This window comes from Musca autumnalis, unplaced genomic scaffold, assembly GCF_047663935.1.
Source record: "Musca autumnalis isolate F117 unplaced genomic scaffold, ASM4766393v1 scaffold_5, whole genome shotgun sequence".
Lineage (NCBI taxonomy): Eukaryota > Metazoa > Arthropoda > Insecta > Diptera > Muscidae > Musca > Musca autumnalis.
In genome coordinates, this window is record NW_027412088.1 from 33013354 (window position 1) to 33301711 (window position 288358).

At 34.6% G+C, this 288358-nt stretch overlaps 13 protein-coding genes and 1 non-coding gene across 17 annotated transcripts in view; 7 read left to right on the plus strand and 7 right to left on the minus strand.

The window, feature by feature from the left end:
• Positions 1 to 16221: 16221 nt before the first annotated feature.
• Positions 16222 to 29411, plus strand: GstE12 (Glutathione S transferase E12). Its single transcript, XM_073955496.1, has 3 exons — positions 16222 to 16350; positions 28509 to 28611; positions 28675 to 29411. The coding sequence occupies exons 2-3, from the start codon at positions 28517 to 28519 to the stop codon at positions 29249 to 29251; spliced, it is 672 nt and encodes a 223-aa protein (XP_073811597.1). The 5' UTR covers positions 16222 to 16350; positions 28509 to 28516; the 3' UTR covers positions 29252 to 29411.
• Positions 29412 to 35448: 6037 nt separating this feature from the next.
• Positions 35449 to 35520, minus strand: TRNAT-UGU (transfer RNA threonine (anticodon UGU)). Its single transcript has one exon. It is a non-coding gene; the product is annotated as a tRNA-Thr (tRNA).
• A 7165-nt stretch (positions 35521 to 42685) lies between these two features.
• Positions 42686 to 44963, plus strand: LOC141386608 (protein saal1). Its single transcript, XM_073955495.1, has 3 exons — positions 42686 to 42921; positions 43486 to 44382; positions 44457 to 44963. The coding sequence occupies exons 1-3, from the start codon at positions 42757 to 42759 to the stop codon at positions 44799 to 44801; spliced, it is 1407 nt and encodes a 468-aa protein (XP_073811596.1). The 5' UTR covers positions 42686 to 42756; the 3' UTR covers positions 44802 to 44963.
• Positions 44964 to 48799: 3836 nt separating this feature from the next.
• Positions 48800 to 50462, minus strand: LOC141386610 (protein FAM185A). The gene is made up of 3 exons (XM_073955497.1): positions 49720 to 50462; positions 49382 to 49568; positions 48800 to 49315 (listed from the first exon to the last, which is right to left on the minus strand). The coding sequence occupies exons 1-3, from the start codon at positions 50293 to 50295 to the stop codon at positions 48924 to 48926; spliced, it is 1155 nt and encodes a 384-aa protein (XP_073811598.1). The 5' UTR covers positions 50296 to 50462; the 3' UTR covers positions 48800 to 48923.
• Positions 50463 to 58397: 7935 nt separating this feature from the next.
• spt4 (Transcription elongation factor subunit spt4) lies at positions 58398 to 63765 on the plus strand. The gene is made up of 4 exons (XM_073989731.1): positions 58398 to 58556; positions 58633 to 58795; positions 58948 to 59097; positions 63532 to 63765. The coding sequence occupies exons 1-3, from the start codon at positions 58488 to 58490 to the stop codon at positions 59064 to 59066; spliced, it is 351 nt and encodes a 116-aa protein (XP_073845832.1). The 5' UTR covers positions 58398 to 58487; the 3' UTR covers positions 59067 to 59097; positions 63532 to 63765.
• Mvk (Mevalonate kinase) lies at positions 63626 to 64996 on the minus strand. Its single transcript, XM_073989730.1, has one exon. It carries the CDS (start codon positions 64994 to 64996, stop codon positions 63818 to 63820), a length of 1179 nt encoding a protein of 392 aa, XP_073845831.1. The 3' UTR covers positions 63626 to 63817.
• On the minus strand, positions 63626 to 65874 carry LOC141405432 (bolA-like protein 2). Its single transcript, XM_073989732.1, has one exon. It carries the CDS (start codon positions 65872 to 65874, stop codon positions 65608 to 65610), a length of 267 nt encoding a protein of 88 aa, XP_073845833.1. The 3' UTR covers positions 63626 to 65607.
• Positions 65875 to 69952: 4078 nt separating this feature from the next.
• On the plus strand, positions 69953 to 132964 carry Lac (septate junction protein lachesin). Its single transcript, XM_073955498.1, has 5 exons — positions 69953 to 70137; positions 70199 to 70320; positions 89220 to 89311; positions 89376 to 91078; positions 131280 to 132964. The coding sequence occupies exons 4-5, from the start codon at positions 90523 to 90525 to the stop codon at positions 131819 to 131821; spliced, it is 1098 nt and encodes a 365-aa protein (XP_073811599.1). The 5' UTR covers positions 69953 to 70137; positions 70199 to 70320; positions 89220 to 89311; positions 89376 to 90522; the 3' UTR covers positions 131822 to 132964.
• Positions 73775 to 75923, minus strand: LOC141404804 (ceramide-1-phosphate transfer protein). Its single transcript, XM_073988524.1, has 3 exons — positions 75630 to 75923; positions 75316 to 75530; positions 73775 to 74338 (listed from the first exon to the last, which is right to left on the minus strand). The coding sequence occupies exons 1-3, from the start codon at positions 75746 to 75748 to the stop codon at positions 74043 to 74045; spliced, it is 630 nt and encodes a 209-aa protein (XP_073844625.1). The 5' UTR covers positions 75749 to 75923; the 3' UTR covers positions 73775 to 74042.
• Positions 132965 to 140944: 7980 nt separating the features above from the next.
• On the minus strand, positions 140945 to 145473 carry dgt5 (dim gamma-tubulin 5). The gene is made up of 8 exons (XM_073988074.1): positions 145241 to 145473; positions 144799 to 144931; positions 144581 to 144725; positions 144271 to 144519; positions 143540 to 144057; positions 141850 to 142328; positions 141571 to 141758; positions 140945 to 141496 (listed from the first exon to the last, which is right to left on the minus strand). The coding sequence occupies exons 1-8, from the start codon at positions 145333 to 145335 to the stop codon at positions 141237 to 141239; spliced, it is 2067 nt and encodes a 688-aa protein (XP_073844175.1). The 5' UTR covers positions 145336 to 145473; the 3' UTR covers positions 140945 to 141236.
• A 6829-nt stretch (positions 145474 to 152302) lies between these two features.
• Positions 152303 to 156679, plus strand: l(2)dtl (WD40 domain-containing protein denticleless). The gene is made up of 3 exons (XM_073990774.1): positions 152303 to 152543; positions 152895 to 153538; positions 153724 to 156679. Exons 1-3 carry the CDS (start codon positions 152501 to 152503, stop codon positions 155608 to 155610), a joined length of 2574 nt encoding a protein of 857 aa, XP_073846875.1. The 5' UTR covers positions 152303 to 152500; the 3' UTR covers positions 155611 to 156679.
• Positions 156680 to 163101: 6422 nt separating this feature from the next.
• Alg3 (Alg3, alpha-1,3- mannosyltransferase) lies at positions 163102 to 169937 on the minus strand. The gene is made up of 2 exons (XM_073957193.1): positions 169455 to 169937; positions 163102 to 164570 (listed from the first exon to the last, which is right to left on the minus strand). The coding sequence occupies exons 1-2, from the start codon at positions 169732 to 169734 to the stop codon at positions 163201 to 163203; spliced, it is 1650 nt and encodes a 549-aa protein (XP_073813294.1). The 5' UTR covers positions 169735 to 169937; the 3' UTR covers positions 163102 to 163200.
• Positions 166342 to 168283, plus strand: LOC141387459 (protein tumorous imaginal discs, mitochondrial). Of its 2 annotated transcripts, none has more exons than XM_073957194.1 (2): positions 166342 to 167815; positions 167876 to 168283. In XM_073957194.1, exons 1-2 carry the CDS (start codon positions 166455 to 166457, stop codon positions 168030 to 168032), a joined length of 1518 nt encoding a protein of 505 aa, XP_073813295.1. In that variant the 5' UTR covers positions 166342 to 166454; the 3' UTR covers positions 168033 to 168283. The 2 variants fall into 2 exon arrangements, with proteins under 2 accessions (XP_073813295.1, XP_073813296.1); XM_073957195.1 differs by having other exon boundaries at positions 166348 to 167820.
• Positions 169938 to 188280: 18343 nt separating the features above from the next.
• The window catches only part of Sesn (Sestrin), a 177846-nt gene continuing 77768 nt past the window's right edge, over positions 188281 to 288358 (plus strand). The window contains exons 1-4 of one of the 3 annotated variants that reach the window (XM_073957441.1): positions 188281 to 188603; positions 189091 to 189260; positions 207695 to 207797; positions 238287 to 239607. In XM_073957441.1, coding sequence (XP_073813542.1) covers positions 239557 to 239607 — 51 coding nt within the window. In that variant the 5' untranslated portion in view covers positions 188281 to 188603; positions 189091 to 189260; positions 207695 to 207797; positions 238287 to 239556. Of the gene's footprint in view, positions 188604 to 189090; positions 189261 to 207694; positions 207798 to 224570; positions 225328 to 238286; positions 239608 to 288358 lie in introns of those variants that run through there. The other 2 variants (XM_073957443.1, XM_073957440.1) reach the window with 2 other exon arrangements.

Sequence of the window (288358 nt, forward strand, 5' to 3'; positions counted from 1 at the left end):
TTCAGAAAGGGTCTATAGAAGCACCCCTTTTTCAGAAAGTGTCTATAGAAGCAACCCTTCTTTCAGAAAGGGTCTATAGAAGGACCCCCCTTTCAGAAAGAGTCTCTAGAAGGACCCCTTGTTTTAGAAAGGGGCTACAGAAGGACCCTTTGTTTTCGAAAGGGGCTACAGAAGGACCCCTTCTTTCAGAAAAGGTCTATAGAAACACCCTTTCTTTCAGAAAGAGTCTATAGAAGGACCCCTTCTTTCAGAAAGGGTCTATAGAAGGACCCCTTCTTTCAGAAAGGGTCTCTAGAAGGACCCCTTCTTTCAGAAAGGGTCTATAGAAGGACCCCTTCTTTCAGAAAGGGTCTATAGAAGGACCCCTTCTTTCAGAAAGGGTCTATAGAAGGACCCCTTCTTTCAGAAAGGGTCTATAGAAGGACCCCTTCTTTCAGAAAGGGTCTATAGAAGGACCCCTTCTTTCAGAAAGGGTCTATAGAAGGACCCCTTCTTTCAGAAAGGGTCTATAGAAGGACCCCTTCTTTCAGAGAGGGTCTCTAGAAGGACCCCTTCTTTCAGAAAGGGTCTATAGAAGGACCCCTTCTTTCAGAAAGGGTCTATAGAAGGACCCATTCTTTCAGAAAGGGTCTGTAGAAGGACCCATTCTTTCAGAAAGGGTCTATAGAAGGACCCCTTGTTTCAGAAAGGCTCTATAGAAGAACCCATTCTATCAGAAAGGGTCTATTGAAGGACCCCTTCCTTCAGAAAGGGTCTATAGAAGGACCCCTTCTTTCAGAAAGGGTCTATAGAAGGACCCCTTCTTTCAGAAAGGGTCTATAGAAGGACCCCTTCTTTCAGAAAGGGTCTATAGAAGGACCCCTTCTTTCAGAAAAGGTCTATAGAAGAACCCCTTCTTTCAGAAAGGGTCTATAGAAGGACCCCTTCTTTCAGAAAGGGTGTATAGAAGGACCCCTTCTTTCATAAAGGGTCTATAGAAGGGTCCCTTCTTTCAGAGAGGGTCTATAGAAAACAACCCTTCTTTCAGAAAGGGTCTTAAGAAGGACCCCTTCTTTCAGAAAGGGTCTATAGAAGGACCCCTTCTTTCATAAAGGGTCTATAGAAGGGACCCTTCTTTCAGAGAGGGTCTATAGAAGCAACCCTTCTTTCAGAAAGGGTCTAAAGAAGGACCCCTTCTTTCAGAAAGGGTCTATAGAAGCACCCCTTCTTTCAGAAAGGGTCCATAGAAGGACCCTTCTTTCAGAAAGGGTCTATAGAAGGACCCTTCTTTCAGAAAGGGTCTATAGAAGGGTCCCTTCTTTCAGAGAGGGTCTATAGAAGGGTCCCTTCTTTCAGAGAGGGTCTATAGAAGGACCCCTTCTTTCAGAAAGGGTCTATAGAAGGACCCCTTCTTTCAGAAAGGGTTTATAGAAGGACCCCTTCCTTCAGAAAGAGTCTATAGAAGGACCCCTTCTTTCAGAAAGGGTCTATAGAAGGGTCCCTTCTTTCAGAAAGGGTCTATAGAAGGACACCTTCTTTCAGAAAGGGTCTATAGAAGGACCCCTTCTTTCGGAAAGGGTCTATAGAAGGACCCCTTCTTTCAGAAAGGGTCTATAGAAGTACCCCTTCCTTCAGAAAGGGTCTATAGAAGCACCCCTTCTTCCAGAAAGGGTCTATAGAAGCACCCTTTCTTCCAAAAGGTGTCTATAGAAGCACCCTTTCTTCCAAAAGGTGTCTATAGATGCGCCCTTTCTTCCAGAATGGGTCTATAGAAGAATCTTTTAAAAAAGGTCTATAGAAGCATCTTTTCATTCAGAAAGGGTCTATGGAAGCACACTTTCTTCAAGAAAGGGTCTATATAAGCACCTTTTCATTCAGAAATGGTCAATAGAAGCACCCTTTCTTCTAGGAAGGGTTTATGTAAGCACCTTTTTTCTTCCAAAAAGGTCTGTAGAAGCACGCCTTCTTCCATAAAAGGTCTATAGAAGCACTCCTTCTTCCAGAAAGGGTCTATAGAAGCACCCCTTCTTCCAGAAAGGATCTATAGAAGCCCATTTCTTCCAAAAAGGGTCTATAGGAGCACGCTTTCTTCCAGAAAGGGTCTATAGAAGCACCCTTACTTCATGAAAGGGTCTATAGAAGCACCCTTACTTCAAGAAAGGGTCTATAGAAGCACCCTTACTTCAAGAAAGGGCCAATAGGAGCACCTTTTCTTCCAGAAAGGGACTATAGAAGCACCATTTCTTTCAGAAAGGGACTATAGAAGCACCCTTTCTTCCAGAAAGCGCCTATAGAAACATCCTTGCTTCCAGAAAGGGACTATAGAAGCACCCTTTCTTTCAGAAAGGGACTATAGAAGCTCCCTTTCTTTTAGAATAGGTCCAAGTCTTCTTATAGAAGACCACAAGGTCTTCTTCTTATAGAGGACCACATGGTCTTCTTCTTAAAGAAGACCACATGGTCTTCTTCTTATAGAAGACCACAAGTTATTCTTCTTTTGGAAGACCAAGAGGCCTTCTTCTTACAGAAGATAAAAAGTCTTCTTCTTATAGAAAACCACAAGGTCTTCTTATGGAAGACAACAAGTACTTCTTCTTATAGAAGATCACAAGGTCTTCTTAGAGAAGACCACCAGTTCTTCTTACAGAAGGCAACAATGTGGTATTTTATAAGAAAAAGACCTTTTGGTCTATGGCCTCAAGGTATTTTTCTTACAAAAGACCACAAGGTTCTTTTTATAGAAGACCAACAGGTCTTCTTCTCATTGAAGACCACAAGGTCTTCTTTTTATATATGACAACAAAGTCCATTTTCCTATAGAAGGCAAGGTCTTCTTTTAGAACACCAGCAGGTTTTCCTATAGAAGACCAAATTGTGGCCTTCTTTTTTATAGATAGTTGCATGTGTAACCACAATCCTTTATATTTTAAATTGCATTTTCCAACTTTGATGTTTGACATCCATCCGTGTTGTGGACGCATTGAAAAGCATCCGACATAAATTTGAATATTACACCAAGCAAAGAATTGATGTGACGCCTGCCACTTGGCCACGAGCCATAAGTCTGGTGGCCAGTGGCCGCTAAATAATTCGGTATGACTCAACTGCATTAAATTTCTTGCCATAACCCCCACGGGATACGTCATCATCACTGCATCTGCAACATTAAATGTTAAACATTCCTCTATACAAATTGGTGTAATGTTTTCAATTAATTAAATTTTTTTTTTTCATCAAACTTTTCAATGAATAAATATAAATATTCAGATACATTCACATGTCCGTTTATTAATGGTTGGTAAGGATGTAAATGTTCGTGAATGCATTTGCTCACTCAGAGAATGAGGTAATAAACGTCATAAATCATAACAGAATCTGTTCTGTTATATTCATGAAACCATAGACTAATGAACATAGACTAATGAAGGTGTAGACGAAGAATTGTTCTCAGCATGTTACTTAGTATACTCTGTAATAGTTAGATGGCGTTAGTGGTAATTTTTTTTAACATTGAGCTACTACACGACATATTTGAGTGAAAACCACAGCATATCGAGAGCATATTGAGTGGAAGGGCAACATCTATAAAAACAGCACACATTAAGACTTCTCTGTCTATAAGAGTATTTAGTAGAGTTGGGCAATCTCGTTCAATTGAACGATCCGGATCACTGTCCTCGTTCAAAGACGACTGAGTAACATCATAAAAACCAACGTGTGAAATTAAGTATACGCAGTTTTGTCAAAGAAATTACCGGTGTCCATTGAACGAGATAGTGATCCGGATCGTTCAAATGAACGAGATTGCCCAACTCTAGTATTTAGTCTATGAACAACATCAAATGTTATGTGATAACAGTGAGTGTAAGAGAAAGATTTTTACTCTCAGCAAGGAGGAAATGAGTTCAATATCTTTGGGAACAATTGTACTTTGATAAAATTTCGAAAATTACAAGATTGAAATTGCAAAATTTTAAATTGTTTTAAAAGCATCTGTATACCAATCGCTATTAAAGGTAATGTAATTGGCAATATGTGAATTACTTGAACACATGTTTCAGTTTTACTTTTTCTTTGCCTCTTCTTTTTTGTTTGGCGCCAAGCCAACAAATTCCCTGACACAAAAAAGTTCCTTAGTAAAAATAAACAATTAAACAAAATACACTTCCGCCCAATTTAAAATATCAACGATGAGTGGTGGTAGCGGTTTCCAATCAATTGTGTGGTGGACAATGGAACATATGATTAATAAGTGCATGGTTGTTGATTATACGACCTTAGAACTTTTAAAGGAGATTAAACTTGAAAAAAATTGCTATTAAAGCATATTTACATAGAGCTTTTTGCAGGGATAGCCTCCCTTACGGAGGATTTATCTGACGTATATAGAAATGACATTTCAGTACAATGTAAATGTGGTATTAGTCGGAGTAGAAGGAGACCTCATAAAAATATAAAAATAGAAATTTTTCCTTTAGATTTCGGATAGTATTGGGGAAAGTTTATGATTTTGGAAAGTATTTAATTTTGCAGTTTCAAAATTTAACATATTTTATTCGGTTATTATTACTTAAATTGATCATTAAAAAAGAACCAGTCGCCTTTGTCGACAGCTAAATAACCTCAGCCTAAGAATGTACAAAATAAAACAATAACATGAGTGCTGACCCTAAATCCACTATGGGCCATTATTACATGTGTTCTTTTACTATCTGATGGATTTGAAAATGCCAAAATAAACTAATTTGGAGGCATTAAAAAGATAATTTTTACATTGAAAGTTAATGCCAAGAAGCTCCTATATGAATTTCAATCATCAGTTTTTACTTTAAGTTCACCGGAGAGCTATAAATCTGTTCGGTAAATCCAAAATATAACAAAAGAAGACTTGTAATAATGGGGGTATGAATCGTAGTTGGAAGAAGTAAAAAAGTATCAGTCGGCTTTGTCGACAGATATGTACCCTCAGCCTATGTGAATTTAAACTTTCATCTACGGACATATCAAATGTATTCAGGGTCCTTTCAGAATTTTGTAGCCCTTTTTGGACATTAAAGTTCGAAAGTGTTGCGGAGGAGGTACTTAAAAGAATGAACCGTCTTCATCCTAGTCATTTCAGTGGGTCATCGTATAACTTTTCGATCAGTATGCCAGGAAGCATGAACTTGTCCACGGAAAATATTACATCGCTTTAAACAAGACCACAACGAACAGCATCGGTATATGTATATTAGGGATATAACTTTTTGCACTTTTTTGCAAATATCAAAAATACCACCACATAGCCGTGTAGAGCATGAAAAACTATTATGAAATACGGTGTCAATTTTTCTCTACCGCGAAAAAAGTTTCCGCACCAAATGCATTGAAGTTCTGTAATGCATTTTTTAATTTTATCTGTCATAACAACATATTTGTTTTTCATTAAATTTTTTATTTTTTTGTAATCTAATTTAAAATCATTATCAAAGCGTTCTGGACCAATTTGTTCTCAAATCGCGCCATTTCGGACCATATTAGGATTTTTTGACACTATTGCAATTTTTGGTTTTTCTTTATAAACTCGTGAGTTTTATGTTTATATTTTTTTAGCCTATCGGACAAGAGAATATGGGGTCATTTGCAACGAATTCGCGAAAGTTACTGACAGTTTTTAATGACTTTGCCTGTGAAAATTGTATTTCTTTCTATGAATATTTATTCAAACAAAGCAAATTTAAAATTGTAAGTAGAAAAAATATCAAAAGGGTTTTAGAAATTACAGTCGGCGCGGAAACTTTTTTTACCGAATCGAACTTAGAAACGCGTTTTCATTATTAGGACAAAATTCCCCGCGTGGTACTGGTGTTGTATTTTTGTAAAAAACATATACGATTCTCACAGGCAAAGTCAACAAAAACAGCCTGTAACTTTCGCGACTTCGTTGCAAATGACCCCAGATTCTTTTGTCCGGTAGGTACAAAAAATATAAACATAAAATTCACGAGTTTATAAAGAAAAAGCAAAAATTGCAATAGTGTCAAAAGTTCCTAATATGCTCCGAAATGGCGCGATTTGAGAACAAATTGGTCCAGAACGCTTTGATAATGATTTTAAATTAGATTAAAAAAAATAAAAATTTTAATTAAAAGCAAATATGTTGTTATAACAGATAAAATTAAAAAATGCATTTCTGAACTTCCATGCATTTGGTGCGGAAACTTTTTTCGCGGTAGAGAAAAATTGACACCGTATTTCATAATAGTTTTTCATGCTCTACACGGCTATGTGGTGGTATTTTTTTGGTTATAGCCCTACTGTACATTCCCAAAGGATATTCGAACTGACCCTAAACTGCACTTAGACACAAATGTTGAACTTTTGAGGGGGAGGTACCTTAAGGAGAGGACCGATATGGGCCATTTTAGTAGGTTAACTAAATTTGGACAAAATATTAGGAGATCCCAAATTAAGACCAAATTGGTTGCCCGTTCAAGAGATATCGTGCACACCATTTAGTGACATTTTTTTTAAATATTGGGGGAAAGTACCGGAAATTATGGACCGGTATTGTCCATCTTCGAACTTTTGGACCAAATCGGTTGATCGGTTCGAGAGTTGTCGATCTCTCCAGCCACTATATATGGTGCCATAGGCGTTTTTTACACCTTTCGGGTTGTTTTCTCAAGAAGTATGGACTTGCCCCTGAAAAAACAAAAACATTTACCTCGTAATCTAAGTGATTCGATAGCAGGCCTTAAGGTGAACCTATTCGAAATTTTGTGTGGGAGGTACCCGAAGGAGTGGACAAATATAGCCCATATTCGAATCTACACCTATTTCAGATGTAATTCGAATTATTTAATTGTAATTCGAGAATTTTATTTGTAATTCGTAACAAATCATTTGTAATTCGAATTATTCCATTTGTAATTCGAATTATTCTATTTGTAATTCGTATTATTCCATTTGTAGTTCGAATTATTCCATTTGAAATTCGAATTAATCCATTTGTAATTCGAATTATTCCATTTGTAATACGAATTATTTTATTTTAATTTCGAATTATTCTATTTGTAATTCGAATCATTTTATTTGCAATTCGAAAGAATTCGAATTACAAATGGAATAATTCGAATTACAAATGGAATATTTCGAATTACAAATGGAATAATTCGACTTACAACTGAAATGTAACGAATTACAAATAGAATTCTCGAATTACAAATGAAATGTTACGAATTACAACTAAAATGTTTCGAATTATATCTGAAAAAGGTGTATTTGTAATTCGAATCATTTTATTTGCAATTACAAATGGAATAATTCGAATTACAAATGGAATAATTCAAATTACAAATGGAATAATTCGAACTACAAATAAAATAATTCGAACTCCAAATGGAATAATTCGAATTACAAATAAAATAATTCGAATTGCAAATAGAATAATTCGAATTACAATTAGAATAATTCGAATTACAAATAGGATTTTCGAATTAGAAATGAAATGTCACGAATTACAAGTAAAATGTTTCGAACTACATCTGAAAAGGTGTATATCTGGTAGATATATTAGGATCTGTAAAGTATGGACTAAATCGGTCATTCCCTTTAAAAGTTATCGTACGCAAAATTTTTTGGAACATTTTTGAACATTTCAGAACCCAGCAAAATTTGAAGGAAGGGGTTCCATGCGATGACGTGATTTCATGGCATCTTTTGCATTGGTTCAAACGAAGTCGTGAAAGATCCGATCTTTTCATCAGCATTTGAACCCATGCAAAGGAAGTCGTGAAAGATCCGATCTTTTCATATACTAAGTTTGGACAAAATATTACGAAGGCCAAATTTTGAACCGAGTCTGTAGATCCGTTCAAGAGTTATCTTGCGCTCCAAACACTAAACACGGCGTCATACGGGTTTTTTAGGCTATTTGCTTAGGATGTATGGACTTGCCCCAGATGAAACTTGTACCGTCGTATTGGGGACGGTGAATACAAGTTGTTGCAACAAAAGTCAAAGCGATTCGAGAGCTGGTTCTAAACTAAACTTTTCCGAACTTTTGTGATACCCAATGGAGTGAACCGATTGAGCCCATATTGGAACCTCATCTAAGTCTGGTAGAAATTTCGTGATGTCCAAAGTATGGAATAAATCGCTTACTCAAGAGTAATTGTACGCACAAATTTTCCGAACATTTTCGAACTTTTGTGGGAGAGATACCGGTAGGAGTGGACCAATATAACCCATATTCCAACATAAACTAAGTTTGGACAATATATTACGAAAGTCAAATTCGGTTGATCCGTTCGAGAGTTATCGTGCTCTCCAGCCAGTCAGATGGCTAAATTAACTCCAAATTGTCTGAAACGGATTTCGTCCAAACATACTTGGGGTCCAAAACCATTATTTCGATGAGGCATATTTTGTTCGTATGAAAGTGTATACACCCTCCTTAACATAATTGCAGAGGGTACAATAAATATTGGAAGTAATGTTTGTATGCTCATTTTCCTGCTTAATCCGGCTCTGGGTCTATCTCCCGTTCTATGAATGTGGCTGTTTCGAGGGTATGTAACCACAGATCCACTGGAGTTAGTTGTGTGTTTTGCGAGTCTGTGCCGCATGCTGGGAAAATGTGTTGCACGGTGTCATTGATCCTTACCCATCTCGGGCGTAGTTGAGCTAAAACTACTCTTGTTTGTCGTGGCAGCTGACGCTCCTCACTTGCGATAGATGGAAGATGTTCCCGAGGACCGCACTCACACGACACTTGTTTATGGCATCTGCGACTGAATCCGTGTGAATGCTTTTTAAATGTGCTTTATAGGCTTGTTGATCTAGAGGTTGTCTCATGTAGCGTTGGACCTCTCTTTCTATAGCATCACCATAGGATGGCCATCACGGTAAAGCCGAGCAAGTACGGCAATGAAAGCATGCCATTATGTTGCTGTACTGAAAGAATCTTTGTCTCCTTATATCGATGGTCCAATTATAGATAGGTTGAATTATTTTTTCCATCGCGTACCATACTAGCGCCGCATAGTTTACCACAGACCGACATATTGCATTATATGTGGTTAACAAGATTTCTTTATCTCCACCCCAAGTTCTGCCGGCTATGAACTTGACGATCTTGTTCATACATTTCAGCTTACCGCAAATAGCAATGGCATGCGCGGACTATATGAACATGCTGTCAAATGTGACCCCTAGAATTTTGGGGTAGTTTGTGGTCGGAATTCTACTACCCTTGACCATGACGTTCAACTCTGTTCCCACCTCTTCAGTTCCTGTGTTGAACAAAGTGGCCGTAGATTTAGTGGCATATTCCTCGCATGGAATAATGTGTTACCATCAGTCAAATAGGAATTCAGCCTTTCACAACTGACATCAGGGAAGGTACCTGACGACAAGTTCGTACAATCATCCTTATACGTTACGATCTTAATGCCGTTTGGAGGGCCACAGATATAATTGGTTATCCAACGTTTAAAACTTGTCCTTGTCTTCTCGATATCCTCAAACAAAGTGGAGTGCTTGACTGTATCAAAGCCTTTTGATAAGTCAAGCCACACAATAACTATTCTATCACACGGCTTGCTCTGGTTGAATCCTCGACTTATATGTGTGGAGATGTCGTGCAGCGGTGTTGCCGTGCTGTGGTGCTTACGGACCATTGTTGATTATCGGTAACTGGATACCTATTTCTGAGGCTGGGGATGACTGAAGCCACAAGGGTATTTTCTACGGGCAAAAAAAAAAGCGAAATCAGTCTCTATGATTGTCCTTTGGGACCACTCTACCCATTTTCCAGACTTCGAGGACTATGTGACAACTTGGGTGAGATACAACTCCCGTTTCATCCAGCTGTTTCAGCTTTACCCTGGAGATTCCATTAGGGCCCAACGCTTTGGATGATTTAACGTTCCTGATGACATTCGCAACGTCATCCATTGTAAATTGTGAAGGTTCATCCTCGACAGGTAGAAATCTAATGCAACTTAGTACTGTTCTCTTCGCCCTCTTACTCCTAGGGTGCTCGACAAACTGTCGATTAAAATAACTTGTGCACCTCTTTGGATCAGTCAGCATAACTTCGCCATAAATGACTGAGGTCCTATCATCCTTACTTCCAGGGTTCGAGAGCGAATTAACCGTTGCCCACAATTCACTTATTCCGGCCCCAAAAAGGCAATAAATCAGATGATTTAACCACTTGTTCCGTTTATGTTCACCGATCAACCTTTTAACTTCCAGTGTCAGCTCACTGACTCTGGGGTCACTGGGTGTGGCACGACGTAACTCGTCACGCTCATTTGCTAATCCCGCCGCCTCTGCTGGGAAATTTGGTCTAACTTTGAGTATTCGACTAGCTGATGTCTCGGAAGGTCCTTTTTGCAGAGTCTACTGTGGAGTAGATGGCACACAGAGTCTTCCACTGTACAGTAGATGGGTCGACTACTGTAGAGTAAATGGGTCGCAGGGTCGGCTATTGTAGGGTATATGATCCATAGTGTCGTCTACTGTAGAATATATGGCCCTTTGGATGGTCTGGTGTACAGGTGATGTTCATTAGCTAAGGCTATTGTAGAATAGATGGATCTTGGGGTTGGGAACCTAGGAAGAAATGACACTAGAGTCAGCTACTGCAACATGGGTGACCTTTAGGGATGGTAAATTGTAGAGTCGATAGTATTTTCTTGGCTACTTTAAAATATATGGTTTTTAGGGTCAGTTATTGTTGCGTAGATGGCATTTAGGAACTTCAGCCAGTCCATAAATAGCGTTGTAATAGTGGCTGCTGCAAAAAATCAAAACGATCCGAGACATTCCTTCAAAAGGCACTTTTACGAACAATGTTGAAATGTTGTAAAGGAGTTATCCGAAGGAGTTTACCAATACTATTTGAAACAAATCTATGTATGGAGTTTAAACCAAATCGTAAGGACAATTTTAACGTAAAAATTTTGAACTTTTGTGGGGATTATACCCGAAGAAATAAGTCGATATGATGGGTCATATCGATCCATTCCTTCGGATATTCGTTCTAAGTTTAGACAAAGTATTTCGAGGTGCAATGTTTGGACCAAAATTAGTTGATTCTTCGAGAGCACACCAGCCAACCACAATTTCTTCAATGAGACACATTTTGGTTAAAATGTTATTAACATGCCTTGCAAATCTGCAACTAACTTAGCCTAGGCACCCACCAACCAAACAGAGTTAAAGATGTTCGCATTATAACAACAACAGATGGCGTGGGTGTATACATTTTTCATTGTTTTCAGCGTTACCATTCGGTTTACTTTCGACCAATGACCCAATCAATTGTTCGAAGCTGACATAAGGGTATGTAGAATAGACCGTAGGGGTCATCTACAGAATTGAAAAACATCTACTTTATAGAAGACGACGAAGGTAGATATATTCTATAGAATAAATGACCACCGCAGATGTCTTCTATAGAATAGAAGACCTCCGTAGCAGACTTCTATAGAATAGAAGACCTCCGTAGCAGCCTTCTATAGAAGACCTCCGTAGGAGCCATCTATAGAATAGAAGACCTCCGTAGGAGGCTTCTATAGAATAGAAGACCTCCGTAGGAGGCTTCTATAGAATAGAAGACCTCCATAGGAGGCTTCTATAGAATAGATGACCTCCGTAGGAGGCTTCTATAGAGTAGAAGACCTCCGTAGCAGGCTTCTATAGAATAGAAGACCTCCGTAGGAGCCTTCTATAGAATAGAAGACCTCCGTGGTAAACTTCCATAGAATAGAAGACCTCCGTGGGAGGCTTCTATAGAATAGAAGACCTCCGTGGGAGGCTTCTATAGAATAGAAGACCTCCGTAGGAGGCTTCTATAGAATAGAAGACCTCCGTAGGAGGCTTCTATAGAATAGAAGACCTCCGTTGGAAGCTTCTATAGAATAGTAGACCTCCGTAGGAGGCTTCTATAGAATAAAATACCTCCGTAGGAGGCTTCTATAGAATAGAAGACCTCCATAGGAAGCTTCCATAGAATAGAAGACCTCCATAGGAGGCTTCCATAGAATAGAAGACCTCCATAGGAGGTTTCTATAGAATAGAAGACCTCCATAGGAGGTTTCTATAGAATAGAAGACCTCCGTAGGAGGTTTCTATAGAAGAGAAGACCTCCGTAGGAGGTTTCTATAGAAGAGAAGACCTCCATAGGAGGTTTCTATAGAATAGAAGACCTCCGTAGGAGGTTTCTATAGAATAGAAGACCTCCGTAGGAGGTTTCTATAGAATAGAAGACCTCCGTAGGAGGTTTCTATAGAATAGAAGACCTCCGTAGGAGGTTTCTATAGAATAGAAGACCTCCGTAGGAGGTTTCTATAGAATAGAAGACCTCCGTAGGAGGTTTCTATAGAATAGAAGACCTCCGTAGGAGGTTTCTATAGAATGGAAGACCTCCGTAGGAGGCTTCTATAGAATGAAAGACCTCCGTAGGAGGCTTCTATAGAATGGAAGACCTCCGTAGGAGGCTTCTATAGAATAGAAGACCCCCGTAGGAGGCTTCTATAGAATAGAAGACCTCCGTAGGAGGCTTCTATAGAATAGAAGACCTCCGTAGGACGCTTCTATAGAATAGAAGACCCCCGTAGGAGGCTTCTATAGAATAGAAGACCTCCGTAGGAGGCTTCTATAGAATAGAAGACCTCCGTAGGAGGCTTCTATAGAATAGAAGACCTCCGTAGGAGGCTACTATAGTATAGAAGACCTCCGTAGGAGGCTTCTATAGTATAGAAGACCTCCGCAGGAGGCTTCTATAGTATAGAAGACCTCCATCGGAGGCTTCTATAGAATGGAAGACCTTGGTAGGAGGCTCCTATAGAATAGAAGACCCCCGTAGGAGGCTTCTATAGCATAGAAGACCTCCGTAGGAGGCTTCTATAGAATAGAAGACCTCCGTAGTTGGCTTTTATAGAATAGAAGACCTCCGTAGGTGGCTTCTATAGAATAGAAGACCTCCGTATAGATTAGAAGGCCTCCGTAGGAGGCTTCTATAGAATGGAAGACCTCCGTAGGAGGCTTCTATAGTATGGAAGACCTCCGTAGGAGGCTTCTATAGAATAGAAGACCTCCGTATGAGGCTTCTATAGAATAGAAGACCTCCGTAGGAGGCTCCTATAGAATAGAAGACCTCCGTAGGAGGCTCCTATAGAATAGAAGACCTCCGTAGGAGGCTCCTATAGAATAGAAGACCTCCGTAGGAGGCTTCTATAGAATAGAAGACCTCCGTAGGTGGCTTCTATAGAATAGAAGACCTCCGTAGGTGGCTTCTATAGAATAGAAGACCTCCGTAATAGGCTTCTATAGAATAGAAGACCTCCATAGGAGGCTTCTATAGAATAGAAAACCTCCGTAGGAGGCTTCTATAGAATAGAAGACCTCCGTAGTTGGCTTTTATAGAATAGAAGACCTCCGTAGGTGGCTTCTATAGAATAGAAGACCTCCGTATAGATTAGAAGGCCTCCGTAGGAAGCTTCTATAGAATAGAAGTTCTCCGTAGGAGGCTTATATAGAATAGAAGTTCTCCGTAGGAGGCTTCTATAGAATAGAAGACCTCCATAAGAGGCTTCTATACAATAGAAGACCTCCATAGGAGGCTTCTATAGAATAGAAGACCTCCGTCGTAGGAGGCTTCTATAGAATAGAAGACCTCCGTAGGAGGTTTCTATAGAATAGAAGACCTCCGTAGGAGGTTTCTATAGAATAGAAGACCTCCGTAGGAGGTTTCTATAGAATAGAAGACCTCCGTAGGAGGTTTCTATAGAATAGAAGACCTCCGTAGGAGGTTTCTATAGAATAGAAGACCTCCGTAGGAGGTTTCTATAGAATAGAAGACCTCCGTAGGAGGTTTCTATAGAATAGAAGACCTCCGTAGGAGGTTTCTATAGAATAGAAGACCTCCGTAGGAGGTTTCTATAGAATAGAAGACCTCCGTAGGAGGTTTCTATAAAATAGAAGACCTCCGTAGGAGGTTTCTATAGAATAGAAGACCTCCGTAGGAGGTTTCTATAGAATAGAAGACCTCCGTAGGAGGTTTCTATAGAATAGAAGACCTCCGTAGGAGGTTTCTATAGAATAGAAGACCTCCGTAGGAGGTTTCTATAGAATAGAAGACCTCCGTAGGAGGTTTCTATAGAATAGAAGACCTCCGTAGGAGGTTTCTATAGAATAGAAGACCTCCGTAGGAGGTTTCTATAGAATAGAAGACCTCCGTAGGAGGTTTCTATAGAATAGAAGACCTCCGTAGGAGGTTTCTATAGAATAGAAGACCTCCGTAGGAGGTTTCTATAGAATAGAAGACCTCCGTAGGAGGTTTCTATAGAATAGAATACCTCCGTAGGAGGTTTCTATAGAATAGAAGACCTCCGTATGAGGTTTCTATAGAATAAAAGACCTTCGTAGGAGGTTTCTATAGAATAGAAGACCACCATAGGAGGCTTCTATAGAATAGAAGACCACCATAGGAGGCTTCTATAGAATAGAAGACCTCCGTAGGAAGTTTCTATAGAATAGAAGACCTTAGAAGGCTTCTATAGAATAGAAGACATCCGTAGGAAGCATCTATAGAATAGAAGACCTCCATAAGAGGCTTCTATACAATAGAAGACCTCCATAGGAGGCTTCTATAGAATAGAAGACCTCCGTCGTAGGAGGCTTCTATAGAATAGAAGACCTCCGTAGGAGGCTTCCAAGAATTAGATTCACTTACAAAATGGACTATGTTGCCAAGGGAGGCTTCTATAGAATAGAAGACCTCCATAAGAGGCTTCTATAAAATAGAAGACCTCCGTAGGAGGCTTCTATAGAATAGAAGACCTCCGCAGGAAGCTTCTATAGAATAGAAGACCTCCAAAGGAGGTTTCTATAGAATAGAAGACCTCCGCAGGAAGCTTCTATAGAGTAGAAGACCTCCAAAGGAGGCTTCTATAGAATAGAAGACCTCCGCAGGAAGCTTCTATAGAATAGAAGACCTCCAAAGGAGGCTTCTATAGAATAGAAGACCTCCGTCGTAGGAGGCTTCTATAGAATAGAAGACCTCCGTCGTAGGAGGCTTCTATAGAATAGAAGACCTCCGTCGTAGGAGGCTTCTATAGAATAGAAGACCTCCGTCGTAGGAGGCTTCTATAGAATAGAAGACCTCCGTCGTAGGAGGCTTCTATAGAATAGAAGACCTCCGTCGTAGGAGGCTTCTATAGAATAGAAGACCTCCGTCGTAGGAGGCTTCTATAGAATAGAAGACCTCCGTCGTAGGAGGCTTCTATAGAATAGAAGACCTCCGTCGTAGGAGGCTTCTATAGAATAGAAGACCTCCGTCGTAGGAGGCTTCTATAGAATAGAAGACCTCCGTCGTAGGAGGCTTCTATAGAATAGAAGACCTCCGTCGTAGGAGGCTTCTATAGAATAGAAGACCTCCTTCGTAGGAGGCTTCTATAGAATAGAAGACCTCCGTCGTAGGAGGCTTCTATAGAATAGAAGACCTCCGTCGTAGGAGGCTTCTATAGAATAGAAGACCTCCGTCGTAGGAGGCTTCTATAGAATAGAAGACCTCCGTCGTAGGAGGCTTCTATAGAATAGAAGACCTCCGTCGTAGGAGGCTTCTATAGAATAGAAGACCTCCGTCGTAGGAGGCTTCTATAGAATAGAAGACCTCCGTCGTAGGAGGCTTCTATAGAATAGAAGACCACCGTAGGAGGCTTCTATATAGAATAGAAGACCTCCGTAGGAGGCTTCTATATAGAATAGAAGACCTCCGTAGGAGGCTTCTATATAGAATAGAAGACCTCCGTAGGAGGCCTCTATGGAATAGAAGACATCCGTAGGAGGCTTCTATAGAATAGAAGACCTCCGTAGGAGAATAGAAGGGCTGCGTAGGAGGCTTCTATAGAATAAATGACCATCGTAGGTGTCTTCTATAGAATAGAAAACCATTGTAGGGGTCTTCTATAGAATAGAAGACCTACGTAGGAGGCTTCTATAGAATACAAGAGGGAAGCCAATACATCCTAAGATATGGGCTTGATGCACAACTCTCACCTATCTAACAAACGCATTAAAAATGTACTTTGGAGACTTCGGCAATTGTTTTTTTTTATTATTCTCAACTTTGTCCTTACCAAGTAACGACCTATTTTCTTTTTTCTATATTAGATAATGTGGCAACTTCGAACACATTGTGCTCATTTATCACCGTGGTCATGGTGCTCTGTTGTTATAGTTGAAAAAATCAGTTCTCAAACGAAGCTCGTAACGGCAGGTCTTGGTTACGCGGAAATCTACAAAATCCGGTTAATTGATCGTATTCGAAAACGAGAAAGCAACTTAAAAAAAACTAAAACAAAAACAAGTGCAAATGTAAGTAAAAAAAAAAACAAAATTTAATTCGATAATAGAAGCAGAACACAGATCTGCTGCGGATAGACAGACATACAAACAGAAACACACAGAACGTAATAATGCCATAATGCCGAACATTTGTTGTGTGCAAATTCTACACATCCGCGATAAAAGTAAGAAAATAATGAATAAATAATAACCCTCTTTCGATTTTTTTGCGCCAAGTGGGGAGGCAGCAAGTGTAAACAATAACAAAATGTGCAAAGAAAAACAACTACAACAAAAACAAATATTTAAACGAAGTAATGACAATAAATAATAAAATAAAAACACAACAAAATTGCATAGTGAATGGGACGGACTTTGAGGAGAACTTTTCTGTTTGAAAACTTTATTTGTATCTGCTTATTTGATTTTGAGTTCTTTATTATCGCAATATACACTTAGGACTTATGCGACAATGTTGTTTTTGCAAATTCAAATTTTTAACCGGTTATAATAAATTATTATATGTATATACATAAATATGTATATAAGAGTGTGTATAAAAGTTCAATTTGTCGAATTAAAAAACAACAATGCGAATGTTTCGTGACTATTTCAAACAAACCAGATACCTAATTTGTTTTGTTTTCTTTTTTGGATTTTGTAATATTCGTTTTGTAGATGTCATAATTGTTGAAATTAGATCATTTGTCTTAATTAAATCACAAAGACTTGAGATATAACGACGTTTGTCTCTGAAAATATAGGAGGTACATATTTCATGTGAAGTGTGGAAAAAAAGAAAATATTTTAAAATGCAATTATTAACCAAATCTTAATATTTCAAGATTAGCTCAACTGTCTGATAACTAAGTTTTGATTCAATCATTTCAAAATTTGGTGGAAGAAGTTAAGTTTAAGGCCTGATCGCGTATACTTTCCGAGATATGGACCTTTAATGTTCCGTGATTTAATTTATTTGTTTATTACTTTTTTGTTTTGAAAGCCAACCGAGGCAATATTGATCTACTTTTAAAGCTTGTGAAGTTTAGATTCAAAAAGTTATAAGTTTTAGTGGGTGGCCGCCCTTTGGCTGGAATTTCGAGATTTTCACCTAAGGACAGAGTTCAACACCGACAACGCGAAAAAAAATTTAATTAAAAACTAAGTTTTTGTGGGTAGGTTATTACGCAACTTTGAAGGTCCATATCTCGGGAAGTATCGACTTCCGCAACACAAAATATACATCGTTTTAATTAGGGCCTCGAGCGCTATCGAAGGTAGATATATCAAGAAGATCCGCGATCAGGCCTTGAACATGACTTAGCTATATGGTATTTAAGATGAACTTAACCTGTGTACCACCCCATAACTTGGATGCACTCCACAAGTTGTTATACCCTCAGCCTTTAGGCTAACAAGGGTATGTATACTATATTACGATCAAAAATGTGCCTCATCGAAAAGATGGTTTTGGACCCCAGACAATTTGGAGTCGATTTAAGCCCGATCGTCCTTCTGCCTGTATGGCTGGCTGGTGTGCCCCAGAACTCTCTAACATTACGGGTATATAGGGTAGATTATAGATTGCGCAGCTGCCGTTGATTGTTGACAGCCACTTCACTCGGAGGCCAGTGGTACATGGTGCTTGCCCTGAAATAAGATTGAAAGGGGGTAGTAGGGGAAAGGAGAAGAGAAAGACAGGGAATAGGTAGAAGGAGAGTATGTATATATAAACAAGTAAGAACGACGCTAAGTTCGGTCTGGCCCAACTTTTTATACACTCCACCACCACAGTATTCACCGTAATACTTCACCGAATCTTAGATAACGTTCGTAGATGGTGCTTATCGGTTCACTCCTTTCGGTAAATCCCCCACAAAAGTTCAAATATATTCGGTAAAATGGTACGCACGATATCTTGAACATATCAACCGATATGTTTCAAACTTTGGATCTCGTAATATTTTGTACCCCTCAGAAAAGTTAAATTTTTACCGAATCTACACATTGCGGTCATACAAAAAAAAAAAAACATTGTTCCACAACATCCCATACGGGACAAGGGAGACTTCTCTCATATCATATTTAAGCTCAATGATATGGGACCTACTGTTTATCGCCGAGTCCGAACGGCGTGTCCTAAGACACCACTTGTAGAGAAGTTTTTCAAGGCTGAAATACTCAGGAAATGTCGCCAACATTACTGAGGGGTATTTTGCCACCGTTGAAAAATGTTTGGTGTTGCCTGGCCGGGGAATCGAACCACCGACCTTCTGCGTGCAAGGCGGGCGTGCATACCATTGCACCACGGTGGCACCCAATAAACGCGGTCATACAATAAACGATAATTTACACATTGTGGTCCTATTTACATATAATATTGATAGGTTTAAGTTAATTTAGTTTAATTTCCGTTAAATTTTATTTTTAACGTAAAGTTTTATTACGCAGTTACTTTATTTAAGCAACAACAACTACCATGTAGAATTCTCTTCATCATGCTTTTGTTTTGTCATAATCATGTAATTATCGTTTATTGTATGTTCCTTTACTTTTGAAAATGGTAAAACCTACAAAAGTAGCAAAAGTTGTAAACTGCTCCCATATGAATTGTATGGTGTCTGAAGTAAAGGAACGCTTTTCGAGTAAAAAGTTGTAAAACTTGAAGATTCTTGCACGTAAAGGAACAGAGCTTTAGTTTGCTACTTCTTGTATTTGTTTGTTGTTGTAATTACGTCATTAGTGTGATTGTCCACTTGTATTGATCTTCGCCCATGTATGTGCGTATGGTTGTTCGCTTAGAGCGAATGTGCGTCTGTGTGTTCGTTGCACAGATTCGAGGTGTTGCCAGATGTGTTCTAGATGATTCTTGAACGAGGGGATTTTGAGGTAAATACAGGTGGAATCAGCAACGGCGAGTTAGTTGTGTTTTAAGCGTTGAACTGAACAGATCGGTTAAAGAATAGCTGCGTGCTAACTACAGACAAGCTGTGTGCTCAGTAATTAAAGTCGGTTCCGAATAAGTGTAATAAAGTAAATAAAGCATTGTAGAAACGTAATCTGAAACGAACCCTGTTTTATTTGGTATCGTACTGGGGAATAAAATCGTACTGGGGAATAAAACAACGTCTACACGGAGATTAGTTAAATCTAATTCCGTAACAATATACATATAGTTTTTCGTTAGCAAAGCCATGCTTCCTGACATAATGATTCTAAAGCTCTAGATTATACGGTGACCAAATTAAATGACGAATACCTCACCTCCTCCGCAAAATTGTTTTGTTTTATTTAATTCATATTTTTGTCGGCAAATTCAAATGTCCAAAAAGGGACACAAAATTCTGAAAAACCCCAAAATACATAATTTTTGGGGAAAAGGATTTTGGTTGTGTATCCGGAATTCGATCTTTCCCTAGAGGAAACTTTCAATTCATCTCTGTCGGAAAAGTCGTCAAATACTTTTTTCTTGTTTTCAATTCCCTTATTCCGTTTGGTTAAAATTAAGTTTAAGTTTATTTTTTATTGAGATTTTTAAAAAAACAAGGTATTTGAAACGTTATAAATAAAGGTGGTACTTAAAACTAGAATGTATTATTTTAATGACTGGTATAAATATAACCCATGTTATTAAAATCAGCAGTTAAACAATCATTATATATGTTTACAATAAAAGAGAAAACGCTTGCTCCCGGCGTTAGCAGAACAAGGAGAGTTCTTCCCCAAAAATTTGACTTAAAAACTATGACTTACAAAATAATCCTTAAATATAAGAGAATACAAATAGTGTATTAACATAAAACTAGCTATTAAACCCTATGGGTGCCTGCTAATGCCTTTAAATAAAAATTTGGTAAGCCAGAGGGTGAATTTGCTTCCAAATCCGCCTCAGTAAGTCCAATAGGTGAAATATAGTACGTGTTAGACCAATTGAAAGCTGTTTGATTAGCCAAGATATCTGCGATGAGCGGGTTTGGTGAAAGCGATAGACGGGAAATAAAAGTTGCTATCTTATTCATTGCATACATAGGAAGGGGAACAACATTTGCTTTTCCATAGATAAAGCAATTGCTGTATCGTCTATTAAGTGAGTGGAAATTTCGGTTTACACACATACTTAACATTTTTCTTTCAAAGATGGAAAATTCATTCATAACCGTTTGGGATATACCGAACCAAATTGAAAACGCATATAATAAAATTGGACGAATACTGACTTTATATATCAAAAGCTTTGTTTCTACCGGGAGAAACTTATTATTAAACAAAGAAGTGAAGGCTGCTTTCACTCCATTGGCTCTCTTGAGAACAAGTCAGCATGCACATTAAATTTGATTAATTTAGAAAAATTTACACCCAGATACTTAAAATTGTTGTCGAAAGGAATTTCTTGGCCATTAGGACACAATTTTAAATTTTTACTTTGGGCCACAGCATAGTATTTACATTTACCCGATGCATTTCTTAAGCACATTGCTTGACATTTTGAAACATTAATTTTTATTCCCCAATCAGACAAAAACGTGCAAACCCCAGCAAGGTACTGGGAAACAGCTAATAAAGCATTATCAGGAGATTCTGCATGGGTGTACAACAACGCATCATCTGCATACAAAATCCCCTGACAATCCTGGAAACGATGCGGAAAATCGGTCATATATATGTTGTAAAAATGCGGTGCTAAAATTGAGCCTTGAGGAACACCGCAATTCACTTCGGCGAAACTAGACTCTGATCCATCAAGGCAAACAAAAAATTTCCTATTATTAAAAAAACTTTCACAAAGCTTTATCATGTGAGGATTGAATCCGATGTTAATCATTTTGTGAAGGATACCTTTGTGATTAGCTTTGTCGAAAGCTTTTTCTACATCTAGTGCCACCGCTACAGTACACTTTTGATCCTTCAGGCTACACAAAACATCATCCTGAAATTTAAGAAGTGCATGCTCCGTGGAATGGCCTGGTTTAAAACCGAATTGTTGATGTGGTATGTACCCCGGAGATACCCCAATGTCTATTTTAGATCTAATTACCTTCTCGAATAGCTTCCCTAGATATGACAATATGGAAATTGGACGCAAATTATTTACATTCGACTCATTTGCCTTTTTGGGAATTGGAATAATTTTGGCAACCTTCCAATTATTGCGGAAGTATCCATTATTTAGGCAGTTATAGAAAATTATAACCAAGAACTGTATTGCTTTCATTGGAAGCTTCATAATTAGACGGTTAGATATATTATCAGGACTGTTCACGTAGTAAACAGACATAGTTTATAATAAAGATAGTGAATGTCTTGGTGATGGTTGCGTGTGTAGATTAAAGAGATCATGTTGTTAAATAGGGTTCTACTTTCAATACAGTCCACTTGAAAAGGGTAAACAAATGGTAAGCAGACCGCCTTATCGTAGGAGGTCGATAGAATAAAATAAAAATAGATAGTTTTCCATTGCTACATGTTGTATGTTTGTCTTAGATTACGGCGAGCAATCTAAGTTGCAGGTTGATAAGCATGTGCGGCATGCCTGCTTGCCACATGGGGTGTGTGTTATGAACTCTCTATAAGATTGTATGGCAGATGCGTTCGTGCACATATGTGCACTCTTTCTCTTTTCTACACACTAGTTTAAGTAAGAATATTTTTACGTTTAATAAATCAGTGCATGTTTAGCATTCAAAAAGAAGTGTTTTCTTTCCACGGTACTAGATCCTTATTTACAAGGACCAAATGATTTCTTACTATTTAGTGTTTTCACCAACTAAACAATGTCGTTTGAAGAAGTAAATTCCGATAAATTATTTTTATTCAAAGCTGTGTTCTCCATATTAAACAAAGTTATAGATTCCGGTACACCTCCAACAACCGACTGTATAGATGATACTACTTCGGAAATTGTTCGGAGGGAAGAAGAGCCATTATAGATGTTAACAATATGTTCTTTCAATACTTCTAGTTGCTCAGTTCTATTGCTAATTACTGACCCATTGACAGACAATACTTTACAAATCGAAGCTCTTGTCCTGGACGAATATTCTGCATTCTATTATTAAATTGTTGAGCTTGCTCCATTGCAACCCGTTCCTTAATTAAAGTCTTAAGCACCTTAATTTGCTTTGATAAAAGAGCATACTCAGGTCTTGATCTGTCAGAATTTGCTCTATATAAACGTTTGAGTACTTTTTGATATCCGTATTTAATTCTAAATAGAATCTTAACGTCATCGGATAAAGTGTACTTCCTATTTGAAGGCTCACGTTTTTCAGAGTGAACACTAGAAATAAAATTTACTGAAGCCGTAAATTCGTCTACATAGTAGTCAATTTCAGTATTGGTCAGATTACAGGAATCTAGAGGGTAAGAATTTTGAAGGTCGTAACTGATATCGTTCCCGCAGTTATTCCAATTCGTATTTTCAAACGATATAAATGAGCTCTGCCTATTCAAAATCATATTAAAATTGGGATTATAGACTGACAACTTAATGGGAAAGTGATCCGAAAAAGAGGATAGACTCGAAACTTGATAATTAGGTGGAGAATGGTCTGACATGTTGCATGATACAAGAAAATGATCAAGAAAAGATGAACCATTTGCGTATGAAGGGAATGTGTTGGAGATGCGAGTAAACGACAGCGAATTTATTTGTAACTAATTGTAAAGATTTGTCCCGTTTGAGTTACTGGAAACATCCCCCCATGTTGAATGCTTAGAGTTTAAATCTCCACCGATGAAAGAACCATCGAAGTTTATAGAAAACTGTTAAATTTTTTCTAGACTAGAACACAGGTTTTGAGTGTTGAAGTTACATGGAATGTAGATTGAGCCAAATAGGAATTTCTTAACCAAGCCATCCAACAAAACGTTAATTTGAACGAAAACATTTAGAAACTCTATTTTGTTTTTCAAAATAGTCAGGCTTACTCCCATAGTCCTTGTTTTAATATTTTATTAAAACAACATTAATTTTTTAGTGGGAAAAAAATTGGCGATGTTTACCAAGGGGCAAGGCAGGGAATACTATAGTTTCTCACTCTGATCGAGAATTTCTTTGGCACTACCTAAACTCTAGCAACTTCACTTGCAAACAAAACCAAATCTTTCGCACTGCTATGCTCTTTCTTTGCGCACGTATCTATTTGAGCTAGCAATTGACACTTGGGTATAAAAAGTTTCTTGTTGAAAAACAAGAAACAAAGGAACTGATGAAGATCTGTGGCGAGATCTGAAACTATAGTATTCCCTGCCTTACCCCTTGGTAAGCATCGCCAATTTTTTCCCACTAATAAATTAAAGTTGTTTTAATAAAATATTAAAACAAGGACTATGGGATTAAGCCTGACTATTTTGAAAAACAAAATAGAAGTCGTCATCCCAAACAAAAAAAAACCCAACTCTCCTCCATTTAGAAACTCTACTCCTGCAGTGTTCAATTTCGTAAAATTATATGACGATTTTAATATAATTGCCACACCAAGTTCGCTATCATCACATACAAGGGAATAATTTTGAAATGACACTCTCTGACCGGTTTTTTTTGTCTGGTTTCTTGAATAAAAGCGATATCAATATTACCAAAGTTAATTGTATTTAAAAGATCAATACGTCGACTAATATCAACTAATGATCTTACATTAAAAGTGTGGTTAAAATTGTAAAATAATAATAAAAATGGGGTTATTCTGAACGAAAATTCCCCGTGAGTTTTTTAACTTAAGGCGGAAAAGACAAAATTCACGGGGAATAATTTAAGTAAATAAGTGCGGTACGTTCGGTAGCTCGTCGGTCTGGGAAAATTATTTAGAATTCTCCAATTACCTGCCCATTCTCAGAACGAAGTTCTGCTTCTCGATTATATTCAGCATTCATCCCAGTTTCATACAGGGAGAAGGTAAACATACTAAAAGGGATGGATCTGTTAATGAAGACAAGTGAGTTTTATATGATCGAAAGGCGGTGTGTCAAGACATAAACTAAATGATTTCATTTCTAACCGATAGCACCGCGTTGAAGCAAATACAAATGGAAATTCTCAATAGCACTAAAAAATTCACTGACTTTTTTTGGATTTTCTTTTGTTTGCACTTTATGGCAGCTATTAAACAAAAACCAAAACACAAGTAAATTTTCCTATCACAATAACCGTATTGTTGTTGCCGACCAATTTGTATGGAATAACAAAACAAAGGCAATTACTGCAAACAAAAAAATAATTATTTCCCTAATGTAGAAAGTGATAAGAAATCACTGCTAATGCAATTATTTTTTTGTGTGCAGGTGCTATATATTGATGAAATCATTTCAAATGAATAAATAATCTCAACAAAGGTCCATATTATGTAAAAAAATAATCACAGGGTTTAATTTTAAAGGCTTTGACAGCTTTTTTATGAATTTCATGTGAATTAGGTTCACTTGAAATTCGACATGGAGAGATGATAACATAAGTTGAAACAAATTAAAATATTATCCCTTGTTAGATGATATTAGATAGGAATAAAGGTCCTACGATCCTTATGTATGATTAAAAATGTATTAAAAATAACGAAAGTCTGCAAAATATAAATATAACGTTAAATATTCATTTCATGTCACATTTAAATGTTAAAATTGCCTTACCTTATCAAAATAAATAAAACCCGTTTCAATATCGCATACACATGTTGATAAGTACTTCAAAGTTATCAGTGGGTAATAGGGTGAAGTGCTACAATAGAGATAAAAAATAAAATAACAAATTATTAACATTTATAAGAAATAAAGAAATATAATAGTTTAGGTTAGGTTCCGGTCCATTGTGATCATCCAGTAGAAAAAAGCTGCAAGAAAAGAGGAGATGGAAAAGAGCGGATTGGGGGAAGAAATAAAAAGAGGAAGTTGTTAGAAAAGTAAAGAACGAATAAATTACAAGAAAGTTTAAGAGGGGAGGAATAGTTTTAGAGGAGGAAAAAAGATTTATTTTTTAATGGTAGGCAGAATAGTTGAATTCATTTACGCGTTCAGGTTGCGCTGTCCTAGCCACTTCAGATTTTTGATGATGTTGTAGATCACAGCAGGTTCCACAGTTGAGTAGAAAGTTAGACACGATGGAAAGTGAACACCTACTAACCTATGCCGTCCACGAGCCAAGGCTGGACAATGACACAGGATGTGCTCGATCGTCTCTAACTCCTCCTCATCCTCACAGAGTCTGCAGTAGTCAGTAACATCCTCAACAAATTTGATGGTATGTGCCCTGATATAGCAGTGCCCAGTAATGACTCCCGTCGTTACTCTAACTTCAGCTTTACTCAGGTTCAACAGAGAGTTCGTTCTTTTGACTGACAGAGACGGCCATATGGATCTTGCCACAATGCACCTAGGTTCATTATGCCACAATTCACTGGCTCTTTCGTCAGAGAACGTTTCAATTTTTTGAAAGAAATGACAAATGGGTGGTTTGATAGAGTCAGCGATAGCTAGATCTGTAGACTGCGATCCTTGTCTAGCTAATTCGTCTGCTCTTTCATTACCCAAATATTCGCGGTGTCCTGGTACCCAGCATAGCCGGAAGCCGTTAGTTAGCGTTTCCAAGGCTGATCTACACTTAAGGATGACATCGGATTCGATGTTGCAGGATTTAATGGCTTTAAGATCCGCTTGACTATCCACAAATATAGTCACCGGTTCAAAGATTTCTGCATCCAAACTTTTTATCAATTCCGCTGCCTTCCAAATCGCGAAGATTTCAGCCTGGAAAACACTACAGTTGCTGTCTAGCCTGAAGGTGTATCCAAGAGATAGCCTTTCACAGTAGACGCCAGCCCCAGTACCTTCCTCCATCTTGGAACCGTCTGTATAAAAAGCCAGACAGTCCAGAGGGAGGTTACTGTGGTTCCAGTCGTCTCTACTAGGTATAGGTCAAATCTCAGGACTGGTGATATATAGTCGCTCAGTTTTCCGCGTTGGTTCACATTTATGCCTGATTCGTTCAGGATACATCCATGCCCATAGGTACAACCGCGCCAGTGATCCTGTTCATGCAGCCGTAGGGCACTGCGAGTTGCCTGACACTTAATGCTGAGACTCAGTGGTTTTAAGTTTAGCATTGCGTTCAGAGCATCCTGTGGTGTGCTCCTGGTGGCTCCAGTTATGAGAATCGAGGCAGCTCTTTGTACCTTGTCAAGCCTACCGGATGTCGATTTTTGGCGCAGTGAGTGCCACCAAACAAGAGAACCATAGGATAAGATGGGTCTAACCACGGTATTATACAACCAGTGTATAATCGATGGGTTTAGACCCCAACTTCTTCCAAGAGAATTCTTACATGAATAAAGCGCAATCAATCCTCTCTCCGCCCTTTCCTCAGCGTTCCTGTTCCATCGCAATTGACAGTCCAGGATTGTGCCAAGGTACTTTGCCTCGGGCGAGAGCTGAAGCTGCACTCCATCCAGTGTTGGTGGTACAAAAAAGCTTCCGCTTTCTCGCGAACATTACCAGTTCTGTCTTGGTTGGGTTTACTCCAAGGCCATTGGCCTTACCCAGCGCGACAGCGTCGATAATGCTCCTTGCATAAGCTCCGAATGGTTGACGGAAACTTACCGGAAATCAGTTGTACAACGTCGTCCGCATAGGCAACAACTTTTATACCTTGATTGTCCAGATCAGTCAAAATATTGTTTATAACAAGTAGCCACAGTAACGGTGAGAGCACCCCTCCTTGGGGGGTGCCTCTAGTTAATGTTTTCCTAATTTTTGTCTCCCCAATGCTGGAGTTTATAATTCTGCTTTCTAGCATATTATTTATCCAGCAAGTTAGAGGTTCATGTGTGTTAACTTCCTTAAGTGAGAGTTTTATGGACTCAAGTTCTACGTTGTTAAAAGCTCCTTCTATGTCTTGAAAGGCAGCCAAGGTAAAGTTTGAGTTTTCCATATTCCTCTCCACCAACCACCTCATGCAAGGCAGACTCCACAGATTTGCCTTTAATATAGGCGTGTTGTGAGTTGCTTATAGAGGCGGTGTCTACATGGCTCCTTATCTCCAGATCGATCAGCCTTTCGAGAGTCTTAAGGAGAAAGGATGATAAACTGATGGGTCTGTAGTCCTTTGGTGCAGAGTGACTAGGTTTTCCCGCTTTGGGAATGTAAGTAACTTTTACCTCTCTCTCCACAGACCCGGTACATATGAGAGAGTCAAACACGCCCTATAGATCTCCTCCAGGATTTGATATAAGCGTGGCGATGCAAATTGAAGCATCGCCGGCGTTATACCATCCGGTCCAGGTGACTTATATGGCTTGAAAGTGTTGACAGCCCATTTAATTTTATTTCTGTTAACCACCTTATCAATGAGATCTTGAATTACAGCCTGGGAAGTGGGTCTCTGCCAAGAGGTTAAGAGTCTCGGTAGCAGAGTCTGTCCACGCACCATCTTGCTTCTTGATACTTTCGATGGATTTAGGGTCCTTGGAAAGTAACCTTTGAAACCTAGCTGCATCGTTGACTCCTTCTACTGACTCACAGAAATTAACCCAAGATTTTTTTCTTAGCTCGCTTGATCTCACTCTTGTATTTATTGAAACTCACCTTGTAGGAGTCCCAATCAATGTCGAGTTTAGTCTCATGCGCCCTGTTATACAATCGCCTGGTGGTTTTTCTAAGCTCGCCATGTTCCTTGTTCCACCACACAGGTTGAGATTTCTTCCCAGGATAGGTTAGTGGACAGGATTCCTTATGGCAACGGAGAAGAACGTCTGTAAGATTTTTTACGGTCCCATTAAGATCCGCAACTGTTTCTACATTAGTATTAAGAGCCAGTTGAGAACTCGTTAGTTCCAGGTACTTATCCCAGTTTGTTCTTCGCGGGTTCCTATAAGGAATATAATAAAATACCTGAGGAACCTTCCAAGTGATCAGGGAACTTTCACATAAAAAGTGCAGTCTTCTTACGGTACTAATATATTTGTCATGTCATAATTGCTTGACTGCTTCTTCTGCCAAAAGTATTTGAGATATAAATCACTAACAGATTCCAAGAACCCAACAGGAGCTAGGTAGCCGATTTCCTATTGTATATGATTGTTATAAAACAAAATCGTTTATTAATATTCTCAATTGATTTAGATTGAAATTAACCATACACTTTCAGTTTTATTTATTATATTTAATCAAATTCAAAACACACACATTCCTCATTCTCATTTCAGCAAACGAAATGGCAAAACCCATTCTGTATATGGCCACATTGAGCCCACCCTCAAGAGCTGTTATGTTAACCGCCAAGGCAATTGGTTTGGAATTGGAATACAAGTAAATATCTTCATTATTTTCCATTACTTTTCGCACATTAACCAATCCCTCTTTTCTTTACAGACCCATAAATTTACTAAAAGGTGAACACTTGACCCCAGAATTTGTGAAAATGAATCCCCAACACACTATACCCACCTTGGTAGATGGCGAGGCCATTATCTATGATTCACATGCCATATGTGCCTATTTAGTGGAGAAGTATGGCAAAGATGATAAGCTATATCCCAAAGATCTACTAAAGCGTGCCCAAGTTGATGCCCGCCTCCACTTCGATTCGGGTCATTTATTCGCCCGTCTCCGCTTCCTCTATGAACCAATTTTGTATTATGGCTCCACTGATTGCTCAATCGATAAAATCGCTTATATACAAAAATGTTGGGAAATTATGGAAGGTTTCCTGAAAGACCATCCATATGTTTGTGGTGATGAGTTAACGATTGCTGATTTTTGTTGTGTCGCCACCATAACATCCGTGAATGATGTGGCACCCATTGATGAATTTAAATTCCCCAAATTTTTGGCTTGGCTAAAACGTATGGCTGAGTTACCCTACTACAAGGATACAAATGAAGAAGGTGCCGAGGAATTGAAGAAAATTTTCAAAGAGAAATTGGCCGAAAATCGTGGATCTAAATAAGAGTACAATTTACACAACATTTACACAAAATGTTATTATTAACAATACACACACATGCACAGATATACACAGACGTAACGTACATATGCCTTATTAAAATGTAATTCTAAATTTTTAATTGTTTAATTAAAATAAATAAAAACAAGTAAAAAAGTTTTAAGTTCGACCTGGCAGAACTTTGTATACCCTCCACCATGTCATATGCAAAGTCAAAATGGAATAATTCCGAAAGAAAGGGTGCTTCCAAAGACCCTTTATTTCAGAAAGGGTGCTTCCAAAGACCCTTTATTTCAGAAAGGGTGCTTCTATAGATCCTTTATTTCAGAAAAGGCTGCTTCTATAGACCCTATAACTCAGAAAGGGTGCTTCTATAGACCCTATAACTCAGAAAGGGAGCTTCTATAGACCCTATAACTCAGAAAGGGAGCTTCTATAGACCCTATAACTCAGAAAGGGAGCTTCTATAGACACTTTATTTCAGAAAGGCCCTTCATTTCAGAAAGGGTGCTTCTATAGAACCTTTATTTCAGAAAGGGTGCTTCTATAGAACCTTTATTTCAGAAAGGGTGCTTCTATACAACCTTTATTTCAGAAAGGGTGCTTCTATACAACCTTTATTTCAGAAAGGGTGCTTCTATACAACCTTTATTTCAGAAAGGGTGCTTCTATACAACCTTTATTTCAGAAAGGGTGCTTCTATACAACCTCTATTTCAGAAAGGGTGCTTCTATACAACCTTTATTTCAGAAAGGGTGCTTCTATACAACCTCTATTTCAGAAAGGGTGCTTCTATACAACCTTTATTTCAGAAAGGGTGCTTCTATACAACCTCTATTTCAGAAAGGGTGCATCCAAAGACCCTTTATTTTCGAAAGGGTGCTTCTATAGACCCTTTATTTCAGAAAGGGTGCTTCTATAGACTTTTTATTTCAGAAAGGGTGCTTCTATAGACCCTTTATTTCAGAAAGGGTGCTTCTATAGACCCTTTATTTCAGAAAGGGTGCTTCTATAGACCCTTTATTTCAGAAAGGGTGCTTCTATAGACCCTTTATTTCAGAAAGGGTGCTTCTATAGACCCTTTATTTCAGAAAGGGTGCTTCTATAGACCCTTTATTTCAGAAAGGGTGCTTTTATAGACCCTTTATTTCAGAAAGGGTGCTTTTATAGACCCTTTATTTCAGAAAGGGTGCTTCTATAGACCCTTTTTTCAGAAAGGGTGCTTATATAGACCCTTTATTTCAGAAAGGGTGCTTCTATAGACCCTTTATTTCAGAAAGGGTGCTTCTATAGACCCTTTATTTCAGAAAGGGTGTTTCTATAGACCCTTTATTTCAGAAAGGGTGTTTCTATAGACCCTTTATTTCAGAAAGGGTGTTTCTATAGACCCTTTATTTCAGAAAGGGTGTTTCTATAGACCCTTTATTTCAGAAAGGGTGTTTCTATAGACCCTTTATTTCAGAAAGGGTGCTTCTATAGACCCTTTATTTCAGAATGGGTGCTTCTATAGACCCTTTATTTCAGAAAGACCTTTTATTTCAGAAAGGGTGCTTCTATAGACCCTTTATTTCAGAAAGGGTGCTTCTATAGACCCTTTATTTTAGAAAGGGTGATTCAATATACCCTTTATTTCAGAATGGGTGCTTCCATAGACCCTTTACTTCAGAAAGGGTGCTTCAATATACCCTTTATTTCAGAAAGGGTGCTTCTATAGACCCTTTACTTCAGAAAGGGTGCTTCTATAGACCCTTTATTTCAGAAAGGGTGCTTCTATAGACCCTTTATTTCAGAAAGGGTGCTTCTATAGACCCTTTATTTCAGAAAGGGTGCTTCCGTAGTCACTTTATTTCAGAAATGGTGCTTCTGTAGACCCTTTATTTTAGAAAGGGTGCTTCCAAAGACCCTTTATTTCAGAAAGGGTGCTTCTATAGACCCTTTGTTTCATAAAGGGTGCTTCTATAGACCCTTAATTTTAAAAAGGGTGCTTCCGTATTCACTTTATTTCAGAAAGGGTACTTCCCAAGACCCTTTATTTCAGAAAGGGTACTTCCAAAGACCCTTTATTTCAGAAAGGGTACTTCCAAAGACCCTTTATTTCAGAAAGGGTGCTTCTATAGACCCTTTATTTCAGAAAGGATGCTTCTATAGACCCCTTATTACAGAAAGGTTGCTTCTATAGACCCTTTATTTCAGAAAGGGTGCTTCTATAGACCCTTTATTTCAGAAAGGATGCTTCTATAGACCCCTTATTTCAGAAAAGGTGCTTCTATAGACCCTTTATTTCAGAAAGGGTGCTTCTATAGACCCTTTATTTCAGAAAGGGTGCTTCTATAGACCCTTGCATTCAGAAAGGGTGCTTCTATAGACCCTTGCATTCAGAAAGGGTGCTTCTATAGACCCTTTATTTCGGAAAGGGTGCTTCTATAGACCCTTTATTTCAGAAAGGATGCTTCTATAGACCCCTTATTTCAGAAAGGATGCTTCTATAGACCCTTTATTTCAGAAAGGGTGCTTCTATAGAACCTTTATTTCAGAAAGGGTGCTTCTATAGACCCTTTATTTCAGAAAGTGTGCTTCTATAGACCCTTTATTTCAGAAAGGGTGCTTCCAACGACCCTTTATTTCAAAAAGAGTACTTCTATAGACCCCTTATTTCAGAAAGAATTCTTCTATAGACCCCTTATTTCAGAAAGGATGCTTCTATAGACCCCTTATTTCAGAAAGGATGCTTCTATAGACCCTTTATTTCAGAAAGGGTGCTTCTATAGACCCTTTATTTCAGAAAGGGTGCTTCTATAGACCCTTTATTTCAGAAAGGGTGCTTCTATAGACCCTTTATTTCAGAAAGGGTGCTTCTATAGACCCTTTATTTCAGAAAGGGTGCTTCTATAGACCCTTTATTTCAGAAAGGGTGCTTCTATAGACCCTTTATTTCAGAAAGGGTGCTTCTATAGACCCTTTATTTCAGAAAGGGTGCTTCTATAGACCCTTTATTTCAGAAAGGGTGCTTCTATAGACCCTTTATTTCAGAAAGGGTGCTTCTATAGACCCTTTATTTCAGAAAGGGTGCTTCTATAGACCCTTTATTTCAGAAAGGGTGCTTCTATAGACCCTTTATTTCAGAAAGGGTGCTTCTATAGACCCTTTATTTCAGAAAGGGTGCTTCTATAGACGCTTTATTTCAGAAAGGGTGCTTCTATAGACCCTTTATTTCAGAAAGGGTGCTTCTATAGACCCTTTATTTCAGAAAGGGTGCTTCTATAGACCCTTTATTTCAGAAAGGGTGCTTCTATAGACCCTTTATTTCAGAAAGGGTGCTTCTATAGACCCTTTATTTCAGAAAGGGTGCTTCTATAGACCCTTTATTTCAGAAAGGGTGCTTCTATAGACCCTTTATTTCAGAAAGGGTGCTTCTATAGACCCTTTATTTCAGAAAGGGTGCTTCTATAGACCCTTTATTTCAGAAAGGGTGCTTCTATAGACCCTTTATTTCAGAAAGGGTGCTTCTATAGACCCTTTATTTCAGAAAGGGTGCTTCTATAGACCCTTTATTTCAGAAAGGGTGCTTCTATAGACCCTTTATTTCAGAAAGGGTGCTTCTATAGACCCTTTATTTCAGAAAGGGTGCTTCTATAGACCCTTTATTTCAGAAAGGGTGCTTCTATAGACCCTTTATTTCAGAAAGGGTGCTTCTATAGACCCTTTATTTCAGAAAGGGTGCTTCTATAGACCCTTTATTTCAGAAAGGGTGCTTCTATAGACCCTTTATTTCAGAAAGGGTGCTTCTATAGACCCTTTATTTCAGAAAGGGTGCTTCTATAGACCCTTTATTTCAGAAAGGGTGCTTCTATAGACCCTTTATTTCAGAAAGGGTGCTTCTATAGACCCTTTATTTCAGAAAGGGTGCTTCTATAGACCCTTTATTTCAGAAAGGGTGCTTCTATAGACCCTTTATTTCAGAAAGGGTGCTTCTATAGACCCTTTATTTCAGAAAGGGTGCTTCTATAGACCCTTTATTTCAGAAAGGGTGCTTCTATAGACCCTTTATTTCAGAAAGGGTGCTTCTATAGACCCTTTATTTCAGAAAGGGTGCTTCTATAGACCCTTTATTTCAGAAAGGGTGCTTCTATAGACCCTTTATTTCAGAAAGGGTGCTTCTATAGACCCTTTATTTCAGAAAGGGTGCTTCTATAGACCCTTTATTTCAGAAAGGGTGCTTCTATAGACCCTTTATTTCAGAAAGGGTGCTTCTATAGACCCTTTATTTCAGAAAGGGTGCTTCTATAGACCCTTTATTTCAGAAAGGGTGCTTCTATAGACCCTTTATTTCAGAAAGGGTGCTTCTATAGACCCTTTATTTCAGAAAGGGTGCTTCTATAGACCCTTTATTTCAGAAAGGGTGCTTCTATAGACCCTTTATTTCAGAAAGGGTGCTTCTATAGACCCTTTATTTCAGAAAGGGTGCTTCTATAGACGCTTTATTTCAGAAAGGGTGCTTCTATAGACCCTTTATTTCAGAAAGGGTGCTTCTATAGACCCTTTATTTCAGAAAGGGTGCTTCTATAGACCCTTTATTTCAGAAAGGGTGCTTCTATAGACCCTTTATTTCAGAAAGGGTGCTTCTATAGACCCTTTATTTCAGAAAGGGTGCTTCTATAGACCCTTTATTTCAGAAAGGGTGCTTCTATAGACCCTTTATTTCAGAAAGGGTGCTTCTATAGACCCTTTATTTCAGAAAGGGTGCTTCTATAGACCCTTTATTTCAGAAAGGGTGCTTCTATAGACCCTTTATTTCAGAAAGGGTGCTTCTATAGACCCTTTATTTCAGAAAGGGTGCTTCTATAGACCCTTTACTTACTATTTATTTATTTATTTATTTAAAGCATTGTGGCGTTTTTTTTATTGGGATAGCGTTTGCAATTTTGTTTTTTCAAAATAGTCTGGCTTAATCCCATTGTTGTTGTTTATTATTTTAAAACAACTATTTTATTAGTGGAAAAGATTTGGCATTGTTCGCCAAGGGGTAAGGCAGGGAATACTATAGTTTCGATCTACGCCACTGGATCTCATCAGTTCCCTTGTTTCTTGTTTGTGGATATTCTCCACCGAAGTTATTTTTCAATAACTTCTTCAACAAGAAACTTTTTATACCCAAACATCAAACAAGGGAACTGATGAGATCCAGTGGCGTGGATCGAAACTATAGTATATAGTATAAGCCAGACTATTTTGAAAAAACAAACTTGCAAACGCTATCCCAATAAAAAAAAAAAAAAAACGCCACAATGCTTCAAATTGAAGACACTGGCACGACGTGTGTTGTTTTTGCTGTAAAGCAGACCAACCAAATTTTGGTGTGTGCATTCGTCAAAATTCGACGACACATACAAGTGGAAGAGGTTTGAATTGTTTTCGCAGACACTTTCGTCGGAGTTGTATGAGGTTGCCAAGGAAAAACTTCTCATTGAACTTTTTTCTTTGCTTACCTCTATACTTCGAGCTGACGATTGATGTTTGGGTATAAAAAGTTTCTTGTTGAAGAAGTTATTGAAAAATAACTTCGGTGGAGAATATCCACAAACAAGAAACAAGGGAACTGATGAGATCCAGTGGCGTAGATCGAAACTATAGTATTCCCTGCCTTACCCCTTGGCGAACAATGCCAAATCTTTTCCACTAATAAAATAGTTGTTTTAAAATATTAAAACAACAACAATGGGATTAAGCCAGACTATTTTGAAAAAACAAAATGTATTTATTTATTTATTTATTTATTTATTTATTTATTTATTTATTTATTTATTTATTTATTGATTTATTTATTTAATTTAACCATTACCAAAAATGTGAAAATCGGGTCAGGGGACACGGGTTAATGTTAACCGATCACCATGAATTTTTGTAGGATTCGTTTTTAGCCACAACAATGAGCTGGTAAAGTTTTTTCATCGATTGGACCATAATAACGGAACGTAGAAAATTTACTTTGGCCCCATACAAATTTCTATGGAAACAAAGATCGCTCCGGGGGTACGGGTTAACGTTACCCGATTGCCATAAAAATTCATATATAAGGTTCTTGGATCAAATGGGAAACATTTGGGGGGTAGGCGCTTAAAAAAAACAACAAAATTGACATTTTTTGAGCCTCCCTAATGTATATATAAAACAAAAATTTCGTATTGTAAGTTGGTTTAGAATGCCTCCTGTGAGGATTGAACTCACGACCCCTGGTTTACAAGACCAGTGCTCTGCCACTGAGCTAAAGAGGCTGGTGTTGTGCGCGCCTCTAACATTGTGTACGAAACTAAGCTTCCGCATGCGAACAGCTGTTAGTCATAACGAACTGTTCGAATTTACCCTTATCTTGGAAAGATGTACATACATATGTATGTATGTATATACATACATATACATACATGTTTCCAACATAAGGGTAAATTCGAATAGTTCATTATGACTAACAGCTGTTCACATGCCGAAGCTTAGTTTCGTACACAATGTTAGAAGCGCGTATGCATGTTAAACAAAAGTATTATAAAAAGCACTGCCAATGTTATTTTGTGGGATGGTAATTGCAAATGCCTGTCAGAGAACTGTTTTTAAAATAACGGCCATTTTCAACATTTATAATGTAACGTTTTTACTAAAAATAGTTCGACAATATAAGGGTCCTATAAGCGCCTGTTCTTTCATGTATTATTTATTTCCTATTAATTTTCTCGTTTAGAGTTAAGCTTGATGATCGAACATTTTTTGAAAAGCCAAGGACTCGAACCCACACAGTCACCAAATTACGTGACCTGGACCCTATTCCACGAAACAACTTATCAACTTTTCATTTTGCACTTATCAATATTTTTGACAATGCTCAAAGTTAAGTGTTCCACAGAACCATTATTTTTGATAAGTGATAAGTTGCTAATTTTAAAATGAGTTTGCTTACTTTTCAAAAAATTGTAGCTCTTTTTTTGATATCTGTTCCACAAACGTTATTTCTGCTAAGTGAAAAGTTGTAACGGCAAAGCATATTTTTTTAAGATTTTGCAAAAAAATTTGCTCTTTCGTTCACAGAAAACTCTGCATTTTGATTTTGCAGATAAAATTTTGATAAGTTTGCCTTAAATTTGCGAGGTAAACGTTCTCTTTGCCAATGTACATTGTTAAAGCGAGATTTTGTTCGGAAATAGTGAAAACTCGGTTATGACAAGAAATTGTAAAGATTTTTCCGAACTTCTACCCTCTGAATCAACCATCCTACTTCGAACTCTCACTATACGAAATACCACCCTACGAAAAACCCCATTCGGAACTTCCACCCTGCGAACAACCTCACAAATCGATATTTCTCGATTTTACATTTAGACTAAACTCTATTTGAGAGACTACTTTTATTTATTACTATACCCTCCACCATAATATGGAGGTATATTAGGTTTGTCATTTCATTTGTAACTCATTGAAATAATCATTTGCGACCCTATAAATTATATACACATATTTTTGATCAGCGTAAAATTCTAAGTTGATTTAACCACATCCGTCTGTCAGTCTGTTGTAATCACGCTATCTTCCGAACGAGTTGAGATAGGGGGATGATTTCAGCTATTTTAAGATTTTTAGCTACATTTTCAGAACGAATTAATTACGATATGCTTCCAAAACTTACCGACATAGGCCCATCTTTTATTATAGCCCCCATATACCGCCCAATTTCAGCTACTTTGGGGTTATTAGCTACATTTCCAGGACGAATTATGTATAATTCAGTCAATCACCAAGAAACGTCTCCACAAAAAATTGTGGATATAGGTCTACGTTTTTTTATAGCCCCCCATATAGCAGTACCATCCGATTTAAGCTATTATAAGGTTTTAGATATATTTCTAGAACGAATTAGTTATTATTTGGCAAGTAACTTCTCCACTTTGTGGAGAAAGAAAACTAATTACTCTATGCCGAACATAACGCTTTTTACTTGTTTTATTTCGCTTAATTTTATTGTATTTTATTTTATTTGTATTTCCCTTTATTTTATTTTAGATTATTTTATTTCACTTAATTTTATTTTGTTTTATTTTACTTTATTTTATTTATTTTGTAACTTTATTTTATTTCAATTTACTTTACTTTATTTCACGTAATTTTATTTTATTTCACTTCATTTATATTGTTTTATTTTTATGTATTTTTTATTTTATTTCATTTTATTTTATTTCATTTTATTTTATTTTACTTCATTTGATTTATTTTGATCTTATTTTAATTGATTTCATTTAATTATTATTTAATCTTTATTAAAATTATTTTATTTTATTTTTATTTCATATTAATTTATTTTGTTTTATTTCATTTTATTTTATTTCAGTTTAATTTAATTTATTTAATTTATTTAATTTTATTTACTTTTAATAATATCACTTTCTTTTCATTTTTTGCTCGCCTCACTTTACATGTCTTATTTATAATATAATGCAAAGATGATTAAACGTTCTGTGGAACAAATAGCATTCACACTTTGCAAGAGAACTGAGAGACTTACCAATATGGCGGAAACATTTAGCAAGAGAGCTCAACAACTGTGCTAAAAGAACAGTGATAGACGAATTTGCTAAGTGCAAGGGAAATTGAAAAGTAACTTTGTGGAACAAAACAAGTTATCACTTTTCAAAATAACTACTTTTTGATAAGTGCAAAATGAAAAGCGATAAGTTGTTTCGAGGAATAGGGCCCTGGTTTCGCTATTAGTTGAGTAGCTCTTCAGAGGTATCGACTGTGGGATGGCTTCTCTGTCCTAGAACTTTTGGTTTTCCAAATGCAAATATGTTTTTATACATTAACCGATATTTGGTTTGAAATGTATTTCTTCATGACAAACGCTTTTTTTTTGCGCTGCAGTTATGAGTTTTGGCTTTGAACGCTAACACATTTGCATTTGAAAAACCAAAAGTTCTAGGACAGAGAAGCCTTCCCACAGTCGATACGTCTGAAGAGCTATTCAACTAATAGCGAAACCAGGTCACGTAATTTGGTGACTGTGTGGGTTCGAGTCCTTGGCTTTCCTTTTTCACTTGCAAAAAATTTTCGATCATCAAGCTTGACTCTAAACGAGAAAATTAATGAAAAATCATTAAAAATGATCTTCGCCTTTACAAGCAAAATTTCAAAAATTATTGATTTCCTTTTTTAAGCTATGTAGTCTTTAGATAAAGTGTATGAAGGAGTGGTTTTTTAATATAGGGACAGTTTGGCGCCCATAGCTCAAGAAGTATAGGCTTCCCCAGCAAAATAAAAACGTTGTAGTCTTAAAACTTCAATAATATCCGAGAAGTGACCTAAACTAATGTGCAAAAGTGTTGAAGGTATGGATGTACCTGAAGGAAAGGACCAGCTTAGCCCATCTGGACATTTCAGTATATTTTCAGTTTTTTTTTTCTTTGGATTAACTGTTTCAGAGATTTGGCGCCTTGAAAAAGTCGAATTATGTGGGCTAAATTATATTGAAATCTGTTCAGATTTGGATATAGCTCCTATATATATATATATACATATATTAGGCATATTTGAGGTATTTGATGCACGAAACACACTATATTTGTCCGATTTCAATGAAATTTGGTATCTGTGACGGTGGTTAGTCTAGAAATAACTGTGCCACCAAATCATATCGAAATCTGTTCATATTTGGTTATAGCTCTCACATATATTTTCGACCGATTTGAGGTATTTCATGCATGAAACACGCTATATATGTATGTCCAATTTTGATGAAATTTGGACTATGTAACGGAATTTGGTCTATAAACAAATGTGAAAAATTATATCGAAATCTGTTCTGATTTGGATTTAGCTCCCATATATATTTTACATATTCACAGTGGTGTAGGGTATTATATAGTCGGTCCCGCCCGACATTGATCCTTTCCTTACTGTTTTTTTTTTTTTTACTAACTGTTTCAGATATTTCGCGCCTTGAGAAAGTCGAATTCTGTAAAGAAATACTCATAACTTCCTTAATAGTGATCCAATTCTATTTTTTTGTATGTTTTGTTATTTTATCATCTATTTTATAAAAATAGATATTTAATATTTAAAATCAATTTTTAACAATGATTGTATTCTTCGATTTCCTTGAAATGTTTTTCTATTCAATTACGATCAATTACGAATGAATACTATTTTTTGTTAATTTTTTAAAATTTGTCAATACAATTGCTAAACCATATTTTTAAAATTGGAAAATGAAGAAGTTCTTTAAATGTGTAAGAAAAATGCCTAAATAAAAAAACAAAGCAAATGTTAAAAATTTTAATTTTGTATTCTTTGGTATATATCGTCACCAAACATGCCCGAAGACGTAGCCGACATGAAAATCAAAGTTCTTTTTTGATGGAAACTGATACATAAAGCTATTGCAAAATGTATACATGCTATTGCAAAATTTCAAGCTTCTACGTTTAAAAACTAGGATCCTTTTCAAGAAATCCCATTTCGGAAAATGTTCCAACATTACATACATACATACATATTTTGTTGTTATAAGCTATCCGAAAATTAAGCTTTTGTACGGTTTTGGTTTCATTACCTACTCCCATTCCTTCACAATTTATAATACTCAAAATATTCGCCCTCATAAGTTTTACATAAATTCCTTAAAAAAGTTTTCATTTTATAAGGTTTTTGGGTACTGACTTCGAGTGTTACCTTGCGGCCTAGACATTTTAATTGGTGACAGTAAGATTTTGGTAGCTTTAGAGTAAATATATCAGGAAGTTTGGGTTTGCCTCCATTGTAATAACAGCCTCGAAAACTACCCGTCTTAAAAAATTTCAAAACGATCAGAGAACTGGTCCTCAACTTGACAAATATAGTCCATATTCGTACCTTATCTTCGTATCGAAGAAATATTATAATGTGCATTGTTTTCGCCAAAAATTTTAAACTTTTGTGGTGGAGTTACCCGAAGGAGTAAACCGATATGATCCATTTTCCAACTCGATCTAAGTTTGAACTGACTGAATTGACTCCACATTATCTGAATCCATTAATCTTAACATTTGTGTGTTCTAAAACCGTTATTTCCCTGAGACATTTCATCGTATCCAAGGTTCATTTAGTAATTGCGTATTAAAGAGTATCCCTCCTTTTAGCCTAAAGACTGGACAGGGGATTTAAAACTTTTTCCTATGGACAGGAGTTAATTTCAGGCACAGGAACTAAATATTTTTTAAAGTGTAAATTTTTCACTAAGTAGTCGGCCTTTAACAAAGAAATTTTCGCGACTTCAGAGGCCCAAATCTCGGGAAGTATGGGCTTTCGCAACAAATGTTATATACATATGTATATATTTGTGATCAGGGTGAGATCTGCCTGTGAAAAAATGTCATGCTGATCCGAGCTTAGGAGGTAAACTCGTCTTATGCCGAAATTCAATATTGGATTACTTACCATCTTTCTAGTTATTTTCACAGAAAATCCGGCAGGTAATTGTTTTCAAGTCCTCCGCGTATGACAATTTTGTACAAAGCTACATATAAAGCTATGAGCAAGGCAAGGCAAATGAATTGGACCGGAAATCCATAGGCTTTAAAATAATTACCTATAAATAAAAACATAATTGTAATCTAAAAACTAATTAGAATCAACAAAGTGTGCATACCTTTTAACAAATTTTTGTGAGTCCAAGAAGCCGAAAGGAACAAGGCACGGAAAGTTAAAGTTAAACTCCCGACATTTTGCATTTTCTGATATTTCTTGACGTATGCATACGCCGCGTATTTTCTGCACAAATAACCCATTGAGGGGGATTCGAATAAATTCACACATTTATTAACAAAACCACGAAATCAGAAACGACACCAAAAAATCAAACCGTTTTTTTAAACAGGCATCAAGTCCTATTGCAACTGGTACGAAATTGTTGATAAACTCTTTAACATTGACGTAAAAATGTCATTTGATGTTGTTGCATTTGTCCCGCTCCACACTAGACCGATTTCATTGAAAAAATTTCATGAAATTAGGTGTTGTTAAATCCATGGTATAAGTAAAGAGGTAGATTTAAATGAAAAAATCTATAGAACCCTTGTTTTTCTTGAATTCCTAAAACTTCAAAATAAATGCAACAAGTGGGTTTTTTTACAATGCATTTTTTGAGCATTTTATAAAAAACGCGAAAAATGAATGAAGAGTTAAGTTTTCTCCACATAATCGAGTTGTGAATATGATAAACTGATTGTTTCAATGCAAATCTTACCAATTTCTTCCATACAAATGGTCTAAAAACAATTTTAAAAATCATTGAATTCGATTGTTTTTAAAATTGTTTGGCATATTATTCAAACACCACACACACATACAAAGTTTGTTTATATTGTTTTGAAGTTTTAGGCATACTCGAATGAAAAAATTTAAATTGACATAAAGCTTTGGCTAACCTTTCTTATTAAACCATGGTTAAATCGAATTCCCCACTACAACAATTTTTGGTCAGTTCCTTTACTTTTAAAAATGGTAACAGTGGCAAAAAATGGTAAAAGTGGTAAACTGCTGTCATATAATGGCCTGTTCCCGTACTTTATAAAGTGGTAAAAGTCGTAAAAGTTGTAAAAGTCGTAAACGATTTTCATATAAATTTTGTGTACGGGAACGCAAAATGCGTAAAAGTGGTAAAAATTTTAAAAACTTTTTAGTTCTGGAACAGAGCTTAAATTGTATGCTTTTTAAAGTAAAGGAACGCTTTGCAGGTTAAAAATGGTAAGAAATGGTAACCTCAGGCATGTAAAGGAACAGAGCATTTATGATTTTACCATAGACTAATGAAGGTGTAGACGAAGAATTGTTCTCAGCATGTTACTTAGTATGCTCTGTAATAGTTAGATGGCGTTAGTGGTAATTTTTTTAACATTGAGCTACTACACGACATATTTGAGTGAAAACCACAGCATATCGAGAGCATATTGAGTGGAAGGGCAACATCTATAAAAAATAAACACATTAAAATTCTCTATCTATAGATTATTTTGTCTATGGGGCTACTACACGACATATTTGAGTGACAACTTCAGGATATCGAGAGCATATTTAATGGAAGGGCGCCATCTACAACAAACAAGCACACTACAACTTTCTCTGTCTATACGATTCATTAGTCTATGATTTTACTCTACCATGCAGGTCGATCTAGAGACGCATAATTTCATGCAATTTTGTTCAATGAAATCACTCTAGTGTGGACCGCGACATACAAAAGTAATTTTATGAAATTGCTGTAGTGTGGAACGCGATTTAAGAGTGCCTAATTTCATGAAATTATTTCGTACTTTTTCCATGTAAACATGGCTAACCTTTATTTAAGTTGATAGTATAAACGAGCCTTAAGCTTCCAATTCAAACAGCTGGTTTTTTACTGTACAGTATATATGTTTACTTTTTGGTACAGTACAAAATAAAAAACAGCGTCTGTATACAAAAACAAAACACAAAAAACTTGGAATAACAGCTTGAAGATGTCTTCGCCGCAGACAAACGAGAAAAAGGAAGAAAAATCGAATGATTCCAGAACTAAAATTGAAGAGAATGACAAAAACACCTCTAACTCTGAGGGTGCATCATGCAATCCAACTCTACCAGATGCAGCAGATGTTGAAGATCCAGATATAAAGCTTTTAAAGGTATGGTGGAGACAATAGTAATGGGGCAAGTTGAGTTGAAGCATTTAGCTCGGATAAAATTATAATTTTTCCTATATAGCCGCCCTTCGGCGGGGATTTAAGACTTTCTCCTATGGACAGGAGCCAATCTAGGGAACGGGAACAATATTTTCTTTTAATTTAATTTTTTTGGAGGCCTATATCTCGGGAAGTATACATACACTTCAACAAAATAAACATCACTATTTGTGGTATTTTTTTAATAATTTTCTGCGGTGGTTTGCCCAAATTTTAGACTAGGGCCTTTGTGGAACTTTGGAGGCCCATATCTTGGGAAGTATACATTTCCGCAACAAAAGCAATACATGGTTGGAATCGGGATAAAAAGCACTATCTATGGTAATATTTTCAAAATTTTCTGCGTTGGGTCGGTAAAGGAAAGGAGTTCCTAAATGTTATACATATTTGTGATCAGGGTAACGAGACCTACCTGTGGAAAAAATTTGGTCCCGATCCGAGCTTAATGCTTCAACTCATCTTAAGCCGTAATTTGAAGAAATATTAAAAAAAATCCCACTTCCCTAGGGCGATGCTATTGGTGATACCCTTTATAGTGAACGTTTTGTTCTCAACACCTTGCTAAAGTTGGCGGAAGTAAAGAAGGATCTTCAAAGCGAAGAGGAAGTAGAACGTGATCTTTGCTCACTTTGGGATATGACAATTGAAAAGGATGTAGTTTTGTTTCTTTTGGAACAAGATGTTTTGGAAATATTCGCAGGAATAATAAGGGCAACCGAAGATAAACGTCTCTCGGAAATTCTGGTTGGAATATTGGCTAATATGTGTAATGTCTACGAGGCCAGACAACAGCTGGAACAACAAGAAGAAACAGTACAGATACTATTGGATTTAAGCTCCTGCTTAGATTCGCTTACATTGGAACAATTAATGCGCTTGTTTTCTGTGGTATTTGTTAAAATGGAAGAGACAAGTGTTGGCAAATGGTATAATTACCTCCTTAAGTCGGATCAGTTTGTAAAAAATATTGCATTTATATTGGCAAGTGCCGCCAATAATACATTGGTTTTGCAAACAATGGAAACGCTGAATGCAGTCTTGGCTAAATTTGCTGTAATGGAAACGAATGCGGATGTGAAAGTGCCTACTTTTGAAAAAGTTTTCGTGGATACCACCCTAGTTGGAGCAACCATTGAAGGTTTACAGTCTTTGCACAAAGACATCAAAAGTAATTTGGATAATTATGATACCATAGCGGAAAGTGTCATCAAGGGTAATCAAACATTTTGTAATATACACAGTATTCTGAGTCAATATGGAGAAATAAGCAAAGAATCATATGCACCTTTCAATGAAGAGATGTTGTCGTGTATCAAAGAGATTCTAAAGACTGTCGACGATGAACCAAATGCATGGCATCTATATGAGCCAATTGTAATGGATAGCTTAAACGATATATTAAGGGTGAGTATTTTGAAATCACACATTTTGTGATTAGGAATCATTAAGAATAATTTATGTTACATCTTCTTCCTTAGGTACTCAGTAATCCATTCGATTTGGAAATTGCACAAAAACTTTTAAAATTACATTATAAAGTATCAATATGTATGGAGGAACGCCTGAAAAAATCAAACAAAACAAATGATTTTGAAGAATCTACAGATGATGAAAATGATGTAGACTTTGAATTGCTGTTAAGTACTATTTTAAGTATCATTTTATTTATTATACTCAAGACTGACGATCAGACATTGGAACAGTGTTTTACTGTATGCCCACGAAAGTATGCTATAAAACTTTTGGACACATTTACACAGCCGATTGAAAATGATGCATTGAAATCGTGCTATTCCAAATTAAAAGATCTTCTTAAAGTTTGAATTACATACGAAGAGTGCCATAATCTTTTAGTAAGTAGATTTATAAAACCGGATAATTAAAAAAAAAAATATTTTATATTATTTTGTAGTCAAAATTTAAAGACAATTTTAAAATGGGTGATCGCAAATTAGTAAAATAAAACAAATTTTTGGACAATCAAATATGCTGTTACTCCTTATCATATATAAAATATATTACAAAAGCACCCTTTCTGAAACGCACCCTTTTTTCAGAAAGGGTCTACAAACGCACCTTTCTTTCAAAAAGGGTCTATGGAAGCACCCTTTCTTTCAAAAAGGGTCTATAGAAGCACCACCCTTTCTTTCAAAAAGGGTCTATAGAAGCACCACCCTTTCTTTCAAAAAGGGTCTATAGAAGCACCACCCTTTCTTTCAAAAAGGGTCTATAGAAGCACCCTTTCTTTCAAAAAGGGTCTACAGAAGCACCCTTTCTTTCAAAAAGGGTCTACAGAAGCACCCTTTCTTTCAAAAAGGGTCTATAGAAGCACCCTTTCTTTCAAAAAGGGTCTACAGAAACACCCTTTCTCTCAAAAAGGGTGTATAGAAGCACCCTTTCTTTTAAAAAGGGTCTATAGAAGCTCCCTTTCTTTCAAAAAGGATCTATAGAAGCACCCTTTCTTTCAAAAAGGGTCTACAGAAGCACCCTTTCTTTCAAAAAGGGTCTATAGAAGCACCCATTCTTTCAAAAAGGGTCTATAGAAGCACCCATTCTTTCAAAAAGGGTCAATAGAAGCACCTTTTCTTTCAAAAAGGGTCTATAGAAGCACCCTTTCTTTCAAAAAGGGTCTATAGAAGCAACCTTTCTTTCAAAAAGGGTCTATAGAAGCACCCTTTCTTTCAAAAAGGGTCTATAGAAGCACCCTTTCTTTCAAAAAGGGTCTAAAGAAGCACCCTTTCTTTCAGAAAGGGTCTATAGAAGCACCCTTTCTTTCAAAAAGGGTCTATAGAAGCACCCTTTCTTTAAAAAAGGGTCTATAGAAGCACCCATTCTTTAAAAAAGGGTCTATAGAAGCACCCTTTCTTTAAAAAAGGGTCTATATAAGCACCCTTTCTTTAAAAAAGGGTCTATAGAAGCACCCTTTCTTTCAAAAAGGGTCTATAGAAGCACCCTTTCTTTCAAAAAGGGTCTATAGAAGCACCCTTTCTTTCAAAAAGGGTCTATAGAAGCACCCTTTCTTTCAAAAAGGGTCTATAGAAGCACCCTTTCTTTCAAAAAGGGTCTATAGAAGCACCCTTTCTTTCAAAAAGGGTCTATAGAAGCACCCTTTCTTTCAAAAAGGGTCTATAGAAGCACCCTTTCTTTCAAAAAGGGTCTATAGAAGCACCCTTTCTTTCAAAAAGGGTCTATAGAAGCACCCATTCTTTCAAAAAGGGTCTATAGAAGCACCCATTCTTTCAAAAAGGGTCTATAGAAGCACCCTTTCTTTCAAAAAGGGTCTATAGAAGCACCCTTTCTTTCAAAAAGGGTCTATAGAAGCACCCTTTCTTTCAAAAAGGGTCTATAGAAGCACCCTTTCTTTCAAAAAGGGTCTATAGAAGCACCCTTTCTTTCAAAAAGGGTCTATAGAAGCACCCTTTCTTTCAAAAAGGGTCTATAGAAGCACCCTTTCTTTCAAAAAGGGTCTATAGAAGCACCCTTTCTTTCAAAAAGGGTCTTTAGAAGCACCCTTTCTTTCAAAAAGGGTCTATAGAAGCACCCTTTCTTTCAAAAAGGGTCTATAGAAGCACCCTTTCTTTCAAAAAGGGTCTATAGAAGCACCCTTTCTTTCAAAAAGGGTCTATAGAAGCACCCTTTCTTTCAAAAAGGGTCTATAGAAGCACCCTTTCTTTCAAAAAGGGTCTATAGAAGCACCCTTTCTTTCAAAAAGGGTCTATAGAAGCACCCTTTCTTTCAAAAAGGGTATATAGAAGCACCCTTTCTTTCAAAAAGGGTCTATAGAAGCACCCTTTCTTTCAAAAAGGGTCTATAGAAGCACCCTTTCTTTCAAAAAGGGTCTATAGAAGCACCCTTTCTTTCAAAAAGGGTCTATAGAAGCACCCTTTCTTTCAAAAAGGGTCTATAGAAGCACCCTTTCTTTCAAAAAGGGTCTATAGAAGCACCCTTTCTTTCAAAAAGGGTCTATAGAAGCAACCTTTCTTTCAAAAAGGGTCTATAGAAGCACCCTTTCTTTCAAAAAGGGTCTATAGAAGCACCCTTTCTTTCAAAAAGGGTCTATAGAAGCACCCTTTCTTTCAAAAAGGGTCTATAGAAGCACCCTTTCTTTCAAAAAGGGTCTATAGAAGCACCCTTTCTTTCAAAAAGTGTCTATAGAAGCACCCTTTCTTTCAAAAAGGGTCTATAGAAGCACCCTTTCTTTCAAAAAGGGTCTATAGAAGCACCCTTTCTTTCAAAAAGGGTCTATAGAAGCACCCTTTCTTTCAAAAAGGGAGCTATAGAAGCACCCTTTCTTTCAAAAAGGGTCTATAGAAGCACCCTTTCTTTCAAAAAGGGTCTATAGAAGCACCCTTTCTTTCAAAAAGGGTCTATAGAAGCACCCTTTCTTTCAAAAAGGGTCTATAGAAGCACCCTTTCTTTCAAAAAGGGTATATAGAAGCACCCTTTCTTTCAAAAAGGGTCTATAGAAGGACCCTTTCTTTCAAAAAGGGTCTATAGAAGCACCCTTTCTTTCAAAAAGGGTCTATAGAAGCACCCTTTCTTTCAAAAAGGGTCTATAGAAGCACCCTTTCTTTCAAAAAGGGTCTATAGAAGCACCCTTTCTTTCAAAAAGGGTCTATAGAAGCACCCTTTCTTTCAAAAAGGGTCTATAGAAGCACCCTTTCTTTCAAAAAGGGTCTATAGAAGCACCCTTTCCTTCAAAAAGGGTCTATAGAAGCACCCTTTCTTTCAAAAAGGGTCTATAGAAGCACCCTTTCTTTCAAAAAGGGTCTATAGAAGCACCCTTTCTTTCAAAAAGGGTCTATAGAAGCACCCTTTCTTTCAAAAAGGGTCTATAGAAGCACCCTTTCTTTCAAAAAGGGTCTATAGAAGCACCCTTTCTTTCAAAAAGGGTCTATAGAAGCACCCTTTCTTTCAAAAAGGGTCTATAGAAGCACCCTTTCTTGAAGTTGAAGTTGAAGTTTATTGAGACTTGTATAACAATTAAAGAATTCGAAACGTTACAATGAAGAACTTAAAACTATTACGTATTATTTTAATAACAATAAATGGTTATCAACTCGTGTTTTTCACATAAAATGTATACGAAAGTATGTATGTATGTGTTAGGTTAAAGAAGACACGCTTGCTCCCGGCGTTAACATATCATGGAGAGTTATTCTCCAAAAAATTTTATCTTAAAAACTAAAACTTACAAACTAAAACTTATATCTACATAAAAAAAATTAAAAATTAGCCCCTGTGTGTGCCCGCCAGGGTCTATAGAAGCACCCTTTCTTTCAAAAAGGGTCTATAGAAGCACCCTTTCTTTCAAAAAGGGTCTATACAAACGCAATTTCTTTCAAAAAGGGTCTATACAAACGCAATTTCTTTCAAAAAGGGTCTATACCACCCTTTCTTTCAGAATGGGTCTATAGAAGCACCCTTTCTTTCAAAAAGGGTCTATAGAAGCACCCTTTCTTTCAAAAAGGGTCTATAGAAGCACCCTTTCTTTCAAAAAGTGTCTATAGAAGCACCCTTTCTTTCAAAAAGGGTCTATAGAAGCACCCTTTCTTTCAAAAAGGGTCTATAGAAGCACCCCTTCTTTCAAAAAGGGTCTATAGAAGCACCCTTTCTTTCAAAAAGGGTCTATAGAAGCACCCTTTCTTTCAAGAAGGATCTATAGAAGCACCGTTTCTTTAAGAAAAGGTCTATAGAAGCACCCTTTCTTTAAAAAAGGGTTATACAAACACCCTTTCTTTCAGAATGGGTCTACAGAAGCACCCCTTCTTTACAATGACTGTAAATCTGCGAAGTATTGTGTTTAGTAACGCCGTTGTACTTTACAATTGCGAAACTGCATGTTTCAAAAGGTCAAAAATACACGACCCTTTATTTAAAAAATAAATATTATATTCAACATTTTTACATTAAAATCATTTTAAAAAGGCCTCCCTTTAACATTTTTACAGTGCGTCATTGTTGTTGTTGTTCTTTCGATTTTGTTCCATTTTCAAACGTAACATATCCGACCATGATGATTTACCCAAAGTCAAGGAATTTTTTACATCGATTTGTAATTTACATGGCAGTTCCTTATCCATGGGCCATTTAAAGCTTTTCTTCTGTTCCGCCAAACCACCACTCAAATGCTGTAGCGAAGGATCAAGTGTGATGTCTTCATCTTTGGTATGTAAATTTGCTACTATTGTTGTATTCTTTTCAATTTCATCGGAAATATTTATTACAAGTGATTTCGCCAGTTGCGATTTAATACGACTTTCACCATGTAATTCGGATAATTGTAATTCCATTGAATTACCATTAAAATTTACATTTATGTTGCCATGGACGCCAGCTGAAAGAGTGGAGTTTTTTTAAAGGATTATTTCAAATTTGGGATTTGATATTCCACATTACTTACTCATTTTCAATTTACCCTCAGGATCTCGTACATTAACTTGACTAGTTTTGTGGATATTATTTAAGTCCAATTCGCCTGAATTTGTTTCAAATACTGATGATTCTACATAACAACAATTTGTCGTTATGTTACCATTATCGGTTTTACAAAGGATTTCATCACCTTGAAGTTTGTCGAGGATTATGCTCTACATGTTTTTGTCAAAAAAAAAAAAAAAAGAAAGCAGTGATATTTTATAATATTTGCATAAAAAAATAAAATTTTAAACTGTATCCAAGATCACAATCTTGAATGCTAACTCAAGCATCTAAGTTTACATATTATTTGTATCAACTTACACCTCTATTGTTCGCCACAAGTTTTGTCCTCTTGCCCAGAAGGAGGCCACGACTACAAATGTTTCCGTCGACACTTTCAACATGTATATCTTCGGCCTTTACATCGGAGACGCTAATATAATTTTCTGCTTTCAGTTTAAGAAAATCACCGAATATTTTCGAAATATTAGCACCACTGTTGGATGTTGCTTCCAAACTAGCCTTTACGGGCACCTCAAATTCACAATGAAAATCACCTGTGTTTTCCTTTAATTTCTTTACAATGACCTCCACAGAACTTTCATCATCGCTAACCACAATCTCCATGGAGGCTGGACAGTTTTTAGCAGGACCACCATGTAACTGAGCAATAAAAACATCCCCACTTGGATATTCGTGTACATCTGCTGAACGGACTTTTATAAAAATATCCGAAATTATTTTGACATTACATGTCGGGCTAAGATATCGCAAAGTTTCCTGATGAACATACTTCATCGCAGACTTTTTGGCGGTTTTCGTCGGTGGACGCGCATAAAATCGTACAGAGAAGAAGGTCCGTTGTAGAACTGGCGCCAAGGGACGCAATGTAAACATAATTTGTATATAATTAATACAAATCTTGTATGCAAAGGAACTAATTAAGTAATTAGCCAAGTTATATGTATCGGAATTTGTGAATTTGTGCCTATTATAGAATAAAAACAAAGCGAACTAGGTCAATGTTTACATTTTAGTATAGGGTACACAAGGCACGACTCAATGGCACAATTTAACGATGCGGGCAAACTTTGAAAGTTTCAATTTAGAGAAATTTTGTTGTATATTTGGGAGGGGGTGGATATGAAGGAGAACATGCATGTATTGCACCCATAGTGGAATAAGAAGGTGTTACATCAAATCATACCAAATGTCAATTTGGTCACATTACTGTGAATTGCTTATTTACATGTTGTATGTGATTTTATGCACAATAATAAAATGATAATGATTTCTGCCATACAATTTTGGCCTAGTAGAAATTAGCAGCAAGCATGATCATGATAGCTTTGTTCCTTTACCTGCCTGAGGTTACCATTTCTTACCATTTTTAAACTGCAAAGCGTTCCTTTACTTTAACAAGCATGCAATTTATATGAGACCATTTCACCACTTTTACCATTTTTTGCCACTGTTACCATTTTTTAAAGTAAAGGAACAGACCAGATATGATTGGTGATACGTTGATTTTGACATTTATGCTGGAGTTTTTGCAATTTCCGTCATTTTTCCGTTCCCGGAATTTTTAATACATTTTTGACAATTAGCTCATTTTTTCTAACATTACCATTAACAAAGTACGGGAACACAATGAAAAATAGCATTTAAGAAAAGTAATTTAATATTTTATTCACATTGTTTACAAATTTTGATACTAAAATTTTTTGTTGCAGCAATTGACCATCTACCTTGTTTATCGTGATACGTGAAAAGTGTTGCAACTTTTGGTACTTTTTTAGGCAAACACAGGGTTGTATATCATGTGTACTGTGATTTCGATGTTGATTTCGCTGAAATCACGAAATGAGATGATTTCATTTTTGTATGGGAAATCATGATAAATTTTGCATGATTCCGCGCGAAATCACGAAACGCCTTCGAAAACACGAAACGATGCCGAATGTAAACCAGACATTAGCTAGGCTCCAGAATATTCTTGTTGGTAAAGTGTTCCAAAAATAGCAAAAGTTCTTCCCAAACTTATGACAGTGAAAAAATGTCATTCACTTATTTTCTACTTGACAAGTTTGGCTAATCTGACATCGTGATTGCTGGCATCCGATTTGCAGATAAATGTCAGCAGAATTTTTACAAAAATTGTAATTTTTACATTCCCGTACTTTTGGAACAAATTTAAATTAATATCAATATTTGATAAATCGTCCATTCGTAGGTTTTGCTAAAAAAAAATCAACAATTTTATTTTGCCACGCAAATACACATTTTTTGTCCTTGTTTTCAATTTTAAGATATAGTGTTACAGCAGAAGTTTTTTGTTGGAACAATTCAGCGATACATCTACCTTTATGATTGCATAATGTCAAAAACTGTACAAAATGTCAATGCTTTTGACAGATTAGGCCATAAAAAGAAAAAAAATTGTAATCAGCTGTTAGCTGTGGCCTACCTTTACTTTATTCTACCATGGTCATACATGTGAAAAAGCATATGGTGTGATATAGCCATAAAGGCCTGGGTACATAAGCTACTTCGCCTGGTTGCCTTGCTTTCCAGCTTCATTTCCGACATAATAAAAATAAAAGAATAAAGCAGGCCGAGCAAATTTCGAACTAGGTTGCCCTTTTCTTTTTTATTCTTTTATCAGAAGTAAGCATGGTAAGCATGGTAGAACAAATACAAGGTAAAGTTAATACTACAACAAATACAACTCGAACAACAACCACAAAGGAATTTGTTTTTGTTTGTAAACCTTAGTGTCAATGTAAATGCAAACAAAACAAGGAAATGTCTATAAATTATTGGAATTTAAAAAACTAATATTTTTTCACATTTGATTGAATATTTTGGAAAACATGAATGAAAACTCGTTAGATTTTCAATTTGAATGTTTCCATATCATTCCACTAAATGCATAATTTCTCGCAGAAAGTAGAATACTTGCAAAAATGTTTCGGGTCGCTGGTAATTCATTGAAAAAAGAGAAGATGTTTCAATCATTTGCTTTTGAAAACAAAAAAGCACATGTTTATTAGGGCTTTATTCTTTTCAAGTTTAACAAAATACCACACATATTAACAAATATTGTACCGCCTCTATAAGCGATGTTTTAGTGTGCGGCATGTCGTTCGGACCTGGAGGAGGTTACATGTCAATGATATGAAACCGTCTTTATGGGAAATAGTTTTTTTTCTGATGAATAAATTTGTTCTTCAAAAATATATATCCCCAATATACATCGAACATAGAAATAAATACATAAAATGTCGAATGGAATTTGACACTAACACTACAACCCAGTTCAGTCAGCTGGGTATTGCTGCTACCTTTTCTTGTTCTATCATGCATGGTAAGCAGGCCTTAAGTCTATAAACTTAACCCAAAAATATCCAAATGTATTGATCTGTTCCAGAACCTGCAAGAAACTACTATTTTTTACTACGACAACGTTTATCCCTTTATGTTATCGGGAAAAATAGCAAAAATTAGAAGATTCTTGCAGTTCTGGAGCAAAATATATGTTTATAAGGATTTATTTTGATGCAAACGCAATGGAATTGACATTTGAAACCCAGTGGGGTTTTTAAACCCGGTTATATGTACATTTAACAGGTTTTATAAAACATGCGCATATAAGTTGACAGTTCCATTCAATATCTCTCAAATAAATAACTTTCTTTTTCAAATCCTGATTTCATGTGCAAGTGTAAATTATGTTATTCCCAGTAAACACTAGAGTAAATGCGGCTGAATAAAGCTGGAAACACATACAACGTTTGGGTAAAGTTTTGTGTCGTTTTGGCCGTTTTTACACTGTTGGGCATGATGCCGAAAAATTCAAATTCATTTGAAATATATGCCGACAAACAGATAAACGCTGGACTTTGGTATCGTCGTCGCCCTGTTGTTGTTCTTTTTTTCTCGACGCCCAACGCAAAACTTTAATCAAACGTTATATCTTGGTCTGTTCCTTTACTTTAAAAAATGGTAACAGTGGCAAAAAATGGTAAAAGTGGTGAACTGGTCTCATATAAATGGTGTGTTTGTTAAAGTAATGTTTGGTTTACATTCGTCGTCTTTTCGTGATTTCGAAGGCGTTTCGTGATTTCGCGCGGAATCAAGCAAAAATTTTCATGATTTTGCATACAAAAATGAAATCATCTCATTTCGTGATTTCAGCGAAATCAACATCGAAATCGCAGTACACATGATATACAACCCTGTTATTGCCTGAAAAAGTACCAAAAGTTGCAACACTTTTCACGTATCACAATAAACAAGGTAGATGGTCAATTGATGCAACAAAAAATTTTAGTATCAAAATTTGTAAACAATGTGAAAAAAATATTAAATTACTTTGTCACAATGCTATTTTCAGTGTGTTATTGTACTTTTTTTAATGGTAATGTTAGAAAAAAGAGCGAATTTGTCAAAAATTGATTCTTAAAAAATAATGGAACGAAGAAATTATGGAAATTGCAAAAACTGCAGCAAATCAACGTATCAGCTATCGTATTTAGATGATAATGAACATGTTGCTAGTTTCTACTATGCCAAAATTGTACGGCAAAAAACAGGAGAATAGGGTGTTATTCAGCGCTGTTTTTGTTTAAAGAGGAGTGCAAGTCTTGCTAAACTTCGGAGTACGGGAACGCATTTTTAGCACTAAACGGGAAAACTGCTGCAAGTTCTGAACACAACTTTTATCTATCAAAATTTATTATTATTATGTCTCAACGATAAAATCATTTTTTATTTTTTCATTTGTTATTACTATACACAATTAATACGATATATAGATAATTTTCGAAATAAAGTTGTAAAGTTCTATATTGTCGTATATTTTTGATGACTAATTCAATTTACAACAACTTGTTTTGAAAATTCATGTTCGATCAGCTGCGCATATGCATCTACCTTGATCATTGTGATATGTTTGAAATCAACAAAAAAATAAGTGTAAACACCGGGATGTATTTCAGGATTTCGTGAAATCCAGTGGATTTTAGAGCGCAAGTGTAAACTTGGCATAAAGGAACGCTTTGCAGGTTAAAAATGGTAAGAAATGGTAACCTCAGGCAGGTAAAGGAACAGAGCTTCTGTTTTCAGCTTAAGACCAAAACTTAAAACTCGACGCCTGACGTGTGCGTACAAAAATACAAAAACAAAATACATGTATTTGTTTTTGTTTTCAATTTGAAATACATGTATTTTGTTTTTGTATTTTTGAAAACAAAAAAGCACATGTTTATTAGGGCTTTATTCTTTTCAAGTTTAACAAAATACCACACATATTAACAAATATTGTACCGCCTCTATAAGCGATGTTTTAGTGTGCGGCATGTCGTTCGGACCTGGAGGAGGTTACATGTCAATGATATGAAACCGTCTTTATGGGAAATAGTTTTTTTTCTGATGAATAAATTTGTTCTTCAAAAATATATATCCCCAATATACATCGAACATAGAAATAAATACATAAAATGTCGAATGGAATTTGACACTAACACTACAACCCAGTTCAGTCAGCTGGGTATTGCTGCTACCTTTTCTTGTTCTATCATGCATGGTAAGCAGGCCTTAAGTCTATAAACTTAACCCAAAAATATCCAAATGTATTGATCTGTTCCAGAACCTGCAAGAAACTACTATTTTTTACTACGACAACGTTTATCCCTTTATGTTATCGGGAAAAATAGCAAAAATTAGAAGATTCTTGCAGTTCTGGAGCAAAATATATGTTTATAAGGATTTATTTTGATGCAAACGCAATGGAATTGACATTTGAAACCCAGTGGGGTTTTTAAACCCGGTTATATGTACATTTAACAGGTTTTATAAAACATGCGCATATAAGTTGACAGTTCCATTCAATATCTCTCAAATAAATAACTTTCTTTTTCAAATCCTGATTTCATGTGCAAGTGTAAATTATGTTATTCCCAGTAAACACTAGAGTAAATGCGGCTGAATAAAGCTGGAAACACATACAACGTTTGGGTAAAGTTTTGTGTCGTTTTGGCCGTTTTTACACTGTTGGGCATGATGCCGAAAAATTCAAATTCATTTGAAATATATGCCGACAAACAGATAAACGCTGGACTTTGGTATCGTCGTCGCCCTGTTGTTGTTCTTTTTTTCTCGACGCCCAACGCAAAACTTTAATCAAACGTTATATCTTGGTCTGTTCCTTTACTTTAAAAAATGGTAACAGTGGCAAAAAATGGTAAAAGTGGTGAACTGGTCTCATATAAATGGTGTGTTTGTTAAAGTAATGTTTGGTTTACATTCGTCGTCTTTTCGTGATTTCGAAGGCGTTTCGTGATTTCGCGCGGAATCAAGCAAAAATTTTCATGATTTTGCATACAAAAATGAAATCATCTCATTTCGTGATTTCAGCGAAATCAACATCGAAATCGCAGTACACATGATATACAACCCTGTTATTGCCTGAAAAAGTACCAAAAGTTGCAACACTTTTCACGTATCACAATAAACAAGGTAGATGGTCAATTGATGCAACAAAAAATTTTAGTATCAAAATTTGTAAACAATGTGAAAAAAATATTAAATTACTTTGTCACAATGCTATTTTCAGTGTGTTATTGTACTTTTTTTAATGGTAATGTTAGAAAAAAGAGCGAATTTGTCAAAAATTGATTCTTAAAAAATAATGGAACGAAGAAATTATGGAAATTGCAAAAACTGCAGCAAATCAACGTATCAGCTATCGTATTTAGATGATAATGAACATGTTGCTAGTTTCTACTATGCCAAAATTGTACGGCAAAAAACAGGAGAATAGGGTGTTATTCAGCGCTGTTTTTGTTTAAAGAGGAGTGCAAGTCTTGCTAAACTTCGGAGTACGGGAACGCATTTTTAGCACTAAACGGGAAAACTGCTGCAAGTTCTGAACACAACTTTTATCTATCAAAATTTATTATTATTATGTCTCAACGATAAAATCATTTTTTATTTTTTCATTTGTTATTACTATACACAATTAATACGATATATAGATAATTTTCGAAATAAAGTTGTAAAGTTCTATATTGTCGTATATTTTTGATGACTAATTCAATTTACAACAACTTGTTTTGAAAATTCATGTTCGATCAGCTGCGCATATGCATCTACCTTGATCATTGTGATATGTTTGAAATCAACAAAAAAATAAGTGTAAACACCGGGATGTATTTCAGGATTTCGTGAAATCCAGTGGATTTTAGAGCGCAAGTGTAAACTTGGCATAAAGGAACGCTTTGCAGGTTAAAAATGGTAAGAAATGGTAACCTCAGGCAGGTAAAGGAACAGAGCTTCTGTTTTCAGCTTAAGACCAAAACTTAAAACTCGACGCCTGACGTGTGCGTACAAAAATACAAAAACAAAATACATGTATTTGTTTTTGTTTTCAATTTGAAATACATGTATTTTGTTTTTGTATTTTTGAAAACAAAAAAGCACATGTTTATTAGGGCTTTATTCTTTTCAAGTTTAACAAAATACCACACATATTAACAAATATTGTACCGCCTCTATAAGCGATGTTTTAGTGTGCGGCATGTCGTTCGGACCTGGAGGAGGTTACATGTCAATGATATGAAACCGTCTTTATGGGAAATAGTTTTTTTTCTGATGAATAAATTTGTTCTTCAAAAATATATATCCCCAATATACATCGAACATAGAAATAAATACATAAAATGTCGAATGGAATTTGACACTAACACTACAACCCAGTTCAGTCAGCTGGGTATTGCTGCTACCTTTTCTTGTTCTATCATGCATGGTAAGCAGGCCTTAAGTCTATAAACTTAACCCAAAAATATCCAAATGTATTGATCTGTTCCAGAACCTGCAAGAAACTACTATTTTTTACTACGACAACGTTTATCCCTTTATGTTATCGGGAAAAATAGCAAAAATTAGAAGATTCTTGCAGTTCTGGAGCAAAATATATGTTTATAAGGATTTATTTTGATGCAAACGCAATGGAATTGACATTTGAAACCCAGTGGGGTTTTTAAACCCGGTTATATGTACATTTAACAGGTTTTATAAAACATGCGCATATAAGTTGACAGTTCCATTCAATATCTCTCAAATAAATAACTTTCTTTTTCAAATCCTGATTTCATGTGCAAGTGTAAATTATGTTATTCCCAGTAAACACTAGAGTAAATGCGGCTGAATAAAGCTGGAAACACATACAACGTTTGGGTAAAGTTTTGTGTCGTTTTGGCCGTTTTTACACTGTTGGGCATGATGCCGAAAAATTCAAATTCATTTGAAATATATGCCGACAAACAGATAAACGCTGGACTTTGGTATCGTCGTCGCCCTGTTGTTGTTCTTTTTTTCTCGACGCCCAACGCAAAACTTTAATCAAACGTTATATCTTGGTCTGTTCCTTTACTTTAAAAAATGGTAACAGTGGCAAAAAATGGTAAAAGTGGTGAACTGGTCTCATATAAATGGTTGGTCTGTTCCTTTACTTTTGAAAGTGGTAAAACCGGCAAAAGTAGTAAAAGTTGAAAACTGCTCCCATATGAATTGTATTGTGTCTGAAGTAAAGGAACGCTTTTCTTGTAAAAAGTTGTAAAACTTGAAGATTCTTGAACGTAAAGGAACAGGGCTGGTGTGTTTGTTAAAGTAAAGGAACGCTTTGCAGGTTAAAAATGGTAAGAAATGGTAACCTCAGGCAGGTAAAGGAACAGAGCTTCTGTTTTCAGCTTAAGACCAAAACTTAAAACTCGACGCCTGACGTGTGCGTACAAAAATACAAAAACAAAATACATGTATTTGTTTTTGTTTTCAATTTGAAATACATGTATTTTGTTTTTGTATTTTTGTACGCACACGTCAGGCGTCGAGTTTTAAGTTTTGGTCTAAACGTCGACATTGTGTGTGAAAAATTAACGCCGGTCGTATGTGTAATAACGCAGTCACGTCATCAAATTCACAAACTTTGATCTCTGTTTTTTGGCATTTGTTTACTGTTATTCTTTCTCGACAATTCGCTGCGTGTTTTTTGTCAGAAAAAATCATTTAACAATTAAATAATACAAAAAATGTCTTTCGATACAATTCCTAAAGATTTGCGTGGTTTACGTGCATGCTTGGTGTGCTCACTGATTAAGGTAAATGCATTTGTATATTATCGTTATAGTCATAGCCATGAGAATGCAAACTGACCCAAATGTCATACTTTTTCAGACTTTTGACCAATTCGAATATGATGGATGCGACAATTGTGACGAGTTTTTGCGCATGAAAAACAACAAGGACAATGTCTATGACCACACCAGCAACAATTTTGATGGCCTTATTGCATTAATGAGTCCAGAAGATTCTTGGGTTGCCAAATGGCAGAGAATAGGTGAGTAAAGGGAAGACTGACTTACATATGTTCCAATACAGTAATGTCAATATGTAGCCTCTAAACTAGACGCGTTCCACTAACTACCATGCTCTTTAGTGGATGAACTGAAATAATATTTTTCTTTTTTTTTTATTATTACATTATTCTAGGACGTTTCACTAGAGGAATATATGCCATATCTGTGTCGGGTACTTTACCACAAACAACTTTAAGAGAAATGAAAAGCCGTGGCATTCCATACAGACCCAGAGATACTAGTCAACGTTAAAAATATGTATGAAAACTGTAATAGCATTCACGTAAGTATCCATCTAAATAATCTATAGTATTTACTAACAAAAAAGCTCCATCTGGCTTTGTAGTTTATAACTGTCTTAATTGAACTCACTAAAGTCCTTTTGCCGACGATGTTGCATAGTATTCAATGGTTGTTCTGGAAAAAGCAATGCGGCAATTATTTTCGCCATAAATGTCAAAAACGACAGAACGTGGTCACCTGACACCCCGACATTAGGGGGATATAATGACTAGATTTTTCCAAACTGGCCAACTGGCTTTAGTTAGGGCAGAATATTTTCATTCCAAGTCCCCTGATCATCATAGAACATGGATTGGTTCATTCTTAGAACAAGAATAGGCTCATTCAACAGGTTGCTACCATTGTGGAACTAGAATCGAATAGGTTATTGTTGTTTCGTTGATTGATATACATAGCGATTATGAATCTTCACGTAGGGAGCTACTCACAAGTGAGTTGCAGTTCACTTTCACCTGCTCGAGCTATTATGATTGAGCAGGGAGGAGCACAAAAAGTGAACAAGGGTTGACAAGTCGGAAAATGGAAAATAATGGCGCGACTTGTGAACCCTTGAAATAATAATTTGTGTTGCCATACCGTCATTTTTTGCACAAATAACTTTGAGATTAATTAATTCTTATTTTTTGTATAAAAAATAAATAAATTTTCAAATTAATAAACATTTCTAGCAAGAAAAATGTCAGTTATTAACAATCCACTGTAAAAGAACATGGATATTGGTAAAAGAAAATACAACATTAAAACAACATGGTAACATCTGTAACAGCTGTTCTTTTGTTTTGGCAGATATGTGAAAATTGTTTATTTACACTAAAGAATTCGTGAAATTTATTGGAAAATCGTAAAAAAGTGAACAAATGTCGTTTAAAAACGTCATTAAATGGCTACAATAAGTAAATGTTTAATGTTGCATTTTGGGTGATAACAGAAATGGCAACAGTGGAAGTTGTGTTTAGCACCATCTCCCATTCTTTCCAAGACTGCGACCCCAAAAGATCCAAATCGTGTACATTACTCTCTCTAGGAATAACAATTGCAGACATGGGTTTCTCCTGATTGGGTCCTTGTATAGTTGTGAGCTCAACTATACTTGGGATATTGCAGTCGTCTAAATTCTTAGGCAAATATTGATAGCACCATGCACAGCACTCTGCGTCTTTTAATGGTGCGATGCCAAACCTAGTCATATAACTTCAGTGGATAGTTACATGCCATTCTTGGAACTGAAGGTAGACCCAATTTTGTACCAAATTCTGAAAGAATTCAGAGATTCAGACCGAATTCGTAAAGAACTCTGAAAAAATGTTAGCGGTCAATGTCCTAAGCTTTAAAAAACAAGAACATTCGTTTTATGCAACTATAAACATTATGGTAGAAATTTATAATAATGATATTTTTTTCTTTTTATAAGAATAAAAACAAAAACGCCCATTTGTTTTTAAATTTTTAAGTTGACCTCAAGCCAAATTAAAACCAAAGAAAATAGCGTCCAAAGGTCAACAATAACTTCACAACATAAAAAATCTCTTATTATTTTTGGTTACTTTCAACCTAAAATACAATTAATTATCATTACAGATACAAAATATTCGTATTTTTTAAAATAAATGTTCACACTTAAATTTTTTTGTTCAACTCACTTTGATTTCGGTAGTGAGAAATTTCAGCAGAAATTTGCCTCTTTTTCTCACTTTTTTTACATTTGTAATAGCTAATTTTTTCACGAACGTGAGTTTTGCTCACCCTCTTGTTGTTTATAATAAGGGAACAGTGAGAACATAACATCACTCACGGCGATATGATGTTTATAATAGGGGAGGAGGCGAGAAAGAGAAAACTCACGGTGAGAGGCCGTTCATAATTGGGCTGATAATTTACATCTGATTCAAAATCCAAGTCTAGAAGTTTGGCTGCTTCAACAAGATAGAATCTCTCGTTTGGCATCGTCACGCTGACCGATCCAAATAGCTGTGCATGTTATTTCTACTAAAAACTTTTCAAGCACCCCGACAGTGACAGGGCGAAGATAACTTCGTTGCATTAATGTTTCAATTACCATTAGGAACTGTAAATAATCTGCCGGGCGTAATTTCCATGGTAATGCTAAAAAACCTGTATGTAGCAGGAGTCGAGTATCTCACGAAAGTTATCAACCTGTCGATAGTCATCGCGTCGCAAGGCAAGGATTCCAACATATTTTTACCCGAAGAAAATACCTTTAAAGCTTTAATCTATGTCAGTGTCCGAAACTACTAACTGATCATGGTGACGGATTTCGTAGGCGGCATAGTGAAACAATAACAAGACTACAAACAATAAGTAAAGTTGAGGACTTAAAAGGAATAGGCCGTGCCAAATAAATTTCTTGGGTGCTCGACCTATCAAAAGCCTTTCGTCAACGTCACCCGGTTTAATGACATTAAGAAAACAACCTTCCGAACGACAATCAATTACGTTTGAACACCATTCGTACATGGAATTAATGAACAAGTTGTCGAAGCCCCGTATAGTGAAAAGGGGACTTCCCTAAGTAGGGTTGATATCTCCGCAACTTTTAGGGGTCGATTATGGATAACAACTCAACTGTAATTGCGTTGCCTGAAGAGAAAATCATGCAATTAAAATGATTAAAGAGACGGAAATTTTTGTCAAATTCAATCAATATGAGCGTCTTGAACCTTCAGCTATTATTTTTATTGTGAAAATTATAAATTTTAATGCGGAAATAGAAAATGTTATTACTAATGGGCCGATTCCGTACAGCGAGGCGAGTCATGTCGCGTCGTCTATCGTCTCTGTGACAAAATTTAAAAAATGCACTACGTACAGCGATAGAAAATAATCCTCGATAACAAGTTATTTTTATTTATTTATTTTTTTATTTTATTTTTATTCGTTAGTAAAAATGAACGGCGACACCTAATTTGTTGTCGCCCGAAAATGAACATTACGGCGACAAAATTTGACGGCGTCAGGCGAATATTGCCGTACGGAATCTAAAAATTGCATTTGGCAACGCGACACGACTCGCCTCGCTGTACGGAATCGGCCCATCAATTTGCTGTGGCCAACGCAACTGGAGTTGGTTGCTATACATAATCGACACCTTAATCTCACCTTTCCTGTATTCCTCCACCCCTTTATGTACAGCATAGAGTTCGCTACGTGTGCCGATGATTGTACGATCTTGGCGTTGACAACATTTGTGAAAGGTTAAACGCCAACATAGCTAACTTAGTGCCCTTTTTCATAAAAATATCCACCGGTAAATCTACTGTTACACGGTGCGCCACTAAAACTTAAAAGGGATATTCTGAACGTTAATTCCCCGTGAGTTTTCTCTCCTTTAGGTTTGAAACGGCGGTAGGACGAAAGTCACGTGGGATTTTAAACCAGAATAATACATGTTTTAGGGGCCCTGTTTCCGACCACCAACTATCTCAAGATACTGGGTTTAAAATTTGATTAAATGTTATCTATTCCCGAAGGAGTGCCATGCATGACCCGTTCCGATTCAAAGCCCCATGCCGATATCAATTGTTGATTTTCTTCCTCCTTATAGTTTGTCAGATCAAAATGTTGGGCATAAACAAGAATAGCAGAGGCCAAGGCTACTCCATATGAGGCTGAACTACCCAAACCAGGGGCCCTGTTTCCGACCACCAACTATCTCAAGATATTGGGTTTAAAATTTGATAAAATCTTTAAAATGTTCTCACAGGCCACAGCTAATTGCGATAAGATCAGAAGTAAGGACAAGGTCTTCAAGTCGCTGAACGGCAACCAGTTGCTTGCTGACAAAAAGAAACCCTTTTCACTTCTTATAAAGCAGTGGGCGGTATGAGGTCCGCTATGCAGTCTGGTATGCCAATGTTAGCACTAAGAATTAGAAAATAATCAAAAATTCTTGCTAGAATGGCGACCTGAGGACTGCATGTGATTTGGATCGACACAATACGCTGATTCTAGTTATTTTTCCAGCAAAACCCATTCAACAACAGGTGTCCTTTATGGACATAAGAGGTCGGGTTGCACAATTTTTGAAATGTGGACACAGAGGACGTAGAACCGATAACTGAAATACAGGAACAGATACATATATTTAATTTTCCACAACAATGTCGCATAATTATTCCGCCATCTGAAGTTTTGTTTTTTACATCTGCTGGTATTGAATGTGTATTGGGGGCCAACATTCCCAAATGTAAATATTGGAATAAAATAGCATCATATTATTAAGAGTACGGCCTGTTACTGAAAATTTAAAAATACCACATATTAACCCAATACTAAAAGAGTGTGAGCCACATAAAGACACTCACATCGATCAATGGAGGTTCATGTGATTAAATCTTTTAAATATCGTGAGCTCTGATGCAAATATGACAATCTTTAATTTCTTTTTATTTTTCAGGAGAAAGCCGCCAATTTTCCTCCCCCTGGATTTACTGACAATGGAATCAACATCGATTTCTTGACATCTAAATTGGAGGAAAACACTTTATGGGTATATAATCTATTAAAAAAGGAATACTTTATTATAATTTTATAACATGCAAAATAGCGAAAAAAGTTACAAAATGTAATAAAAAAATAATATACAAACACATTAAGTACATTTAAAATACATATACAAATAATTTATTAATTGATTCTTTCAACACATGCTGTTGCTGCTTCTGGTAGTTTATCCCCTTGGATTACAATGGTTCCATAAGCAAACCTTCACCTCCTGCGGTGGTGGCATGTACACCAAAACCAGCACCCTCCAATTCTTCTTTCAATTTCCAGTAAACTTCATTGCTGGCATAATTTTCAGGCAACAAAACTATGGCATAACCACCAGCCCCAGCTCCGGTTATTTTACTAAAGAAACCCCGTTTGAAAGCAATGGAGAAAATTTGTTCTAATTTGGGATGTGTTACACCAATAGCTTTCAGGAGATCATTGTTGATTTGGAAGAGATGCTCAAGTTTTTCGAATTTTTCACTATCATCTTGGCATGTTCCGAAGTTTTCATATATTGGTATGGCCGTGTTGACCAAGGCTTCACAGGCATTCCAAATGGCATTGATCACTTCGGGGAATGTTTCTCCCAGATGTCTGACTTTTGCCACAATGTCCGCAGTGGCTCTCTTTACTTTGCTGTCCACCAAAAGTATGTGAAGTGGACGTAATATTTTAACTGTCTGAAATCCTTGTCCTTTGACAAAACGTAACATGCCACCATAAGTGCAGACAGTATTATCTATTCCCGAAGGGGTGCCATGCATGACCCGTTCCGATTCAAAGCCCCATGCAGATATCAATTGTTGATTTTCTTCCTCCTTATAGTTTGTCAGATCAAAATGTTGGGCATAAACAAGAAAAGCAGAGGCCAAGGCGACACCATATGAGGCTGAACTACCCAAACCAGCTCCTATATTCAACTCAGTGTCAATGGTAATAGTAAATGGCTGCTGTAGTTCCAAATCCTTAACGGGTGATGACAGTATGGCTCCAGCCAACAGATAATAAATTGAAATAAAGGCCTTTTGTGTTTGTTGCTTTTTTGGTGAACCCAAATCCACAACATCATCTTGTTGTTTGGCCAATTCCAAACGGACTTCCTCCAACAACTGGACTGCATTTTCCAGTTTACACTCGGGGAACTTGGTGCGACAATGTTTCAAAAAGTTATTAAACTTTCCAATATCAATTTCAAAAGTTGTATTTAATGCCTCCAGTTTGAATGAGATTTTGTTATCTTCCGCTGCATTTTCGAACTTGAGAGTAGTTCCCACACCCACTACTGCAGCCAAAGCTGGTTTGTGATAGACGACTGCATGCTCACCATGCAAAATGATCTTGCCAGGTGATTTGACTTGGAAATTCAACATTATATAATTTGAAAACAACACAAAGCAATGAACTCGATGACTTCAACGGTACTGAGAGGTTGATGATTTCAAGATTCCCCTAAAAATGGGACGAAAAGTACAATTTTCAAATAACTAGACAATTGTATATCTGGCAAATTGATCTCTTCTAACAATACTAAACAATGAATGGCTTCTGTGCTTGCTTTTTGTGTATGTAAATTGTTTCAAATGTTACAACACTCCCAATCTCAGTTTAAAACTGACAAAGTTTATGCTCGGCTCTTCTTTGAATGTTCCAAAAACACTTTCACTTCTTGTTCGCCTGCCTGCTTGCCTCGTCTCACACAATGAACGAAACCAATGAACTACACAAAAGTTTTGCTTGTTACGGATGCAGTCTCGTTTCTTTATTTCACTTTATTTTTTTTTATATATTTTTCTTACTTTTAACAAACTGTTCGTTACGTCGATTCATAAACAACTGGTTGGTTCAGCTCCGCAGCCAGCCAAACAACATCGACATAATCTTTACTCTTCCTCACAACACAATCGTTTTTTAAACCGCAAATGTTGGCTATTCTCTCGTCCGTACTCTCTGCAAGCTAACCCAACCAACAACCACAAACCTTTTATTGTTTCTCTTGCTGCACTTTCTCCCACTCTTCTGGTGTATACGATTTTTGAGAAAAGGCATGGATTTCTTTCAGTTCTTCTGCCAGTACGTTATTAACCATTCGATGTTTCTGCAGCATTTTTAAGCCTTTGAATTTTTCCGAAACAATAACAACGCTAAATTTTCCACCACATCCATCAGATTCATCAACCGCGTGAACATATTTGGCCTCCAATTCTTTGGCAAGCTTTTCTTCTAAATATTTTGCTGTATATTTACTCATATTTGGAGATGTATGTTTGTTTACATAAATTATGCGGCTCTTTTTCTAGAATGTTACAAAACAACAAATTAAAAAGAGTTTTATTATACTTGTTGTTGACAAAACTATGCAAAAAATAAAATACCTGTTTTCACACCGGTTTATAGTACAAAGGCACGAGTACTTTTGTTGACGGCGGCAGCGGTCTCAATGGACAGCGAATGATAATGATCTCTTTGCTTTTTTATGACATATTCGTCGGCTAGGAAGTTTATAATTGGTCTGTTCCTTTACTTTTAAAAATAGTAAAAGTGGTAAACTGCTACGTCGAAGGTCACACTAGAGTGGTTTCATTGAAACTTTTAGGTATTTATAGATCGAGTTCCACACTACAGCAAATTTATGATATCACTCTACTGTGAAACTCGACCTAGGAACCCTTGTTTTCATGAAATTGTTTCAATGAAACGCTCTAGTGTGACCTTCGAATACCATATAAATTGTATGCTATTAAGAGTAAGGGAACACTTTACAGGTTAGAAATGGTAAAGGAACAGAGCAAATACGATTTTGTCAGGCTAAAGCCAGATGTAAATGCGGATTTAGGTTAAAAATTAATATGCGTCATTTAAAATTTCAATTCCATAGAATATTTGTCAGACAGTCCCGGTCCACACTATAGGGATTTCATTGTAACAAATTAAAAAAAAAATATGCGTTTCTAGATCGGGTTCCATAGTACAGTAAAATTATGAAATTGCTGTAGTGAGGAATTCGATCTAAGAGCCCCTAATTTAATACAATTTTTTATTGTGGAATGGGACATAGATGACGTTTTTCTCTCATATGATTGGTTTACATTAACGAAATCCACTCGATTTCAACTGTCAATTCCTTTGCGTATACGTCAAATGAAAACAAGTTTGAAATCCATTGGATATCGTTTGACGTTTATGCAATGGAATTGACAGTTGAAATCGAGTGACTGGCATCTTATATCATTTTATACCCCGTTTATATATAACCGGATTAAACAAACCGACTGGGTTTTAAATATCAATTCCATTGCTTATATTTCAAACAAATCCTCATAAGGAAGGTTAACCCTGCAAAAAGCTCTAATATAAACAGCATATTAGGCCATGCTTATATTATAGCCTTTTACAGGGTTAACCTTCTTAATGAGGATTTGTTTGACGTATACGCAAAGTATTTGACATTTGAAACCCAGTGGGTTTGTTAAATCTGGTTATATATAAACGTAATAGGCTGTTTACATATAACCGGGTTAACCCAGTGGGTCTGGGTTTCAAATGTAATTTCCATTGTGTATACTTCAAATAAATCCTCATAAAGAAAGTTAACCCTGCAAAAAACTATAATCTAAACGCCGTATAATATTAGACTAGTCTAAAAAGCTAGGATTTGAAAGTTGGATTTAGAAATCGAGTCGATTTGAAATGACTAGTATAAATGGGCGTTTATACGTTTATATATAACCGGATTTGACAAAACCATTGGGTTTCAAATGTCAATTCCTTTGCGTATACGACAAATAAATGCTCATAAGGAAGGTCAACCCGGCAAAAAGCTCTAACTAGGCGTTTACACACAGACAGAATTGGCAAGAAAGACAATAGCAAAAGCTGTGTTCCAGAACTAAAAAGTTTTTACAATTTTTACGACTTTTACACATTTTACTCGAAAAAGCGTTCCCGTACACAAAAAAGTTGTAAAATGTTCATTTCTCTTTAAACAAAAATGGCGCTGAATGACGCTCTCTTTAAAAACTTTTTACACGACAAATTTGGGCGAGTAAAAAAATAGTAACATGGTTGCCTTCGTCTGATTGGCTGATACGCCGACTTTGACATTTGTTCCAGTTTTTTTTGACGTATTTTCCATTTTTCCGTTCCCGAACTATTTCAGAAAACTTGTGTGTAAGAACAAATTTTTTGCAGTTCTCTCTTTTACGAGTTTTACCATTAAAAAGTACGGGAACGAAGCTAAAGTTAAAACAATTTTTCAATAATACATTCATACTTTTCTCTACACATATTTAAAAATTTATGAATGTATTTGTGAAAAATTTTTGTATTTTTGCTATTGTCTTGCCAATACTGGCATTTGTAACGCGAACGCCGTTTAAGTCAAGTTAAATTCAATAAAACCTATTCTACATTTAACATGTTTTATAAGACTTGCATCATTTAAGTTTTCGATTTCATAAAACATCTGTCAAATAAATAACTTAAACTCCCAAAACACCTGTTTTAAGTGAATGTATAAAATGTATACACACTAGAGCGACTTCAATAAAATAATTTCATACAGTAATTTCATAAAATTAATATAGTATGGGATCGATCCAGGAAAGCCTAATTTTATGAAACTATTGCTCTGTTCCTTTACGTACCTGAGGTTACCATTTCTTACCATTTTTAACCTGTAAAGTGTTCCCTTACTTTTAATAGCATACAATTCATATGATAGCAGTTTACCACTTTTACCATTTTCTGCCACTGTTACCATTTTTAAAAGTAAAGGAACATACCATAGCTCTGTTCCAGAACTAAAAAGTTTTTATAATTTTTACCACTTTTACACAATTTGCGTTCCCGTACACAAAATTTATATGGAAATCGTTAACAACTTTTACGACTTTTGTACAACTTTTACGACATTTACCACTTTATAAAGTACGGGAACAGGCCACATATTTCATAGTGTGGACCGGGACTAGTATAATTAGATCTATTTATCAGGTCACGTAAGTCCTTGGTCAGACTAGATGGTTTCATTGAAACAATTTCATGAAATCCAGGGTTCCTAAGTCGATGTCCAAACTAGAATAAAATCATGAAGTTGCTGTAGTGGGGAACTCGATTTGAGAATCCCTAAAAGTTTCAATGAAACCAATCTAGTGTGACCTTCGACTAAGTAGCACAACAACTCTATTTTGGCAGAAAATTCTTCAATATGTCTAAATGTTTGTTTACATTTTCATACAAATGATTCACAATAACAAAAAAAATGCAGATTGAAACCAATCATCTGGTAGTTTTAGAGTAAAATCATAAAATTGTTGTCGATCTAAGAATGACTAGTTTCATTAAATTTTTTTATGAAATTCACTCCAGAGTGTGTACGTAGTACCGATCAATACTAGAAAAATAATTTAATGAAATTAGTCGTTCTTAGATCGAGTTCCATATTAAGTTATTTGTATAAATTTGCTGTTGTAGGGAACTCGATCTAAGAACGACTAATTTCATGAAATTATTTCATTGAAATCACTCTAGTGTGGAACGGGACTTATATGTATGTAAAAGATTCGTTGAAAATAATTTAAGGCCATCACTTCTCCGAAAGTCTCCCTGTCCACACTAGTGTCATTTATAGAAAAAAAATCATGAAATGAGGGTTTGAAGATCGAGTTACCAACTACAGCAATTTCATGATATTACTCTACTATGGAACTCCATCTAGGGACGCATATACTATGTTTACATTTACGAAATCCACTCGATTTCATCTGTCAATTCCTTTGTGTATACGTCAAATAAAAACTCATATGAAATCGATTGGATTTCATTTGATGTTTGAGCAATGGAATTGACAGTTGAAATCGAGTGGATTTCGTAAGTCCAGGTCCACACTAGCGTGAATTTCATGAAATTAGGCGTTCTTAAATCGAATTCCCCACTAAAGCAATTTTATGATTTTATTCTACTATGGAAGTCGATCTAGAGACGCATAATTTCATGCAAATTTTTTAATGAAATCACTCTAGTGTGGACCGGGATTAAATGTAAACATAGTAATATGGCCTGTTCCCGTACTTTATAAAGTGGTAAAAGTCGTAAAAGTTGTAAAGGTCGTAAACGATTTTCATATAAATTTTGTGTACGGGAACGCAAAATGTGTAAAAATGGTAAAAATTGTAAAAACTTTTTAGTTCTGGAACAGTGCTATAATGTCATGAATTATTTTTAATGAAATTGCTTTAGTGTGAACCGGGACAAATTAAACAACAACTTGTTGCAGTATGTGAACCCTGCTTTTTTTGAAAGACAAACACAACCGTTGCAAATGAAGCGAGCAAGATCAATCACAATTTGTCAACACCTCTTGCTATAATAACAAAAGTAAACTAAAAATTTATTGTACATTGATAGACTTAAGTGAAATTTCTTTGTCAATAAGGCTTTTTGAAAGTACAAACAAGTGCATTCCGCCGTAATTTTAAGAACAAAATGCAATGCTTGCCTTGCACAGTATGTTGTAAGTTTGGATATCCCCTCAATGCAGTATTTGGCTTATTTTAATGGACTTATCTTACAAGGTGGTGCATTACCATAATCTCCCAGAATGCACTGGAAAATCGTAATGGAAATTGTTTCTTGTTTTATTCCTGCGAAACTATAGACGTGTTGCAATTAAAAAAATTGGATCACGTATCTGTGGGTAAGTTTTTTCAGTTCTTATTCTGCCTAAAGTAATAAATTGTATAGCGCACCTATTGATCAGGCTAGGTTATAATAAATGGTCAAAACGCTAGTAGAAAAACTTAGAAATGTGTCGATTTTAGACAAACTTTGGATCGCGTAGACGGCGCGTACCACAGAGGAAAAAATCTTAAGTCCCGTATAAGAAAATGGAGCCAGTTGAATGTAGTGGCTGGATTTGAAACTTTTTCCACAAAAAGTTTTCAAAAATTAAGTTTTTGTCGAAAATAGCCGGCCTTCGGCCGGGATTTAAGACTTTCTCCTATGGACAGATGCTAAACAGGGCTAACGCGATCATAATTTTGTCAACATTATTTTTTTTTGTCAAAAATCATATGTTTTTTCGGAACTTTCGAAGCCTATATCTCGGGAAATACGGAATTCCCATGCATGATATACATATTGGCGTAATCAGCATTCCAAGACCTACCTGTGGACAAAATTTCAAAACTTTCTGAGTCCAGCCACTACATTCATCTTATGCCAAGAAAATTTTACCACGATACACTTATGAAGTGTATAATCCCAGCAAAATTTATTTGAAGTTGTTCCTTGTGAAGTAGTGATTGAATAGCTTTTTTTGAAGCAGTCCACGCAGAGTCATGAAAAATGCTGTCCGTTCTTCACATTTTGACAATGTCCGATTTGAATCCATTTCATAAAATTTTCACATTTTAGAAATTTCAAAATTTTGCAAAAAAAAAATTTAAAAAGACAAAGAACATAATTTGTTTCTTGTTAATTCTAATAACAGCAATGTGTTTGCATCCATAAAAAGTGATTTGCATACAAAAAATAATAAAAGTGATTTCGAACTGCATCTTTGTTTGTAGCCAAAGAAGTAGTTGAATCATATGTTGTTGTGATTTATTCACTACAAAGAAGTAATGCAAAATGTGTGCTTAAGAAGTAAATTAGACAGTATCCTCACTGCACCATGCCCTTGTAAAAATCATGACTTCTTTCACGTAAAAAGATGTAGTCCGAAGTCACTTGCACTCATGATTTAACTACTTCTTTGGCTACAAACATTTTGCTGGGATATGATACCCATATCAAAAAGGGTGCTTCTTTAGACACTTTCTAAAAGAAAGAGGGCCTCTATAGACCCTTTATGAAAGAAAGGGAGCCTCTATAGACCATTTCTGTAAGAAAGAATGCTTCTATGGACCATTTCTGAAAGAACGGGTATTTTTTGACCCTTTCTGAAAGATAGAAAGTGTGCCTCTATAGACCCTTTTTGAAAGAAGGGTTGCTTCTATGGACCCTGTATGAAAGAAAGGGTTCTTCTATAGACCCTTTATGAAAGAAAGGGTGCTCTATAGAACCTTTATGAAAAAAGGGTGCCTCTATAGACATTTATGAGATAAAGGGTGCTCCTATAGACCCTGTATTGAAGAAAGGGTTCTTCTATAGACCCTGTATGAATGAAAGGGTTCTTCTATAGACCCTGTATGAAAGAAAGGGAACCATTCTGAAAGAAAATGTTATTTCGACCCATTCTGAAAGAAAAGGTGATTTTATCGGCCCTTTCTAAAAGAAAAAGTACTTATATTGACCCTTTCGAAAGATAGGGTGCCTCTATAGACCATTTCTGAAAGAAAGGGTGCATCTAAAGCAGTTCCGAACAGCCATTTGTCGCTGTTTACGAAGATTTTCGGCAATTCACACACATACGATCCGAACGCAAAGAGCGCGTAAGAGAGATCAAATGTTTTGATTTGTTTTTTACCTTGCTTGCATACAATGTTACTAACACGCTGTCATAAATTGTCAATGTTTTGAATACATTCACATTTGTGGCTTCGCTCTTCTTATTCGGCACTGCTCTATAGACCCTTTATGAGATAAAAGGTGCTCTATAGACCCTTTCTGAAAGAAAGGCTGCATCTATAGACCCTTTATGAAAGGAAGGGTGTCTCTATAGACCCTTTCTGAAAGGAAGGGTGACTCTTATAAACCCTTTATGAAGGCGAACTTATGAAAGCCAAGTTTGGTTTGTAAATGCCCTTAACATTGATTATTTCGGAATGAACTATAATGTCATGGTTTAAGGAAAGGGTTGCTATGAGAGGATAGGTCTTTGATGGGAGATTTAATTTTTATTGGTATAATGATACCATAACCCAGCGAAAAGTTTGCCTCCAAAGAGGCAGTTAAATGATATGTACAAGTGATTTGGAAGTGCATCAAATTATGCATTTTCACTCATGATTTTTACAAGGGAGTGACCCCGGAAAGAGGCACTCCATTGCACCGCATTTTAACTGACCCTTTGGCATTGCATTTTAACTGACCCTTTAGGGTAGAATAGGAGGCAGTCTAGAGCACGTGTTTTGAATAACAAAATAAAATGCATTTATTATTTGTGTAAAACAAAAATATTAATACCTTTATTAAATTAACACAAATTATGAAAATGCTCTATTGAATTCAATCGCAAACATGTGTGTTTCCTCCGCTCTTCATTTAATCCAAGCTTAAGTTCTTTTGCTTCATCTGCTAAATGGGTTTGATATTGTCTTCCCATCACCAGTTAAGATTTCGACATGTACTCCAACAGCACTACATTGGGAAATTTTCTTCTCGTGAGTTACCGGAAAAATGTTCACAAATTAAATATTATTTAGTTTGTATTAACAAATTTTTGGAAATGTTAACACGATTATCTCTTTTTGGAAATGTATTCCGCTGCCCGTAGAGATGTACAAACTGATTTATGTACAGGTAGGGATCTCTAACAACTGCTAAAAAAAATGTAGTGAATGGAGTGCCTTTTTCACGACTCCGTTTGCACTGCATCCGGATGCTGTTAAATTGTGAGGAATTGGAGTGCCTTTTTCACGACTCCGTTGAACTGCCTCCGGATGTTGTTAAAATGTGACAAATGGATGTGATTCTTTAAATTGCATCCAAATGCGGTTAAAATGTGAGGAATGGAGTGCCTTTTTCACGACTCCGTTTGAACTGCATAAAAACATGCCGTGAAAGAACTAGTCTACATTGCACTACTTCCAATTTATTTTGCTGGGAATATGGTATGATGTTACAATAATCATAGCAATGCGATCGGGAACCGGACCTTAATATGGACTTCAGTCGCACTAAGAGTCTTGTAGTGGAATTCTGTAACTCATTTTTGCAGTTACCGACAAAAATTGGTAAAATTAAAACGCAGAATTATGAATAAAAAGTATCAATAAAAGTTGACAACACTGTTGCTATCGGTAGGACATAGCGACAGCTTTATTTTGGTTGTTAACTTACCGAAAAAAATCGGTAATTACCGAAATTATAAGCATTTAAAATTTACCGATTTTTGTCGGTAACTCGAAAAATGAGTTACAGAATTCCACCACTGATATCTAATAGATAAATATAACCTCTTTCTTTTATATTAATAGTAATGTATGTATATTCAATTTAACCTCGAAGGACAATGTAAAATTTATTGTAAGGCATACAGTTTAAGAAAGGTAAAGGAATGCTTTTTTAATATAAACTAACTTATATACAAAACAAATATCAACATACTTATTTTAAAAATAATTTAAAACAAGAAGAACTAGCAGCACGTTGACAAACGGAAAATAACATATAAATATATTGAAATTGAATCTAGCTTATTATATAGAATTTGTGTGTATATAGGGCACCATATTTGTCTAGCAATTTGAGTATTTAAGGCAATGCATGCAAATCATAGATGGTATATAATGCATGGGTACGATCGTATACAACTTTAGTGTTTTTTAACATTTCTGGCAGTATTTCTATTGCACGGGGGACATTTGAACAGACACGTTTTAGCAGTTCTCCTTGCGTGGGTAGGGCATACATAGCGACAAGAGCACCTTTTCGTACCACCCATGGATGATGTTTAGCCAATGTGCTTTCATATGCCAGCTTGCAGGTTTGATGTACCTTGTCGTTTTCTGCTAACTCAGCCAATTTCAGTAGGAATTCGTAGACAAATTCTAAAAAAAATGAAAAATATTTTAATTATTGCAAAGTAGTGATTAAAATTAGAAAAAAATGTTTGCGGTCGTACAAATGTGGATAAAAAATTCGTCATTGCCCTATTGTATATCTCACCATAAATGCCAAAAGTCGTAACTAACAAAATAATAATTTTAGAGGAGAAGCAAAAAACATTATATGTTATGAAGGCGAGTATATGGGATATTATCAATTATATACGAATGGAATGGGAGTAAGTAATGAAACCAAAACCGCGGAAACGCTTGGTTTTGGGATCCGTCATTACAACAAAATCTGCAATGTTATCCCATTTTCCAAAATGGCTTTTCTTGAATAGGAGAAAACGTGGAAAAGTTAACTGTGTGTTTCTAGTAGATCTAGAGAACGCAAACCTCGCAGGCAACCTGGTAGTTCTAAAATTACAGATTTGTAAAGAAATGAAACAACACGTTGCTGAACAAAAACATTAAACGGCACTCCTAGGGAAATCATTGCCTGTTCCGAAATCTGCTCTGATCGGCGCAAGCTCTAAACATATCTCACAATCATTTCGAAAAGTTTATCTACTTTTACAACATGTTCATTTGTTATAACCTATATCACTTTTATACCATAAGAAATTATTTATATTAACATAGAAAAAGCAGGATTTTTCTTGAAAAAGAGGGGCAAAAAAACTTCAGTAGAGTACAATTCCTGAAGCATATTTACTACTCTGCTGTATAGCGCACCGATATGCGCCGAAAAATCAAGTTTTGTGTCGATTCTAACTCATATACATTTTAAACGATCGACGAACTCAATCAACATTCCACTAAGAAAAGAAAATATCTACCTCAAATTGCATATGTACATACATGTTTTGTTTTCTAGTTCAATGATAAGATACCAAAAGAGATAGAACATGATTTTATAAAAAAAATATTTTTACCTTTCTACACACTCTCTTCTTCTGACACGCTCAATAACTTACCCAGACCTCGATGCAAACGTAGGAGTGTACGACTTCCAGATACATATTTTGAATCTTTCAACAGTCCATTATCCTTTTCATATGACATCATTGTTTTAAACGTTAAAAAGTTCTCCGCCTTTGCGTCATCTTTTCGAAATGTTGTTAAAATATCAATTTTTGCGCGAACATCACTGCTCACAAAACCGAATACACTACCAATTAAAGTGAAAAATCTAAAAAAGGAAAAACAATTTATTGTTTCACATATGAACAAAGATCGAAATGTCCTTTTAGCTATATATGTATGTACATTGGTATGTTTGTCTACATACTTGTTAATTTCCTCGTAGGCTTTTAAATATTCATCCATCACAATATCATCTTCTTCCCGTAAAGAATCTTGAAAAACTTGCGTTACTTTTTCAATATCAAAACGTTCTACAGCAGCCATTACTTTTCGTTATTTTTATTGTTAATAATTTTTAACTACCTATATTAATACTAAACGCAAAGCAATCGACTTTGTCAATTAACTGCTAAATACATAAATGTCTTCTAACTAGATTGGGAGACGACGACAAAAGTAGTCATAACATATGCTTCTTCTGAGTTCTAATTTTGCTGTCATTCGCGGTAGTTTGATAGCATGAGTGAATAACCTTCTTAAATGAGTACGTACGGTCATTGGTACCCAGCAAAAATTTTTGGAAGTTGTGCATGTGGAGTTATAATTTCACTACATCCTTCGATGCAGTCCAGACGGAGTTATGAAAAATGCACTCCGTTGGATACAATTTATAAGCAGATGTTTTAGATAATTTCTTAAAAAATAAAAAAAGTGTATACATAACTAAGAATATGTTATAAAATAATGAAATAAAAATTTAATGCTTTGTTTACATTTACGAAATCCACTCGATTTCATCTGTCAATTCCTTTGTGTATACGTCAAATGAAAACTCATCTGAAATCGATTGGATTACGTTTGACGTTTGAGTAATAGAGCTGGCAAAAAATCAATGGCACTATCGGTAATATCGATTAATATTTAAAAATTCAATATCGATAGATAGTTTTGCCTATCGATATTATCGGAATAGAAACCCCTAACCTGAAATGCATTGAAATAAATAGAAATTTCGCTGCATTTCGGTTATGTGTGTGTAAGAAAGTAATGCTTGGTTTACATTTACGAAATCCACTCGATTTCAACTGTCAAATCCATAGGTTAAACGTCAAATGAAATCCAGATGAGATTTCATTTGACGTTTGAGCTATGGAATTGACAGTTGAAATCGAGTGGATTTCGTAAATGCAAACTTAGCATAAGTCTCCAAATTAATGGCGATGACAACTTAACGATAATATCGATAGCAATCGATATTTTAAAACATTATATCGAAAATATCTAATGTTGGTAATATCGATGGTTTGCCAGCTCTATTGAGCAATGGAATTGACAGTTGAAATCGAGTGGATTTCGTAAATGTAAACATAGTATAAGTTGCGAACATTTTTGCCATGGTAGAATAAAGTAGAGGTAGGCCAGGTATGAAAATCACTGAGAAATGTCACCCTGCAGCCATGGCTTAAAACGTCAAATGACATGGTACAATAATAATGGTAGATGTACCTGCATAGCTATCCCGTATTACAAAAACATATAGAACTTAGAGCTTCACTTTTTATATGTTAAAAGTGCCATATATTGTAAAAACATTTCTTTAGCTAGGCTTCAGAATATTCTCGTTGGAAAAGTGTTCCAAAAATAGCAAAAGTTCTTCCCAAACTTATGACAGTGAAAAAATGTCATTCACTTATTTTCTACTTGACAAGTTTGGCTAATCTGACATCGTGATTGCTGCCATCCGATTTGCAGATAAATGTCAGCAGAATTTTTACAAAAATTGTAATTTTTACATTCCCGTACTTTTGGAACAAATTTAAATTAATATCAATATTTGATAAATCGTTCATTCGTAAGTTTTGTTAAAAAATACAACAATTTTATTTTGCCACGCGAATACACATTTTTTGTCCTTGTTTTCAATTTTAAGATATAGTGTTACAGCAGAAGTTTTTTGTTGGAACAATTCAGCGATACATCTGCATAATTGCATAATGTCAAAAACAGTACAAAATGTCAACCCTGCTTTTGACAGATTAGGCCATAAAAAAAAAATTGTAATCAGCTGTTAGCTGTGGCCTACCTTTACTTTATTCTACCATGATTTTTGCGGTAATTCACGAGACGGAAATTTTTAGTGGAGATGGGTGGAGTCCATGTCGAAGGTGAACTAGTGATGGGAAGGCAAAAAAAGAACATTTAGGATGATGAAGCAAAATCAGATGCGTTTGGATTAAACGGAGAACGGAGGAAGTAAGCTCAAATGTGATTGAATTTAATGGAACCTTTTTTAATTTGTGTTTATATAATAAAGTTCTTTGTTTTCTTGTTTTACACAAATAATAAATGCATTTTATTTATTCTGGGATATTTCGCATTGGCTTGCATTTTTTTTTTTGCATCTTTAGGCTGATTAGAAATGGAATTCGAAGAATGCCTTTAAATTCAATCCAAAGCGCTGCATTAAACGCCGTGATTTGGATCGAAAATTGAGTGCATTTCTTTATTTTATAAAAAATTCTTAGAAATTTATACACTCTAAAAAAATGATTTCGCCCGCGGCGGGTAGGGATTAACAAACTGACTTGTTTTGTAGGGATCATTAAGCAAGTGCACATAAAAGCTTTGTTCCTTTACGTCAAAGTTTCTTAAAGTTTTACCAGTTTTACCATTTTAACTCGGAAAGCGTTCCTTAACCCCAAAAAGTAGTAAAACTGGAAGCAATTTTTAAGAGAGTGAGAGCGCCAAAATGGCTTTCTCTTTTACTACTTTCTGCTCGACAAATTTCGTTGTGTAAAAAGTGGAAAATCTGTCAAACTGCTGTTTTGACATTTATTTGACAATTAAGGCAAAAGGAAAAAAGAAATAAAAATTTAAACCAGTGAAATAAAAAACAGTGAGATTTATTTTGTTATTTTTTTAAGCAGCCATGTTTGTTTTTTACTTTGCTGCCAGATCTATTTTCCGTTTCTTTACTTTTGTGCAAAACTTGTTACGTGAGATCAATTTTCACAGTTCTCTGACAGAAGAGAGAACTTCTCTTTTACTATTAAAAAAGTAAAGGAACAAAGCTAAAATGTATCCAACGGAGTGCATTTTTCATAACTCCGTGTGGACTGCATCGAATGATGTAGTGAAATCATAACTCCACATGCACAACTTCCAAAATTTTTAGCTGGGTAATACCCCTATTTTATTAATTGGGATCGGCAAAACACGACACCGCAAAAGTGCAAATCCAAACACATTTTTCCAAATATGTATGGAACTTTGAGGGACATATCGCACCTGTTCAACAAAAGGGTAGTAACTCAAAATTTTCTACTTTTCAATAGAGACAAAAAACGATTTATGTTAATGTTAAAGGTATAATACACAAAAAAACTATGTCATCGTAAAGATATCTTTTTTACTACACTACAGCACTGGATTTCTTTTTATTTCATTAAGTATTTGGTCATATTTCTAACCATTTTTCGAGTTACTACCATTTTGTTGAAACAAATGTTAGTTTTAGTAGAGAAATTATTTCGACATGTGCCCCTTTAACTAAAAAAATGGGCGGCGATTGATAACATAATGAGGGAACAACTCGAAATATTACTCTTTTGCTGAAAAAATCGCGATGTAAATGCCTGAAACATGTGGGCGCAACTTGAAATAAGTCTCTTTTGTCGATACAGAGTAGTTATTCTGAAGAGATGACAATTGACTTATCGGTATTTTTTGACGAAAGAGTAGACAAAACAATTGGAGTTTTTTACAGTAGGTGGAGTTGATTATTATGTATCGTTTTTTGATGAAAAGTGAAAATTTAAAAATTTTGAGTTACTACCCTTTTGTTCAACAGGTGCGATATGTACATCTCATGTTCATCTGATCTGATTCCCTTACTTTATAAAGAGGTAAAAGATGAAACAGTAATAAAAGTGGTGAACGACTCCCAAGGGTCCCCGTACTTCATAAAGTGGTAAAAGTTGAAAAAGTTAAAAAGTGGTGAACGACTCCCATATAAATAGTGCTGTGTTTTGGTGTTAGAGAATGCAAAAGTTGTAAAAATTGTAAAAACTTTTTAGTTCTGGAACACAACTTATATTTTTCTCCGCCTAAAGGCCTGCGTACATAAGCTGCTCTGCCTGATTGCCTTGCTTTCCTGCTTCGTTTCTGACATAATAAAAATAAAAGAATAAAGAAAGCCGAGGAAATTTCGAACTGGGTTGCCGTTTTCTTTTTTATTCTTTTATCAGAAGTAGGCAAGGCCTTTATTTAATTTTTGTCGATTTCGAGAGAGTTTTACTAGGCGTTTACACCAGACAGTTTGTCTCCAAATACAACTCTGATTTACTAACACAAACATATATTTGTCGTTTGTCTCCCAGCTGTCCATTTTTCTTTCGGATTTTTCAGAGACAGTAGGGTTAACAATTTTTTTACATTTTTGTAAAAAGAAGTGAAACGATAATTGAAATGTGTTGAAAATAAAAGAATATGAATAAAAACAAAATATGTGAAAGGGAAACAAAAAGGAATCGATGATTTTCATTCATAAGTTTACAACTGTTTTTGCATATGTCGGGACGTCTACGTCACACAGGCAAGTTTTGGGTTTTTGACAATCAATACATGAAGTCAACTGTCCTATATTGTGTAAACGCAGGGTTATTTATTTTATTAATATTATTTCACATTTTATTCTAAGAAAATCTCAATAGGCCACAATAAGTCCCTGCCCACACTAGCGTGATTTCATTGAAAAATTTCATCAAATTAGGAGATCGATCTCCCCACTAGAAACATTTTCATGATATTACCCTACTATGGAACTCGATATAGGGACGCATCATTTCATGACATTTTTTTAATGAAATCACTCTAGTGCACCGGGACTAAAACCGGATTTAGCCCATTATCAGGTTTTATTTGCTAAATCCAGCCAAAATCTACCAGATTTCCCATACAAAAATAAATCCTCCTATTGAGTGGATTTGTTTTAAATCTGGCATAAATCCTCGTATACAACTCTGTTTTTTTGCAACATGTTGCTAGAAAATACAAAAAGTTGCAACCTGGCACAAGAAACAAGGTAGATGCATCGGTGAATTGCTACACTAAAAATAATTTAAAATGTAAAAATTTGTAAACAAGGCGGAAAAATTAAATTTGTTTTGATGTACAAAGTTGATTTTAATCAACCAAGACTAATATTTATGATGTCTAAACGATAAAATAATTCGTTTATTTATTTTAGATGGCAAATTGCGATAAAATAATTCTTTATTTGCTCTTTAGTTAGCATTAGTAGCATAATGTGCTAACATTTTCAGTATTAAATAATAAATTTGTAATTTGACGTGTGTTTTTTGAGAAGAATTCAATTTACAAACAATTCTTTTAACTTTTCAAATTCGTTCAGATGGGCTGATGCATCTACCTTGGTAATTGTGCTATGAACAAAAATCAGCTGACTGCAATTGAAATCCTCCAAAATGTATATCTAAATGCAATGAGATTTGTACTGGATTTATTAAATCCAGTCGAGGATTTATGGCTAATCTAAATGAGCTATAAGTTACACAAAACGATAAAATCTTAAACTACTCTGAAGCCTAGCTTAAACTTTAACATAACCAAAAAAAAGCATAATAACAAAACAACTAAAATTATCGCTCCTCTCTAGCCTTAAACTTTGGACATAAAATTGTTTGATAAAATAGAAATTGATACAAAATAAAGCTTGCACTTGACAAACAAGTAAATTACATCAAATCGGATATCGTTCTTTCGTACCGGATTGACCCGAAACCATAGTGTTTCGGCCTCAAACTTATGTTTCTACTTAGGTTTCTATGCTGCTACAACAACAATTCGCATAAATTAAGCGGCATACAAGAGAAAACCGGCAAGTAAAAAGCTATTTATTTTAAATGTTAGTTGCTTTGTCATTATTTATTTATTTATTGAAGTATTTATTTATTAGTCCATATTTACATTAGGCAATTTTCCTTGCGGCAATTGTCAGTTTGTGGATGGGAGAGGGTATTGAGTGGCAAAGGGTTACCATATGCCCCACTTCTCTTTCCAACAAACTGACAATTGCCGCAAGGAAAATTGCCTAATATAAATATTGACTTATTATTTGAAATATTTATTTATTTGAAATTAAATATTTTTAACACTTATGCCTTCTTCATACTAAGGCTAATTCGCTCTCTATTCGTTTTTAAACCCAAATTACGATATAATTACCTCATTTTCCATACTGAATTTTGAGAACAAACAACGATTTTTGTACATTTTCAATTCAAAAATATGTGCCATCTCTAACAAATGAGAGTTTATTGAAATAAATTATGACAGGAAAAATACAAAATTTAAAAATTTATTAAAAACCCATATATTTTTAGAAAAACTGCAAAACGTGAATGAAAATTAAGCGGTTTAACGACTAGTACACATTCAAATCATAGCAAATTTTGTCTTCTCTTTCATTGCAGTTGCATTTCTTGTCCATCGTTTTAAATTCGCGTACAAATTTAGAAACAAAAATCAAATGCCTGCCAGAAAGTCTGTATACCAAAAAGTTGTTTTGGCAGGCCTCTCTCTCTCTCTCGTTAATTTTGAAAATAGAAAAATAAAAAATGTTCTGAAAACACCAAAATTTAGAGAAAAAATAGAAAAAAATGAATGAAAATAAAATTAATATATATATTATAATAATTTAATATTAAATTGATATCCGAAAGAAAGGCAAATATTTTTCAGTTTATATCAATTAATTTTACTTGTCTTTTGGCTGAAACTTTCTTTAAAATGAGTAAAGAAAAAGTATGAAAATATGAATCATATTGCTATGAATTATGTACCATGTCGTACGAACGGCTTAATTCATGTACGTAATTATGAGAGCGAACAACGTGATTCAAATGCTGGTATGAACATGGCATTATCATGTTTTGTTTACATATGTTAGTGGTACTTATTATGGGGCTTCTACACGGTATGTTTTATGCATAACTACTGTCATTTTTTACAAATTTGAATTTAGTAAAATGGTGTGAACCATACAAAAATTTCAATCCATCAAAAAACAGTGTCTGTTGCTATGCCCCATTAGTGTACGATGAGAAATAAATTTGTATGTGATTGTCCTCTATATCTTTACAACTTTAGACAATAACCTTCAGTATTAAATAGAAAATTTGTACTTTCTTAATAAATGACAAGTTACGATATTGTTTAATGTGTAAACGCATGCCCATCTCCTTTTTTCATATAATTATTGTTGACCCTTGATCACTATCTTCTATTCATGTGGTATATCTTCCATTCAAGGTATATTTCCCAAAATTTACAACTTTACAGAATTTGTCTTTCAATTCACACACATTTTGCTTATTTACATATTCCTACTTTTTGTTCCTTCAAATTGAATTTCCAACGCCCGTCTTAAGAAGCTCAATGGAACCAGTAAAGCAATTTTCAGTTTTTTTTTGTTAGAATATTTCTGTGTCATTAAAAGTGGGCATTTTTTTAATAAACCGAAATGGTAAAATGGTTGTCGCGGCTTGGAAATTAAGAAAAAATATATATAATGGATTCAAAACTTGATTTTAGCATTGAAGGTTTTGCGAAGGAGGTGGAGTTAGAAGAACAATCCTAGCTATTTGCTCGAAAAAATGGGGGAGCTACTCCCAAACATGTCACTATTTATCTGAAAGAGGAAAATAGATCAACTTGAACAATGGTTGGACAATGTAGAATAAGAATTGGATAATCTTTAGCAGTTGATTGGTGCAGAAGATTTTATGGCTCTCTAAGATTTGACTTTCCTTAATTCCGGAAAATGAATTATTTAAGAAGATTTCCAATGAAGCGAATAATTCAATGGATGTATGTTGCTATGTTCCAAATAAATTGGACGATATGGCCACGTACGAGGCCGAAGTATCGATGGAAACATTGAAGGGGATGTACTTGGAGCTCAAACAGTTGTCCCAGAAGAAACCGATATTACTTGGAAGATTTTTGTTTCAAAATTAACAGGCTATGTACAGCTAAACAATAAAGGTGATATACGATATGCTGACATCGTCCTCTACATAATTATTGCCCCGGAGAGCTTTACTGGGGAGGGAATTTATGAACATGGTTCATGCTGCGAAAACTAAACCCAGAAGGCATTGGCAAAGGTAGCAATGATATAAAGAAGAGAAATAACTTTAAGATAAGTAATAAAGAAAAAAAAAATATTGATGGCCCCGTTTGGGGAAGGTGCAAAAAAAAAACTGTGGAATACGGCAGAGTTTGGCAAGTCTAAGGTAAAAAACATAAAAAAATTTGGAGTGTCAGCAGCACTGTGAAAAGGAAACTATGTTAAACACCGAGAATGAAAGAGGTTAGTTTTGTTAAAAAAGAAAAAAAAAATGGAAGATGAAGTATGGAAAGAAATCAATGACAATCTCCAACAAATGGTAGCAGCTAGAGTAAAATGAAGTCTTTTGTATTTTTTTAATATTTATTTGCTTTGTAATAGAAGCCGATTTATACTTACAAAGAAACCACCTAAATTTTTATTTTATAACTTTTTTTATTTTATAAATTCTTTAATTTTAGTAAACACAAGAAAGTCGTATTCTAATTCAATTATGAGAACTTATGGCCCAAAGAAAAGATATATGGTGGTAGCATGACTACCAGCAATACTGATGCCACAAATGAGTTAAGGACAGCTGTAATAGCTGTAGTTCTATTATTAAAATATCCTTGTCAGCAACGTAATATAACTGAAAAGAAAGTCAAACATCGATGGTAGTAAGACCCCTAGGGTTGAATTTCTTGAATAATTTCGAGAATGGAAAACAAGGGAAAAGAAGTAAGCATTGATGAAGTAAAAATTGTAGTTAATTTATGGAAGGAAGGAAAAAGCTATCGAAATATTTTATAACTGTAGAGTAGAACATATTCGTCCATACAAACAGCGGTAAATAACTATAAAGAATCTGACATTTTTACGTCAAAGCCTAGCTCTATCAGAATGGCAGGAGCGTAACATAGTTTATATGATTAAACAAATACTAAGAAAATTGTTGAAAATATGAAAGAAACGTTACGAAGCATTATGCCAGTGGAGGACATTAAAAGCCACAGAAGAAACCAAAAATTCGTAAATTCTATGCCAAACACACTAAGTGAAATATAAAAACACTTGCACCGTTGAAGTCAAAAATCGATGGATGTGAGGATGGAAAACAAGGGCAAAGAAATCAGCGTTGATGAAAGGAAAAGTGCAGTTAAATTATGGAAAGAAGGAAAAAGCTACCGAAATATTGGTAAGACTGTAGGTACAACACCTCCTCCAGTGCAAATCCAAGAAATATATTACACGCAAAACGAAGTTCAGAACGATCTGCTTGACAATATTTTCTCAATCACGAAGATAAAAAAAACAACTCAAAGCTGTTAAGGAACACAAAGCTCCTAAAGAGGACGGAGTACCTTATGAATTGTTCATAAATACAACGGATAAATTCTTAGAGGCATTAAGGGGTCGATCATCGATAACAATTATAGTTGAGTGGCGTTGCCAATTGTCAAAATTGATTCACGTATGGCAACTCTCAACTGAAGTTGCGAATCTCAGTTGACGAAGCGGCTGTTTTTCAGCAACCACCAATTTTCAGTTGCAGTGAACATTTTCGAAGAAACAAGAAGTAAAAATAAACATTTTGTTAACAATTGTTGATTCTGTGTATCATTAATTAATTATTATAATTATAATGTATCAATATGGTGAAAATAACGACAAAGCAGCAGTTCGAAATATTAATTGATAAACTGAGTGAAAATCCAAACTTAGCCCGAGGAGTTCCGGAGTTTTGGTGAAACTAAAGCCACAGCGGATGAAGCGTGGAGGTCCATTTCGGACAGTTTAAACAGCCATGAACCTCCAACACGAACACCTGAAGAGTGGCAGAGTCTGGATTCACTTTAAAACAATGTTGAAAAAGAAAATGCCTCAAAATAAAATAAACTTCAACGACACTGGTGGTGGTCCATCACAATAAGTGAATTTATCGCCTTTGGAGCGGACAACAGCAAATCTTTTGCAAATACATTTGGTGACAAATACAGTAGGTTCAGTTTAAGTACAAATGACGAACATCCTCCATCTATATAGCAAACTACACCAGGGAATTTCGTTTTTGAATAAAAATGGTTTTTATTTTGTCTTTTTTCCTCCTCTGTCAACTTCGAAACGATCCAATTTTGGCACAATTTGTCCTCTATCAAGTGGACAATACTCTCGACAATGTAGATTGAGCCATGCAATTGTTGAAATCATTGCCATGGGACTTTTGGAAACTTCCGTCCTCCAAGAATCGCAACGCTGCGCACACTTTTAAAAGTGTGTAACTTACTTTGAAGTCATCCTTTAACGTTTCCACAATGTAAACTACGGCATCCTTTGGCAATCGAAAATAAGCCTTAAACCTGAAATAATTTACTGATTATACAGATCTTTCCATATGATCATCAGCTTACAGTGCAGATGGTAATTCCAATGGATTCGACTTGTTCCTCAAATTTCTTCTAATAGATGCAATGTCCTGTACATTTTCTTCATCATCAAAAAATAATTCCACCAAACTTATAATTTTTTGGGACAGCAAATAAAACTTGATGGGCAGGTTATATTCTAATCTTGGGTTGTTTACCAAATTTGCTCGAAAACTCAGCCAAAATACTAAAATATTGTCCAGAATACACAAAAGAGTTATCCAAAGCGCAATTATTTTTTTTCCGAATTAAATTAAGAGATAATTCTCCTTGGCCTACTCCCTAGTTGTGCGGGAGTTTAAAGCCATCACCAATTATGTAGACCTTGTCTACTTTTCTTTGTTAATCCAATCGGATTTTATTTCTTTACAAATTTTCGTTGTTTTATATAATAGTTAAGTGAATTTTGTAAAAGTCGTCTTTATAGCACTTGGAAGCTACGAAGTCTTCTTCTGCGAAGAAATCGTATATTTAGGAATAAATCCTTGATAATTAAAACACGTGGGATGCCAAGCGAGAACTTAACACCGCCATTTTGTCAATTTTTTAAGCCCGTAGGCGTGAATTCAATAGAAATTTATGCCTGTGCTGTGAGCCGTCCGAAGACAAACTGAAAGCGCAATTATTTTTAAAATGTTTTTATTTTTTTTGGCGAATAGAGGTCACAAGTTTGAAAAAATACTGATCGATAACATGTTTATCGACCACCCAGTTGAGTTGACATTAATGGTACAACATTTCGTCTCAGTCGCGCAGACAACTGACAACGCAACTTAAGTTTAGTGGCAATACAAGATAGACCCATAAGTGTATCATTCACAAACATTTTAAATGGCCATGATGACTTATATATCGCTCAAGTATTATAATCCCAATACATCAAAAAGGAGACCGAAATGAACACAGCAACTATTGAGGAGGGATATCTTTTATGAACTGCATTGCAAAACTGATAACAGGGATGTCAATCATGCAAAATAAAAAAGGTTTTTGCATTCTTTGTAGACTTCAAAGCTGCATTTAATAGAGACCCGCGGGAGACTCTTGCACTTCATAGACAATATTTACTTAAATACCAATTCAGCAGTATGGACCGGAGAAACCCTTCCACTTTTCTTCGATGCCAACTCAGGTGTTAAACAAGGATGCTTGCTTTCGCCGATTCTATTCGCGCTGTATTTGAATGACCTGCATGATGCATTGGATGGAGGTTTTTATATCGACGAAATGAACATTCGTCTATTAATGCATGCGTATGATTGTTATCCTAGCCGACAACGTCAAAATTCTAATGGATATGATTAACAACCTGGCTACATACTGTGAAAGATCGGGAATGCAAGTCAACGAATCAAAGTCAGAAATAACGGTGTTTCGCAAAGGATGTAGGATAGCGGCAAATGAAACATGCTTTTACAATGGAGTAACAATAAAGGCCACGACACATAAGAAGTATGGCATTCTTGCTTAAGTCATATCTGATAAAAGACTAAAGACCAAGTTCGACCTAATAAAAAGATTTGAGAATCACATTTGAATTAGGTCGAACTTGGTCTTTAGTCATTTACCAGATATGACATAAGCAAGAATGCCATGCTTCTTATGTGTCGAGGCCTTTAGAGTCGTAAACGAGTACAATTACCTAGGAATTGTGCCGACCCCGAAATTATCTTTTGCAAAACATATATTAATGAAAAATGAGGCAGCTAAATGTTGTCTTAATGCCACATGGAGCAGCTTCATATCTATACCAAAAATCTCATTAAAAGCCAAATGGAAAATGTTTCAAGCGGTATGTAGCGCTATTCAAAGTTTTGGTTCGCTGGTGTGGGGAAATCAACACTCTGGCGAAGTTGAAAATCTTTACAGATATTACATCAAACGCATCCTTCAGCTACCAGAAAATACTAGCTCTTACATTTTAACTTTGGAAACCGGGTACCAACCAGAATACACATCGTCAACCCTCAAAGGGTTACGTCTTTGGGCATTTCAGTAGACGATATATACATATTTTCTTCACCTCAAATATGTAGCTAAAACTCTTTTTGGAAAGAAGCAAAGAAGATTACGAGGGTTAATATTTTATGGTTTAAGCATTTCAAAGATCAACTGGACTTCTACAGAATAGAGAGTCAAAATATTATCCGAAGCAAGGAATGCTGGTATATTGCTAGTCAACGATTAATGGAGGAACTAATAATGGCTAACTATAATGCGAATCTACAGAATTCACAGGCAAGTGAACAACGAATTTACAAAGTTCTAAATCCAAGGGTTGGAGGTAGCTACAATTACAGTCAAAATCAAATAATAATAATGAGGTCCAGAGCGGGGATACTCAGCCCAACGGGAAAGTAGAAGCAATGGTAAACGAGAAGGTAATGCAGAAATACTATGGTTTATTGATTCCAGAATACATTATTGTTAACACGGAACATGTCCTAGGAAAATAATGCATTCTTTTTTTGAGTCCAGAAGAAACGAATGTGTAATCTACGAATTGTCTGTATACTGATTCCATTACCATTGGATTTGGGAATATAGGAGGTAATTAATGCGCATTTTTTGGTCAATTGCATCCCTTTCTCGATTACAAAGGTAATACATTTTCCCATTTTCCCACTGGGAGTTTAAACAACTACAGACAAGAGCGGAGTAATATGTACTCAGTATGTAACCTGAGAGAAGAGGAAACATCACAACACTTCATTGGAAGGAATCCAATATTTTCTAGCATTAGAGTAAGATGTTTCAAGAAAAGTGTGCTATCGGAAGACGATATTATAAATATATTAAATGGTGGGGAATGGAACAATCTAGTCCAACTATATATAAGACAGGCGTCGATGTATGGACAATGGCTAATAAGCGAATTTAGTTATTAATACCATAATAACCAAACCATGCCGTATAACTTTATTTTATCAACACAACTTAAAATATAATTCATACAACTAACAATCACATTTGTAACATTTTCATTGAAAAAATAAAGTATTTGAATTGAATTGAAAACAAAGCCAAACATTGATAGAAGAGAGATCCGAGGGTTGAATGGCTGCAAAAGATCTTGGGTGTCGTAACTTGTCGTGGTCAAAGTAGAACGATCTTGAAACAATCATATATATTTTTACATGGTCGTACGTTGAAACCATAGTATTATCCCCAAATTTGTGCTGTAAGTAAAGGAATATCAAATTGGGAATATCATATTTTGGTTTTTGATCCTTTCCAGATAGATATCTTTATAATTTATCAGTAGTAAGGAATTGATGGATTACCGAAACGGAAGCCCAGCTTAAGTTTCAACTGCACAGAAACCGGCGGGTAGGTATACAACATTTAAATCCGTTAATATTTTTATGACTTGCTGCGTTTTTGTTTTGTTTAGTTGTTGCCTTAACAAGTGTTAAAGATCCCTGGAAATCCTATTAATAACACTTTAAACCATGAAAACATCCTTAAATGGTATCTTAATGACTATTTGTTAACAGTGAAAAAAGCAACAACTCTATTTTAAATGCACAGCGTGTGTTTATATTGTACATTACGGAAAATAGCAACAACAGTAAATTCACATGCAACGCAAATGTACCTGTTCAAATTTAAATTATTGTTGTTTTTGTGAAATTGAAAGAAATTTTGTTGCATGGTCACTCTATGGTGGCGGTAACAGTACTACCTGTATAATTAGGAAGGCAGTCTTATAATACACACGAACGCACACACACATTCAAATTGTCCAACAGTATTAATTGAGCGCCATATTTAACAACAACAACACATCTAAATTCTCACTCGTACACAGTCACGGACGGACGTAGGCATTTGTGCCACCCAACAAAACATCAAACATAGATACGCACGCACAAACAACATTTAACATGAGCTTAGTTAAGCGACACGAACAACACAACAAATTCATTCGCTTGACGACGTTCAACGAGTAAAGACGTACGTTAGTTTTGAATAACGGTTAAAGGTTTTTGTGTGGTGTGTTGTTTGAGAAAAGCGGGAAAGGAAGGCAACAGAAGTGTGTGTTTGTGAGAGCGCGAGAATAACGAATTTGAAAAAAACCAAAGAACATAAAACCCAATAGTACGTGTGTTTCACATTTCAGTGGAGATCTCGAGTGTAAACGTGTATGTTTAAACTTGGCTTAAAACGTAAAGTGGTGCTCTTTTGTATAACAGTTTATTACTTTTTGTGAGAACGACAACGTCAAGTCACAGTAAATTAACTGAGAATCAATCAAGGAAAAGAGCAGTCCGCATACCAGTATCTACTTGACTCTTTAAGAAGCAGCAGCAGCTCTTGTGTGTACGCGACGTCGCGAAGATACAAAACAACTTGAAAAGATCAAGCCAAAGCATTAAATTATTAAGCGTTTCTTTTCCAATAAAACGACTCTAATAAAACGGGCTTAGGGTGTGGTGCAATTTTTCTTTTTGTTGTTTGCCAAAGAAAATAAATAAAAAAACAAACTAAAATTATTAAAAAATAAATTAACAAAAGACACAAACAAAATAACCACAAAAATGTCGCCGTTTAGAAGTAGAATTTTTACTGAAATATCCAGCACAATTGTTGGCCTCTTTGTAACGCTGATGTTACTCAATGGCGTCCAGGGCCAAAGAACACCAACAATTTCATATATTACACAAGAACAGATTAAGGATATTGGTGGCACAGTCGAATTCGATTGTTCAGTACAGTATGCCACCGATTATCCTGTTATATGGACCAAAAATGCTGGAGACTCGGTATTCTTGTCAACGGGTTCCACCTTGGTTATAAAAGATTCACGTTTTGCCCTGCGCTACGATCCGAATTCATCAACCTATAAGCTACAAATCAAAGATATTCAAGAGACTGATGCTGGCCAATATACCTGTCAAATTGTTATGTCTGTTACCCACAAAGTCAGTGCCAATGTTATGTTGTCCGTAAGACGTCCTCCCATTATCTCCGATAACTCAACCCAATCATTGGTGGCCAGCGAAGGAAGTGAAGTCCAAATGGAATGTTATGCCAGTGGTTATCCAACACCAACCATTAGTTGGAGACGTGAAAATAATGCTATTTTACCCACAGGTAAGTTAAAAAATTCAAAACTAAATACGAATAGAAAAAGTGGGGGAGCATACATACAAATCCAACGAAGATAATGAAAAAAAAAAACAGATGCCACATCTAGCGGAATGGATAAGCAATGTATTAGTAGGTAAATGGTGGGAACGTTACAATTCAAGCTTCAAAAGTTGAGTCACCCACTTCACGAAAAACAATAATTGCCAAGAAATTGAGAAATTCAAACTCTCATTGTTGCTATTCTCATCTTGAGAGTGGCTTGCAAACAAAAACATGGCCGAAAACTTGGTTCTCAGAGAGCTTTATAATGTGTTAAACCAGTATTTTCTTGTTAAAACCTGGCTTATACACATACACCTAACTTCGTGCACATCTCAAGTAAATAATTAAATTCTTTATCGTTATTTGTATTCAGCACACCACTTCTTTAAGATGAATGAATTATTTATTTGTTTTATTGAAACAAACAACAAGATGATAATTGCAAAAATTGACGCTTGGAAAGCAGAGAACCTAGTAAAAAGGCATTAAAAAATATTTTTAAATGAATACGCAATTTCAATTTCACCATTTCTTTGTTGTTGTGTAAACCGTATTTGTGGAAATGACGTTGTTTTCAAATGGATTTTACGGAACATTTTTGAAGATAAAAAGCCTTATAGACTATAAACTTTATACGATGATGATTAAGTGCAATATATCGATTTATTTGACATACATATATTGTATGAGAATAACTTAAATGTACTATTAGTGCCCGTTTCTGATGAAATAGATATCTTGTGGTTCAAAAAAGATTCTGTAATAGCTTTTTCAAGCGAGCATATAAAATCTAAAATATGGGTCTGCAGCACTTTTGCTATTACGAAGTCGTAACGACAGCTTTACTTTGGTCGCTAAATTACATACGATTCTTGCATCTAAAGGAACAGAACTATTATTTGGTCATGATTTTTATTCACTAGTAAACGTGGCACAATAATACAGGTACAACGGCAAAAACAGCTGATCTTCATACCAGTTGTCAAAATGCATTATTGTGAATAAAATCACATACAAAATGTAAACAAGCAATCCAAAGTAATGTATTATTGTAAGCAAATTTGACGTTTGATATGATTTGATGTAACACCATCTTATTCCAGTAAACGAAAAAACTCTCAGCACTTTAAAGTTTTTTGCAATAACTAATAGTACGTTTAGACTCGCAATCCACTCGATTTCAAGTGTCAATTCCATAGCGTATATGTCAAATCAAATCGTGTTGATTTAAACCATTGATTTTTTTGACGTATACACTATGAAATTGACATTTGAAATCGAATGGATTAAAAAATCTATACGTACTAGATTTCTCAAACTATGTTTTAACTAAAGGGTTTGATGTGTGGCCAAGTCCCTTTATCATTTGATTGATGTATTTGCTGTTAGATTCTGACATGAATTTCTCCCATTCCCATGTGTAAATAGAGGGCTGTTTGGCAGTTAAGTTCTGTTTCTTGTCCTAGCAATATGTCTAGACTAAACAACGCAAAAAATTTCCCTTTTTAAAAGGTTTTCATCACATCAAAAATTATTAAATTTTTGGAAAAATTAACCAACTTGGAAAGCGTTCCCTTCGGATAGCATATGAAAGAAGTTCATAACTTTTACTACTTCAGCTACTTTTAACATTTTGAAAAGTGAAAGGAACAGACCATATATTTTGAGTTAATGGTTTGATGTGTGGCCAAGCACCTTTTTCATTTGATTAATGTGTTGACAGTGAGAATATGGCATTAATTTCTTCCACGTGTAAGTCCCAATTTACATTAGGCGAGTTTACTTGCGGCAATTGTCAGTTTGTATGTGAGAGAGGGTGCTGAGAGGCAAAGGGTTACCATATGCCTCACCTCTCTCTCCTACAAAATGACAATTGCCGCAAGTAAACTCGCCCAATGTAAATTGGGACTAAATAGGGGGGTTTATGGCAGTTAGGTTTTCTTAAGTGTCCTAGCAACATATCAAGCCCAAACAACGTTGAAACGCATTTTTATTTAACATGTTTTATAAAACATGCATTATTTAAGTTTTCAATTCCATACAATATCTGTCAAATTAATGACAAACTGCCAAAACACCTGTTTTAAGTGCAAGTGTAAAATGGGTTCAAGAAAATTTTTTTAAATGTTTCATCACATCAAACATTATTATGCTTGGTTTTCATTTACGAAATCCACTCGATTTCAACTGTCAATTCTATTGGTCAAACGTCAAATGAAATCCAATGGATTTCAGATGAGATTTCCTTTGACGTTTGAGCAATGGAATTGACAGTTGAAATTGAGTGGATTTCGTAAATGTAAACCTAGCATTACATTTTTGGAGAAATAAACCAACTTGCGAGACCACATGTTATAGGTCATTTATATATGACATCATTAGCCGGATTTAGCCAATTATTAGGTTTTATTTCCTAAATCCGGCCAAAATCTACCAGATTTCCCATACAAAAATAAATCCTCGTATTGAGTGGATTTGTTTTAAATCCGGCATAAATCCTCGTATATAACTCTGTTTTTTGCAACATGTTGCTAGAAAATACAAAAAGTTCCAAGCTGCCACAAGAAACAAGGTAGATGCATCGGTAAATTGCTACAGCAAAAATAGTTTAAAATGTCAAAATTTGTAAACAAGCCGAAAAAATTAAATTTTCTTTGATATACCAAGTTGATTTACGTTGTCTATAAAATAACGATAAAATAATTCTTTATTTGCTCATTAGTTAGCATTAGTAGCATAATGTGCTAACATTTTCAATATTAAACAATAAATTTGTAATTTGCCGTATGTTTTTTGAAACGAATTCATTTTACAACAATTTATTTTGAGTTTTCAAATTCGATCAGATGGGCTAATGCATCTACCTTGGTAATTGTGCTATGAAAAAAATCAGCTGACTGCAATTTAAATCCTCTAAAGGTATATCTAAATGCAATGAGATTTGTACTGGATTTATTAAATCGAGTTGATGATTTACGGCTAGTCTAAATGAGCTATTACATAGTTAAGCGGCTATAACAAATCTTTTGTTTCTATTGTCGTGTAAAAACAGATTTAGAAGCTTTTCAGTCATTTGCTGCAGGTTGGCTTGATTCCTGACGTTAAGCTGCGAGGTGTTCTTCAGGCGCATTTTTCACTGAAATTCCTCGTTTTTGCCGGGTTAACCAGGGGAACTTGGAGGTTCCGATTTAGAATAGGCAATTTTCCTTGTGGCAAGTCTAAGTTTGATGGAGAGGAGACGTGAGTCTCACTCACTCTCACCAAAAAAGTTACATTTGCCCCTGGAAAAATGGCCTAATTTAAATTTGGACAAAACTTTCAAACATTTCTAGGTTACTTTAACAACATGGGCCGACATCAAACCAAACCGACTTAAAGAAATTTGTCAATTGTGAAAACTAGTTTAATATCAAAAATTATTACTTTCAACATGTACACATTTACACAAATATAAACCATCATATGGTCTGTTCCTTTACTTTTGAAAATAGTAAAACCGGCAAAAGTATTAAAAGTTGTAAACTGGGAGTAGTTTGAATTGTACGGTGTCTAAAGTAAAGGAATGCTTTTCGTGTAAAAAGTTGTAAAACTTGAAGATTCTTGCACGTAAATGAACAGAGCTATAATGTTGAAATAACATTTTTCACATTATAGTCGTCCGTTAGAAAAACATGATTTCTTTTTCTACAAAACATGCCGTATCATTTTATTTTCTTTACGCAATTGCATTTTTGTTTTCATGATGATGACACCAATAAAAAAAAACTACTTCACTCACTTTTCAACGAAAAAAAATTCCCAAGAAAATAAATTAAAGCAACTGAAGCATAACAACATTTGAAAATTTTGATAATATTGTTTTTCTAATCGTTCGTCTACTGCCACCACCACCACCATGACTTAACATAAATTTGCTAATTAACTTTGGCTAAATAGGTGAACACCTTTTTAGCCGGCTACCTGTTTACCTGTTGTGTGTAGAATTCAGGCCCCCGTAACAAAACGATCAATAGGTATATCGGTATGAACAATGCAACAAAACAGTAGTGCATAATAGAATAAATAAATGTGGGAAATGGAAAATGAAAAAGAGAGCAATGAAAAACGATTAGGGGAGGGAAATGAATGTAACAAGTTGAAAAATAAAACGTTGTGTCAGTATGTGCACCTGTAACAAGAAAACTATTGTTTTCATTTCAATAATAGACAATTGGAAAAACTAAATTTGTAAATAACAGGTTGATTCGTTACGGATATTAAGTTCAGTTTTTGTGGGTAGTTTTTTTAAAATCTATATCAAATGAAACAAATTTTGATCACTTTTAAAATGTTGCTAATAGAGGTATACATTTGGAATTTCGGTTTATTTATATAAATTTATAAAGTATCTTGCCTACATTACAGCTTTTTGCCGAGTTAACCTCTTTAATGGAGATTTTTTTATAACGGATTTCCTAAATCTAGTGTAATGTAAACGTTAATATTAATTCTGACCCACATATGATATACTGCATTTAAGGTTTTTAAAAGGCTTTTACATGTCGATAAATTTCAACATAAATGTGGGAACGTAAAACCTACCTAGTGCACTTGAAGTGTTACCAGGCCACTTAAGAAAACCATAATTGTCATAAAGAGATGTGGAAAAAGATAAAAGTGGCATTTACATCAAACATTTTTTAATAAAAAAGGTTGTTTCATTTGCTGCAATATAGTTTACCGAATTTGACGTGTTGCCAGGCCTGTCATTAAACACTAATAAGGTAATACAGTGTTCACCTAGGAAAATATTGTAAAATATGGGAGGGAAATGAAATTTTAGAAACAAACGAACAACTTTATTTAGAAAGTGTTCGAATAATGAAAAATAAAGCAAAAGTAATAAAAAAATAAATTTGCTAGTTTTTTTTTTTTTTTTTGAAAGCTTACAAAGCACTCCAACAATAAAAAAAGATCTTACCATTGTTTTAGCAAAATATTTTACACATTTTGATATGTTGCCAAAAAAGATATACTTGACTTATAGCCTGTTTATATTATTGCTTTTTGCAGGTTTTAACCTTCTGTATGAGAATTTATTTGAAGTATAATCAATGGAATTGACATTTGAAACCATATGGGTTTGCTAAATCCGGCTATATATACACGTACTTGGTTTACATTTTCGAAATCCACTCGATTTCAACTGTAAATTCCATTGCTTAAACAAACGTCAAATGAAATCCAATGGATTTCGGATGAGTTTTCATGTGACGTATACGCAAAGGAATTGACAGTTGAAATCGAGTGGATTTCGTAAATGTAAACCAAGCATAAGACAATGAAATTCTCCGCCTTATTTGAACTGACAAGGCGACTTGGCAACATATCAAACCAGAAAATTTAACGGGTGATTTTATAAGTTTCGGGCGCAACACACAATCTTAACCAGTTGTTGGAATATAAAATGAACTTGAAAAGCATAAATATCCATTTTAAATTCTCAGGGGTGTCCTTTTAGGTTGTAATTCACACAGGATTATAGCTAAAGTTCGATTAAAATCACAGAATTGAATTCTTTAAAAAAATAATTCTTGTTAAACGCCATTTGACATTACAAATCCCCTTGACACTTGAATGATCCTTTTTTGTTGGTACAAATGTAAACAATTGCAAAATTTATGGCACTTTTCTACCCTCTACTCAGGCTTATTTGAAAATGAATGGAAATGAAAAGTGAATGAAGTTTGCGTGTGGGCCAGTTATCTTTTACACAAAATCAAATATGACAATACGACTGAAAACGATAAACAGCCATTAAATATGCTTGAGATTAAAGGTTTTTATAAAAAAAAGACGTGTGCCTTCTAGTCACAGGAGGAGGAGGAGGCGTACGAGGAAGTCAGTCAGTTGCTAGCTAGCAACGGCTATCCAAGAGTTTTGTTTACAAAAACTCTAATGTAAGGATGAATGGTGGGCTGGTTGAATAAATGTAAGGACTCCAGTTGTTGTTGTTGCTGCTGTTAATATTGCTCTTGCCGTTGCCATAGACAATAATCACAACAATCGAGGACTTAAATAAACTTTTGCATCCCTTTTACACCTCCCACACCCCACCTGCCATCCATCTCATACATTCAACACCCACTTTACCTTGGCCAAAGAATAACAAACCAGGACAGACAAGTTCGTTAGAGAAACAACAAAAAGTCACGCCGTGAAATTTATACTTAAATGAGAAGTTTCACACTTTGATTTCAGTGTAAGTTTGTTGTTGTCGTTGTTGACAATTCCTTTTTGTCATCAGACAGGCACGTTTGTGGTGAAATGACAGAGAATCGTGGCTGGGCTGCATTGAAGGAAGGAAGGAAACTAAGCAAACCCTTTTTCTTTGCATAGACTTCTTTGGCTCCAGACTGCATAGCTGCACACATAGGCTTTCGACTTTGTTTCTTTGCATGGAAGACAAATACCATCCCCTGGCCCCGTTCCCTTGGAAATGATGACGATATGCTTTTTAAAGGATTCGACAACTTCAGCACGCGCAATTTGCTTCCGCAATCTTGAAAATGTACTCAAGCCTTAAAGAAAAACACACAATGAATGGGTGGTGGTGATGGCATCGCTTCTTTCTTTTTTGTTTTTGCAAAAAAAAAAAAAAATACAAAAACAAAAACCATGCAAAAAAGTAGGAGAGATCACACACATATCCACATGAAGTGGTGTTTCTTTCTATTGGACTTCATTCCCTTTCTCAAGTTAGGTTTTTTATTTGAATGGTTAGTCGTTTGTCCGTTAACCCCATTCCCCTGCCGCTAGTCCAAAAATGTATACTTTTTTTGTTTTGTTGCACATGGCTGAGGACATTTGCACAGACATCACACATCATAGTCGTCGTCCTCGTTCTCGTCACATAAAACAGTTAATGCAAACAGTTTTGCAACTAATGTAAACAAATCCAAAATATGAACAAAGCCCGGCAGGACGACAACAACGACTGTGACAAAAAAAAAAAAAAAGAGTTGAAACAAAACCTCTATAACGAATCCATATCATTTACTCTCCAACAAACACTCGAACAACTCAGCAAAAAAAGGATATACTCGACTTATGTCGGCAAACAGCCTAGTATCGTGGTGTTTTTTAGGTGTTTCCAAAAACGAACACAGTGTGGGTCATAAGTGTTGAAGTAATTTTGTTAAGGTGTTTTGTAAAATAAAAATAAATGTGAAAGTGAGTTTGATATGTGGGCTGACACCTATAGAATGTAAAGTAAAACTACAAAGCCATGTTTACATTTGAGCTTTTTGTGTCTTTGAACGTTGGGAAAACATTTCAATAATCAAAAAGTTGTTACAATTTTTGCTCTGTTCCAGAACCTGCAAGAAGCTACTATTTTTTACTACGATAACATTTTTGCCTTTTACTAGGCGTTTACACAAGACAGACTGTCTGAAAATACAACTCTGATTTACTAGCACATACATACATTTGTCGTTTGTCTCCCAGCTGTCCATCATTTTTTCAGAGACAGTAGGCTTAAAAATTTTTTGACGTTTTTGTAAAAAAGAAATGAAACGATAATTGAAATGTGTTGAAAATAAAAGAATATGAACAAAAACAAAATATGTGAACGGAAAACAAAAAGATATCGACGATTTTCATTCATAATTTTACAACTGTTTTTGCAGTTGTCTGGACGGCTACGTCACATGCAAGTTTTGGGTTTTTGACAATCAATACATGAAGTTAACTGTCCTGTCATGTGTAAACGCAGGGTTAGTTATGGGAAAAAAGTAAAAACTAGTAGATTCTTGCAGTTCTGCAACAGACCATTTATATTCAGCAAAACAGTTTACCAAATTTGATGTGTTGCCAGGCCCATTTAACACTGATAAGGTAATACAATGTTCACCCAAGAAAAAAGGGGGAAAATAAAGCTGAAAACACATACAACGTTTGAGTAAAGTTTTGCGTTGGGTGTTGACAAAAAAAAAAAAAAAACAACAACAGGGCGACGACGACACCAAAGTCCGGCGTTGATGTGTTTGCCGGCATATATTTCAAATGAATTTGAATTTTTCGGCATCATGCCCAACAGTGTAAAAACGGCCAAAGCGACACAAGACTTTGCTCAAACGTTGTATGTGTTTTCAGCTTAATGTATTTTTTTTTTAATTTGTGAAACAAAATGGAAAACGTTATTTTAAAAGTGTTAGAATAATGAAAAATAAACCAAAATGAACAAAAATATCTAAATTTGCTTTATTTTTTAATTGGATACAGTTTGAAGTAAGAGAATAATGCTATGTTTAAACGTCATTTAAACTATATACTTATATGATGATTTAGTATGAAAATCACCACTTAAATCTCCTGAATTAGGTAAATCAAGTATACTGTAAACGGGGATTTACTACATCTAAAATTATATTGTCTGTTGTAACCTTAATAAGAATCTTATGCTTGGTTTACATTTACGAAATCCACTCGATTTCAACTGTCAAATCCATAGGTTAAACGTCAAATGAAATCCAGATGAGATTTCGTTTGACGTTCGAGCTATGGAATTGACAGTTGAAATCGAGTGGATTTCGTAAATGTAAACTTAGTATTAAAGTTTTGATATTTGTACAGACACATTACTCCTCATTTCACCATGAGATGTTTCGCATTTACATTAATACCAATGATACGTCGTTGTGCAAAACAAGAAAGTTCTTAGCTGATTCAACATGTGGCCTGACCCCTTTGCCTACATCACATGACAAAGGGGTCGGGCAACATCATGGCACAATAATACAGGTACAATGGGAAAAACAGCTGATTATCACACTAGTTGTCAAAATGTATTATTGTGAATAAAATCACATACAAAAGGTAAACAAGCAATTCACAGCAATGCGTTATTGTGAACAGTTTTGACGTTTGGTATGATTTGATGTAACACCTTATTCCACCATGGTCAACATACATAAGAGCTTTTGAGAATCTTTTCTCATGGATGCCTGGAGAAATTTGTAACAATTGACATTATCTTAAGGGTCCTAGCAACACATCAATTCCGCCCAGCTGGGTTAATGTAAATTGACATTGTATTTAGAAAATTGTGTTTTAACTTTGGGAAACTTTACTGACAGCTTGATAAAATTAAAGACAGCTATTGCGACCATTGTTTAATTTAATTTTATTACCCCCAAACTTTTGTCTTACACTGTAAGATCAACGAAATACCAAACATATACACAACGAACAACAAATAATGGCGGCATAGAAAACAACAAAAAGGGAATTATTACATACTTTCACATATACCATAGCACATATAAATTACAAGGTACTCATAATAAGGTAACAAATACAAAACAAAATGACATAAAGAAGAAGGCGCATACACACCTAAAAATATGTACGCACCCGCCGTCCGCCCAGCAACCCAACATCATCTATACCATTCAGGATATATGAATGAGCGACGACGACGACTGACTATTACCATTGTGTGAAAAATAAACAAAACAAACATGCAGTGTTTAAAAAAAGTACACGGCGTGTTTAACCCCCCTTTCTTTGTTCCCGAGGGCGATTCACTATGGTAATCACAACAACAAAGGTCGATAAACAAGCCGCATACCCAACCTTTTTACGCTTCATTATGACAAGTTGCATGCATGTCGTCTTGCCAATAGAAGAAGTAAAGGAGAGAGAGGGGTCTGTCTAATGCATCCGTACAACCACCATAAAAAACCGCCAAAACAATCATCATTGCAAAAAAACAAGAACTCCGGCACATTCGAATGAAAGTGTATCAAGGTTTTTAGGGTTACAACTAACCACTTGGAGAACCCTAGACTGTATTCGTTTTGCCAAAAAAAAGCGAACCGTAATTAACAACAAACACACATAAAACTGTTGAAAATCAATTTTTGTTTTCATTTCATTGTGTCATTGTTTTTTTTTTTTTGTTATTATTTGCTGTTCTTCGGCTCGGAGCCTCTCCAAAAATAACAATGAAATTAAAAGTGCTTAATGAACAAGGTTACCGTCGGTTGCCAATCAACAGCAACAAAAAATCTATAAACAACAAATAGTTTGTGACCCCTTTCACCTCCCTACCACTCCCGTAGTATTTCCCATTCTGCTGAACTTGCACAAAAATGCAGCTGTGTCAGCCATATAAAACTGTGACGTTTAAAATGTCACAGAAAATAAAACATGAAACTAGTTTTGAAACTACATGTAGTCTGAGTCATACAAAATGTGAATGAATTTATATGTAGACAAAACAATCAATATGCATATAATTTAATACGTTTCTTAATTGATGATTGTGGGGTTGTTGGTGGGTGATACGACAATCATGACTTTGAGGCATTAACTTGGTGTGGAATTCAATGAACGTAGTTTAACTTTTTCCTGTACATATTGATGATTTACAATGAAATCATCTGCTGATTCATTGTGTTGGGAGAATTTAGTTTGAATTGTTTTGTGAAATTAGAACTTATGAAAGTGTAGCGTTTGAAACAAAAAAGGGAACATTTTGCACGTAGTGCGGAGATGTTAAGAAAAATAGGCAATGACTTATTACGGAAGAAGAAATTACAATTCAATTTGCCAGTAATATGGGATTTTGTCTTACTTTAATGACCAGTTTCTCTAAGACGATTCGTACTCAAATTCGTTCGAATTACGACCAAACTCCTGTTATTATAATAAATATTTGTTTATATTTATATATTTGATTGAAAAAAAAAAATTAATGAAATATTTTTCAAAAAAAAAAAATCTGAAGTTTGGTAGTAGTTCAAACGAATTTGAATTCGAATCGCCTTAGTGAAACAGTCCATAATAGGCCGTTTACATATAACCGGGTTAACCCAGTGGGTTTGGGTTTCAAATGTCAATTCCATTAGGTATACGTCAACTAAATCCTCATAAAGAAGGTTAACCCGGCAAAAAAGCTCTAGTGTGTACGGAGTTTAAGACTTTCAAAATGTCAACCAATAAAATCTTAAATCACTTTCCTACCCTACAATTTCTCACACAATCTCTAATTTTCTACCAAACAATGCCACATTTTTTACAGTGTAATCCAAAACGATTTTAGGTTAGGGTAATGTTTACTTGTTGTTTTGTGTGCAAGTTCCCTTTTTAATAAAATGCAATTTTTAATAAGCAATTTAGAGGAGTGGATGGATAACTTTAAAAACAACTCAAGCATAAACATTTAACATATTGAACATTATTCAAATTCACTTGTAAATGTCCATATATTCAACGACAAGGGTGATTTGTTACTCTATTGCCAATGACATTTTTATGAATAAGTGCATACAAGAAAAAAGAGGGGAGCATAACATGTTATATTGGCACAACAAAAATTCTTCAGAATCAATTTCACTATACTAATAAAATTTAAATAAATTTTATGGTATTTTAAAACCCAAAAAATATTCATAAACATTAAAATCACTGAAGTAGAAAATGGGAAATATGTGGTGTTTGATATAAAAAAGGGGGAAATAATGCTATTTGGGAGGGAAACCATTCCATGGGAGAAAGAAAATAAATATTTTGAAAGTGGTGTAATCCGTTGAATTATTGAAAAAATATAGGAAAATTCACAAACATTTTCCTAATTTTTTACATTTTTTTTTTATTTTGATACAATTTGTGTCTATAATCACGGGGAAAAACATCCCAACAATCATACAAGTTGTTATTTTTCATTTGCAGTAAAATAGTTTGCTGAATTTGATGTGTTGCCAGGCCCTTTTCTGACATTAAACAATAATAAAGTATTACAGTGTTCACATAAGAAAAAATTTGAAATTTAACACATAAAATGTAAAATTTATTTGGAATTAACAAAAAATGTACCTACATTTGCTAATCTTACTGAAATTGGATACAATTTGTGCCTTTGAACGCTGGAAAAAGGCACCCCAATACTCAATAAGTCGTTAAATTACATATGCAGCAAAATAGTTTAAGGAATTTGATGTGTCGTCAGGTCCTTTTGTGCCATTAAACACTAATTATCTAATGCCGTGTTCACCCAAGAAAAATTGTAAAATATGGGAGAAAATGATTAGTTTTTTTTTTTTAATTTGAGAAACTATATGAAAACTTTATTTAAACGGCGTTTGCATAAGAGATTTTTGCCGGGTTAACCTTCTTTATGAGGATATATTTGACGTTTGCGCTATTGAATTGCCAATTGAAACCCAGTGGGTTTATTAAATCCGGTTAAGTGCAAACGGGGTATAATACAATTTTATAATCCGTTAGAATAATGAAAAATAGAGCAAAATTAATAGAAAAATTCTAAATTTGCAATATTTTTTAATTTAATACAATTTGTGTCTTTGACAGCTCGCAAAACACGTCAACAATAATAAAATTTGTTAAATTTTATTTTTCAAAAACTAAGTAAAATTAGCAAAGTTTCTAAATTTACGTTTTTTTTTTAATTTTATACAATTATTAGAAGACCTCAAACTGTCCAAAACAGTTTTTTCTGTAAAATTCTATGCGAACGAATTCGTTCGAGTAACCACCAAACTTCTGTTTTTTGAAAAATGTTTCGTTCACATTTTATTTTGAATTGGCCAACAATTTTCCATACTAAAAGTGGGTTGGAAGTAACTCGAACGAATTCGATCGCATAGAATTTTACAGAAATATGATGTTAATTAAACATATTTATTGCAGGTTTTGCAATTTTGAGTGGCATCCTCTATATAATAGTTATTGTTAGAGTCTTTCTAGTCACATATCAATTATAGCTGTGTCTGGTTACCCTAAAATTTGTAACAATTTGTACCAATTGTTGCTGGAAGCCGTCTGTTAACACAAAAAACCAGCAAAAGAGAGCGATTCGAGAGAGACATTTTGACAGTTCTTTCACTGAGAGCTTGCAAATTCTTGCTGAACAAATTTCTTCTAGCAAGCACTTGCAAGCTCTTCTTCTTCCTGAAAACAATCAATCAGCTGTTTTTAGTTTTTTGTTGATTAATGTTTGAGAACATTAAAAACAATTTTATTGTGGAAATAACATAGTCTAATTGTATTGTTTTATGGAGAACAAATTTGTAAAGTGGAAAAATACTTTTTTGTTTCATTTTCTTTTTTATTTTTAATAAAATACAACGTGTTTGCTTCCTTTGTTGGCGGACAAATTGTTCTGTTTTGGCAAGTCAGCTGATTGCTTGCTGGTTTTTGCTGGGAAGGTGTCTGTTTACTTTTTACAATTTTCTAGCAAAAGAGAATAAAAACCCCTTACTCTCTGAGAAAGTTCTTGCTGGACAATTCTTGCTGGGAAAGTAACCAGACAGACCTTATATTTTTCACTGGGAATAATTCCCACTGTATTTCTCCTACCCCGATGAATTTCAAATCTAGTAGCAAACTTCGATTTTTTTCTTATCTGAATCTTAACGCATAAGCTTTTTAAAATTGTCTAGACTTCATGTTTAATGTCTTCATTATTGAAACCAGTATACAACTGCAAGTAATTTAAATGTAAACATTTACTTTGTTAAATGCATTTAAATATTTTCTTAAATATTAAAACCCGCATTAAAAACCCCTTTTTACACTATTTACCCTATGCAAACACGTGTTCATTTAAAGAAAAGTCACCATGAGGAAATAAGGAAAAAAAGGTAACTGTTATAAATATTCGGGTGCTGAGCCCGCATTTCTCACGCAATTTGAAAGAACATTTGAATATTGTCAAAAGTTTTCCTCTCTCTCTCCCCTCAAAGATTAGATCTTAATTGCAGTCTCCTGGATTTGACATACGCACTTTGTAATTATCGCAAAGTTTCTTTCCCCCAATGTAAATAGAAATTAGTTTTTTTTTTCATAGGGGAAGCTCTCTCTTTTCTATGGATTACAGATGTTTTTATTTGGTGGAAAGTATTTTAACGAATCTATTTTTTTATTTTGAATATTTCAATTAAAGTATGAAATATTCGTTGTGATACTTTGCTGAAAATCTTATTTTCTATTAAATTGTTAATAAAATCAGATGTTTAAAGGCTTTACATTTAAATTGATAAGATTTTATTCAAGAAATTCATTATGTGGCCATATACCTTAACTTAGACTAAGGTGAACTGAGCTTTAAACTTAACACGTAATTCAAATGACAGATATTCCACGGAATTGAAACTTAAACGATGCATGTGTTCTAAAATCTCATGTAAATACGGCTTTTGTTCACCTATTTGATTGTAAATTTACATTTGCCCTCATATTAAGTATCATTAAAATGAGCGTTAATGTAAATGTGCTATCAGATAGATCAACTAATTAAGGTCCCTGGCCACATAATGAATTTTTTGGTTTATTTAACGGATATTTTCATACATTTTTTTTTATCAAAGTTGTAATTTTTATAAACTGCTCTCACATCAATTGCATGCTTACATCAATTTTTTAGTAAAAAGTGGTAAAACTTGAAGATTCTTGAACGTAAAGGTACAGAGCTTTTAACGTGAAGTAAATCAAAATGCAATGTGAAAATAAACGCTAATATGTCAAATAACCCAAAACCCCATCATAAAAATATTGTCAAATCATTATTCTTGAATAATATTTTTATACATATTCCCCTTTCTCTCAATAATGGCTAAGAAACTCCGCCATCAAAATTGTGTACAGCAAAATACAACCAACTTGTTGTTGTTGTTCTTGCACTTCAAGACAAGTTTGATGGTTATGTTGAAATAGAAGAAGAAAAAAAGAGTTACAAAAGAACCCTAGAAAACGGCTGGAATCACATTTACCGCCACAATGACTACAACGCCAAGGTTTACATTTGACTTAAAGTAACGGTCAACTACATTAAGACACGAACGAAACAACACGAAGCCCCAAGAAAAGGTATTAAGGAACCCGAAAAAGAGCAACATGCAACAGCCGCCAACAAAGAAAACAGGTATTTTAGTAATAAAACAAAAAAGAAGAAATAGTAAAGAGAAACAACAGAAGAAAACCCTATGAAAAAATAAAGAACAAGGCATCTTGCCTGGGCTGCTGAACCTTAAGAAACCCCCACCCCCTTGACCATGTTTAAAAAAGAAAACCCATAACAAAAAAAAACTCAATTGGAAACTGGTATACTGGCCTCCTCTAGCTGGCATGAGCTGTTGGCTGGCCCTTTCTTTGCAAGTTACCTTCTTGTTACAGTACAGTTCTTATGGTTTTATCATGGGGAAAATGTAAAATAGTTGTCGTTATTAGTTTTGTTGTTGTTGTATAAGAATATTGAGCCATTGCAGTTGATTGCTGTTTACTTAGGTTCAGGTTTTCGGTTTGTATATTTTTCTAAATCACTTTCTTTTGCTCTTATAAAGAGGTGTGTGCTGTGTTTGTGTTCCCAAAATATTTTCTATGTCCAATAAAATATTATTTGTTTTTTGTTGTCTTGTTTATATTTGAACTTGTAGCACCATTTACCTAAGGTGTTGTTGTCGTGTGTTCTATTCCTTCGAAACACTTTTTTTCTTTCAAAAAACACAATTCAACATCATTTTGCACTAAACAAATATTGCAGGCAAATGTTTCGGGGAAAAATAAAACGTTATTTGAATTCGTTTTACACAATAGTGTCAGAAAATACATTTAGATTGGTGTTTATTTTGGACATACACACATTGACGGCGGCTAGCAAGGATTGGTATTACCTTTTTTGTTGTGGTTGTTACAGATATCCTTTTCATATACACCTCTACTACTATGGACGGACGCCATATGCTTATGATTTATAGAATATTTATTTTAGGGCTTTAAACCCATATTTGTTTAGGTCTACTTATCCTGTGATAAACTCCTTTGACACTCACATGCCATATCCTGGACATGTACATGATTTGTAACGTTTAGAAACAAACAATCTTAACAAAAAATCTAAATGCCGCTTGTCTGAGGGTTCAGTAACAAATTTATTGGGCTCGTTTCATCCATGTGTTCGCCAGTAGCAGGAATGTCTGACTTGCTTGTTCCAGTAGTTTTAAGCCTAATTGCTATTTCTAATAGTTTTTATCCCTGCAATTAGCTTTTTTCTTCTTCTCATTGTTGTTGTTGCTCATCAAAATACGATTTTAAGGGTGGTTATCATTAGGCATGAAAAAAGTAAACAGGATTATCCTTGGTATAGATTTATTGCAATGAAAGGCGGGGTTATGTAAATTGAGCTCAACTATAATTTTTATTGGTTATACAGAGATTTTTCCCAAATGCTGGTTTTATTAAAAATTATTAAAGAGATTTATTAGTTTTTGGTATACCGTTTGTTTTTTTCTTTTTGTTGGTTGGGATTTCCTTAATCCCTCTTTAGATAACTTACAAATTTTTGTCAGACAAAAGAGAGAAAAAATTTATGAAACAGCTGACTGTTTTCCCATACAAAATCAAAGAGTGTTTACATAGTGCTATTATCATCAATTGTTTGGGGTATTGTAATCATTGAATAGAACCACTTTCAAAATGGGCTTTCGGTTCAGAAATACTGATGACACTAAACGTTTAGTTTCTTTCGATTGTATCTTCAATTCGGCTGTAGATTTTATTTGAGATTTTGTACATTATTACAATTTAAGCAAATTTTCCTCTCTGTATGTTGTCATAAAGACAATAGGTCTATACTTTGTACAAATTTGTACAAATTTTTACAAATTGCTGTTCGATAACAAACTTTTTCATTCAAAGAGAAATGAGAAGTAGTTGCAAGAACTTGCAAATACTTTTTACTTGCGAAGTTATCGAACAGGCCTAATAGCTTTGTTCATGGGCGTAAAGCTTATTTAGACTACGCTGGATTTAGCAATTATCTGGCTTTATTTGACATATGTTGTATGAAAATGACTACTTAAATCCACTGGATTTGCTAAATCCAGCATAGTCTAAATCAGGCATTACAACTTATTTAATAAATCCAGTACAAATCTCATTGCATTTAGATATACCTTTGGAGGATTTAAATTGCAGTCAGCTGATTTTTGTTCATAGCACAATTACCAAGGTAGATGCATCAGCCCTTTTAATCGAATTTGAAACGTCAAAAGAAGTTGCTGTAAAGTGAATTCGTCTCAAGAAACATACGACAAATTTCAAATTTATTGTATAATATTGAAAATGTTAGCACATTATGCTGCTAATGCTAACTAATGAGCAAATAAAGAATTATTTTATCGTTCAGACATCGTAAATTTTATGGGTACTTTAAACGATATGTATTTTACATATGGGTTGTCACTACAATTTGTATATAAAAAGTGACAACCCATATGTAAAATACATATCGTGTTGATTGGTTGATTAATCAACTTTGTATATCAAAGATAATTTAATTTGTTCGCCTTGTTTACAAATTTTGACGTTTTAAATTATTTTTGTTGTAGCAATTCACCGATGCATCTACCTTAATTTTAGCTCTGTTCCTTTACCTGCAAGAATCCTCAAGTTTTACCACTTTTTACTCGAAAAGCGTTCCTTTACTTCAGACACCATGGGAGCCATGGCCCAATAATACAGGTACAACGGGAAAACAGCTGATTATCACACTGGTTGTCAAAATGCATTATGCTAAGTTTACATTTACGAAATCCACTCGATTTCAACTGTCAATTCCATAGTTCAAACGTCAAATGAAATCTCATCTGGATTTCATTTGACGTTTAACCTATGGATTTGACAGTTGAAATCTAGTGGATTTCGTAAATGTAAACCAAGCATTATTGTGAATAAAATCACATACAAAAGGTAAACAAGCAATTCACAGCAATGCGTTATTGTAAACAATTTTGACGTTTGGTATGATTTGATGTAACACCTTCTTATTCCACTATGATGGGAGCAGTTTACAATTTTTGCCGGTTTAACCATTTTCAAAAGTAAAGGAACAGACCATTTAAGAAGAAAACAGTGATAAATCTTTGGATATTACTCTTTAGTGGAAAAAATACTATTACTCTGTTTACACAGGACAAATCTTTTGGTACATCTTAAAATAATAGCATAACATCTTCATGCGACATTGTTGAACCAAAAAATTTGGTAAATCCCTTTGCTACGAAAAACGAAATTTATACAAGGTTTGTTCCTTTACATTGCTTTACAAATGTGGAGAGCGCATATAACTCTCATATACATACATTGTACTGTTGTTTGTTGTACTAGAAAGCTTTTCGAATAAACGATTGTGAAAATTGCAGAAATGAAGTGCGATTCTCTAACTCATGTTTTGAGTTACCAACATCGGTAAAATTAAAATGCTTATAATTTCGCTAATTAACGATATTAGGTGTGTACGATAACTTTCCCAGCAATAATTACTCAGTTAGATCCTGCAACATCTCTCAGTGAATTTTTCTCTCTCAAGCAAGAAAAATTGCAGAAAGTTATCGAACAACATTTTGCAAAAACTTGCAAGAAAGTCAGCTGGTTCCGAAAATGTATGAAAATTGGTTTTCGGTCTTTTGATATTTTCAACCAAATGGAACAAAAACATAGATTTTAAAATTGCATTTGACTTATTTAAAGCAGTAATCCTATACACAACGCTTTAAAATCTAAAAAAATGTGAAATTCTGAAATTTTCTTGATCAGAAATGTTAACATTTCAAGTTGTTTACATTTAACAGCTGATTAAAAGTCTGCTGGTCGAACTTACAAATTTTTACGGGACAAATTTTCCCAGCAAAAATTTGCAAGTTCTCAGTCACAAAACTCTCCAAAAATCTCTCCAAACTCGCTCTCTTTTGCTGGATAATTTTGTTATCAAACCGCATTCAGTATAAATTTGTACGAATTTGTACAAATCTCTTAGAATCATTGGCATAAAAAAAATCTCTAATGTAAAAGCACTTAAAGGCAATAACTAACACTATTACACAATTCACACTTGACAATATTAATGTAACAGCTTCCTGGTCGCTAAAAAAAATATCTCAACAACATCTTCACACAGTAATTTTGGGCCAGCGAAAACTCTTAATAAAAATTAGGATAAACACGCCAAATCTTGCAGCTATCATAATACCCAACCATAAAAGATGAGAGGAAGTGGAAACTGAGAACTCTTGAGAAATGTTCATATAATTAAGATAAAAAAAACAGTTTGTATACCATTACACAAACATAATGCAAAACATAAAATTTCATGCATACAAACATCATTTTATTTTCTATGGAAAAAGTTTCCTCAAAAAATATGTGCATAGTATGCTAAACAAGAACTGAATGCATAGATTTGCTAGTTAGGAGGAGCAGAGCGAGCACAAAACAAAAATATGAAATGCAAGATGAGAATTGTGTTTTTTTAACACCACACAAAGTGGGTGCATTCACATGTCTCAAGAGCTTGTTATATGCTCGATATGCAATAATAAACAAGCAAAGCAGTAGCAGCAAGTCACATGAAGCTGTCTGATGCTGCTGCAATGCAGTGCAATAACACATCGACGGCATTTATTGCTGTTGTGTTATGAATGCCTGACCCCCACCAATCAAACCAAGGCGAAGGTTTCCAGCAGCAATCAACAACAACAACCGTCGTCGTCAGCATCGTCAATTCACCTTCTGTCTTCCGGCCAAAATCAAGAACAAAAACAAAAATTTCAAGAAGAACTCGAAAGAGAAAAATCAATGTTATATGAGTTTTTGTGAATTTTCCATTTCTAAACACACAAAAAAATCTGCTTCATCGGCAGTAAAACAATTCATGGCGGTAACATGCAAAACCTCCATAACCAACGCGCGAACATGGCTACGAGAAAAAAGTGAAATTTTCTAGAGTTATTAAGCGCAATGAAATGAAAAATTCCTTAGAATACACAATTTTTAATTGGATTGCAAAGTGTGTGACGATGGATGACAACAAACGGCTGTGTTCTAAATGTACATTTCTGCAATAACATTTGGGGTTTAATTCCACATAACGTTTTGATCGCATGCCTACTGTTTGCTGTTTTATGACGACTTTTTCTTATGCATATGTCAAAAAAATTATGTTAACATTTGTTTGTTTGTCTGTTGTCGTGACAGCAGACGGCAACAACACAACAACTTTCCATCATCATTGCCTTAGGCGAGGACTTTGTATGTTTGTATACACATTTCTATGTAGGACCCCCAAAGGGTTTTCTCTGCTTTTATATTTTTGTTTTCCTTATATCCTTAGTTTTACTCTTGCATATCCTGTGACATAATCATTATATTTCATCTCACATGCTTAAAATTAAACAAGTCATATGCAATTTTTAAAAAAATCTTCATCACCAACAACAAAAACAACCAAAACAAAAACAAACCAGTTTTGTTTCTAAAGTGTCATGGAATCCTCCTAGGAAACCACAGGAGCATGCCTTTAGGTATATTTGTTTTTACAGTCTCATGCTGTAATATTTGTGCCAGTACAATGAATTCAAAGTCAGATTGCAATTTAATGGATGTTACTGTGAAAAAAATGATGTGTGGCTGGGTAGTTTTTTCTTTTCATATTTAATACTACGTTTAATTTTGCGAAATCCAATCATATAAATCCAGTGTAATTTATTTGACGTAAATGTAAACGTGTTTTAATTTGCGTTCAATTAAAGCTGCCAATCTCAAATTTTAATTTGATGTGTAGTCAGGCAGCTTTTACATTGCTTTAGGTCTGTCTGGTTACGCTAAAACTTTTCACAATTTGTACCAATTGTTGCTGGAAGTCGTCTGTTAACACAAAAAACCAGCAAAAGAGAGCGAATCGAGAGAGTAGTTTTGACAGTTCTTTTAGTGAGAGTTTGCAAATTCTTGCTGGACAAATTTCTTCTAGCAAGCACTTGCAAAATCTTCTTCTTCCTGAAAACAATCAGCTGTTATTAATTGTTCCGTGATTTATGTTTGTGAAAATGAAAAACAATTTTATTGTGGAAATATCAAGCCTAATTGTATTGTTTTTTTTTTTTTTTTTTTTTTTGAGAAGATAGTTGCAAAGTTGAAAAATTCCTTTTTTGTCTGTTTACTTTTTACAATTTTCTTGCAGAAGAGAATAAAAACTTCTTACTCTCTAAGAAAGTAAGAGAGACCAGAGAGACCCTTTATTAGTAGCCATGGTACAATAATACAGGTAGCATTATCATGAAAGCTGATGGTAACATAATGTGTCAACTGCATTGAATTGATGTCAAATTTTGACACCTTATGTTACCAACAATTGCCGATGCGGCTACCTGTGTATTTGTACCATGTTAGTAGCCAGAAGAGTGGAACCCCCTTTTTTTAGCGAAGAAAGATCACAATTTATCTTACTTTTTTTAAAAACATCCATTAATTCTCTATTTTTTGACTACTTCCTAAATAACAGTCCTTAATAGAGACGGTTCACACTACACGATATTAGTATAGCAACACATAAGGCAGCCTGACAACACCTCAAATTGAGCGTTTAGTTTGATTTTTGGGTTAAATTATTAATATCCTAGAGTGTGAAACCCCCGTTTTAAAGTAATTATGTATAAAAATCAGACCATGGCACAATTAAACAGGTAGTGGCATCGTAAAATTTTGAATATGTTATGTCAAAACTTTCTTTATGTTGTTGGAGAAATTACAACAAAAATAATTTTTTTATAAAGAGATTTGACTTTTCATATTCGATCAGCTGGTGTGATACCACTACCTGGTAGTTCTGCCATGAATCAGACACAAAAAGTACTAATCAGAAAGTACACACTTTTCCTACTTTTCTTCAATTGGTTCCCACATAACAGCCCTTAATAGATACGGTTCACACTTTACGATATTGGTATAGCAGCCTGGCAACGCATCGAATTGTAAAAGTGTTTAGTTTGATTTTTAGGTAAAAAATTTTCAAAATTAAGTTAAAACTTAAGGCCTCAACACCTAATTCAAATGTGATTCTGAAATGTTTTAATATGTCGAACTTGGTATTTAGTCTTTTATCAGATAGACACATAAGAAGCATGGCATTCTTGCTTAAGTCATATCTGGTAAATGACTAAAGACCAACTTCGACCTAATTCAAATGTGATTTTGAAATGTTTTTATTAGGTCGAACTTGGTCTTTAGTCTTTTATCAGATATGACTTCAGCAAGAATGTCATACTTCTTATGTGTCGAGGCCTTTAGTTTATAAAACATGAGTGGAAATAAAAGTGGCTTTACATTACGCAATTATGCAGGTGTGATACTCTCTTAAGGTACAAATGAAATCATGATATTGGTAGCGATCAGTAAATTTTGCAGGCTGTCAGTGCGTTTTGTAAGCATTACTCTCTGTAAAGAAAGTAATGATGAAGTTAGGCCAATGGGGTAATACTCCAGACTTATGCTTGGTTTACCTTTACGAAATTCACTCGATTTCAACTGTCAATTCCATTGCTTAAACGTCAAATGGAATCCAATGGATTTCAGATGAGTTTTCATTTGACGTATACTCAAAGGAATTGACAGTTGAAATCGTGTGGATTTCGTAAATGTAAACAAATCAAACATTAAGCAATCATAGTACAAAACAAACACTATAATCATGAAAACACATTTACGTTGACACATCTTAAGAATATCTCATACAATTTACGGTCTGTTCCTTTACTTTTGAAAATGGTAAAACCGGCAAAAGTTGTAAAATGCAAATATGAATTGTATGGTGTCTGAAGTAAAGGAACGCTTTTCGAGTAAAAAGTGGTAAAACTTGAAGATTCTTGCAAGTAAAGGAACAGAGCTTTATACGGCGTTTAGATTATAGTTTTTTGCAGGGTTAACCTTCTTTATGAGGATTTATTTGAAGTATACACAATGGAAATGACATTTGAAACCCAGACCCACTGGGTTAACCCGGTTATATGTAAACGGCCTATTAGACACAAATTCCATCAATACACAGTTCACGCAGAACAAAGTAAAAAAAAATTATAATTTTTAGATGATTTCCATTATTTGTTGATAACATTTTTTCGTAGTCGACAAAAAATTATATATTGGCCCTGTAAATGGAGGAAACCATGTTCAATTATTTATAAAGTTCAAGTTTGGCATGTTATTAAATATGTATCTACCTTGATAATAGAAAACTCATGTAATTGGATAAATTGACATCAAAATCCGTTTATTTTGACTTTGATTTCAAGCTTTACATATCATTTGTATTTTAGCGGAATAATATGAGATAATAGCTCGTTTACATTGTAGTAAAGTCAGTGTATTTAAATTGTCAGCCAAAAAACTCTACTTTAAATTCCGTAGTGCGATTCTGCAGTGAGTAGGATGATTAGAACCAATATATGTGAAATTCTGTCATTTGTTTTTGGTACAAACTGTATCTACCGGCCTAGAAACCACCTATCAACTCTCTACATAAAAGTTAAACTCTCATCTCTCGGCATTATTAACACTATTATGAGCTTTAACATGTTCCAACAGGATAAAGTAATGGGGAGAAGTGGTTTGGTGGAAACGTTCGTTGTCTGACTTTCTGGCTTTGTTATTATTTGCATGTTTTCTAACTCCTCAAACATATCCTTTATAAAAATTAAGAAATGCGTGCAAAATTGCAGGAAATTATTAAAGGAATAGAGATGGCAGCGACCACAAAACCTAACGGATTGTACAGGGACACGAATATAACAACTAAGCGTCTAGCATAATCATAAAAAACAACAACAGACAGGATATAGAAAATATGAAAGTTTCACCAAGTGTCTGTACAACAACGCAAAAAAGTAACGAAGTAAGCAGACAAATTGCATTAACATGAAAGTGAGGCATGACACGAACGAACGTTGTTGATTGGTGGGCACGACAAAAAGTAGACAACATCCTTTTTGCGCTTGAATATGTGTGTGTGTGAATGATTTTTCCAAACCATTAGAATCACACACATACAGAGGCCAAAAATAACCAAATTTTGATGGTGGTGAAAAAAAATCTTTAAAAGGAGGGTTTAAAAACTTGTTTCCAAATTTTTAAAAATGGCGACATTTTGGTTCTCATCATTAAAAAAATAATTTGAATATCACCTCCCTTTGTGATGCAGCAACCACATAGAAATATATTTCTAAACTACAGTTTCACACAGCTACCAAACTACCTGTTGTTAAAATAATAAAAGTATGTTTATTTTTAATTTTTGGTCATTATTCAAAAATTTTCTATGGTTGACCCCCATTTCAGTTTATCACCTTTTTAAGGGGAGCCGAAAAACAAAGATATAACCTGTAAAGAAATTTTGGAAATAGTTAACGTTCCAAAAATGGGGTTGTTGTGTGTAGACAATAGACAATTAACGAACCATTACTTGTTAGCCACACAGCTAAAGCAACCCTTCAAAACGGCCAACAATAAAAATTAATGGTCTGGTCTGGCTAGCGTCAATGTCACAGAGCGTTATCTTTCTTTAGGCCATCGGACACATTAAAAAATGTTACCTGTTATGGTTGGTTGACTTACCAAAAACACACAGGTCGCCAGGGTATCGACCTTTTCTTTTGTTTTGTATAATAGAATGCATGCCTTTTTCTGTTGCATTTGCTTGCTTTATGGTGAAAGTAACAAATTTAAACAGGTTCACACGCATCTACCCCCGTCGGCGGGGCGTTCATATAATTTATGACGCAAGAGTCGTCCTTACCTTACCATTTGATATGGTTTTTAGTCTGTTATCACCTTTAGTGGAGTACTTGCTGGCTGGCTGGGTTGGTTATGGCTATTGAATTTTAAATTTCCTTTGAGGTTTAGAACATTAAAATGCACCAGCCAAGTATGACTTCTCTTTTACTCCCCCTCAACAAGGATCAAGGGATATCAGGGGAGAGAGGTAAATTAGACGTTGGAGGTTAATTAATGTTATAAGTTTTTTATTTTAATAAAATTGTCTGGTAGGTGTAACTTAGATAAAATCTACCGCAAAACCTGAAATTATTAGGTGATCGCCAAGCATATTTTTCAAATTCCATGACTCATTTTAATATTAGGTTTAAATGCCAGTTACGTTTATCTATTATCATAATAAGCTACCCTATCACCATATTTTTCCTGCAATTTGTATACAAATATCCGACAAATAGAATGAATGATACTGTAAACCAAGCACAGTATCACTTACTATATAAATTGGGTGGACGTTTAAATATTTTAAAATTCATCTATGCTTATAACATATTTACACAAGAGCCTTTTGTCTCTTTATGAGGATTCACTTGACGTATATGCAATGAAATTGACTATTTAAATCCAGTACAATGTAAACGTATTATTGGATTAGCCAGTTTTACTATCTGTTGTAATAATATCGTAATATATATGATAAGTATATGATACAAGTTGATTACGATAATGTAATTAAGATTATGTTTCTTTAAATTTTATTGAGAATAAAATTTAATAAAATTTTTGTCATATTTTTGAAGATTTTATGTCCAAAAATATGTAAAAAACGTTCAATGCTCTAATGAAAGTGAATTCTAGTGTTTGCGGTTACAATTTGATGTATTGACAGGCAGCTTTATATATGATTACACTAATATCGTAAAGTGTGAACACCATCTAACTTTTTGTAAAACAACAAAAATGGGTAAAATTAAAATGCTTATTATTTCGGTAATTAACGAAATAAGTTAGCAACCAAAATTAAGTTGTCACTAATGGTCTGTTCCTTTACTTTTGAAAGTGGTAAAACCGGCAAAAGTAGCAAAAGTTGTAATCTGCTTTCATATGAATTGTATGGTGTCTGAAGTAAAGGAACGCTTTTCGAGTAAAAAGTTGTAAAACTTGAAGATTCTTGCACGTAAAGGAACAGAGCTTAAGTCCTACCGATAACAAACATTGTTGTCATCTTTTATTGGAATTTTTGATTCATAATTTTGCGTTTTAATATTTTTGTTGTTAACCAAAAAATGAGTTGCAGAATTCCTCTACTGGCCACATATCATATCGACATGGTATTGGTGTTGGCCAATTATTATGAAAACCAATTCTAATGTAAACGCAGACTTATATTGGATTTGTGACAAAATCATTTATGAATTCCGTTGTTTGAGAAAACAATTTGATGTATTGGCAGGTAGCTTTATGTATGGCTGTATAAATATCTTAAAGTGTGAACACCATATTTTAGGAATAATGTGTTGGAGGCGTTACGTCTTAGCAAAAAGACCCTTGGAAAGGTACGAATTGTCCAAATTAATTTTCAATTTCAATCCCCAATACAATTTCGCATGTTTCACACTGAAAAAAAAACATTTTTTAAAGATACGATTCACACTCTAAGATAGAAGTGTAGCAACACATAAAGGTACCTGGCCACACCTCAAATCGACGACATAAACTTTGCCTAATATTTGCATTTGATGCATTAATAGACTTCGAAAAAAACAGTCCTTATTTCCCCAGATAAAAAAATCTCAGGCTAAATCCAATATACACCAAAAAACCATCACGTAATTAATATTAATTAAATGATGTTACATTTTTAACAGCATGCTGAGTACAGATATAGAACGAAAACAAAAACACACAAAAAAGGTGAACTAACTCTCGAATCCATACAAATGTAATTGAGCATGGCGGCCTGTTGAATGCACATTACTCTCATATTATGAATCACAGAAATAAATCAATAACAAAGAAGTTTCCTGTTGGACAGACTAACAAACAAACAGTATAATAAAAGTAGTAAGAAAACACCTGTTGTGTTTTTTACATCATCTCTATATCTACGACATAAGAACAAGATTTCTATCTGAGACATTTATAACTTTTCCGATACAGAAAAATATCTTAACTATTATTTATTTGTTACACACAACCATGACGACGACACGACGATTACTATCAATCAAAGAAATCTCTCTGGAGCGCACACACACACCCGATCCCGATCCATTGTTCAAATGATGATGGTAGTGTTTGGTTTATTGTGGAAATCATCATAATAATAAAACACGAAATTAGAAGAGATACTTTAATTTCATATCCGTTTCACTGGGATCCAAAACAAAGCCATAAACACAATAATAACTTTGTATACTATAATAAAAGATTGATATGTATGTAGCTATCTATACTCCCCAAAAACTCATATCTTTACATTTAATCTCTAGACGAATTGTTATAATGATTTTAATGATGTATTTTCTATCTGTCATTGTGGAGAAAACAATGCATTTGTTATTGTGCATTCATTCGTTCGTTCCGTCAGAGATGCGATGAAAATGCAACTTTGTAACAATCTTTAAAAAATTATGGAGAATTGAGGACACATCATGTAATTCATATGTTTCTTCTTCTTATGGAGTTCGCACTGAGAGAGAAGTCATGAAAATATTAGGCGGAGTTCACACTGGAAGAAGTAGTATGTAACCGGAAATTGTATCAATTATAATGACAAAAATTTAATCAAGGAGTGCAAGATTCAAAGAAAATAATAGTATGTTTACATTTACGAAATCCACTCGATTTCAACTGTCAATTCCTTTGCGTATACGTCGAATGAAAACTCATCTGAAATCGATTCGATTTCATTTGACGTTTAAGCAATGGAATTGACAGTTGAAATCAAGTGGATTTCGTAAATGTAAACATAGTATAAGTTGTTTTTATTAACCATTCAAAGACAAGTCGCACCAAAGCCGTCATTTGTTTCAGCCTAGTCCTTGGTCACACTAGAGTGTTTCATTGAAACAATTTCATGAAAACAAGGGTTCCTAGGTCGAGTTTCACAGTAAAGTGATATCATAAAGTTGCTGTAGTGGGGAACTCGATCTATAAATATCTAAAAGTTTCAATGAAACCACTATAGTGTGACCTTCGACCTACAGAGAGTGAGAATCACGAACATGGCGTTTTCTTAACACAGATTTACACAATAACTTTAAGAAATTAGTTCCATATAAGCAGGCATATATATGGTCTGTTCCCGTACTTTATAAAGTGGTAAAAGTCGTAAAAGTTGTAAAAGTCGTAAACGATTTTCATATAAATTTTGTGTACGGGAACGCAAAATGTGTAAAAGTGGTAAAAATTGTAAAAACTTTTTTGTTCTGGAACAGAGCTATTGTAGTAAATAATTAATAAATGTATGATAATGAAGACTTATAGTACGGTTACATTAGAGTTTTTTGCCGGGTTAACCAAATACATGAGAATTTATTTGACGTTTGACATTTGAAACCCAGACCGATTGGGTCGTCTTTGGTATACAGAAAATGACACGAAGAGAGTGGAAATAGGTGACATTCGTTTACATGACAACCGACATCGGTGGACATCGCTGCAAACAAATGGTTATCACGAGTAAGGTTACGTTTACATTAACACTCAGCTTTGGGCGGACAACGTTTTTTTTTAAATCGTTAAAACGGGGAACGCTACGTTTACACTGACATTAATTATTGAACTTTTCAATCCAATATTTTTTGAGTTGACAAATTTCTTTAAGTGGAGTCATGTCTCTCATCAATATCTACAATGAAATTGATGTTCTCTTTTTTTCTTACAATTTATTTTATGAGTAATCGTGTGATCTTTGGATCATTGACAGTTGTCTGTACAATATGACGGCATGGTTTTGCTAGAGCTTTCAGGTCATGACATACGATGGGGATCCGGGAAAGTGTCATCACGTTCATTCATTCACAACATAATTTCGAAAATAACGTTCAAATGTTAGAAACATTAAAGCAGAGAGAATTGGGCATACGACTATTGACATGTAGTAGAAGGTGTGTATGTACAAATGTGCTTAATTAATACAATATGTCAATTGGTTGGGTGTTGGGTGCTGAGCATAAAGTAGAAAAGAACAAGAAGTAACAAACAAAAGAACAATTTAAAATTAACAAGAGCTTTCTTCTGCTTCTTCTTCTCCTTGCTAGATAATGGCACACCCAATTAAAATTGTGACTAGAAATGTGAGGGAGTGTAAGATGAGTAAAAGAACCAAAAACCATTAAAATAAGCCTTAAAGAACATCTGTTTGCAAGAGTTTAAAATGTTTAATAAATTCAAAACACGTTTTTTAGTTGGTGTTGCTGTTGTTTGTTTAGTTAGTTTTTGCGTTACCATGAACCGCAACATTACCAACCCAAAAAAACTCATCCACCCTCCTCCTGTTTTGTGTTTAAAGTACGCATAACAATTTAGTAGTTATTGTTTAGTTTCAAAAACCTTTCCAGCCATTAAAACCACTCGTGAAGAGCAGTACATTTATGGTTATTATCATTTTCTAGTTGTTGATTTTTGTGGCAGCTTTCTTTTTTGTTGTCATTGTTGATATGTATTTATTTCTACATTTCTTTTGTTTCCCCCCACCGAAAAAAAAACACTTTTTTAAAATGTGGTTAATTTGTGGTAGCATTATTTTCCTCTCTTGGTTAAGTTTTCATTATACATAGATAGGTATGATTTGAAAATAGAGTTTGCTTTGTCATTGCCATGGCACAATGCACGGCTTAGTTTATTACCAAAGTCACGCTTGACTGTTATTCAAACCAAACAACCAAAGCAGCGATCCAACCTGGCTGTCACTCAAGCGATAGCTTAGTCACACATGTTCACGAAATGTCTATTTCGTGCAATTTAGAAATTTCTCACGTTAAAAAACGCCGTGAAAAACATTTGGGTACTTTTTATGATTTTTCCCTACCACCTATTGAAAATTATTTTAAGCGCTTTTTAAGTTTGCTTCAGTGATTTGAATGTTATTATCACATTTTTTGAACAATTAAAAATTAAAATGCAATTAGTTTGAAAATAATTATAAAATAATCTAAAAATGTGGTCTGTTCCGGTACTGCAAGAATCTACTATTGTTTACCATTTTTTCTCGATAACTTAAAGGAAAAAATTTTATCGTAGTAAAAAGTAGTTGCTTCTTACAAGTTCTGGAACAGAGTAATGGTATGGGAAATACAGTATACAAGTAAAAAGTTTTGAGCAAAAACGTAATTTATTGGACTGCATTCAATGAAATTGAACCCCGTTCGCTGTAAATGAGGCTTTAGTGTTCCCCAATTTTAAAATATTGTTTCGAAAATGTAAAAATAGCTCAATTTTGCTAATGAAGGAAGTTTTGATACATTTTGACTTTTCCCATAATTCTTGGGAATTCAAGTTGAAAATTTCATTTTTATTTTCTTATTGAAACCCATCAACAAATCAGACTGGCATCTCCTAAAGCATTATTTCCATTCTCTGTATTCATTCATTTATGACGGTCAAAAATTAATTAAGAAACATTTCTCCCCCAAAACCATTTTATTAATTTTTCAATACAACTTCTTTGTTGTTGTTTGTGCAGCAAAGCTTTATTGGAGTATTTTAAATGACTTGAGATGATATATAATAGTTGTGTTTTATTAATATTTTTTATGAATTGTTAATATGTTCAAGTTTTTTTATGTGGGGGGAAATAAATTTTCCTTTCATAAATGTAAATATTTGTTTTTACAACTTAAATCTATGAAAAAACACAGCTTATAAACATAAATCATTTTATTTATGGCATTTATCATATTTCCCCCAAAAACTACTCATTCATTGTTTCTGATTGACTTTTGAAGCCATAACGGGTCAAATGACAAAAAAGCTAAGTCGCAATATAACTTAAAATTGTCCCAATTTCTTAGCATTTAATATCTCTCTCTTTCTCAATTTTCATTAAAATCCAATTAAATGGGAAGAAAGGAAGGGTTGTGTTTTGTTTATTCATGCCATAAATGAAACCAGCATCTTTGCCTTGGAATGTTGCATTTTAGGGGGCATCATGTTTTCAATTAAGAAATAAATTAAAAAAGACATTGGTCAGCATGAAAATTCATATAAATTACACAATAGATTTTACATCCCAATTTACAGCATCATTAGTTGAATGCTAAACGTAGGTTTATATCAAACGATTGCTTAATAAAAATATTCCGTCATTTAGTTTCTATTAAAAAATGTTTGATGTAAATATACCCTAATGTTAAGAGTTAAAATGCATTATAGTACGGTTACACTAGAGTTTTTTCCGGGTTAACCCACTTCGAGAGGATTTATTTGACGTTTGCCCTATGGAATTGAAATTTTAAATCCAAACCCACTGGTTTAATCCGGTTAAGTGTAACCGGGGTATTAGGCCATGTTTATATTATAGCCTTTTGCAGGGTTAATCTTGTTAATGAAGATATATTTGACGTATACGCAAAGGAATTGACATTTGAAACCCAGTGAGTTTGTTAAATCTGGTTATATATAAACGTACTATTATAGTACGTTTAGACTTATAAATCCACTCGATTTCATATGTCAATTACATAGTATATACGTCAAATAAATCGTAGTTCTAAATCCACTAGATTTTATTTGACGTATATTGTATGGGATTGACAGTTTAAATCATAGTATAAGTCGATAGTCTAACAGGCGTTTTAGTCCCTATTTGTAGCAGGCAATTTTCCTTGCGGTAATTGTCAGTTTGAAGGAGAGAGAAAGAGGTGAGGCATATGGTAACCCTTTGTCTACCAACACCCTCTCTCGCCGGCAAACTGACAATTGCCACAAGTAAAAGTGCCAAAATCACAAGGCACATTTATAGAAGGTAGAAGTGCCAATCAGCTGTAGTTGAAACCTCGAAATTTGCTACCATAAAATACTTCTTTTCATCCTAAAAGTGTAATAACAATGACCTACGTAGTTCTGAATTATTTATGTTTACATTTTGATTCAAATTTGTTCTATTTTACAGGATTTTCATAATGTATTTATGTTTTTCTGAGAAAATTTTTAGAACGACCGTATTATTCAATATTTTTGACATTTCATTATAAAATAACAACAATGTTGTATTTCTAAATTTGTTAGTTGTTGTAATTCATGCATCTACCTTATATGATTGTGCCTTGCAACATCATATCGTCAACTGAAATGTCAAAAGACGTAACTCTCAACGTAACCCTTTGAGGGTCACGTCTTTGGGCATAAGGCTATGTTTACATTTACGAAATCCACTCGATTTCATCCGTCAAATCCATAGTTCAAACGTCAAATGAAATCTCATCTGAAATCCATTGGATTGGATTTGACGTTTAACCTATGGATTTGACAGATGAAATCGAGTGGTTTTCGTAAATGTAAACATAGCATAACCGGCAAAAGTAGTAAAAGATGTAAACTTCTCTCATATGAATTGTATGGTGTTTGAAGTAAAGTAACGCTTTTTGAGTAAAAAGTGGTAAAACTTGAAGATTCGTGCACGTAATGGGTACTTTACACGATATGTTTTTTATATATGAGTTGTCACTTTGCATATACATTTTGTATGGGAGAAGTGACAACTCATATGTAAAAAACACATCGTGTAAAGTACCCATAAAAGAACAGAGCTATTAGTTGAAAGCTAAACGTAGGTTTAGATCAAAAGATTCTTAATAAACCTACTTATACTTTGTTTAAATTTACGAAAACCACTCGATTTCAACTGTCAATTCCTTTGCGTATACGCCAAATGAAAACTTATCCGAAATCGATTGGATTTCATTTGACGTTTGAGCAATGGAATTGACAGTTAAAACCGAGTGGATTTCGTAAATATAAACCAAGCATTATTTCATTAATTTCTATGAAATCAGGCTTTATGTAAACATACGATAACATTGAGATTAAGCGCCTGTTTCACTATGTCGAAAGAAAATGAATGCGAACGAAAAACACCTTAACTTTGCTTTTCATGGAAATATTGACTTTGTTTTTGCTTCGAATCCACTACAAAGTTTGAAAATCATACTCGAGTTTAGTTGTTTTTCTTTCGTTTTCATTTTCGTTCGACATAGTGAAACAGGCTGTAACATTCTGTTTCACTATGTCGAACGAAAATGAAAACGAAAGAAAAACTACTAACCTCGTGTATGATTTTCTAATTTTGTAGTTGTTTCGAAGCAAAAACAAAGTCAATATTTCCATGAAAAGCAAAGTTTTGTTGTTTTTCGTTCGCATTCATTTTCTTTCGACATAGTGAAACAGGCCCTTAAAGCAGATTTACATCAAACGGTGAAATCCTTTATAATGATTTATTTTTCATATATACAATGAAAAAGACAATATAAATACATTGGATTTACTAAATCTTTTACAATTTAAACGTACCATTATGTAAGGTTTAAGAACCATTAGTATTTTTAGTCATGAGCCATTCGCTGCTGTTAGTTAGTCACTTTACTGACCAACGTGTACGCGAGTTTACACTACTTTATTTGTTAAATTGGAACAGGTCATTTATGCCATGATTATTATCCACTGACTTTATTCAAACTGAATTGAGTTTTTGCATTAATGCTTCTTCTTCTTGAGATGTTGTTAGAATTTCCTACTTTCAATCTAGGGTGAACTCTCTTAATAAACATATGTGCATGGTACTCTAAACATTCTGTTTGTTAACAATTTCCTGAAATAAGAATTATAACAGCTTTGCAAATAATACCTACCTCCCTACTTCTACTCCTCCCCCTCTTTCCGATCAATAAAATCTAATAACCAAACCACTTATTAAATTAATACCTACCTAAGTACACCGTACATTTGAAAAGTATTTTCGTGTTAATGTTCTATAACACCCGCATTTGCAGCGTAACATATCCTCAATATAATTGCACCAAACATTTTAAATATTAACGCAAATTGATCCCTTGCCATTTGGCAAGGGGAAGAAGTGGAATAATGAACACATGGCACATAAAATCTATAAATAGAAAAATAGTTTGAAAATGTTATTGAACTCCACTTATGTGGTTGGCAATCTGGTGGAAACTAAAGGGGGATGGTAGGTTGTCGACAATACTCGTATATGAATGCATGTTTGCACTCGATTTACCTACAGACAAAAAAGAAACAATAAACTAATTGCATAGGATCAATATAAGCAAACATGGTATTATTGTGTGCAAAAACGAAAAGAAAAGGGTAGGGGATGTTCGTTTGCTGGCTAAAAATTACACACTAACAATAACTACAATGTGCTAGTGTTGGGCAATCTCGTTCATTGAGCGGATCGATCTTTTTCATTCCGTTCACCAAAAAGATCCGGGTCGTTTAGATCGTTCGTTGGCTCTTTTTCGTTCAACAATACATTTGACTGTATTATTTTCTTTTGAAGTCGTTCGTTCTCTGCTGCATATGACTCCGTCGTTCTTTTCACCGAATCGTTCTTATGAAAATGTTCGTTCACGAATGACACAACTGTTGTGTTACTTGCTTGTTTGTGTGCTAATGGGGGTGGTTTTGTTTCTGAACGCAGTGGTGGTGGTTTTGATATGAAAGAACCAGAAAGATATGACCGATATGTGCTACTGAATGAGGTGAGTTACTGAGCGAGAGTAGCTCTCTAAATCATTGTTTTTGTGTGGAAATTTGTGCTGCTTGCGCTAAGGCAGCGTTTGTTTAGAGTTTGACTGCAAAACCAATGCTGTTAATTTTGTAAGCAGCAATGACTCGTCCATCGGGGATCTAAATGAACGATATAAAAGAATGAGCTGGATACGAATCCGTTCGTTCTTTTGACGGAATCGTTCCTTTGAGCCGGTTCGTTCATGAACGACACAACTCTACAATGTGCACCAACCAGCCAGTACTCCAGTGTGAAGAGGAAATTTCCAATAGAGGATTTTTCTTAATGATAGTCATCGAAATCCAACCCAGCAGCAACCCAACAAGGATCCTTTATGGTGTTAATATTAATTACAGTGTTGATGCTACCCATTTGTTACACTCGCACACACACATGCTGGCATACATACAGCACGACTTTGTTTTGGTTTGGTCTAAGTGCTCTCATTTACACAACATCTCATCTGATTTCTGGCTTTCAATTGTTTAATGACAACCTAACGACATGGTTTTTTCTCTCCTTACTCATCAAATTTCAAATGTTGATGCTGATGCTGAGTAAGTGAGCCTAGTGTTGTTGCTTGTGACTCATGCCGTTTTTTTCTTTTTCGTTGTTTGTTATTCATGATGTTAGCTTTGATTATCACATGCTGCTGGCAACCCTAGGTTACCTTTGTTTCAAACTTTCAACTTCCGGCTTCCCTTTTTTAAAAGAGGTATTCTTATTTCTTCTTCATGGGTACACGAACTCTCATCATCATCATCTTTAATGGTTAGTTTCTTTTATGCTTCTTAGGTTGTTGTTTTTTCTGGTGTTCTGTAGGCCCATGATGATGAATGTGTATATGAATAAAATATCATTGCCCAACAGCAGCAAACCACCAGCAGCAATGTCTATGACAACGTCGCCAACGACAGTCAGTTGCCCCGTTAAAACAATGTTTGTTCATTTTGTTATTCTTCTTTTGAGAGTCCCGTACATCCATCCAACCATCCATCATATGTACGTAATGAACATAACCTCATTTCAAGTGTACTTTCTTGGTTGGTTGCCAAAGTTAAGCACACTGCTGCCTCCGGTCGCTCGCTACTGCTCCGATTGCTACTTAGAGGTTATGGTTAAGTGCAAGCGTCGTCGCAGGCATATTTAAACTCTTGAACACATCGGAAAATACGAAAAATACCCGTAGGAGTAAAATACTGCATGCATTTTGATGCATCTCATAGACATTTTTTTACGCACAGAAACTACACATACACACACATTTATACTTTGAAATGAATGAATTCAGCTTCTTTTGTTCTTGACTTGGTGTTTAACTTTCGTTGTTAAAAAAAGTGGAAAAAGCCAACTTCCATTTTTAGAAAAAGAATGGTGGGTAAAAGTTTTATACCTATTTTCTGTTGGAAATATTAGGATATCTCATTGAAATGACTATGAACTACTACTTTAATAGCACAGTGTTTGAACCAAACACAAAATTGTAACAAATAAACCCGAAAATAAATTTTTCGGATGATGCTGCTCGTTTTCCTACATCCAGTACAATCTAAACGTACTATAAGCATTACAATGCCATTGCGAAGTTGGCCCCTACATGGATAAAACACATGTTAAATTTAACATGAAGTCTGTCTGGTTACTTTTCCAGGAAGAACTTTCTCAGAGAGTAAGGAGTTTTTATTCTCTTTTGCAAGAAAATTGTAAAAAGTAAACAGACACCTCCCCAGCAAAAACAGCAAGAAATCAGCTGACTTGCCAAAACAGAACAATTTGTCCGCCAATGGTTCCTTCAAAGGAAGCAAAAATGTTGTATTTTATTAAAAATGAAAAAGAAAATGAAAAATTAATTTTTGAATTTGCAAATTTGTTCTCAAAAAAAAAAAAAAACAATACAATTAGACTTGCTATTTCCGCAATAAAATTGTTTTTAATTTTCACAAAAATAAATCAACGAAAAATTAAAAACAGATGATTGATTGTTTTCAGGAAGAAGAAGAGTTACAAGTTCTTGCTAGAATAAATTTGTCCAGCAAGAATTTGCAAACTCTCAGTAAAAGAACTTTCAAAATGTCTTTCTCGAATCGCTCTCTTTTGCTGACCTATGTTTTATAAAAAATGCTGTCATTTCCATACAATAGTTGTGTCTTTTTACTTTTTCAGTAATAATTATTCAGTAACTTGTTTTCAGAGAGTAAGAGAGATTTTACTCTTTGATACGAAAATAGAGAAAAAAGTAAAAAGACAGCATTTAGTAAACTTTAGCAACTTAACAGTTGATGACCGAAACAAAAACGTTGGCGCAAATAAATGAAAGAAAAGCTAACTCCAAAACAATGAAAAAGTTCTTCAATTTTAAGCAAAATAAATAAAAAATAATTAATATATTAATAAAATAATAAATAAATATAGCTGAATTGTAATATTTATAGTATTTTTCCACAAAAATAACATAAACATTGAGCAGCTGACCATTAGCAGATGATTAAAAACAGCTGATCGAACTTGCTAAATGTTGCTGGGAAAAATTCTTTCAGTAACTTTTAGCAATTTCTCAGCAACCAACTGTCAAAATTTTTCTCTCACTTCGCTCTCTTTTACTGAATTTTTGTGTAAAAAGACTGCATTTAGCAACATTTCGTAATAATTATTAAAAATTATTACGTAAAAGGACACATCTAATATCTGTCAAAGCACCTGTTTTAAGTACAAGTGTAAAATGCGTTTAATAGTACGTTTAGACTAATAAATCCACTCGATATGAAATAACAGTTCCATAGTGTATACGTCAAGTAAATCCTAGTTATAAGTCCACTGGATTTTATTTGACGTTACGGATTTGACATTTGAAATCGAGTTGATTTATTAAATCTAAACGTGCTGTAATTTTCCTTCGATGAATTAAACCGACGTAAATGCGTGGCTTTCAACTTTCCATAGAATCAAAATGCCGTTGATGTCATTATATGGTTGAAGTATCTTTACATCTAACATGTTTTATAAAACATTCGTCATTTAAGTTGTCCATTTCATAGAATCTCTAGCTTTGTTCCCGTACTTTTTAATAGAAAAACTCGTAAAAGAGAGAAAAATTATTCTCACACAAAAGTTTTTTTCTAAAAGTTCGGGAACGCAAAAGCGAAAAAAAAACGTAATAAAAACTGTAACAAATGTCAAAGTCGGCGAACCAGCCAATCAGACACCGGCATCCATGTTACTATTTTTACTATTTTTGTCGAGTAAAAAATTTTTAAAGTGCCGGTCCACACTAGCGTGAATTTCATTAAAAAAATTTCATGAAATTAGGTGTTCTTAGATTGGATTCCCCACTACAGCAATTTCATGATTTTACACTACTATGGAACTCGATCTAGAAACATCTAATTTCAAGCAATTTTTGAATAAAATTCACTCTAGTGCTGATTTTTGTTTAAAGAGAAGTGAACATTTTACAACTTTTTTGTGTACGGGAACGGGTTTTTGGGTAAAATGTGTAAAAGACGTAAAAATTGTAAAAACTTTTTAGTTCTGGAACAAATCTTCTGTCAAATAATTGGCCTAAATAATAATAATAAATAAAGAGATAACCTTTTCAGCAACAAGTTTTAAGCCGCATTTACATCTAAAAATACATCAAAAAGTGTCATTTAAGTGCTCAATTCTATTGAATATCTGTCTAATAAATTACGTATTTGCAAGTGTAAATTATTTTTTTCACAAAAGCTGACATTTGACATACACTAAAAGCAAGTTCACATTAGACAAAATGTTTGCCGGCATATATTTTTGTTTTCCAAAAATCATGTGTTTGCCTTTGAATAATACTTGCTGGTCACAATGTGGCAAATAAATATTTGACACTTTTTGGCAAATATTTACTCAATATGACCGTACCTTAAGATACAACGAAAAATCTTATACCCGGTTTGCACTTAACCGGATTTAAAAAAAAACCCACTGGGTTTCAACTGTCAATTCCATAACACAAACGTCAAATAAATCCTCATAAAGAATGTTAACCCGGCAAAAAGCTATAATGCAAACGCAGTTTTATTTTCAAAATGTCCAAAGTAAACCCATACAGCTGTTTGGAATTACCAAATAAAAATAATAACGTTTTTTTTTCAATATTTTGAGTTTTCTCCATTAGGAATATCAACTCTGAACCACCTCTATACATCAGGTCTGTTCGATAACCCAAAAGTTTGTACAAATTTCTACAAACTTTTAAAAAATTCAGTTGGATAACAAACATGTTCAGTAAAAGAGAAGTGAGAAGTAGTTGCAAGTACTTGCAAGAACTTGCAAATACTTTTTACTTGCGAACTTATCGAACAGGCCTATTGTTCCCCCAAACAGGTGCTTTGGAAATGCTCTACTTTGACATCTAACCAAAAACACTTTATTTTGATTTCCATTAAACAATTTATGGTCTTGCTAAAGTGAAATATGTCTCTTAGCCACTTTGACGGCTGGTCCTACCCACGGTTGCATATTAACAAGAACAAATTGGCAAATTAATGTGTAGGCAACTCCCCAGACCATTAGATAAATTGCATCATCATTTAAGTGATTTGAATGATGATGCAGCTGGCTGGTAGGTAACATCAGCAGCAAGTCAGCCCTAGGTATTCTTTGACAGACCTTTGTTTCTGTTTTGCATTCATTTTATGAAAAAAAGCGAGATAGATAGAGAGGGAGAGTGAGTACTGGTAGTTATAACTGCTAGTGCTAGATGATTTCCCTGAAGATGCAATGAACTTAAAGGTCATTAACGTTTATTGTTTTCCACGCGTTTTGCAATACCTTTTCAATGGCATGGGGTGGAAATGTGGTATAAACCACTAAAGTACTAGACAATTAAAAAAGATCATCAAATAATAAATTGATTTTATGTTACAATTGTCAAATTGTTGCACAATTTACCCCTATGCCACACACACACACTTATTCGTTAACCGCAATACAACATCCATAGAAACGGTTTTCATTACCGTAACGTCATTTAATTAAAACCAAAACACCCGTTTTTTGGTTTTCTGATATTGATTTAGGTTTGTTTTTTTTTGAACATTTGTTTGATGTCCTGGCGTGTTGTACTTGAAATCAACACAATCAACCACAATTTAACCATAAAATGTGAATGACTTTGTTTGAAAATGCAACCATTCTTTGATACTCCCCACTGTTACAAAATTTAAGCATCTCTTTGATATTTTAAAATTTAGTAACAAAAATTTAAGAGGATTTTACGAAATTTTGGAAAATAAACAATGTCGTCGGTATAATGCTGAGGTGGGTGTTAAAATGTAAAGAACCTTATTTCAATGCCATCAGTTCTCCCCATTTGATTTAATACACAACCTCAAACCTCATTTACTCTGACACCTTAAAGAAGTGTTTTAGGTAAATACGTCATTTATTTGAAAGACCTTCAATGGAAATTACAACTTAAATTGCGCCTTTTGTAAAAACCCCCTTTGGTGTAAATGCGACTTAATTGATGTAATGTTAAATTGAAGTGGCGTAGCCACTGATTAAATCGATTGCCCGTTTTAACCGTTAAATACTCTTTAGCGAAATACACGAAGAAGCGTGTTAATTCTAGTTTCTGTTCTCTGCATTTTAATCTCTATAAATGCTTTTTGGACATTTTCTAGCTTATCAAATTTTCCGAAAATCAGTACTAAGCTATCTATTTCTTCTTGATTTGTGTGTATGGCCCAAAAAAATATATTTTCTACTCTTAAATCACCTCTATTAGACATTTGCTAATAATTTCCTTTTCTCCGTTTTCTCTCATTACAGATAGTGCAACCTATGTTGGTAACATTTTGAAAATCAAATCTGTCAAAAAGGAAGATCGCGGTACCTACTATTGTGTTGCTGATAATGGTGTCAGTGTTGGTGATCGTCGTAACATCAATTTGGAAGTTGAGTTTGCCCCCGTCATCACAGTACCCCGCCCACGTTTGGGTCAAGCTCTACAATACGATATGGATTTGGAATGTCACATTGAAGCTTATCCACCACCAGCCATTGTCTGGCTTAAGGATGAAATTCAATTGTCCAACAATCAACATTATAGCATTTCTCACTTTGCCACTGCCGATGAATATACCGATTCCACATTGCGTGTCATAACCATTGAGAAGCGTCAATATGGTGATTATGTTTGCAAAGCTGTTAATAAGTTGGGTCAAGCTGAGGCCAGAGTTAACTTGTTCGAAACAGTTATTCCCGTGTGTCCACCAGCTTGTGGTCAAGCCTATTATGGTGATGCTGAACGTGTTGCAGCCACATCATTGGCCGCATTGGGTGTTGTGTTAGCGTTTTTATTTACTAGATAAATGGGTGGATTATGGACAAACATCCAGACACCAGTGATTGAATAAATAAAAAAATGAATGAGTGTGTAACGCCGCCAATTATATACAAACAAACATACATAATTATTTTAACAAGTATCCATGTAAAGTGATTTAATGGAAGTTTTTTTGAAAAAGCTTCTATGGCGAACGAATATTATTTTATAAAAAATAGAAAGAAGAAAAAAAACGAAAAAGAACATTCCAAATACACAACAAACCTATCCCTCTCATACAAACATACACAAATAATTGCAAGATTTTAAATTATTCTACGTCCATCCAATTCTTTTTTAAGTTAATAAGCATCAAGTTAATTTTATTAGCAATTATGGAAAATAATGAAAATGAATTCAATTGATTAACCCTTAACCCGTCCGTTTTGTGTAATAACATACAAAAACACAACAAGATCAAATAGGAAATGTAAAAAGGACAGTTATTCAATTCTTTTTTACAAGAATCTCTTTATACATTCACAAAAAGAAATATTATTTTTAATTATCTTCCATCACCAATAACAGCATCACAAACCGGAAAATATTTTATATTTATTTAATAAATTTATGAAATATTTTCCAATACTGCATGACAACAATTCAGAATTTTATATTTAAAAGTGTAAAAGTGAAAAAAAGACTATTTGTTTTTTGCAGTAGTGTAAAATAATATCTAAAAACGAATAAAATTTCATTTAATTTTTTTCCCAAGAAAATAAAAACATAGTTTGTAAGTATGTTTAATTTTTTTTATAATACATCAATCAGTTCTAAATAAGTTTATGAATCATGTTCTTCTTAAGGTTTTTAAAGTAAACATTTGACAAAGAAAAAAGATAAACAAATAATTACAACTATTTGTATATGTGTAGTTTTTTTATATATAATAATAAAATATTATAAATACTAAGTCTTAAGTTTGTGTAAAACCTCCCCTTTTTACTAGAAACCCATACAAAAAAACATTTCCAACCAATCTGGGTGTAAATATTACTAAGAAAGTTCTAATTATTTTAGTACATATAGACAAGAAAAAAAAAACAAAAATAAATATATTATATGTATTCGCCTCAAATTTATACGAAACAAAATAATATATTAATAAAATTAAAACAAAAATAAAAAATATTGTTTTATTTGTGGAATTCTATATTAATAATTGGTTTAGCTAATATATAGGACACTATTTGGAAATACAAAGGATAAAATGAATAATGGGACAAGAATTAAATATCAATTTCAGGGTCTCAAATATCTTGCAGAATCAAAGGCCTTTTTCAAATAGGCGTTTACACCAGACAATTTGTCTTCAAATACAACTCTGATTTACTTACACATACATACATTTGTCGGCTGTCTCTCAGCTGTCCATAATTTTTTCACAGACAGTATTGTTGACAAATTGTTGACATTTTTTGTAAAAATGTGTGAGATAATTGGCCTGTTCCCGTACTTTATAAAGTGGTAAAAGTCGTAAAAGTTGTAAAAATCGTAAACGATTTTCATATAAATTTTGTGTACGGGAACGCAAAATGTGTAAAAGTGGTAAAAATTGTAAACACTTTTTAGTTCTGGAACAGAGCTAATTATTGAAATGTGTTGAAAGCATGGTACAAATACACAGGTAGCCGCATCGGCAATTGTTGGCAACATAAGATTTCAAAATTTGACATCAATTCAATGCAATTGACACATTATGTTACCATCAGCTGGCATGATAATGCTACCTGTATTATTGTACCATGGTTGAAAGCAAAAGAACATGAGCAAAAACAAAATATGTGAATGGAAAACAAAAGGAAATCCATGATTTTCATTCATAATTTTACAACTGTTTTTGCAGTAGTCGGGACGCCTACGTCACACAGGCAAGTATTGAGATTTTGACAATCAATACATAAAGTCAACTATCCTGGCATTTGTAAACGCAGTGTAATAAACTAAAAGATATGAAAATCCACAAACTTTACAGTTAACAACAAGTTACCATAAACTATCGACGTTAACTTCCGAAATGGAATGCATTACAATTAATGAAGGAAAATGTCCTTCGATTTGTACGTGTGTATGTATTGAGAAATAATTCTAGACAGGACACTAGGTCGACTTGATAAGAAAAAGGCTTCAAAATTACTTCATATCTGCAAATTTGCAATAATGCTTGTATAAATACAAATTATTAAAAGTCTGCCTTTGTCGTCTAGCCATTCACATCCGATATGCCTGATGAGTTGAATAAAACCACCAGCAAAACATCATATTGGTTGGGTGTGTGAGACTTCGGTAGGATTCACTTTTTCAATACAAACATGACCTAGGGATCATGTTAGGCGATTTATTTAATTAATTAAAAACTTTCATAAATAATGACCTTCGTCCTAATAAGACAACAATAAATATAAAATATCGGGAATGAAAAAGTTGCCAGATGCAATTTTTACATTACGTATGGCAAAAGTCGCCCGACGCCGTCAAATTCTGTCGTCTTAAAGTTCATTTTCGGGCGACAACAAATTAGCTGTCGCCATGCATATTTACAAGTGAATAAAAACGAAAAATTGAAACATAAGTAATATTTTCATTTATGTTAAGTGAATTTGTTTAATATTTAATATGGCACAATTACCCAGGTAGTGGCATCGTAAAGCGCCCCATATACTATCAAATTTTGATGTCAACATTTGTAGTAGTATGTGTAACTTTTTCAAAATATGAGAATGTGTGTGTGAATTTTAGGAAAATCAAAATAGTTTTGATTTTCAAAATGAAACCCAGTCAATCCGATGAATACGGTTTATTTTCAAATTGTCAAAAAGCAATTATGGTAAAAAAGAACATTGTGTTTGTGAAGAAATAAAAAAAATGTAAGTTCATTAATTTTTAGAGGAAAATATGAAGATTTCCATTGCAGATTGAAGGCTGATTGAATGCTTTGCTACACACTTATCAAGCACACACGTACGTAAGGGGTTCATCGGCTTGGCAATCAAATTTGATAGTCTATGCCATGCTTAAAACTTTGAATATGTTATGTCAAAACTTTCTTTATGTTGTTGGAGAAATTACAATAAAAATAATTTTTTTATAAAGGGATTTGACTTTTCATATTCGATCAGCTGGTGTGATACCACTACCTGGTAGTTCTTCCGTGTTATGTACGTTTTTTGGTGTTTGAGTACTTATAATGGCAAAAATTACTAGAAAGCAGCAATTTGAAATTCTGGTTGAAAAAATGAAAGCCCACCCAAACGTAGCTCGTGGCGAATCTAGGGCCACTAAGGCAATTAAATAGTTGTGGTCCACCAACCCGTACACCACATGAATGGCGCAGAGTGTGGATTCATTTTAGAGCTACAATAAAGAGAAAGTTAGCTAATAATAAGAATACCGCAACTACACCAACGTTTATTGACATCAACACTTCACTGACAAAGTGGGTTGAGCCATACCGAGGTAAAGTGGGGCACACACGATCAGTTTTGTCTGCCAGTTTTGTTCAAATAATCGGCTGCTTGCCAGTGTGCGCTAATTTTTGTCAGGCATCAGGCAACCACAGAATATTTTGTGGTTGCTGGACAGTTTGACATTTATCGACATTTCTGAAAAATCGACAGTCAAAACTGATCGTGTGTACCCCGCTTAAAAGTCTTTGCCATTGGATCTTTGAAAACTTCCTTCTGCAAAAAAAAACGTAAAGCAGCCGACACCTTAAGGAGTGGCTGCATGACTGTTGACATACGGTTTTTTTAAAGTCATTTTTAATGCCTCTACTACATAAAGAACAGCGTCTTTTAAGCCCAATATAACATTTAAACCTAAATTATAAACAATTATTTTGATGATCGTTGGAAACAAAACATCTACTCACAATCCTGATGCAGTTCTAAAGGATTCTATTTTCCTCTTACATGTCTTCGTATATATGCTACGTTAAGTATATCTCCTCTATCATCAAAAAATGGTTCCACTGGCTTATAATTTTAGAAAAATATTCCTTTTGTTTACAATTTGTTCTGATATTTTTCTTTCAAATCAAATCTTTTTCAAATCAACAAAAAACGATCCGTTACATCGCCGATAACTTTTTATCGGCGATTATTTTCTGTCGCTTTACGTAATACAAATTTTAAATTTTGTCGCAGAGACGACTGACAACGCGCCCAAAAATTAAATTAAATATATGCTCAAAGAACAATTTTATTTATCGACAATGAAAATGTTTAATATTTAAAATTATAGCATGTTTACATATGTTACGCCATAACTACATTTGAGCTTTTTCTTAAGGCCTGAGTACATAAGCTGCCTCGCCTGCTTACTTTGCTTGCTTCTAATAAAAGAATAAAAAAGAAAAGGGCAACCCAGTTCGAAATTTGCTCGGCCTTCTTTATTCTTTTATTTTTATTATGTCAGAAATGAAGCAGGAAAGCAAGGCAATCAGGCAAGGCAGTTTATGTACGAGGGCCTTTAGGTGGCTACAAAAGAGTGTCACTGAATCCAAACGTACAACAAACTTCCTTCGATCTTTTGCACCACTTTAACTGACATCAATTTCTTAGCAGACTACTTCCCATTTTGCTTGCATCCTTGAATTCGATTTAAACACTTTCATCCATTCTCGCAACATATCCTTAATTATTAGTTTATGAGGTGACTTTAGTCTCATTCGTTATAGACCCAACAAATATTATACCGTTTTGAAAACCATGTTAACAGATGTTTACATCAGAATAAAGCGAATTATTGGAATGGGCCACAATAATTATTAGAGCTTTAAAGGCCTGCGTACATAAGCTGCCTTGCCTGCTTACCTTGCTTACTTCTGATAAAAGAATAAACAAAGACGTATAGCAATAAAGACCCGAACAAATGCATTTTCCAAAAACATATGCTAATAGTTCCACATTTTGGTTACAGATGGCTACACAACTCACTGGAATTGATAACAGCAATGCCAATTGTTTTTGATTCCCATTACTCGCGGCAGAAAACATTAACGTCGTGTTTTGTGGCTGAAATTTATTTCTTCACTATTTCTTATTTTTTATTGAATAAAAAAACTAAAGTCAACGCCGTAAAATTTGAGTTTTAATGTTTTTCTTGTCAATATTCCAATGAATAACAGTTTTCGTTTAACAGAATGTTGCTATGATATCGTAGCAACAGAGGTTAACTCCCTCTACAGTTATTTTTTCACAATTGACTTTTCCTATCTTATAATATTGACATCTTTGGAATAAAAAAGAAAAGGGCAACCCAGTTCGAAATTTCCTGGGCCTTCTCACGGTGCTCTTGAAACAGTTTTAAATGGAAGGTGCTTACACCTTGGAAGTTTTTGCGGATTCTGAAACTGCAATGTTCATAGATGAGAAAAATCAAAAAACAAAAAAATCGCCGGAGCGCTTTTAAAATAAATCGCGATTTAAGTTGACATTTTTAGGGGTTGTTTAGGTTTTCAAGATTTTGCTTAGAAACCGCGAGCCTTTTCAAAATGGGACTAAGGAAAATGTTGCAGCTATGCAAATTCTCTACAAGATTGACTTTTGTGATAATTTCGTAGGGTTTACCGTTATTGAGATATAGAATTTAAAATTGGGACAATGAACTGACTGTATCGCCCTCTTATAAGACAATGTCATGAAGGGTGCGCCTTAACTAACTTTTGATGAAAACCGCTTACGCAGGGAAATTTTTTGTGAATTCTGAAACAGCAGTGTTCATAGATGAGAAAAATCGAAAAACAAGAAAAAATCGCCGGAGGGATTTTTAAATAAATCGCGGTCAAAATTCACATTTTTAGGTGTTTTTTAGGTTTTCACGATTTTGCTTGGAAACTGCAAGTCCAATCGAAATAGAGCTAAAGAAAATATTGTAGCTATGAAAATTCTCTAGCGGATTGACGTTTATTATTTGTTCCCAGCCTGTACCATTTTTGAGATAAAGAAGCTCAGTTTACATTTTTAGGTTTTTTTGTTAGGGTTTCGCGATTTTGTTTGAATACGGTAAGTCTTATCGATATGGGACCTGAGAAAATCTTAAAGCTGTGAAAATTCTCTACAAGACTGGCTTAAGAAACTTATCCTAAGTTGTAACATTTTTTTAGATATATAAGTTTAAGTTGGGAATTTGCAGCCATGACATTGTTTTATAAGGGGGCTATACAGAATTGAATTGAATTTGTATTGTCCCAATTTGAACTTCTATATCTCAAAAACGGTAAAACCGACGAGAATACCATACAGGTCAATCTTGTAGAGAATTTTCATAGCTGCAACATCTTCTTTAGTCCCATTTTGATAGGACATGCGGTTTTTAAGCAAAATCGTGAAAACCTTAACAACCCCTAAAAATGCCAACTTAAATCGCGATTTATTTAAAAAGCGCTCCGGCGATTTTTTTTGTTTTTTGATTTTTCTCATCTATAAACAATGTAGTTTCAGTATCCGCAAAAACTTCCGAGGTGTAAGCACCTTCCATTTAAAATTGTTTCAAGAGCACCGTGTTCTTTATTCTTTTATTTTTATTATGTCAAAAATGAAGCAGGAAAGCAAGGCAATCAGGCAAGGCAGCTTATGTACGCAGGCCTTTAGCCTTACAGTATATTTAAGCTATGCTGGATTTAGCAAATCCAGTAGATTTAAGCTGCCATCTTCATACAATGTGTGTGTCTCGTTTCTTGCAAGTTTTTGCTAGAAGAAATTTCTCCAGCAAGAACTTGCATGTTTTCAGTAAAGAACTGTGAAGATAGTATGTTAACAGACAACTTTCTGTAAAAATTTCAGTACAAATTGTTACAAACATTCCTAATAACGTTTGTTCTTCGATAGGTATGGCAGAGCTCACAGCTGTAGTGGGATTCTCTAACACATTTTTTGTGTTACCGACAAAAATCGGTAAAATTAAAATGCAAAATTATGAATAAAAAGTTCAAATAAAAGTTGATAACACTCTTGCTATCGGTAGAACTTTACGACTGCTTTTTATTCGTCGCTAACTTACCGAAAAACATCGGTAATTACCGAAATTATAAGCATTTCAATTTTACCGACAATTGTCGGTAACTCAAAAAATGAGTTAGAGAATCGCACTACTGGGGCCTAACGACTAGAGCTGGCAAACCATCGATATTCCCAACATTAGATATTTTCGATATAATAGTTTAAAAAATCGATTGCTATCGATATTATCGTTAAGTTGTCAACACCATTAATTTGGAAATGAAAATGGCGGAAATGTCAATGCTTTTCTTGATATTTTGTACAAGTAGTTCACAGAAATGTAAAGGAGAATAAACAATTGCTTATATTTTATAAAATTATTATAAAAATGCGTTTTACCTTTCCGAAAAATATTTACGTGTGACTACGGGCTTATTTTCTCACACACACAAAACCGAAAGGCAGCGAAATTTCTACTCATTTTAATGAGTTTTGGGTTGGGGGTTTTTGTTCCGATAATATCGATAGGCAAAACTATCTATCGATATTTAATTTAAAAAAAAAATCGATTTTATCGATAGTGCCATCAATTTTTTGCCAGCTCTACTAACGACACGATAAAAAAGCGGCATGACGAGATTCGATCGAAATCGTTGATCGAATGTTTCGAGAGTAACCGGTAATCGAACTATGAAAACCTATGTGTACTATAGGGAATATTATGAAGGTAGATGTAAAAAAGGCGATTTTTTGAAAGTAAGAACCAAAAACAGTATTACTTTATGTCAAAATTACTTTATGTATGGCAACCTTCAACTGAAGTTGCGAATCTCAGTTGACGAACCGACTACTTTTCAGCAACCAGTTATTTTCAGTTGCAGTGAATATTTTCGAAGAAACTAGAAGTAATATTGAAAGGAAAAAACATTTTCTTAACAATTAATTTTGTGTACCATAAATATGGTGAAAATAACAATAAAACAACAGTTTGAAATATTAATTGATAAATTGAGCGCATGGGTTCCATCTATACAGTCGACTACACCACGGAAATTCGTTTTTGAATAAAAATGATTTTTGTTTTGTCTTTTTTCCTCCTCCGTCAACCTCCAAACGGTCCAATTTGTCCTCTATCAAGTGGACAACATCCCTCAATACGTTCGACAATGTAGATTAAGCCATGTAATTGTTGTAATCATTGCCATGGGACTTTTGGAAACTTCCCTCTGCAAAAAATCTCAACGCAGCGCACAATTTTAAAAGTGGGGATATTGTTGTTGATCTGTAACTTACTTTGAAATCATCCTCTAACGTTTCCACAATGTAAACTACGGCATCCTTTGGCAATCGAAAATACGCCTTAAACCTTAAATAATTTACTGATTATACCTACAGATCTTTCCAACATGAGCTTCAACTTACAGTACAGATGGCAATTCCAATGGATTCGATTTGTCCCTCAAATTTCTTCTAATAGAGGTCATGTCCTGTACATTTTCTTAATCATCAAAAAATAATTCCACTGAACTTATTATTTTAAAATAGTTTTTTTTTTGCGAATTGAGCCTTTTGGATTTAATAGAGTACACAAAACTGAAAAAACACTGATCGATAACACGTTTATCGACAAGCCAGTTGGGTTGACACCAATAATACAACATTTCATCTCAGTTGTGCTCACAATTGACAACGCAACTCAAGTTTAGTGGCAATCCATAATCGACCCCTTAGGGGTAGTTTACACTATATGTAAATGTCATATGACATACAATTTTCCATCATTATATGGTCGCTAATATGTGCAATATTGGGGATTTTCCTTACGCCATTTACTTTGTGCGTCCACACCAGCAAAAATGTAATAAAATTACGTCTCCACATTGCCTGCGTGGGTAGATATGGAATGTTTTTATTTCGTGTCATATGACATTTACATATAGTGTAAACTACCCTTAGGGGTCGATTATGGATTGCCACTAAACTTGAATTGCGTTGTCAATTGTGAGCACAACTGAGATGAAATGTTGTATTATTGGTGTCAACCCAACTGGCTTGTCGATAAACTACCCCTTAGTTCGATTGGTCAACTGCAACTGTGTGGAAAATGAGTTAGTTACTAGATTTGAGCTAAACAGACACCAAAGGAAGTTAAATAAAACACGGTAAAATCAACACATCATTCAGAGTTGGAATTTTATTTAAATTTAGAAATATCAATGTATCACAACAAATAATAAACAAAATCAGAGATAAATATTTTTTTTCGTTTGAACTAGAATGTCTTTTTATCTCTCCTGTGCAAATGAAAAACTGTTAAAGTGCCACTTGACGATCAACTTGAGTCCAATAATTTCGAAAACTAGAAGTATACCACAATTAGCTGGATATTGAATCGTCGTCATAATCATCTTCATTATCGCGCCATCATCCACTAAAGTGCCAATTTTCAATTATCATCCATCATTTGATTGAATTGCCAGTGGTTGCTATGCGAATGTACATGGTTAGTTCGGCTTCATAATCTGCATACGTTTGATTGTTGAATGTTTTCGTTGGTGGTATGAAGTGCCGCAAAGGATTCTCAATTAGGAAATCATAAAATTTGGCCAATTTCTGTAAACTGTGAAGGGTATTTACCGAACACACATCGATTTTGTCGAGGATTTCGATAATGCGGTCATGCTGTTGCTTAGCTTTCTGTTTGTATTGTTGGGGGTCAACTGAAATTGATGGAAAAATACAATTTTAAAGATAGATTAAAAAAAGAGTTTTGAGGACTTTGTTTGCTACAAACCTAAAAATGTGTCCAAATTTAATTTCAAATCATTTGAATGTTGTGCAATTAAGTCCGCCCACAAAATACGATTTCGTACTTCCTGCAATGCTCCAAACGGTGTAAGTAAAACGCCTGGAGCCAATTGAACCGTTGATGACAGTTCACTTGTTTCGGTTATCAATGGATTTGGTGCCAAATAAAATAAACTGCAAAAACAAATAAAGTCGCGAACATGGCGTGAATACAAATGTTTCTTAGAATGATGTGTGTGTGTCTGTTTGTTGGTTGGTTGCTTACCTTTCCTTGCGCAGACAAGTAAGATGTTCCAGTGGAGTTTCACAAAATGTCGCCAGCTCCAGGGTGTGAGATGGTAAAATTGTATTTTGTGCCTGTGGCGACATCAATGTCATATCACCGCCACCACCACCACCAAAACTTCGTCGCAGTGATGTGTTATTCAAAGAACTGATGGTGGAGTCAAAATCTAATTTCGTACTGCAAAAAACATTGTCGTTTGTCATCTCAAAACTCTCAGCTCCCAACAAGGACATGTTATTGTTGTGGGTGATTTTTAATTTTGTCGGTTTGAAATTTGATTTCACCATGGTGTTGTTGGCTTCCATCATTGCTTCCAAATCGTCCAGTTGATGTTTCATAATATTTTTCGAATAAATTATTTTGTCTTTGATTTGTGACAATTGCATCATATCGTATTGCAGTTTATTGACCGAAGTGCTTATTTCGCTGTAGACTTGTTTGATTGAGCCGAGTAGGACCTAGAAAGAAGGAAATTAGATTATTTAAAAATTGTATGTCTTTCTGTACTGGGAATGAATTCCGGAAATCATCCGCTTGCGTTATTGTAGTTCACCAACGTAGTCCCAACTGGGTTACATGAACCAAACATTCCTTCTGTCTAATTTGTTTATCGTTAGACAATCATTTTTATTTGTGGGCTCCAGTCGTACGCGGAGTTCAAGAACAAGAAGTATAACCTTCGTTGCGAGATGCAGGTAGCTCCCCGAGAAGGTATGTTATCTCCGAAACTGTTTAACTCTCCAAGATATTGGAGGCATAGAAACCGTATTGTATTGATTATTACAGGATCATGGCCTCGGATCTCAGTTCTTGAGATACAAACGAACCTTCTTGGCCTCTTACATCACGGTGATCCGTCCAAGTTAAACAAAACGCAATAGAAGGTTATTCAGAACTGTTTGAACACCGCCCTGAGAACTGTAAAATGGCGCCTCTCCATGACTGGCAGTCAATACAAAGAAGAGGCGACAATTCTTCCAGCACCTTAGCATAACATTGTTTTTTTATGTACCTGTTCTGGGAAAGTCTCCCGAGGAAAATTTTTTCGAAGTTTCTAGGAGGAAGACCCAAAAACAACTATATACGTGGATGTCTTAAAGGATTAACAACACGTTTTGTCACACAGAGGACAATTTGGAACTCCTTCCTCAGAATGAAGAAATTTGCAAAGATCCCAAAATAATGTGCAGTGTCGCTAACTGGGAAGTACTTGCTGACACTGTCTGCCGTGATGACTTCAGGTGCTACCGTAAAGACATCCAAGACGCCACACCATCGGTCGTCAACCGGTTGTCGAACTCCATGAAAACCGTGTATCGACCGATAAAAAGGTATTTATGAGATAAATTCCAAAATCAGCATCCTCCTGCACTTTCGTTTCATTCTGTCTCAAATCCTATAGAGAACATATTGACCTCGTACCCTAAACAGGTGCCCTTCCTGCCTTCAAGGTTCTCACGATACCCGGCATTTGTTCAATTGTCCACATAACCCAACAAGTCCACGTCCTTTAGATCAATAAATTCCACGGTAGCAGGATCTTTGTACCGGATTGACCTGAAACCAAAAGCATTTACGACCCGCTTCCGGATCATGTTGATGTATATAGCAGATCTAGCCATTGGGGTCCTGAGAATAACGATATATCACTTTCCTAAAAAGAACTTACCTCATGATTTTCCAAATATTTTTGTGCCGCTTCCAATTCAGCCTTCAATATATCAATCTGTTGCGTTAAATACTCATTTTCACCTTTGGTGAAATTTAAAAAATTATATTCAACGACATAGTTACGCATAATCTCCTCACTATGCTCACTATCGATATCAGTGCTAAATATTTTCACTTTCTCCAGTAGTTTATCTTCAAAATCTTCATAATTTTTAGGAAATTCCATTTCCAGTTTTTTACGTTCTTGGCAAGCAGTTAAATATTTACCAACAATACCCAGAAAACTAGCTTTAGCTTTCATAAAATTAATTTCGAAATTTGACAAAGGGTCGCGATTATTGGCGCCGCCGGTAAGGTGTGAGTCATTATTGATGGTCTTGTTTAGAGACATGATGTGATAGAGTTGTTCTTCTTTTAGGCGATTGATGGTATTAAAGATGAGAAAATTTGGAATATTGGCAAATATTTGACGCATTTTTGACCATAACTGGGTTTTGGCATCCTGTAGGGCTTGATCTAAAAACAAAAAATTAAATAAGAATAAAATTATAATTCTACTTGTATATTTAATAAGATTTCCTAATTAGTAATAATGAAGAAAGGGCATGAGCCAATTCATTACTCCATTCCAATACTTTTGCTTTGTGCAGTAGTATATGAAGTAGCTATTGCCTTGTCTTTCATTTGTTATTGGCCATAACAAAAATATTGCCACAACATTTTTCTTACAATTGTTATTTTGTTCACAAAACGTATAGAAATCTTCAAGCTCCTTTAAAGCCTTAAGCACCGCTTCATTTGCTTTTTGTTCACTTTTGTTTTCATGGGTCAATACGACGGGCATAGTTGCTTTTATTTTCTCACGATTGTCTTCTTCACGTTTTAGATTTTTATCCAATGCTTTGGATTTAAAATCCAAAAGATGTACCCTTGCTTCCAGTAGATCACATTTATTTTCCATATTCGCAATTTGAATATCTAAAAAATCGACAGAAGGTTAAAGATTGTAATAAATGTTATCGATATGTATCAGCTTTACTTTTTGTCTTTATTGAAGCTGCCTGCGCCTCAAATTCTTTTTTACGTTCCTCAAGACGTTGTTCCAAATCTTTTTGCTTTTTTCGCATATCCTGTATCTTGAGATGCAATTGCAATTGTTTGGGCAAAAATGATCTTTCGCATACCTAAGAGGAAAGGAAAAAGTATAATAACATACATAAATACACATTCTATATTTTGTTTCGTATTCGAACTTACCGACACAATTTGTCCTCTTATTTTTTCCACTTTGTGAATTAATATATTCTCCTTTATGTCCTTGACTTCTTGCCGAGGTAGTACACGTCGCATTAGATTGCAAAATAATTCTCGTTGGCGTGATTTAAAAACACTGAAAGACAATAGGGATAATAAATCTTTACTAAAACAAAGTGATCATAAACCAAAAACGTTCAAAGTCTGCCAGTGGATGCTAGGATTAAGGTCACAGGGTGGGGCAGGGCAGTATACATTATGATTATCTAAATTTAATACAATCACATGAGATTTCCACTACAAGTCGAAACCCACCAAGAATTTGTAATAACTCAATGTCGGGCTTAATACAAAATAAAATTTACTATATACTGGCTTTTAAGATACTATCATAACCTTGTCACAAGCTAGTTTTGCCCAAAATTCCTTAAGGAAAGAAACTTACGATTTCAAAGCATCATCACTAGGCATTGCTTCTGGGGGGCAACCAAGTTTGGTTGCCCAAACGCGAAATGATTCCATGTCATCCTCTATAGTCATTTTTTTGGGCAATCAATGGATATAATTTTTTGCAACTTTTCGGATATTTTTAATTTTTCACTCCAATACGACGATCAACAATTCAAATGCGCTACATTGACAGTAATGCCAAGTTTGAGAAATAAAATTTCTTTTGATGATGCCATATGTGTGCAGTAGGTGTAGCCACATTGCGCACGACGTGGCAGCCTGGCAGCTAAAGCAGTGTTTACACCAAAAGCACGCCGAGAAAATAACAGGAGTTGGACTGGAATAATAAGGCAATGTTTACATTGAACGGGCTTAGTAAGGCCCGGTCCACACTAGCGTGAATTTCATTAAAAAATTCCATTAAATTAGGTGTTCTTAAATCGAATTCCTCACTACAGGAATTTTATGATTTTACTATACCATGGAGGTCGAGCTAGAGACGCATAACTTCATGCAATTTTTTCAATGAAATCACTCTAGTGTGGACCGGGACTAAGGAAACGGAGTTCTCGACTAACTGCCTGTTTTTGTAAAAAGTTTTTGCCCATTCGTTCGTCGATTTCATGAACGAAGACACAATTTGGTTTTCATAGCGGTTGACGTTTGTATTCGTGTGAAAAACAAATGAAAGCTTTTTATATTCGTATATTCAGAAAACGAATGGAAAATACCAATCGTTTTGAATGAAAATTAAATAATTTGAGTAATAAATGGCACAAAACACACGAAAAATGGAAGGGAATGCAATTTTAGCTGTGTTCCAGAACTAAAAAGTTTTTACAATTTTTACGACTTTTACACATTTTACTCGAAAATGCGTTCCTGTACACAAAAAAGTTGTAAAATGTTCACTTCTCTTTAAACAAAAATGGCGCTGAATGACGCTCTCTTTAAAAACTTTTTACTCGACAAATTTGAGCGTGTAAAAAATAGTAACATGGATGCCGGCGTCTGATTGGCTGGTACGCCGACTTTGACATTTGTTCCAGCTTTTTTGACGTTTTTTCCATTTTTGCGTTCCCGAACTTTTTGAAAAATATTTTGTTTGACAACAAATTTTCTCTATTTTTCTCTTTTACGAGTTTTACTATTAAAAAGTACGGGAACGAAGCTTTTATTTATTTCCATAGAAGCACACGCGTATCTGTACATCAGTTTCTTCATATTATCACAATTATTTTTGGACAAATTCGATTACAGTTTTTTCTTATTTTTTGTTTGTCATCTGTTTATCGGGACTGCCATCAAATAACACATTTTACGTGCAGATACCTATGCAAAATTCACAAAATAAGTGTCATGGAAACCCTGAAATATAAAAGCTTTTATGAAATAGACGAAAGCTTGAAGATAAAAACTAATGGTCCGTAAAATTTTACAAAAACCAAATATTGAACGTATACGATTTAGTACGAACGGTTTGTGTGACAGGCAGGCATTTTTACAAAAACACGCTGTGAAAGTACCTTTATACCAAGTTTACACTTACGCTCCAAAATCCACTGGATTTCACGATATCCTGAAATACACCCCGGTGTTTACACTTATTTTTTTGGTGATTTCAAACATATTATAATAATCAAGGTAGATGCATATGCGCAGCTGATCGAACATGAATTTTCAAAACAAGTTGTTGTAAATTGAATTAGTCATCAAAAATATACGAAAATATAGAACTTTACAACTTCATTTCGAAAATTATTGTGAAATTATCAACTGTGTATGGTACTAACAAATGAAAAAATAAATAATGATTTTATTTTGATAGATAACCCTGCGTTTACAAATGACAGGACAGTTGACTTCATGTATTAATTGTCAAAATCCCAAAAATTGCCTGTGTGACGTAGGCGTCCCGCCAACTGCAAAAACAGTTTTAAAATTATGAATGCAAATCATCGATTCTCTTTTGTTTTCCGTTCACACATTTTGTTTTTGTTCATGTTCTTTTGTTTACAACACATTTCAATTATCATCTCACTTCTTTTTCACAAAAATGTCAAAAATTTGTTAACCCGACTGTCTTTGAGAAAATGATGAACAGCTGGGAGACAAACGACAAATGTGTGTATGTGTTAGTAAATCAGAGTTGTATTTGAAGACAAACTGTCTGGTGTAAACGCCTAGTAAAAGTTGTGTTCGGAACCTGCAAAATATTACTACTTGCAGTAGTTTTCCCGTTTAGTGCTAAAAATACGTTCCTGTACTCCGAAATCTAGCAAGACTTGCACTTCTCTTTAAACAAAAATAACGCCGAATAACACCCTCTTCTCCTGTTTTCTACCATACAATTTTGGCATAATAGAAACTAGCAGCATGTTCTTTGGCATCTAAATACGATAGCTGATACGTTGATTATGACATTTCTGCTGGAGTTTTAACAATTTCCGTCATTTTTCCGTTCCCGTATTTTTTAAGAAATTTGTATGGGGAAGCAATTTTTGGCAATTCGCTCTTTTTTCTAACATTACCATTAAAAAAGTACGGGAACACAATGAAAAATAGCATTGTAACAAAATAAGTGGTGTTTTACATTTAAACGATTGCTCGTAGAAATTGAAACAAAATTTAGTTTTGCAATGAATTTGTGCTTAAAAAATTATTTAACGCATAAAATAATTATCTTTTATGAGCACTTTAAAATTTTTATGAAATATTTTTATAAAATACCTTCTTTTTACATTAAGTATTTTTAACAAAATGTACGCTTGGTACCATGTTACACAAAAAATGCAACCCTGTGTGTGAAATTTACGAATATGTTCAAAGAGGAGACAAAATCTCGTACGAGCAATCGTTTAAATGTAAAACACCACTAATTTACAGCCTGTTTCTGTATGTCGAAAAGAATATGTGTGCGAATGAAACACACCCAAACTTTAGCTTTTGAAATGTTATTACCTTTGCTTTTGCTTCAAAACAAAAACAAATTTGAAAACACACATACGAGTTTGGAAGTGTTTAATTCGCACACATTTTCGTTTCGACATACAGAAACAAGCTGTTAATATTTTTTTCCCATTGTTTACAAATTTTGATACTAAAATTTTTTATTGCAGCAATTGACCATCTACCTTGTTTATTGTGATACGTGAAAAGTGTTGCAACTTTTGGTACTTTTTTAGGCAAAATCAGGGTTGTATGTCATTGTGATTTCGATCTTGATTTCGCTAAAATCACGAAATGAGATGATTTCATTTTTGTATCCGAAATCATGATAAATTTTGCTTGATTCCGTGCGAAATCAGGAAACGCATTCGAAATCACGAAACGACGCTGAACGTAAACCAAGCATGGTACAAATAAAAGGTATTTACAAGGTCAATAAAATTTTTTCTGAGTGTGACCGATTTTTGTCAAAGTAAAGTTGGTATTCGATGGTTTTAAAATATTTTAAAATATTATTCAGAATGAATTGTGTCATTTGAGTAAAGTTTTGTGTCATTTCTGGTAGCGCAATTAAATCCAGCAAAAAGTTTGAATCCACGGATGCAGTTAAAGCAAAAGGTTGCATGAAGGAGCGCCTTTACCACCGCTCTCTACCAAACCAAAAGCTGTAAAGCGCTTGGCACATACGATGCGTTGAGCGTCGCGGTACAACAACCACCACACTTTTTTCATGTGGTTGTTGAAGCGCAACGCTCAACGCACCGTATGTGCCGAGGGCTTAATAGTTTCGTAAGAAACGTGAGGCTTTAGAGAAACTGACTTGTTTTTGTAGGGATCATAGATGGGCTTTCTCGCACGCCAGAGTTGCTATGGTTTGTTTCTCTTCTTCGTTGTTACAACATAAAAAAGTATTTTCGGGTTGTTTTGTTATTTTATTTTTAATAAAATCGTTTTTTGAAATTGTTTAGATGTCGTCAGTGTGTTAAAAATATTAAAAAAGTAAAACAATTCTAACAAAAACGCTGTCTTATTTTTCCCTTAAAAAATATTTAAGAGTAGGTTGACCACCTATGGTAGGGATCTTTAAGCGAGTGCTTATAATAGCCCTGTTCCTTTACATTCAAGAATCTTCAAGTTTTACAACTTTTTACTCGAAAAGCGTTCCTTTACTTCAGACACCGTACAATTCATATGGGAGCAGTTTTCAACTTTTACTACTTTTGCCGGTTTTACCATTTTCAGAAGTAAAGGAACAGACCAAATATGTATCGAACGGAGTGTATTTTTCATAACTCAGTGAGGACTGCATGGAAATATGTAATGAATTCATAACTTCACATTTCACCACTTTTAATTTTTTTTTGCTGAGTATCATCTTTCAAATAAATGCTGTAAATTCCCAAAACACCAGTAGTGGGATTCTGTAACACATTTTTGCTGTTACCGACAAAAATCGGTAAAATTAAATCGCAAAATGATGACTAAAAACATAAAGAAAAGTTGTCATCACTGTTTGTGTCGGTAGAGACTAGCGACTACTTTTTATTCATCGTTAACTTACCGAAAAATTTCGTTAATTATCGAAATTATAATCATTTTAATTTAACCGACAATTATCGATAACAGCAAAAATCAGTTACAGAATCCCACTACAGGTTTAAATGCAAGTATAAAATGTATTTTTCGGTAGTTTATGACAAAAAATCATAGTTGCTTATAAAGCTGAAGTCCTGCCAAGCTTCAATTTTTCATTATTCTTCTACTAGAAATGGCACAAAACTTTACTCAAACGTTGGATGTGTTTTCAGTAAAGTTTTGTGTCATTTCTGGTAGATGAATAAAATGCAAAGTGCTGTCAAGTTTCAAATTTTCTTTATTCTTCTGCCAGAAATGACAAAAAACTTTACTGAAACATTGGATGTGTTTTCAGCTTAATAGTATGGCATTTTCGTGCATTTTCGTTCGAAATTTGCCCGGCCTCCTTTATTTTTATACCCTACACCACTATGTGGGGAGGGTATTTTAAGTTGGTTTTGGCCAAAAAGTTTGTAACGCATCGAAATAATGGTCGTAGACCCATACTTATATATACCAAAATGAATGTCTCGACGAGCTGAGTCGATCTGGCCGTCTGTCCATCTAAACCTTGTAATCACGCTACAGGTCGCAATTTTGATCGGATCGTCACGAAATTCGGGATGTGTATGGGGGTCCCGGAGGGGAAAAAGCCTATTGATTTTGGTGATGGTCGGATAATATTTAGGGGTCGGAAAGGGCAAAAAACTTAGGTGGATAAAAAGACAACGTTTTTTTCCAAAGCCAATATCTTAGCTTCTATATGGGATATACCAAAAGCAAAACCTGACAATGAAAGCAGAAAATATCACCTTTCTAGTGATGTAAAGTAGGTGCTCGTAGGTGATCAAACAACGAAGATATCGCAATAGTAGCAAATCAAACCCCAATTTTCATTTTTGAGATTTTAATTATATTGGCAAATATCACAGCTTTGGTTGAAAATTTTCCAAAAGCAAAGACTGACTATGAAAGTAGAAGATCCCTTCTTTACAATGATGCAAACTACGTCGGCGTAGGTACCCAAATAACGGAGATATCGCAAAAGTCGGTAATACATCCCATTTTTCTATTTTTTGGAAATCACGCTACAGGTCGCAATTTTGATCGGATCGTCACGAAAATTTGAGAGTTAATGGGGGTCTCACAGCTGAAGAAGCATATTGATTTTGGTGATGGTCGGATAATATTTAGGGGTCGGAATGGGCAAACACTTATTAGGAGAAAAGTCAACATTTTATTTCAAAGCCAATATCTCTGTTTCTTTAAGAGGTATATCAAAAGCAAAGTCTGGCAAGGAAAGTAGAAAATATCACCTTTACAACGATGTAAATTAGGTTGTCATAGGTGGTCAAATAACAGAGATATGGCAATAGTCGATAATGCATCCCATTTTCCGATTTTTTTGTAATCACGCCACAGGTCGCAATTTTGATCGGATCGTCACGAAATTTAATGGGGGTCCCACAGAGGAAGAAGCCTATTGATTTTGGTGATAGTCGGATAATATTTAGGGGTCGGAATGGGGAAAAACTCATTTGGAGACAAATTCAAAGTTTTATTCTTTGTGAATATATTGGCTTCTAGTAGGGGTATTCCAACGGCAAAGCCTGTCAATTCTTCCATTTTTTGCAATCAAGCTACAGGTCGTAATTTTGATTGGGTGGTCACGAAATTTTGGTTGCTTATGGGGGTCCCAGAGACAAAGAGGCATATTATTTTTGGTGTTAGTCGGTTTATATTCCCTAAAAGAAATGTTTACCAGTGAAAAGCTTATGTACAGGGGTAGTGGTGGTCGGCCCCGTCCCGACTATAGCCTTTGCTCACTTGTTTTATTTTTATTATGTCAAAAATGAAGCAGGAAAGCAAGGCAACCAGGCAAAGCAGCTTATGTACCCAGACCTTTATGCGGCCCATACACTATGGGCATGCACGACAGCATTTGTAATAGTATTAGTAAATTTTGAAGTTTTTGTCAATGTATTTGGGAGTAGTTTTGGCAGGATTGAAATCAAAATAGTTTTGATTTTGTAAATGAACCCCTTTCAATCCGATGAATTTTGTTTATTTTCCAAGTGACAAACAAATAATTTTTGAAAACAGCAACTTCTATTTGTGATAAAATTAAACAATTGGAAAATTTCAACTCCAAATCGAATTTTTGGAGGAAAATATATATATTTTTTGAAATTGGATTGAAGGGATGCCACACACTAGTCAATCACACACGTACACAAAGGGTTCATTTGGCAGTGCAGTTTGGCAGTATAGTGTATGCCCGGCATTAGAATAAATGACGCAGCTATCGTCATTTATTTGTATATGGTAAATGACGCAAAATGTTGCCGGTTTCGGCAATTAAATGACGAAACAATCCTAAAACTAGTTTTTCGTGCTAATCTAAAAACCCTATAATAGTATTTATCATGATAAAATGATCTAATGTTAATACAGCATAAATAGTGCAATGTAAACGTGAGCTTAGCTACTTATCTGTCGCCGTAAAAAAAAGACATCCAACTTCGTACTCTTTGTGTTTGACAGCGCGGCTTTTTTTTGATCTACACTACGCCACATCTGTCAAATTAGTGTTTTTTCTTCATTCAAAACTGAAGACAGATCGGTGAACATGAATATCAATTTCGTTGCTAGATTTTTCGTATAAAAAAGCAATAAAACATTAAAATTATTAATAAAATTACTAAATAACTAAAAGAATAAAGTGAAAACAATGAATTATGTACAAAGATACTTTAAGAGACAGCAGGGGGAAGGTGAGTAGTGTTAAGAAAAAAATCTATTAGTGCAAGTCAAAAGAAAACAATGTTTATGTGTAGGAATGGTGGGGGGTTTGGGACGTGTGAAACAACAAAAACATTTTGGCGGGTTTAAATAGAAGAAATAACATATTTTGGCTCCAAAACTCCCCCTTTCTAGTAAACAAGGCGGGAAAATTGTGCGCCAATAAAATTATTGCAGATAAAATAAAATTGTGTTGAATATTTGTCAAGAGAAGAAGAAAATAGAGAGCAAATTCTTTACAACAATTGTGTTGATATCAAAAATATGCTGGTAGTGCATTTTCGTGTTATTAATTGTGTTCTTTGTTTTCCATTACATTATAGCCAATGACCTGAGCTATGATTTTGCACTGAAGAGATTGTGTGTGGCCAAAGAGGACAGCTGGCGTGGCATACAACCATCAAATTACAGCTCTGATTTTAATCCAGAGCCTCCAATATTTGCAGCCAAATTCGCCAATTGCGATGGATACCGTCATATGCTGGCCATTGCTAATGAAGATGGAAAAATTGCCCTACAAGACACAACAAAACGCAATTATGAAGCTGAGGAGAAGGCACTGACGGCACCACAATGTCATTATAATGCCGTATTCGACTTGGAATGGGCTCCTGGACAAATGCGTTTCATTTCTGCATCGGGTGATCACACAGCTCGTCTGTGGGAAGTTACAAATAGTGAAATTGTCGGCATACGACCATTTGTGGGTCACACAAGATCTGTGAAGACGGCAGCATTTCGCAAGAACGATTCGTCGGTATTTGCAACAGGCGGTCGTGATGGCGCAATTATTATATGGGATACTAGGGCAAATCTAAATGTGGATATGACGCCAAGAGCTGATAATTGCATTTATAGTGGTCATGTTGGCGGGCCCGGAACACCAGTGTCGCAAAGAAAACGTTCGCGAACACCAAAAATGCCGCCAAACACAACATCAAGCAGTATTACAGGACTAGCATTTCAAGTGAGTATAAAAATAGATGACAACATTTTGCCCCCTACCGCAATACTTTCCTTTTCTTGGATATGATTAACACATTTCGTGGACAGTTTGCATGAGTTGTTTATGGTTTATGAAATGCATATTTAAGAGAGCTGAGTGTTATTTTGAGTACCTGCTAACTTGAGTTTGTTTTGTTTTTGTTTAAGGATGAAAACACATTGATCTCTTGCGGAGCAGGCGATGGAATTATTAAAGTCTGGGACCTGAGACGTAACTATAGCACCTACAAGAAGGAACCGCATCCCAAATATAGTTTACCATATGCAGGCACATCGACATTTAAGGGTTTCACAAATCTGATTGTCGATGAACCGGGATGTCGTCTATTTGCCAACTGTATGGATAATACAATTTACTGCTATAATCTGCATTCATATTCACCAAAGCCTTTGGCCCGTTATAGAGGCCTTTTAAATAGTACTTTTTATATTAAATCCTGCCTTAGTCCTGATGGCAGATATCTGTTAAGCGGTAGTTCTGATGAAAAGGCATATGTATGGAATTTAGATTATCCCGATGAACCATTGGTGGGTCTTTCTGGTCACACTGTGGAAGTAACATGTGTGGCCTGGGGTTCAACACATGATTGTCCCATTGTGACATGTAGTGATGATGCCCGTCATAAGATATGGCGTATTGGACCTGAACACATATCTGAATCAGATAAACAAGAAAACTATCGAGGTCATGCTGAGTATGTGATGAAATTTACAAAACCTTCAAACACTACGGCTTCCACACATAAGTATAACTTGAGAGAATTGGAGTCAACACCACGATCATTAAAAAGACTGGTGGAACAAAATGAACGTACGCCAAATACCGTGGAAAAGGTGGCAACAAAACGTAGTTTTCTCGAAATGTTGGGTGCTGCGGCAAATCATCCCGAGGGAGCGGACGGAGATGGAGATTTACCTGAAAATAAAAGGCAAAAAACGTTAGAAACAAGAGGTCGAAGACTTTTCAGCCCATGTCCTTCAACATCAAGTTCTGCGATTGCAAGTACCTCCATGGGTTTGTCGGCGCGATGCTTACAAAAACAACTAACATCCATACCTGAAGAAAGCGGTAGCCCAGTAGTACATGGTGATGTTGCAAACAACGATTCAAATCAAGAAAATACACAACAACAATCTGCGGTTTTAAATACACCTCCGTCCAGTATAGCAATATCAAAAATATTTCCCTTAATGCAAACAACGCCCTCGCCTTTGGCCGAACGAAAACCGGTGCTAGATACGAATCTCAATGCAGCATCTTATACATCTCCTCCCTCGACGAGTCAGCAGGCAACAATAAACTCTACACAAACCTCCAGCTCTGTTTCTTCGTTGATATATTCGCCCACCTCTAATTTACCAAATTATGTGCTGGATGGCGAAGCTCCACATTTGGGTATAATGTCACCGAAACGTAAAATTAAGGAGAAAGTTGATTGGTTAACAAAAATGCGTAAACAAAAATTGCTATCCAGTTGTCGGGGTACAACGCTGTCAGAGAAAATGCAGGATTCCATGCATTCGGCTGGCCAAGGAAATGATGCGAATGCCGGTGTGGGGGGTGGTGGTGGTGGAGGAGCGGGTGGACCAGTGGCAGCAGTTGCCTCACCACGTCTGCAAAGTCTGAGACAATCTGAAAGTAGTCCAAAATCTACAACACCTCGACGTAGACTGTCACAAAATCATCATTTGTCACCCTCATCGCCACATTCACAACCCAGAACGCCTACATCCAGTAGAAGAAATAGTGAAACTACATTACTGCGATTTTTCAGTATTCAACCATCCTCCCAGGCTGCATCACCTGCTGGTTCCGGTCAAGATGTTCGAACTTCTTCATCATCATCAGCGGCTGCTGCGACGGCTACCTCTGTTTCTACGGCGGATGTTGGTGAAATGAGACCTTTGTCGCCAGCACCTGCCACAACAATGGAGGAATCGAGTACATCAACGACTGCCCTTACCTCCTCCAGCACAAATACAAACACAACAACGGCATTACCTGCTACAGCTGCCACAACATGTACTGAATGACCGAGTAATTGAATTTGCTCAGGTTAGATTTTTTCCTATATTATTTGCTTTAGTTTCCTAAATTATTTTTATTATTTTTCTACATTTAGTTTTAGTCTCTCTATCTTTTCTATTAATTTTGTTTTATTAACAAATGTTGTTTTGCTTTCTTTTTTCTTTCTTGTAAACGCAAACTATTACACTATTTCGGTCTCAATTACGGTCCACAATTCAAAGCTTTTGATTTGTTTTGATACAAGTTTTTGTTGATAAGTGCCTCTAAAGGTTTAAGGCTTGTTCTGGGTAAATGTGAAATGAAAACGTTTTGAAAGCAAAATGCATTTCATTTTAACAAGAAGAAGTTTTAAATCATGCTTTAGGACAATATACATTTATTTTTGCACTTCAAAATGTACTCTTCAATAGGAGGAAGTGTTGTGTAAACCGTAAAACATAATCCATTTTTCTTTTACACTTTACAGGCGTTAATTGTTTTTAGTTTTTAAATTATTTAGTTTGTAAAGTAATTAGTTATAAGTCCATAATATAAGTGATTTTTTATATTCAAAATTTCCCTACACCATCACACAACAGAAGAAGAGATGGGAAACAAACTAACACCAACAAAATGTTTTCTTTTTCGAAAATTGGTAACCAATTTTTGAATTTGAAACGCAAAAAGCACTGCCTCTATTTACTGTGAAAATTTCGGCTTAAAATACACACAAACAACACAAAAAATAAAGACTTATAAATGTATTTATAAAATAGAAAAACACACATTGAAGTTAAGTTGTTTTGGATTTCAAGTTCAAAGTATTATTTCAACATATACATATTTACGGGCTAGGCATAATTCAGTTAGATAAAATCATTTTTAAACTATGTTAATGAAATACTCGCATTGGAATACAACCAACCTAAAGGAAGCTATTGTGCAGTTTTACACTGCATAACTTTTTATATAAATTTAGCAATAAATGAACAAGAAAAACAAAAATGTACAAATACTTATTATTTACAATGAACAGCTTAAATGTGAAAAAATCTAAGACCTAACAATAAACTGATGAACAATAAGAAAAACAAAGGAAAGAACTTCTCCAAGTAGTTAGTGGCCTCAATATTATTGAATGGAATAAAGAAACACAAACAGAATCGCCCTACCCTCACTCAACAAGTTAGGAATGAAAACGGGTCACTGCAGAATGTGATCTCTACAAAATGGGATGACAGTGGCATTAACTACTGCAGGCTATGTGAAGATGCAGAAGAGATAGAGTCTGTCAAATATCTACGTTGTAGGCACCGACTTAGCCCGGGTGTCCGGTTTTTACACGAGTATATTTTACTTGCAAAAGTTCAAATTTTGTATGTTGTTTTTTTTTTTTCTTGTTTTTTGATTTTTCTCTTCTATGAACAATGCTGTTTCAGAATCCGCGAAAACTTCCCAGTTGTAAGCGGATTTCATTCAAAGTTAGTTAAGATGCACCCTGCATGGCAGTGTTTTTTATAGGGGGCGATGGATAATACAATTTATTGCTATAATCTGCATTCATATTTAGCAAAGCCTTTGATTTCGGGTCAATCGGGTACGTAAGAATACGCTGCCGTGGGATTGATGAACCATTGTGTTGGGTCTTTTTTTCTGGCCAGATCGTATAGGTAGTATGCTCTACACACGATTGTGACATGTAGTGACGATGCCCGCCACAAGATATGGCGTATTGGACCAGAACAAATGTCTGAATTCGATGGACATGAAAAATATCGTTGTCATGCTGAATATGTGATGAAATCTACAAAATCTTCAAACACTGCGGCTTCTACAAATAACTTACTCCCATTCGTACATGATTGATAATACTCCGAATACTCGCCCCTCATAAGATTGGTATTCTATAAAACAGTTTTTATACCGACCACCATAGTATGGAGGGTATATTAATGACCTGTTTCACTAAGACGATTCGAACTCAAATTCGTAGAACTACCACACAACTTCTCTTTTTGAAAAATATTTGATTCATGTTTGTTTTCAATCAAACAAAAATGTTCTATAACTACAGGAGTTTGGTAGTAATTCGAAAGAATTTGAATTCGAATCGTCTTAGAGAAACAGGTCATAAGTTTGTTTATACCCTACACCAAACAGTGGTAAGGGGTATTATGTCTGTGCATTTGTATGTAACATACAAAAGGAAACGAAATAGACCCACAGTTCCTTTTGGGGATATACATATAATCACTTTCTGAGTCGATTTATGCGTGACCGTCCGTCTGTGTATCCATGTATTTTTGTTCGCAACATACAGGTCGCATTTTTTGTCCGATTCAGCTGAAAATTGGGGACTACAACTTTTTTAGCCATAGGAAGAACGCTATTGCTTTTAGTGAAAATCGGTTCAGATTTGGATATAGCTCCCATATATGTTTTCGCCCGATTTCACGTATTTGCTGCACCAAACACGCTATATCAGGAAAAATGTCTAAAATTGTCTTTTCCATTTCAAACAAATCAAAAAAAAATTTTTGATACTACATCAATGATTTTTGGTACACAGATTAAGAAAAAAATCTGCATTCCAAATCTGTTTTCGTTACTAACTTTGATCGTTGCGCGCAAAAGATATGACCGTTTTAATTATGATAATTAGAAAAAATTCTAAAAAAATCGCGGCTTAATATAGTTAGCTGTTATGTCCTATTATCGTTAACTGAACTCGTAACCTTTGCAATGATGCAAAAAATAATCGCAAAGTCTCAATGGATTCGCGAAAAATCAAATTTGTTAAATAATTTCACGTATTTACAAACATATTTTTGAAACAATAGCGCTCATACTTACGAAAAATATATAAAAAAATTATAACAGCATCCAGACATTTTGAGGAATAAAATGAAACCTAAGTTGTGAAGGTTGGAGCTATAGTATTCATGTTATTTGCAAAAATACGAAGAAAATATTATGAATAAATTAAAATCATATTATTCTAATTTTATTTTTTTATGGTTTTATAGGAAAAGTTGGAGAAAAAATGTTTGAGTTCTTCGGCATTTTCGTGAAAATTTCACGCAATAATGATGATATTCCGTTGTAACAAATTTTTCGCTTATAGTTTTCCTATTGGCTAATATTATTAGAACCTTATATTAAATCACAAGGAATTCCAATTGTGGCATAACGTTAAAATAATGTTATATTGAATATTATAACATTTGAGACGCGTATAAACAGCGTAATTATGAAAATGACATGATGCGCATCCGATTTTCCAACACAGCGAATCAATCCCTCTTATTAGATGTACAGTTTGTCAAATTCTATTTGGCGGCCACGATGTAGCATCTGCTGCATATTAGGGTGCAAAATACTGTAAAATGGTCATAATTTCCGCGAAGTTCATTTACATTTTATGCGCATCCGATTTCAATAATCACCATTAAAAAATACATCATTCTATGCCGTTTCAATGCGATCCATGAAGAACCGTGGATGTAGCATCGCACTAAATTTTTAGAAAAAATCTATTATATCTCTGGATTTACGAGAGTTTTTAAATATCTGTTTTCGCGCAGTTTAAACACGCGTATCGATCTATTTATTTAAGTAGAACTGACACATCCAAAACGCGTTTTAATATGCGATATTTTCAAAATAATTTTTTGCAAATTTTCGAAATTTGAGGGGTATCATATCCGCCGATCTAGTGGGTGGATTTTTACGCGTCGTGGCTTGTTAGATTCAGAACGTAAAAAAACTAAATTTACGCGGGTTTCCATGGAAATCGAATGACGTTTGTAAATTTTAAACCAAAAAAATAGGTTTTTGAGAAAAATTTACGCACAAAAATTTCGTGTTTGGGCGCAGATTACTGTGATCCTGTGAGGGCTACACCCTCATGTTATACATTAAAAAATGCGAAATCGCGAGTACTACAATCAAATAATAAGCTTTTAGGAAAATCCAGCTGCGCGTCCCGATTAGAGCAAAAATTCAAAAAACCCCATTTTCAGGTTTCAAAATGTCAGCATCCGTTTGAGGTAGATACAGTGGATATATTAAAAAATCGTACATTAGAAACTTCAACTCTAAAGTGTACTCTTTAACTTCTCCTTTGAGCATTAAGCTCTACATTGTGTTGTAAAACCACTAATTGGAAAATGACATTATGAAACTCGTTTAATTCAACGATTTTTTCCGATTTTTTTACATTAGTACGACCACAGCTTCCGCTCAAATTATTATTTTAAGAAACCCCTCGGTGAATCGGGCTAAAACAGTTTATTTTACCGAAATGCGGTCAAAAGTTATGGTATAGTAAAACTGATTGCGAGTTACAATACCCCATACCTCAGTTTCAACATAAGTTAATTTTCTACAAAAAGCTTGATATACGTCCAATTTTGATGAAATTTTGAATGTGTGACTGAATTTTGTCTACAAACAAGTGTGCAAAATTATATTGAAATCGGTCCGGATTTGGATATAGCTCCCATATATATTTTCGGCCGATTTCACGTATTTCCTGTACCACACACGCTATATATGTCCGATTTCGATGAAATTTGGAATGTGTGACTGAATTCAGTCTAGAAATAAATGAGCCAAATTGGGGTATCGAAATCGGTTCAGATTTGGATATAGCTCCCATATATATTTTCGGCCGATTTCACGTATTTCCTGTATCACACACGCTATATATGTCCGATTTCGATGACATTTGGAATGTGTGACTGAATTCAGTCTAGAAATAAATGAGCCAAATTGGTATCGAAATCGGTTCAGATTTGGATATAGCTCCCATATATATTTTCGGCCGATTTCACGTATTTCCTGTATCACACACGCTATATATGTCCGATTTCGATGAAATTTGGAATGTGTGACTGAATTCAGTCTAGAAATAAATGAGCCAAATTGGTATCGAAATCGGTTCAGATTTGGATATAGCTGCCATATACATTTTCGGCCGATTTCACGTATTTCCTGTATCACACACGCTATATATGTCCGATTTCGATGAAATTTGGAATGTGTGACTGAATTCAGTCTAGAAATAAATGAGCCAAATTGGTATCGAAATCGGTTCAGATTTGGATATAGCTCCCATATATATTTTCGGCCGATTTCACGTATTTCCTGTATCACACACGCTATATATGTCCGATTTCGATGAAATTTGGAATGTGTGACTGAATTCAGTCTAGAAATAAATGTGCCAAATTATATCGAAATCGGTTCAGATTTGGATATAGTTCCCATATATATGTTCGCCCGAGTTCACGTATTTGCTGCACCAAACACGCTATATATGTCCGATTTCGATGAAATCTGGAATGTGTGACTGAATGCGGTCTATAAATAAATGTGCCAAATTATATCAAAATCGGTTTAGATTTGGATATAGCTCCACATATTTTACATATTCACAGTGGTGTAGGGTATCATATAGTCGGCCCCGCCCGACTTTGATCCTTTCCTTACTGGTTTTCTCTTTGTAACACATCACACTAATCATTTGCGACCATATAAAGTATTCATATTCTTGATCAGTATAAGATTCTAAGATGGTCTAGCTATGTCCGTCTGTTGTTCGCAATAACTGGGCTAGAGCGCTATATTTTTGCACACGAGTGTCTTTTTTCCATAGGCAGGTCAAGTTCGAAGATGGGCTATATCGGACCACTTTTTGGTATAGCCCCCATGTAACGGTATTGGGATTTTAGCTGCACTATTAGACCAAACTACCTGTAATTTCACATTTGGGGTTCTCAGTGGTCACAAAATATCTCTACTAAACACTGTCAACAAAGGTCCATGTATAGCCCCCATATAACTAAAACTCCAGATTTACGGTATTTTGAAGATTTTAGCTACAATTTTTGACCGAATTACCTGTAATTTGAGGCTTAAGGTTCCTAGTAATCACAAAACATCTCCACCTAAAACTGTCAACATAGGTCCATGTTTTGGTATAGCCCCCATATAACGGTACTTCCAGATTTTTGGTATTTTGAGAATTTTAGCTAAAATTTTTCACCGAACTACCTGTAATTTGACAATTGAGGTTCCTAGTGATAACAAAATATCACCTTCAAAAACTGTGAACAGAGGTCTACGTATTGGAATAGCCCCCATATAACGTTGCCTCCCGATTTTCGGTATTTTGTAATTTGCCGTTTGAGGTTCCCAGTGGTCACAAAACAACTCAACCAAAAACTGTCAATATAGGTCCATGTTTTGGTATACCCCAATGGAACGGTACCTCCCGATTTTCGGTATTTTGAAGATTTTAACTACATATTTCGACCGAACTGTTTGTAAGTCGACATTTGATGTTCCCAGTGGTCACACAACATCTCCACCAAAAACTGTCAGCATAGGTCCAAGCTTTTGTATAGCCACCCCCCTTTTTCAATTGTCAACGTAGGTCCATGTTTTTGGTATAGCCCCCCTATAACGGTGCCTCTCCATTTTCCGTATTTTTGCCCTACTATCTGTAATTCGAAAAACTGTCCACATCGATACATGTGTTGGTAGAGCCCCCATTTAACGGTATCTCCCGATTTTCGCAAGATTTGATGCAAGTATCTGCAATTCGACATTTGAGTTTCCCAGTGGTCACAAAACTTCTACACCAAAAACATAGGTCAATACTATGATTTAGCCCCATATAAGGTTCCTCCCGACCGATTGAATAAATTTTTATGATTTTTTACCTTATTTAGGTATAAGAGGTCACGAAATATCTCCTAAAATTGTGGACAGTAAAGAAAATTATTATTCCGTTTTACATCAGAATATTTTATGGTGGACGGTATAAAAAGTTCGGCCCGTCCGAACTTAACGCAATTTTACTTGTTCATTTTGTAACGTTTTTTTGCTTCTCCTGTAAAGTTTTGGTTTTGTGGGTTACGTTTTTGGGCATTTATGGTGAAGATATGATAAGCTAAATGTCTACATAGGTGACTTAGTGCAGTTATTCCAACGGAGGAATATGACAATATCCACCGCTAAATCTACTGCCACACTCTGCAATATTAGGAAGGCTGAAATGAGACTCCTCTGAACACATTAGTCGATGGTGTCCTATTTCCTATGTTCGATGGCATGTTCAATTCATCCGCGCAAGTCACCGCTTTTTGAACAAGATTAGTGCCAAAACTTTAAACATTTTTTTGCTAAACTGTATTTTAAAGAAACTCTTTGCAAGATTTTGTGGAAACGGAATAAAGAACACAGACTTACACCTCAGTTTATAAGCAATGTTTATTTGTGTGCTCTACAAATGTTGCCAACAAGTGTCCCGTGATGCGTGTTGGATCTGCACCTGGGTAATTGGTGGTGAGGTTTGGAACTCAGTCACTATCACGTTTGCTGTATTTGGTTATTGACATGGCGCGGGGAGTTGAAGAGCTACGGTGAATTTTGTTGTTTACCGAATGTCTGAATGTCATTTCATTTTTCGCTTCCTTTTCCTGTTTCCGCTAAATAAAAAGACAGCTTCATTTAAAATTTTGTAAAATCGTAAAGCTTTATTGGTCTGTTGTTGGTTTTTGTTTTGATTGACAAAAATGTTAACTTATCGTGGTTATGTGAAAGACTTCTTAATTATGTTTTTTACTCTTGGCACCAGTAGCAGTTGTTTTACCACTTGATACTGAACCATTGACGTTGGTTTTCTCCTGTTGTTCTTTCATTTGTTCCTGTTGCTTTCGTACGGTTTCACTTTGATTTATGGTCTTAAACATTGAACGGGCAACACCAAGCAACAATAGCACATGACATACATGTAAAACATATGAAGAAAAGTTGGTGCTTGGATATGTGTTCCAACTGTATTCAATAAGGCCCAGTAAAAGATAACGGGTGCCCAAACTAAATTCCGTAGACCATGCTAAATAGGGCAGGGAATGGAAATACCAAACATAAAATTGGTAATGTAAAGAACGGGCACACAAGACACCGATAAAGTTGCACAAAAATAATGGCAACAAAGCCAGCTGGGTACATTGATCAAAATGTATGGAGACTTTGTCTTCTTGGGTGCTAGTTTCATTTGTGTTCGTCGTTTCCTTTGCTTTTGGTTTAATAGGTCCCTTCTGGCCAGATGCCTTTTGTAGAGTTTTCTCAAAACTATGAAGAAAGGCTTCTTGATCGGGTGTTAGTTTTTCTTCATCTTCGTTGGTCGGTTTTGTTTCAGTAGCTGCTGCTGGCTTCTTTGTCTTGGCTGCCTTGTTTTCTTTTAATTTACGATTTTGCTCGGCCAGTTGAGGTAACAGCATATCCTGCAAAGCCCTTAGGCGTACATAGTTTTTAAAATATTTTATTGTGGGATTGGCAAAAGCAAATATCAACAGCAAATGCAGTGCCAAGAGGCTCAGATGGAAGTATTTATTTTCAAAGAATTCTCTGGGTAGGAATCTATAATTCACTGTCCATTTGTGTTCAAATACCCGACCCAAATCAAAGCTTCCTTTAATGTATGACCAGGGATATGTTAAAAGGAAAGGCAAACCAATTAGCAACTGTACAATACCACATACTGCCAATTGTACAATTGTTTTTACCAAACCCAGGTTTATGATGTAAAATGCCAGTAGGGCTGGGGCAAATAGTAAAATATTCATCTTACAACCAACCCCCAAGCTGAAACATATACTTCCCCATGTCCAACGACGATCCAAAAATAAGTTAAGAGCAGCATAGAGGAAAAGTATGGCCACTGGATCATTGAAGAGTCGCAAAACATAAATTGAGTGTATACGATATGATGTAAAGGCACTGATCACTAAGACATATGGTGGTACTTTACGACTTTTGCTATAGAGTCGCAATACCAACCACATTTGCAACAGGTATATTACGCAGAAGATATACTGGGCCAAACGAATATTTTCACCATGTGAGGTAATGAAATAGAAAGCCGAGTAGATGTAAACAAAAGCTGCCGGATATACAAGGGGTCCTGTATCACCTGTAAATGAAAACATAATTTATTAGTGTGAGATCAAAGATAGATTATGCATAATTTAGGTCTTCCTATAAAGGATTAGGTATAGATTTTCTTATAGAAGACCAAAATGTGTCGTTTAGAAGACAAATAGATGTTCTCATAGAAGACCAGTAGGTTGTTGTAGCAGCATAGAAACCAACGTAGAAGCATAGGTTTGATGCTAGGTCGGCAGTTTCTGGCCAAAAGCACTGTTTCGGGTCAATTTGTTACGAAAGAACCCGCTGCTGTGAGGTTGTGACCAATAGGTAGGTCTTCGCATAAGTGTTGTAATAGAATACAAGGAATTTTTCTCATAGAAGTACAATAGATCTTCTTTTAGAAGAATAAAAATCCTTATCCTAGAATATCTTTAGGTTTTCTTCCCATGGAAGATCAATAGGGTTTCTCCTAAAAGATCAATACGTCTTTTCATATAACACCAAAGAGCAAACAGTGAAGATCGAACTCAAATATAAGACGTTTTGTTCCTGCGAGAATCTAGTATATTTGGCAGTTTTAATATTTTTTTCTTCATACATTTCTATTAGTAGACCAATAGATCATCTCCTAAAACTTCTTTACATCTTTTCCTAGAAGATAAATAGATTTTCTTATAAATGATCAATACGTATTTTCATTTGAGGTCAAAATACAGGTAGGCTGTTCGTACAAGATCGCTCTTTAATAGAAGACCATGAGTACTTATTTTGTTCCAGAACCTGCATGAATCTACTCAAGGTTAATTTTCATTTGTTATTGCATCATGAATCTACCATACGTCTATTGACAGTTCTAGCTCTGTTCCTTTACGTACAAGAATTTTCAAGTTTTACCACTTTTTACTCGAAAAGCCTCAATTTACAACTATTACGGACACCATAAAATTCCTATGGGAGTAGTTTTCAACTTTTACTACTTTTGCCGGTTTTACCATTTCCAAAAGTAAAGGAACAGACCATCCATGGGCATGACTTTCCCAATACAAAAGTTCACCGGGCATGACTTTCTCAATACAAAAGTTCACCGGGCATGACTTTCCCAATACAAATGTTCACCGGGCATGACTTTCCCAATACAAAAGTTCACCGGGCATGACTTTCCCAATACAAAAGTTCACCGGGCATGACTTTCCCAATACAAAAGTTCACCGGGCATGACTTTCCCAATACAAAAGTTCACCGGGCATGACTTTCCCAATACAAATGTTCACCGAGCATGACTTTTCCAATACAAAAGTTCACCGGGCATGACTTTCCCAATACAAAAGTTCACCGGGCATGACTTTCTCAATACAAAAGTTCACCGGGCATGACTTTCCCAATACAAATGTTCACCGGGCATGACTTTCCCAATACAAAAGTTCACCGGGCATGACTTTCCCAATACAAAAGTTCACCGGGCATGACTTTCCCAATACAAATGTTCACCGGGCATGACTTTCCAATACAAAAGTTCACCGGGCATGACTTTCCCAATACAAAAGGTCACCATCTACTACTCATTCCTTTATAAACATGAAAAGTTTACAAGATTTTGTGTACGGGAACACACATTTCTTGTCGTATCTGGGGACGGAGTTTTATAAATAAATTCTCGCAAAAGCATAAATATACTTTTTCAATTCCATTAGTTATTTTTTCCATTTTTAATACCCTTTCAAATGTATTTCCTAACACAACGGCATTTTTGTGTAAAAACGCCCTTAGAACAACAAAGCACTCATATTACTGTGAATGCCCACACAATTTGACATCTAATGTTGTTATTGTGAATTGTCACATTGGACAGCATGCGAGTTACGGCATTTCATCAGCTGAAAATTGTGTGAGAAACTTTTCGGGGGACAATTTCGAGAAAAATTCCAAGATGATAACTTGTAATCGCCTCAATTTACAACTATTACGAAAAGTATCAATTAAAAGTGTGCCCGCACAATCCTTGCTAGCCGTCAGCCACAACAATGTTCGACAAAATCAGTCAAAACTTTTTGCGACGATTACATTAACAACACCAAACATTCATAATAAAAATCAGCATCAAATCGTTGGTGGTTATCAGGGAAGTCTTCGTAAGTTTCACACAACAAATGAGTTAAAAGCAAAAGATTATTACCAAACGTTGGGAGTGGCCAAAAATGCTTCGGCCAAGGAAATTAAAAAGGCCTACTATCAGCTGGCAAAGAAATATCATCCTGACACAAATAAAGACGATCCCGATGCAAGTCGTAAGTTCCAGGAAGTTTCCGAGGCCTATGAAGTGTTGAGTGATGATACAAAACGCAGGGAATATGATACCTATGGCCAGACAACAGAGAGTATGAATCGCCAAGGAGGTGGAGGCTTTGGCGGCCACGGTCCTCAAGGTTTTTCGCAAAATTGGCAATTCCGTTCGACCATTGATCCCGAAGAACTATTCCGCAAAATATTCGGTGATGGTAATTTCCGTTCAAATGCCTTTGATGACTTTGCCGAGTCCCAATATGGATTTGGACGTTCCCAAGAGGTGGTTATGGACTTGTCTTTTGCCCAGGCAGCTCGTGGCGTCAACAAGGATATAAATGTCAATGTAGTTGATACTTGCCCCAAGTGTAATGGCAGCAAATGTGAACCCGGCACAAAACCAGGTCGCTGTCAATATTGTAATGGCACAGGCATGGAAACTATTTCAACAGGGCCATTTGTTATGCGTTCTACTTGTCGCTACTGTCAGGGTACCCGCCAATATATCAAATATCCTTGCGCCGAATGTGAAGGAAAGGGTCAAACGGTACAAAGAAAGAAGGTGACAGTTCCTGTACCCGCTGGTATTGAAAATGGACAAACGGTACGCATGCAGGTGGGCAAGAGGGAATTGTTCATTACTTTCCGAGTGGAGCCAAGTAAATACTTCAGACGTGATGGTGCTGATGTTCATACCGATGCCGTTATATCACTATCCCAAGCTGTGCTGGGTGGCACAATACGCGTCGAGGGTGTCTATGAAGATCAGTGGTTGAACATTGAACCCGGCACTTCTTCGCATCATAAAGTTTTCCTCAAAGGAAAAGGTCTTAAGCGTGTAAATGCCCATGGTCATGGTGATCATTATATAAATATTAAAATAGAAATTCCAAAATCATTAACCAAAGAACAAAAGCAACTAATGCAACAATATGCCGAATTAGAAACAAATACACCCGGATCGGTACATGGTATTACGAAACGAACGGATGGCAGCAAGAAAGCAACGTAAAGTATAATAGAACATTTATTCTCCCTTGATAACTAGTAATGTTCAATATTTTATAGATCTTCCAATACCACCACCACAGGTAGTTCGACGACATCACAACAACAAGATAAACAAAAACCCAATGCGACGACGACAACAGACACAAATAAACCAGAAGAAGATGAAAAGAAAGATTCAGGATTTTTCTCAAAATTGAAATCCATGTTCAATTAGGGTAGTGTAATTTGTGTTCCCTTAAGTCTACTATTTTTTGTTTCATTGTAATTGTCGATTGTCAGAAAAGGATTTTTAATCGAGTACAAGAAGAAGATACAAGTTGCGCTTAAGACCTCTTATTATTTTTACGAGTTTAGTTTTAATTGTACATGAAAAACAAAAAACAAAGCCGTTATGTTATCTAATTGTTAGTTATTTTAATTTGTAAAAAAATAACAATAAAACAAAAGAAAAACAAACAAATAAAATGAAAGGACTTTTAAGTACTGTTCAAATCTGTTGTATTGATAGTTATGAAAGATTATCCATTGACCTCTCTCTCAGGATGGTCCTGAGAACTTTGAGAATCAATGATATATAAGCCATTAGATCTATTTCTAGTGGTCATCTACCTACTGTTCTTCTATAAAAGTGGTCAAAAAAGACTTCAATCAGAAGATCTAGTTGTCTTCAGAAGGCTTATGGAGTTTTATTAGAATAATGGTATTCTATGAGAGGATACAATGGTCTTCTAGGAAATGGTCGAATGACACTATGACAAGAACTGTGGTCTAAATGATAAAAAGGTCATAAAAAAGAAAAAGGAAAGTTCCGAAAAACCATATGATTTTTGACGAAAAAAAAAATAATGTTGAAAAATTATGATCGCGAAGGCCGGCTATTTTCGACAAACATTTAATTTTTGAAATCTTTTTGTGAAAAAGTTTCAAATCCAGCCACTACATTCAACTTGCTCCTTTGATCTATATAATTGTTTTTTTTTTTTATATATATATATATATATATAAAAATACCTTATGGTCTTCTAAGAGAAGACCATGTTCTTTAGAAGGACATCTTCATTGACATGACCTAATGCTCTAAAATTAGAAGTCCAAGTAACCTTCATAAAGACTGCTATTTGCTAATGGTCTTCCAGAAAAGGATCATATGGTCTTCGATTAGAAGACCTCATATATGAACTTCTTCTAAAACACCTGACGTCATTCCTCAAAATACAATACCTTATTATCAGCGACGAAATACCAAACGATTTCCAATAAAACCCCAATTGTCTTATTGGGAATATCAAATATGGTCAAAGAGAAATCTCTAATCAGAAAACTATGCTCTTCAGTCAAAATTACATATAGCAAATCTTGTCGCATGTATGAAGGCTTTAAAGAACTTACTAAGAGATCTTTTGGGAGTTTGAGTTTCAGTCCAAATTCATGACGAAGTCATACAACATTTCTTTCTTCGTTTCCGATTCTTAATACATAAAAAATCATATATAAAAATAATTCCAAATAAGTACAAATGTTGCTGAAACATTTTGTCGTACTAAAAATAGCGCATCACTTAGCCTAAATGTAAACAAAAATAGAACTAGCTAAACACATTTTACGGAGATATCATGCATATATCCTAGCTACTTACCTTTCAGTTGAGCATAATCTGTAGTTCCATTTAGAAATCCCTCACATTCTTGCATATAGGCCTTCCAATCAATTTCCGTATATGGAACACGATTTACCACCAACACATTTAATAACAATTCTGCCAATAAAATAAAAACCGTGACAATCGGTAAGGCAGAGGGATCGAATATCAAATACTTGGCATATTCAAAGTTTAGATATTTCTTATAGAATTTCTGGAGGAAATTTTGTCGTTTATTGGAACGAAGAACGGGTGGTTTTGCTGATGATGGAGCCATTTCGTCGATCAAAAATACTCCATTAAATATTTAGCCGGCACTACTATGAAAAACGTTGTGTTGTTGTTGAATAGAATCTATTATTTTCTATTTAAGGGGGGTGGTCATTGAGATAAACAGCTGTTTTAAAACGTCAGAATGTTTAGCCGTGATGCCACATGTTTATTTTTTAAAAGGGGTTTGTTATGCTTTCTGGCCACATGTCGAACACACTGAAAATTTTGCTTATACCCTAGACAGACGGCAGCGTTAATTTGCATTAATAACTGTATTTAATTTTGGCCTGACAGACGACAGTTTCTGCATTTACGAAACAGTTGATTGCTGTTTTGTTGTTGTTTGCAATGTATTTTTTGTTTTCCTTGTGTCTCAGAGCATGGATATGCTCTCTCCTCCATATGAATATGGGCTCTCTTCTACGGCATTGCCATATTGAAATACATAAATGCCTTTTAAATGCAGCTCGATTTTGTGCATTAAGAATGTGGATAATGCACGAATTTATTTGAATTAAGGCAGTTAATGTAAATTAACGCTGCCGTCTGTCTAGGGTATTAGTCCCGGTCCACACTAGCGTGAATTTCATTAAAAATTTCATGAAATTAGGCGTTCTTAAATCGAATTCCTCACTGCAGCAATTTTAAGATTTTACTCTACTATGGAAGTCGATCTAGAGACGCATAATTTCATGAAATTTTTTCAATGAAATCACTCTAGTGTGGACCGGGACTTATGCGTACTTCACACGATATGTTATTTTACATATGTGATGTCACTTGGCATATACATTTCGTATATAAAAAGTGACAACCCATATGTAAAAAACATATCGTGTAATGTACCCATTAACAGTTTACATTTGGGATTTCATGTAAAATGATTTTGCATACAAAAATGAAATAATAATCATTTACGAAATCCACTCGATTTCAACTGTCAATTCCATTGCTTAAACGTCGTATGAAACCCTACTGATTTCAGATGAGATTCCATTTGACGTATACACAAAGGAATTGACAGTTGAAATCGAATCGATTTCGTAAATGTAAATGTACTAATATTTTCATTTCAGCTAAATCAGGTGTCATGGCCCAATATAAAAGGTAGATACATTGGTAGGATTGGTACAACAAAAAATTTCAATCGAGACAAAAAAATCATAATTCGGCTAGGATACAGTCTATTTTGCATCCAAAGCTCGTCTTTTCTGGATACATTCGATCAGTTGAGTGTCGTTTTAGGCGCCAAAAACAACAAACACATGAAAACTTCAAGACCAAATACATACGGTCCGTTGAGCGCCGCGTTACAACAACCAAATGAAAACTTCAAGAACAAACTTGACATCACTTAAACATTTTTCATATGGTTGTTGCCACTAAACGGCCCCTTACACGTCTTTCATATGGTTGTTGTTTTCAACGCGTCACTCTTGAAGTTTTCATGTGGTTGTTGTAACGAAACGCTCAACGCGCCGTATGTGCAGCGGCCTTTACAACAACCACAAGAAAAAGTGTAATAGTACGGTTACACTACAGTTTTTTGCCGGGTTAACCCACTTCATGGGGATTTATTGCTTAATGTGGTCACATTTGACCAGATTTGCCATACAAAAATTAAATCCTCTCATGGCTGGTTTGTATTCGGTATTTGTGCAAAAAAATCCAACTCTACTCAAAAAGTACCAAAAGTTGCAACTGTTTTTGCAACAGAGTTTGTTGTGTTTTACAAGTTTACGATTGGTCGCATGAGATTTTATGGAGTTAATAAATCTAAAGTTATTTGGAAATCATAAAATTATTTATTTATTTTTTTCATTAGACACTTTTTATTTTATTTTTATTTATTATTCATACATAGTAATGCAAAAAGTCTTTAATGCCAAGTTTACACTTGCGCTCCAAAATCCAATGGATTTCACGAAATCCTGAAATACACCCCGCTGTTTACACTTATTTTTTTGTTGATTTCAAACATATCACAATGATCAAGGTAGACGCATATGCGCAGCTGATCGAACATGAATTTTCAAATCAAGTTTTTGCAAATTGAATTAATCATCAAAAATATACGACAATGTAGAATTTTACAACTTTCTTTGGAAAATTATAGTAAAATTATGTATATATCGTATTATTTGTGTATAGTACTAACAAATGAAAAAATAAAAAATGATTTTATAGTTGAGACAACGTTATAATAAATTTTGATAGATAAAAGTTGTGCTCAGATCCTGCACAATATTAGTACTTGCAGTAGTTTTCCCGTTTAGTGATAAAAATGCGTTCCCGTAATCCGAAATCTAGTAATACTTGCAGTTCTCTTCAAACAAAAATCGCGCCAAATAACACCCTCTTCTCCTGTTTTCTGTCATACACTTTTGGCCTAGTAGAAACTAGCAGCAAGCATGTTCATTGGTATCTAATACGATAGCTGATACGTTGATTTTGACATTTATGCTGGAGTTTTTGCAATTTCCGTATTTTTTAAGAAATTTGTATGGGGAAGCAATTTTTGACAACTCGCTCTTTTTTCTAACATTACCATTAAAAAAGTACGAGAGCACAATGAAAAATAGCATTGTAACAAAGTAATTTAATATTTTTTCACATTGTTTACAAATTTTGATACTAAAATTTTTTGTTGCAGCAATTGACCATCTACCTTATTTATTGTGATACGTGAAAAGTGTTGCAACTTTTGGTACTTTTTTATGCAAATACAGGGTTGTATATCATGTGTACTGTGATTTCGATGTTGATTTCGCTGAAATCACGAAATGAGATGATTTCATTTTTGTATGCGAAATCATGATAAATTTAGCTTGATTCCGTGCGAAATCACGAAACGACGACGAATGTAAACTAAACACAAAACCGAGATTAATAGTACATTTACATTTACGAAATCCAGTCGATTTCAACTGTCAATTCCTTTACGAATACGTCAAATGAAAACTCATCCGAAATCCATTGGATTTCATTTGACGTTTTTTAAGCAATGGAATTGACAGTTGAAATCAAGTGGATTTCGTAAATGTAAACCAAGCGTATGTCTACGAATGGAAAAGGGTTTAATATGTTTTAATCTTGGTTTTGTGTTTTATGCTAGGTTTACATTTACGAAATCCACTCGATTTCAACTGTCAATTCCATTGCTTAAACGTCAAATGAAATCCAATGGATTTCAGATGAGATTTCATTTGACGTATACACAAAGGAATTGACAGTTGAAATCCACTCGATTTCGTAAATGTAAATGTACTATTAATCTCGGTTTTGTGTTTTAGACGAGATTTCTGTCATAACGTACTTCCCAAGTTCCAGTCCACACTAGCCTGAATTTCATTAAAAAATTTGATGAAATTTTATGATTTTACTTTACTATGGAGGTCGATCTAGAGACACATAATTTCATGCAATTTTTTCAATGAAATCACTCTAGTGTGAACCAGGACCAAGATGGTAAAGTGGTTGTTGTTTTTAGCACGTATGCTTTGGTCAAATACGTAATTTATTGGATAGATATTTAATGGAATTGACTACTAACCCTACGTTTACAAATTACAGTACAGTTAACTTCATTTATTGATAGTCAAAATCCCATAACTTGCCTGTGTGACGTAGGCGTCCGCACAACTGCAAAAACAGGTGTAAAATTATGACTAAAAAGCATCGATTTCTTTTTGTTTTCCATTCACATATTTGGTTTTTGTTCTTGTTCTTTTGTTTTCAACACATTTCTCACTTATTTTTACAAAAATGTCAAAAATTTGTTAACCCGACTGTCTGTGAAAACATGATGTACAGCTGGGAGACAGCCGACAAATGTATGTATGTGTTAGTAAATCAGAGTTGTATTTGCAGGCAGACTGTCTTGTGTAAATGCTTACCCAGCAAAAAGTTTGCATCCACGGATGCAGTTGGATCACTACAAGTGTACGAAACATTTGCCGTTGGAGTACATCTTTTCCTATGAATTCACTTATGAATTTTACAAGAAAGCGCGCAGCTAGGATGCACTCCATTTCGCATTCTTCGGATTGCATTTTTAATCAGTCTAAAGGCCACCGCACATACGGTCCGTTGAGCGTCGCGTTACAACAACCACATGCAAACTTCAAGAACAAACTTGGCATCACTTACACTTTTTTCATGTGGTTGTTGTTCCTAACGCGAGGCGCGACGCGCATCGGACCGTATGTGCCGGGGCCATAAAGATGCAATTAAAATGCAAGCCATTGCGAAATATCCCAAAATAAATAAAATGCATTTATTATTTGTGTAAAACAAGAACACAAAGAACTTTATTATATAAACACAAATTAAGAAAAGTTTCCATTAAATTTAATCACATTTGAGCTTACTTCCTCCGTTCTCGATTTAATCCAAGTGCATCTGATTTTCTTTCATCATCCTAAAGTTTTTTTATGTTGCCTTCCCATCACTAGTTCAGCTTTCGACATGGACTTCAACACTACTTCGTTAAAATGTCCGTCTCGTGAATTACGGCAAAAATGTTAGCAAGTTGTTATTTCTTTATTTTATAACAAATATGTAGGGATCAACCAACTGTTTTTCCGTAGGGATCTCTACAGCAACTGCTTATAAAATGTACCGAACGGAGTGCATTTTTCATAACTCTGTTGGACTACATCGAAAGATGTTGTGAAATCATAACTCCAATTGCACAACTTCCAAAATTTGTTGCTGGGTAGTCAATGACGTATTTTATTAAAACATATTTTATGGAAATACGTTTAAGCAATGGAATTGACAGTTGAAATCGAGTGGATTTTGTGAATGTAAACATATTATGAAACTTAAATAACTCTGCCCACCCTGGATTATTATTTGTTATAAAAATGTTTCCTTTATAAAACTTTACAAATGTTTTCATTTCACATTTTCATAAAACAGGAATTGAACCTCAGGATAGTTTATGCCATATAAACGGCTTCCGAATCATTAGAGACAATTTATATTACTCGTATAAAACAATAAAAAACAAAAAAAAAAAACAAAAAAAAAACAGCAGTTCTTTTGTGTAGTTTCTGTTCACATTTTTTTTTTTTTGAAACATTTTCACGTATAGTAAAAATGATTGATTGATTTGTTTTGGCAAAAAGGTCTTTGCTTCCACACCTTTGCGTCCCACAACAAAACACATTGGAAGATATGCATGTACTATGTACACCAAATATATCCCTCATAGATCCCATTGATCAGACCCATTATATCGGTCAGCTGTTATCGTTGCTTATCACTATAAATTTGTATTATTATCGTTATCAATGACAGAAATGAACATTAACAAGAAGAGGCAGAATGAGATTGTTTGCCAACGAACGACACAGCAAGCAAGTTGGCAAGCGGTGATAATGTTGCTGATAATGCACCCCATTTGGAATTGTTGTTAGTTAGTTTTGCCTTTACTGGGCCATAAATCAATAATGTATTATTGCTGATAACAATACAGACGTGTAAAGTTAATCATTTTAACAGTTTGTCTATCAACTACGACCGACTAGTTTTTTTTAGTTCAATCCATTGAATCAGTATACATATGCTTGATTGGAACCCTAGAAATATGGAGGTCGGACTTATATTGCAGGGGGTGTTATAAATAGGCTATAAGGACAAAGTATCCGTCTGTAAAAAATCAACTTGAAGAAACTGTCTGTAGGACATTTGTTGGTTTTATATAGAAATGGTATATGTATCTATATTTTATGTAAAAATGAATCCACTTATGATTTTTACAAGAGAGCACTTACATTTTGGCTCACCAGCATGTCTTTTGATTAAGTGCTTTGAACTGATTTCAGATTTCGGCATGGAAACCAACTCCACTCCATTAATAATTTCTCTTAGTTCACAAACCTCAAACATGTTCCAAAATGTATTGTACGTTTACATTTACGAAATCGAGTGGATTTCAACTGTCAATGGTGCAACCAAGGCAAATTTATATAATGTAGAAGTGACAATCAGCTGTATTTTTACTTTGTTTGTAAATTTGGTTTTCAAAGTTTAATAGGGTCTACTCATGAAATTTGTGGGGTCTACTCGAAATTTCCTACCATAAAATACTTTTTTTTTAATTTAAGAGCTAGAACGCTCCATGGCCCACTTTTCATAGATACCATAAAATACTTCTTTTCATCGTAAATGTGTAATAACAATGACTTACGACAGTTCTGGGGCTGGATTCTTGTTCTATGAAAAATTGAAATGAAAAATATTTGCCTTACAAAATTTTTCATTTAACATTTATTTCCTTTATAAAACTTTTCATTTCAAATTTTCATAGAACAAGAATTGAGCCCCTGAATGCTTTTTATTTACATTTTGATTCAAATTTATTCTATTTTAGAGGATTTTCAAAATGTATTTATGTTTTCCCTGAGAATTTTTTAGAACGACCCCATTATTCAATATTTTCTTTGATATTAAATTTTCTGTAACAACAATGTTGTTTTTGTAAATTTGTTAGTTGTTGTAATTCATGCATTTACCTTATATAAATTTGCCTTGGGTGCAATAAAGAAGGCGATACAATAGCTGTGTCTGGTTACCCTAAAATTTGTAAGAACGTTTTCACACGATAAGGTTTGACTGCTCAAAAACGTGGTTTCCGTTTTGACTCTCATTCGTAATTTTCACATCTAGTGTTGCGTTTTTGAAGTCATTTTATACCAGCGTACTTTTTGAACAAAAAGAAGTACGGTTTTACATAAATGTACCAAAAAGGTTTATGTGTGTATTGTATTTGAAAATTAAAAAAGTAATTCTTGTGAATCCCATAAAATTGGGTAAAATGTATGCGTTGTTAAAATTGTTGCCTCATGCGCGCATGCCATGTAAAAAATAATGTAATAATTCTTACCACCTGAAGGTAAGATGATACCTGCGTTACCAGCGTAAATTTTTCAAGAAAGATTTTTATGAAATAGGGAAATACCTTTGTTATTAACAGGTACATAGAAGTCATGTTTTGAAGAACATAGATAATATCTTACATGCTAGTGTTGTATGTATGGTACTTTATGTACGTTTTCGTTCACTTACTTCCACATTTTGTTTCAACACTGACACAATTTACGAATGAGAACCAAAACGGACAACGCATTTTTGAGCAGGCAAACCTTATCGTGTGAAAACGTTCTAACAATTTGTACCAATTGTTGCTGGAAGTCGTCTGTTAACACAAAAAAACCGCAAAAGAGAACGATTCGAGAGAGACATTTTGACAGTTCTTTCACTGAGAGCTTGCAAATTCTTGCTGGACAAATTTCTTCTAGCAAGCACTTGCAAGCTCTTCTTCTTCCTGAAAACAATCAATCAACCGTTTTTAGTTTTTTGTTGATTTATGTTTATGAACATTAAAAACAATTTTATTGTGGAAATAACATAGTCTAACTGTATTGTTTTATGGAAAACAAATTTGTAAAGTGGAAAAATACTTTTTTGTTTCATTTTCTTTTTTATTTTTAATAAAATACAACGTGTTTGCTTCCTTTGTTGACGGACAAATTGTTATGTTTTGGCAAGTCAGCTGATTGCTTGCTGGTTTTTGCTGGGAAGGTGTCTGTTTACTTTTTACAATTTTCTAGCAAAAGAGAATAAAAACCCCTTACTCTATTAGAAAGTTCTTGCTGGACAATTCTTGCTGGGAAAGTAACCAGACAGACTTAATAATACCAATTGATGTCTTCATTTGCTGTCAAACACACATTTTTTTGGATATTTCGCGCAAACAAATTTTACAGCACATGAAGACTACGCCTTGGTCAATTCCTTTGTGTATTTCAATTGAGGTTTACCCCCTGTTTTTGTAAAAAAATTTATGTTCTCACACGAATTGTCAAATTTTGTAGATCGTTGAATGTGGAACGCTGATTTTTGAATGAGGAATTCTTAATAACATATAGAACGTGTCTACGAGGAATTAGATCTGTATGGCATCTAGCAACTAAGCTATGGATGCTCAAATTATTACGAATATAGACGAATGAACAAAAAATAGTTACAAAAACAGGGGGTTAAGCTATGGAATTGACAATTGATATCGAGTGGATTTCGTAAATGTAAACGTACTATTATACTATAGATGTGTTCCTTTACTTACCTGAGGTTAACATTTGTTACCATTTTTAACCTGCAAAGCGTTCCTTAACCCCGAAAAGCGGCAAAACTGGAAGCAAGTTTTAAGAGAGTGAGAGGGGAGAGAGAGCGAAAATGGCTTTCTCTTCTGCCAAAAATGGCAGAACTGATTTTTCGACTTTTGTTTGACGATTATTTCACAATGAAGAAGAATGAAGAAGAAAATGGACGAAAAAATCAGAATAAAAGGTCGAACGCGACAAAACTAAATGAAATAAAAGACGAAAATTGATTTTTTATGTTTCTTTTTACATTACTGCCAGATCTACAATTTTTCCGTTCCTTTGCTTTACTGGTAAAAATGTTCATGAGAGAGCAATTTTGACACGTTTCTCTTTTACCACTCTTACCATTAAAAAAGTAAAAGAACAAAGCTTATGTTTACATTTACGAAATCCACTCGATTTCAACTGTCAATTCCATTGCTCAAACGTCCAATGAAATCCAATCGATTTCGGATGAATTTTCATTTGACGTATACACAAAGGAATTGACAGATGAAATCGAGTGGATTTCGTAAATGTAAACATAGTATTAGTTTGTAGTTTTTGTTTTTCCCTGCGTTTACACATGACAAGACAGATCAGTTCATGTATTGATTGTCGGAATCCCAAAACTTGCCTGTGTGACGTAGGCGTCCCGATTATTGCAGAAACAGTTGTAAAATTATGAATGAAAATCATCGATTTCTTTTTGTTTTCCGTTCACATATTTTGTTTTTGTGCATGTTATTTTGTTTCCAACACAATTCAATTATTATCTCACTTATTTTTACAAAAAATGTCAAAAATTTGTTAACCCGTCTGTCTGTGAAAAAATGATGGACAGCTGGGAGACAGCCGACAAATGTATGTATGTGTTAGTAAATCAGGGTTGTATTTGAAGACAAATTGTCTGGTTTAAACGCATAGTTTGGAAGAAACCATGGTAGAACAATATAAGGTAACAGCAATACCCAGCTGACTGAACTGAGCTGTAATAGGTATGTTCGTTTACTCAACAATTTGTACAAATTTGTCTAAGTTCAGTAACTTCTTGTAATCGGCTAAGATCTTTTGCTTTGTACTGTAGAGTAAACGAACAACATCCAATAACAATTTGTACACATTTTGAGTAAACGAACCCACATAATGTTAGTGCCAAATTCCGTATGACATTTTTAGTCTGTTGCAGAACTGCAAGAAAACAACTATTTCCCATAAAGACTTCTTATATGAATGACATGTAACCTCCCCCAAGTCCGAACGACGTGTCGCACAATAAAACCCCGCTTATAGAGGCGGTACGACATTTGTTCAGTCCCGGTCCACACTAGACTGATATCATTGAACAAATTTCATTAAATTATGCTTTCTTAGATCGAGTTCCATACTACCAGGTAGTGGTATCACACCAGCTGATCGAATATGAAAAGTCAAATCCCTTTATAAAAAATTATTTTTGTTGTAATATCCCCAACAAAATAAAGAAAGTTTTGACATAACATATTCAAAATTTTACGATGCCACTACCTGGGTAATTGTGCCATTATACTAAAGTAATTTTATGAAATTTCTGTAGTGGAGAACTCGATCTAAGAACGCCTAATTTCATGAAAATTTTTAATGAAATTCGGTCTGTTCCTTTACTTTTAAAAATGGTAAAACCGGCAAAAGTAGTAAAAGTTGTAAACTGCTACCATATGAATTGTATGGTGTCTGAAGTAAAGGAACGCTTTTCGAGTAAAAAGTGGTAAAACTTGAAGATTCTTGCACGTAAAGGAACAGAGCTATTAACTTTAGTGTTGACCGGGCTAATATGCATGGTATAGGTAAAGAGGTAGATTTTAATGAAAAAAATCTATAGAACTCTTGTTTTTCTGGAATTCCTAAAACTTCAAAATAAAAGCAACAAGTGGGTTTGTTTACAATGCATTTTTTGAGCATTTTATAAAAAACGCGAAAAATAAATGAAGAGTTAATTTTTCTCCACATAATCGAGTTGTGAATATGATAAACTGATTGTTTCTATGAAAATCTCACCAATTTCTTCCATACAAATGGTCTAAAAACAATTTTAAAAATCATTGAATTCGATTGTTTTTCAAATTGTTTGGCATATTATTCAAACACCACACACACATACAAAGCTTGTTTATATTGTTTTGAAGTTTTAGGCATACTCGAATGAAAAAATTTAAATTGACATAAAGCTTTGGCTAACCTTTCTTATTAAACCATGAATGACATTTTGTTAAATTTGATAAAAATAAAGTCCTAATAAACATGTACTTTTTGATTTCAAAAACAAAAGATTGAACCAGATTTTCCTTGTTCAATAAATTTCAAGCAACCCCAAACATTTTTGCAGGAAATCAACGTTTGCAATTGTCATTTGAAAACCAAACTCACTGAGTTAATCTGGTTAAGTGCAAACAGAGTATAATAGTACGTTTATATATAACCGGATTTAACAAACCCACTGGGTTTTAAATGTCAATTCCATTATATATACGTCAAACAAACCCTCATGAAGAAGGTTAACCCTCCAAAAGGCTATAATATAAACATGGCCTAAGGCCATGTTTATATTATATGCTGTTTATATTAGAGCTTTTTGCAGGGTTAACCTTCTTTATGAGGATTTGTTTGAAATATAAGCAATGGAATTGACATTTAAAACCCAGTGGGTTTGTTAAATCTGGTTATATATAAACGTACTATTAGGCCATTTATTTTCACAGATATGATTAAATACAAATAATTGCTTCGTTTCAGTACTTTTTTTTTAATGATAATAGTGTCAAAAGAGAGAACTGTCGAAAATGAGTCCAACACACACATTTTTTCAAAATGTACGGGAACGGAAAAATGACAGTAACGTCATAAAATCTGGAACATGTCAAAGTCGGCGTGTCAGCGAATCAGAAGCCGGCAAACATGATGCACATTTTTGCTCGCTCAAATTTGTCGTGTAAAACGTTTCTAAAGAGAAAGCTATTCAGCGCCATATTTGTTCAAAGATAAGTGAACATTTTGTAACTTTTTAGTGTACGGGAACGCATTTCGGGGAAAAATGTGCAAAATGTGTTAGATGTGTAAAAACTTTCTAGTTCTAGAACAAAGCTAATGAGTATTTAAATGTGAACAAAAAGTAACGGACTGTCGCTTTAATCTTCTTAATGGTATATGTAAATGATTCGGGATTTGCACTAGAGCTTTTTGCCGTGGTTAACCTTCTTTGTCGAAGGTCACACTAGAGTGGTTTCATTGAAACTTTTAGGGATTCTTAAATCGAGTTCCTCACTACAGCAACTTCACGATTTTACTCTAGTATGAAAATCGACCTAGGAACCCTGGATTTCATGAAATTTTTTCAATGAAACGCCGTTTATATATAACAGTATTTAAGAAACCAACTGAGTTTCAAGTGTCAATTTCATTGGGTATACGTCAAATAAATCCACTTATAGAAGATTAACCCTGCAAAAGGGTATAATATAAACATGGCCTAATATAAAAAGGCTATATGAAATCACTCATACACAAATTTTCCTCTCCATTGAACTAAAAAGTGAACTAGGTAGTTCAAACGATTTTAAAAATTTTACTAAACAACTACTAATAAAAGTTGTGTTCCAGAGTCTGCAGAATAGTACTATTTTTTAAATTTTGTGCTAGAAACCGTTCCCGTATTCCAAATAGTAGGAAAACTGGGGCTGAATGACGACCTCTTCTGCTATTTTCTACCACACAAACTTGGCAGCTTGTTTACTGACATCTGATTCACAATAATGCTAGGTTTATATTTACGAAATCCACTCGATTTCAACTGTCAATTCCATTGCTTAAACTTCAAATGAAATCGAATGGATTTCGGATGAGTATTCATTTGACGTATACGCAAAGGAATTTGACAGACTGTGTGAAATCAGCTGGCTTTAGCGTTTCACCTTATATATTGCACCATGACTGATACGTTGATTTTGACATTCCGACCAGATTCTTTTCAAATTTTGCCATATTTCATTTCCCCCAGATTTTGAATAAACTTCTATGGTAAAGAAAACCTTCACAGTTTCCCCTTTTGCGAACTTGATTATAAAAAAAAGGACAAGGACAAAAGGACAAAGCAATTGTAATCGTAGTACAAGCTCTTATAATAGCATGTTTGCATTAGTGTTTTTTGACGGTTTAACCTCCTTTATGAAGATTTGTTTGACATATGAAATGAAATCCGCCAGATTTGCGTCATGCAGTGAAATGTAAACAACCAACCATGCTTAAAAGCGGTATCTAAATGGCTCGGCGCATACGATCCGTTGAGTGCATATCTAAATGACCTATTATCTCCTACTTGAAAAGTTTGGCCGATCTAACATTGTGATTATGTGTGTTCGTTTACTCAAAATTTGTAAAAATTTTTACAGGATGTTGTTCGTTTACTCTACAGCACAATGCAAAAGACCTTCGCCGATTACAAGAAGTTATTGGACTTGTACAAGTTGTTGAGTAAACGAATACATCTATTGCTGACAACCGATTTGCAGATACGGTAACATTTTAACTAGAAATTTTACAATATTTGTAATTTTTCCCGTACTTTTAGAACAAATGTCCAATAAATGACAAATCGTTCATTAGCAAGTATATATAAAAAGTATACACAAAAATCAACAATTTTATTTAGCCACGTGAATAGAATTTCTTGTGCTTGTTTTCAATTTTAAGACATAGTGTTAAAGCAGTTTTTTGTTGGAAGGATTCACCCATGGTACAATAAAGTGGAGGTAGGCCAGGTATGAAAATCACTGAGAAATGCCACCCTGCAGTCATGGCTTAAAACGTCAAATGGCATGGTACAATAATAATGGTAGATGTACCTTCATAGCTATCCCGTATTACAAAAACATATGGAACTTAGAGCTTCACTTTTTATATGTTAAAAGTGCCATATAGTGTAAAAACATTTCTTTAGCTAGTCTCCAGAATATTCTTGTTGGAAAAGTGTTCCAAAAATAGCAAAAGTTCTTCCCAAACTTATGACAGTGAAAAAATGGCATTCACTTATTTTCTAATTGACAAGTTTGGCTAATCTGACATCGTGATTGCTGGCATCCGATTTGCAGATGAATGTCAGCAGAATTTTTACAAAAATTTTTACATTCCCGTACTTTTGGAACAAATTTAAATTAATATCAATATTTGATATATCGTTCATTCGTAAGTTTTGCTAAAAAAAATCAACAATTTTATTTTGCCACGCGAATACACATTTTTGTCCTTGTTTTCAATTTTAAGATATGGTGTTACAGCAGAAGTTTTTTGTTGGAACAATTCAGCGATACATCTACCTTTATGATTGCATAATGTCAAAAACAGTACAAAATGTCAACCCTGCTTTTGACAGATTAGGCCATAAAAAGAAAAAAAATTGTAATCAGCTGTTAGCTGTGGCCTACCTTCAGTTTATTCTACCATGGATTCACCGATGCATCTACCTTTAAGATTGCAAAATGTCAACAGCAGTGGAGTAAAATCATAGTGGAGTAAAATCATAAGCTCTGTTCCTTTACGTGCAAGAATCTTCAAGTTTTGTCACTTTTTACTCGAAAAGCGTTCCCTTACTTCTGACACCATAGAATTCATATGTGAGCAGTTTACAACTTTTGCTACTTTTGCCGGTTTTACCATTTTCAAAAGTAAAGGAACAGACCAATAAAATAGCTGTAGTGGGGAATTCGATTTAAGAACGTCTAATTTCATGAAATTTTTTAATGAAATTCACGCTAGTGTGGACCGGGACTTATGGGTACTTTACACGATATGTTTTTTGCATATGAGTTGTCACTTTTACCATACAAAATGTATGCGCAAAGTGACAACTCATATGTAAAAAACATATCGTGTAAAGTACCAATTAGCTGTGGCCTACCTTATATCCCGGTTACACTTAACCGGATTAACCCAGTGGGTTAGGGTTTCAAATGTCAATTCCATAGCGCAAACGTCAAATAAATCCTCATGAAGTGGGTTAACGCGGCAAAAAGCTCTAGTGTAACCGTACTATTATGCATTATTGTACCATGGTTTAAACGTCAAACGAAATCCGATTGATTTCAAATGAATGAGCATTTTGTCTCCTTTATGAGCAATTTTTGAAGTATACGCAATGGATGTAAAAGATTTTTACTAGGTACAATCGATTTCCAACACCAAAGGCCCTTTCTTTGAAGTGGCCTACATTTCGTTATCACTTGCTGTTGGCTTCTGAGCGCACATATCAACATGTGTGTCTGTATGTGGTGTATTTCTGGCGTGCTTACTTGCAGCACCAGCACTATGGTTTTAATTTTCTGTTTTTTATTTGTTTGAACGTTTTCACACGATAAGGTTTGACTGCCCAAAAACGTGGTTTCCGTTTTGACTCTCATTCGTAATTTTCACATCTAGTGTTGCGTTTTTGAAGTCATTGTATAGAAGCGTACTTTTTGAACAAAAAGAAGTACGGTTTTACACATGGCAGAATAAGAAGGTAATCTCATTTGAAAAAACCGTCCTTGAGCTGCCAAATACAACCATGCATTCGAAACAATATGAAAGTTGTTGTTGTATTGTATGTCAATGACAACAATAACAAAATATTGTTTGTTTACGTTTCATTTACATACATACGTATATTTTTGGAACAAATATTAAATATTTTTTATATTTCGGGAAAATATGTGAAAGTTTTCGTTTTTGGTGGTCTTTTGGTTCATGGAGGACGTTTCTGCGGCTGGAGAGTAACATATTTTCGCAATTTTGGTTAAAATATGTAAATGGACATGTGAAAATTCGTCCCTACGATACCAAAGGAAATCGTGAAATATACCATAAAAGGAATATTATATTGTTACTGAGTCCAGCCAACGCAAGAAGAAGAATGTACAAATCAAAGAGAGATAATTAGCTTTCCACCAATGTTCAAGATTCCTATTCGCCCCGACATCGATGCGACAATTGGTGCGAAAACATACACATAATCATTTGAGGAATATGAAAATATCAACTGCTAAATCCACGGCCACGTTGAAATGAAGTCCCATTGAACATGGTGTTCTGATTCCGACCACTAGCCACACTAAAACAATGGGTAAAAGTTGGAATAAAGGGCTAAGTTGAACGTTTTCATTCAGCTCGGATCGGAACCAATTTTTTTTCACAGGTAGGTCTCTTCACCCTGATAAATATATATATAGACAAAAATGTATGATTTTAAATGAAATTTTGTTCCCGTTCCCTAGATTTGCAGCTGTCCATGGGTAAAAGCATTAAATCCCAGGCCGAAGGCCGGCTATATGGAGAAAAATTTGTGATTTTAAAGAAACTTTTCTTCCCGTTCCCTAGATTTGCACCTGTCCATAGAAAAAGTCTGAAATCCCCGGCAGAATAATAATAAAAATGCAAAGTTACATACAAAGGAATTTTCGGAACTTCAGAGGCCAATATCTCGGGAAGTATGGACTTCCGCAATAAATGTTACATATATTTGTGATCAGGGTGACGATCAATCCAGTGAAAAAAATTAATCCCGATCAGAGCTTAATGACTCCATGAACATCAGGAGAGATAATTCATAACTTTGTGAGAATATTGTATTCTTTTGAAGCTACAAGATGTTGGACATTTTTATAATATATATTTATAATATAACATATGTTGTGCATCTCTTCACAACATACATACAGATATCGTCACCATAAATGCCCGAAGACGTAACCGACATGAACGTAAACAGATACATTAAGCTAAAATCGATGCTCTGGCAAAATTTCAAGCTTCTACGTTCAAAATCAACGATCCTATTCAAGAAATGACATTCCGGAAATGGGATAATATTGCAGATTTTGTTGTAATGGAGGATCTCAAAACTAAGCAATTTAGCGGTTTTGGTTTCACTATTTATTCCCCTTCGTATATGATCGACAACATTCCATATACTCGCCTTCATAAGATTAATATTCCGTAAAACAGTTTTTAATTTTATAACGTTTTTTGGTTCTCCTGTAAAATTTAGGTTCTTCGGGCATTTATTGTGACGATATTATCTAGTAAACAACATATAAGTATGTATTCTTTTTACAAAAATAAAACATCTAAAACTTCAAACTTATTTACATATATGCACATTTTATGGTGGTACTAAACATGAGGTTCACGTTACACTTTATTGACGTTGCAAAATCTATCCATTATGCGTTTCAACTGCACAACATGGACATTATGTCCCGGTCAAAATTTCATGAAATTATGCGTCCCTAGTTCGAGTTCCTCACTACAGCAATTTCATAATTTTACTCTACTATGAAACTCGATCTAGCGACGCATAATTTCATGAAATCACTCTAGTGTGGACCTGGATGCTTAAGAGATTTACAAAGCAACTGATGTATCGGAAGTCATCCATAGACTTCCGCTGTTTTATACCCTCAGCCATTAGACCAGGGTATATACACATTCATACGGGCAAAATGTGCCTCATAGACTCCAAGTATGTTTGGACGAAATTCGTTTCAGACAATTTGGAGTCGATTTAGCTAACTCTCGAACTAATCAACCGGTTTGGTCAAAAAAAAAAAAAAAAAAACGCTATATCTCTTGAACGGAGCAAAAAATTTGGTCTAAATTATTGATAATATTCTGTTTAAATTGAGTTAGCTTCTAAAATGGCCCATATTGGTCTTCTCCTTAGGGTAACTACCCCACAAAAGTTCTACTTTTTTGTTGAAGTGCAGTTCATGATCTGTTTGAAGATCCTTTGGATATTTATACCGATGCTAATCCTTGTAGTCCTGTTTACAACGACATTATGTTTTTCGTGTTTATGCCCATGCTTTCTGACATAGTTTTCCAAAAGCTATAATTTATACGGTTACCAACTGAAATGACTGGTAGGCGCGATGGACTGTGTCGATTCATTGTTTCTAGTACCTCCTCCGCAATACTTTTGTTTTAAACCTAAAAAAGGCCACACAATTTGACTTTATTACTTGTTATTAAAAGCTCTTCCCTAAGAGGCCATCTAGTTCTTCTGTGGATAAACAAATAAAAGGAGAGGTTGACCTAAATGTGCTAAAAACAGTTCCCTAATTTAAAAAATGAATTGGAAGTGTTGTTTAATGACTACGCGCTATTAAATTTTCGAAACTCCATTGTCCATCTTGGAGTCATTTCTTTCGATAGACATTGCACGAATTTTATTTGGTCACCGTAGGATTTTTTTACGTTTTGATCATTATCTCAAGAAGCAAGGACTTGCCCATGATTGAAAGAAATATTACCAGCCATATCTACCAATATGTCTGTAGCATGGGCTTGGCCACGAAACACATATCACTGTAAGCAGGGTCACAAGGAATAAGTTTGGTATACATTTTAAAACTATCCTGCACTTAAGCATAAATTTTGTGTGGAGGTACTCGAAGGATTGGAACCATATAGTACATATCTGATCTAGGCCCGGAAGAAATGTTATGAGCAAAAATTTTTGGACCAAATCAGTGGATTTGTTCGAGAGTTATCGTGCGCACGATTTTAGCGAAAATGTTTGAGCTTTTGTAGGGGTGGTACCGGAAGAAGTGGATGATGATATGGCCCATTCTCCGAATTGATCAATGTTTGGACATAATCGGCTGATCCATTCAATAGTTATCCCCCAGCCAGACGGACGTACAAGGCTAAATCGACTACCAGTTGTCTGAAATGTTAAATGTAAAAATTTTAAATTAAATTGGTTTGGAATTTAAAATGTAAATAAACCTGACATGTATATTTTAACATATACATACATACAGACAAAGTATGTCAAAATCATTTTGTCAATGAAGGGACGGAAAGCGAATACAACTCTGTGAGCTATGAGCGTGAGGTTACCTTGTATCATTGTATCATGGGTTTTACATAAATGTAACAAAAAGGTTTATGTGTGTATTGTATTTGAAAATAAAAAAAGTAATTCTTGTGAATCCCATAAAATTGGGTAAAATGTATGCGTTGTTAAAATTGTTGCCTAATGCGCGCATGCCATGTAAAAAATAATGTAATAATTCTTACCACTTGAAGGTAAGATGATACCTGCGTTACCAGCGTAAATGTTTCAAGAAATTTTTTTATGAAATAGGGATATACCTTTGTTATTAACAGGTACATAGAAGTCATGTTTTGAAGAACACCTTTATTTGTAAAAAATATGATGAAACAGGTAGATAAGATCTTACATGCTAGTGTTGTATGTATGGTACTTTATGTACGTTTTCGTTCACTTACTTCCACATTTTGTTTCAACACTGACACAATTTACGAATGACAATCAAAACGGACAACGCATTTTTGAGCAGGCAAACCTTATCGTGTGAAAACGTTCTTTCTTTAATAAATCTGCCCATGTGTGTGTATGTACGTGTTTGTAGCTGTGGAGAGAGAAAGACAGGCCTTTTCGAATAATAATAAAAACAAATGTTTTAGTTAAAAAGTTTGTTGGTTACGGTCGGTTATAGAGCGGAGCGTGTACGCTGTTCAAATTATTTTTTGTTTTATTTGTTATGTTTCTGTTATTTTCGTAGTTGAATAATTCTAATTGTTATTGTCGTTCAATAAACAATAAATATAAACAAGCTAATAAAACGCTAATCAACCAAAAAAGTATATTTAAAATTACAAAAATTAACAAAATGTTTGAATAATGGTACATATATAAAACAAGAATATAATATTTATAAATTATGAATTGTTAAAAAATAAATTCTAATAACAAATAAATTCAACCCGTGTTTATTTGTATGCCTATGTTAAAAAATAAAAATAAACCTATTCAAAAAAAAAATATATATATATAAATTAAATTCTTTAATTTTGTTGTTGTTGTGGTTGTTTATAAAATGAGGGCAGTCGAAAATATACAAAAATACAAATAAATTTAATGAAACATATTAGGCCTTCTTAATTTTGTTGTTTTATTTCTTTTCGTTTCTTTTCAACGTTGTTTTTCACTTCGTTGTTTGTGTGACGAAAAATAAAACAAACAACAAAAATATAAAAAAGATTGTGTTTTGATTTCTTAATGCGGGCACTGCAATTTGTGTTCGAAAACAGCTTCGTTGTTGTTTTGCATTTCAAAAGTGTTGTTTTTCTGATGGTTTTTATTATTATATTTTTTCTATTTTCAAAACAAGACCAGTTTAGTGGGAAGAAGACAAGAAAATGTTTATTACATTTCCATTTAAAGAATAACAAGTGAAGTGATATTTAGTAATGATTTTTAACTATAAAACAAATCTAGAGTGTAGCTGTTAATCATCTGGAATGTAACTGGCCATATGAATGGAATCATAACTGAAAACAGGTAAATACAAATTTACGAAAAAATAAATATATTTATTGATTTTTTAACTTTTGCATGCCACACAAAAACTCTTTCGAGATAACAAAAGCGACGGTCTATTTCGGAAAAAGAAGGTATTTCATCAACTCTTCAAATTCAGACCAAAGGCATTTTTACTCACTCACGCACCGAAATCCACTAGATTTCTTGAAACCCTGGACGTCGTTCTATACTGTCCTTGCTCTTTTATTCTTTTATCAGATATGACACCCAACTTTACTGAAACGTTGGATGTGTTTACGTCTTGAACGTTTGGGAAAAAGTTTTGCATCAAGTGTTGACAAAAACAAACAAAAAGAATAACCCCTGTGATTAATTATAATTAGGTTTCCTTTTATTCTTTTACCCAAAACAATATCAGCAAAAGAATTAAATGCAAATGGCAACCTAGTACGAATTTGTCTCGGCTGCTCTTTTATCAAAAATAACTTAAACAAAATAATAAAGGGCGACCTAGTTCAAATTTGTCGCGATCGTTTATTATTATTTGATCAGAAAGGACACGTTATGAAAGCCAAGCAAGGTAGAAAAATCCCTTAAGGCCTAGGTACATAAGCTGCCTTGCCTGCTTACCTTACTTGTTTCTGATAAAAGAATAAAAAAGAAAAAGCGCAACCCAGTTCGAAATTTGCTCGGCCTTCTTTATTCTTTTAATTTTATTATGTCAGAAATGAAGCAGGAAAGCAAGGCAAGCAGGCGAGGTTGCTTATGTACACAGGCCTTAAAGCCCTGCGTACATAGGCTGCCTTGCCTGCTTACCTTGTTTACTTCTGATAAAAGAATAAAAAAGAAAAGAGCAACCCAGTTCGAAATTTCCTCGGCCTTTTTTATTCTTTTATTTTTATTATGTCAAAAATGAAGCAGGAAAGCAAGGCAATCAGGCAGAGCAGCTTATGTACGCAGGTCTTTAGGTTTTGGCCTTTAAAGTCTCGGTACATGAGCGGCTGGCTTCCTAGCTTACTTTATTTCTGTTAGAAGACTAAAAGGAAAAGTGCAACCTAGTTCGAATTTAGTTTAGCCATCCCTTCCGCTTAATTTTTCTGTTTGCATAAGTTCATTGTGTTAAAAGAATAAAAGGCAAAGGGCACTCTAATTCGAATTGGCCTCGGCCGTTCTTTAAGGGTGTTTACACTAGCCATAAATGTGGAGACATAATTTCACTGCATTTTTGCTGTTGTGGACGCAAAAAGTTAATGGCGTAAGGAAAATCCCCAATATTGCACACATTAGCCGCTGTATAACGATGGAAATTTTCCGGTCATATGACATTGATGGCTGGTGTAAACACCCCTTTAATTAATATAAGTTCTTCTCATACAAAACCATAACAAACCATAAGTCCACATTGAAGTGATTTCTATGAAAATTTTTAATTAAATTAGGCGTTCTTAGATTGAGTTCCCCACTACAGCAATTTCATACAATTATAGTACATTTATGTTTACGAAATCAAGTCGATTTCAACTGTCAATTCCTTTGTGTATACGTCAAATGAAATCTCATCTGAAATCAGTTGGATTTCATTTGACGTTTAAGCAATGGAATTGACAGTTGAAATCGAGTGGATTTCGTAAATGTAAACCAAGCATTACTTTAGTATGGAACTCGATCTAAGAACGCATCTTTTCATGAAATTTTTCCAATGAAATCACAGTAATTGTGGCATGAGTTTACACTAATTTTTCTCGTAATTAATAAAAGCGCGTTTGTACCAGCACCAATTGCCATGACAAAGTTAAAAAAAAGTTATTTTAAGTCAATGTATGATAAGATCTGTCAAAAATAATACATATAAAGCTATTCTCGTGTTGAAAAGAGCTAGTGTAAACGTACTCTAGCGTGAAATCAGTGTTAAAGATTTTCCATTACTTATCATCAACAACAACCAAATTATTATTGGTTTTTTACTAATTGTGTTTATGTTGTTCTGCAGGCACATGGTCGATGTTGTCGTATTGCTGTTGTAGCTTCTGCGATCTATTATTTATTTGCTTTTATTTTTTCTGCCTTAATCAACAAAATACTCTAAAATGGAATGATTGAAATAAATTGTTTTGAGGGTTTGTGGTTGTCTGCTGAAATTTTTAAAATTTGCCGGTTTGCACGTTCTTATGACAAAGTAGTAGAAGAAAAATAAAAAAAAAACAATAAATTAAATAATCAAACCGGGGTACAGTGGGGTCGTGGAAACATTCGCTAGAGTGAATGGTTCTATGCATGGCACAATAATAATAATAAAACGCATTTTACACTTAACATGTTTTATAAAACATGCATAATTTAAGTTGCAATTCCATACAATATATGTCAAATAAATGACGTAAACTCCCAAAACACCCGTTTTTCACATGCAAGTGTAAAATGCGTTTAATACAGGTACTACACCAAAAACAGATGGCAATCAGCTGCCCTAATGCTAAGTTTACATTTACGAAATCCGCTCGATTTCAACTTTCAATTCCACAGCTCAAACGTCAAATGAAATCTAATCTGAAATCGATTGGATTTCATTTGACGTTTAACCTATGGATTTGACAGTTGAAATCGAGTGGATTTCGTAAATGTAAGCCAAGCATAATTGTCAAAATGCATTAGTGCGAATAAAACAACATACAAAAGGTAAACATGCAATTAATATGCCATTTAGATATGACACCATTAGCCGGATTTAGCCCATTATCAGGTTTTATTTGCTAAATCCAGCCAAAATCTACCAGATTTCCCATACAAAAATAAATCCTCCTATTGAGTGGATTTGTTTTAAATCTGGCATAAATCCTCGTATACAACTCTGTTTTTTGCAACATGTTGCTAGAAAATACAAAAAGTTGCAAGCTGGCACAAGAAACAAGCAAAGACATAAAGTAATAAAGACCTGACAAAATGCATGCAACAAAAAAATGTTTACGAGACTATGTATAGAAACATTACCCTTAACAGGTTGCAGTTAATTCAAAATCGCAACCAAGGAGGAACATTTCATGTAATGGTATCAGAAACAAAATTTATGAATTCAGGGATATGTTCAAGAATAATTCCATGTCAATTGGATCAGTAAATTCGGTTAAATACGTAAAAATGTATAAAAGAAAAAAATGTTATATCACCATATCGTAACATAACATTATGTTAAATTCAAAAGCCATTCACTGAAGAATGATAGCAAAAGAAATGTCTTATCTTGTTGTATTTATGTCTTTGAAACAAGGTAGATGCATCGGTGAATTGCTACACTAAAAATAATTTAAAATGTAAAAATTTGTAAACAAGGCGGAAAAATTAAATTTGTTTTTATGTACAAAGTTGATTTTAATCAACCAAGACTAATATTTATGATGTCTAAACGATAAAATAATTTGTTTATTTATTTTAGATGGACAAACTGCGATAAAATATGTAATTCTTTATTTGCTCTTTAGTTAGCATTAGTAGCATAATGTGCTAACATTTTCAGTATTAAATAATAAATTTGTAATTTGACGTGTGTTTTTTGAGACGAATTCAATTTACAAAAAATTCTTTTAACGTTTCAAATTCGTTCAGATGGGCTGATGCATCTACCTTGGTAATTGTGCTATGAACAAAAATCAGCTGACTGCCATTTAAATCCCCCAAAATGTATATCTAAATGCAATGAGATTTGTACTGGATTTATTAAATCCAGTCGAGGATTTATGGCTAATCTAAATGAGCTATAACAGTACTGCATTACTGTTAACGAAATTTTACGTGTATACCCGCACCTTTCGATTAATGGAACTTTTAATATGTAATATACAATATACCTATGTTCCACTGTTTTTGGTTTTGTTATGTTTTTAGCCTTTGTTATTTTACTTTTCTTCTAGTTTTTTGGCGGCCATAAAAATATATGTTTTGGTGGAATATTTTTTAGTTTTGTTCTTGTTTGTTTGTTTTGTCAATAACAACACTAGAACGTAGCAGAGAGGAAAATAGTAGCAGCATAAGTGTTGATAAGAAAAAAAGCGGGAAAGGGGGAAACAAGTAGATGTTATTTCAGATTTAAATTGTAAACAAATACAGTTTGACAACGTTTTAACGAACGTGCCAAATGAAAATATGGTGATATATAGGCTTACCCCTAAAGAATACCTCGTAAAAACATCTGTTTAATTTTAAATTAAACTTAAACTAACTGGATGTTTTCAAAATTGTAGTTCAGAATCAATAGTGGAATTCTATAATAGTCTGTTTATATTATAGCTTTTTGCCGGGTTAACCGTCTTTAGGAAGATTTATTTGACGTATACCCAATAAAATTGACATTTGAAACACAGTGGGTTTATTAAATTCGGTCATATGTAATCGTACTATAACTGCTAAAGATTGAGATCGTCTAGAAAAATCAAGATTTATGGTCTGTTCCTTTACTTCTGAAAATGGTAAAACCGGCAAATGTATTAAAAGTTGTGAACGACTCCCATATGAATTGTATGGTGTCTGAAGTAAAGGAACGCTTTCCGAGTAAAATGTGGTAAAACTTTAAGATTCTTGAACGTAAAGGAACAGAGCCTTAGTAAAATACGTATATGACAGAGCTGGCAAACCATCGATATTCCCAACATTAGATATTTTCGATATTAATGTTTTAAAATATCGATTGCTATCGATATTATCGTTAAGTTGTCATCGCCATTAATTTGGAGATAAAAATGGCGGAAATGTCAATAATTTTCTTGAATTTATGCAAAAGTAGTACACAGAAATGTAAAGGAGAATAAACAAATGCTTTTATTTTATAAAAAAATTAAAAAATATGCATTTTATTTTACCGAAAATGTGTACGTGTGACTACGGACTTACTTTCTTACGCACACATAACCGAAAAGCAGCGAAATTTCTATTTATTTCAATAGATTTCAGGTTAGGGGTTTTTATTCCGATAATATCGATAGGCAAAACTATCTATCGATATTGAATTTTTAAATAACAATCGATATTATCGATAGTGCCATCGATTTTTTGCCAGCTCTAGTATATGATGCACTTTAGACTTATGCCAAGTTTACACTTGCGCTCCAAAATCCACTGGATTTCACGAAATCCTGAAATACACCCCGGTGTTTACACTTATTTTTGTTGATTTCAAACATATCACAATGATAAAGGTAGATGCATGTGCGCAGCTGATCGAACATGAATTTTCAAAACAATTTATTGTAAATTGATTTAATCGTCAAAAATATACGACAATATAGAACTTTACAACTTTATTTGGAAAATTATCGTAAAATTATCTATATATCGTATTAATTTTGTATAGTACTAACAAATGAAAAAATAAAAAAATTATTTTATCGTTGAGACATCATAATAATACATTTTGATAGATAAAAATTTTGCTCAGAACCTGCAAAATATTAGTACTTGCAGTAGTTTTTCCATTTAGTGCTAAACATGCGTTCCCGTACTCCGAAAACTAGCAAGACTTGCACTTCTCTTTAAACAAAAATAGCCCCGAATAACACCCTCTTCTCCTGTTTTCTGCCATAAAATTTTGGCCTAGTAGAAACTAGTAGCAAGCATGTTCATATGTTTATATGATACGTTGATTTTGACATTTTTGGTGGAGTTTTTGCAATTTCCGTCATTTTTCCGTTCCCGTATTTTTTACGAAATTTGTATGGGAAAGCAATTTTTGACAATTCGGTCTATTTTCTAACATTACCATTAAAAAAGTACGAGAACACAATGAAAAATAGCATTGTAACAATGTAATTTAATATTTTTTCACATTGATTATAAATTTTGATATTAACATTTTTTGTTCCAGCAATTCGCACATCTACCTTGTTTATTGTGATACGTGAAAAGGGTTGCAACTTTTGGTACTTTTTTAGGCAAAAGCAAGGTTGTATATCATGTGTACTGTGATTTCGATGTTGATTTCGCTGAAATCACGAAATGAGATGATTTCATTTTTGTATGCGAAATCATGATAAATTTTGCTTGATTCCGCGCGAAATCACGAAACGCCTTCGAAATCACGAAACGACGCCGAATGTAAACCAAGTATAACCAAGTTAATGTCTGGGTCGAAAGACACGTTTTTACACGTAAACAAACCGAAAATTGTTTTTGGTACATATTTTCTTCCAAATTTGATATGAAAATAATAATGATGTTAAAAAGAAGAATGCGGAACATTGCCAGGGATTAAAATGAAAAATATTTTTTTTTCTTTTCCGTAAAATTCAATAATTACCATCGGGCATTAACCAATGGAAAACAATCTGATAAAAAATGTAATAAAGATGAATAAACAAAAAATTATACAAACATAAAAAAAGTGAACATTTCAGTTGTTAAGAAATGCTACTTTGGTAGTTTTTTGTTATAGCCCGTTTCCACGGTACGTCGTTCGTTCTCTATTCGTTGTTCGACCCATAACTACGAATAAATTACTTATTTCCCCACACAAAATTCTATGAACGAACGACGATTTTTCTACGTTGTTCGATTAGAAATACTCTCTGAACGACGAATAAGTTTGTCCCATCCCTAACAAATGAGAGAATTTATCGAAAAAATTAATTATGACATGTCTAAATTCAAAATTGAAAAATTTGTTGAAAATACAAAAATTTTTAGAAAAAAGGAAAAAGATGAATGAAAATTAATGAACTAAACATTTTATATAGAAGCAGAAGGAAGATGGTTGTGTTTCCTTCTTAATTCCACACACATTTCTTGTCCATTAGTTTAAAATCGCGTAAAAAATCAGAAACAAAACGGAAACAAATAACTTAAAGTATGTATACACAAACATTGTTTTGACATGCCTCTCTCTTTAATTTTGAAAATAGAAACATATAAAAAAATATATTGAAAATACAAATTATTCAGAATTTACAGAAAAAATGAATGAAATGTGCGTAGTTATATATAGAAGATACATTTGAAGGAAAGTCTATTGCTTTTCCTATTCATTTAAAGTATATTTTATGTGTTTTCGATTCAAATTTTCGTGAAAACAAGGAAACAAAAATGAAGGAAAATTTGTTTATGTTTCTGTTAATTACGAATGGTGTCGTGGAAACGGGTTAATTCGTGTACGTCGTTCGACAGGCGAACAACGTAATTGAAACGCTCGTGTGAACATGACATTACTCATCCAATAAAAATTTAAAAAAATAGAGCCTTAAAAATGTTAGCTGTCAGTTCTTTTTTAGTTAAATTAATCCTAATGCGTAAGATAAGAACTAATAAACTTCTGATATTATGCTACTTTGTTTTTTATTATTCGTCTAATATAACATTTAAAAATACTACTCTAAAACAATGTTTGTTGTAATTTCTTTTCTGTTAAATTAATTCCAAAGTGTATGATAACAACAAACAAACGTTTTAATACGAAAAAATAAGAAAAAAAGTGAAAAAATTAAACAAACAAAATAAATTCATATCACAGCTGCTAAATAGAACAAGAGATTTATAAATAAGACGTTATTTGTAGAATTTAAAATAATGTGTCTAATTTTATTTAAATGTGTTAAGTAACAATAATACACACTGCGTTTTTCAATATAAACTATGACATATTAAAGTCAAGCTTATGTGTTAACCCAGATAAAGCCACTGGTCGTTTAAACGCCACAAAAAATGATTGCAAAAATTGACGTAAAACTCTGGTTTTTTAAAATATTTTTGTGTGGTTTTTTGCATTTTGTTATAGTATTGTCTGTTATCTGTAATTTCACGCTGGTAGCGCTTCATTTGACCTACGCATTTCCACGCAATTGGCCAAAAACCCAAGCTATTCAAAAAAATCGACTTTTTTGTAATTTTCGACTTTTGATGAAAAATTTAAATATGCGATAAAAATTTAATCAAAAATGTTAGAATCATGGTATAAGTAAAGAGGTAGATTTAAATGAAAAAAACTATAGAACCCTTGTTTTTCTTGAATTCCTAAAACTTCAAAATAAAAGCAACAACTGGGTTTGTTTACAATGCATTTTTTGAGCATTTTATAAAAAACGCGAAAAATGAATGAAGAGTTAAGTTTTCTCCACAAAATTGAGTTGTGAATATGATAAACTGATTGTTTCAATGCAAATCTCACGAATTTCTTCCATACAAATGGTCTAAAAACAATTTTAAAAATCATTGAATTCGATTGTTTTTAAAATTGTTTGGCATATTATCCAAACACCACACACATACACAGTTTGTTTATATTGTTCTGAAGTTTTAGGCATACTCGAATGAAAAAAATTTAAATTGACATAATGCTTTGGCTAACCTTTCTTATTAAACCATGGTTAGAATCATATGAAGTCAGGGATTTGTTAGGAATATAGTAAGAGTATTTTCTCAATCAAAAACCAAAGGATTGACATGTAAGGATACACCAATATTACCCTCCAAAGTTTTTGGAACATTTAAAAGAAGGCCCGATTGCAGGAAAACTATAAGTTTTAGAAAATAAAGTTATTTTTTAAAAAATGCTTAAAAAATCTCAAAAATATAATTTTCATAAAAAAATTTAAGTTTTCTCGCAAAAAAAATTCTCGGCGCTAAGTGGGTTAATCTCGGAAAATGTATAGTCAGTATAGTCGGGTAAAGGAATAAACGGCCAAGACGAATTTGAATTAGGTTTCTTTTTTCATTTATTCTTTTGCTGGAGAGAAGCGAACAAATCAAGCAACGAGCTGGTTGTGTTTCTAACTTTACGATGTTAGTATTTTGTTTCTTAAGCGGGGCACACAGGTCGTCTGTTCCTTTACTTTTAAAAATGGTAACAGTGGCAAAAATGGTAAAAGTGGTAAACTGCTATCATATAAATTGTATGCTATTAAAAGTAAGGGAACACTTAACCGGTTAAAAATGGTAAGAAATGGTAACCTCGGGCACGTAAAGGAACAGAGCAAGGATCTGTTTTGACTGTCAGTTTTGCTCAAATATTCGGTTGCTAAACAAAATATTTTGTGGTTGCTGAACTGTTTGACATTTATCGATATTTCCGACAAATCGACAGTCAAAACTGATCGCTCGTACCCCGCTTTATGTTTAGACACACAAATTGCTCGGGAAAGTAAATAGAGTTTTGTGGGAGAGAGCGGAGAGGAAAGAGCTCCTCAATAATCTTTCCTACCCCCTATTGCCTAAAAACTGAATTTACTATCCCGAGAAATTTGTGTGTCTAAACACGGGCTTTATGTTTGAGGCCAGTCCATCATGGTAGAGCTGGCAAACTATCGATATTCCCAACATTAGATATTTCATTTCAAAAAATCGATTGCTAACGCTATTATCGGTTATGTGTCATCAATATTAATTTGGAAATGAAAATGGCGGAAATGTATACGCTTTTTGACATTTCGCACAAATAGTTCACAAAAATAAATATAAAGGAGAAAAAAAATGCTTTTATTTAATAAAAATATACAAAAATGCGTTTTATTTTTCTGAAAAATTTCTACTTGTGACTACGGATTTGCTTTCTAACATCCACCAAACGGAAAAGCCGCGAAATTTATATTTATTTCAATGAATTTTAGGCTAGGAGTTTTTAATCCGATAATATCGATGGGAAAAACTATCTGTCTATATTGAATTTTTAAACAAATAATCGATATTATCGATAGTGCCATCGATTTTTTGTCAGCTCTACATCATGGTGGAATAAAAAGGTGTTACATCAATGACATGATGAAATAATAAGGTGGCGTAAAATGACCAGATGATTGGTTTCAATCTGTCAAATTTTTTGTTATTGTGAATAAATTGTATGAAAACGTAAACAAACATTTTGACATATTGAAGAATTTTTGGCCAAAACAGAGTTGTATTTGTGCTACTTACGTGACCTGTTAAATAGATCTTGCATCAATAACAATAATTGTGCCATTTATCATAGCAAACGTCAAATTTGTTCACAATAACGCATTACTGTATGTGATTTTATTCACAATAATTCATTTTGACAACTATGTGATAATCAGCTGTTTTTGCCGTTGTACCTGTACTATGTTGCCACGGGCCAGCCAAACTTAAAAAAATAATAGCTGGTTTACATTAGAACTTCTTGTTGGGTTAACCTGCTTTATGAAGATTTCATTAGCTGTTCGATAACAAACTTGTTCAATAAACGAGAAATGGGAAGTAGTTGCAAGTACTTGAAAATACTTTTTACTTGCGAAGTTGTCGAACAGGCCTATTGTGTAATGTAAACGTACCACGTAAACTGAATGACGTAAATATCCAAAACACCCGTTTTCAGTGTCAGCCATGGAGGAATATGCAGGTGTTACATTAGTTGCTCAAAATCAATCTACACGTCAACATTTTTTCACAATAACGCATTACTGTGAATTGCTGGTTTATTTTATTCACAATAATGCATTTTGACAAATAGTGTGATAATCAGCTGTTTTTGGTGGTGGTACCTGTATTATTGTGCCATGGTCCCAGCTTCAATAAGGCATAATTGTAGGAACTTGTCCACGACAGTCAAAATCGGTGTAAAAATAAAAGGAATTGTTGCAAATCCGACAATATTTTCTCCCTTTTCTAAAAACATATTCTCCTTGAGCACATTTTCACAATTTAACCCAGAATTACAAAACCTCTTATTTTGTTTCTTATCTTAGAATATATAAAAATCACATATAAATATGTATGTATTTTCTGCTCACACATTTGATATGGTCGCTGGAATAAAAAAAAGATTTATTTACACCTCCATAGTGATAGCTGGCAAAAATCTTACAGATAATGGAAAGATTAACGTCGACATTTAGTCAGCGAAGCAGCCAAACGAAGCATTTCTTGTGATACGCTAGTCTGTTGATAATCCATAAGTATGTTTTCTTTCGTCCCAGTGCCAGTTGTTCCGTAAACAATTAAATTATCATTTTTTTAATGTGTTTGTAAGCGACATAAAAAATCATGTATCATGTATACATACGTATACGTTATGGTTATAATTACTATAGGTATGGATGTGTATATTATTTGTTGACAACAGTGACAGTTATAAAAATTTGTTAAATATTTCCTAATTTTTATAAAATTAATATTAATGTTTTTGACTTTATACCTTTATGGTATCGCAAAAAAGTAAAAATTAGTGGATTCTTGCAGTTCTGGAACAGCCCAAATGTCTAGGCCATGGCGCAATAATAAATTTATTATTGCGCCATGGCCTAGACATTTGGGCTGTTCCAGAACTGCAAGAATCCACTAATTTTTACTTTTTTGCGATACCATAAAGGAAAATGTGTTACGTAGTAAAAATTTGTAGATTCTTGGATATTATACTATGTTTACATTTACGAAATCCACTTGATTTCAACTGTCAATTCCATTGCTCAAACGTCAAATGAAATCCAATAGATTTCAGATGAGTTTTCATTTGACGTATACACAAAGGAATTGACAGATGAAATCGAGTGGATTTCGTAAATGTAAACATAGTATTATTATTTTCCTGAATAAATTGAGTTATAGGTTCCATTGTAAATTAGGTTTAAAATAAAAATTGTGCAATCCCTGAGAAATGTTAAATAATATCCAAAGTCTAAGCTTATTATGGGTCTGTGAAGTTCAACTTTAAATGCAAATATGTCAAATAAATAATGAATATTTAATCATTGTCAGATTATTGTTTATTTCTTCTTTTTCTAATTTCTTATCAATGTGGTTTTAAAGAAATTGGTCTAATTTCGAAATATTCAATACTGACTGATAAACTTCTTCAACGAATACCAAATTTGAAGAGAGTGATGAGAAAAAAGTTCACATTAGACAGCAACTAGGTTGAATGGAAAATTAAAATCAAAACAAAATGAGTAAAAAATAAGCAACGAAAGCCCTCTGTGAACCACTGCACAATTTACTCTTTACTAAAATGAATGAGGAGGTGATTGAACTTGTTGAACCTTAAATAACAGAAAATTATATATTGTTGCACATAAATATATATAGCTACATATGTATGTACGTATGTATATCATGTTTAAATGTGTATGTGTTTCTATTTAGCTGCTTAGAGCAAAACAAACACATCTATTTATCTTGCAATACTTTAAAAAATGCACAATACCTCTATGGCAAAAAAGCAACTAGTATTTTGCCAACATTATATTGCCGAGGGGGGTTGGGGAGATCAGTGGAAAATTGTGGGGTACAAGCAACAGTAAAACTAAACGCTACACAGCACTACTGTGTGACTTGACAACAAAAATGCGCTTGGCAACAACACAGTCAGCCAACGAAACGATAAACTCACTAGGCTCAGAGTTTTCATTGCAGCACATACATAGAGAGGTCTAGATTACACAGTAATTTAAAGATTTCAGAAAAATAATGCACATACAGATACAAAATGCAATTTAAGCATAACAGTGTTGGAAGAAAGTCTGTATACACCATGGTCATGGTGGAATAAGAAGGTGTGGTATCGATAACAATAATCGGGCCATTTACCATCGGCAAAAATAGCTGATTATCACATTAGTTGTCAAAATGCATTATTGTGAATAAAATTACATATAAAAGGTAAACAAGCAATTCACAGTAATCCGTTATTTTGACGTTTGGTGTGGTAAATGGCCCGATTATTGTTATCGATCAAGATCTATTTATAAGGTCACGTAAGGAGAAAAAGTACAACTCTGATTTGACCGAAAATTCTTCAATCTGTCAAAATGTTTGTTTACGTTTTCATACAATTAATTCACAATAACAAAGAAATTGACAGACTGAAACCAATCAGCTGGTCGTTTTACGCCACCTTATTATTTCATCATGTTATGGATGTAACACCTTCTTATTCCGCCATGAGGTGAAGCGATAAGACCAGCTGATTTCACACAAAATTCATTGTTATTGTGAATTAAATGAATGAAAACGTAAACAAAAGTTTCGACAGTTTGAAGGACTTTCAATCAAAGTAGTCTTGTTGTCGTAGTTTCTGGTTTACCTTATTCAAAAAATTCCAAACTTGTCGTAGTTTCTGGTCTACCTTATTCAAATCATACCAAACTTCAAATTTAGTCACAATAATTCAATACTGTGAATCGCTTGTTTACCTCTATTCACAATAATGAATTTTTACACCTAGTTTGATGATCAGCTGTTTTTAGCTTCACACATTTCTTATTCCGCCATCGAATCTTTATAGAGCCTAATTTACAGTATATTACGTGAACCAGAAACTACAACAACAAGATTATATTGATTGATAATACTTCAAGTTGTTATAATTGTTGCATATGTTTTCATACTAATCACAATAACAATGAATTTGACAGATTGTGTGAAATCAGCTGGCCTTGTCGCTTCACCGTATGTATTGCACCATGGATTATACCTATCCCTAATGGGGACACTATATATTTTTTACATGTATGACATCAGTTGATGTATATATCATGACACAATAATTCAGGTACAGCGGCAAAAACAGGTGATTATCACACTAGTTGTCAAAATGTATTATTGTGAATAAAATTACATACAAAAGGTACACAAGCAATTCACAGTAATGCCTTATTGTGAACAAATTTTGACGTTTGGTGTGGTAAATGGCCCGGTTATTGTTATCGATGTAACACCTTATTATTCCGCCATGATACATATGTATAATAAAGCATATGGTGTAATAAAACATTTGGACTTTATCACATCATTTGTCACAGCAGAATTGTGTCTAGACAACGAATACATTATGTTTTCACCAGCACGAATCAGCAATGAAGGTGTCAATTTAATTATTTATAACTGAAGTGTCTTATTAGCGCCTGAACATTGATACATTTGTATGTAGAGTCTAAATCGAAAAAGATTTATCTGGTATCGACACACCTACATATTTGACAATAAAGGCCTGGGTACATATCCCTGAACAGGAGAACATAATACCCTCATATGAACCCTAGACAGACGGCAGCGTTAATTTGCATTATCTGCCTTAATTCAAATTAATTCGTGCATTATCCACATTCTTAATGCACACAATCAAAGTGAATTTAAACTGAATTTAGGTATTTCAGTATGGCAATACTGTAGAAGAGAGCCCATATTCATGTAACTAGGCGTTTACACCAGACAATTTGTCTTCAAATACAACTCTTATTTACTAACACATACATACATTTGTCGGCTGTCTCCCAGCTGTCCATCAGTTTTTCACAGACAGTAGGGTTAACAAATTATTGACATTTTTGGTAAAAATGTGTGAAATAATAATTGAAATGTGCTTAAAACAAAATAACATGAATAAAAACAAAATATGTGAACGGAAAACAAAAGGAAATCGATCATTTTCATTCATAATTTCACAACTGTTTTTGCAGTTGTCGAGACACAGGCAAGTTGTGGGATTTTGACAAGCAATACATGAAGTCAACTGTCCTGTCATTTGTAAACGCAGGGTAAGGGAGAGAGCATACTCATATATTCATGCTCTGAGACACAATTTACATATCAAACAACATTTTTACCAGCAATCAGCTGTTTCGTAAATGCAGAATCTGTCTCTGTCACGGTAAAATTTAATGTAGATCTTAATGCAAATTAACGCTGCCGTTTGTCTAGGGTATAAGAAATTTAACTGCAAAAATGTTTGTACGCTCTTATTTGGCTTGGATGAAATAATCTTTCTTTTTGTAGGGATCTACAAACTGGCTTGTTTGTGGGGATCCTGAACCACTGCTTCTCAAATATAACGAATAGTTAGCATTTTTCACGACTTCATGATTCACATTGCACGACTTTCAATTTTGTTTTGCTGGGTTCGATTTTTTTTTCGAAATCTGCATCCCTAAAATGTGCAATTAACGTGTCAGAGAATGTGTGTATGAAAAAAATCATACGAATCGCAGTTGTTGCTATGCACTTTTGGTTTCCATTTTCACCAAGACATTGATTTTATTTTTTTGCAAAGAGTTGCGTGAATTGTTGTGTGTACACAATTATCAAAAAACCTCAACAATATGTCCATATTTACATTAGACAATTTTCCTTGCGGCAATTGTCAGTTTGATGGAAAGAGAGGTGGGACATGTGGTAACCCTTTGCCTCTCAACATCCTCTCTCACCGACAATTCCCGCAAGGAAAATTGCCTAATGTAAATATGGACTATGAATAATAGACAATTAAAAAGTTTACTTGATGGACAGACATAGAGGGCACAATTTTTTCGCCCAATAATTTTATTCAACTTCTACGAAGTGATTATCTATTTTTGAGTCATCGGAATTGGAAACATAAGAAATTGAATTTATTGATTTTTTTTTTTTTTGAGGCGGGCAATAAAAATAATTGTCAGTGGTCAGGAGCGGACCGCATGCGATATCTATCATGTTGCTAACCTAGATAACATTTTTTTTGTTTTATTTATACAAATGTTATACGCACATACATACAAACCCACATCCCGATCTCAAATACCCTCAATAATAAAAATGATAAGATTGTAGACACCAAAAAGTAAAAAAAAAAAACAATTGAACACCAAAGTGCTAATAAACATGGCAACATCATTCAGTTAGTTTACCAGCCAGCCAGTCAGTCAATTGACTAAATTGATTTAATAGACATTTTAAGTGATGGGTGTGAAAAGGGGTGACTGACAATGTGTTTCAAGTGTAAAAGAATACAAAATTACTCAGATCAAATTATGTTCTTCAACAAGACAATATTTTGGATATTTTTATAATCATTGTTAAAAAGTCGGTACAGTATTGGGCAAAATTTTAGGCACGTTTAGACTTATACCTTTTTATGACAATAAAGTGCATTATTTAGATTTATTTGACGTAAAATGTATGAAAATAGGTGTGTCTTTTTACTTACTAAATGTTGCTGAAACATATTTTTCAGCAACTTTTCCTTTATACAACTGTCAAAATCTGCAACATTAGTAATAATTATTACTAATTATCACGTAAAAAGGCACAGCTAATGTCTGCAATCATGAATAAAAATTCCGTGCGGAATTTGTTCCCTTTCCCCAATTTCACAATTTTTTATTTCCGTATTGATGTTCAAAAAGGGAATATTTTCAGTTTTCCACGTTTTAAAACAATAATTTTTCAAGAATTTCACCTTTTTAAATTATTTTCCGTGCGGAAAAATTCCGAGGGAAATATTCATGATAGTCTTATAGCCCTGATAGTCTTATAGCCTGCTTATATTATAGCTTTTTGCAGGGTTAACCTTCAACTAAATCTGGTATATGTAAACGTACTGTTAATGTACTCTAAAACGCACTTTCCTCTTGCGCATAAAACAAGTGTTTTTGGCGAATACGTATAATGTTTGGAATGCTGCCTAAAGGTAGAAACAAATTCAGTCTGTTCCCTGCTTTCCAAATGTCAAAATTGAGGCCGTGGAGGCCTCTGCACATACGGCGCGTTGAGCGTAACGTTACAACAACCACTTGAAAACTTTTAAGAACAAACTTGGCATCAGTTAAGCCCTCCGCACATACGGTCCGTTGTGCGTCGCGTCACGCGTTAAAAACAACAACCACATGAAAAAAGTGTAAGTGATGCCAAGTAGCTTCTTGTAGTTCTGGAACAGACCTGATGTTATCGTAGTACAAAACAGTAGCTTCTTGCAGGTTCTGGAACATACTATTCATTTTAAATTACATTTTTCATATTTGTCCGATAAATAATAACAAAAAATATACGATGTTTGAGGAAATTTAAACAAGTGCAAAATACATACGTTTTTTCTCAAAGCATATGATCGCCGGCGCCAAAAATGTAAAGCTGTGAACAGAATGAAATACGCCGCTTTTTTCACGCTCAGTTTCATGTAAAAGATTAAAGGCCAAGTACTACCTAATTCAAATGCTGCCTAATTCATTTGAATTAGGTAGTACTTGGCCTTTAGTCGTTTACATGAAACTGAGCGTGAAAAAGCGGCGTATTTCATTATGTTTCTACCTTAAAGGCCTCGAAACATCCCAGCAAAAAAATTGGAAGTTGTGCAATTGGAGTTATGATTTCACAACATCTTTCGATGTAGTCCAACAGAGTTATGAAAAATGCACTCCGTTCGATACATTTTATAAGCAGTTGCTTTAAAGATCCCTACAAAACAAAAACAGTTGGTTGATCCCTACCCGTCGATACCGACATAATTTCTTCAAAAGAGAAACAAGTGTGAATATATTTTGAAGAATTTGTTATAACATAAAAAAATACAAACTAAAGTTGCGAACATTTCTGTGGTAATTTACGAGACGGAAATTTTTAATGGAGTGGAGTTGGAGTCGAAAGCTGAACTAGTGATGGGAAGGCAACATAAAAAATCTTTACGATGACGAGGTAAAATCAGTTGCGCTTGGATTAAATGTAAAACGGAGGAAGTACACTCAATTGTGATTGAATTTAGTGGAAACTTTTTTAATTTGTGTTTATATAATAAAGTTTTTTGTATTATTGTTTTACACAAATAATAAACCATTTTATTTATTTTGGGATATTTCGCACTAGCTTGCATTTTTACTGCACCTTTAGATTGATTAAAAACACAATCCGAAGAGTGCCTTTAATTTAAATCCAAACGACTACATCAAAAGCTGTGATTTGGATCGAAAACTGAGTGCATCCTAGCTGTGTGCTGTGTAAGCAAAATAGAGTGCATCCTAGCTGCGCACTCTCTTGTAAAATTCATAAGTGAATTCATAGGAAAAGATGTACTCCAACGGCAAATGTACTGTACACTTGTAGTGATTCAACTGCATCCGCGGATGCAAACTTTTTGCTGGGATCATGCTTCTTATCCCAGTAAAAAGTTTGCATCCGCGGATTCTTGCTTAAGTCATATCGGATAAATGACTAAAGACAAAGTTCGACCTAATTAAAAATGTGACTCTGAAATCATTTTATTAGGTTGAACTTGGTCTTTAGTCTTTTATCAGATACGACTTCAGCAATAATGCCTTGCTTCTTATGTGTAGAGGCCTTTACATCGATAACAACCATCGGGCCATTTACCACACCAAACGTCAAAACTTGTTCATAATAACGCATTAATGTGAATTGTTTGTTTACTTTTGTATGTAATTTTATTCACAAGAATGCATTTTGACAGCTAGTGTGATAATCAGCTGTTTTTTGTACCTGTATTATTGTGCTTAACCTTTTCAATGGACGTTGATTATGATCCTTAAAGAAATATAATGCTAAGTTTACATTTACGAAATCCACTCGATTTCAACTGTCAGTTCCATAGCTCAAACGTCAAATGAAATCTTATCTGAAATCCATTGGATTTCATTTGACGTTTATCCAATGGATTTGACAGTTGAAATCGAGTGGATTTCGTAAATGTAAATCAAGCATAAGACTAATTGCTTCATCTTAATTAAAACTATTTTCTAACATTTCCCCTTCTATTTTTTTTGCAGATATTTCTGTCAATATATCTATATGATTAGCTGTGCTGTTATTAACAATTGTTTTCGTGCAATAACTACAATTAATGTGAATTTACGCGCTTATGTTATTAAGGTATGTCTGAAATATTTTATTTGTATTTTTTAAGTTTTTTTATTTATAAAAAATATCAACAAATTATTTATTAAAACAAATATGGCTATCATTATTAGATGTTAATTGTTTGAAAAAGTGGTGATGTTTTAAGCCATGACAAACACGAAAACAAAACTTGTCTAACAAGGGAGGGAGGGAGTAGTTTAGTAGGAAGGGTAGACAGAAAAACAAGTGATAACACACGTCTGTGATAAACGACCACCTAAAATGGCAATAACGTGAAAAAATCACTTAACAGAAATTTGCTAAAATTCGCATATATTGAAAGAGTAAGTTGTTTTTGCAAATTTAGCGGTAAATATGAATGTGTTTTTGTTGTATTTTCTATCACTCTGCTGGAGGTAAATAGATGATTCTTATCTCTTGCGTATTTTTTGTCGTTTTGCTTTTTGTCAGATCATAAACAAATTGCATACTTTTGCGAAGATAAACAAGTGTGGCCAAATACTACCCCCAAGTCCTCTTGATCGTTGTTTGTTGTTTTTGTTTATATCTATGTATGCAAATATTTTGACATTGATAACAAATGAATGGAAAATTTGGAGAATTATGTGGGTCATATCTATTATCTGAAGAATATAATTGGCTGCTTCTAAAAATGTGTGTTTTATTGCAATGAACCATGACAGCCGCGAAAGAAAGTGGGTACTTAAAGGATTTTTATAAGATTTATTCATGGCACAATAATAGGTACTACACCAAAAACAGCTGATTATTCCCAGCAAAAAGTTTGCATCGCTAGAACAATTGCCGCTGGAGTACATCTTTTCCTATGAATTTTACAAGAGAGCGCGCAGCTAAAATGCACTCCATTTTGCTTCCATGACACACAACTAGGATGCACTCCATTTTCGATCCAAATCACAGCCTTTGATGTACTGTTTTGGATTAAATTTAAATGCAGTCTAAAGATGCTATAAAATGCAAGCCATTGCGAATATCCCAAAATAAATAAAATACATTGCTTATTCGTGTAAAACAACAATATTAACTTTATTACATTAACACAAATTATAAAAATTTGATCGTAACTAAGTTTACTTCCTCTACTCTGCTTTTTATTACATCGGAATTGATATTGCTTCATCATCCAAATGGTTTTTCATTTTTCCTCCTACTTCAGTTCAGATTTCCAAAAAAACTCCAACTCCACTTCAAAAATAATTTGCGTCTCGTGAATTACAGCAATGTTCATAACTTTAGTTTGTATTTCTTTATTTTTTATAAAACAAATTCTTAGAATTTTAATATTCTTTCTTGTGTTCAGAAAAAAAGACTGCGACTGTAGGGATAAAAAAAATTGGCTTGCTTGGCTAGGGATTTTTAAGCGAGTGCTTCCAAAATTTATCGAGCGCAGTCCATTTTCATAACTCCGTGTGGACTGCATCGAAAGATGTATTGAAATCATAACTCTGCATTGCAATACTTCCAAACTTTTTGCTGGGTTATTCTAGTTGTCAAAATGCATTATTGTGAATGAAATCACATACAACTGATGTAGAACCTTCTTATAATAAACAACAAAATTTTTGACATTTTTGTGAAAGAGAAGTGAGAGATTAATTAAAATGTGTTAAAAACAAAACAACATGAACGAAAACAAAATATGTGAAAGAAAACAAAAAGAAATCGAGGATTTTCATTCATAATTTTACAACTGCTTTTGCAGTTGTCGGGACGCCTACGTCACACAGGCAAGTTTTGGGTTTTTGACAATCAATACATGAACTCAACTGTCCTGTCATGTGTAAATGCAGGGTTAAAGTTGTTTGCTGCTCAGACAGTTGGGATGTATCAATTTTTTGTAACAGATGTTGTAAAAAACACTGCATTGGCACATGGTTCAAGTAACGATTGTACCACAGTTTATACAGTGGGACACTAAAGGCCGCTGCACATACGGCTCGTTGAGCGTTGCGTTACAACATCCACATGTAAACTTCAAGAACAAACATGGCATCACTTACAAATTTTTCATGTGGTTGTTGTTTTCAACGCGCAACGCGTCACAGAAAGGACCGTATTTATTGGGCCATAAGCCCAGCTGATTGCTGATTTGCTGTCAAAAACATTATTGTGATTTAAAATACAAAGAAACTTAAATCAAAATAATGTAAAATCTATTATGTTTGTTATCAAATGTTGTTTTCAGAACTCTGAGTGGTCGACCTTCTGTAGGCCTTGGATTGTACCATGGCACTATCCACTTACTCTTATGTTGCGCGTGGAAACTATCGTACCGAACTTTATAGATTTTTTCGATAAGAAAGGGATATTCTTCACCTCCGTTCCCTCCCAAAAGCTATGAAAGTTTTAAAATAGTTTCGAAAGCTTAAGACAAAAAAAAAAAAAAAACATCTTCCCTGCAAGAAATACACTTGCTGACCATATTGGTTGCCGTGTGTTTGAAATGTGTTTAAATGTAAACAATTTACTCACGAGATCTCTGTTTTGTCAATCTCTGTGACTTAACGGTTACTTTTTGTTGTTGCAAAATATTTTAATTTTGTTGTTCTTTTAATTTGAATTAATTTAGTTAATTTTTGGCACACACAAATGGTGAATAATAGAATTGTTTTGATTTTCAACAAATTCCAATCCCAAAATAAAAAAATCCTTCTCTACTGCGCCCGCATTTCCCATTTCGAAAGAGTGATGACACATTTTGAATTGCACTGCAGGACATTGCGATTTTGCTTTTTTGTGTGTGAAAGTGCATTGTGCAAACCGCCAAATGAATTTCAGAAATTACAAATTCGTGACAAAATGTTTCCTCTTTATTCCCAGCAAAAATTTCGCATCCAAAAATGCTGTTAAAGCACGAGTACAAGTGCCGCTTCACGGCATGAAGCCACTCATGATTTCTATAAGATAGCGCGCTACGATTCATCATATTGAGTTTCTTGGTAACCAAACTAAATTGGAACATACTCGGAGAGAGCGCACTACAGTAGTGCGATTCTCTAAAGGCCGCTGCACATACGGCGCGTTGAGCGTCGCGTTACAACAACCACACTTCGGACCGTATATGCCGCGACCTCAACTCGTTTTTTTTGAGTTACCGACAATTGTCGGTAAAATTAAAATGCTTATAATTTCTGTAATTACCAATGTTTTTCGGTAAGTTAGCGACGAATAAAAAGCAGTCGTAAAGTTCTACCAATAGCAAGTTCTACCGAGGTCACGTAAGTTGCACAACAACAACTCAATTTTGGGCGAAAATTCCTCAAGATGTCAAAATGTTTGTTTTAAATGTTTGTCAAAATGTTTTTCATACAATTTATTCACAATAAAAAAAAAAAATGTCAGATTGAAATCACGGCGCCATACAAAATGTAAACAAGCAATTCACAGTAATGCATTATTGTGAGCAAATTTGACGTTTGACATGATTTGATGTAACACATTCTTATGCTAAGTTTACATTTACGAAATCCACTCGATTTCAACTGTCAGTTCCATAGCTCAAACGTCAAATGAAATCTCATCTGGATTTCATTTGACGTTTAACCTATAGATTTGACAGTTGAAATCGAGTGGATTTCTTAATGTAAACCAAGCATTATTCCACCATGGACGCTGGCATTGTACGCCCCTTTAGTCACGGTTCACACCAGAGTGATTTCATTGAAAAAAATTCATGAAATTGATTAGCAATTATTATGAAATTGCTGTAGTGGGGAACTCGATCTAAGAACGCATAATTTCATGAAATTATTTCACTTGAAGCACTCTGGTGTGGACCAGGACATTCGGCCCTTTGAGTGTCGTTTCACGCGACAATAACAACGACCACATGAAAAAAAGTGTAAGTGATGCCAAGTTTGTTCTTGAAGTTTTCATATGGTTGTTGTAACGTGACACTCAACGGACCGTATATGCCGAGGCCTTTATAATTTCATCATAGAAAGTCCCATATTGTCGATCAGAGCGGAGGGCTATTTGTTATATTGTTTTTGTCCACATTCTTGCGCCAATTGAAATCAATTAATTTATTAAATTGAATTGGAATCAGTTAACACCACGCAAAATTAAAAGACAATTGAGCTGTCAATGAGTGGAGAGAGAGGTCAAACAACTTAAAAACGTTGAAAATAAAAATAGTGAAGAATCTTTAATTGGCATCTGGCATTACTAAACCATTTTCTTTTGAAGTTTCCATATGGTTGTTATTATGCAGATACAACTATCTTTATTATTGCTTCATGTCATTTGACATTTTAAGTCATAACTACAGGGTTGTATATTTTAACGATATTCAAACGTAGCCTATCTTAACATTACTGTACCATCTGTTTGTCATGTAAAATGTTTAAACCTACTCTTATGCTTGGTTTACATTTACGCGAATCCATTCGATATCAACTGTCAATTCCTTTGCGTATACGTCAAATGAAAACTCATCTGAAATCCATTGGATTTCATTTGACGTTCAAGCAATGGAATTGACAGTTGAAATCGATTGGATTTCGTAAATGTAAACCAAGCATTAGCATTTTCTCGATCTTTTATAAAGTGGTATTTAATTATTTATTTTTCCCACTGTGCAATTCACAATTGACGTGTAAAGTGAGATGCTTTGTAAAATGGCATAATTAAACCATCAAAACTTATTTCGTTCATTCGATCGATGCTTTTTGACACTTTTGACAGGCAACATCAATTTTTTCCCCTATTTGTTGTTTTTTTTTTTCACTATTGTTGTTAGTAATGACAGCAGGCCCTGGTATTCTTAACAAAGAGAAAAGCAAAGTGTTGAACGATTCAGTCAATTGTTCTTCTGTTTTTTTTTTCAAAAATTTATTAGTTGGGGGACGGACCTAAGAAACAAGTCAAACCATATGTTTTCACAAACATAAAAAACATACATTGATGGTCGGTTGTAACAAGTCTGAGAAAGAATAACAAAGACAGCAACAACAAATATATGTATATATTTCGTATAACTTTCGTGTAAATGGGTCATATTAAAATAAACATTGAGATCTTTGAAATGTGGCAGGCAGGCATTACAACAACAATAGCAATGGAAGGCAGAGTATCAATGCGAAGTAGGCTTTAAACAAAACATTTTTGTTGTTTTTCAACTACAAAAAAGAATTCAAGGCAAGCAATTCTATTGCAACATCACATTTTGATGACAAACACCATCACAAATCCATTTACAGATCTTGAATAACCAGAGAAAACAGAATCTCATTAGCTTTCTTTCGAAAATATATTTAGTTGCTCTAATTTATTCGAGTTCTGTTTCCATTTAAGAATTTGTTAAAAAAGACGATTATTATTAAAAACACGGTCTTAATTGATATTATTAAAATAAAAATGTAATTAAAAATACTACATGCAGCAGTGTTCATCCAAATAGTTAAGGGCGCGGCACATACGATGCGTTGAGCGTCGCGGTACAACAACCACATGAAAAAAGTGTATGTGATGCCAAGTTTTTATAAAAACAACAATGTGGTTGACGCATTAAAGTTAAACATGATTTAGCTGTTTTGGGACAACGCGTGTCCCAACGTGTCACTAAACGGACCGTATGTGCCGAGGGCTTTAAGGCCACGGAACATACGGTCCGCTATGAGTCGCGTCACGCGTCAAAAACAACAACCACATCAAAAAATTGAAAGTCCCGGTCCACACTAGAGTAATTTTATTGAAAAAAACCCTTAATATCATGAAATTTTTTGATGAAATTCACTCTAGTGTGGATCGGGACTATGTGATGCCAAGTTGTTTCGTGAAGTTTTCATGTGGTTGTTGTAACGCGACACTCTGATGGCCCCGGCACATACGGTACGTTGTGCGTTGCGTCACGCGTTAAAAACAACAACCACATGAAAAAATGTAAGTGATGCCAAGTTTGTTCTTGAAGTTTTCATGTGGTTGTTGTAACGCGACGCACAACGTACCGTATGTGCCGGGGCCATGAGCCCTTTATTTCCATGACACAATAGCTGTGTTCCTTTATTTACCTGAGGTTACCATTTGTTACCATTTTTAACCTGCAAAGCGTTCCTTAACCACATAAAGTGGTAAAACTGGCAGCAATTTTTAAGAGAGGAGAGAGAGCACATATGCCTTTCTCTCCTACCACAGGCTACCAGCAAAATTTCTACAGGTAAAAAATGGTAGAACTGATTTTTCGACTTTTGTTTGACGACTATTTCACAATGAAGAAAAAATGGACGAAAAACAGAAGAAAAAGTCGAACGCTGACAAAACTAAATTAAAAACTGTGAAATAAAATACGAAAATTGATTTTTATGTTTCTTTTTGACATTGCTACCAGATCTAGCATTTTTCCGTTCCTTTACTTTTCTGGTAAAATTTTTCATGAGAGAGCAATTTTGAGAAATTTTGACACTTTTCTCTTTTACCACTTTTACCATTAAAAATGTAAAGGAATAAAGCTAATGAGTAGATACCCGATAGCCCCAATTAAGAACAGCTGATCATCAGGTTAGACCTAATTTACAGTTGCACCTAAAATAGCAGTTAGCTTAAACCCGTTTGATTTAAAAGCATTTTACACTTGGGGAATTTTCGTCATTTATGTATGTGGAATTGACAACTTAAATGACGCATATTTTATAAAACATGTTGGATGTAAAGTGAGCTTTATTACTGTACGTTTACAGCTATTGTCTGTCAAAAACTGTTGTTTGTAAACGCCGGGTAATTATTGTACCAAACAAGCAACTGCAACACTTTTTTGATTGACATTCCTTCAAGCTGTTTAAATAGCTTTGTTCCTAACTAGGCGTTTACACCAGATAATTTGTCTTCAAATACAACTCTGATTTACTAACACATACTTACATTTGTCGGCTGGCTCTCAGCTGCCCATAATTTTTTCACAGACAGTCGGATTAACAAATTTTTGACATTTTTGTAAAAATAAGTGAGATAATAATTGAAATGTGGTGAAAACAAAAGAACATGAACAAAAACAAAATATGTGAACGGAAAACAAAAAGAAATCGTCGATTTTCATTCATAGTTTTACAACTGTTTTTGCAGTTGTCTGGACTCCTACGTCACACAGGCAAATTTTGGGTTTCTGGACATGTATTCAACTGTCCTGTCATGCGTAAACACGGTGTATGATCTATTTACCGCGTCACGTAAGTAGCACAAATACAACTCTGTTTTGGCAGAAAATTCTTCAAGATGTCAAAAAGTTTGTTGACGTTTTCATACAATTTATTTACAATAATAAAAAAATTTGACAGATTGAAACCACGACGATGGCGTTTTATGCCACCTTATAATATCATCATGCCGTTATGTATTGCACCGTGCATGGTGAAATAAGAAGGTGTTACAACGTCAAAATTGTTCACAATAACGCCACAGTCTATACAGTGGGACACTCAGCCCAAACTAGTTAGCCCTGACTATTTAGTTTGCTGTCAAATACATTATTGTGACATAAAATACAAAGGAAATCAAATCATAATAATGAACAATCTATTATGATTGTTGTCAAAAGTTGTTAACAGAATGAATGGACGACTGTATAGAGTGTGAATAACGCAATGCTGTGAATTGCTTGCTTACCTTCTGTATGTGATTTTACTTTTTCCCGTTGTACCTGTATTATTGTGCCATGGCACCGTGTAATTGTACCATGGTGGACTAATAAGATATAAAGCTTGGTTTACATTAACGAAATCCAATAGATTTCAACTTTCCAAATCATAACAAACTTCAAATTTGATCACAATAATGCACTGCTGTGAATTGCTTGTTTACATTTTGTATGAGATTTTATTCACAATAATGTATTTTGGCAACTAGTCTGAAAATCAGCTGTTTTTGGCGCTGTACCTTATTATTGTGTCATGGTATACGTCAAATGAAAACTCATCTGAAATTCATTGGATTTCGTTTGACGTTTAAGCAATGGAATTGACAGTTGAAATCGAGTGGATTTCGTAAATGTAAACTTATTATAACGCAATTCACAGTAATGCATTATTGTGAGCAAATTTGACGTTTGACACCTTCTTATTCCGTCATGAATTGTACCATACAACCATGGTGGAATAAGGTGTCAAATCATGTCAAACGTCAAATTTGCTCACAATAATGCATTACTGTGAATTGCTTGTTTACATTTTGTATGTGATTTTATTCACAATAAAGCATTTTGACAACTGGTATGAAGATCAGCTGTTTTTGGTGTTACACCTTATTATTCCACCATGCATAGAACAAATTATAGCTCTGTTCCAGAACTAAAAAGTTTTTAAAATTTTTACCGCTTTTACAGATTTTGCGTTCCCGTACACAAAATTTATATGAAAATCGTTTACGACTTTTACCACTTTTTAAAGTACGGGAACAGGCCATATTTCGTTGTTTGTAGGGATATGTAAACTGACTTGCATCTGTGAAGGGATCAACAACTGTCGTTAAATAAGTAACGATGTCTGAAGTTTGTTCTGCATCAAAACAGGCAGGGAAGAGTCACGACATCCAATTTTTTATAGGTGGAAATTCACCACTAAAATGACGCGTTTTTGAGAAACTGGTTCTTAAATGCAGCTTTATGCAATAGAGAATTCACTCCTTCTTGAAGAAATCAATGTCTCGAATCACAAAATATTCTGTATAAAATCTGTAGAGTCTCTTATTATAACGTAACGAAATGACGTAAGTGTGTATTAGTGTTTTTGTTTTTGGCACAAAATAAGCACACAGCATACATAAATTTAACAGACAATTTGTCGCTGTTTTTCATTGACGTCTATTTTATCTTTTTTGTTGTTGTGTTTTTTTTTTTGCATTTTAGAGCATCGGTTCGGGTGATGGTGCTGCTGGTGGCTCAGTGCAACGTTTTTTCAACAACATCAGTTTATGCAATCAATTTGTGGTGATTTTGGTTTGCAATTTTTTCTTCGTTCTTAACGTAATAAAAAAACACAATTTCAACAAAATACAAAACAATTGCAAGCAAAAAAAAAAAAAACATCTGATGATTAAGTGCTGCAATTCTTTTGCTTCATTATTATAAATAGAATCAGATTGTGGAAAAAACACAACAAAGGAAACAATGAAATGCATTGAAAAAAAAGAAAATAAATGTGGAAATTGTTGTTGATTACACCTACTTTAATACTCATTAAAATTGCTTAAATGTGAATGAACCGTTACTTGAAAAAATGAAAACAACAGCAACATTTTGAAATGCGTCATGCGTCACACATAAACGCATGACCCAATAAACAAGGTCTCCTACCAAACAGTAACAGCTGTTCATGACTGTAACTGTCAAAACATACCGTTTGGAATTAATTTGCCGTATAAAACAGGATGAAACTAGTGTCGGCATTACGCCACCTTAGTCGCGATTAATTGTATAATGGTACCATGGCGGAATAAGAAGGTGTTATTTCGCCATGGTTACATGCAAGATATATCTACCAGGTCACCTAAGTAGCACAACAACAACTCAATTTTGACCGAAAATTCGTCAAGATGTCAAAATGTTTGTTTACCTTTTCATACAATTTATTCACCAAAAAATTCGACACTACAGCTCTGTTCCTTTATGTTCAAGTTTTACGACTTTTTACTCGAAAAGCGTTCCTTTACTTCAGACACCATACAATTCATATGAGAACTGTTAACAACTTTTACAACTTTTGCTGGTTTTACCATTTTCAAAAGTAAAGGAACGGAGTAATTGAAACCACGGGGCTGGAGATTTACGGCACCTTATAACTTCATCGTGGGTACCATGGCATTGTGATTCGATCACAATAGTGCATTTTGATAGTTCAAACCATAATCAGCTGTTTTTTGTCGTGGGACTTGATGGTCAAATCATGCGGATGTTTTTTTTTTTACATTTTACAGATTTAGATTTACGAAATGCACTCCATTTCAAATGCCAATTCTATTAACTAGGGTTTATTTGACGAATACGCTATGAAATTTACATTCGAAATCGAGTGGATTTCGTAAATGTAAACCAAGCAGTACTATTTATTAGTGCACATTTACATCAAAAAGATTTAATAAATCTGGTATTACAATAATAGTACGTTTATATGTGACCGGATTTAACAAACCTACTGGGTTTCAAATGTTAACCCTGCAAAAACCTATAATATAAACAGCATATAACCATGGTGAATGACAGATCTCAAATTGTTAAATTCGTAGTTATTGTGAATTGTTGCCTTGTTGCTATTAAATAGTCCTTGCGTGCAACTTTAAGCTTTGTTCCAGACCTAAAAAGTTTTTACAACTTTTACGGCTTTTACACATTTCAGCCGAAAAACCGTTCCCGTACACAAAAAAGTTGTAAAATGTTCACATCTCTTTAAACAAAAAAGGCGCTGAATTGTGCTCTCTTTAGAAACTTTTTACTCAAAAAATTTGAACGTGTAAAAAATAGTAACTTGGTTGCCGGCGTCTGGTTGGCTGGTACGCCGACTTTGACATTTGTTCCAGTTTTTTGACGTATTTTCCATTTTTCCTTTCCCGAACTATTTCAAAAAACTTTTGTGTGAGAACAATTTTTTTACAGTTCTCTCTTTTACGAGTTTTACTATTAAAAAGTACGGGAACGAAGCTCTTGCGTGTAACTTTAGCTTATGTTTAATAGTACGGTTACACTAGAGTTTTTTGCCAGGTTAACCCACTTCGAGAGGATTTATTTGACGTTTGTGCTATGGAATTGACATTTGAAATCCAACCCCACTGGGTTAATCCGGTTAAGTGTAACCGGGGTATAACCTCATCTCCATTCAGATTAGACATTTGATTCTATTTCTTAAAAACTTGAAGCATTTCTGTTCCTTGATCGAGTGTGTGTCACTTTGCGTTTCTTCACTGCAAAAAAAAAACTAAACGATTGTTTTTTCTGAAATTTATCGGCACAGATGGTCACCGAAAAAGAACGCTACAGACACAACAACTGCACAATGTTCTATTCTATTGCTGCAATGTGGTCAACAATACATCACATTGCAAAAATGCTTTTTGCTGTTGTCGTTGCTATTGCCGCTGTCAACATGCAACTATTTTTGGGTTCTATCACGACGACAACATTTAACATCTGTTGTTGCTATAGCCAAAATAAAACAACATCAACGCAACATGTGAATGTGGGCCAATATAAATCCGGGTGTTTGGATACGAAATGCATGCAACTAAGTCACTCGTTTGACATTTATCGGTAGCGCGTATTTTCGCAAAAGTTGTTGTTCTTTGCAAATATTTATTTCATTGTATCCATGGCGGAATAAAAAGTTGTTACATCAGTCATACCAAACGTCAAAATTTGTTCACAGTAAAGCATAACTGTCAATTGTTTGTTTACCGTTTTAATATGATTTTATTCATAATAAAGTATTGTGACAACTTAAATGATGATGACTATTTTTGACGTAATACCTTCTTATTCCACCATCGTACAGTCCATGATAATATAAGTTGTTACATCAATAACAATAATTGCGTAGTTTACCATACCAAACGTCAAAAATTGTTCACAATAACCTATTACTGTGACTTGCTTATTTACCTTTTGTATGCGATTTTATTCACAACAATGCATTCTGACAACTAATGTGATAATCAGCTGTTTTTGTCGTTATACCTGTCTGTACCTGTGCCATGGTACAGACCATGGTACAATAAAGCAGAGGTAGGCCAGGTATGAAAATCACTGAGAAAAGCTGCCCTGCAGCCATGGCTTAAAACGTCAAATGGCATGGTACAATAATAATGGTAGATGTACCTGCGTAGCTATCCCGTATTACAAAAACATATGGAACTTAGAGCTTCACTTTTTATATGTTAAAAGTGCCATATAGTGTAGAAACATTTCTTTAGCTAGGCTCCAGAATATTCTTGTTGGAAAAGTGTTCCAAAAATAGCAAAAGTTCTTCCAAACTTATGACAGTGAAAAATGTCATTCACTTATTTTCTACTTGACAAGTTTGGCTATTCTGACATCGTGATTGCTGGCATCCGATGTTCATTCGTAAGTTATGCTAAAAAATCAAAAATTTTATTTTGCCACGCGAATACACATTTTTTGTCCTTGTTTTCAATTTTAAGATATATGCTCTGTTCCAGAACCTGCAAGAAGCTACTATTTTTTACTACGATAGCATTTTTTCCTTTATGTTATCGGAATAATAGTAAAAAGTAGTAGATTCTTGCTGAAACATACCAATAGTGTTACAGTAGAAGTTTTTTGTTGGAACAATTCAGCGATGCATCCACCTTTATGATTGCATAATGTCAAAAACAGTACAAAATGTCAACCCTGCTTTTGACAGATTAGGCCATAAAAAGAAAAAAATTGTAATCAGCTGTTAGCTGTGGCCTACCTTTACTTTATTCTACCATGGTACAGACATTATAAAGTGGTTTTCAATAGTTACATATTGTGATTGAAAAACCCACAAGCCGTCCAAGTCCCAATTTACATTAAGCGAGTTTACTTGCGGCAATTGTCAGTTTGTAGGTGAGAGAGGGTGCTGAGAGGCAAAGGGTTACCATATGTTTTACCTCTCTCTCCTACAAAATGAAAATTGCCGCAAGTAAACTCGCCCAATGTAAATTGGGACCAAGTGATTTCACCCAATCTGACAAATTCATTGTTATACCCCGGTTACACTAAGCGGATTAACACAGTGGGCTTGGATTTCAAATGTCAATTCCATAGCGCAAACATCAAATAAATGCTAAAAATTTTGGCATCTGGAATGACTTTCAATAAAAAAAATTTAGTTGTTTTAGTTAAGCCCTAAACACACCCAACATTTGAGTAAAGTTTTGTGTCATTTCTGGTAGAAGAATAAAGAAAAATTGAAATTTGGCAGCACTTTGTCTTTTATTCATTTACCAGAAATAACACAAAACTGTACTCAAAAGTTCGATGTGTTTACATCTTTACTGGTTACCCTTATTTATTGCATCATGGAGTATATATGACACATTCAGCTGACTCTTGAATATCTGTTATAGCGTATTTACACCAAACGGATTAATAAAAGTATTTACAAAATTGCGTCAAAACTCGTACCAGTGCAAATTAGATTTTATTCGTGTAAGCTGACCGAGGCGATGTATCTAAATGTGCAATATGTGTAAAAACTTTTTAGTTCTGGAAATAAGCTAATATAATTATACCATGGTGGAATAAGAACACCTTCTTACATCAAATCATGTCAAACGTCAAATTTGCTCACAATAATGCATTATAATGAATTGCTTGTTTACATTTTGTATGTGATTTAATTCACAATAATGCATTTTGTCAACCGGTATGAAGATCAGCTGTTTTTGGCGTTACACCGTATTATTCCACCATGAATTATACTACATATAATGTCTGTTCCAGAACCGGCAAGAAGTTACTAATTTTTACTACGATAACAATTTTCCCTTTATGTTATCGAAGAAAATAGTAAAAAGTAGTAGATTCTTGCAGTTCTGGAACAGACCAATAATTTAAAGTAATAGTAGGTTTACATAATACCCCGGTTACACTATTGAAGGTTAACCCACTGGGTTTAATAGATCCAGTGGGTTAATCTTTGCTGGTTACACTTAGCTTTTCGAGGATATAAACTGTCAGCTGTTGTTTGTTTACGTATACATACAAAATAACTAATTAAGTCGTGTTTTACACTTTTACGATTTATCGTATGAGATATCGTCCCACTTTGGTCATATTCGATTATTTTACACGCAGGGATACATTTTTTGTAACTTGGTATCAATCGTACTTTTTGTTAAAAAATTGTATAATGTAAAAAAATAAATAATTTTATGATTTTCAAATAATTTTAGATTTATTAACTCCATAACATCGCATGCGACCAATCGTAAATGTGTAAAACACGACAAACTCTGTTGCAGAAACAGTTGCAACTTTTGGTACTTTTTGAGTAGAGTTGGATTTTTTTGCACAAATACCGAATACAACACTGTATTTTTGGTGGATTTGTGCCGGATTTAAAATAAACCCAGTCATGAGAGGATTTAATTTTTGTATGGCAAATCTGGTCAGATTTGACCAGATTAAGCAATAAATCCTCATAAAGTGGGTTAACCCGGCAAAAAACTGTAGTGTAACCGCACTATAAAAGTGGATTTTGTAGATCCTCATAAAGAAGGTTAACCCGAAAAAAATCTCTTTAATGAAAATGTGGCGTAACGCTTGAAATTGGACTTTCGGGAAGATGTGAGATTTCTTGACCTTTATTAAATCCCCTTTGATGAAAATATACTCTTATACCCCGGTTACACTTAACCGGATTAACCCAGTGGGCTTGGGTTTCAAATGCCAATTCCATAGCGCAAACGTCAAATAAATCCTGATGAAGTGGGTTAACCTGGCAAAAACTCTAATGTAATCGTATTATATTTATTTATTATATTATATAATAAATTTCGAAATCTCCCCAGATATCTCTTCCTTAATTGCTAAAAAAAATCTGTTGTAGTGTCTACATATGTCTTAAACAATTTGATATGGTCCATCTACCCTTTTATCATACCACATTTCCCCCAAAATTACGCATCATTTGTTGTTTTCCTTCCTTTTTATGTGTGAAAACCTCAACAAGGAAAAATACGATACGCAAAATATGTTGCCACAATTTGTCATTTTCTCTCCCTACCGCCGTCGTCGATAAGAATTCCTACGTATTTTGAAAATGTTATGTTGCAATTAAATGTTAAAAATTGCATCAGTTTTTTTTCTTCCTCTTTTTCGCAAACCACAATGTAATGTTCTGCTGAAGTGTGCTAATCCCGATGAACGTTGTTACGTTATCGCTGTGGTTCTGCGGGAATGCAGGGATGAAAAGAGTGATAGAATGGTGTTGTTTTCCCTTGTTTTTTTTTATTTATTTACTTTTGTTGTTTTTACATTAGCAGCACTTGTTGTGTCACTTGTTTATTTTATTACAAACAGTGCTAGGCAAAGAATGGTATAGATAGAAGACCTTCTAAAGGTCTTCTACAAATAGACGAGCTCTTAAAGGTCTTCTATAAAGGTATTGTTGAGATAGAAGACCTCTTAAAGGTCTTATAGCTCATTTAGACTAGCCATAAATACTCGACTGGATTTAATAAATCCAGTACAAATCTCATTGCATTTAGATATACATTTTGGAGGATTTAAATGGCAGTCAGCTGATTTTTGTTCATAGCAGAATTACCAAGGTAGATGCATCAGCCCATCTGATCGAATATGAAACGTCAAAAGAATTTTTTGTAAATTGAGTTCGTCTCAAAAAACATACGTCAAATTACAAATTTATTGTTTAATACTGAAAATGTTAGCACATTATGCTACTAATGCTAACTAAAGAGCAAATAAAGAATTATTTTAAAGCAGTTTCCCCATCTAAAAATAAATAATCGAATTATTTTATCGTTTAGACATCGTAAATATTAGTTTTGGTTGATTAAAATCAACTTTGTACATCAAAACAAATTTAATTTTTCCGCCTTGTTTACAAATTTTTACATTTTAAATTATTTTTAGTGTAGCAATTCACCGATGCATCTACCTTGTTTCTTGTGCCAGCTTGCAACTTTTTGTATTTTCTAGCAACATGTTGCTGTATACGAGGATTTATGCCGGATTTAAAACAAATCCACTCAATACGAGGATTTATTTTTGTACGGAAAATCTGGTAGATTTTGGCTAGATTTAGCAAATAAAACCTGATAATGTGCTAAATCCGGCTAATGATGTCATATCTAAATGACATATTATAGAGAAAGAAGACCTTCTAATGATCTTGTATGGATGAACCTAAAGGATTTTTTAAAGATTTTTGTTAAGCAATAAGAAGGGGACCATAGGCGTGGTTTTTTAAAGATTTTTTGACAGGCAACAAAGAGGACCATAGGCGTGGATATTTTAAACATTCTTGGTAAGCAACAAAGAGCAACATAGGCGTGGATTTTTTAAAGATTTTTGTTAAGCAACAAAGAGCAACATAGGCGTGGATTTTTTAAAGATTTTTGTTAAGCAACAAAGAGGATCATAGACGTGAAATTTTTTTAAGATTCTTGGTAAGCAACAGCGAGCAACATAGGCATGGATTTTTTAAGATTCTTGGTAAGCAACAAAGATCAGCATAGGCGTGGATTTTTTTTAACATGTTTTACTTGCTTAGATAATGTAATCGCTTAAAACCGACTGTTGATTCTATAGCCCTGTTCCTTTACGTTCAAGAATCTTCAAGTTTTACAACTTTTTACTCGAAAAGCGTTCCTTTACTTCAGACACAATACAATTCATATGTCCCGGTCCACATTAGAGTGATTTCATTGAAAAAATTGCATGAAATTATGCGTCTCTAGATCGACCTCCATGGTAGAATAAAAACATAAAATTGCTGTAGTGGGGAATTCGATTTAAGAACACCTAATTTCATGAAATTTGTTAATGAAATTCACGCTAGTGTGGACCGGGACTAAGGGAGCAGTTTTCAACTTTTACTACTTTTGCCGGTTTTCCATTTTCAGAAGTAAAGGAACAGACCATATGTATGACTGTGCCTGCATCCATCGCTCACACCAACAACTTTTGGTCTGCAAAATATTTGGATATTTTCGGCAGTTGTTTTTTTGTTGGGGCTTCAGAAAAAAATCTGTTGATTTGTTTTTCGATTTGGGTTTTCGTTTTTTGTGTGTGGTGAGTGCACAAATGGTTGATGTACGGTTTCTAGCAGCACCTTTTCTGTGGTGGCTGGCTGGCTGGTCGTTGCAACTTGTGCTAGTCATCTGCTGCAGCAGTATGCACTACCTCCCTCCCCCAGCTCCTAACCAAAGCAGTGTGGGAATTTTTGTTGTTTTGTTGTTATTTGTTTTACTTGGCCAACGGCCTAGAAGCAAAAACAAAAAATAATACAATAAAAAGGGAACGGGTGGAATGACTGACTCTGGTGTCGTCGTCGTGGTGTTTTTCATTATTTGCCATGTGACGAATGGGCAACATTTTGTTCTAAACATTCGCATTTGCATCGCACTGCATTGCATCGCAGATCGTCCGTCATCATTCACATATTTGTTCGCTGGGTTCTTTGCACGGCGGCGGTCACTTGTTGGTCTCCGTTTAGTTGAGTTGCGTTCAGTCTATTCAGTTTATCGTGTGCACTGATACGAGCTGGTATCGGCCGCATCTCGCCATTAATAGTTCGATGTAAGAAAACGGGAAAAAGGAACAGAACACACCACCGGCATTTGAATTCGTTCGTTCGAATCGTATGATTTTTATTGGCCTTCTGCGAGGAGCAGTAGTAGAGCTCGCCGTGTGTGAGTGTGTGCGCGAAAGAAAAACGTGACGTTTTGTATATCAGATGTGAGAGATGGCGCGCGATTGTCTGGTCTGAAAAACTGAAAAAGAAAATAAATTGAAAAAAATTAACCCAAAAACTGTGTTGTGATTTTTTTGTGGTGGATATAACAGAAAACAACAACAACATGTTGTGTGAGTTGAAATTGAAAAAAAATGTTATCTTTATTACTCCTTTGAGAGTGTGTGTTTGATGAGGTGATAAGGAAATCCAAACTTCTTTGTGGAAAAAAATATGGATTATTTGTGAATGTGAATATCCTTTCAGATTTGAAAGGATAATTGGATTTCAGAGTGTTGAAATTTTAATTGAAGGAATTCAGCATGACCTGAAATATTGCGAAATTTCTCAGAAGTGGCTATGGATCTGAATCTGTTGAGGATTTTGAGAAGAACCCAAACATGACAATAAGCGTGGATTTTTTAAAGATTTTTGGTGGCCAACAAACAGCAGCATAGGCGTGGATTTTTTAAAGATTTTTGGTGGCCAACAAACAGCAGCATAGGCGTGGATTTTTTAAAGATTTTTGGTGGCCAACAAACAGCAGCATAGGCGTGGATTTTTTAAAGATTTTTGGTGGCCAACCAACAGCAGCATAGGCGTGGATTTTTTAAAGATTTTTGTTAAGCAACAATGAGCAGCATAGGCGTGGATTTTTTAAAGATTTTTGTTAAGCAACAAAGAGCAGCATAGGCGTGGATTTTTTAAAGATTTTTGTTAAGCAACAAAGAGCAGCATAGGCGTGGATTTTTTAAAGATTTTTGTTAAGCAACAAAGAGCAGCATAGGCGTGGATTTTTTAAAGATTTTTGTTAAGCAACAAAGAGCAGCATAGGCGTGGATTTTTTAAAGATTTTTGTTAAGCAACAAAGAGAAGCATAGGCGTGGATTTTTTAAAGATTTTTGTTAAGCAACAAAGAGCAGCATAGGCGTGGATTTTTTAAAGATTTTTGTTAAGCAACAAAGAGAAGCGTAGGCGTGGATTTTTTAAAGATTTTTGTTAAGCAACAAAGAGCAGCATAGGCGTGGATTTTTTTAATGACTAAGAAATCTCCCTAAGTATACATCTGTTCTATTTTATCTCCCCTTAACAAAAGAAAAAAATTGAATCCATTATTATAAAAACAAACTAGTTTTCATTATCGAAATTCAATATTCTTTTCTCCATAGAAGTCTTAGGTTTCCATACTTTTTTTAAATCATTTAAATCTCCACTCACTCCAAAGCCAATATTCCCGCCAATTAAGTTTATGACCCAATCTCTGGGTAATCTAAAGCACTTCACATCATGTCGCTAAGCAATTTTTTGTGGTGACTTCAAGACAACACCCGATGATCTACAGCCGCAAGACGGCTGTTGAATCTTCTCGTAATGCTTAGCATTGACTGGTGGTATTGTTGTTGTTGTTTTTCATAAATTGATTTTGTTAATCATAAATTAGTTACAAATCCACAAAAACAAAAAACAACTCCATTAAGTGGAGGTCGATGTAAGAACGACTTTTTAGTCAACAACACCAACAAAGGGCTTGGCATATGAATTGTAAAGATAAAGATACAACAACAGCAACAACAACAAACACACGAGTGAACTCAGAGGCCAACTTGGGGAAATAAACAAATTGTTATTCAGTCACGTAATGAACAGTTTACAGGGAGACAAATATTGAACTCAATCAAATATTGAACCAATGATCACAACGGAGTTGCCAGAATTTTTGTGGAGTTTTTTATGGGCTCCCCCCCCTTAACTATACCTGGTTTTTTAAGGATTAGAAATTGAAAAGGCCGATAATAAGACACCCACATTTTGTTAAACTTTATTAAAGTTTTCGATTAATCTTTTTTTTTTTATTTTTCTTCCCTGGACTTATCGCAATTGTTCTCCACATTCATAATTAGTATTCTCCAACTGTTCTCGGTGTTGTATCTTTTATTTGCACTGCATTCAATATCTATTTTTTGTTTGTTTCACATACGACGTGTCTTCCCATTTTGACAGCTTGTCTGACTTATAGTTCGGTTTTCAAAATGTCTTATTGTCGTCTGATCAGCTTCGTGTTGTTGTTGTTGAAAACAATAAAGATAATTGAGATGGCACGTACACCATTACTGTCAAAACTATTCATGATTATTGTCACAATGGCGAAGTAATATTTTTTGTGACACGATTGGTTGGCTGGCTGTTATTCAGAGGATAGTTGGATGATTTGGCAAATTCGATTTTTTAAAGAACATTTTTTTTAATTTGATCATGAATTTGATGCCCAGCTGCAGTGAAATAAATAAAAGATAAAGAGATAGATAATATAAGAAGTTTTTTCGCTCTTCTATAAGAAGACATTTTGGTGCTCCGTAATAAAATTTTTAGGTGTTCTGTAGGATGAATTTTTGGTCTTCTATAGAAACAAAAAGAAAAAGGGCTTCTATAAAAAGACCCTTTGAAAAGAGCTCTTGGTCTTCAATGAGAAGACCTGTTGGACTTCTATAAGAAGACCTGTTGGACTTCTATAAGAAGACCTTTTGGTCTTCTATGAGAATACTTTTCTTCCATAAGAAAACATTTTGGTCTCTATACGAGGACTATTGATCTCCTTTGAGAAGACGTTTTGGTCTTATATGGGAGAAGACGTTTTGGTATTTTATGAAAACACCTTTTTGGCCTCTATGAGAAGACCTTGTGGTCTTCTAGGGGAACATCACTTGGTCTTCTATGACAAGACTTTTCGGTCTTCTATGGGATCATCTTTTGGGCATGTTTTGGAATACCTTGTTTGTCTTCTATGGGAATACCTTTTTTGTCTTCTGTGGGAAGACCTTTTGTCTTCTATGAGAAGACCTATTGATCTTCTATGAAAAGATCTTCTGGTCCTCTGTGAGAAAAACCATTGGTTTTCGATTGACCGTTTGTTCTTCGATTGACCTGTTGATCTTCTAGTAGAAGAATCTTTAGTCTTCTATAAGAAGAGCTTCTGGTCTTCTATGAGAAGACCTTCTGATCTTCTATGAGCAGACCTTCTGATCTTCTATGAGCAGAACTTCTGATCTTCTAAAAGAAGATCTTTTGGTTTCGTATATAAGACCTTATGGTCACCTTTAACAAAACCTTCTGTTCTTCTTATAGAAGATTTTCTTGTACTTTATAAGAAAATCTACTTGTCTTCTTTCAGAAGTCCTACTGTTATTCTATCAGAAGATCTTCTAAAAGACTTTCTGGTCTTCTAAAAGAAGATTCTCGTGTCGCCTATGATAAGACTCATTTGGGAGAATACCATCTGGTCTTCCATTAGGTCAACTATTAGAAGATGGTATTTTTATGAAAACCATTCTATAGAAAGACCATGCGGTCTTCTATAGGATAACGTTTTGGTTTTCTATAAGAAGAGCCTTTGGATTTTTATAGGTAAACCATTTGATCTTCCACAGGAAGATCTTTTGGTATTGGAACTTCTGGTCTTTTATGAGAAGTGCTTCTGATCTTCTATAAGAGGGCCTGCTTGCTTTTATGAGACAGCTTTCTGGTCTCTATGAGAAGATCGCTTGGGTTATTTTGAGATGATATTTTAGTTTTGTTGTTGTTGTATATGTATTAAGTTTATATAATTACATGTTGGTCTCCTACAAGAAGGCCTTTGGGTCTTCTTCTTTAGATCTTCTATGAGAAGGCTCTAGGTCTTTAATGAATCGATCTCCAGATTTTTTATAAAACATCTTCAGATCTCCAGATCTCCAGATCTTCCATGAGAAGATCTCCAGATCTTCTATGAGAAGATCTCCAGATCTTCTATGAGAAGATCCCCAGATCTTCTATGAGAAGATCTCCAGATCTTCTATGAGAAGAACTACATATCTTCAGATCTTCTTTGAGAAGATCTCCAAATCTTCTACGCGAAGATCTCCAAATATTCTATGAGAAGAGCTCCAGATCTTCAATGAAAAGGTATTCGGATCTTCTATAAGATCTACGAGAAGATCTCCAGATATTCCATAATAAGGTCTCCGGATCTTCTATGAATATCTCAGAAGATCTTCAGATCTTCAATGGGAAGATCTCCGGATTTTCAATAAGAAGGTCCCCGGATGTTCCATGAGAAGATCTCCAGATCTTCTATGAGAAGATCTATAGATCGAGAAGATCCCCAGATCTTCTATGAGAATATCCCCAGGTCTTATATGAGAAGATCCCCAGATGATCTGGAGATCTTCTCATAGAAGATCTGGAGATCTTCTCATAGAAGATCTCCAGATCTTCTATGAGAAGATCCCCAGATCTTCTATGAGAAGATCCCCAGATCTTCTATGAGAAGATCCCCAGATCTTCTATGAGAAGATCCCCAGATCTTCTATAAGAAGATCCCCAGATCTTCTGTGAGAAGATCTCCAGATCTTCTATGAGAAGATCTCCAGATCTTCTATGAGAAGATCCCCAGATCTTCTGTGAGAAGATCTCCAGATCTTCTATGAGAAGATCTCCAGATCTTCTATGAGAAGATCCCCAGATCTTCTATGAGAAGATCTCCAGAACTTCTATGAGAAGATCTCCAGAACTTCTATGAGAAGATCTCCAGAACTTATATGAGAAGGTCTCCGGATCTTCAATGAAAAAATCTCGCGATGATCTCAAGAAGATCTCCAGATCTTCTACGATAGGATCTTCAGACCTTCTATAAGAAGAACTTCAGATATCTTATGAGAAGATCTCCAGATCTACTATGAGAAGATCTCCCTATGTTCAATGAGAAGATCTCCCGATGTTCAATGAGAAGATCTCCAGATCTTCTATGATAAGATCTCCAGACCTTCTATGAGAGGATCACCAGATCTTCTATGAGAAGATCACCAAATCCTCTATGAGACGATTTCCAAATCTTCTACGATAGGATCTTCAGACCTTCTATGAGAAGATCTACATATGTGCTTTGAGAAGATCTTCAGATCTAATATGAGATCTCTAGATTTTCTATAAGAAGATCTCCAGATCTTCTATGAGAAGATCTCCAGATTTTTTATGAGAAGAAAGATCTGATATGAGAACATTTTTAACGAGAAGATCTCCAAATCTTCTCCGAAAAGATCTAAAGATCTTCTATGAGAAGATCCCCAGATCTTCTATGAGAAGATCCCCAGATCTTCTGTGAGAAGATCTCCAGATGTTCTATGAGAAGATCTCCAGATGTTCTATGAGAAGATCTTCAGATATTCTATGAGAAGATCTCCAGATATTCTATGAAAAGATCTCCAGATCTTCTATGAGAAGATCTCCAGATCTTTAATGAAAAAATCTCGCGATGATCTCAAGAAGATCTCCAGAAGAACTGAAGATCATGACTGAGAAGATTTCTAGATCTTCTACGAGAAGATCCCTAGATTTTCTATGAGAATATCTACAGATCTTTGAGCAGAAGATCTGCAGATCACCGAGCAGAAGATCTCCAGATCTTCCATGAGAACATTACCTGAGGTTCTATGAGAATATATTCTTCAAGAAGAATTCCATATCTTCTTTGAGAAGATCTCCAGATCTTCAATGAGAAGGTCTCCGGATCTTCAATGAGAAGCTCTCCGGATCTTCAATGAGAAGCTCTCCGGATCTTCAATGAAAAAATCTCGCCAAATTATCTATGAGAAGATCAGCAGATTTGTTATGAGAAGAAAGATCTGCTATGCGAACATTTCTGTGAGAAGATCTTCTACGAGACGATCTTCTATGAGAAGATTTCCAGATCTTCTATGAAAAGATCTTCACATATTCTATGAGAAGATCTCCAGTCCTTCTATGAGAAGATCTTCAGATATTCTATGAAAAGATTTCCCCATTTTTTCTATGAGAAGATATCCACATAATCTATTAGAAGATCACCAGATCTTCTATAAGTAGATCACCAGTAGTGGGATTCTGTAACTCATTTTTGCTGTTACCGACAAAAAACGGGAAAATTAAATCGCAAAATTATGACTAAAAACATAAAGAAAAGATGGCATCACTGTTTGTGTCGGTAGATGTTAGCGACTACTTTTTATTCGTCGTTAACTTACCGAAAATTTTCGTTATTTATCGAAATTGTAAGCATTTTAATTTTACCGACAATTATCGATAACAGCAAAAATGAGTCACAGAATCCCACAACAGATCTTCCAAGAGATGATCTGCAGATCTTCTATGAAAAGATCTACTATGAGAAGAGCTCCAGATCCTATCTGAGAAGGTCTCTAGTATTCTATGAGAAGATCTCCAGATCTGCTATGAGAAGAACTCGAGATTTTCTTTGAGGAGATCTCCAAATTTTTAATGATAGGTATCCAGATCTATGCTATGAGAAGATCTTCTACGATAATATCTCCAGATCTTTTCTGAAAAGACCTCAAATTCTTCTTAAGGGGACCTACAGATCTAAATTCAAAATAATTCCCGGTCTTCTACGAAATCAATTGTGTGCTATCTATGGAAAATATTCGGGAGTTGTATGAGAATACCCCCAGGGCTTTTATAAGAAAACTTCCACACCTTTTATAAGAATATCTCCAAGGCTTCTAAAGAAGAGCTTCTAAGAGAAGACTTTCTCGTGTTCTTTGAGAAGATTTCCTGGTGTTCTATGGTAAGACTTCACGGTCTACTATAAAATATTTATCAGTATTCAATGAAAGACTTCAGAACTGCTATACCAAGACTTCCAAGTCTTCTTTGAGATCTTTCAGGGGCTCAATTCTGTTTCTATGAAAATGTGAAATGAAAACTTTTATAAAGGAGAAAACTGTCAAATGAAAAAAATTATAAAGGAAATATTTTTCATTTAAAATTTTCATAGAACAAGAATCCAGCCCCAGGTCTACTATGAAAAGATCTCTTCCAAGTATTTTAGATTTGTATACAAAGATGTTCAGGCCTTCTAGGAGAAAATATGATAATGTTCTATAGGAAAGCATTTTTGTTGTATTTAAGAAGAGTTTTGAGAGGACATTTTGATATTCTGTTAGAATGACCTCTTAGTGTTCTAAAAGAAGTCTTCTAAAAGAAGGAACGTATTCCTATGTATACCTTCATATGGAAAAGGTCGAAATAGTTCAGAGAATGTGGTTTCTTTAAGGGAGAATAAAATTAGACAAATTTCCATGGTCGTAATAACTATTTTCACAATTACATGAAATTGCTGGGGAATGAATGATCAATAGGCCACAAATAGAATATGTATTCGGCGGTTATCAGCTGTCAAAATCGAACAATAAATAGTATTATTTATTATTTTTTTAAAATTTATGCCATACAATTCTCAAATGCATACACACAATGTAAATACACACATATGTATCGTTGTATGTATCTGTGTGTGTGGACGAAAAACATGACGAAGACACATGGCAACAAACTTTCGTCCATCAAAACAAAGCATTTAGTTTTTTTCTTTCTTTCAACTCGAACTAATCTAAGTGCCGATGTTTAATTCTTAATCAGTTATTTTGTGTTCGGTTTAATTTTTTCCTTTTATTTGTCTGTCCGGTCAATTATGAGACTGTTTGTCATAGCAGCACTGAGCACACACACACCGAGGCATAGGCAGAGGGGGTCGGTCAGTCATTGTCCATTGATAAAGTTTTGACTTGGCCTACAATAAATTACAATTGAAACCTTTGTATCATTCAGTCACTGTTTAGTTGCTGTTGTTATTTCTTTGTTGTTGTTGCTGTAATTCCATTGTCCATATGAAACAAAGTGCAAAATGAAAAGCTACAACAACAACAACAAATTTTAGAGGCCTATATTTGGTTCCAATATTTTAATCAAACATTTGTTTCGTTTCATTTGAGGCAAAGTAAAAAAGGCTGAACAAAAAACTAAGCCCACAACCCGCCGCCTTTATAAATCTAAGCGATTAATTGGAAGAACATTTAATAACGAAAAAAGAAAGAATGAAAAAAAACAACATCTGGTTCAATAATTTTATTGCTGACAGACAGCCGTCCAACCATCCAACCAGCCAGCCAAACCGACATCATCTCCTCTTCTCGTATTCATTTGTGTTCAGTGCTGAAGTGTTTACATACCGACATACATACATGCATATGAACAAACATTTGTACATACTGCATACTACATATTTATATGGGTCAATTGGCGATAACAATGGTCACTCACAATAGCAAATAAAATAGAAGAAGAAGAAGAGAAAGAATACAAAATAGAAAAATAACAAAAAATAAATCTCCAAACAATGCCGCCGCTTTTTTATGATAATTCGGAAAACTGGAATAAAAAATTAACATAGACAGGGAGTGCAAACAGGAAGGATTTGTTTATCATTCTTTTTTATGTTTAACAGAACAAAAAATATCTGTCTTCTTGTCGATTTGTAATGTGGAAATACTGGGAATTTGTTCAAAATCTGAAGCAAATAAGAAGACACCTTCACCTCCACGTCTCACATAAGAAGACGTGGATGTCCTACATGTTTTCTCACAGATGAACTAGTAGAAGATCTGATGCCTCCTATTTTATGTCTTCTATGAGAAGAAGATATCTTCCCATAAAAGATTTGAGGAGATTCTCATAGCAGATCTAGAAACCTGCAGATCTTCTCAAAGAAGAGGTATCTCAATGAAGATATGTAGTTCTTCTCGTAGAAGATATGTAAATCTCATAAGAGACCTGGAGATATTATCATAAAAGATCTTGTGTTCTTCTCATAAATATTCTGGACATTTTCTCATAGATCTTGAGAAATTTTCTCAGAGAAGAGAATAGAAGATCTGGAGATATTCTCATAGCTGTTCAACAAATCTGCAGATCTTCTCATGTAAGATCTGATGGTATCTTATTGAAGATCTGGATTTTCTCATAGACCAAATCTGAAGATCTCTAGAGAACTTCTTATAGAAGATCTGGAAATCTCGAAGATCTTCTCATAGAAGATCTTGAGATCTTCTCATTGCAGATCCGGAGACCTTCTCATTGAAAATCCGGTGACCTGCCTATTCTGATCGAAAATCTGCAGATCTTTTGCTCAAAATCTTCTTATAGAAGATCTGGAGATCTCTCAGATCTTCTCGTAGAATATGTAGAGTTCTTCAAATAAAATATATGTAGATCTTCTAATAGATTATCTGGGGATCTTTTCATGCAAGATCTGGAGATTTGAAGATCTTCTTATAGAATATCTGGAGATCTTCTCATAGAACAATTGGAGATCTTCTCAAAGAGGACTGGATATCTTCTCAGAGAGGGTATGTAGTTCTTCTCATAGAAGATCTCCACATCCTCTCACGGAAGATCTGGTGATGTTCTCATAGAAGATGTGGAGATCTTCTCATAGAAGATCTGGAGATTTTCTCATAAAAGATCTGGAGATCTTCTCATAGATGATCTTGAGATCTTCTCATAGAAGATCTAGAGATCTTCTCATAGAAGATCTAGAGATCTTCTCATAGAAGATCTAGAGATCTTCTCATAGAAGATCTAGAGATCTTCTCATAGAAGATCTGGAGATCTTCTCATAGAAGATCTGGAGATCTTCTCATAGAAGATCTGGAGATCTTCTCATAAAAGATCTGGAGATCTTCTCATAGAAGATCTGGAGATCTTCTCATAGAAGAACTGGAGATCTTCTCATAGAAGATCTGGAGATCTTCTCATAGAAGATCTGGAGATCTTCTCATAGAAGATCTGGAGATCTTCTCATAAAAGATCTGGAGATCTTCTCATAGAAGATCTGGAGATCTTCTCATAGAAGATATGGAGATCTTCTCAAAGAAGATATGGAATTCTTCTCGAAGAAGATATTCTCATAGAAGCTCAGGTAATGTTCTCATGGAAGATTTGGAGATCTTTTGCTCAAAAAACTGTAGATATTCGGACAGAAAATCTAGGGATCTTCTCATAGTAGATCTGGAAATCTTCTTTTAGGAGATCTGAAGATCACCTCATTAAAGATCTGAAGTTCTTCTCATAGAAGTTCTCGAGAAGTTCTTATAGAAGATCTGGAGATCTTTCAGATCTTCTCCTAGAATATGTGGAGTTCTTCAAATAAAATATATGTAGATCTTCTAATAGATTATCTGGGGATCTTTTCATGCAAGATCTGGAGATTTGAAGATCTTCTTATAGAATATCTGGAGATCTCATAGAACAATTGGAGATCTTCTCAAAGAGGACTGGAGATTTGAAGATCTTCTTATAGAATATCTGGAGATCTTCTCATAGAACAATTGGAGAACTTCTCAAAGAGGACTGGAGATCTTCTCAGAGAGGGTATGTAGTTCTTCTCATAGAAGATCTCCACATCCTCTCACAGAAGATCTGGTGATGTTCTCATAGAAGATGTGTAGATCTTCTCATAGAAGATCTGGAGATCTTCTCATAAAAGATCTGGAGATCTTCTCATAGATGATCTAGAGATCTTCTCATAGATGATCTGGAGATCTTCTCATAGAAGATCCAGAGATCTTCTCATAGAAGATCTGGAGATCTTCTCATAGAAGATCTGGAGATCTTCTCAAAGAAGATAAGGAATTCTTTTCGAAGAAGATATGGAATTCTTCACGAAGAAGATATTCTCATAGAAGCTCAGGTTATTTTCTCATGGAAGATTTGGAGATCTTCTGGTCGAAGATCTGTCATAGAAAATCTAGGGATCTTCTCGTAGAAGATCTAGAAATCTTCTCAGTCATGATCTTCAGTTCTTCTTATAGATGATCTGGAGATCTTCTGCTCGAAGATCTGGAGATCTTCTTGAGATCATTGCGAGATTTGTTCATTGAAGATCCGGAGACCTTCTCATTGAAGATCTGGAGATCTTTTCATAGAACATCTGGAGATCATCCCATAGAAGATCTGGGATCTGGAGACCTTCTCATAACAGATCTGGAAATCTTCTCATAGATGAAGGTCTGGGGATCTTCTCATGGAAAATCTTCTGGGGATCTTCTGGAGGTCTTCTCTTTGAAGGCCTTCTAGAGATCCTCTGAAGATATTTTGAAGGTATACTCAGAGCATATTTGGCGATCATCTCATAGAAGAAGACGCGGTCTTCTCTTCATAGCCAACCTTGAGATCTTCTAGTAGACGGCCTGGAAAACTTTAAAGAACACCTAGAGATCTTCTCATAAAAGTACTGTAGATCTTCTTATAGACGATCTTCAGAAGATGTGGAAATGTTTTCATAGAAAATCTGGAGATCTTCTCATAGAAGACCTTCTGGAGATCATCTCATAGAAGACCTTCTGTAGATCATCTCACAGAAGATCTTCTGGAGATCTTTTCATAATGTACCTGGAGATATTCTCTTAGAAGATCTGATTTGGATTTGAACATCTTCTGATAGAATACCTGGATATCTTTTCATATAATTTCTGGAGATCTTCGTGTAGAAGAACCAATTACCTTCTTATTGAAGATCTTAGTATCTTCTCAATGAAGATTTGGGGTTTTTCTCATTGAAGGTATTGATTACTTCTCATAGAAGTCTTAGTGGTCTTCTCATAGAAGACCTGGTGATCTTTAAGAGGACCAGCAGGTCTTCAATGAAGATCTGAAGGTTTTCGCATGGAATACCTGGAGGTCTGCTCATAGAAGAACTAGAGATCTTTTCATAGAGAAGGCGATAATCTTCTCACAGATCTATAGATTTTCTCATTGAAGATCTGGAGATCTCCTCAAAGATGATCGTCTCACTGAAGATCTGGAGGTCTTCTCATAATAGGTCCGGATATCTTCTCATTGAAGATCTGGAGATCTTCTCATGGATTATCTGGAGATTTTGTCATAGAAAATCTGGATATCATATCATTGAAGACCTGGTGGTAGTCTCAATAAGACCTGAAGGTCTTTTCATATGCGGCCTGGAAGTCCTTTTATGGAAGACCTGAAGTCTTTGCATGAAAGACCTAGAGGTCTTCTCATTTAAGACCTGGAGGCTGTATCATAGAAGACCTGGAGATCTTCTCATAGAGAAAGTAACTATATTTCCACAGAAGTTCCGAACGCTTTCCATAGAAGACCTTTGAAAAAAATCTTTGAGGTTTCTCATGGAAGACCTTGAAGACTTCTCTTAGAAGACCTGAGGAGCTTCTCTTAGAAGAGCCGCAGGTTTTTTATAAAGGTTATGAAGGTCTTTCCTAAAGGGTTTTCTTGTATATGTTCTGGAAGTCGCCCTATAGAACACCTGGTTTTCTTTCCATAGAAGATCTGGAGGTCCTCCTTTAGAAGACTTGGTTTTTTTGTCAAAGGAGACCTGAAGGTGTTCCAATTAAGACCTAGAGTTCATTAAGGATCTGGAGGTCTTATTATAAAAGCTTGTCTGATCTTATCAAGGGGATATTCTGCTCTTCTAACAGATAATATCTTCAGATAAGATCTAATACCCTAGACCAGGGACGAGCTTCTTTGCTTAGATCGTATAGTGAGGGCGCCCACTGAGTTGTTTTTGCATTTGCTTCTCTCTCTCACGTACAGTGTAAATGAATGAAAACAAACAAAAACATAATGTGGTTGTTGCTTTTTTCACTCATACGTTCATACATGTCTTCGCTTTGGTTGTATTTCTGTGGTCGTCGCTGCCCTAGACAGACGCCAGCGTTGATTTGCATTAAAAACTGCATTTAATTTTACCCTGACAGGCGACAGTTTTTGTATTTACGAAACAGCTGATTGCAGGGAAACAACTGTTTTGTTGTTGTTGTTTTGTTGCTCTCTCTCTTACGTGAATATGGGCTCCCTTTTAAAGTATTACCATATTGAAATACCTAAATTCAGTTAGATTTTGTGAATTAAGAATGTGGATAATGCACGAATTAATTTGGATTACGGCAGTTAATGCTAATTAACACTGCCGTCTGTCTAGGGTATTAGATAAGATCTTCAGCTATTCTCTATGAGATGTACTGTTCTTCAGTGGGAAGGTCTTCTATGTTTCTTTCAAAAAAATCTTTTAAGAGGTTCTCTTTGTCTCTTTTAAAAACTTCTGTTTTTTTGTGATAGGTCGTTTGGCTCTCATAGAAGAATTCTGTTTTTGTTTCTTTTTAAATACCTTTTTAAAGCATTTACCATTTTAATAGTTTGTGTTTCATTTTCTAATGTGTTCTCTTTTGCTCTGTTCTCATTTTAGGAAACTGAACTGATCTTGAATAGTCCCAAAGGCAAATCAATTATTGTGTCTTGGGTAAACCAACCATAAAAAGAAAGTGAAGCGAGAAAAAGACTTCTAAAAGAAAATTCGTCAAAACAAAAGAGCTTAAGCCTCAATTTGCCAAAGTGGTGGTGTTACGAATTTTTCTTCTTCTTTCACCCAATCGGAGGAAATTTAAAATTTTCACAGCCAACAACTGTGGTTCAAATACCAATGATTACAACTACAACGCGCGGAACTTCAACGAAGAGATTTAACGTTCAGCACAGCGACAGCGATAGCAGAAAAAGTTCACTTTGTCCAAAGGATTGTGCAGTGAAGCATAAAATTTTTACTTTTAAGCGTTTGAATCACGAACCAACAACAACAAAAACAACAAAAATCACAAGCACATCAATACCAGCCTCAACAACAACATCTTTACGTATAATACAGTTAATATTACAACAACAATTGTTGCACAGTAATTACGCTGACCAGAGAAGAGGGTTTGGTGGCCATAAGCGTTTAGCAGCTGGCATTAGCAGAGGAACAAGGTCCCGTGTTAGCCAGGAACCATCTGTGGATAAGTGAAATTCCTTAGGCCAACTGATAGGAGTGCAAAAAGTAAACAACTCAACTCTCCTGGGCAATCATATTTGTCATATTTGGCCCCCCAGTGCCTTGCCGATTGTTGCTGTTGTCATTTGGTTTTTGTGACGCCAAGGTTGTTTGGCCAGCTCAGAAGAGAAGTTGCCAGCTACTAACAAGTTTGCAGAGATCGAACTTCTTTACAAAGCTTGTAACCGGTTAACAAGCAGATCAAGAATCTGATTTTAGACACCAAAGAGGAATAATCCACCCCCAACCAAAATAGAGAAGGAGAGAGAGATAGAGAGAGCGCGAAATACACCTTTTTTTAAACTTAAAAACAAAACCACCAGCAATCATCAACATCCAACCTCTGCAAGATTTTTTGCTGCACTTTTGCTTCGTGGTTTTTTTGCCTTTATTTAGGCCGCTTTTACAAGCCAAGTTTGCTGTCGGTCGTTTCTTTTTCCAACCAATTTCCAGTTGTAAACGTGTTTCTTGTGGCCACATATTCAATTTAGCCGCCGATATTGTTGAGGTTTTATAGGCAACTTTGTTGTCGTTGCGGTCGTGTGGTTGGTTTGTTTGTCACCGTCATTGTCGCTGTCGTTGCCGTTGCAGTTTGTGTGTTCGCGCGTGTGTGTGTGCCTTTTTTACTGAAAACTGGATTTTCCATCAGATGTTCTCAATGGTTGATTATTATGCAGATATGGGACAAATCGGACAAGATGTAAGTAAATATGTGTATGTATGTATGTATGTAGTATCTCTTCTAAGATATAAACTTGGTTAAAACAAAAATTGAGATCTTTAAGCTTACAAACCATAGCATAATGAGATTCCAAATAGATTAAAGCTTTTTTTACATTATGTTATGTGGAGAGGCCTTCTTATGTCTACTTATGGAGCTCTTTTTACAGAAGACATGGAAGTCCTCTTGTATAGGTCTTCTCATTGTACAGGTTTTCAGATTATAAGGATGTCAAAACCAAATTCCAAATTTCTCAATATCTCAAAAAATTTAAGGATCCCCCATTTCATCTCAAAAACTTTTGTGTTTGCCAAATAATATTAAAATGAAAGCTTTGTTTGTTTGTTGTTTTGGAATTCACCCAAAACAAAAGTGGAAATTATGACGTTGCAAATGCAAAATAAAAAATTTTCTCAATCTGTTTGATTTCAAAATTTCACAAAATAGTCAATATATCATTTCGAAAATGAGTTCAATAAACGAATGCGCAGTGCAATAAAAACGGCAAAAGAAAAACAAAAACAATAATTATTGGGCTTTCAGAAAAACAAACAATATTTTTTGTTAATGTTGTTGTTGGGTGTTGGATGTTGTTGTTTCAAAAACATATTTATAGAAATGCTATAAAAATGCATTTTCTGTGGCAAACGGAATTTTTGCTGAATTTTTGCCATGGACGTCAAAGCCTCATAAAATTGTTGTTTGGAAAGAAGGAAACAACAACAGCATCGATCATGAAAATTGGCCAAATGCCGAATTTGTCTTGGCTGAGCACATTATAAGCAATAATGCCAATCGATTTTTTTGTTTGTATAAATAAATAGATAAATAATAATTACCGGAAGATGGCTTATAGTTTTCTCCAGATTGCTTTCCTAGAAGAAAAGGGGACAATGGTTTGTAGAACAGATCAAAAGATTAAGTCTTCTCATAACAGATTCAGAGGTTCTCTTAAAGAAGGCAGTAAATTTTCTCAAGCTGAAAGCAAATACAACGTTTGAGTAAAGTTTTGCGTTGGGCGTTGACAAAAAAAAACAACAACAACAGGGCGACGCACGGTGGTCGAAACCACAGATCTAGCGGCGCGAAATTCATAACTTGCAAACGAATTGAGATACGCCACTGAAATTTTGCACAAACTCAGCTTGTACCTGTGGGTAATAATGGGCCAAATATGAACAATATCGGCTAATGTTTTGGTATAGCCCCCATATAACGGTACCTTGCGATTTTCGGTATTTTGAGGATTTAAGCCACAATTTCGTAGCAAATTAGCTGTAATTTGGTACTTAGGGTTCCTAGTGGTCACAAAATATTTCCACCAAAAATTATGAACATTGGTGCACGTTTTGATGTAGCCCCCATGTAACCTTACCTCCCAATTAAGGTATTTTGAATATCATGACCACATTTTTAATTCAACTTGGCTGTAATTTTGCATTCGTTGTTCTAACTGCGTATAAAATCTTCTTGCAAAACATTTTCAATACGGATTTATGTTTCGATGTAGCCCCTTTTATGGTACCCCCGATTCGTTGAATTTTTACTTGTTATCCCATATTTAATAACATATTTAGCTATAATATGGTATTATAGTGTCTCCGGGGGTAAAACTCCTCCTTGCAAACATTTTTCAAGATAGGTCCATATTTTGATTTAGCTCCCATACAAATGTACAGCTAAATTTGTATGAATTTCATGCAAAATCCCTTATTTTAAAAGTGCAGTCATCAAAAGATTTGCAAATATTTGCAGCCCGAATGTGGTTATTCAGTATCCAGAGAGTCCAATTTCATTCCCCAAAAAATAATCGGACCTAAGTTCGGCCGAGTTTACAAGATGTACTCTATGGAACAAGCGCGTACAACCCATAAAAACACTAAAAAATTGAATTTTTTGAAAATTTATTGCTATATATCTAAGTACCTCCAGACCCCAAACTAATTTCTGTAATTTAAATCACACCCTCTGCTATTAATTAAAAATATATCTTGTCCATTTTCATTACGAATGTATTTAACATTTAAACAAATATGAAGTTAATTTTTTGCAACAATTTTTTAAAATCTGATGCAACAAAAACTCTTGTATTTGATAGTGAATAACTGAGTGAATATTTACAACAACAAAAATGAAAAAACAAAATCTTTGTCTGCAAAGTGTCTGCAATCGATACAATGGAAAATATTTCGCAATTTTATAGTTAGATTTTTTGACTTTTGCGCCGCTAAATCAGTGGTTTCGACCAGTGTGCGACGCCGACATCACAGTCCGGCGTTGATGTGTTTGCCGGCATATATTTCAAATGAATTTGAATTTTTCGGCATCATGCCCAACAGTGTAAAAACGGCCAAAACGACACAAAACTTTACTCAAACGTTGTATGTGTTTTCAGCTTCACAGAAAAGCTGAATGTCTTCTCACAGAAGAGCATAAGCTCATCTAAAGAGGAGTATGAAGTTCTGTCTTTGAAAATCAGGTAACTTTCCCCTAGAATAACAAAAGGACTTCTTTTAGAAGTGTAACAAGTTTTCGCATAGATAAGCAGTAGGAACGCTCTCACAGAAGGATAGAATAGGATAGATGATTCGTATCAATAGCTTTTCTCAAAGAAGAGCCGGAGATCTCATTAAAAATGCAATCTTCTCATAGAATCTAAGATCATATTTTAATTGAAACCAAGAGGGTCCTCTAAAAAATTCCCAGATAGTCTTTTAATGGTTTGCGAAAAAAAAGCCCAGTTGATCTTGTTCTCATAGATAACCACAATCTCTTCTCTCAGAATACCAGAAGTTATTTTCATAGAAACTCGGAATCTTTTCCCTTCTGAATGAAAAACACATTTCCATAGGATAATAAAAGCTCTTCTCATAGAAGACCATAAGCCTTTCTCATTAAAGAGCAGCAACCTCCTCATAACAGGGCAGAATCTCTTTTCATAGGAGAGCAGAATTTCTTCTTATAGAAAGCAAAAGAAAAGCATGAAGTCTTCGTATAGAAAATCATGAGTACTTCGTATGTTGAGAAAGGAAACTTTGTGTAGGAGAGCACGAGGATGTTGTATTGTTGAAAACAAAGTCTTCGTATAGAAGAGCACGAGGTCTTCGTATAGAATAGCACTAGGTCTTCGTATAGAAGAGCACGAGGTCTTCGTATAGAAGAGCACGACGTCTTCGTATAGAAGAGCACGACGTCTTCGTATAGAAAAACACGAAGTCTTCGTGTTTAGAAAAGCAAGAAGTCTTTTGAGCAGAAGGCATTGAAGAGCAGAAGCTTTTCTAATTAAGGAAAAAAATAGAAAAAAAGAAGCAAAAATGCTGTTCCTGTAGAAAAGTAAAATCACTTCTCATAGACCACGAGGTCTTCGTATAGAAAAGCACGAGGTCTACGCACAGAAGGGCACGATGTCTTCCTATAGAAGAGCACGAAGTCTTCGTATAAAATAGCACGAGGTCTTCGCATAGAAGGGCACGAGGTCTTCCTATAGAAGAGCACGAAGTCTTCGTATAGAGGAGCACGAAGTCTTCGTATCGAAGAACACGATATCTTCGTATACAAGAGAAAGAAGTCTCCTCATAGAACAGCTGTAGGTCTTCTTCTTCATAGAAGAGATGAAAGTCTTCTAATTCGTCAAAGAAGATCTGAAGGTCGTCATCTTCATAGAAGAGCTGAAAATCTTCCTTTTCTTTATCAAAGAACTGAATGCCTTCTTCATAGAAGAGTTGAAGGCCCTCTTCTTTTCCATAGAATAGCTAAAGGTCCTCTCCTTCATAGGAGAAATTATGTCTTCTTCTTCATAGAAGAACTGAAGGTCTTCATCTTCTTCATAGAAGAGCGAAGGGCCTTCTTCTTCATAGAAGAGCTGAAGGTCTTCCTCTCTTCCTAGAAGAGCTGAAGGTCGTCTCACAGAAGAGCAGGTTTTTTCGAAGGTTTTCTCTTAGAAGATAGGACTGTCTTGTTTTACAGAAGAGCTGAAGGTCTTCTTCATAGAAAAGCTAAAGGTATTCTTCTCATAGAAGAGCTGGAAGTCTTCTCATAAAAGAAGTAAAGATCTTCTCATAGAAGTGCTGAAGGGTTTCTCTTAGAAGATAGGAATGTCTTGTCTTACAGAAGAGCGAAGAGTCTTCTTCTTCATAGAAGAGCTGAAGAGATGAAGGTTTTCTCTCACAGAAGATGTTAAGGTCTTCTCTTAGAAGAGCTTAAGGTTTTCTCATAGAAGAGTTGAAGGTTTTCTCTTAGAAGATAGGACTGTCTTGTTTTACAGAAGAGCTGAAGGTCTTCTTCATAGAAAAGCTAAAGGTATTCTTATCATAGAAGAGCTCTAGGGATTCTCATAGAAGAGCTGGAAGTCTTCTCATAAAAGAAGTAAAGATCTTCTCATAGAAGTGCTGAAGGGTTTTTCTTAGAAGATAGGAATGTCTTGTCTTACAGAAGAGCGAAGAGTCTCCTTCTTCATAGAAGAGCTGAAGGTCTTCTTCATAAAAGAGTTTAATGGTCTTCTTATAGAAGAGCTTAAGGTCTCTTTATCATAGAAGAGCTGAATGTCATCTTTTCATAGAAGAGCTAAAGGTCTACTTCTCATAAAAGAGCTAAAGGTCTTTTCTCATAGAAGTGCTGAAGGTATTTTTCTCATAGAAGAGCAGAAGGTTTTCTCTCACAGAAGAGCTGAAGGTTTTCTCTCATAGAAGATCTTAAGGTCTTCTCTTAGAAGAGCTTAAGGTCCTCTCAAAGATGAGTTGAAGGTTCTCTCTTAGAAGATAGGACGGTCTTGTCTCACAGAAGAGCTTAAAGTCTTCTTATCATAGAAGAGCTTAAGGTATTCTTCTCATAGAAGAGCTTCAGGGATTCTCATAGAAGCTGATGGTCTTCTTCATATAAGAGCTGAAAGGTCGTCTCACAGAAGAGCTGAAGCTCTTCTTATAGAAGAGCATAAGCTATTCTAATAGAAGAGCACAATCTCTACTCATAAGAAAGCAAAAGGGTTTCTCGTAAAAGAGCAAGAGGTCTTATCATCGAAAAGCACAGGCTCTTCATATGCAAGAACAGAAGCCCTTCTTTTAGAAGAGAACAAGCTCTTCTTATAGAAGAGCACAAGCTCATCTTATAGAAGAGCACAAGCTCATCTTATAGAAGAACACAAGCTCTTCTTATTGAAGAGCAAAAGCTCTTCTATAAGAAGAGCATAAGCACTTTTTATAGAAGAGCACAAGCTCTTCTAATAGAAGAGCACAAACCCTTCTTATAGAAGAGCACAAGCTCTACTTATAGAAGATCACAAGCTCTTCTTATAGAAGAGCACAAGCTCTTCTTTTAGAAGAGCACAAGCTCTTCTTATAGAATAGCACAAGCTCTTCTTATAGTAGAGCACAAGCTCTTCTTATAGTAGAGCACAAGCTCTTCTTATAGCAGAGAACAAGCTTTTCTTATAGAACAGCACAAGCTCTTCTTATAGAAGAGCACAAGCTCTTCTTATAGAAGAGCACAAGCTCTTCTTATAGAAGAGCACAAGCTCTTCTTATAGAAGAGCACAAACTCTTCTTATAGAAGAGCACAAGCTCTTCTTATAGAAGAGCACAAGCTCTTCTCATAGAAGAGCACAAACTCTTCTTATAGAAGAGCACAAGCTCTTCTTATAGAAGAGCACAAGCTTTTCTTATAGAAGAGCACAAGCTCTTCTTATAGAAGAGCACACGATATTCTTATAGAAGAGCACAAGCTCTTCTTATAGAAGAGCACAAGCTCTTCTTATAGAAGAGCACAAGCTCTTCTTATAGAAGAGCACAAGCTCTTCTTATAGAAGAGCACAAGCTCTTCTTATAGAAGAGCACAAGCTCTTCTTATAGAAGAGCACAAGCTATTCTTATAGAAGAGCACAAGCTCTTCTTATTGAAGAGCACAAGCTATTCTTATAGAAGAGCACAAGCTCTTCTTATTGAAGAGCACAAGCTCTTCTTATAGAAGAGCACAAGCTCTTCTTATAGAAGAGCACAAGCTGTTCTTATAGAAGAGCCCAAGCTGTTCTTATAGAAGAGCACAAGCTCTTCTTATAGAAGAGCACAAGCTCTTCTTATAGAAGAGCACAAGCTCTTCTTATAGAAGAGCACAAGCTCTTCTTATAGAAGAGCACAAGCAAAATTCTCATAGAAAAGCGGGTGGTCTTCTCGTAAAGATGCAAGAGGTCGTATCATAAAAGATCAGGAACATGTCTTATAAAAGAGCCTAAGACAGGGTCTGTCAATGTGTGTATTTTGCTCTCAGTGAGCGTAGATTTCAATATATTTTATTCTCACTGATAGTAAAAGAGGGCACTTTGCCTGAACATGGGTCATAAAAGAGCAACAAACTCTTCCTTTAGAACAGAAGAAGCTCATCGCATAGAAGAGCAGAAACTCTCCTAATAGAGCAGAAACTCTCCTAATAGAACAGAAACTCTTCTCATAGAACATCTTAAGATCATCTGATAGAAGAGCTTAAGGTCTTCTCTTAAAAAAGCCGAAGCTCGTCGCATAGAAGAGAGCAAGCTTTTCACATATACGACCACAAGCTCTTCACGTAGATGAGCAGAATGTCATGAGATAGAAGAGCTTAAGGAAGCTCTTCTGATAGAAGACCTCAAGACCTTCGCATAGAAGTGCACAAGCTATTTTCGTAGGAGAGTAGGAACTCTTCTCATAGAAGGGTACAAGCTCTTTTCATAGAAAAGCAGAAGGTATTTTTTTTCAAGAAGGACAGAAGTTATTTTTCATAGAACAGTTGAAGTTCTTCTCATAGAAGAATATACGTTCCTCTTATAGAAAATCAGAAAGGTTTTTACAGAAGTGCTTCTCATAGATGCTTTTCTGATAGAAAAGCACACGCGCACTGTAGTACCTCCTTCACTCTAGTACAAAATTTAAGAGTTGTTAGTTGGGTAATATGATTTTACAGCTCAAAAAAATCCAACGGTATAGCTGGTTGGCAAATGACTCCCAAAATTAGTTTTAATTCCAAGAATTGGTCCATTCCTTCAGGTACTTCTTCTTCAGAAGTTTACCATATTGCGCTTTAAAACGGTTTAAGGCCACTTCTCGTATCATGTGGGCATTTGAATGATCGTTGACTACAATTTTCCCATATCATTGAGCTTAATATGAATCGGGGTGCACTCATTGTTATGAGTGAAGTCTCCCTTGTCCCGTATGGGATGTTGTGGAACAATGTTTTTTTTGTTGACTACAATGTTATATTTATTATGCTGGTGGAAGCCAACACTTACTGAGATATGGATCCGAAATGTCCCAATATTTAGGGGTCATTCCTACATACACCTCTCGCACTAAAGTTGTTAGAAGCCTTTGTTACCATGTTACAAGTTTATTCTGTGTTTACGCTGGAAACTTCTCTTATTTTGTCACATACGAAAATACTATTTACATTTAAAATTAGAGATTGGTGGCCCATAGTCTGTTTCGTTCCACCACACCTTTTATTTTTGGTTTTCGACAGCTAAGGGTATTTAGCTGTCGATAAGCACGCATTCTTGACTTCTTTGTTTTCGTTTAGCGAAAATATCAGGTCAATAAAAATGTGCAAATTTTACATGTTCTCATTTAAATGATGAGGATTCGATTTTTAGGCTTGTGTTAGATATTAAATTCCTAAGAGCGTATACATATTGGCGCAACGTATACGCCATACTATTTTGTCTTTGCTATTTGAGAATTATAATTTTTATTACCTAAATATAACATGTTTTATTTTTGCAAGGGTGGAAAATTTAAATGTTGGTTCATGGTATTATGTTAGAAAAATTATAAGCCCTAGAGGGAGGGTTTGAGCTTTGGGTCCAAACATTTTATGGTTTTTGATAACCAAATTTTTCACTGACACCTAAAAATACTTAAAATCTCTTTCATCATGACACTTTTGCTTATGAATATTTTACAACATTTTTGTGACTCAAAGTTTGTTGACTAGTGTACTTTCATATGTATCTTCTGGCGTTAATGTATTCGCACATCTTCGACAATTTTGACATTTGTTTATTTGTTTTGAAATAACGCGAACTATTTAAATCAGGCAGAAATGTAGAGAAAGAATTTGTTCACATTGACATGTTTGGCCTTGAAAGACTATAACCTGGGACAATATTAGTAATATCAGCAACAATAGTTTGTGCTTTTGAATTATATACATTAAGGTGGGGCCGATTCGAACATCTTAATGGGGCGCTTAGCGTATCTGATTTTTGGGATTGCACTGAGGAAAAACTCTACTGGACCACATGTTGCAATTTTTACTATTTTTTCGAAAAATTGCCAATTGTGTAAACTATTTGAAATTATGTCTTATTTTCAAAAGTGAAGTTGTAGCTATTATCTCGGGCTACAATTTCTCTGAACATATTACATAGAAAAAACGTGGTTTTCATGGTCAAAAACTCGGAATATTATGGAATATTCACAATTTTTGTCAGGTCTTTTTTATATTTTTTCTATAACAGCCAAACCATTGAGATTATCCCTCCAATACTAAGACAATTGGTTAATGTTATACTCGAGACACATATAGGACCATTAAAAGTTTTTTTTCCTGAAATGCTGTCATAAACCAAAATTTAATTTTCCCACCTTTGCAAAAATAAAACATCTAATATTGAAATATTAAAACCAAATAAATCGAAAATTTTATAGGGACCAGTACGGCGTATACGTTGCGTCAACATGTATACGCTCAAGGGCATTTAAATTTAAATGTAAGAAAAATCTTAAAAATGGCTTAAATCGACTTTAGAAGTAATCAAAGTGTCTCTGTAAAATTTCAAAGTCCTCACTTAACTATTATGAATTATAGAGTAAAATATTCGAGACCCCTCATCTTTGGTTAATGTTATACGCCTTACACATATAGGACCATAAAAAGTTTTTTTCTGAAATCCTGCCATAAACCAAAATTTAATTTTCCCATCATTCCAAAAATAATACATGTAATATTGAAATATTAAAACCAAATAAATCGAAAATTTTATAGGGAACATTATGGCGTATAAGTTGCGTCAACATGTATTCGCTCGGGGGTATTTTAAATTTAAATGTAAGAAAAAAACTTAAAAATGGTTTAAATCGAAACACAATCGCTGAAAGCGGAAAATTAAAAAAAAAAATATTGAAGATTTTTTGATTACCGACAATAACCAGTGAAATTAAAACGCAAAATTATGAATGAAAAACACCAACGAAAGTTGACAAACTGCCAAAACTGCCCGAAGGAGCGTTCCAATGCTTTTGCGATGTTCTAGAGAGAACTTAACTATTGCCTTGTCTACAATTTTTTTCTTATTATTAGATCGGAAATCGTAATGGTTCGGCTGTTGTAGGCCAAAATATAAAAAAAAACTTGCAAAAAATGATGAATTTTCTAAATTTTCAACTTTTTGACCATGAATACGAACTTTTTCTAAGAATTACTCATATGTTCATTGTAGCCCGAGCCAATAACTACAACTTTGCCTTTGAAAATAAGTCAAAATTTAGCCGAAGAAATTTTCATATTTTCCAAAAAACAAACTGCAATTCAAAATGTGAAAGTTCTAAAATGTTATAGGGAACAGAATGGCGTATACGTTGCGTCAACATGTATACGCTCGGGGGTATTTTAAATTTAAATGTAAGAAAAAAACATAAAAATGGCTTAAATCGAAACACAATCGCTGAAAGGGGAAAATTAAAAAAAAAATTATTGATTTTTTTTTGGTTATCTACAATAATCGGTGAAACTAAAACGCTAAGTTGAAAGTTGACAAATTGCCAAAAATGCCCTAAGGAGCGTTTCAATGCTTTTGCGATGTACTAGATAGTACTTAACTATTGTCTTGGCTACAATTTTTGTCTTAGTATTAGATCGGAAATCTTAAACGTTCGGCTGTTATAGGCCAAAATATAAAATAACATGAGAAAAATTATGAATTTTCTAAATTTTCAACTTTTTGACCATGAATACGAACTTTTTCTAAGAATTACTCATATGTTCATTGTAGCCCGAGCCAATAGCTACAACTTTGCTTTTGAAAATAAGTCAAAATTTAGCCCAAGAAATTTTCAAATTTTCCAAAAAAGAACAAACTGCAACTCAAAATGTGAAAGCTCGATTTTCAACAAAAACATTGTTCCACAACATCCCATACGGGACAAGGGAGACTTCTCTCATATCAATGAGTGCAGCCCGATTCATATTTAGCTCAATGATATTCATTTTCGATTCGATTTTTTTCATACTAATCGCCCCACCCTAATGTTCGTACACATGTATGTGTGATCTTTCTACAAATAAGAAAAGACTAGTAATATCAATACTTTCTTCTACGCTTTGCCAATTACAAAATTTTATTATTTGCCATAAATTTAATTTGATGGAAAAACATTTTGAACTTTTTTTAATTAAAACAAATTTTATAATTGCAAAAAATAAACATTAATAAATTTTCAATTTTATGCTAAAAGTAAGGCGAGGAAGCATGCGCCATTTTTTTACAAATTGTTTAATTTTCTTTATTAATTTTATGGGCTAGTTTATGTTCCGCATCTGAAAATTCTGACCTTGCCAAACATCTTGAGACAATTTAAAAATTGATTTCGAGAAAATGAAAGAATAAAAAACTATAAATTTTATTTTTATGGAGGTTACAGTGTGAGGGCACAAGTCATGGAGATTCAAGAATTGGTGATCTTACATAAATGTCCACTGGTTCTTACCCCTACTGGAATAGAAAATTATTTGCATATAATGCTCAATACAAATTAGTTTTGTTAATAGAAATTATAACGTTCGCTACTTAGTGAAAAATACATTATATTATATTGCTCTGCTATTTGAAGTTTATGATCTGAACACTCGTAAAGAACGCCACAATTGATGAGGACTACCGCAACACTTTTTTTTTTTGCAATTGCAAGTGCATAAATTTTGTTATTATTCAGTTTTCAGCTTTTTTTTCATTTTAATTTCAAAACTTAACAACAATTACTATGAATTGTCGTCGTGCTGGGCTAATAAAATAAACTCGTAAATGCGGTTATAGGTGATACGCTGCCACCACCATCGCATCGGAATATGATGCTGTGCTGGTGGTGTCTATGGTTCTGCTTGCAATGATATTGCCTCATGACGGCTTTATTTCCATGCCATGCCAGCAGTCAGCCAGCCGGCCAACCAAAGCAGCCAGCGGTCGTAAATGTTTCAAATTTCTAGAACGCAAAATAATTTCAATTAGTAACAAAATAGTGGTGTTTGTTGTTTCTGTAATATTTTCAACACAGTGGGGTAATAAGGGAAATACTTGTGATCGATGATATTTTAGCAGGTTTTGTTCTTCTTCTTAAGCATGTGAGAAATCTGCACAGAAAAAATAAATAATTCCTTCATATTATAAAAAGTGTTCAAAAAGTATTGGCAACACTGTTCAGATTCATGTATTTTATGAACTTAATTCTTAAAGCAAAAAATATCACTTTCTTCTGGGAGGCAAATTGTAAGGGCAATTTTTGTCATTTTTTGAGAGGATCTATTGCGGAATTATGGAAAATAGTGGCATTTTTGCTTCTAATGTTCCATGAAAAGAGGTCCAGGGGTTGCTGAGGAATTTAGAACCAAAGTCCAAGAACCAAAACGATGCTAAAATATACAACCTTTTTCATTCATAGCCCAATAGTATTTTTTAGAACTAGAGGTGTATGAAGAATTAGCCCCAAAAAATATTGGAACTTTTCGAGATCCACATCTCATGATGTATTGGTATCTCAATGCCCCTAAATATAATTCATAAATATTATGTACTCAAACAGTGTTGACAATGTTCAAATTCATTCATATTATGAACTCTGTTCATAAAGAGAAAAAGCCAGTGTTCCTGAGAGACTGAAAGAGCAATTTTGTTCATTTTATTTGTAATGAGAGTAAATATTGGGGGAAGTATGGGAAATAGTGACATGTTCGTGTGTGTTTGAAGGAGTAGCTCTTAATAAGGTGACATTTCGGGCTCATATCTCAGGGCGTAGTGGTTTCCTCTAACCTCTACCCATGACACTGGATCGAGGAGAACAAAATTGTATCGTTGTCATCAGTAATTTTAGTTGGACCGTCAGGATGTAGATTTTGGGTCTCTATTTCTGGAGGTATGGGCTTGCCCACGAAAAACATTAAATCGCTGTAAACACGACCACAAAGAAAACTTACCGAAGATATTCGATATAGACCTTCTTGAAACTTGATGCACATTTCGGTCAAATCGGCCATAGTTTTCGTGCTCATAGGTCATTTTAGTTGGAGTCGGCATCGATTTTTAGAGGTTTTTTGGCCATTATTTTGGGAAGTATGGACATGGAGGGAAGACAACCTGATGCAAAAAAATTCAAAACGATCAGAAACTCGACCTTAAGCTGAACTCTTGCGAAGGAGTAGTATGTCGGTCCATATTTAAACCTGATGTTTCTCTGGAAGACATAGAAATAACGTGCCACAATTTTAGTGGACATTTTTGTACTTTTGTGTGGGAGGTATCCGAAGGAGTAAACCGATATGGTCCATCTTCTAATATGGCCTAAGTTTCTACAAAATTTTTGAGGTTTTTTGGTCATTATTTTAGGAAGTATGGACATGGAGGGAGGACAACCTGATGCAAAAAAATTCAAAACGATCAGAAACTTGACCCTAAGCTGAATTTTTGCGAAGGAGTAGTATGTCGGTCCACATTTAAACCTAATCTTTGTCTGGAAGACGTAGAATTATTGTGCCACATTTTTAGCGAACATTTTTGAACTTTTGTGTCGGAAGTATCCGAAGGAGTAAACCGATATAGTCCATCTTCTAATATGGCCTAAGTTTCTACAAAATTTTGACGAGTGGCAACATTGTGGAACTGAATGGCTGAAACGTTCGAGAGTTATGGTGCGCACCAGTCAAAATGTTGAACGTTTGTGAGACAGGTAACCGAATATATTCGATATAGACATTCTTGGCCAAATCGGTCAAAGTTCTTGTGCTCATAGGTGATTTTACTTAGAGTCGTCATGGATTTTTAGAGGTTGTTTGGCCATTATTTTAGGAAGTATGGACATGGAGGGAGGACAACCTGATGCAAAAAATTCAAAACGATCAGAAACTTGACCTTCAGCTGAATTTCTGCGAAGGAGTAGTATGTCGGTCCACATTTAAACCTGATCTTTGCCTGGAAGACGTAGAATTATTGTGCCACAATTTTAGCGAACATTGTTGAACTTTTGTGTCGGAAGTATTCGAAGGAGTAAACCGGTATGGTCCATCTTCTAATATGGCCTAAGTTTCTACAAAATTTTGACGAATGGCAACATTGTGGAGCAGAATGGTTGAAACGTTCGAGAGTTATGGTGCGCACCAGTCAAACACAGACGGACGGATAGGGTTTCAACGACTCCAATTATCTGAAACGGATTTAGTCCAATCCTACTTGGGGTCTAAAACCATTAATTCGATAAGGTATTCAATAGAAAGAAAATTTTTACTAGGCCTTCTACAGGAAGTAGATGGCCTTGTAAAGGTCATATAGGGGAGGAAGATCTAGCAAAGACGTTCTATGGTCTATCTATTCCTTTAAGTACCTCCTCCGCAACATTTTGGAACTTTAATCCTAATCAATATTTTTGTCGGCAAGTTCAAAGGTCCAAAAATTCTGAAAAGACCTTAAATACATTCGAGCTGTCCGCAGATGAAAGTTTCAATTCACATAGGCTGAGGGTAATCTCTGACGGCTAAGCCGACTGATACTTTTGTTTTACCTGTTTTCTATAGGAAAAGTCCTCAGACCAATTTTTTCTATAGAAAAAAAGTCCTCAGACCATTTTTTCTGTAGAAAAGAGTCTATAGAATAAAACTTAGTGCTCAGCATCTGAGGCATATTTTTTCTATGGGAAAAATTTGGTCCTCAGGTTCTGATTATTTTTTTTTTCTATAGGAAAAAAATTTCGCAGTCAGCTACTGAGACATTTTTTCTATAGAAAAGTGCCTCAGCTGTTGAGGCATTTTTTCTATAGAATTAAATTGGTCCTTCGCTTCTGAACATTTTTGTCTATAGAAAATTATCGGCCCTTAACTTCTGAATTTTTTTCTTCTATAGAGGAAAAATTTGCTTCTCAGCTTTAGAGGCGCATTTTCTATAGAAAAAATTTGGTTCTCATCCGAAGCATTTTCCCTATAAAAAAATCTGGTCCTCTGGTCTACTTTTCTCTAGAAAAGAGTTTATAGAAAAAAACTTAGTGTTCAGCATCTGAGGCATATTTTTCTATAGGAAAAAATTTGGTCCTCAGGTTTTAATTAATTTTTTCTGTAGAGAAAAAATTTGGTCGTAAGCTACTGAGGCATTTTTTCTATAAAAAATGTCCTCACTTTCTGAGTCATTTTTCTATAGAAAAACTGTGCTCCTCAGATTCTAAGGCATTTTTTCTATAGAAAAACATTTGGTCCTCAGCTTCAAAGGCATTTTTATATAGAAAAACATTTAGTCCTCAGCCTTTGAGGCAATTTTTAAATTGGTCCTTCGCTTCTGAGAATTTTTTTCTATAGAAAAATTATCAGGTCTCATCTTCTGAAGTTTTTTTCTATAGAAGAAATATTTGCTTCTCAGCTTTAGAGGAGCATTTTCTATAGAAAAAACAATTGGTTCCCATCTGAGGCATTTTCCCTATAAAAAAAATCTGGTCCTCAGCTTCTTAATTTTTTTTTCTATAGACAAATTTGGTCCAGATTTTCTGTAGAAAAGAATTTATAGAAAAAACTTAGTCCTCAGCTTCTGAGTGATTTTTCTATAAAAAATGTCCTCAGCTTCTGAGTCATTTTTCTATAGGCATTTTTATTTGGTCGTCAGCTTTTAAGGGATTTTTTTTGTAGAAAAACATTTGGTCCTCAGCTTTTGAGGATTATTGAGAATTAAATTGGTCCTTCGCTTCTGAGAATTTTTTTTTATAAAAAAATTATCAGTTCTCATCTTCTGAAGTTTTTTTCTATAGAAGAAATATTTGCTTCTCAGCTTCAGAGGTGCATTTTCTATAGAAAAAACAATTGGTTCGCCTCTGAGGCATTTTCCCTATAAAAAAAATCTGGTCCTCAGCTTCTTAATTTTTTTTTCTATAGAAAAATTTGGTCCAGATTTTCTGTAGAAAAGAATTTATAGAAAAAAACTTAGTCCTCAGCTTCTGAGTGATTTTTCTATAAAAAATGTCCTCAGCTTCTGAGTCATTTTTCTATAGGCATTTTTATTTGGTCGTCAGCTTTTAAGGGATTTTTTTTGTAGAAAAACATTTGGTCCTCAGCTTTTGAGGATTATTGAGAAGTAAATTGGTCCTTCGCTTCTGAGAATTTTTTTATAGAAAAATTATCAGTTCTCATCTTCTGAAGTTTTTTTCTATAGAAGAAATATTTGCTTCTCAGCTTCAGAGGCGCATTTTCTATAGAAAAAAAAAATTGGTTCCCCTCTGAGGCATTTTCCCTATAAAAAAATCTGGTCCTCAGTTTCTTAATTTTGTTTCTATTGAAAAATTTGGTCCATTTTTTCTGTAGAAAAGAATTTATAGAAAAAAACTTAGTACTCAGCTTCTGAGTGATTTTTCTATAAAAAATGTCCTCAGCTTCTGAGTCATTTTTCTATAGGCATTTTTATTTGGTCGTCAGCTTTTGAGGCATTTTTTTATAGAAAAATATTTGCTCCTCAGCTTTTGAGGGTTATTGAGAATTAAATTGGTCCTTCGCTTCTGAGAATTTTTTTTATAAAAAAATTATCAGTCCTCATCTTCTGAAGTTTTTTTCTATAGAAGAAATATTTGCTTCTCAGCTACAGAGGCACATTTTCTATAGAAAAAAATTTAGTTCCCCTCTGAGGCATTTTCCCTATAAAAAATCTGGTCCTTAGCTTCTTAAGATTTTTTTCTATACACCAATTTTGTCCTCAGCTTCTGAGGCATTTTTTTCTATAGAAAAAAAATTGGGCCTCAGTTTTTTCTGAGGCATTTTTTCTATAGAAAAAATGTGGGCCTTAGTTTTTTCTTAGGCATTTTTTAACGATAGAAAAATGTTTGGGCCTCAGTTTTTTCTTAGGCATTTTTTAACGATAGAAAAATGTTTGGGCCTCAGTTTTTTCTGAGGCGTTTTTTTCGATAGAAAAAAAATTGTAAAGGCGTTCTATAGGAAGAAGACCCTGTAAAGGTCTTCCGTGGAAAGAAGACTGTGGTAAGGCCTTCTATGAAAAGAAGACTTTCTAAAAAATGCCTTCTATAGGAAGAAGGCCATGTAAAGGTCTACTATGAGAAGAGGACCTTTTAAAGGTCTTCTATGGAAAGTGGACCTGGTAAAGGTCTTTAATGGAATTAAGGCCCTCTAAAGGGTTTCTATCGGATAAAGACCTTGTAAATGCCTTCGTCCCATTGAGGGCTATAAAAAGGTCTTTTTGGGCCTTGGAGAGGTATTCTATGTGAAGAATACCTTGTTGAGGTTTTCTATAGGATGAAAAACTTGTTATGGTCTTCTATAGGAAGATGGCGATGTAAAGACCTTCTATGGCAAGAGGACCTCGTAAATATCGTCTAAGGGTAGAAGGGCTTGTAATGGTTTTCTGTGAGAAGGGCACCTTGTTAAGGTCTTTAAGGTCGTAAAGACATTATAGAGGTCTTCTATAGGAAGAGTACCTCCTTAAGATCGTATATGTTAAAAGTACCTTGTAAATATCTTCTACAGAAAGAAGACCTCCGAAAGGTCTCCTACGGGGAGAAAATCTTTTAAAGGTCTTCTAAAGGGCCTGAAGGTCTTCTAGGGGAAGAAGGGTTTCTATGGGAACAAGTCCTTGTAAATGCCTTCGTCCCATTGATGGCAATAACAAGGTCTTCTCGGACCTTGGAGAGTTGTTGTATGGGAAGAATACCTTGTTGAGGTTTTCTATAGGATGAAGATCTTGTTATGGTCTTCTATGGGAAAAAGACGATGTAAAGACATTCTATGGCAAGAGGTCCTTGTAAAAAAAGTCTTCTAAGGGAAGAAGGACTTGCAATGATTTTCTGTGAGAAGGGCACCTTGTAAAGGTCTTCAAGGTCGTAAATACATTATAAAGGTCTTCTATAGGAAGAAGATCTCCTTAAGATGGTCTATGTTAAAAGAACCATGTAAATTCTTTTACAGAAGGAAGATCTCGTAAAGGTTTTCTAAGGGCACTGGAGGTCTTTTAGGGGAAGAAGACCTTTTAAAGGTATTCTATGGGAAAGGACCTTGTAAAAGTCCTTTATGGGATGAAGGCTTTATTAGGGTATTCAATGAAAAGAGGACCTTTAAAATGTCTTCTATGGAAAGAAGACCTTGTAAAGGTATTCAATGGAAAGTAGGCCTTGTAAATGTCTTCTATGGGAAGAAGTCCTTGTAAAGATCTTTTATGGCAAGAATACCTTTCAAAGGTCTACTTTAGAAGAAAGACCTTCTTGAGGTCTTCTTTGGAGTAACTACCTTTCAAAGATCTTCTTTGAAGGAGGACTTTCTAAAGGGCTTCTTTAGAAGAAGGAACTACTAATGGACTTCTTTAGAATCAAGACATTCTAAGGTTACTTAGAGGGAAAGCCTTCTATGGTATTCTGTAGAGGGAAGACCTTCAAAATGTCTTCTTTAGAAGGAATACCTTCTTCTATAGATAAAATACTTCCCAAAGGTCTTCTTTTCAAGCAAGATCTTATTAAAGTCCTGGGTACATAAGTTGCCCCGCCTCCTTGCCTTGCTTCCTTCTGATAAAAGAATGAAGAAGGCCGAGCCAATTTCGAACTAGGTTGCCCTTTTCTTCTTTATTCTTTTAATTTTATTATGTCAGAAATGAAGCAGGCAAGCAAGGTAAGCAGGTGAGGCAGCTTATGTACCCACGCCTTAAGGGCTTCTTTGGAAGTAGTACTTTCCAAGGGTCTTCTTTAGAAGAAAAAAAAACCTTCTAAAGATCTTCCTTTGAAGGAGGACTTTTTAAAGGGCTCTTTTAGAAGAACGATCTTCTGATGGCCTTCTTTACAAGGAAGACATTCTGAGGCCTTCTTTAGATGGTAGACCTTCTTCGTTAAATGAAAGGCCTTCTACAGTTTTCTTTGGAGGAATACCTTCTATGGTCTTCTATAGATCGAAGATCTTCATAATCTCATCTTGAGAAGGAAGACCTTCATCTACAGATGATCGACTTCCAAAAGATATTCTTTGGAATAAAGACCTTCTAAAGGTGTTCTTTAGAAGGAAAGGCTTGTAAACATCTTCCTTTAAAGGAGGACTTCCTAAAGGGCTTCTTTAGAAGAACAGCCTTCTAAAAGGTTTCTTTAGAAGCAAGACCTTCTAAAGGGCTTCCATAGAAGGTAGACCTTCTTCGTTAAATGAAAGACCCTCTAAGGTTTTCTTTGGAGGGAAACCTTCTATGGTCTTCTATAGAGCGAAGACCTACATAATGACTTCGTTAGAAGGAGGACCTTCTTCTATAGATGAACGACTTCTTAAAGATATTCTTTGGAAGAAAGACATTCTAAAGGTATTCTTTGGAAGAAATTCCTTCCAAAGGTCTTCTTTAGAAGGAAAAGCTTCTAAAGATCTTCCTTTAAAGGAGGACTTCCTAAAGGGATTTTTTAGAAGAACAGTCTTCTAAAAGGTTTCTTTAGAAGCAAGACTTTCTAAAGGGCTTCTTTAGAAGAAAGACCCTCTGAAGTTTTTTTGGAACGAAACCCTTTTAAAAGGCTTCTTGAGAAGAAATAACTTCCAAAGGCTTTCTGTAGAAGCAAGTGTTCTTTAAATAGAAGACCGTGGAAGAAACCTCCGATAGTCTTCTATAGAAGGAAGACCTTCTGCTAAGGTCTTCTTTAGTTTAAGGACCTAACGGTATTATTTAGAAAGAAGACCTCCTAAAGGTCTTCCTTTGAAAGAAGACCTCATAAGGGTCTTCTTTAGAAAGAAGACCTGCTAAAGACCTTCTTTAGAAGCAAAGCCGTCAAGGGGCTTCTTTAGTTGTAAGACATTCTAGGGTCTTCTTTAAAAGATAGACCTCCTCAAGGCTTTTTTGATGGAAGACCTTCTAAGGGTTCCTTTAGAGGGAAAACCTTCTATGGTCTCCTATCGAGGGAAGACCTTCTTCTATGGATGAAAGACTACCTAAAGATCTTCTTTAGAAGGAAGACTTTCTTTAGGGTTTCTTAAGATGAGAGGCCTTCTAAGGTCTTCCCTAGAAGTAACACCTTCTAAGGCCTTCTTTAGAAGGTGTTATTTGGAATAAGGGTTTTATAAAGTCTTCTTCAAAAGAAAGACCTTCCAAAGGTCTTCTTTAGCAGGATGACCTTCAAAATGGCTACTTTAGACGGAAAGCATTCTGAAGGGCATCCATTAAAGGAATACTTTCTAAGACTTTCGTTTTTAGAAGGTAAACCTTCTAAAGTTCATCCTTAGAAAGAAGAATCTTTAAAGGGTTTCTTTATACGGAATACTTTCTAAGGTCTTATTGGGAAGCAAGACCTTCCAAAAGTATTCTTTAAAAGAAAGACCATCCAAAGGTATTCTTTAGAAAGTGGACGTTTTCTTCTCCTAAGGGAAAATCTTAGAAAGCGCTTCCTTAGAAGGAAGACTTTCAGGGCTTTCTGAGGGCTTCTTAAGACAAGAGACCTTCTAAGGTATTCCCTAGAAGTAACACCTTCTAAGGCCTTCTTTAGAAGGGATAACTTCTAAAGGAGTTATTTGGAATAAGGGTTTTATAAGGCCTTTTTAAGAAGAAAGACCTTCCAGAGGTCTTCTTTAGCAGGATGACCTTCAAAATGGCTACTTTAGACGGAAAACATTCTGAAGGGCACCCATAGAAGGAATACTTTCTAAGACTTTCTTTTTAGAAGGTAAACCTTCTAAAGGTCATCCTTAGAAAGAAAAATCTTTTAAGGTTTTCTTTATATGGAATACTTTCTAAGGTAGTATTGGGAAGGAAGACCTTCAAAAGGTATTCTTTAAAAGAAAGCCCATCCAAAGATCTTCTTTAGTAAGTGGACGTTTTCTTCTTTAAAGGGAAGACCTTAGAAAGGGCTTCCTTAGAAGGAAGACTTTCTAGGGCTTTCTGAGGGCTTCTTAAGACGGTAGGCCTTCTAACGTCTTCTTTAAAAGTAACACCTTCCAAGGCCTTCTTTAGAAGGGATAACTTCTAAAGGAGTTATTTGGAATAAGGATTTTAAAAGGACTTTTTCAGAAGAAAGACCTTCCAAAGGCCTTCGGTAGCAGGATGACCTTCAAAATGGCTACTTTAGACGGAAGACATTCTGAAGGGCATCTACAGAAGGAACTTTCTAAGACTTTCGTTTTTAGAAGGTTAACCTTGTAAAGGTCATCCTTAGAAAGAAGAATCTTTAAAGGTTTACTTTAGATGGAATGCCTTCTAGGGTCTTATTTGGAAAGAAGACCCTCAAACGGTATTCTTTAAAAGAAAGGCCATCCCAAGGTCTTCTTTAGAAAGATGACATTTTCTTCTTTAAAGGGAAAACCTTAGAAAGCTCTTCCTTAGAAGGAAGACTTTCTAGGGTTTTCTGAGGGCTTCTTAAGACGAGAGGCCTTCTAAGGTCTTCCCCAGAAGTAACACCTTCTAAAGCCTTCTTTAGGAGGGATAACTTCTAAAGGAGTTATTTGGAATAAGGGTTTTATAAGGTCTTTTTCAGAAGAAAGACCTTCCAAAGGATGGCCCTCAAAATGACTACTTTAGACGGAAATTATTCTGAAGGGCATCCATAGAAGGAATACTTTCTAAGGCTTTCTTTTTAGAAGGTAGACCTTCTAAAGGTCTCCCTTAAAAAGAAGAATCTTTAAAGGTTTTCTTTATATGGAATAATTTCTTAGGTAGTATTGCGAAGGAAGACCTTCCAAAGGTATTCCTTAAAAGAAAGACCATGCAAAGATCTTCTTTAGAAAATGGACGTTTTCTTCTTTAAAGGGAAAAACTTAGAAAGCGCTTCCTTAGAAGGAAGACTTTCTAGGGCTTTCTAAGGGCTTCTTAAGACGAGAGGCCTTCTGAAGTCTTCCCTAGAAGTAACATCTTCTAAGGCCTTCTTTAGAAGGGATAACTTCTAAAGGAGTTATTTGGAATAAGGTTTTTATAAGGACTTTTTTCAGAAGAAAGACCTTCCAAAGGTCATCTTTAGCAGGATGAACTTCAAAATGGCTACTTTAGACGGAAAACATTCTGAAGGGCACCCCATAGAAGGAATATTTTCTAAGACTTTCTTTTTTAGAACGTAAACGTTCTACAGGTTGCCATCGTGGTGCAATGGTACGCACGACCGCCTTACACGCAGAAGGTCGTGGGTTCGATTCCCCGGCCAGGCAACATCAAAATTTTCAACGGTGGCAAAATACCCCTCAGTAAAGTTGGCGACATTTCCTGAGTATTTCAGCCATGTAAAACTTCTCTAGGTCAATCTACAAGGTCATCGCACTACACTGCATCCTACACCACAGAACTTTCTACAATTAAGAATTATTGCGTCAGAGTCCCCACTGTGCTTTAGGAGAAACTACTTAAAATTCTAAAAATTAAAAGCAAATTTCAGAAAAAAATTACAACTTTATTTTAACGCCACACATTTTTACGATCTTGGCAGAAATGGTTGAAGAAAATAGACTATTACGACGACTGGTATGTGGTTTTTATAATTTTTTTTTTAACAAAATTACGACCAAACCTAGGACAATAATTTTGTTTTTAAGCTTTTAAAACCTCTCCAAAAAAAGACGTTAAAAATCCCACAAATAGCTGCATTACATTTACGATAAACAAAGTAATAAAAATGCATGCATATGTATGAGTTTCAGTGTTTTAATTAATTTAAGCGCCGGTTAGGCATGCCTAAATCCGACGAGTGGTTACTGCTTAGAATGTTTATTGATATCTAATGGCAACCGGTTAAAACGTCACATATGCATGCAAGACTAGAATATTATTTCATCACTCTTTAGCCACAATGGAGAGAGGGAGAGATGGAGAGAGAGAGGGAGAGAGAGGAGATGTAACAAAAATACATTGTGTGGTTTTTAAAATCTACAGCTCTGTGAAAAAAGTTTTACATTTGATTGACTAACAAAAACATTCTATAATCTGAACCCTATTAAGACATTATTTGGTTTAATAATGTGACATATACGTTATGACAATATGTATACGCCTTAAATGTCAAAGGGAGATTGAGGACAAATTTCAAATACAATGCTCTCCCAACAAAAATACTCATTACAATTTGACCTACTAACTCATTATTTTAAAGGGGCCATGTCACTAGAAATCAGTAGATATTTTGTTGGTCACTAAAGTGTAGATAAATAAGTTGTTGTTGTTGTAACAGTGCTTGTTATTATGTTTGTATGTTCGTTCTTTTGTTCAATCTGGCTCTGGGTCTATCTCCAGTTCCAGGAAAGTGGCTGCTTCGATGGGATGTAACCACAGATCCACTGGAGTTAGATGAGTAGGGTTGGCTGGGCAGTTGAAAAGGTGTTTTGTGTCGTGCGGGCCCATGCCACATACTGCGCAGATGTCTTGCACGGCGCGGTTGATTTCCGCCCAATTAGAATTTAGGCGACTGCAATATCTCGAGCGTAGTTGAGCCAAAACTACTCTAGTTTCTCGTGGCAGCTTACGCTCCTCAGCTGCAATAGATGGAGGAAGTATTTCGAGGACTTTATTCACACTATAACTTAAGACCTTGGCAACTGCATCCGTGTGAATACTATGTAAACCTGCTTGATACGCTTGTTGATCTAGGGGTTCTCTCCTGTATCGTTGGACCTCTCCCTCTAGAGCATAGATATCCTTCCTGATCTGTCTGTATGTGCCGGGCCTACCCACAAGATGATGATTGGGATGGCTAACACGGTAACATCCAAGCAGGTACTGCGACGAAAGCATTTCGTTGTGTTGCTTTACTGGAAGAATCTTTGCCTACTCATGTAGATGGTCCACTGAAGATTTGAGGAGGCACCCTGTTGCTGTTCTCAGGACGGCATTCTGGCAAATTTGAATCTTTTTCCAATTCGTATCACATAATCTCGGGGACCAGACTGGCGCGGCATAGCTTACCACAGACCGACCTATCGCGTTATGTGTGATCAACAAGGTTTCTTTATCTACACCCCAAGTGCTGCCGGCTAGGGACTTGAGGACCTTGTTCCTACTCTTCAGTTTGTCGCAGATAGCTGTGGCGTGCGCGCACGACGTGAAAGTAGTGTCGGAATTCTGCTACCGTCGACCATGACATTGAACTCTCTTCCAAACTGCGCTGTCCATGTGGTGAACAGAGTGGCTTTTGATTTTGTGGCGGAAATTTGCATATTCCTCGAATGGAAAAAGGTGGTAGGATCGGTTAAATAGTTGTTCAGTCTCTCACAGATGTCATCAGGATACGGGTACCTATCCTCGTGCAGGATCGTGCAATCATCGGCATACGTTACGATCTCGATGCCGTCTGGAGGGGGCGGAATACAGGAGAGGTAGAGGTTAAACAGTTCCGGAGATATCACCCCACCTTGGGGAACTCTCTGTTTCACTCTACGGGGTTAGGACTTCTTGTTCCTGAATTCCACATACGACTGGCGTCCACACATATAATTGACTATCCAACGTTTCAAGCTTGGCCGGAGGGTTGTCTGCTCAATATCCTCAAACAGCGTGGAGTGCCTGACTGTATCAAAGGCTTTTAAGAAGTCAAGCGCCACCATCACTGTTCTATCGCACGGCCGTCTCTGGTTGAGTCCTTGACAAATATGTGTGGTAATGGCGTGCAGAGCAGTTGTCGTGCTGTGCTGCTTACGGAATCCATGCTGATGATCGGGAACTCGATAGCTATTTCTGATACTGGGGAGGACTAAGGCCTTAAGGGTCTTTGCTACGGGCGACAAAAGCGAAATCGGCCTGTACGATTCACTTTTGCTGGCATCCTTGCCGGACTTCCGTAGTGGGACCAGCCTGCCCATTTTCCAGACTTCGGGAACAATGAGTGTGGATAGCGACAGGTTGAGAACTTTAGTGAGATACCCACTCCCGGCTCATCCAGCTGCTTCAGCATTACCATGGAGATTCGATCAGGGCCCAACGCTTTGGATGAATTAGCGTTCCTGATGCATAGGCAACATCATCCATTGCAAACTGCGGTGGTTCCTCCTCGGCAGGAAGAGATCTAATGCGACGTAACACTCTTCGCCCTGTCACTCTCGGGGTGTTCGACAAACAGTCGATTGAAGTAACTTGCACACCTCTTCGGGTCAGTCAACGTAACGTCGCCAAACGTGACTGAGGTCCTGTCAGCCCTCCTTCCGGGGTTCGAGAGTACCTTAACCGTTGTCCACAATTTACTTATACCAGCTCCAATGTTGCAACTCTTCAGATGATTTAACCACTTGTTCCGGTTATGTTCGCCGACCAGCCTGTTAACTTCTAGTGTCAGCTCCCTGACTCTGGGGTCATTGGGGTTGGTTCGGCGAAGCTCATCACGCTCATTTGCTAATCCCGTCGCCTCTGCTGGGAAGTTTGCTCTTACTTCGGGTATTCGACCAGCAGGGATATGGCGAGCGGCTGCAGCAGTGATGATGTCTCGGAACGTCCTTTCCGCTACCCGAGCATCAGAACGATTGGACAGTTCTCTGAAGCGGTGATTGGTGAACTCTCTGAAACCCGGCCAATCAGATTTCTTATGATTGACGAATGTGCGGCGTTCAGAGGTAATGAAATCGGGTGGTCTGCTAATGGAGACAATTATGGGGAGATGGTCTGATCCAAGGGAAATGACGGGTTGACAGGTAACGTCATTTGTCAGACCAGGTGACACGATGGTTATGTCAGGCGAACTGTGACACTCTCCTCTAATTCTGGTAGGGGCATCCTCATTGACCGTGCAAAACGTAGAGCTGTTAATCTGCTCAGCCAGCGCTGTACCTCTCTGGTCGTTTCCGAGGGCCGAATGCCACATCTCGTGATGCGCATTAAAGGAACGTAATCTGAGGTACAGCTATTTCTCGGCGGGATGTATACGTTCAGGAACTCTATCTCGGCAGTTCCACACCTGACTGCTACCCCCATACGTTCCATGTACGGGTCATTAGAGACAGGCTCAAGCTAGATAGGTGTGTATTGGACAGACTGTTGCAATAGGAAAACTAATCCCCCACCTCCACTTCTGGTGCGATCTTTCCTTATTACATTGTAACCATCACAATGTTGTAAGCTACAGTTGTTGTTGAGCTTGGTTTCTTGCACCGCAGCGACCATGATGTTCTTCCGACTAATGAAATCTACTATTTCCTCGATCTTACCTCGGAGTCCATTGCAATTAAATTGCAAAAAGGATGCATTCTCTGGGGTTGGGACAACAACGGCTGGAGTTAGAGGCTGCGCGTGCGGTTGTTGTCGAGGGGACTGCGGGGGAGTTTCGTAATAAGACGACTAGGGAGTTTCGTAATCCGACGACTCACTGGGGACTCTGTTCACGGAGCATGCACCAACATAGTCCCTGTCGTAGTGTCTCACGTGGACAAGTCCAGAGCAACCCCTTAGATGCACCCACTCCTGACATCTATTGCAATCCACCGAATGTTGGATGTGGGTGAAGATGCGGATGTGACAAACTGAGCAGAGATATATTGGTCCTGGGTTTTCCTCCGTCCCGGCAAGGACCAACAGAATTCGGAGCAAGCATTCCGGGATATGCTGCTCCCAACACAGAAAAACGAAACAAATACAAACATATGTACAAATACAATCATATGTACAGCCGCTGGCCGGAACGATGATTTTGTGTTGTTCCGGGTCAACCCGATACGAAAGAACCCGCTGCCGTGGGATTGGATAAATAAGTAGTTACTCTCTGGTTACTTCAAGTCATAACTACTTATTCGACGGTTTTTTATGACCAAAAAAATAACTACTTATTTCTAGTGACATGCCCTTGTTATAATAATGAGTTAGTAGGTGAATTTGTAATGAGTATTTTTGCTGGGCTAGGATTTAGATGTGAATAGGTGGTTTTGTTATTTAATTTTTTTATATTTTTTTTTTTCAAAAATTTCCCAAAGAATGTAAATCATTGTATTTTTGTTCTTATTTTATTTGTTGTTCAATTGTTTTTTATTTATGCACATTAATAAAAATGCAAAATATTTGTTATTCAGGCATATCATGAACAACACATCGTTATTATTTATTATTATTTTTTCTTAAATATATTATTTGTATTATTATTGCTGTTATGTATGCAAGTGTATTTGTATTTAATTTGTATTATATTGTATTCTATAAAAGTGGGAGAACAGATGCAGTGCAGATACAATGCACCACCACCACTACCCCAACCAACCACATATACAACTCGTGGTGTTGTTAGGGGGAATTGTTTTTAGAATTTTTATTTCCGCATTTTTTCGTTTGTAATTCGTCCGCGGTTGTTGCTGTTGTTTTGCATTAATTCTAGTATGGGAATGAAAAGCCAAGTAAAAATAATCAACAATTCATTGCATGCTCTGATGCCATAAGGTATTTTGAAAAGAAACTATTTTTATGCGGTAAATTTTATTGCAACCATATTTATTAGTAGGTGTGTTCAAGTACATAGAATATTTTTGATCAGAATGCCTACAGCATTCAATGATATATAAAAAAAGATTTTTGAAATTATCTATGAAATAATAAAAACAAGAAAAAATAAGAAATAAGATAACACTCCGTTTCAAACAATTTTGGGTACATTAGGTATTGGAAGACAGATGTAGATAGGTTTTCTTTGGGACGAAGGCCTATTAAATATCTTTTATAAGAAAAAGACATATTAAAAAGACTTCAACTAATGTCTAAGAAAAAAACATATTAAAAGTCTTCAACAGGAAAAATACCTTCGGAAGATCTTCTATGGCAAGAAGCCATTCAGATCACAAAGTTCTTCTATTCTAGGAGCGGAAGATCTTATAAAGTTATTCTATATCAAAAAGTCCTTCTACAGATCTTCTATAAGAAGATGACTTTTCAAATTAAAAGATATTCTTTGGAAAGAAGCCCTACTAATGGCATTAAATAGGAAGATAACCTACTTCGGGTATTTCATAGGAAGAAGGCTTCATAAATATTTTCTATGGACAGAAACTCTATTACAAGTCTTCAGTAGGAAGAAGACCTTCGAAAAGTCTTCTTTGGGAAAATGAAATTTTTATGGGAAGATAACCTTCGATATGAAGACATTTTGAAGGCGGGACACCTCCCAAGACCTTTTAAAGTTCTTTTTTTCTGGGAAGAAGACCTATAACAGATTTTCAATAGGAAGAAGACCTTCGAAAGGTCTTTATGTCAGAAAATATCTTTTAAATGTGTTTCAGAGGACGGGCGCAGACCTTCTAAATGTCTTCTATGGGAAGAAGAAGATCTTGCAATGGTCTTCTGTGGGTCTTCTCCTAAAGGGCTTCTTTAGAAAGAAAACCTACCAACGGTCTTCTATGAAAAGAAGGCCAGCTAAAGGTCTTTTATGGGTTAAATACCTTCTAAAGGCTTTTTATGGGAAGAAAGAAGGCCTTCTAAGGGTCTAATATAGAAAATAAACCTTCTAACATCATCTATGGAGAGAAAATCTTCTAATGGTCTTCTATGGATGAACACCTTCTAAAGGCCATTAAGGCAAGAAATCCGACTTTCAGAAGGTTTTCTTTGGCAGGAAGAACTTTTAAACGTCTTCTTTTGGAGGAAGGTCTTTGAAGGTCTTGTAAAGGAATAAGATCTTACCAAGGTCTTCTGTGGGAAAAAGACCCCCAAAATGTTTTCAATGGGAAGAAGTTATTCTAAAGGCATTCTTGGCAAGTAGACTTTTTAAGGTCTTCTATCGGAATTAGAATATTTTTCAGGCAAGTGGATTTTTCAAAGAATATTTATCAGGCACATGGATTTTTAAGAATATTTGTTTAGGCACGTGGATTTTTAGGAAAATGTTTTCAGGCACATGCATTTTTAGGCAAATTTTTTTCAGGCACGTGAATTTTTAAGATACAAATTTTCGGGTACGTGGATTTTTAAGAATTTTTTGGGCACGTGGAATAATTTCTCAGAGCCCGAGAATTTTTCAATAACATTTTTCAGGGCAAGTGGACTTCTAATGAATATTTCTTTAGGCCACGTAGATTTTTAACGAATATTTTTCAGGCACGAGAATTTTTAAAGAATATTTTTTCAGGCATGCGGTTTTTTAAAAAATATTTTTTCAGGCATGTGGATTTTTAAAAATAAAAATTTCGGGCACGTGGATTTTTAAGAAAAAATTTTTCAGGCACGTGGATTTTTAAGAAAAATTTTTTCAGGCTCGTAGATTTTTAGGAAAGGATTTTTAAGAAAATTTTTTTCGGGCACGTGGATTTTCAAGAATTTTTTTTGTGCACGTGGAATATTTTTTCAGGGCCCTAGAATTTTTAAATAATATTTTTCAGGGCAAGTGGACTTCTAAAGAATATTTCTTCAGGGCACGTAGATTTTTAGCGAATATTTTTCAGGCACGTGATTTTTTAAATAATATTTTTAGGCACCTCTATTTTTAAAGATTATTGTGTGGATTTTTTCAGGCATGTGAAATATTTTTTCCAGTCATGTGGATTTTTAAAGATTATTTTTTCAGGCACATGAATTTGTAGAGAATATTTTTTTCAGGCACGTAGATTTTTAAAGAATATTTTTTTAGGCACGTGCATTTTTAAAGAATATATTTTTCAGGCACGTGTTTTTTAAAGAATATTTTTTCAGGCACGTGGATTTTAAAAGATAATTTTTTTAGGCACGTGGATTTTTAAAGAATATTTTTTCAGGCAGGTGGATTTTTAAAGATTTTTTTTATCAGACACGTGGATTTTTAAAGAATATTTTTTTCAGGCACGTGGATTTTTAAAGTATATTTTTCAGGCACGGGGATTTTTAAAGATTATTTTTCAGGCACGTGGATTTTTAAAGATTATTTTCGGGCACATGGATTTTTAAAGAATATTTTTGTCACGGCTCGTGGACTTTTAAAGTTTATTATTTCAGGCACATGGATTTTTAAAGATTATTTTTTCAGGCGCGTGGATTGTTAAAGAATATTTTTTTCAGGCACGTGGATTGTTAAAGATTATTTTTTCAGGCACGTGGATTTTTAAAGAATATTTTTTCAGGCCCGTGGAGTTTTAAAGAATATTTTTTTTTGAGGCACGGGGATTTTTAAGAGTATTTTTTTCAGGCACGGGGATTTTTGAAGAATATTTTTTCAGGCACGGGGATTTTTAAAGAATATTTTTTCAGGCACGTGGATTTTTAAAGAACATTTTTTCAGGCACGTGGATTTTTAGTTTATTTTGCAGGCACCTGGATTTTTAAAGTTTATTTTGCAGGCACGGGGATTTTTAAAGAATATTTTTTCAGGCACGTGGATTTTTAAAGAACATTTTTTCAGGTACGTGGATTTTTAGTTTATTTTGCAGGCACCTGGATTTTTAAAGTTTATTTTGCAGGCACCTGGATTTTTAAAGTTTATTTTTCAGGCACGTGGATTTTTAAAGAATATTTTTTTCAGGCACGTGGATTTTTAAAGAATATTTTTTTCAGGCACGGGGATTTTTAAAGAATATTTTTTTCAGGCACGTGGATTTTTATAGAATATTTTTTCAGTCACGTGGATTTTTTAAGAATATTTTTTTCAGGCACGGGGATTTTTAAAGAATATTTTTTTCAGGCACGTGGATTTTTAAAGATTATTTTTTTCAGGCACGTGGATTTTTAAAGATTATTTTTTTCAGGCACGTGGATTTTTTAAGAATATTTTTTTCAGGCACGTGGATTTTTAAAGATTATTTTTTTTCAGGCACGTGGATTTTTTAAGAATATTTTTTTCAGGCACATGGTTTATTAAAGAATATTTTTGCAGGCACGTGGTTTACTAAAGAATATTTTCTCAGGCACGTGGATTTTTAGGAAAATGTTTTCAGGCACATGCATTTTTAGGCAAATTTTTTTCAGGCACGTGAATTTTTAAGATACAAATTTTCGGGTACGTGGATTTTTAAGAATTTTTTGGGCACGTGGAATAATTTCTCAGAGCCCGAGAATTTTTCAATAACATTTTTCAGGGCAAGTGGACTTCTAATGAATATTTCTTTAGGCCACGTAGATTTTTAACGAATATTTTTCAGGCACGAGAATTTTTAAAGAATATTTTTTCAGGCATGCGGTTTTTTAAAAAATATTTTTTCAGGCATGTGGATTTTTAAAAATAAAAATTTCGGGCACGTGGATTTTTAAGAAAAAATTTTTCAGGCACGTGGATTTTTAAGAAAAATTTTTTCAGGCTCGTAGATTTTTAGGAAAGGATTTTTAAGAAAATTTTTTTCGGGCACGTGGATTTTCAAGAATTTTTTTTGTGCACGTGGAATATTTTTTCAGGGCCCTAGAATTTTTAAATAATATTTTTCAGGGCAAGTGGACTTCTAAAGAATATTTCTTCAGGGCACGTAGATTTTTAGCGAATATTTTTCAGGCACGTGATTTTTTAAATAATATTTTTAGGCACCTCTATTTTTAAAGATTATTGTGTGGATTTTTTCAGGCATGTGAAATATTTTTTCCAGTCATGTGGATTTTTAAAGATTATTTTTTCAGGCACATGAATTTGTAGAGAATATTTTTTTCAGGCACGTAGATTTTTAAAGAATATTTTTTTAGGCACGTGCATTTTTAAAGAATATATTTTTCAGGCACTTGTTTTTTAAAGAATATTTTTTCAGGCACGTGGATTTTAAAAGATAATTTTTTTAGGCACGTGGATTTTTAAAGAATATTTTTTCAGGCAGGTGGATTTTTAAAGATTTTTTTTATCAGACACGTGGATTTTTAAAGAATATTTTTTTCAGGCACGTGGATTTTTAAAGTATATTTTTTCAGGCACGGGGATTTTTAAAGATTATTTTTCAGGCACGTGGATTTTTAAAGATTATTTTCGGGCACATGGATTTTTAAAGAATATTTTTGTCACGGCTCGTGGACTTTTAAAGTTTATTATTTCAGGCACATGGATTTTTAAAGATTATTTTTTCAGGCGCGTGGATTGTTAAAGAATATTTTTTTCAGGCACGTGGATTGTTAAAGATTATTTTTTCAGGCACGTGGATTTTTAAAGAATATTTTTTCAGGCCCGTGGAGTTTTAAAGAATATTTTTTTTTGAGGCACGGGGATTTTTAAGAGTATTTTTTTCAGGCACGGGGATTTTTGAAGAATATTTTTTCAGGCACGGGGATTTTTAAAGAATATTTTTTCAGGCACGTGGATTTTTAAAGAACATTTTTTCAGGCACGTGGATTTTTAGTTTATTTTGCAGGCACCTGGATTTTTAAAGTTTATTTTGCAGGCACGGGGATTTTTAAAGAATATTTTTTCAGGCACGTGGATTTTTAAAGAACATTTTTTCAGGCACGTGGATTTTTAGTTTATTTTGCAGGCACCTGGATTTTTAAAGTTTATTTTGCAGGCACCTGGATTTTTAAAGTTTATTTTTCAGGCACGTGGATTTTTAAAGAATATTTTTTTCAGGCACGTGGATTTTTAAAGAATATTATTTTCAGGCACGGGGATTTTTAAAGAATATTTTTTTCAGGCACGTGGATTTTTATAGAATATTTTTTCAGTCACGTGGATTTTTTAAGAATATTTTTTTCAGGCACGGGGATTTTTAAAGAATATTTTTTTCAGGCACGTGGATTTTTAAAGATTATTTTTTTCAGGCACGTGGATTTTTAAAGATTATTTTTTTCAGGCACGTGGATTTTTTAAGAATATTTTTTTCAGGCACGTGGATTTTTAAAGATTATTTTTTTTCAGGCACGTGGATTTTTTAAGAATATTTTTTTCAGGCACATGGTTTATTAAAGAATATTTTTGCAGGCACGTGGTTTACTAAAGAATATTTTCTCAGGCACGTGGATTTTTAAAGATTATTTTTCAGGCACGTGGATTTTTAAAGATTATTTTTCAGGCACGTGGATTTTTAAAGATTATTTTTCAGGCACGTGGATTTTTAAAGATTATTTTTCAGGCACGTGGATTTTTAAAGATTATTTTTCAGCCACGTGGATTTTTTAAGAATATTTTTTCAGCCACGTGGATGTTTAAAGAATATTTTTTCAGGCACGTGGATTTTTAAAGAAATTTTTTTCAGGCACGTTGATTTTTTAAAGAAATTTTTTTTCAGGCACGTGGTTTATTAAAGAATATTTTTTCAGGCACGTGGTTTATTAAAGAATATTTTTTCAGGCACGTGGTTTATTAAAGAATATTTTTGCAGGCACGTGGTTTACTAAAGAATATTTTCTCAGGCACGTGGATTTTTAAAGATTATTTTTCAGGCACGTGGATTTTTAAAGATTATTTTTCAGGCACGTGGATTTTTAAAGATTATTTTTCAGCCACGTGGATTTTTTAAGAATATTTTTTCAGCCACGTGGATTTTTTAAGAATATTTTTTCAGCCACGTGGATTTTTAAAGAATATTTTTTTAGGCACGTGGATTTTTAAAGATTTTTTTTATGCACGTGGATTTTTAAAAAAATACTTTTTCTGGCACGTGGATTTTTAAAGAATATTTTTTCAGGCACGTGGATTTTTAAAGAATATTTTTCAGGCACGTGGATTTTTAAAGAATATTTTTTTAGGCACTTGGATTTTTAAAGATTTTTTTTATGCACGTGGATTTTTAAAAAAATACTTTTTCTGGGACGTGGATTTTTAAAGATTATTTTTTCAGGCACGTGGATTTTTAAAGATTATTTTTTCAGGCACGTGGATTTTTAACGATTATTTTTTCAGGCACGTGATTTTTAAAGATTATTTTTTCAGGCACGTGATTTTTAAAGATTTTTTTCATGCACGTGAATTTTTAAAATTTGTTTTGCAGGCACGTGGATTTTTAAAGGTTATTTTTTCAGGCACGTGGATTTTTAAAGGTTATTTTTTCAGGCATGTGGATTTTTAAAGAATATTTTTTCAGGGCTCGTGGACTTTTACAGATTATTTTTTTAGACACGTGGATTTTTAAAGAATATTTTTTTCAGGCACGTGGAGTTTTAAAGATTATTTTTTTAGGCACGTGGTTTATTAAAGATTATTTTTTTAGGCACGTGGTTTATTAAAGAATATTTTTTCAGGCACGTGGTTTATTAAAGAATATTTTTTAGGCTCGTGGTTTAGTAAAGAATATTTTTCAGGCACGTGGATTTTTCAAGAATATTTTTTTCAGGCACGTGAATTTTTAAGGAATATTTTTAGGTCGTAGATTTTTTTTCAGATCTTTCTTTTCAGGTCTTCTATAAGATAAAGGTCTTCTGAAGGGATATAAATATCTTCAATGGAAGAAGGCCTTCTCAATTGGAACAAGACTTTCTAGAGGTTATAAGGAAAGAAACCTTTCAAGTGGTCTTCTTAAGACTAAGTCTTTTTAAAGGTCTTCTATGGGAAGAATATCACCCAAAGGTCACTCATAGAAATAACACCATCTAATGGTCTCCTATGGGAACAAGATCTTTAAATGGTTCTATCGTAATATGACCTTCTAAGTAACTAGAACTTTTAAAGCTTTTCTAAAGGAAGAAGATCTTGTCATGGTATCCTATTGGGGAAGACGTTGTAAAGATTTTTCTATGGCAGACAACCTTCTAAAGGTTTTCTAAGGGAAGAATTATTAAAGATATTCTGCGGAAAGACGAAGGCCTTTGCAGAGTCTTCTATGGAAGGAAGAACCTCTATTAGAGGTCTTCTATGCAATGAAGGAGTCTTTCGAAAGGTTTTCAATGGGAGAAATGCCTTTTAACACGTTCGCGGACGCAAGCAAATTCAGAGAGGTGAAAAAAATGACACCCAATTATTTTCGAAATTAGTTTTTTTGTTTTTATTTATTAATTATTGTTTATTATCATTATTTTTTATTTATTATAGAATGTATCTTGTTGAAATAAATCGTATTATGTATATTAATCACCAAAACTTAAGATTGTATACAAGTAAATTAACTAAAATTGGCTGACAATGTGAATGCTATAGCAATCACGTCATTTTGCATCGGAATGGTATAGCATTCACGTCCGCGAACGTGTTAAAGGTATTCTATACAACGAAGACCTACTAAAGTTCGTTTATGGGAAGAATACCTCCTAAAGGTATATTATGGAAGAATACCTTCTAGACCTACCCCTGACCTACAACTGAGCATTGGGTAGAGAATATTTTTTGCTGGGCTTCTAGGGGACGAAGGTGTCCCAAACCTATTTTAACGAGCAGAGGAACTTTTAAAGGTTTTTTTAAGAAAGACATTCTAAAAGTATTTTATATGGGAAAACAAAATTTAGGTCCACCGATCCAGTTATTGTTTTTTTTGGCAGCGGATTTTTGACTATTTAATTTTTTATTTTAGTTAAATTTGTTTTTAACATTAACAAAATTGTATATTTATTTATATTTTGTAAATTGTAAATAACAAAATAAAATTTTTCTTTCGTGTCAACAAGAAGAAAATAAAAATAATAAATGTAAAAAATAAAAAACAAAAAATATTATGAAAAATATCAACTTATATACATACATATTTTGCGTCATCTATTTTAATCTCCAATTGGCATCCACAATGGCACACAAATAATTTTCATATCTATAGTTTTGTTTTTTTTGAACGATTTATCATACAAAATATTCGCGGTCAAGGAAATATTTCAAAATTCCAATTTTGTGGCAACGATATTTTCGCAACATTAATAATTTTTGAGTGTTCTAAGAAAAAAAAAAAAAAAATTAAAGAAATAAATTAAAATTTTTAGATGTCACAACTAAGAACAAAATTATGTTCCACGTAATTTTCAACACTGAAACTAATAAATTATTTTAGATGTTAGGGTGGGACTGACTGATTGGTGAAAAAATATTAAAAAAAAATTATAATAATAAAGAACAGTGTTTGTTATATTATTTTCTAACTTAATATTTTTCTTCAATACTTATTTTTAATTTTCTTTCTCTTGCTGGTGACGCGCAGTAAAAATAAATCCTTTCGATAACAATGTTGTGTTGAGTATCATAAAAATAAATGAAAAACAAATAAATCCAATGTAGAATTTTATGTCGGCCTGGTGACCCACCTGTTGACGTCATGATTATTCCTGGTCACTGCTACATATTGCGTTGTTACTCTTCGAGGTTGTAGCGAATGGACTGTTGAACAAATAAAAGAAAATTAATTGGCAAATAGTTTCACATATTCGTCCTTTTTAGTCTGTCTTTTAGTGATTGTTCGTTATTGTGGTTTCTAAAAAAATTTAATATTGAATTTTTAATATAATTTATTATTCAATTGTATAACAATTTATTGTTTGTAATATATTTTTCATAACTTTTTATTAATAATATTTTTTTTTTTTTTCATTTTAGGTAAGTTTTTGAAACTATTAAAAATTTTGTGAGTATACCATGTCAATATCTATATATATAAATATAAAAATGGTGTAAAAAATGTATAGTAATTCATAAAATGAGAACGGCTAGGCCGATTTCTGTAAAATTTTTTGTCAGTTATTCGTATTTTCGAGGAGAAGGTCTTTACGGAAGAAAATTTTGGAAAATCTCTCTGGAAAAGTCGGAAAATTGGAAAAATCGAAAATTGAGTTTTTGTATGAAATTTTATTCCTTAATAGCGAGACGATGTTCGCCGGGTCCGCTAGTTTGTTATAACTCTGAGGTAGAAAAAATATGTGAAACTTTTAAAGGAAGAGAGAGAGAGAGTGTTTAAAAATAGAAGACTCGTGTATCTGTGCTTTGAAAGAATGTGTGGAGTGCTACCTTAAGAAAGAGGGTACAATATTTTCCCTTATGAGTTCTGGAAAAATTATATAAATGGTGTCGATTTTTAGAATGCCATCTTTGATGTACGTGTATTTTTAAAAAAATATTTTTTTCAGTCACTTGAATTTTTAAATAATATTTGTTCTGGATAAATGGATTTTAAAAGAATATTTATTTTAGGGTTCGAGGATTTTTAAAGAATATTGTTTAGGCACTTGGATTTTTAAAGAATGTTTTCCACGCACGAGTTTTTAAAAAAAAAATATTTTTCTGCACACGTGGATTGTTAAAGACTATTTTTTTTCCAGGGTAGGAGAATTTTTAAAGAATATGTTTTCAGGCACTTGGATTTTTAAAGGCACGTGGGTTTTTAAAGAATGTTTTTTCGGACACGTGAATTTTTAAATAATATTTTTTCAGGCACGTAGATTTTTAAAGAATATATTTTCATACACGTGGATTTTAAAGAATATTTTTCCATACACACCGATTTTTAAAGAATATTTTTCAGGCACGTGGATTTTTAAAGAATATTTGTTCAGACACTAGCAAGGCACGTGGATTTTGTAAGAATGTTTTTTAAACACTAAAAAGGCACGTTGATTTTTAAAGAATATTTTTCAGACACTAAGGCACGTGGATTTTTAAGGAATATGTTTTCAGGCACTAAAAAGGCACGTGGATTTTTAAAGAATATTTTTACCGACCATAAAAGGCACGCGGATTTTTAAGGAATATTTTTTCATGCACTAAAAGTCACGTGGATTTTTAAAGAATATTTTTTCAGACAATAAAAAGGCACCTGCTTTTAAAGGAACATTTTTCAGGAACTAAAATGGCACTTGGATTTTTAAAGAATATTTTTTCAGACACTAAAAAGACATGTGGATTTTTAAAGAATATTTTTTTAAACACTAAAAAGGCACGTGGATTTTTAAAGAATATTTTTTCGGACCATAAAAAGGCACGTGGATTTTTAAAGAATATTTTTTCATGCACTTAAAAGGCACGTGGATTTTTAAAGAATATTTTTTCATGCACTAAAAAGGCACGTGGATTTTTAAAGAATATTTTTTCAGGAACTAAAAAGGCACGTGGATTTTTAAAGAATATTTTTTCAGACCTTAAAAAGGCACGTGGATTTTTAAAGAATATTTTTTCAGACCTTGAAAAGGCACGTGGATTTTTAAAGAATATATTTCATACCTTAAAAAGGCACCTGGATTTTTAAATAATATTTTTTCAGACTTTAAAAGGGTACGTGGATTTTTGAAGAATATTTTTACAGACTTAAAAAAGCAACTCGGATTTTTAAAGAATATCTTTTTTCAAACCTTAAAAAAGCACGTGGATATTTAAAGAATATTTTTCAGACCTTAAAAAGGCACGTGGATTTTTAAAGAATATTTTTTCAGACCTTAAAAAAGCACGTGGATTTTTAAAGAAAATTTTTTCAGACCTTAAAAAGGCACGTGGATTTTTAAAGAATATTTTTTCAGACCTTGAAAAGGCACGTGGATTTTTAAAGAATATATTTCATACCTTAAAAAGGCACCTGGATTTTTAAATAATATTTTTTCAGACTTTAAAAGGGTACGTGGATTTTTGAAGAATATTTTTTCAGACTTAAAAAAGCAACTCGGATTTTTAAAGAATATCTTTTTTCAGACCTTAACAAGGCACGTGGATTTTTAAAGAATATCTTTTTTCAGACCTTAACAAGGCACGTGGATTTTTAAAGAATATTTTTTCAGACCTTAACAAGGCACGTGGATTTTTAAAGAATATTTTTTCAGACCTTAACAAGGCACGTGGATTTTTAAAGAATATTTTTTCGGACCTTAAAAAGGCACGTGGATTTTTAAAGAATATTTTTTCGGACCTTAAAAAGGCACGTGGATTTTTAAAGAATATTTTTTCGGACCTTAAAAAGGCACGTGGATTTTTAAAGAATATTTTTTCATGCACTAAAAAGGCACGTGGATTTTCAAAGAATATTTTTTCATGCACTAAAAAGGCACGTGGATTTTTAAAGAATATTTTTTCATGCACTTAAAAGGCACGTGGATTTTTAAAGAATATTTTTTCATGCACTAAAAAGGCACGTGGATTTTTAAAGAATGTTTTTTCGGACACGTGAATTTTTAAATAATATTTTTTCAGGCACGTAGATTTTTAAAGAATATATTTTCATACACGTGGATTTTAAAGAATATTTTTCCATACACAAGGATTTTTAAAGAATATTTTTCAGGCGCGTGGATTTTTAAAGAATATTTGTTCAGACACTAGCAAGGCACGTGGATTTTGTAAGAATGTTTTTTAAACACCAAAAAGCCACGTGGATTTGTAAAGAATATTTTTCAGACACTAAGGCACGTGGATTTTTAAAGAATATTTTTCAGACACTAAGGCACGTGGATTTTTAAAGAATATTTTTTCATGCACTAAAAAGGCACGTGGATTTTTAAAGAATATTTTTTTCAGACACTAAAAAGACATGTGGATTTTTAAAGAATATTTTTTAAACACTAAAAAGGCACGTGGATTTTTAAAGAATATTTTTTCGGACCATAAAAGGCACGTGGATTTTTAAGGAATATTTTTTCATGCACTAAAAAGGCACGTGGATATTTAAAGAATATTTTTTTCAGACAATAAAAAGGCAACTGCTTTTAAAGGAACATTTTTCAGGAACTAAAATGACACGTGGATTTTTAAAGAATATTTTTTCAGACATTAAAAAGGCACGTGGGTTTTTTAAATAATATTTTTTAAACACTAAAAAGGCACGTGGATTTTTAAAGAATTTTTTTTCGGACCATAAAAAGGCACGTGGATTTTTAAAGAATATTTTTTCATGCACTAAAAAGGCACGTGGATTTTTAAAGAATATTTTTTTCATGTACTAAAAAGGCACGTGGATTTTTAAAGAATATTTTTTCGGACCATAAAAAGGCACGTTGATTTTTAAAGAATATTTTTTCATGCACTAAAAAGGCACGTGGATTTTTAAAGAATATTTTTTCATGCACTACAAAGGCACGTGGATTTTTAAAGAATATTTTTTCACACACTAAAAATGCACGTGGATTTTTAAAGAATATTTTTTCACACACTTAAAAGGCACGTGGATTTTAAAAGAATATTTTTTCACACACTTAAAAGGCACGTGGATTTTTAAAGAATATTTTTTCGGACCTTAAAAAGTCACGTGGATTTTTAATGAATATTTTTTCATGCACTAAAAAGGCACGTGGATTTTTAAAGAATATTTTTTCACATTCTTAAAAGGCACGTGGATTTTTAAAGAATATTTTTTCATGCACTAAAAAGGCACGTGGATTTTTAAAGAATATTTTTCATGCACTAAAAAGGCACGTGGATTTTTAAAGAATATTTTTTCATGCACTAAAAAGGCACGTGGATTTTTAAAGAATATTTTTTTCAGACACTAAAAAGGCACGTGGATTTTTATAGAATATTTTTTCAGACCTTAATAAGGCACATGGATTTTTAAAGAATATTTTTTCAGACCTTAAAAAGACACGTGGATTTTTAAAGAATATTTTTTCAGACCTTAAAAAGGCACGTGGATTTTTAAAGAATATTTTGTCAGACCTTAAAAAGGCACGGGGATTTTTAAAGAATATTTTTTCATGCACTAAAAAGGGGATTTTTAAAGAATATTTTTTCATGCACTAAAAAGGCACGTGGATATTTAAAGAATATTTTTTCAGACATTAAAAAGGCACGTGGATGTTTAAAGAATATTTTATCAGGTACTGAAAGGCACGTGGATTTTTTAAGGAATATTTTTTCATGCACTAAAAAGGCACGTGGATTATTAAAGAATATTTTTTCATGCACTAAAAAGGCACGTGGATTTTTAAAGAATATTTTTTCATGCACTAAAAAGGCACGTGGATTTTTAAAGAATATTTTTTCATGCACTAAAAAGGCACGTGGATTTTTAAAGAATATTTTTTCATGCACTAAAAAGGCACGTGGATTTTTAAAGAATATTTTTTCATGCACTAAAAAGGCACGTGGATTTTTAAAGAATATTTTTTCAGGCACTACAAAAGTTCATGTACATATGTTCTCACAACATCCTCGAAGGGACATGGGAGACTTCTCTTATATCAATGAGTGCACGCCGATTTATTCATTCATTCTTTTTTATCGCCGTACAGCAGTTTTTCATAGATAAAATACTCAGGCCAAAGCCGAAAATATTTATGTTCTGCTTAGGGATTGAATAGCAGACCTTTTGAGTGCAATGCGGACGAGCATACCACTGCACCACGGTGGCTCCCTAATGTTTTACTCACGTAAAAAGGGACGTGGAGTCTAAAGATTCCCTTTTGAAACTTTATAAGGCTCTCTCCGCGGATCAGCCTCCCAACTGCTGCCGACCAGCGTTTGAAGACCTTGTTGCTCATTCTGATATAGCCGCAAATAGCAGAGGCTTGCACGGACGACTTAAACATGCTATCGAAGGTTACAACAACATCTTGGATTAGTGGTCGGAATCAGGACATCAACGACCAATATTTTCATGGGGAGCCTCATTATAAGCGACATTTTCATAGTCCTCGGATGAAGGAACTGTACTAAGTCACCTATGTATGTATATTTAACCTATCACATATGACATCGACGATAGGACCCATCGCCAAGATCGTACGAACATCCGCATACATTATGTCTGGAGGGTGTGGAATGACAGAAAGTTAGAGTGTAAGCAGTTGCGGAGATATCAGTCCGTGTTGGTAAACTCCTTTCGATTTCTTTCTGAATTCAACAAACGACTGGTGTCCATGATTATCCAATGTTTCAAACACGGCTGGAGGGAAGTCCTCCCTATGCCCAAAGTCTATCTACTATTTGTAGCCATACGACTGAGGGTATACTAACTCTAGATTTGGTATGACTTTTTTAATTCGATTTGGAATTGCAGCTAGATTCAAATTTGTTTGAATATTGTTAAATGTTTTGAACCATTGTCACAATATTCTGCTGGTGCTGCTCTGACATGGCTATTGTTGTTAAGTTTTGCTTTGATTATTCTCAGCTGATTGTTGTTGTAGCTACCGTTGTTTGTTGATTTTGAAATTGTTGACCAACCTCAATGCAAAAGAAACACAAAAAAGAATAATTTAAAAACGAAATACAGAACAGCGGACAAAATAAACAGCTGTAGCCTTAAAAGCAACAAGAATGGTAACAACAACAACGACGACGACAACTTCGATAACTATAGAAAAAAACGAAAACCTCAACAACAAAAATGCACATCTCAAATGGCGTGACAAAAAGTCTGTTTGATTGTTTGTTACGTCGTTTCTCATCAGCGGCGGCGGCGTCGGCGACAGTCTTGTCTCAAGCGATAATGACTAACGACAATAAACAAATCGACCGACCAAGCAAGCGACCGACCGACCAGCTGTATACAGTCGTGTGTTGTTCATGGTGTTTGTTTTTCTTATTATCATGTTATTTATTTAATGTGTTTATTTTTTCTGCTTATATCTTGTTGTTGCTAGTATTATTGTTGTGAGTTTATATATCACTAGTATAAATAATTAAACACACACACATATTTTTTACTTATAACTTACAAGTTGATAAACAAAAATGTCAGATATTTCAAATTTTAAATGAATACCCTTTGAGGAATGGACCAATGAATAGCTAAGCCCTTTGAAGATCTGGAAATTGTTATTTAATGGAAGACTAGGTGGAGGCATTGACAAATCCAATGGACACAGTCACCACCAACAAAATCTATAAACCTTCATAATATAAACAAACCCACGGCGACCGGTTCCATGCAACGGATTCACTTAGAAGAATCTTCGACCGTCATCTCAGAACAATGAAATCTTGGAATGTCTGTTCCGAACTGTTTTGGTCCGTACCGGGATGAGGAGAATATCGGGCCACGGATCTGTTTCGTTTGGCAGATTCGCATTCACCACTGGTCAACATTGGCGAGATTTAATCGATGTAACGAACGGGTGCACTTCTGAGGGTGCTCTGGCCTTAGCCGCCTCCACATTGGAGTTACCCTGCTTACTGCGCTTACTTCGTCGTCGGAATACGAGACACCGGCGCAGTCTCTGGAACAACAATCGCGGCATCTTACACCACACCATCTCGCTTGAACGTCACTCTACTGATCCATCCATGGAATGAATGGAGGTAGCAGTAAAGTACGGGACTGGCGACTGAATGGTTATATGTCTGATATTAGTTCGCTTTTGGAGGTCAATAACTGTCTGTGACTGTTTTAGTGTCTGAAAAAATATTCGTCAAAAATCCACGTGTCCTTTTAGTACCTGAAAAAATCTTTAAAAATCCAGGTGTATTTTTATTGTCTGAAAAAATATTGTTTAAACATCCACGCGCCTTTTTAGTTTCTGAAAAAATATTCTTTCAAAAATCCACGTACTTGCAAAAACATTCTTTAAAAATCCACGTGCCTTTTTAGTACCTGAAAAAAATATTCTTTAAAAATCCACGTGCCTTTTTAGTACCTGAAAAATATTCTTTAAAAATCCACGTGCCTTTTTAGTACCTGAAAAAAATATTCTTTAAAAATCCACGTGCCTTTTTAGTACCTGAAAAAAATATTCTTTAAAAATCTACGTGCCTTTTTAGTACCTGAAAAAATATTCTTTAAAAATCCACGTGCCTTTTTAGTACCTGAAAAAAATATTCTTTAAAAATCTACGTGCCTTTTTAGTACCTGAAAAAAATATTCTTTAAAAATCCACGTACATGCACAAAAACATTCTTTAAAAATCCACGTGCCTTTTTAAGGCATGAACAAATATTCTTTAAAAATCCACGAGCCTTTTTAGGGCATGAAAAATATTCTTTAAAAATCCAGGTGCCCTTTTGTGTCTGAAAAAAATCCACGTGCCTTTTTGCGCTGAAAAAATATTCTTTAAAAATCCACGTGCCGTATTAATACCAGAAAAGATATTCTTTAAAAATTCACGTGCCATTTTAGTGTCTGAAAAATGTTCTCTAAATATTCATGCGCTTCTTTAAAAATCCACATGCCTGAAAAAACTATTCTTCAGAAATCCACTTGCCTCAAAAACTATGCTTTAAAAATCCACGTACCTGAAAAAATATTTTTTAAACATCCGCGAGCCTTTTTAGGGCATGAAAAAATATTATTTAAAAATCCACGTGTCTGAAAAATATTCGTTAAAAATCCAAGTGCTTTTTAGTGCCTGAAAAAATATTCTTTAAAAATCCACATGCCTTTTTAGTAACTGAAAAATATTCTTGAAAAATCCACGTGCCTTTTTAATACCTAAAAAATATTCTTTAAAATTCTTCGGGCCTTTTAGTGTACGAAAAAATATTCTTTAAAAATCCTCGTGCCATTGTCGTGTCTGAAAATCCACATGCCTTTTTAGTACCTGAAAAATATTCCTTAAAACCCCACGGGCTTTTTAGTACCAGAAAAATATTCTTGAAAAATCCACGTGCCTTTTTAATACCTAAAAAAATATTCTTTAAAATTCTTCGGGCCTTTTAGTGTACGAAAAAATATTCTTTAAAAATCCTCGTGCCCTTGTCGTGTCTGAAAAGATGTACTTTAAAAATCCAGGTGCCTTCCACTTGCCTGAAAAATATTCTTTAAAAATCCACGTGCGATTTTAGCACCTAAAAAATATTCTTTAAAAATCCACGGGCGTTTTCAGCACCTAAAAATATTCTTTAAAAATCCACATGCCTTTTTAATACCTGAAAAAATATTCTTTAAAAATCCACGTGCGTTTTTAGCACCTACAAATATTCTTTAAAAATCCACGTGCGTTTTTAGCACCTAAAAATATTCTTTAAAATTCTGCGGGCCTTTTAGTGTACGAAAAAATATTCTTTAAAAATCCAAGTGCCTTTTTGTGTCTGAAAAAATATTTGTTAAAAATCCACGTCCTTTTTCGTGTCTGAAAAAATATTCTTTAATATCCACGTAACTTTTTCGTGTCTGAAAAATATTCTTTTCGTGTCTGAAAAAAATATACTTTAAAAATCCAAGTGCTTTTGTGTCTGAAAAAATATTTGTTAAAATTCCACGTGCCTTTTTCGTGTCCGAAAAAATATTCTTTAAAATTCACGTAACTTTTTCGTGTCTTAAAAAATATACTTTAAAAATCTCCGTGCCTTTTTAGTACCTGAAAAGAGATTCTTTAAAATTTCACGTGTCTTTTTACTACCTGGGCAAAATATTCTTTAAAAATCCACATGCCTTTTTAGTACCTGAAAAATATTCCTTAAAACCCCACGGGCTTTTTTAGTACCAGAAAAATATTCTTGAGAATCCACATTCCTTTTTACCCAGCAAAAATACTCATTACAAATTGGCCTACTTTCTCATTATTTTAACACGGGAATGTCATAGGGAGTAGGTACTTTTTTTTGGCACTTAAAAGTAAATAAATAAGTACTTAAATAAGTAGTTACGACTTGAAGTAACCAGGGAGTAACTACTTATTTATCTACTTTTTAGTGGCCAAAAAGTAAGTACTTACTCCCTATGACATGCCCATGTTAAAATAATGAGAATGTAGGCCAATTTGTAATGAGCATTTTTGCTGGGTAGTATCTGAAAAAAAAAAAAATGGTTAGAAATCCACGTGTCTTTTTAGTACCTCAAAAATGTTCTTTAAAAATCCACTTGTCATTTTAGTGTCTGAAAAATATTCCTTAAAACACCACGGGCCTTTTTATTGCCTGAAAAACTATTCTTCAAAAATCCACGGGCCTGCAAAAATATTCGTTAAAGAATGGAGCAGACAATGAATATCTATTAGCTTGTTAATCCCTTTTTAGATCTGAAAGTTGTTATAAAACGGAAAACTTAAGGTTGACACACATAATTAAGAGAATCATAAATAATACCTTGGCTTAAAGAAAAAAGACATGACTTAACTGGAGTATGTCAAGTCTCTGGTTCAGATGCTCAACGGATATAAACCCCCAAAAATAAATCTTGGCCCTTATGATTGTCCTGACCGTCATCTTAAAGCCCCCCCTAAGTGGTGTTCTTGTGAAGGTTTCCTATGAAGGATTTATGTTTTTATTCATGTAGACTGTTGACTGAGTCTGACAGTTCAGTTATTAGGTCCAGTGTTGCTTATACGTCGATCACACAAACGCGAACAAATAATTATTAAAATATCTCTATTTTTTAAAAAGTTGTAGAATTGTGGCCAGCAAACACGATTTGAAGCTATTTACCTGAAATGAATGGGGCGTATAAGTAGTGACAATAATCATTCGTATGTGGGTCCACATTTACAAATGTATACTCCTAAATGCAGGTTATAGGCCCCAGTGTTTTTTCTTTAATATTAGCCATCTGGTTTAGGTGTACGACTGCTGTTTTTCTTTTTAACGATCATAGGCTGAGGAAATTTAGCTATCGGAAAAGGCCACATTTTTTATTTTACACTAAATTATGTACCATATCTTCCTACTCATTTCCTCCATCTTATAGAACATAGTACAAATTTCAGACCCTGATTAATATTTGTTTCATTGAATAGGGCATCCACTATTTGCCACACTACCAACCACAACTTTTACATGCTTGCATTTTTCTTGTAAATTTTTCATGTCTGTAACTTAGTAACGATTGTGGTCGTGAAATAATAATACATATGTATGTATGAAACCTAGCAAATGCAAGTTCAAAGTGCTGTTGTTATTGTTGTCGATTTTGTTGTTAGCTTTTAGTTGTTACATTGTTGCGGACGAGACTAAATTACTGCAGGCATTTAGAGATTAAAGGGAATTAGAGATAATGGAGTGTGGTTAATGTACTTGGTTGCCCCCTTTTTGTATGGTGGGATTTTATAAATGTAATAGGAAGTAGACTGACAGATTCGGTATGAATGTGGATGGAAATTCTATGAGCTTACATCAAAAGAGATAACTGTTTGGAAAATATTTTGTAATTATCATAAACATCTGATAAGAGATATGGACAAACTCGATTTATGTCTATTTCTACTTTATAGGAACTCAGTTATCGCTGTGTCCGAATGGAGTGTCGATTATAGTACTCAAAACTAATATACGTATGTTTGTTGTCACTACGTATACGCTCCATGTAATGTTTCGTGGAGTTTTAAGAAATATTTTTTTCAGACTCTAAAAATGCCTTTGGATTTTTAAAGAATATTTGTTCAGACACTAAAAAGGCACGTGGATTTTTAATGAATATTTTTCAGACACTAAAAAGGCACGTGGATTTCTATATAGTATTTTTTCAGACACTAAAAATGCACTTGGATTTTTAAAGAAGATTTTTGTCAGACACTAAATTGGAATGTGGATTTTTAAAAAATGTTTTTTCAGACACTAAAAATTCACGTGTATTTTTTAAGAATGTTTATGCAGACACTAAAAAGTCACGTGGAGTTTTAAAGAATATTTTTCAGACACTAAAAAGGCACGGGGATTTTTAAAGATTATTTTTTCAGACACTAAAAATGCACGTGGATTTTTAAAGATTATTTTTTCCAGACACTAAGGCACGTGGATTTTTAAAGAATATTTTTCAGGCACTAAAAAGAGACGTGGATTTTTAACGAATATTTTTTTAGACACTAAAGGCACGTGGATTTTTAAAGAATATTTTTTTAGACACTAAAAGGCACGTGGATTTTTAAAGAATATTTTTTTAGACACTAAAAGGCACGTGGATTTTTAAAGAATATTTTTTTAGACACTAAAAGGCACGTGGATTTTTAAAGAATATTTTTTTAGACACTAAAAGGCACGTGGATTTTTAAAGAATATTTTTTCAGACACTTAAAAGTCACGTGGATTTTTAAAGAATATTTTTTTAGACACTAAAAGGCACGTGTATTTTTAAAGAATATTTTTTTAGACACTAAAAGGCACGTGGATTTTTAAAGAATATTTTTTCAGACACTTAAAAGTCACGTGGATTTTTAAAGAATATTTTTTCCAGACACTAAGGCACGTGGATTTTTAAAGAATATTTTTCCAGGCACTAAAAATGCGCTTGGATTTTTAAAGAATACTTTTTCAGACACTAAAAAGGCACGTGGATTTTTGAAGAATGTTTTTTGGAACACTAAAAGGCACGCAGAATTAAAGAATATTTTTTCAGACACTAAAAAGGCACGTGGATTTTTAAAGAATATTTTTTTAGACACTAAAAAGGAATGTGGATTTCTAAAGAATATTTTTCAAGTCAGTTAAAAGGCACGTGGATTTTTAAACAATATTTTTTCCAGACACTAAGGCTCGTGGATTTTCGAAGAATATTTTTTCCAGACACTAATAAGGCACGTGGATTTTTAAAGAATATTTTTTTAAACACTAAAAAGTCACGTGGATTTTTAAATAATATTTTTTCAGACACTAATAAGGCACGTGGATTTTTAAATAATATTTATTCAGACACTAATAAGGCACGTGGATTTTTAAATAATATTTTTTCACGTGGATTTTTAATGAATATGAATAAGGCACGTAGATATTTAAAGAATATTTACTCAAGCGTCTCCGGTCGCCTTTGGTTTGCTTATATTATGAAGATTTAACTTTTTTTTTTGGTGTAGGTTGTGTCCATTTGATCTGTCTGTGGAGTATCGAATATAGTACACAGAAATAACATACCTATGATTGTTGTCACTATGTATACGGCCCATGCACTATAACAACTTTTACTTGTTTTTTAATCTTATATGGCTGTCAAGGCGGCATAGTTTTTTAATGGAATTGTTTTATTCTATTCCATTGCGCTTCCATTGCCGTCTTCCGGCAAGGGGGGCAAGAAGAGAAGTGTGGCTTCTGCAGCCTATTGTTGGCAACTGTTAGACTTTTTCCGACCGATTTTCATCCATATTAAGAAAGGTGTGGCTCTTGGCTACAAAGAAACCAATAATTTTCATCGAGCTCTGTCCATAGCAATATTTTTTGTTAATTTAATACGCTCTACATGTAAAATTTGGTCTACCAATATTCCTTGAACCTTCATTGAATTTCTAAGTACCATAAGAATAGACTCAAATGACCTTCTCACACAAATATTCATGATATTTATTTGCATAGAAATTTAGCAGACTAGTTTTTGTGATATCATCCTCTGTTATCGTAGTTTCAAAGTCAATGGGCGTATACATATTGACACTAGTCATACGCTCCGGGTATGTCATAAATAAAATCTTCAATAAATTTACTTTTGCCTAACGCTTGATAACCTCTTGAGAATCTGTCCATTGTAATATGTTGTTAATTTCAGTCGATGTTATTCTGTTTTATTTCACTGAATTTTAAGTACCATAAGAAGAACCTCAAATGTCTTTCACACACAACGATTCCTAAGATTGATCTTCATAGAAAATAAGAGACAATTTTCGTTGTAACATCTCTAGTACCGTAGCTTCAAAGAATGTTCTAAGCTATTAAAAACTGACTTGCATAATGAAATTTTACGTTTATTCAATGGTCAATAGGCGGGGCGTATGCGTAGTGACACTAATCATACGCTCTAGAAGTGTCACAATTAAAAATCTTCAGTAGTTGGCTGATAACCGTTGAAGACAGAAGATATCCTAATATCTTTACTGTTGGTATACCTTAACTCTGGTTTCTATAAATACAATTTGGTCTTCCAATATGCCTTGAAACTTCACTAAACTTCTAAGTACCATAAGATGTGTCTCAATGTCTTACTTATCGTTTCCTCTACATAGACATCGATCAGACTAATTTTTGCCATTACATTCTCCATTATATATGTAAATATAATAGTTCCACAACATCCCGGAAGGGACAAGGGAAACTTC

Excerpts from the sequence above, each read along its gene's own strand:
- GstE12 (XM_073955496.1), top strand. The coding sequence starts at position 28,517 with ATGGCAAAACCCATTCTGTATATGGCCACATTGAGCCCACCCTCAAGA. Across the intron at positions 28,612-28,674 it reads GGTTTGGAATTGGAATACAA|ACCCATAAATTTACTAAAAG; the intron begins GTAAATATCTTC and ends TTTTCTTTACAG.
- LOC141386608 (XM_073955495.1), top strand. The coding sequence starts at position 42,757 with ATGTCTTCGCCGCAGACAAACGAGAAAAAGGAAGAAAAATCGAATGAT. Across the intron at positions 42,922-43,485 it reads CAGATATAAAGCTTTTAAAG|GGCGATGCTATTGGTGATAC; the intron begins GTATGGTGGAGA and ends CCACTTCCCTAG. Across the intron at positions 44,383-44,456 it reads GCTTAAACGATATATTAAGG|GTACTCAGTAATCCATTCGA; the intron begins GTGAGTATTTTG and ends CTTCTTCCTTAG.
- LOC141386610 (XM_073955497.1), bottom strand. The coding sequence starts at position 50,295 with ATGTTTACATTGCGTCCCTTGGCGCCAGTTCTACAACGGACCTTCTTC. Across the intron at positions 49,569-49,719 it reads TTGTGGCGAACAATAGAGGT|AGCATAATCCTCGACAAACT; the intron begins GTAAGTTGATAC and ends AAAAACATGTAG. Across the intron at positions 49,316-49,381 it reads TGAGGGTAAATTGAAAATGA|CTGGCGTCCATGGCAACATA; the intron begins GTAAGTAATGTG and ends CCACTCTTTCAG.
- spt4 (XM_073989731.1), top strand. The coding sequence starts at position 58,488 with ATGTCTTTCGATACAATTCCTAAAGATTTGCGTGGTTTACGTGCATGC. Across the intron at positions 58,557-58,632 it reads TGGTGTGCTCACTGATTAAG|ACTTTTGACCAATTCGAATA; the intron begins GTAAATGCATTT and ends ATACTTTTTCAG. Across the intron at positions 58,796-58,947 it reads TGCCAAATGGCAGAGAATAG|GACGTTTCACTAGAGGAATA; the intron begins GTGAGTAAAGGG and ends ACATTATTCTAG.
- Mvk (XM_073989730.1), bottom strand. The coding sequence starts at position 64,996 with ATGTTGAATTTCCAAGTCAAATCACCTGGCAAGATCATTTTGCATGGT.
- LOC141405432 (XM_073989732.1), bottom strand. The coding sequence starts at position 65,874 with ATGAGTAAATATACAGCAAAATATTTAGAAGAAAAGCTTGCCAAAGAA.
- LOC141404804 (XM_073988524.1), bottom strand. The coding sequence starts at position 75,748 with ATGGCTGCTGTAGAACGTTTTGATATTGAAAAAGTAACGCAAGTTTTT. Across the intron at positions 75,531-75,629 it reads GCCTACGAGGAAATTAACAA|ATTTTTCACTTTAATTGGTA; the intron begins GTATGTAGACAA and ends TTCCTTTTTTAG. Across the intron at positions 74,339-75,315 it reads ACGTTTGCATCGAGGTCTGG|AATTTGTCTACGAATTCCTA; the intron begins GTAAGTTATTGA and ends CATTTTTTTTAG.
- Lac (XM_073955498.1), top strand. The coding sequence starts at position 90,523 with ATGTCGCCGTTTAGAAGTAGAATTTTTACTGAAATATCCAGCACAATT. Across the intron at positions 91,079-131,279 it reads TAATGCTATTTTACCCACAG|ATAGTGCAACCTATGTTGGT; the intron begins GTAAGTTAAAAA and ends CTCTCATTACAG.
- dgt5 (XM_073988074.1), bottom strand. The coding sequence starts at position 145,335 with ATGACTATAGAGGATGACATGGAATCATTTCGCGTTTGGGCAACCAAA. Across the intron at positions 144,932-145,240 it reads AGTGATGATGCTTTGAAATC|TGTTTTTAAATCACGCCAAC; the intron begins GTAAGTTTCTTT and ends ATTGTCTTTCAG. Across the intron at positions 144,726-144,798 it reads TAAGAGGACAAATTGTGTCG|GTATGCGAAAGATCATTTTT; the intron begins GTAAGTTCGAAT and ends CTTTCCTCTTAG.
- LOC141387459 (XM_073957194.1), top strand. The coding sequence starts at position 166,455 with ATGATAACTTGTAATCGCCTCAATTTACAACTATTACGAAAAGTATCA. Across the intron at positions 167,816-167,875 it reads GATGGCAGCAAGAAAGCAAC|ATCTTCCAATACCACCACCA; the intron begins GTAAAGTATAAT and ends AATATTTTATAG.
- Alg3 (XM_073957193.1), bottom strand. The coding sequence starts at position 169,734 with ATGGCTCCATCATCAGCAAAACCACCCGTTCTTCGTTCCAATAAACGA. Across the intron at positions 164,571-169,454 it reads AGATTATGCTCAACTGAAAG|GTGATACAGGACCCCTTGTA; the intron begins GTAAGTAGCTAG and ends TTTCATTTACAG.